The 273,178-nt window shown below is 48.9% G+C and overlaps 4 protein-coding genes, 2 long non-coding RNA genes and 2 pseudogenes across 13 annotated transcripts; 2 read left to right on the forward strand and 6 right to left on the reverse strand.

Annotated features, from left to right (window-relative positions):
• Positions 1-16,343: 16,343 nt before the first annotated feature.
• On the reverse strand, positions 16,344-50,753 carry KBTBD11 (kelch repeat and BTB domain containing 11). The gene is made up of 2 exons (XM_055289436.2): positions 49,446-50,753; positions 16,344-22,973 (listed from the first exon to the last, which is right to left on the reverse strand). The coding sequence occupies exon 2, from the start codon at positions 22,073-22,075 to the stop codon at positions 20,204-20,206; it is 1,872 nt and encodes a 623-aa protein (XP_055145411.1). The 5' UTR covers positions 22,076-22,973; positions 49,446-50,753; the 3' UTR covers positions 16,344-20,203.
• On the forward strand, positions 50,052-52,285 carry LOC134736493 (uncharacterized). The gene is made up of 2 exons (XR_010120549.1): positions 50,052-50,242; positions 50,743-52,285. It is a non-coding gene; the product is annotated as an uncharacterized lncRNA (long non-coding RNA).
• A 12,380-nt stretch (positions 52,286-64,665) lies between these two features.
• Positions 64,666-193,698, reverse strand: ARHGEF10 (Rho guanine nucleotide exchange factor 10). 3 transcript variants are annotated; one of them, XM_055289424.2, is made up of 29 exons: positions 193,592-193,698; positions 174,647-174,730; positions 161,509-161,664; positions 160,113-160,400; positions 156,064-156,127; positions 153,840-153,916; positions 151,198-151,254; positions 144,259-144,422; positions 140,830-140,946; positions 138,198-138,312; positions 135,285-135,391; positions 129,410-129,487; positions 128,486-128,665; positions 126,741-126,857; positions 124,717-124,809; positions 119,749-119,919; positions 117,497-117,642; positions 113,748-113,923; positions 99,832-99,947; positions 99,316-99,443; positions 99,037-99,137; positions 97,509-97,630; positions 96,453-96,539; positions 94,249-94,472; positions 93,458-93,615; positions 88,973-89,115; positions 77,816-77,990; positions 70,539-70,661; positions 64,666-66,560 (listed from the first exon to the last, which is right to left on the reverse strand). In XM_055289424.2, exons 2-29 carry the CDS (start codon positions 174,681-174,683, stop codon positions 66,046-66,048), a joined length of 4,035 nt encoding a protein of 1,344 aa, XP_055145399.2. In that variant the 5' UTR covers positions 174,684-174,730; positions 193,592-193,698; the 3' UTR covers positions 64,666-66,045. The 3 variants fall into 3 exon arrangements, with proteins under 3 accessions (XP_055145399.2, XP_063494242.1, XP_063494246.1); XM_063638172.1 differs by lacking the exon at positions 140,830-140,946 and having other exon boundaries at positions 156,064-156,130; XM_063638176.1 differs by lacking the exons at positions 156,064-156,127; positions 160,113-160,400; positions 161,509-161,664; positions 174,647-174,730; positions 193,592-193,698 and having other exon boundaries at positions 151,132-151,254; positions 153,840-154,910.
• LOC134736643 (collagen alpha-1(I) chain-like) lies at positions 189,144-193,832 on the reverse strand. The gene is made up of 2 exons (XM_063639208.1): positions 193,206-193,832; positions 189,144-189,254 (listed from the first exon to the last, which is right to left on the reverse strand). Exons 1-2 carry the CDS (start codon positions 193,830-193,832, stop codon positions 189,240-189,242), a joined length of 642 nt encoding a protein of 213 aa, XP_063495278.1. The 3' UTR covers positions 189,144-189,239.
• A 35,962-nt stretch (positions 193,833-229,794) lies between these two features.
• LOC129487939 (uncharacterized) lies at positions 229,795-231,235 on the reverse strand (annotated as a pseudogene).
• Positions 231,236-232,585: 1,350 nt separating this feature from the next.
• CLN8 (CLN8 transmembrane ER and ERGIC protein) lies at positions 232,586-254,058 on the reverse strand. 6 transcript variants are annotated; one of them, XM_055289459.2, is made up of 3 exons: positions 253,911-254,058; positions 246,229-246,894; positions 232,586-235,840 (listed from the first exon to the last, which is right to left on the reverse strand). In XM_055289459.2, exons 2-3 carry the CDS (start codon positions 246,769-246,771, stop codon positions 235,523-235,525), a joined length of 861 nt encoding a protein of 286 aa, XP_055145434.1. In that variant the 5' UTR covers positions 246,772-246,894; positions 253,911-254,058; the 3' UTR covers positions 232,586-235,522. The 6 variants fall into 6 exon arrangements, with proteins under 6 accessions (XP_055145434.1, XP_055145447.1, XP_055145425.1 ...); XM_055289472.2 differs by having other exon boundaries at positions 253,995-254,050; XM_055289450.2 differs by having other exon boundaries at positions 253,854-253,925.
• Positions 242,924-245,120, reverse strand: LOC129487948 (serine/arginine-rich splicing factor 3-like; annotated as a pseudogene).
• A 521-nt stretch (positions 254,059-254,579) lies between the features above and the next one.
• Positions 254,580-255,135, forward strand: LOC134732222 (uncharacterized). Its single transcript, XR_010115176.1, has 2 exons — positions 254,580-254,680; positions 254,852-255,135. It is a non-coding gene; the product is annotated as an uncharacterized lncRNA (long non-coding RNA).
• Positions 255,136-273,178: the final 18,043 nt, after the last annotated feature.

The raw sequence follows: 273,178 nt of genomic DNA on the forward strand, positions 1-273,178 counted from the left end.
TGGTGCCACCCTCACCAGCAGCCCATGCCTGCCAGGCCTCACCAGATGGGGTCGCCTGGTGCCACCCTCGCCAGCAGCCCATGCCTGCCAGGCCTCACTGGATGGGGTCGCCTGGTGCCACCCTCGCCAGCAGCCCATGCCTGCCAGGCCTCACCGGATGGGGTCGTCTGGTGCCACCCTCACCAGCAGCCCATGCCTGCCAGGCCTCACCGGATGGGGTCGCCTGGTGCCACCCTCACCAGCAGCCCATGCCTGCCAGGCCTCACCGGATGGGGTCGCCTGGTGCCACCCTCGCCAGCAGCCCATGCCTGCCAGGCCTCACCAGATGGGGTCGCCTGGTGCCACCCTCGCCAGCAGCCCATGCCTGCCAGGCCTCACCGGATGGGGTCGTTTTCAGTTCCTGGCCCCCCGACAGTGGGATGAGCCGCGACTGCGTCTCATTCATCTCTCCCCGGCTGCACAGCTGGAGCTGGGTGCTGATTCATCACTGCCCCGCTGTACACCCAGAGCTCGGTGCTGACTGAAAGAATAACCTCCACAAACGCTTTGATATTATCCAGCCCTACGCAGAATCCACATATCTGATGTGTTCAACCCAAACGACAAACGAGGGGTGTTTGGATTGTGCAACGTGAATGATTAGACATTTAACTAGACAGAGGAGTCAGACAGACAGAGTGAGGCAGAAGGCCCAGCCATGCCTAACGGTCCGGGGTCGCAGAACAAGTCCACAACTCCAGCTACAAATCACTCAGCCCCATAGCTTGACCTTTTCAAAAGAACACAGAAAGGAACTTCAAAGGAAATCCTTGAATAGTTAACAAAAAGTATAAGGAATTAACACCTTCATGTTCTTTTCTTCACTGCGATGACCACTAAGACCTCTAACAGCAGAGGCCACTACGACCTCTAACAGCAGAGAAGACCTCTAACAGCAGAGGCCACTAAGAGTTTCTCCGATGTGTTCCCTGAATGCCATGGGGGAGGCAGGGAGTTGGTTCCAAGGTCTGGACAGTGCAGAGAATGGGCTGCTGTCCTCGATCCCTGGTCCCCGTCCCTTCCACACACATGGGAAGACAAAGGGCACTCTCTGTTCTGTGTTCTGCGTCTCTGTTTGCACAGAGGGGAATCTGTGACAGGGAGGTGGGGGGAAGCATGGGGGTGCAGAGCTCGCCAGAGAGCCAGAGACGTCCTTTCTGCGAATCCTCCCCGCAAGGGCCCGGGAGGCGGCAGAACAGCAGAAAAAGAAAACAAACGGAAACTGCCAAAGCCAATTTCCATAGAAAATGTGAAGTGCTTTTATTGCATCAGCCTCCGGTGCCCAGCGCCTCCGCAGGCTGAGTGCTGACTCCCTGCCGGCTGTGCCCCGCCCCCTCTAGGAGAGTCCTGGGCCGCGAAGGTGTGTCTTGCTATCTGTGCCAATACAGGCTGTTTCTAGGTGACTCTGTGGCACTCTGTCCCCTCGGAGGGGACTGTCACGAAAGCATGAGGCCTGTAGTTCATTCCTCAGTCAAAATGGAATTTGACGTTAGAGCCACACACAGCACCACAGTGTCAGCAAGAATAAGACACCATGTGAACCACACAACTACAGAGCAGTTTTAGGAGTAAACATGTTCCAAATAGCAACAGCTGTTGGGCAGCTATTTAACTGGAAAGGGAACCATGCTTGACCTCATAACTACCAGGAAATTCATCCGAAGGATAAGGGCAACTTTAATTACATAGATTTTGTATCAAGTTTTCCTATATTATCACTCCAGCAGGGTCTGTTGTCTAAAACCAAAGAGAAAATGTGACTGTTTTGGCTTCTGCATGTATTTCAAGGATGACACCACATGACGATTTGTTAATGGACATGATGTATCTTTTCGATAGATTACATTTTTTCTTAGATTGTGTATGTAAGGTCAATCACATTAGGACTGTTTGACATTTCAGGTATCTTCCAAATTATGCCATGGAGGCAGAAGAAACTTTGAAGACTGTGCTGCAAAGGGTAACATCAAATTTTCATCTATGTCACAGTAATTTCCAGATCCAGAATGTAATTTGCCCAAAACCAGGCTTCCAACCTTGACACATTTATTCCTATAACAAATGGCTTCACATTTTAATCTCACTCGTTTCTAAGCTTCTCCCCCCAGCTGAGCTACTCAATCTGCTTTGACGTCCAGGAAGCTCACACTGTCACACCCGAGCCTGTGATTTGGTGCAGGGACCACAGCTCCGGAGACGTTTTTATGAGCACACAGGTGTTTAATGGGTGGAATAAATGTGTCAAGGTTGGAAGCCTGGTTTTGGGCAAATTACATTCTGGATCTGGAAATTACTGTGACAATTCTTCACAAGTATGTAGGCCACACGCCGAGTGGCTCACAGGATTAGCAATAAAGTCTGTGAATGTGCAAAATTATTTTGAAGTCTCCCACTGTCAATGATAGCTGATACCTAAACTGTGTGAAAATGTTCAATTCCGAGTTTAAAACTGACTTAATTTTACATGCCTCGGGGGAAGAGGAGGCTGTGACATCCAGCGTGCACCTTTCATAGAAGATGCTTTGTTCTGTGTGATTCGGGAAGGTGTTTTATAAGCCTGGTGCTGTTTATTGTTTAGCATCTGTCACGGACAACTCTCTTTCAAACCGCCTGTTTCTCAAGCGTATCCTAATTCGACACCACCTATTGGTTATAACTTAGGTGTTGACAATACTGTTTAGTGTCCAATTTTGATTCCTTTTCCTCTTTCCTGTTTTTGGTTTTGTCTTTTGAAGGCCATATGTAAGTGCAAGGAAACATGCTGTATTCTAATGAAACTTAAGATTTACACTGATTTTTTCAAGTGTTCATTTGACGTCCCTCCTACAATAAAAGTCTTCATCTTTTTATGTGACACTTCTCTTCAGTCAAAGCACAGCTCTCCCTCACTTGCAGATGTGAGGCAGCCGGGGTTTCCTCCAGGTGCCCTCTCTGTAAGCTGTCAGGCTCCCCACAACTTTCTATTGTAGGACATAGCACATTCTTGATGACTTATTTGTGTATTAACTTGAATAGAGGTTTGTACACCTATGTATATTAAGAGAACATGCTTAGAGGCAGAGTTTCTAATATAAAATCTATTCTTATTTCCTCTTATGAGAAAAGTTGACAATAAATTAAGAGATTAGGGAGTTTACATATTATATACTATTATTAACAAATACTAAACATTTTCATTGTTAAAGGATTAATGATTAACCCCCAAAAGAGAAACCACCAGGAAAAAAAGTATTGGATTTCATGTTCCATGATATTCAATTAAGGATTGTTATGCAATAAAATATCCCACCAAAAAATGCTAACACTTATGTGGAAGGATATATTTAACATTTCTAAAATAAATAAAGTGGTAATATCTAAATCTACAAGAAATTATAAATCCACAAAAAACAACAAAGAAAAAATACAAAGAAGTTAAATGGCTGGTCACAGAAGTGAGTGGTTAATCAATAAATGAAGGCACTTTCAATCCCACAAGTTGGCAGAGAAATGCAAATTAAAACAAGAGATTTTAGTTTCCTATCTGATGGAGACAAATGGAAAACTTGCATCAAAGCAAGTGTTGGTGAGAATGTGGCAGGATGCTCTGTGCTGAGGGCTGTGGGGTGTGCCCTGCACAGCCTTGTGGAAACATGACCTGGCATCATAGTGTACTTAGATTGGCATTATATCCAAGAGCGCTGGGGCATCCCAGAAAACCACGCTGCCCTGTCACAGTGGAAAGCAACACTGGGAATCACCCATCCCAGTGGTCGGAACCTGAGTTCTGGCAAGCCCCCCTGCCGTGCACTAACGTGCTCTGAAGTCCCAAATACACTTGAAAGGCAGCCTAGACCACAAAGACTGCAATTCCCGGGCAAGTCCTGGTGCTGTGCTGAGCTCAGAGTCCATGGACTTGGGGGACACATGACCCAGTGAGATATCAGCCAGGGCAGCCAAGGGAGTGCTTGTGCAACCCCTTCTCCTAACCCAGGCAGCACAGCTCAGAACTCCTGAAGAGACTTCATCCTTCCCCTGAGGAGAGAAAAGGGAAACCTGAGGAAGCCTTTGTCTTGCAACTTGGATACCCACTCAGCCACAGTAGAATAGGGCACAGAGTCCTGAGGCCCTCATTCCAGGCCCTGGCTCCTGGATGACATTTCTAGACACACCCTGGTCCAGAAGTGAATCCAGTGCCTTGAAGAGAAGAACCCAGTCCTGGCAGGATTTGTCACCTGCTGACTAAAGAGCCCTTGGGCCCTGAATAACCAGCAGCGGTAGCCAGGTAGTACATGCCGGGGGCCTTGGGTGAGACTCTAAGCCATGCTGGCTTCAGGTGTGACCCAGGACATTCCAAGCTGTGATGGCTAAGAGGAGAGACTCCCTCTACTGGAGAAAAGGAGGGAAGAATACAGGTACTCTGTCTTGGTACCATCTTGGCCACAGTAGGGTAGAGCACCAAGCAGGCTCTTGGGGTCCCCAATCCTAGGCCTTGGCTCCTAGACAGCATTTCTGGGCCTGCCCTGGGCCAAAGGGGAGCCCACTGACCTGAAAGGAGAGTTCTAGGCCTGGCAGCATTCATCACACACTGAATAAAGAGCCCCTGGGCCTTGAGTGAACATTGACAGTAGCCAGGCAGTACTCGCTGCAGGTTGGGAGCAATGGTGGCCACAGGGAGAGACTTCTCTGCCTGTGAAAATGGGAGAGAAGAGCGGGAAGGACCTTGTCTTGTGGCTTGGATGCCAGCTCAGCTGTAGTAGAATACAGCACCAGGTAGATTCCTAAGGGTTTCCAACTCTAGTCCTTGGCTCCCAGATGGTATCTCTGGACCTGCCCAGGGCTGGGGGAATCTCACTGCCCTAAAGGGAAGGAAAGAAGCCTGGCTGTCTGTGCCACCTGCTGATTGTAGAGTCACAGGGCCTTGAGCAAACTAGGCAGTAGCCAGTCAGCGGTTACCATGGGCTTTGTGTGAGTACTGTGCTGGCTTCAGGTCTGACCCAGCACAATCCCAGTGGTGGTGACCAGAGGGATGCTTGTGTCACTCCTCCCCAAGCTACAGGCAGCTCTGCATGCAGAGAGTAGCTCCATTTATTTGGAAGAAAGTAAGGGAAGAGAACAAGAGTCTCTTCCTAATAATCCAGAGAATTCTTCTGGATCTTCTCCAAGACCACCAAGGCAGTACCCCTACAAGTCTGCAAGAGCCTCAGCATGACTGGGCTTGGGGTGCCCCCTAATGAAGATATGGCAGCAATGACTGAAAACTTAAATTCTAACAGCCAAGTCCCTTCGAATACCCGAAAGACCTTCCCAAGAAGGACAGGTACAAACAAGCCCAGACTGTGAACACTACAAAAAATACTTAATTCTTCAGTGCCCAGACACTGATAAACATCCACAAGCATCAAGACCATCCATGAAAACATGACCTCACCAAACTAAATAAGGCACCAGGGACCAATCCTGGAGAGACAGAGGTATATGACGTGTCAGAAAAAGAATTCATAATAGCTGTTTTGAAGAAACTCAAATAAAATTGAAATAACACAGAGAAGGAATTCAGAATCCTATCATAAATTTAGCAGAGACTGAAATAATTAAAAAGTCAAGCAGAAATTTTGGAGCTGAAAATGCAATTGACATAGTGAATAATGCACTGGAGTCTCTTACCAGCAGAATTGACCAAGCAGAAGAAAGAAGTAGTGAGCTTGATGATAGGCTATTAGCATACACACAGTCAGAGGGGACGAAATAGAAAAGAACTTAGCACACCTATAAGATCTAGAAAATAGACTCAAATGGTCAAATCTAAGAGGTAGTGACCTTAAAGAGGAGATAGAGAGAGTGAGATTAGAGTAGAAAGTTTATTCAAAGGGATAATAAGAGAAAACTTTCCAAACCTATATAAAGATACCAATATTCAAATACAAGAAGGTTATAAAACACAAAATAGATTTAACCAAATAATGTCTCAAGGCATTTAATAATCAAACCCCTAAAGTTCAAGGATAAAGAAAGGATCCTAAAAGCAGCACGATAAAAGAAACAAATAACATAAAATGGAGCTCCAATCCATCTCGAAGCAGACTTTTCAGTGGAGACTTTACAGACCAGAAGAGGATGGCATGATATACTTAAAATGCTGAAGAAAAAAGCGTTTATCCTAAAATAGCGTATGCAGTGAAAATATCCTTCAAACATGAAGGAGAAATAAAGGCTTTCCCAGACAAAAAAAAAAAGCAGAGGGATTTCATAAACTCTAAACCTGTCCTACAAGAAATACTAAAAGAAGTTCTTCAATCTGTAAGAAAAGGAGATTGATGAATACTAAGAAATCATCTGAAGGTGCAAAACTCACTGGTAACAGTAAATACACACAAAAACACAGAATCCCGTAACATGTCAGAGTGAGAAGCTGGAAAACTCACTGGTAATAGTAAATACACAGAAAAACACAGAATCTCGTAACATGTCATAATGAGAAGGTGCAAAACTCACAGGTAATAGTAAATACACAGAAAAACACAGAATCTCATGACATGTCATACTGAGAAGGTGCAAAACTCACTGGTAATAGTAAACACAAAGAAAAACACAGAATCTCATAATATGTCATAGTGAGAAGCTGCAAAACTCACTGGTAATAGTAGATATACAGAAAAACACAGAATCTCATAACACGTCATAGTAAGAAAGTGCCAAACTCACTGGTAATAGTAAATACACAGAAAAACACAGAATGTCATCACACGTCATAGTGAGAAGCTGCAAAACTCACTGTTAATAGTAAATACACAAAAAAACACAGAATCTCATAACACATCAGAGTGAGAATGTGCAAAACTCACTGTTAATAGTAAATCCACAGAAAAACACAGAATCTCATAACACGTCATAGTGAGAAGCTACAAAACTCACTGGTAATAGTAAATCCACACAAAAACACAGAATCTCATAACACGTCATAGTGAGAAGGTGCAAAACTCACTGGTAATGGTAAATACAAAACTCACTGGTAATAATAAATCCACAGAAAAACACAGAATGTCATAACACGTCATAGTGAGAAGGTGCAAAACTCACTGGTAATAGTAAATCCACACAAAAACACAGAATCTCGTAACATGCCATAGTGAAAAGCTGCAAAACTCCCTGTTAATAGTAAATACACAGAAAAACACAGAATCTCATAACACGTCACAGTGAGAAGCTGCAAAACTCACTGGTAATAGTAAATCCACACAAAAACACAGAATCTCGTAACATGCCATAGTGAAAAGCTGCAAAACTCACTGTTAATGGTAAATACACAGAAAAACACAGAATCTCATAACACGTCATAGTGAGAAGGTGAAAAACTCACTGGTAATAATAATACAAAACTTGCTGGCAATAGTAAACACACAGAAAAACACAGAATCTCATAACACGTCATAGTGAGAAGGTGCAAAACTCTCTGGTAATAATAAATACAAAACTCACTGGTAATAGTAAATACACAGAAAAACACAGAATGTCATAACATGTCAGAGTGAGAAGGTGCAAAACTCACTGGTAATAGTAAATACACAGAAAAAACACAGAATCTCATAAGACGTAATAGTGAGAAGGTGCCAAACTCACTGGTAATAGTAAATACACAGAGAAACACAGAATGTCACAACACGTCATAGTGAGAAGATGTCAAACTCACTGGTAATAGTAAATTCACAGAAAAACACAGAATCTCATAACACGTCATAGTGAGAAGCTGCAAAACTCACTGGTAATAGTAAATACAGAGAAAAACACAGAATCTCATAACACATAATAGTGATGGGGAAACTACTCATACCTTGAGTAGAAGGACTAAAAGATGAACTGACTAAAATAATAACTATAACAACTTTTCAAGAGTTAGATAGTCCAACAAGACACAAATAGAAACAATAAAAAGTTTAAAAGCAGGGGGACAAAGTTAAAGTGTAGGGTTTTTATTAGTTTTATCTTCGTTTTTTGGTTAGATTGGCTGTTTATAGAACCAATGTTAAGTTGTCATCAGTTTAAAATAATGGGTTATAGCGAATTATCTGCAAGCCTCATGATAATCTCAAATCAAAAAATATACAATGGATACAAAAAACACACAAAAAGCAAGAAATTAAAACATACTACCAGAGAAAATCACCTTAAAAAGAACGCAGGAAGGAAAAAATGAAGGAAAGGAAGACCAGAAAACAAATAATAAAATAGCAGGAGTAAGTCCTTACTTATCAATAATAATATTGAATATAAATGGTCTAAATTCACCCATCGAAAGGCACATGGTGGTGAATGGACTAAGAAACCAAGACTCGATCTGTTGCCTTCAAGAAACACACTTCACCTATAAAGAAACACACTACCGAAAATAAAGAGACGGAAAAAGATATTCCATGCAAATGGAAATCAAAAAAGAACAGGAATAGCTATGTATACATCAGACAAAATAAATTTCAAGACTAAAACTATAAAAAGAGACAAAGAAGGTCATTATATAATGACAAAGGAGTCAACTCAGCAAGAGGATGTAACAATTGTAAATATAGCTAAGGTGGGCGGATCACAAGGTCAGGAGACCGAGACCATTCTGACTAACATGGTGAAACCCTGTCTCTACTAAAACATAGAAAAAATTAGCTGGGTGTGGTGGTGGGTGCCTGTAGTCCCAGCTACTCAGGAGGCTGAGGCAAGAGAATGGCATGAACCCAGGAGGCGGAGCTTGCAGTGAGCAGAGCTCACACCACTGCACTCCAGCCTGGGCGACAGAGCAAGACCCCATCTCAGAAAAAAAAAATTGTAAATATATATGCACCTGAAACTGGAGCACCTAGATACATAAAGCAAATATTATTAGAGCTAAAGAGAGAGATAAACCCAAATACAACAACAGCTGGGACCTCAGCACCCCATTTTCAGCATCAGACAGCATCTAGACAGAAAATCAAAAAAGGAACATCAGACTTAATCTGCACTATAAGCCAAATGGATCTAATAGTTATTTACAGAACATTTCACCCAAGAGCTGCAGAACACACATTCTTCTCTTCAGCACATGAATCATTCTCAAGGATACAGGATATGTTAGGCCACAAAATGAGTCTCAAAAAAATTTTTTAATGAAATTATATCAAGTAACTTTTCTGATGACAATAGAATAAAACTAGAAATCAATAACAGGAGGAATTTTGGAAATTATACAAACACATAGAAATTAAATATCTGCCTGAATGACCAGTGGGTCAATGAAAAAATTAAGAAGAAAACTGAAAAATATCTTGAAGCAAATAATAATGGAACCAAAACATATCAAAACCTGTGGGATACAACAAAAGCAGTACTGAGAGGAAAGTGTATAGCTATAAGCACCTATGTCAAAAAAGTAGAAAAACCTCAAATAAACAACCTCACGATGCATCTTAAAGGACTAGAAAAGCAAAAGCAAACCAAACTCAAAATTAATAAAAGAAAAGAAATATCAGAGCAGAAATACACGAAATTGAAATGAAGAAAACAATGCAAAACATGAACAAAATGAAACTTTTTTTACTTGCAAAGATAAAATCTACAAACCTTTGGCCAGACTGAGAAAAAATGAAAGAAGACCCAAATAAATAAAATCAGAGATGAAAAAAGAGACATTTCAGCTAATACTGCAGAAATTCAAAAGTCTTTAGAGGCTACTATGAGCAACTATAGGCCAATAAATCGGAAAAGCTAGAAGAAATGGGTAAACTCCTAGACATATACAACTTACCAAGATTGAATCATGAAGAAATCCAAAAACCAACAGAGCAATAACAAGTAATAAGACTGAAGCCATAATAAAAAGTCCCAGCAAAGAAAAGCCCGGGACCCTGCCTCAACCTCCCAAGCAGCTGGGATTACAGTTGCCCACCACCATGCCTGGCTAAGTTTTGTATTTTTAGTAGAAACGGGGTTTCACCATGTTGGCCAGGCTGGTCTCAAACTCCTGACTTCCCCACTCTTCGACCTCCCAAATGGCTTTACTGCAGAATATTACCAAACATGTAACAAAGAACTGATACCAATCTTCCTCAAACTATTCCAAAAATTAGAGGAGGAGGGAAAACATCCAAACACATTCTACAAGGCCAATATTGCCCTGATACCAAAACCAGACAAAGACACATCAAAAAAAGAAACTACAGGCCAGTGTCCCCAATGAACATTGATGCAAAAATCCTCAACAAAATACTAGCAAGCCAAACTGAATAATATATTAAAAAGACATTCAACATGACTAAGGGGGATTTATCCCAGGGATGTAGGATGGTTCGTGATAGGCAAATCAATCAATGTGATACATCATTCAACAGAATGAAAGGCAAAAACCATATGATCATTTCAAATGATGCTTGAAAAGCATTTGATAAAATTCAACATCCTTCGTAACAACTCTCAAAAAACTGGGTATAGATGGAAAATATCTCAACACAATAAAACCATAGATGACAGACACACAGCTAGTATCGTATTGAATGTGGAAAAACTGGAAGCCTTTCTCTGAAGATCTGGAACACGACAAAGATGCCCCCAATTTTTTTTTTTTTTTTGAAATGGAGTCTCACTCTGTTACCCAGGCTGGAGTACAATGGTGCAATCTCAGCTTACTGCAACCTCTGACTCCTGGGTTCATATAATTCTCCTGTCTCAACCTCCCAAGTAGCTGGGATTACAGTTGCCCACCACCATGCCTGGCTAAGTTTTGTATTTTTAGTAGAAATGGGGTTTCGCCATGTTGGCCAGGCTGGTCTCGAACTCCTGACCTCAAATGATCCACCCTCTTCGACCTCCCAAAGTGCTGGAATTACAGGCATAAGCCACCACACCTGGCCAAGGATGCCCATTTTCACCATTATTATTCAACATACTACTGGAAGTCCTAGCTAGAACAATCAAAAAAGAGAAAGAAATAAAGGACATCCAAATTGGAATGAAAGAAGTCAAATTCTCATTGTTTGCAGATGATATGATCTTACAATTGAGCTCTGGCAATGCTGCAGCCGATCCATGTCATTACACATTTGTCCAACCCCATGGAACTTACAACACCAAGAGTGAGCCCTTATGTAAACTGTGTACTCTGGCTGGTGATGAACTGTAGGCTCATTGATGTAAAAACGCCCCACTCTAGCGAGGGTGTTCACAGTGGGGTTTACGCTACATGTCTTGGGGGCAGGCGACTTACGGGAACTCTGAAGCTTCCTCTTAATTTAGCTGTGAGCCTAAAACTTATCTGAAAAATAAAAACTTCTTTAGCTCATGATCAAACAATGCTAAAAAGAATTTGATGTTTTATGATTTGCAGTTAATATCATAATACTATTATCAACCTCCTGCCCTTAAGACTTTACCAAGCACAAAACTGGATGCCGAAAGTAAATACTGCTCTGCGTTCCGGACCCACAGCTGCCATTTTCCTTCCCTCTCCTCCTGTCACTGGCTCATCTCGGGACAACCTACTGTGTGCCTGTGGCCACCGCATTTCTGCTCTTAATCATCTGCTTTGTGAGCCTAAAAATGACAGTCATGCATGTGAGAATGATACTTAGATTACAAACAAGGATGACGTGAGAACACAGGATGTTTGTGTGGCTTCTTGGAGTTGGGGACATCTGTTCTAGCAGCTAGAGGCTTGCTTCTCTGTGTCCTTACAGGCTCCTGGCTGCGAGTATTAGAGGACTCCGTGCCGCTCTTGCAGGCTGGACTCCCCTCCGCTTTTACTGTGAGCTCATCGCCTGTCACTCTCCATAAGCGTCTTAAGCATGGGTGTCCCACTTCACAGAGTCATAAATCCTCTCACGGTGATTCACACAGGGACCTCACCTCAAGTACATTTTGAACCAGAGAGCTGAATTTGTGACAGGCAAAGTTACAAGAAGGAGATTTCAGCCAGATTTTTTTTTTTTTTTTTTTTTTTGAGACAAGAGTCTCACTCTGTAGCCCAGGCTGGAGTGCAGTGGTGCAATGTCAACTCACTGCAACCTCCACCTCCCAGGTTCAAGTGATTCTCCTGCCTCAACCCCCTGAGTAGCTGGGATTATAGGTGCGCACTTGCACCTGTCAGGGTGGGCGGCTGAGGTCCTCAGGTGCTACGGAGTCTCTGCTTTCTCAGCCCACCGTGGCTGGATCAGGCCATTCACATTGCAGTTCCTGGGAACTGTTTGGGATTCTCTTACTATAAGAGGGTTTGTTTTCAATGCCTAAATGCCTTCTTTTATCCTACACGGGATTTGTGACAAGCCACAGTCTCATCGGGGTGATCCAAGTTAATAGCCACAAGTATCTTTGCCAGGAGAGCGTGTGAACAGGACACCAACCACCTGGCGAGCTCCGCACTGAGAGTTATCCCAACCATGCTTAGATCCAGCCTGCTGGGAGGTCCTACAATTGTGTTTTTAACAGCATGGCAATGCGAGCACTCACCTCTGAATTCCCTGTTAAAATGCACATCTCTGGCTGCATCCAGGATATAGTACATGAGAATCTCTCATGTCAGGACACAGAATCTCTGTGTTTAAGGAGTAGCTGCAGCGACTCTTCTGGGCCCAGAGGCTGGACGCTGCCATGGCTGTCTCCACACAGCCGTCTCATTAGCACTCTGGGGACTGCTCTGATTCAGATTTTAGGAATATGAAAGAATGTTGATGAGGCTTAGTGGCATATCCCAGACTATACAGACAGCAGAAAACAGAGCTGCAATAATGAACTGTGACAGACCGCCAGCGTTTTATCTACTGAGTCACAACCATCACTGAGGACCGTGCTCCACCACCCATTCCCGCCCTCCGGAGCTCTCAGGTGTGGGGATTGATGACCCAGCCTCCACGACCCATTCCCGCCCTCCGGAGCTCTCAGGTGTGGGGCTTGATGACCCAGCCTCCACGACCCATTCCCGCCCTCCGGAGCTCTCAGGGAGCAGGCCTGGATGATGAATTCATCGGTCCGTGGCTGTGTACTTTCAACTGTTCAGTTTCTGCTGCTGAAGCATTTGGAGGCATCTTTAGGGCCTAAGAACACATTCTAAGGTGTTTGCCACACAGCGTGGCCCACCAGCAGCAGGGCCGTATCACTGTGTCAAGACCCTAGCGTGGCATGGTACACGGTGACGCCAGCAAGATGGGCTCTGAAGGGAGGGCCTTAAGATGCCTCCTTCACGACCTCTGAGGAACTGAGCACAGTGAGCTCTTCTGTGCACAAATAGGTTTAATTGGGCTGGGCACAGGGCTCATGCCTGTAATTCTGGTACTTTGGGAGGCCGAAGCAGGCAGATCACTTGAGGTCAGGAGTTCCAGACCAGCCTGACCAACATGGTGAAACACCATCTCTACCAAAACTACAAAAATCACCCAGGCATGATGGTGTGCCCCTGTAATCTAAGCTACTCGGAAGGCTGAGGCAGAGAATAGCTTGAACCCAGGAGGCGGAGGTTGTAGTGAGCCAAGACTGCACCAGTGCACTCCAGCCTGGGTGACAGAGTAAGACCCTGTCTAAAAAAAAGGTGGGCATTGTGGGGAGACAAATAGCTTTAATTTCATTTGTCTGAAGAGGTGAAAAGTCCCCCTTTCTCACTGAGCAAGAATATTAGGCTTCCACACATTGTTCTCACTTTCTTTTGCCTCAATTTATAAGATTCATCGCCTCAGTCTAAAAGGCGCATGTGTTTCCTGGTGTTATATCAGGTTTAAAATATTCAAAATACTCAGCTAAGAAAACCATTCTAATTTATTATAAAAATCCTACAGCTCGGCAGGGGAAAATGTTGATGCCATACAAAAGTTCAAACAGTTCTATTTGCACAGAAGAAAATGCTATGAGAAAAGCTAAGATAACTTCAGGTTGGAGACCTTCTGTCTCCACTCTTTGCTTAGGAATATACTTTTAGCAACATTCCTTTTTGTCCCCCATGAAAAATAAAGATTTTAAGAGGAAAAATAATTTTTTCAAGACCCCTCACAAATGAACAATAATACTTGGTTCTGGCTCGAGTACAAATTGTGTATACAAATGTTTGGCCAGCTGCAGGGGCGCACACCCTAATCCCAGTACTTTGGGAGGCTGAGGCAGGAAGACAGCTCAGGGCCAGGAGTTTGACACCAGCCTGGGCAACATAGTGAGACCCCGTCGCTACCAAAACTAAAAGCATTAGCTGACCATGGTGGCGTGCACCTGTGGTCCCAGCTACTCAGGAGGCTGAGGCGGGAGGATCACTTGAGCCCAGGAGTTGCAGGCTGCAATGAGCTGAGAGTGCACCACTGCCCTCCAGCCTGGGCGACAGGGAGACCTCATCACAAAAAAAGCACACAAAAAAGAAAAAAGAAAAATGTTTGTGTCTACAGTTTTTCAACTCAAAGCTTTCCTTGGTAGGAAGCCAGGTGAGGGAGGAGGAGGAGGTCTTGGGGTCAGAGAAAGAGAGAAGCCCAGGTGGCCCGATGGCTGGGCGTCGTCATGGCCACTGCCTTATCTGCTCTGAGAGCGGGGTGGTGGTGACATTAAGGAGCACCAGGTCTTACCGTAGTGTTCAAGCGGCCCACGCCCCAAGCACACAGGACGGGAAGGAGCGTCTTCCTCCCGCATCCTGGCTGCGCCTTTCATCGGCTCCAGATTGCTTTCTTCCCTGGCTGTCTCAATGCAGACTCCACGACCCTGTGAGGCCCCTCTGTCCTTTTCCATTGCGGGTGCGGGACTTGAGGCTGCCCCCGCTGTGCTGAGCTGAGTTCGAGGCCCACACTTGGCCCTTGGGGTCGACACTGGAGACGCCGGAGGCTACAGGGTCTTGAAGACCCTAGTGGTTACATACCGGGCCTTGCCTGGTATTTAACATTCTAATCTGACCTCAGCCCACTCTGAGGGCAGAGAGTGATCTCTAAGCTCCAATGGCTCGGAAACATGCAAAGGCACCTACCTCTGTGCTCCCCCAGGACATGGAGTGGCCACGAGAGGACAGGTGCATCCCCGGGGAACATGGTTCCAGGCCTGCTTCCATCGGGAGAAAGTTTCCGAGCCTCCTGGTCCTGGCCTCTCTGCAGCTCCTACCTCTGCCCCTTCTCTCCAGGGGAGAAGCATAGGGAGCAGCCCCTCCCTCACATGTGGGCTCTCCCATGGGACCTGCCCCCCAGGAGCAGGGCTCTGTGCTCACTCACAGGGAGTTCTGGGAGCTGCATCCTCCAGGAGTCCTGGTGCCCTGACACCCTGTGGGGGGTGGGGGCTGAGTGCATCTGAGGGCTGAGTGCATCTGACTCCCTGGGGTGGGGGGTGAGCGTATCTGACCCCCTGGGGTGGTGGGATGTGTGCACTGACTTGGGCGGCCTTCACAAGCTCACGTGGCAACAAACCCAGCACCACTCTCTGGCACAGCCCCTGCGGGTGAGGCCGTGGCTGTTGAGCCCCACCTGCCTGGCTGCTGAGCCATTTCTCAGTTCATTCTCACCTGGGGGGTGGGCGGGAGGACATGATCTACAGTAGTTACCCCAAGCCCCACTGCACCTGGGAAATTTCATGGAGGAGGTGCTGCTGGTAGAAGGGAAGGGGGCCCTGGGAAAGATGCGGGATGGCCCTAATGCTTTTCCCTGCCCGCCCCGGTACATCCGGACCCACTCCAGGGGCAGGGGACTGTGCCTGGCAGTCCTACTGACCACCTCTTTCATTTTCTGTATTTTGTGATGTTTTGGCATCTTACAGAGCTTGCTGGCCTGGCCAGGGACAGGCTGTCCTCCTCAGTCAGCCCATTCTTAGAAATGGGAAGGGCTTGGCCGGGAGCTCATGTCCAGACCAACCGGCCGGAGTCCACACCCCCAACCCCTTCTCAGCTACTCTCACACACAAGCCCTGCCCTGTATCACCCCTGGGCCCAGTACCAGGCAACTGGAGACCACCATGATAGCACAAAGCCCACTGGAAGGACGCAAACCAGTGCAGTGAAGCGGTTCCCCCAACCTGCTTTCCCCGGGAACCACAGTTTAGGCACTGGACTCGGCTTCCACGTGCTCCTGTGCCACCCATCCTGGTGTTCCCGAGGCCCTGTGTGGTGTGCCGTGATCCCCCGCTGGGACCTGTGAGCGGACCAAGGAATCCAGGGCACCTGGGAGTGGGAACGGACACCCCACCTTAAAACCTCTGTGCGGGGGGAGCTTCAGGAGCCAGCTAGGGCAGTTCCTCACTTAATGGGCGGGAGGTGTCAGCCCTGGGTCCCGCAGGCAGAGCTACGATCCCTGATTCACAAGAGAAAACGCTGCATCTGACGCTCACTGTGGAGAAAGAGAAAAGCAATCTGGGGACATCAGGAGCACTGGCACTTTCTGCATCATTTATTTCATCTAGGCATGAACTGACAGACATACAAGGCTCTGCACTATTTACGCCCAGGATTTTAAAACTCAAGCATTAATAAATACATTAACTACACAGATCACAACAGCTGACCTGAACTTGGCCTTCAACAGGTGTAGTTTACCTTTAATAAATGGTAACACTTGAGAATCGCTTAGAGCTTGAACAGGCTTTGGAGGAGCTTTGATCTCACTTGAGAACCCGTCTCCTGTTTCACATGCGTTCAATCCAAATCCATTCACTTGGCGTGTCTGAAGCACCTGCCAGCCCAGTGTCTGTGCCGGGTGCCTGAAGGCTGCACAGTCCAGGCTTCCTCCCGGATATAGAAAACGTGGAAACGATGTGGCCAATGAAAGAAATTCAAGACAACTGAAACAACTGCAGATTTCCATTTTCAGCTCGTGTTTTCTTATGAACAATAACATTGCAGAAGGGGAAGTATCACAAAGTTGATTGATTTTTAATCCAAAAATAGAACTTTTTGTAAGCTAGGAAAGCATCTAAAATTAACAAGAATACAAAAATGCACTTTCGTTTACATTTGTTCTTTTTAGATCTTACAAGAGATTATGTCTTGCATTTATCTTGACTTCAGGGAAAGACAAAAGAACGTTGAAAACACCCTATTTCCAAATCGTTTACAGGAAGTTACCTAAGAGACTGACAGATTCAACAGTTGCTACCAGAATTACTGAAGTGACACCAGAAATTAGCAGAAACAGAGCAGATGATTTACTTATTTGTAGCCAAACTGATACAGTCACGAGTTTTAGTTAAGTAGCCAAAGAATTTCCACAACATTCATTTTCTTACAGCAGAAGTCGGTGCCTCCACAGACTCAGAAACCAAATCCTGAAGTTCCAAATCCAGCTCTACAAAGCTGCAGGAAGCAGTGCGGAGTGGAGGGCTGTTCCCAAGACAGAGAATAAAACCGGAAGGAAAAGGAGGAAGGCTCAAGCTCATTCCTCTGCAACCCAAATGAACCTTGATTGGCAATACAGACGGGATTGCTGTCAACTAAGCAAAAGGTCAGGCTTCCATGCATAACATTTTCCCCAAAAGACACCACTGCCTTTTCAGACATTTGGAAAGGCCTCTGCGTATGGGTTAATTTCATGAGTCAGACATTTGGAAATGCCCCGGCATATGGGTTAATTTCATGAGGAGTGTGGATAGCTGTCATCAAGGCACTAGCCTCATCTAACTGTTTTAATGGGTGGATGACCAGGAATATTTTTGCACCAACCTTTTTCCTACACAGTGTTGGAGGCAGACTTAGAACACCACTTTGAATTGGAAAAGATCCTACCTGGGGCAACAGCCGTTGCCAGGCAGTCTCAACAATGCTTCTGCCCTCCCTGCAGCAGTCACACCTTGCAGGGTGTGGCTTTTCTCTGTTTCATGGATGCAAACCCTAGCGGCTCCACACCCCAGGGACTGGCCCCCAAAAAGCAAAAATGCTGCTCATGGTGTGGCAGGTCCTCTCGTATGTATTTTTATGTGATATCACTATTTAGAAATGTGGTGTATACTATTCTACATATTTCCACAATAGGTTGGCTGGACATCCTTTAATGGTTGGTATTAATTCCTCCTATTCTTTATGTTTCTTAGTGCATTTTGTTGTGAAGTGACAGGGAGTACCTGGGCTTTGCTGCCGGGCCCCACAGGAAGCTGTGCTACATCTAGTGTGGGCATTCCTTCACTAAATGAAACGCTGGAAAGCCACAGGAACCGCATGTGACTGTGCAACCGCCCCCACCCAACATCCATCACTTCTCATATCCTCTTCCGGGGACGGTGTTACTCTGGAAGCCTAATTTCAGTATTTCATTTTCAAACAATAAACATTACAGGAATGATTTCACAAGTAAAATCACAGTGATAATAGCATATGAGTTTGATATTTAAGGACTGAAAATAATAGCCTGGTCCTGGTTCCATTTCATATAAAAATTTCTACCGTTAATAAAATTCTAGAGGAAAAGGCAGGACAGCGTGAATGGTACATTGCTTAAAATGCACATTATTTGTTTCCTTTTGCTGTAAATACTGTTTCTACAACCATTTCTCCAGTATACTCCTATAAAAGGCCAATCAAGTCAGGCGATAGGAAGTCTGATTTTCTTTCCCAAGATGATTAACCAAGTTGCCAAGCTATCCCCTCAGTTCATGAGTAACCATGGGCAAGCAGACACGTCCCCAGAACCTACCCTAACCCAGATCATAAATTCCAGCCCCCGAGTCATGCATAAGGTTCAAGCTGATCACTTCTAAACACACTTAACTGAGACCTCTCATAACCACAGACTCTTTAAAAGCATAACCTATTTTTCAATTACCCACTGATTTCTACAGAGATGGCAGTTCCCATTACCGGATTAACAAACAAATAATATTAACGTAGGCATGATTTCAACTAGTTACGTTCCAGTAACTTTTCCTCTTACAGTAAGAAAATGGGTTGGATTCGGAGTTCAAATGTTCGCCTCTATTTGTGAACATGGATCTCATCCTCAAACTCGTAATAGTAAGTCCTCCGTATACACACTTGAAAAGTAAAATGTTAAATGAGAAACGACCCAACTGATTTGTTTTTAATCCTCATACCCTGTCAATGCAGTGAGCCTCATGTTAATTCTATTAAGGTATTTTGGAATTCAATTCAATACAATTAAGTACATGCAGTTTACTTGCTAATCTATGGTGATAAGCATGTCACTTCCTTGTTATAAATCTATGCCCACTGTCACTCGGCCACACTTTCTTAGAATACTGATTGTAAAAATTAATCTCCCTCATCAGAACTACCCGATCCATATTGAAAACATCATAAACAGTGGGTTGAAAATGTGCCTACACATTTTATAGAACTGTCAAAACAAAATAATTTTCCCCGTGTTTTAGGAATAATATTTTTATCTTGTTCCAGAATATGAAAAGCGGCTGGGCATACAGAGTGGGCTACCAAAGATTGCTTTTTAGAGAGACAAGCACCCTGGTAAGTGTTTCCTACTTATGATGTGCTGTTTGGTAACATTTAGCCACTAAAGACTTAAAATTTAAATAATGGTAAATCATCACTACATCACTTATCATCCTTTAAACTGAAAATGTGAAAGTCCCCTCGGTCCAACAGTGAGACGGAGCTGCTCTAGGCATGTGAGTTTGAGTAGCAATGGCGTGGGGAAGGAAATACTTCCAATGCATATTGGACAAGAAACCGTACTGGTAATCAAAGATTTTACCTTTAATGCGTATTAAATTACTCTTTTTGGAGTTGAGCCAACCAAAGCGAGCACATGGTACGAAATTTTCAACTAAATTAGAAAGAGCTTTACTTATCAGTTATAATTTTAAATCTCAAGCCAAAAATAAAAACTGTGACCCTCTCTGCGTGCTTCCCCTGATAGTTCGCGGCGACCTACTTGAGGGTCCCAGGCTCCTGCGCACAGCCTCGGTGCTCTGCGGGGTTCGGGACACCCCGGGGCCGGCTGCAGGCTGCCTCAGGAACTCCCACTGTACCCTGAGGCTGACCCTTTGGATCCCACAGCCTTCTCTGTGTCCTGTGTCCTGTTTGTCAAGGGACCCATCCGCACACCTCCTGGGTCTCAAGGCATCGACCCCCAGAAGCAAAGAGAAGCAAAAGAAAAGCAAAGCGGAAGCGGCTCTGAGAGCGTCCTCCGGGCTCCTTCGAACCGTCCAAACCACCAGCGTGGCCAGCGACCCTAACTCCCCCCCGTCCTCCTCCGCGGGCCCAAAGGGTCCTGGGCCCCGCAGACCCCTGCCGAGGGAGACGCCCGCCGACCCCGCCGGCCTACGCGGCGCCCTGCTCCCCTCGGGGCGGCTTCTCGGGCAGGCTGAGAGCGAACGGAATGAGCACGCCCCGGACGTCCAAGGGGGCGCCCAGCGCCTCGAAGCCGCCGCCCTGGCCTGAGTCGCCGCCGGTCTCGCCGTCCCGGGCGGGCTGGAAGCGCCAGGTGCCCGCGCGGCTCACGCAGTAGATGGCGCCATCCAGGGCGGCGCAGCGGAAGGGCTGCAGGCCTGTGGGGCCGCCGGAGGGCCGCAGGGGCGCGGCGCACGGGCTCCACTGCTTGGCCAGGCAGTGGTATCGGGACACGCTGACCCCGCTCAGCCCCGCCGCCTGCGCCTCGCCGCGGCTGCCGCTCAGGTCAAAGCGATAGATGAAGCCGTCGAGAGCCACCATGTCGGCCGAGCGCTCGCGGCTGCTGCTGCACGGGCACTCCTGCCACTCGTCGCGCCGCGGGTCATACTTGAGCAGGCGGTAGAAGAGCGAGCCCCCGGACACGTAGATCTCGCCGTGGCAGGTGGTGGCCTCATGCGCCACGGCGAAGGCGCCCCGGGGCAGGGGCGCCACAGGGGCCCAGCGGTCGGCGCGCGGGTCGTAGCGCTCCACGCTGAGCAGGCACTCGCCGCCCACGGCGTAGAGGTGGCCGTCCAGGGCCAGCAGCCGCAGCTGCGAGCGCGCCTGGCGCAGGGGCCTCACGGCGCTCCAGCTGTCGGTGGCCGGGTTGTAGCAGAAGACCTGGTCGGAAGGGCGCGCGCGGCCGTCGGGGCCCGCGGGCGCCACGCCGCCCGCCACGAAGAGGTAGTTGTAGAGGACGCACAGGCCGCAGCCCCGCGCCGGCGCGCCCTCGGGCAGCCGAGTCAGCTCGCGCCACTCTCCAGCCGCCGCGTGGAAACAGTAGACGGCCGCGTCCCCGCGCGCGTCCGCGTCCCCCGAGGGGCTCTGAGGCCGGCTGCCCGCGCGCTCCCCCGCCGGCCCGAGCGCCGCGGCCAAGAGGTGGGCGCGGCCGGCGCGCAGGCGGCGGCGCAACAGCAGGTCCCGCTCGGCGCCGGACAGGCGGCCGAACACGGCGGGCTCGCGCAGCACCTCCAGGTAGTGGTCGCTCATGAAGCAGTAGGCGGCGTCGCGCAGCTCGTTCAGCCGCTGCCGCTTGGCCGCGCTCAGGACCTCGTAGCAGTTGGCCAGGCTCAGCTGCGGCCCCACGGCGTCGGTGGCGCGCTGCGCGGCGCCGGGCAGCTGCAGGCGGCGCGCGCCGGCCACCACCTCGGCCACGTTGTCGGGCCGCACGCCCGCCATGCGCCCGCTGTAGGCGTCGGCCAGGAGCAGCCGCAGCGCCGTCAGGCTCACTCCCTGCACCCGCAGCACGTCCCGCGACGCGCGCGCGCGGAAGTAGTCGCTGCGCGCCGCCAGCACCGCCTTGTGCGCGCGCAGTCGGCGCCCCGAAACCTCCAGCACCAGGTCCGGCTCCCCGTACACCGCCCCGAACCCCGGGGGCACGGGCGCGGGCTCTCCGGGCTCCTCGGGGGACGCGGGGTCCTCAAGCCAAACGCGCGGTTCGGGGGACGGCGCCGCTGGCTCTTGCGGGCACGCGCGCTCCTCGGGGGACGCGAGCTCCTCCGGAGACGCGGCGCCCGCGCTGCCGGCCTCCCACTGCCGCTCCACCACCCGCGGGCCACCGCTGGAGGGCGGGGAGGTGGCCGCGCTTTCCGCCGCTGAGGCGAGGGACTGCGGCGGGGACTCTTCCCCGGAGCTGAAGCACAGGGACGCGCCGAGACTGCAGGGTGTCTGCGCCGGGGACGCGGCGCCCTCGCTCTCGCCCTCCCTCGCAGCCCCGGGCTCAGTCCCTGGGTAGAGGACGCAGGGGGCCACCGCGTGCTCCATGGCCGGGCTGTGCTGCGCCCGCGCGCCCCCGGTTCCGCAGCCTGCAGGTCTGGCCAAGGTCGAGCGTTACTCCGGGGTTTCCAGCCTCACAGCTTTTCCTGGCACGCGATCAGACTTCACTTCTGTGTGTCCACGCTTTTGTGTTGTGTGTGTGAAGGGGGAATCTCACGCTGCTCCCCCGCCTTGCCTTTCCCCTCTACTCTCCAGCGAGGAGGGGTGTGTCCAACTGTTGCTGAACTTCTGAACCCCAGCCACTTTAAATCTGCCCAGAAAGTCTTGGTGAATGGATCTCCAGCTGGCGCAAGACCGCGTCAGGCAACATCCAGCACTGACTGGAGCTGCAGTTGACTGCGGTTGTTTCTGCAGCCTGGGTGACCAGGTGTCTCTCTCTGCAGCCTGAGTGACTAGCTGTCCCTCTTTGCAACGCTGGCTGACCAGGTGTCTCTCTGCAGTACCGGATAACCAGGTATCGGGTGCGCCCTCGCCCTCAGGAGTCCATGTTCACCCAGTCACTTAACATTCTGTCATATCACCGCGCCCCCAGGACACAGAAAGCTGACACCGGCTGTGGCGCCAACTTCAGAGCCTTGATTTAACCCCATGTCTTGAAAAGAGTCCTGTTGTGGGCTCTCCTCTGTGGCTCCCACTTGTGGCTACACAACTGCAAGGTCACGGGGAGGACACTGGTCCTGTGTGCTGGTCTCAGGAGCTCTCTCCGTGTGTCGGCATCCACATCTCCTTATATACGGGGTCATCCGTAATTCACTGCCAGGGGGATGTTAGGAGAAGCCGCTGTGCTCCTGGAGGCCGTCCTCGCTCACGGGGCAGGACCCTTCCTCTGCAGCTTCCTTTGCTGGGATATCAGGTGTTTCCGCGTTCTCTCACCATACTCTTGTTCCTGTTTATAGGATAAAAAGAGAGGATATTTGTGCGATTTTCAGTAAGGTTATTTCATGTCAGCGGAGTCGACCACCCTTCCCTCTCCAACGTTCAGATTATAGAAGTCAGTTTTGGTTGTAAAGGGGTTGTGATTTCTCTCTGCTGGAGAGTTTGATGAATAGGACATGCAGAATTATTTAGGAATTTTTTAAAGTACCCTCTCGATATTCCTCTCCTGATTTTGAGGACTCAGCAGAGTCCAGTTCAAGCAATTGGCACCACCAAACATTAAGGCCTGACACGCACTGGTTGAACCATATGAAGTCGCTAGTTCTGTAGGTCAAAAGTAGTCGAGTATCAACAATTAAGTGTTTTCAACATAAAAAGTGTAAGTAGCATCAAGAACTCCTTTTAGTGAGAAAGCATGACTGGATTGTGTGATTTTATTAATTTATTAACAGATCACAAGTTTTCTTTGAGTGTTTCCCAGTTAATTATTTCAAATTCGGTTACAACTATTTGTAGAAAGGCATTAGGATGCTTCTCTGGAATCAGCTTCAGCCAACAGCATGAATTCAGGACCCCAAATGGCGCGAACTCCTAAATCTCTTTAAACTCTTAGAATTACAACCCTGAAAAGCCTCAGAGAAGCAATTATCCAAACAGCCTAAATGCAGCAAAAGGAAAATCAAAGCGGAAAGACTGAATTAAGTATGTGGAAGGCAGATATGAGTGCCGGCAGATGCATTATAGAATACAATCAAATATCTTTCTTAAATTGGCAAACGCTTCATGGACACTCCCTAACATACTGGGAAGAAACTTAGAGTCTTAGAGTCCACATAAGCCAACTTCATTCTGGCTTTCTAAAGAAAAGAATGTGGACAACACAACCGTCCAAAACATGACCAGGCTTACCTTTATACAGAATTCGTGTTCAGCTCTCAAGTGAGATGGGTAAAATGATACTTAACCCCCAACATCTTCTGATGTTCTACTTATTATGTGCAGCAGCATTACCTGATTACTATAAATGCCCTGCTCTTCCTGTCACTCTGTCCCTGAAAAGGCTTTCCCAGTATTCTCAGAAATAAAAGTGTCTTCAAGTTGGAAACTCCAGACGTTTGACTCTCCCTGTCTTTTTCTCTCCCTCCCTCTGTCTGCCAGATATCTTTCACAATAAAATGTTGGCACACTCCCTATGTGCACAGAATTGTCATAAGATGCCTGGGGAATGTAATATTAAGAAGGTTTTTGAGAACCCTGAAGCTCTGATCCCCGGGGTAGGTCACAAACAATAGCTGAGCAGGACACAAGGGTCCCTTGTGTTCACCCAGCCATGCCCACACTGACAGGTGCTCACCCCAGGCCCCCATCCTGCTGTCCAGTGGTGCCCCGTCCAGGGCCAGGGAAAGGACCACAATATAAGGGTGACCCAAACTGGAAAAGCTGTGAAGCTGCATCGGTGAAGGGCACCAGCCCTGAAGACTGCAGAGTCTTTCCAGCCAGCTGAGTCATGCAAAGGAGAGAGAGAGCAAATCTAAGACAAACTTCTCTATCAGATCAGAAATACACACGAACCTCATGTCTGAAATAAAATCTGAGAACTGGCTGTCTCAGTTGCCTTATTCGTTTAACACTGCTTCTGTAAGGTACAGAAGACATAGCCCCTAGAAATCTAATGTAGTAAAGTTTCTTCTTGGCCTAGAAAGGGGTCTCAGAGCTCCCTAGTTCTTTCTCTGGCTGGACTGTCCTGCAATGTACAGGAGCCTCCATCTTGAGAGTCATCTTTATGTAATTAATCATTATAGACTGAAGGGAAGTCATGCAATCAGTCAAATGCATTTGAAAAGCTTAAATTTGGAACTCTGCCCTGCAAAGTCCTATGAAATCAGTTCAAAGCCTGAAAGAGTGTTTGATAAGTATATATTTTGTTATAACTACAGTTAAGCAAGAGAGGCATCTCCATGATGAAACAGACACACCAGAAAGCAGCCCACAGCGCCCCCAGTAGCGAGGGACCCATCTCTGCTGTGCCAACAAGGAAGCTGTCTCACTAGAGGCTGAGTAGCCCTCATCCCAAATGCTTGAGCTCTTCAGGATTTCCCATTTTTTGAATTTTGGAATACTTGCATTTATACTTACATTTCAACTCCCAAAACCCCAAATCTGAAAGGATCCAATGAGCATTATGTCAGCACTCAGAACAGTTCAGATTTTGGAGCATTTTCAGTTTCAAATTTGGGATGTTCAACTCACACCTGGGTTAGAACTGGTTCTTATTCCAGCTGGCCCCAGAAAGAATAAAACTCAATCATCTGAAAAGTCATGATTCAAGCGGTCTTTATGTTACTTTTCCAACACACACATTATCAAATTGTGTCCTTCTGAGGAGCCCCTTCCAGCAGAGGTGGTGGCTCTATCGTATTCTGTCGTCACCGCCGTCCCTCTGCGTGCCCTTTGGCTCACATTGCACAGCAAGTTGGCAGAGCCGGGGATGGTCTCAACATGGTACAGCGTCGCACTCTCACTGGGAGGAATCACGAGGCCTCTTAGATACCACTGCATTGAGATCACCTGCCACACAGCCAAAAGCAGGCCAGCAGGTCCCTGTCCACCACCATCAGCGATGTTGTTTCTGACAGCTAAGATCTTCAGCTACGCTGTTGAGTAGCAGCAAGGCTGCATCAGGGGCTCGGGAGCCCTCCGCCGCCCCCTCTAGAAGGCTCTGGGCAGCCCTTCCAGGAGATGGTGTCACAGCACTAAGCATGCCTGTCCTGCCGCGGGTCTCCCTGCGGAATGGACGTGGGGTCAGACACCATGTGGGAAATGAGGTTAAGCAGGAGGCCCTTTTCTGTCTCAAATGATGTTAAAATAAACTCAACATTGAGTTTTTTGTTTTTTTTTTCCAGAATGACCCATTACTGAAATTTTTACCTTAAAATAGATGGAGAGAACGGCCTTTGGGTCTAGCAGTCCTCTGAGGTGTCAGCAACTGCGGTGACTGTTAGGATCAGATTTTTTTGGATGGGAAGTCAGGGATTTCCAAAGGGATTCCTCCCACCACCACCATTTTGTGGTTGGCTCTAGAATCAGAATTCCACTAAGAGGCTCCCTGAGGAGCGTCCATCCTTGTTACTGTGAAATTACTGAAACTCTCCCAGCCCCCATCAGAGCGTTTGGAAGGATTTTTTCCCTGGGTGATCATCAACAAGGGTTTCCTGAGCTCACTTCTGGAGTCACAACCAGGCGACACAGAAAGTCAGCACTGCAGTTTCCATGGAAGGTATGGAAGGTATGGGGGGGGGGGGCAGGGGAGACAGGGAGTGACCAGTTTCCTCCTTGCTGGTAATTAGGAAATAATTTCATAACAACAAGGGCTAATTAAATATAAATAGTATTAATTAAATGTAAATAATAAAATACATGTAGTATTTTCCCCCAGAAGATGTAAGTTTCTTCTGGGCCTTATAAATATCTAAACTTTTAAGTTTCTATACATTTCTTTACGATTAATACAAATTAAAAAATAAGATTTTGTATGATTTCCCCGTGTGGACATTATATATTTAATGTGGATGTTAGGATTTATTCAGAATTAAATATCATGCTCTATTTTAATAATACTGCTTGCTAAAAAGAGTCTTCCTTTCAAATCATTACAGTCAGCTTAATTTTTTTTTTTAAAGAATGCGTTAATTGACTTAGGGAGTTTATGTAAACTTCTGTGGTATCTTTTGCTTCTAAGTCCTTCAGCCGGGCCCAGTGGCTCAAGCCTGTAATCTCAGCACTTTGGGAGGCCAAGGCGGGTTCGTCACCTGAGGTCAGGAGTTCAAGACCAGCTTGGCCAACATGGTGAAACCCCGTCTCTACTAAAAAAGTACAAAATTAGCCGGGCTTGGTGGCACAGGCCTGTAATCTCGGCTACTCAGGAAGCTGAGGCAGGAGAATCACCTGAATCCAGGGGGCACAGGTTGCAGTGCGCCGAGATCACACCATTGCACTCCAGCCTGGGCAACAAGAGTGAAACCCTGTCTCAAAAAAAAAAAAAAAAAAAAAAAAAAAAATTCCTTCCAGCGTCTTACACGCATTGCCTGTGTCCCACCACACCCTGTTAGGCCACAGTGTCCCTGGGAATAGCGCCTGGGTGGACCACGCCCACATGGCCTCCATCAGCACCAGAAAGATGCCATTCACACAAGTAGCCAATGAATCGCGAGGTTAATTAAGAAAGAAAAGTCACAAGTCTAAGAAAAATTATAGCATCTTACAAACTTGTAGGGAATCTCAGGATTTTTGTTTGTTTTTTTGAGACAGGGTCTTGCTCTGTCATCCAGGCTGGAGGACAGTCACACGATCATGGCTCACTGCAGCTTCAACTCCTGGGCTCAAGAGATCCTCCCACCTCAGCCTCCCAAGTAGCTGCGACTACAGGGGTGCACCACCACAGCTGGCTAATTTTTGTATGTTTAGTAGAAACAGGATCTCACTATGTTGCCCAGAGTGGTCTTGAACTTCTGGGCTTAAGTGATCCACCTGCCTCTGCCTCCTAAATTTGCTGGGATTACAGGTGTGAGCCACCACGCCTGCTCAGGATCTCTTTAATTCAATGTATTGATTCACTTTCAACTATTGGTACAAATATTGCTTTTCAAGGTTATTTCCTCTCTAGGCCCAAATGAAAACAGGCCCACAGCTTCTGGGCAAGCAGGACCAAAGGTGGGTGAAGCAAGAAGGGAGTCGGTGCCGTCGCTGACACCGATGCCCCGTGGAGCTGGCCGTCCTCACACCCAGCCCTGATGCACATTTTCTCAGGACTCTTTAAGGCACAGGAAATAGTGTAAGGGGACCATGAGAATGTGCAGAATTACACAGCCTAAACCTAGCCAGGAGGAAACACCACTCAGGAAATATATTTTCCTTGTAAAATGCCGCCCATATTTAACTTGGCGGTATGGCTACTAAAAGCAAGGTTCTGTGCTGTCCTGGGGATCGAGAAAAGTGGCTTCTGCTCTTAGCGTCTGCCTTCAGGATTCCTACAATGGTTCAAGCAACAAGATATTACATGGATAAAAGAAAACTAAAGCCAATTGTAGGCAATATTTTCTGTGTAGTTTAGAAATGGGGAGGGTGTCTACTGAGCGGTGGAGTTTCTTGAGTAACTGAATAAGTAAATGTTCCATAATATGCCTAGCAACATGCATTAGAGTGTCCCTCCAGAGCACAATCTATACTCTTTTAGCCTTTTTTTTTTTTTCTTGAGACAGAGTCTCACCCTTGTCCCCCAGGCTGTAGTGCAATGGCACGATCTCGGCTCACTGCAACCTCTGCCTCCTGGGTTCAAGCGATTCTCCTGCCTCAGCCTCCTGAGTAGCTGGGATTATAGGCATCCGCCACCACGCCTGGCTAATTTTTATATTTTTAGTAGAGACGGAGTTTTGCCATGTTGGTCAGGCTGGTCTCGAATTCCTGACCTCAAGTGATCCACCTACCTTGGCCTCCCAAAGTGCTGGGATTACAGGCGTCAGCCACCATGCCTGGCCTCTTTTAGCTTGTTTTTTATGAAGGGCATGCTGAGAGACCAGCTGGACTGCAGCGTGACCTGACAACACGTGAGTCCAAATGGACACAGAGCAGCAGGCGTCTATTTTGCCAGGCAGTGTTCTGGTGTGTGTTACATCGTATTAACACATGGCACCCGCAGGAGCCTTCTGGGAGGAAGGTGTTGTGATTACCCATTTATGTGATTTCATCAATATGAGTTTTATAAGCCATGCAGTTTTAAGGGGCAGAGCCAGAAATGAGCCAAGCAACTGGCTCCACTGCCCACGCCATCAGCCACTGCGCCATGACGCCTCTTGAGTCATTCAGACTCCTGGCCCCGTCCGAGCTGACACCTGTCACAGCCATGCACGGGGCTGAGCAAAGCCTCCGGAATGTTCAGGCGGGTTGCTGGTTGCCCCCGCATCCTGTAGATAGAACCCAAGCAAGTCAGGGTACTCTGCGCAGTTCTGAGCGTGACGCAGCAGGAGACGCGGCAGCACTGGGATCCTGGGGCAGGCCTGGCCTGGCTCCACCAGCTGTCCCCCACCTGCCCTCCTTGGGGTCATTTAGGGGAATAACAGTAGGCTGAATCTCCTAGCAGGATTTAATTGGAAGAAGTAAAATTATTGGGAATTTCCTGAAAAAGAGCTTTTATACAATAGATATTCTTGAAGTCCAAGCTCCGTAGGCCGGTAAATAAAGTATTGAGCAATCTGCTCCCAACTCACCCGCCCTCATGCCTCACTCCCCTCTGTCCTACTGCACGAACTCATGGAATTGCCTGTGGCTCCCCTGATAAACCATCTATGGGGGTGTGTGTGTGTGTGTGTGTGTGTGTGTGTGTGTAGGGGGTATTTGTGTATTCATATATTGATAGTGGAGCTTTTGCCTGTGCAATTCTCACTGCCTAAGACAACCCCCATCCTGGTTTGAGGAGCAGAATTCTTGTTCATTCTTTAAGCTCAAGCTGCCATGGTGCATTCTCTAATAAGTCTTCCTCACTTCTAGTTTTAATTGCTCTACAGTCTGTGTTTGCAGAGAAAGTCCTATTTTAGCACCACATAGTATCATTACAGATAGGGAGGTGTTATGTGTCATCCTTTTCCATAAAAACATAAAATTCACAAAAAGGAGGGTTACCTTTCACTCTACCATTAGCACAGGCTGGACTCTGCAAGGGCAACTGGATGGATGGATGAACAGATGGATGGATGGATAGACGGATGGGTGGGTGCGTGGCTGGATGTATGGATGGACAGATGGATGGATGGATGGGCGGGTGGGTGGATGGATGGGTGGATGGATGGACGGATGGACAGATGGATGGATAGACGATGGATGGGTGGGTGGATGGATGGATGGATAGATGGATGGATAGAAAGATGGATGGGTGGGTGGATGGATGGGTGGGTGGATGGATGGATGGATGGACGATGGATGGACAGATGGATGGATAGGTGGGTGGATAGATGGATGGACAGATGGATGGATAGATAGATGGGCGATTGGATGGATTGGATGGATGAATGGATGTTAGCCAGGGAAACTAAAACAATGGTAACTCTGAAAATACTCAGATGAAACCAAAGAGGCGGGCATGGTGGCTCATGACTATAATCCCAGCACTTCAGAGGGCTGAGGTGGGCGGATAACCTGAGGTCAGGAGTTCGAGGCCAGCCTGGGCAACATGGGGAGACCCTTTCCCTACTAAAAATACAGAAAAAAAAATTAGCTGAGAGTGGTGGCGTGCAGCATTGTAGTCCTAGCTCCTCGGGAAGCTGGGGTCAGAGGATCACTTGAGCCTGGGAGAGGTCAAGGCTGCATTGAGTCAAGATCATGCCACTGCACTCCAGCCTTGGCAACAGAATCAGACCATGTCTCAAAAATAATAACAATAATATAATAAAAGCAAGTTTTTAAACTACACAAAGAATGGCAGATTAAGATATTATCCACATGACAGCTCCAAGTAGGGGCTCACAAAAAAGGTTTTTAAAAAAATAAATAGGCCAGGCGCGGTGGCTCACGCTTGTAATCCCAGCACTTTGGGAGGCCGAGACGGGCGGATCACGAGGTCAGGAGATCGAGACCATGGTGAAACCCCGTCTCTACTAAAAAAAAAATACAAAAAATTAGCCGGGCGTGGTGGCGGGCGCCTGTAGTCCCAGCTACTTGGAGAGGCTGAGGCAGGAGAATGGCGTGAACCCAGGAGGCGGAGCTTGCAGTGAGCCAAGATTGCGCCACTGCACTCCAGCCTGGGCGACAGAGCGAGACTCCGTCTCAAAAAATAAATAAACAAAAATTAAAAAATAAATAAATAAATAAGAGATCAGTAGTTATATCTGGATGTTGGATTACAGCTAGGTTTTATTATCTCCTAAATAAAATGCTGAGTTTCAATATTTTCTAAAATAAATATATGCTGCTTTTATAATCAAAAAAAAGTTGTGGGTTTTAAAGTACAGACCAACTTGAAAAAGTCTTAAGATACAGAAAGAAAAAACAGTATGAAAATAAGGATGGGGGTTGGGACGATTTTTTTTTTTTTTTACACTTTATACATTTTTTTTAAATCCATATGAACAGGCATGATTTTAAACTCATATTCCTAAACTATGGGGAGCATTTCCAACCTTGGGAAATCTCTCCAGGTACCTACACCTCCAGCCAGTGTTTCCCACCCCACCCCCGCTTCCAATTTAAGAAAAAGCCTCCACCGAGCTCACTCCTCTCTCCTGGCATTCGTCTGGCCCTTCCTCCCCTGCCTGTTCCTCCTATCTGAGTGTATCTGGGGGACGCGTGGGTCACGTAGAGGAATTAACATTTGTGTTTTTGTACTGTGTGCAGGAACTGTGCAGGTGACATCAGTTACCACACAGTCTCCAAACACCCCAGGAGGCAGGCAGCACTGCCACGTCTTACAGTTGAGAAAACCCGGGCTCAGGGATGAGGAAACTCACCCGTGCTCCCCTTCGGGCAGCGACAAAGCCTGGCAGGAACCTGCCCCTCTTCCTGGTGGAATGAACAGGTGGGGCCAGAGTCCAGGAGTGCATGTTCTGTGTGACAACGGGTGCTGCTCAGGCACCTTTCAGAAGAGGGAGGGTGGGCTTGAAAGTTAGACGTTCCTCAACTAAAGGCCCTTGGGGAGATGATCTCCTGTCTCTGGCACTTCCTCGTGCATGACGCCCGCCTCACTGTGTCTACGAGGATGAAATAAGCAAGCGTTGGCAAAGCTCCAGGAAGGTCAACGTGTTTCTGAAGCTTTCCCTTTGGTGTCGGACACACCCAGGCCGGAGTCTCTTCCCTGTAACTACTCCCACCAAGAGCCCAGGCAATTTGCACAATTCAGTGATCTCGTCCTAAAACGAGAAGGCCCACTCACCGGTGGGCGCCTTCTCTGCCACTCCATCACTGGGTTCCCTTAGGGCAGTGCAGGACCCCTAGGAAGCAGGCCTCGGGATCCTGCCTGGGCTGGTCACAGCTCATTGCCCACAAGATACCCTGAGCTCCCCTGACCTGATGTGGGAAGAGCAAAGCCTCTGGTGATGCACGGGCCTCTGGGCTGATGCAGGAGCAAGGGCCCTGCCCTCATGGATCACAGAGCTGGAATCGAGGGAAAGCTCATTATCTCCAGCAGAAGAAAAGAAACAATGCACACAGCAGAAAACTTAAAAATGGGAAGAGGACAGGAGAGTGAGACCCCTCAAGCGAGTGGTGCCGAAGGACAGCTTCTGGGGGCTTCTGACGTAAGTGCGATAATAAATGCCACTTCTGGCTTAGACTACCATGCGGGGATTCCTGTCCTTGGAAACTGTAATCCTTGTACCTAAAAGCAAAGGCCTACTTCACCAGGCGGTCCTGGAGTTAAACGGGGTGTTTATAAAGAGCACGGTGCAGCCGCTGCCCTAGCAAGCCTTCCCACACGCAGCTGGGAGTGCCTCCCAAAGACAAGGTCATTCCCAAACTACAGAGGTCCCCCAGCAGGACAAGAAGAGGGCGCCAAGGCCCGGCAGCACCTACCCAGACAGGGCGCCAAGGCCCAGTATCTATCCGGACAGGGCGCCAAGGCCCAGCAGCATCTACCCGGACAGGGCGCCAAGGCCCAGCAGCATCTACCCGGACAGGGTGCCAAGGCCCAGCAGCATCTACCCGGACAGGGCTCCAAGGCCTAGCAGCATCTACCCGGACAGGGCGCCAAGGCCCAGCAGCATCTACCCGGACAGGGCTCCAAGGCCCAGCATGAACCCGGACAGGGCTCCAAGGCCCAGCATGAACCCGGACAGGGTTCCAAGGCCCGGCATCTACCCGGACAGGGTGCCAAGGCCCGGCATCTACCCGGACAGGGTGCCAAGGCCCAGCACCATCTACCCGGACAGGGCGCCAAGGCCCGGCAGCATCTACCCGGACAGGGCGCCAAGGCCCGGCAGCATCTACCCGGACAGGGCGCCAAGGCCCGGCAGCATCTACCCGGATAGGGCGCCAAGGCCCGGCAGCATCTACCCGGACAGGGGGCCAAGGCCCAGCATCTACCCGGACAGGCTGCCGGCATCTTCCCTGCAACTGTCCCATTTCAGTCTCACAGCTCACACACTTGAGACAGGGAGATCTACCAGCGTCTTCACTCCATAAATGAAAAAATGCTCAATGCACAGAAATACTAAGTTTCTAGTATCAGAAGACTGAACAAAATTAGCGGCTGACCAACACCAAAGTTCAATATTCTCTCTTCCTCTGTCTCTGGAGCCTTCAACAAGGGGCCTCAAAAAAAAAAAAAAAAAAAAAAAAAAAAAAAAAAAAAAAAACCTGAGACGTTGTTATCTGTTCCCTAGTGAGCTGGCCCTCACAAACTAGCAAGGATCCATCCCTGCTGGTCACAGGTTTAAAAGCTTTGGTCAGAGCCATGGATTCCAGCCCCTGTGGTCTCACCCCATGAGGATGCCTGCTTCTGACTCTGCGGTCAGGTTCGCAGCCAGACGCAAGGGAGGTGAGGGGGCACTTGTGTGTCCGGACCCTTAATCACTGCCTGCTATGAGCTCTTCAGTGAGGCGATCCGTCGTGCAGACAGGGGACATCTCAGCTGTGAAACTTGTTACATGGATTTCCTGATCTGCTTCCTGTATCTGATTAATGGATTTTTTAAAAAATGCAGGCATCTGAGATCCATGCGGTATGGAGCTTAGTGACTCCGTCATTCCTTCATTGCTGACATGATGATACACCTGCGTGGACCATACTTGAAAGTAGATGAGGAATGAGATGTCCTTGCACAGAAGTGTGCGGTCAACTTGGTCCAAAACAAGATTGGACAGGGAGCTGCTGGCGCCTGTCCTCGCTCTAGTTGTAACACAGCCTGTGCTCACTGGAATCGCAGATTTGGAAGTACTGAAAGAAAACTGGATGAAAATAAATCAGTGTATTCATTCAAAAGAGCCTTTGAGTCAGAGTACAAATCTTACTCTAGGTTTCTGTGAGTGTCCTTGGGGTGGAAACTGAGAATACGTTGAAACAGGAAGCATCTGCCCTTCCCTGTGGCTCCGATTCAAGAATTACTGATTAAGCCAAACATAAAGCGTGAATACCAAGGTCGCACCAGAGCACCAAGGCTCTGGAGAGAGGCACCGGCTGAAAGACTCTCCTGAAATGTCCAGCTCTGAAACCCAACTCTGAGCAATGTTTGGGTCAGCTTGACTCTTTTAAAATAAATCCGTTTCATTTTAAAATTGAAATCAAAGTTGAGTGTCCTACCAAGGATGCTCAGCTGGAATCACAAGTGACAGATTCCTAGGCTGAATAAATCCCACAATTGCTCACAACTGTTCAATCTGTTAAATTCACAGTGATATCTCAATACTGATAATTAGCAATATTCATTTGCTCATTTATTTAGCAGATATATATGTATTTAGCAGATATATACGAAGTATTCACAACGTGCCAGACAGTGCGCCAGCTACTAAAATGGTAGCAAGGAATGAGACAGACTTGGTCCCAGCCCCACGGGGCTCAAGCCTCAGTGCAGAAGGCAAGCATTGAGCCACTGCACGCGTTTGAATGGGGTCAGGAAGCAGGACAAAGGCTTGAAGACACCAGCAAGAAGACTCTAGGAGGGGCTAATATCCGGAATCTACAAAGAACTCAAACAAATTTACAAGAAAAAAACAACCCCATCAAAAAGTGGGCAAAGGATATGAACAGATACTTCTCAAAAGAAGACATTTATGCAGCCAACAGACACATGAAAAATGCTCATCATCGCTGGTCATCAGAGAAATGCAAATCAAAACCACAATGAGATACCATCTCATGCCAGTTAGAATGGCCATCATTAAAAGGTGAGGAAACAACAGATGCTGGAGAGGATGTGGAGAAATAGGAACGCTTTTACACTGTTGGTGGGAGGGTAAATTCATTCAACCATTGTGGAAGACAGTGTGGCGGTTCCTCAAGGATCTAGAACTAGAATTCCCATTTGACCCAGCCATCCCATTACTGGGTATATACCCAAAGGATTATAAATCATGCTGCTATAAAGACACATGCACACGTATGTTTATTGCGGCACTATTCACAACAGCAAAGACTTGGAACCAACCCAATGACCATCAATCATAGACTGGATTAAGAAAATGTGGCACATACACACCATGGAATACTATGCAGCCATAAAAAATGATGAGTTCATGTCCTTTGTAGGGAGATGGATGAAGCTGGAAACCATCATTCTGACCAAACTATCGCAAGGACAAAAAAGCAAACACCGCATGTTCTCACTCAGAGGTGGGAACTGAACAATGAAATCACTTGGACACAGGGCAGGGAACATCACACACCAGGGCCTGTCGGGGGGTGGGGTGCTGGTGGAGGGACAGCATTAGGAGAAATACCTAATGTAAATTATGAGTTAATGGGTGCAGCAAACCAACATGGCACATGTATACCTATGTATCAAAACTGCACGTTGTGCACATGTACCTTAGAACTTAAAGTATAATAATAATAATAAAGAAGACTCCAAGAAATAAGGACAGATGAACCTGGTTCTACTGTGGTGACAGGTGCATCCTCCCAGAATGTGAAAGTTATGCTGCAGCATGAGAGAGGAGCAGGAGAGCAGCCGGGGGAGTCCTCGAGGTAGAGACAAGCTTGACGCGTTCTAGAGACCGAGGGTGGCCAAAGCGCACGGAGTGCTCGGGGTGTGGTGGGGCCAGCACAGCGGCCCAGTCACCTTGACCACAGCGCGATCTGCTGACGGCGTTTAAAGAAAGGAAGCAGTGACAGGAACAGTAATATGATCAGTCTTGGGTTTCAGAAAGATTGCTTTGTGTCCTTTTCTACAAAAAAGGATTGATTCAGCTACTCCTAGATGGGTTTTGTGTCACGCTGACACTGTTCAAATAAATGACCTAGATCTGCATGCCTCAACGTGAGTCAATTTCATAAACAAAATTTTGAATGTCTGAAGGTTTGCAGTTGCAGAAAGATACTGGATGATTCTATTTGCATATATTTTAAACATTAAAAAACACCTATGTCTTTTATGGAAGTGTAAAAACAGAGAAAGGAAGGACAGGCATGGATTCTTGTGTATTGATCACTTCTGAAGAGGAGGCGGGGGACGGGACCACAGGGCTTCCAGTGTCTGTCTGTTCACGAGACAGACTGTATCATTCAGGTTCCTTCTTTGTGTGTGTGTGTGGTTTTTTTTTTTTTTGAGAGATAGGGTCTCACTATGTTGCCCAGGCTGTCTTCAACTCCTGGGCTCCACTGGTCCTCCTGCATCAGCCTCCCGAAATGCTGAGTTTACAGGAGTGAGGCACCACGCCTGGCCTCATCTGGTTTATTACAAAAAAAAATATTTGAAGCCTAAGTGGCAAACTGACAACGTAGGAAATCTTAGTGGGATCCACGAGTGTTTCTTTGTATTGCATTATGGTGTTTGAAATATTTTACAATTTACAATTTAAAATGTAAGGCCATATGTTTAAATAACTACCATTATTTATCAATTAAGTAATCTGGCCTGCTAATAAAAATGAATGCAAACCATACAACCTTAAACACACCTAAGTAAAGTTAATCACCAGGTAAGAATTCTTCATGCCTGTGCCGCTGAGTAACTTACTCACTTACTAAAAGCTCCAGCCAAGTGGAAATATGGGAATCTAAATAAAAACTCGTGTTTTGTCCTTTTTAAAGTTCTGAGCTGTTGGTTTAATAAAAGAGAGACTTGTCCAAGATCACAAACAAGTTATGGCAGAGTTGGATATAGAACAGATTCCCAAACTCTGCCTTTTCTAATAATCTCATGGGTTTATTTGCATCGTTGGTATAAACTGAAAGGAGGGCAGAAACCAGTCTCCCACTTCTTTTTCGTGTTTTGTTTCAGTTAATATTTGACAGAGTCCCAATTCTGCTGCACCTGCATCATCAAAACTGTCAGCACACGATTCTCAAAAGTAGGATGTTATTCAGCTTGTACTTGCTACTCAGACTTTGCGATGGGGGAACAATGACCATTCACTGCTTTAGATCCAGGGAAAATGCGTGAGACCCCCAAAGGCAAGCACACCGTGGCCAACCCCAAACCAGCCAGGTGACTGAGTGCAAAGGGAAGGAAGGTTGCTGACATGAGAATTGATTTGTCATTGTTACTGATATGTTAGCTACTATTTTTGATGCAGAAATCAAGACTTGTGATCTGTCAAACAAGAGTGCAGTAATATGAGCAGGAAGAGACAGTTTCATATCCAGATGGTCCTGCAATTGCCAGGCGGGAGTGTGGATGCAAAACCGATGTGTCTATAATTACACCTTGAGCCTGAATGGGAACGACCTGATGTTATCATTTGTTCTTTACAAACTCTTTTAACGTCTGACTAAATATGATTTATAGATGAAGGCTGTCAACATACTGGTTTTTATTTCATTGTTTGTTAGAGACAAGGCCTCACTCTGTCACCCAGGCTGGATTGCAGGGCTACGATCATGGCTCACTGCAGCCTGGGACTCCCAAAGTGCTGGGATTCACAGGCATGAGCCAATGCACCTGGCCAACATATTTTTATTTCACTTTTTTCTCTAAAATGCAGGTTTGAAGTTAACATCTGTAGCGTGTTTGGGGTGAGAAGAGAGAACAGTTCAGTCTCACAAAGGTGATTATTTAGGAAAACACGGATCCCACCTTGGCGAACACTGCGTGGCACCCAGGCTGGAACCTGAGCAGGCTGCCGTGTGTGGCTTGCTGGGCGCCAGGCGCCAGGACAGACCCTGCTATGGAAGAGTATCTCCCCTGGAGACCGTCCAGCGTTCGGAATTCCCGAGGGGGAACCCCTAAGCACGTGAGACAGTTTCAGAGGAATAAAGCCAGTGGCCCAGGAGTCGGCTAGGTCAGGCAGGCTGCCTCTCTGCAGAGAAGCAAAGCACACCCTGACCTTTGCTCCGATGAGCTCCTGACAGCTCGCCCTCACCAAGGTCTGTGTGGGCTCCACCAGTGGACCCCTCACGAGGTGCTCTCCTGTAAGAGCTCTGCCTTCTCCTGCCAGGTCACCTGCATTTGGCCATCGGCCGCCCTCTTTGGGGGTCTCCAGTGAGCCGCCTCCCACTCCGGCTGTCGGCAACAGGAGTTCCTATAGAAGGGCTTCTGATTATGTACAGGGGATTCCAAGGACCCAGGGCATACTGTGGATGCCCCTTAGAGCATGAGAATGCGATACCTGATCAAACTGCCACACCATTCCACCCTGATTCAAAAGCATATGACCTTCTAATTGCAGTGACTCAGGCCATGAAACACCCTTATGTTGGGCTTTGCAAACAGAGACCCTTTCAGATAACAGCCAAGAAGGCCAAACAGCAGCAACATGGCCTGAAACATACATGGCCTTAAAGTGGGGTTTCATTTCCAATGATCGGCTGCCACTTTCGCTTACTGATATGAGATTTTATTGCAGGAGATGCCACTAAACTAATCAGTTTGTTTCAAAAGTCTACCACATCTGCCCAAATGCTATGACTTCCTGCTCCTGCAGGAATTCAAGTTTTGCGTGCCTATCATATGTGTGTTTTTTAGGGGCCACTCACCTAGCTGTTCATGTGTGACTTTTCATTAATTTTTACAAATTTTTTTTAGAGACGAGGCCAGGCATGGAGGCTCATGCCTGTAATCCCAACACTTTGGGAGGCCCAGGCACGGGGATCAAAAGGTCAGGAGGTCGAGACCATCCTGGCTATCACGGTGAAACCCCATCTCTACTAAAAATACAAAAAATCAGCCAGGTGTCGTGGCGGGCGCCTGTCGTCCCAGCTACTTGGGAGGCTGAGGCAGGAGAATGGCATGAACCCGGGAGGCAGAGCTTGCAGTGAGCCGAGATCATGCCACTGTACTCCAGCCTGGGCTAAAGTGCAAGACTCTGTCTCAAAAAAAAAAAAAAAAAAAAAAAAATTTTTTTTAGAGATGGGGGTCTCACTATGTTGCCCAGGCTGGTCTCGAACTCCTGGGCTCAAGTGATCCTCCCACCTCGGCCTCCCAAAGTGTTTGGATTACAGGCATGAGCCACTGTGCCTGGCCCACGTGTGACTCTTTTTTTATTTGTTTTAATTTTTTTGAGACGGTTGCTCTTGTTGCCCAGGCAGTGGTGTGATCTTGGCTCACTGCAACCTCTGCTACCCAGGTTCAAGCAATTCTCCTGCTTCAGCCTCCTGAGTAGCTGGGACTAAAGCTGCCTGCCACCAAGCCCAGCTAATTTTTGTATTTTTAGTAGAGACGGAGTTTCACCTTGTTGGCCAGGCTGGTCTCGAACTCCTGACCTCAGGTGATCCACCCACCTTGGCCTCCCAAAGTTCTGGGATTACAGGTGTCAGCCACCACACCGAGCCCCATGTGTGACTTTTTTGATGCATATTTCCAGTATGTATGTTAGACTTCAATAAAATTTTCTTTAAAATGCAATTCCTGCATCCAAGCAGTCTCCAAGTTAATTGGGAGACATAAGCTAAACACATGTGAAATACATTTCAACATTCATTGTCTTATTTGCACAAGACTGCCCCAGTTCCTATAGGTAACACATTTCAACATTCATGGTCTTATTTGCACAAGACTGCCCCAGTTCCTATAGGTAACACATTTCAACATTCATGGTCTTATTTGCACAAGACTGCCCCAGTTCCTATAGGTAACACATTTCAACATTCATGGTCTTATTTGCACAAGACTGCCCCAGTTCCTATAGGTAACACATTTCAACATTCATGGTCTTATTTGCACAAGACTGCCCCAGGTCCCATAGGGACAATGTGAAAAGTCATCAGCTTGACCCTCATGGAGGTGCCGTCAAGCACAACTAGTGAAGACCAAAAGCAGAAAAGATGCATCACGAGGTCATGCAGCCAGTGCTGAGGGGGTGTTACAAGATAACCTGACGGATGATGGAAATAGGGAGCAAGACACTCTCCAGCGCCCTGGTCAGGTCACAGACAGGTGGCAGGCACAGGGTTACGAGGACTTCAGGAAGAGGAGCATCGTGACTGGGGACAGATGTATGGTGGCTGTTACGTCCTGGCTGAGGATTTCAGCTGTGATGACCTGGCCTAAATGAGGTCATCCTTTTTGGAGCATGGGGGTGCACACAGGTGGCAGCAGAGGTGGCAGGATTCAGTGGGGACACAGCAGACTGTGCCCAAGGCTGCCAAGTTCTAGGTGTGGCTCTGCTTTTGTGGGTGGCACAGAAGTGAGTCCACCCAACTCATGGCCTCTAGCAGGTCACTGCTACCTCGGGGCACACACACCCAACATGAGGCAGGAGGGGACTGGGTACAGTCAACATTATCTAAACCAAGCCTCACCCAGGACATCAAAAGAGCCCACCTGGCTGGGCGTGGTGGCTCATGCCTGTGATCCCAGCACTCTGGGAGGCTGAGATGAGTGGATCACTTGAGGTCAGCAGTTCAAGACCAGCCTGGACAACATGGCAATACCCCATGTCTACTAAAAATACAAAAATTAGTTGGGCATGGTGGTGTGTGCCTATAATCCCAGCTACTCAGGAGGCTTAAACCTGGGAGGTGGAAGTTGCAGCGAGCTGAGATCACACCACTGCACTCCAGCCTGGGGGACACAGTGAGATCCTGTCTGAAAAAAAAAGTGCTCATCAACTCCTACTAAAAGTTTACTTCTGATGAATTGGACCCTTTGGTATTATAAAATGCTGCTTGCATTACACAAAGCTTCTGAGTGCTGCTTGACAGTTTTAACTTGAAGTGGATTTTATCTTATGTAAGCATAGCTCCCTCTGCTCTCTAATGCTTTCTATTTGCGTGGAGTATCTGTTCCTATCCCTTCACTCTCAATCTGTGTTTCCTCAAAGGCCAAGTGGGTCTCTTGTAGGCAGCATATAGTGGGGTCGTATATGTTTTTTAACCCATTCATACACTCTATGTCTTTTGATTGGAGAATTTAATGCATATATGTTCAAGGTAATTATGATAGGTAAGAACTTACTACTCCCATTTTCTTGTTTTCTGGTTGTTTTGTAGGTCTTTTGTTCCTTTCTTCCTCTCTTGCTGTCTTCTTTTGTGATTAGATTTTCTCTTGTGGTATGCTTTGATTCTTGACTTTCTACCTTTTGTGTACCTACTATAAGTTTTTGCTTTGTGGTCACCATGAGGCTTACGTAAAATACCTTATAGTCATAACAGTCTATTTTAAGCTGACGATTTAACTGATTGAATAAAATAACGCTACACTTTTAACTCCTGCCCCTCACCCATTTTATGCTTTTGATGCCACAAATGGCAGCTTTTTGTACTGTATATCCCTTAACATATTACCTTAGCTGTATTCACCAGGGTTCTCCAGAGAAGCAGAACCAACAGGAAGGCTAGATAGATGGGTAGATGAGAGGGGATTTGCTAGGGGAACTGGCTCACACAGTTATGGAGGTTGACAATCCCACAACAGGCTATCTGCAAGCTGGAGAACCAGAGAATCCAGTGGCGTGGCTCAGTCTATTCTCAGAGGCCTCAGAACCAGGGAAGCAAACAGAGCAACTCAGTCCAAAGCTGAAGGCCTGAGAACCCAGGGGGCCACCGGCGCAAGTGCCAGCGTCCAAACGCTGGAGAACCTTGAGCTTTTATGTCCAAGGGCAGAAGAAGACAGTGTCCCAGATCCAGGACAGGTGAGACGGGGAGAGGGAGAGAAGGAACTTGCCTTTCTTCTGCCGTTTTCTTCTATATGGGCTCTCAGACAATTGGACGGGACTGAGGGCAAATCTTCCTCACACTGGTTCAAATGCCAGTCTCTTCCAGGAACACCCTCACAGACACTTCCAGAAATAATACTTTACAAGCTATTGGGGTGTCCCTTAATCTACTCAAGTTGACACCTTGAAATTAACCATCACAGTATATTTTATTGTTTTAATAGTTTTGTCTTTTAGCCTTCATACTAAAGATGTAGTTAATTTACATATCACCATTACAGTGCTAGAGTATTGTGAATTCAACTGTGTACTTACATTTACCAGTGAGTTTTACACTTTTCTATGTTTTCGTGTTACTAATTAGTGTCGTTTTCTTTCAGCTTGAAGAATTCTCTGAAGCATTTCTTATAAGACAGGTCTGGTGGTGGTGAACTCCCTCAGCTGATGTTTGCTTGGCAAAGTCTTTCTCTCCCCTTCATTTCTAAATGACAGCCTTTCTCGGTACAGAAATCTTGGTTGGCAAGTTTTTATTTCCTTCAGCACTTCGAATAGATCACCCCACTCTCTCTTGGCCTGATAGGTTTCTGCTATGAAATTCACTGACAAGCTCAGGGTCACACAGCCAATTAGTGTTGGGGCTAAAATCAGAAACCAGAGGCTGAGATCCTACCGCCCTTGTTACTATTTTGTGCAATTGCAATGCCAGACATATGAGACAAGCTGAGAACAAGTCTGTCATCCAACCATTCGTAAAGATTTCCACATGAAACTGTGGGAAACTCAGCCCATGCAACAAGCAGGCAGGCTTTCTGTGGTCATTTAGGTTGAGGAGATTGGTAAAGTCGTGCCGAAAACTGTGAGGCATTCATCTCCTCTCGCTGGCACTCTCTGAGAAAAAACAGTTAATAGAACCAGTAGGAAACATGCTGTCCCTGCCCTGCCCCTGCCCTGGCGGCTGCACAGTGCCACCTCCAGCTGGTGGAGGATCCAGGGCAGGGACAAGCACCTCTCAGCACATGCTGCCACCACAAACCACACCCTGGCCACGCCAGGGCCGGGTGCGGAAGCACGTGGCGTCCCCCGTGGAGGCTGCCTGCAGTGGGAAGCCAGAGGCTGTAGCTTCATGGAACTCATCTTAAAAGTTTTGATTATCGGCTGGATGTGGTGGCTCACATCTGTAATCCCAGCACTTTGGGAGGCCGAGGCAGGCAGATCATGAGGTCAAGAGATCGGGACCATCCTGGCCAACACGGTGAAACCCCACCTCTACTAAAAATACAAAAATTAGCCGAGCGTGGTGGCACACGCCTGTAGTTCCAGCTACTCGGGAGGCTGAGGCAGGAGAACTGCTTGAACCCAGGAGGCGGAGCTTGCAGTGAGCTGAGATTGCGCCACTGCACTGCAGCGTGGTGAAAGAGCGAGACCCCATCTCAAAAAAAAAAAAAAAGTTTGATTATCAGTATTTCACATCATTTAGGCTGGCACACAGACTGGGACTCTATCTTCTTACCTCAATATTTGTCCTCAAAATATCAAATCCCATCTAATAAGATGTCATGCTTAGACAGGGCATTCTACAAATCCCAACAGATTCATAGAAAACGAAACCCCACAGCACTTTTAAGTAATTGTACAGATGAAATACCGCCAGCTCAGGCTACAGAGAACAGATTCAGTACAAAGTGAGACTGGGCATTGGACTCCCAAAGTACTCTGGGCAGGACGCAAGAAAACCTCACAGATGCAAACACAGGCCTCTCCATGGAAAGGAAGAGGGACTCCCCAAACAGATCCAAGAGCCCAGAGGGCACAGCCAGGAGTGTGGAAGCCACGCGGGATGAGGCCCCAGCCTGTCCCGAGGCTGCCAACCTCCACCCAGCTACCCTTCAGGACCGTGTGGGCCAGTCACCCCTGTCTGCCGCCCACTTCTCCCTTTCTGAAGAGGAAGGTTATGATAGGTACTTTTATGAGTCCCCTTGGCTAGGCCACAGTACCCAGATATTTAGTCAATCACAGTCCGAATGTCACTGTGAAGGGTTTTGTTTTGAGACAGAGTCTCACTCTGTAGCCCAGGCTGGAGTGCAGTGTCGCAATCTCGGCTCACTGCAACCTCCACCTCCCGGGTCATGCAATTCTCATGCCTCAGCCTCCCGAGTAGATGGGATCACAAGTGCACACACCACACCTGGCTAATTTTTGTGTTTTTAGTAGAAACGGGGTTTCACCATGTTGGCCAGGCTGGTCTCAAACTCCTGACCTCAAGTGATCTGCCTAGCTCGGCCTCCCCAAGTGCTGGGATTACAGGCATGAGCCACGGCACGAGCCACGGCACCTGGCCTAAGGGTGTTTTTTAAAGACATGATTAACATTTACATGGGAAGATTTTGAGTAAAGCGTGTTTCTATTCACAATACGGGTGGGCCTCGTCCAATCAGTCAAAGCCTTAAGAGAAAAAGGCTGAGGTTCCCGGAGGAAGAGGGACTGCAATGCCAGCACTTCCCTGGGTCTCCAGGCTGCCGGCCTGCTCTGCAGATTTCAGACTTGCCCCGCCACCATCGGATGAGCCAGGTCCTTCAATCTCGCTCTCTAATCCCTCTCACACGTGCAGACACACACACACACGCACACACGTACCCAGTTGGTTCTGTTTCCCTGGAGAACCCTGACCAGCACGAGGGCCTACAGCAGTTCTCCTGTGCCTGCTCAGGGCTGTACACTGTGGGCAGGGGGTGGGTCTCTCATCGCTTTGGAGCACCAGCCTTTGCATCAGAGGAAGGACTAGAGCCCAGAGAGGCACTTTCACACCTGACTTCCATGATGACTTCCTGGAGCCTGAGTCTGATGCCACAACAGGATGAGATTTGGGGATCGCCGTGGCCTTTTTTATGTGGAAGAGACATGGGCTTAGCGGAAAGAGCAGATTCTATTTTCCAAAGATGCCCCATGGATGCACCCTGTTCGGCACTCCCTTCCCTCCCAGTGAGATTCCCCTCCGCTCACAGCTAGGACCCCATTCCCTCCCCTTCTACGTGGCAGGCCAGGGACTGAGGGGGAAGCAACATATGACCTCCCCGCCTCGTGAGAAAGGTGACCCGGTTCCACCTGGCTGTTTTCTCAGGTCACAGTCCGTGGTGACCCTGACTGAACACACAGGGAGTCCACTGCATCAAGGCTGCCACGCTGGAGCGACTACACAGAAGGACACAGAGTGACAGGGGAAGGTCCCCGAGGCGCGCCTGCTGCGCCAGCCCCGAGTGTGCGAATCCTCCTGGCGCAAGCCTCAGGCAGCAAGTCAGCAGCCTCCATGGTTCCAGCCCTTGGCCTTCAAGCTCCGCATCTGGTGCTGAATGGCACCAAGGTGAGCTGTACCCAGCGAGACTGCAGACTTATAAGCAAAATGAATGCTATTGCTACTAATACAGGAACAGAAAACCAAACACCACATGTTCTCACTTATAAGTGGGAGCTGAACAATGAGAACACATGGACTCAGGGAGGGGAACAACACACACTGGAGCCTGTAGAGGGCGGCGGAGAGAGAGCATCACGATAAACAGCTAAAGCCTGCGGGGCTTAATACCTAGGTGATGGGTTGACAGAAGCAGCAATCCACCATGGCACACATTTACCTATGTAACAAAACTGCACCTCCTGCACATGTACCCCGGAACTTAAAATATAAATAAATAAATGCTATTGTTTTAAGCCACTAAGTTGTGCGTGGCTTACTGAACAACCATGATATTGGAACGAGGGTCTTGATACGAATATTCGGAACTGTGGGCTGTATCTTGCAGGAATGGGAAGCTATGAAACGCCCAATATTGTAAGAATTTTAAAAAATAATTGCTCTGAGCTGGGCGTGGTGGTTCATCCTGTAATCCCCGCACTTTGGGAGGCCAAGGCAGGAAGATCACTTGAGGCCAGGAGTTCGAGACTAGCCTGGCCAACATGCTGTGACCCCATCTCTACTAAAAGTACAAAAAAAAAAAAAAAAATGAGCTGGGTGTGGTGGAGGGCGCCTGTAATCCCAGCTACTCGAGAGGCTGAGACATGAGAATTGCTTGAACCCTGGAGGCGGAAGTTGCAGTCAGCTGAGATGGTGCCACTGGATTCCAGCCTGGATGACAGAGCAAGACTCCATCGCAAAATATAATAATAAAAATAATTGTTCTGACTACTGTAGGAGAGCCTGTTCAAAGAGAGGACATGCAGAGCCTCTCCAGAGACTACTGCAGCATTCCAAGCATGAGATGGAGGTGGCTTGGACAAAGATGGTAGACTTCACAGAAGCACACCTGTATGTATGTCCCCACGACTCTATGCCTTTATAATAAAACAGTAACAATACCAGCTAACATCGGCACCGTGGTTTTTCATTTATGAAACATTCTATGTGCATCTTCCTATTTAATGATTTCAGTTTAGGACTCAGGATGTCTCTGTGCTACAAAATTAATCCACATGAAACTCCATCAAGCTCTAAAGCAGGAGTCTCCAATCTTTTGGCTTCCATGGGCCACACTGGAAGAATTGTCTTGGGTCACACATAAAATAGACTAACACTAATGATAGGTGATGAGCTTAAAACAAACAAACAAACAAAAAAACACCTCATAATGTTTTAAGAAAGTTTACAAATCTGTGTTGGGCCAAATTCAAAGCTGTCCCGGGCCACATATGGCTCATGGGCCATGGGATGGAGGACCTTGCTCTAAAGTGTGAAGCTCCATCAATTTAACTTAGCCATGAAATCGGCTGACATTACACTTTTACTACGCTCTGCTCCAGCACCCCTCACTGGCCTCTCCGTGCCCTAGTCCTCACCACAGGGCCTTTGCACACGATGTTCCCACAAACTTTCCCCTCTTGGGCTCCTGAGCCACCCCTCTCATCCCTTAGTTCTCGGCCTAAGATTCCTCTGTTACGTGCATTCACGGGAATGTATTCCTCTCCTTCAATGCACTCGTCTCCGTGTGTTATTACCTAATAATTGACGTAATTACATGCTGAATGCCTTTCACTGTATTAAAGTCTCAGCTGCAGACAGCAGGGAACTAGGCTGACTTTACTTACAACTGTATTCCCAGCACCTAGGACTATGCCTGACCCACAGCAGGGTGGGGGGTGGGGGTGCGGGGGAACTCCCCAAATATTCAGAAGAGAAGGAAATTCATGCTAATCCTTCAAACGAAATGCACATAAGACACGCAATGGTTTCTATTTCCCAGACAATATTTATTTCAAAATCATTTCTAGCAGGAACCTGGCTGTTGGCAAAAAGTAAACTCCTGGATGGTTTAATTTATTCTTAAAGTTTTTGCTCATTGTTAAATACTTTGCAAACATGTGCTGGATACCAACACTATAATTGCAGCTTAATTACAATGATTTCAAGAGGAAAAAAAAAACAAACTCAAGACCACAATTGACACGATAAGCCCTTGACCTCCGGAGAATGGCAGATATTGCCCTGAGTCTCCAGGGGAACATATGCTGAATGACAGGCTGATTTGTGATCAGGAAACCCGCTGTTCTCCTGGCCCTTCTCAAGCCCACTCAGACACCAGTCCTCCTTGATCACAGCCTTGGATGCAAGGAGGCTTAGAGGCACTGCAGCTGCCTAAGTGATTCCAGATTTGCAGGAGAGCTATTATTACTGAGCAATCTGTGCTCTTGGTATTTAGAAAACAACTGAAACATGTGCCCAGATGGAGGCGTCCACAGCACGGAGAGTCTCTCTGTATCAGCACAGGGACAAAGATGGGACCTGCTGGGCTCCCACTGCCAAGGCTGCTACCTGTACCGGAACATATGGAAACCCCATTGAAGCGGGTTTGTCTTGGAGTTTACAAATGATGCGATGACCTCCAAACCACCTTTCCGGATTCTTCCATCCTCCCAGGGCAAGGTGCTCTGAGGTTCAAGTTAGGCCCAGACATCAGTCAACACAGAGTCCTGCTCCCTGAGAATTTCTTTAGTCTCAGAGCCACAGCATTTAAGCTTTCTCCCCTCCTCCCAAGCCCATTGCTGGCTTAAATACAGCCAGGAATGGTTCACATGCAGATAGGTTCTGAGAAATGATAGGTAACTTCATCACTGTGCAAACATCACACAGGGCACTTACACACCTAGACGGTGCAGCCTGCTACACACCTGAGCTCCACTGCGCGGCCTCCTGCTCCAGACTGCACACCTGTACAGCGCGCACAATACTGCAGGCAATTGTAACACAATGGTGTTTGTGTATCTACACATTTCTAAGCATGAAAAAGGCACAGGGAAAACAGTTTTATAATCTTACAGGACCACCTTCATCTTGGTGGTGTGTAATTGGTCCGAACGTGGCTGTGCTACATATGACTATACTGCAAGCAACATCTTTTAACTAATTTTATTATTTGCTGTCTAATGCTATGGCCAGCAATGCCTGCACAACTAACATGAAAAGTTCAAAGGCTTTATCTCATTACAATTTTTGCTTAGTTATGCCCTGATGGGAGCATTGCAATGCCAATTAGCATAAATTTGCAGACATCAGGTTGTTGCAGGAGCAAATCTGCAGGCAATGGACGGCTCCCTTCCGTGATGTCAGGAACGGGGAGCATGATTCTAATAATAGCACACTATTAGCTCAGGATAAAAGGCAGAAGGGTTCCACTGACATCCATTAAGGGGTCCTAATCGGAGCCTGAGTAACTGCTCCTTAGTGGGAAATGGAGGCGGGAACCGCGGGGAATCGGGCGAACTTCTCACTCAGTGCCTGAGGGGATGGCAGGAACTTTAAAATCTGACGGCGGCGCCTTTCGTGGGCTGAGTAGAATAAAGCTGGCTGCACTGATTTTTTCCTTTTCTTTTCCTTAGAATAGACACTGGAGTGGGTGGAGGGGAAAACGTGGTTTTGTAGGACTCTAAAAAGGTGGAGGGACTTTGGTTAACCCTCTTTTCACGCTCCAGAATGAGCCCCGCCTGAGAGGAGGGACTCCTGCGGAATCCCGCCCAGACCGCCCGGGGGTCTCCCCAGCACATGGGGCGGGGGCTGGAGGGGGCGCCCGGCAGGGCTCGGGAGCCGCGGCGTCGTGGGGTGGGTGGGTCGGGGTGCTCCGGGCTCGCGGGGGTCAGCGGCCTGGACACCCCCGCAACCCGGGCGCAGCGGCGGAGGACCAAGGGCTGCACTCCCCTCCCCAGGGACCCGAGTCCAGCAGGGACCCCCGTCCGCTCCGGACAGCCTATCCTCGCGACCGCCGAGAGCCAAGCGGAGCAACCCCGGGAGGAGCCCCCGCCCTGGCCTCGCGCGCTTGGCTTCGCCTTCAGCTCCAGCTTTTGCTCCGGCTGGGGCGGCGGGACCCTCGGAGGGGGCGGTGACTGCGGGAGCGGCGCGGGCCGCTCATTGTCTTCCGGCCGGGGTTGCCGCGTCCCGGGGGAGGGCCTGGGGAGACCCCGCGAGGAGGCCCCCACGCCCCCCCACGCGGCCTCCCGGAGGCGGAGCGGAGACCACCCACCGCCGCCCACCCCGCCGCGGGCAGCACCGCCCCCTCCTCTCCCGGTCCCCATTCCCCTCCCCTCCCCTCTCCTCCCCTCCGCTCCCCTCCCCGCCTCTCCCCTGCCGGCCTCCCCTTTTCTCCCCTCCCGCCTACTGCCGCCCTCGCCGACCACCCCCCACCCGCCGCCCCCTCTGACCCGCGCCTCGGGCTGCTTCCCGCTCCGCCCGCCAGGCCCCGCCGCTGCGAGCCCGGGGTCCGCCCTACCTCGCCGCCGCTCCTCTTCAGCCCCCAGGCCCGGGACGCGCAGCCTGGAGGGTGGGCTCCGGCGCATGCGCGCGGCCTTTTCCCGGCACCTGTGGGAGCCGCGGCCCGGCCTCTCCGAGCACCTGCGAGCGCTAGCTGCTCCTCCGACCCGCAGCGGGGCGTGGGAGGCAGAAGGAGCGGCAGAAGGGGCGGCAGAGGGGGCGGCGGACCGGCCTCTCCGCCTCTCCAGGCCGCGCGGAGCCAGCGTTCCAGCTCCAGGCTGCGAGGGGCGCGCTCGGGGCGCGGGGAGGGGGGCGGGCGCGTGCACACGGGGCGTTCTCGGGCGCGCGCCGCCTGGCCGGGTCTGCGGAGGGGCTGCGGGTCCCCCCGGGCTTCCTCGCCGCGCGCCCGCCCGCCCGCCGGGCTCTTCACCCCCTCCAGGACCGCGGCCCACGCCCCCACCAGAGCCCGAGCCCACGCGCGGGGGCCGCTTCCTGCGAGGAGGCGGGGACAGGTGTCCGCGGGCGCAAACAGCGGAGTTTCGTGCGCCTATTTTTTGGTAAAAGTAGAGGCGATGCGTTGTTGACATATTTAGTGGTTAAAAACCTATTGCCAAATTCTCAACAGATTCCAGAATTTTTTGAAGTTGACGAGAGTGGACGAAATGTCGGAGCTTTTTCTCATATCCAGAAATGTGGCCTCTGCCTCCCACCCGGGCCCTGCGGTGCAGACGGGTTCAGGGCGGCGAGGACTGAGCCAGGAGCGCAGAGTTCCAGCTGCTCCCAGGCTGGGCTCTAATTAACACTGGACCCCTGCTGGTAAATGCTATTTTTAATGGCTTTGTGCAAAATTAATGACGATGAGATTTCCATAAGCACCGAGAGCCGGAGCCTTTACTTTCTCTTTTTTTGTTCTTTTTGCTTTTGACATTCTTTGCCAGTTCCGTGCTGTATACATATAATGAGCCGTTATGACTCCAGCACCAAAGCTAACGCCCCGGGAACATCTTTAAAACCTTTTTCACTCAGTTGCCAAGAAGAGTAGTACCTGCTGTCAGTACTGGAATTACAGGAGGCTGAAACTAAGCGAGCTACTGGGATTTTTGAAAATTGAAAACTTCCGTTAACTATAGCAGAAACAGACCCTTTTGGTGGGGGCTAAAATAATTCCCATGCTGCTCCGTTTTTATTTTGTTCAATTTACTCCAAAAATGTTCCAAACTCTACTGTGATCTTCTTAGTGCATCTCTACTTCCTTTTGGCTGCAGAATAATACTTCTTTGTCTTTTTCTTTTTTCTTTCTTTTTTTGTTTTTTTAGAGATGGAGTCTCTGTCACCCAGGCTGGAATGCAGCGGTGCAATCTCGGCCACTGCAACCTCTGCATCCTGGGTTCAAGCAATTCTCCTGCCTCAGCCTCCCAAGTAGCTGTGACTACAGGCGTGCACCACCACACCCAGCTAAATTTTGTATTTTTAGTAGAGGCAGGGTTTCATTCTACGTGGGCCAGGCTGGTCTCGATCTCCTGACCTCAAGTGATCCACCTGTCATGGCCTCCCAAAGTGCTGGGATTACAGGCATGAGCTACTGCGCCTCGCCTAACTACCCCTATTCTTTTCCAGAGAAACGTGAGCAGACCAAAAAAGCCTCACCTGGCTATCCCGCCACTCTGGGGTTGGGCCCCAAAAGGCCCGGGAGGTCACCTAAGACGCGGTGTTCTGAACATGCAAGCCCGATAGCATCTTGTCTACCATCCTGCCAGCGTCCGGAGGCCTGGGAATAGGTCATACCCCCCAGTGGATTTTACAAGCTTGGCATAAATTAGGTTCTCAATAAATACTGAATTAATGAAAAAATTGCTGAAGCAACATAAAACATCCATCCAAACCCCACACCATCTACTAGATAAGTAGTCTGTGGGGAGTCCCATTTTTTTTTACTTTAGATATTTATTTTGGAAATGGACTGTAGGCCCAACATGGTCAATGAAACTTGCAGAGGAACATTTCATGCCTTTAATTAGTTCTTCGTAACTACAGGGACCTCTAGAGTTCCTGAAATTGAACTGGGTTGTAATACTGTCAAGAAGGAGGACCTATCTTAAATCTATTTCAAGGATAATACTATTTACTGTGTAAATTTTCCCCTGCTCAGGGACATCCTGACCATGCATGGTAGGCTCAAAGCATGCAAATATTTCAACATGCAAAACCGCCCTAAAAATATAAGCAAAGCTTATGAAGTTGTCCAAGGTACAGTGGTTTACTGGCCCCTGAATGCTGGACTCCATCAAACTGTGCTTCAGACTGGGAGGTCTCTGAACCCAATTTGTAGACAGCCCGCTTTGGAGTTCAACCGATGGGACCTTAGACACCAGCCTCACTCTCTGCAAGTCTTGTGATTTGGAGCCAGATACTTGGCCTCTCTGTGCTCTAGGGAGACACCACTGCACCTACCTGAGAGGACTGAAGGAGACGATCCGTGCAACTCACTCAGGATACTGGATCTTAAGCCAATGGTCGGACTCACATTCGTCACCTCTGATTCTGTCGCCTCCTGCGCGGTGACTTAGCAAACACTTCTTACTCTCCAGCTCTGCTTCTTACTCTCCAGCTCTGCTGCCCTGTTCCGGTGCTGACATCAGACAACAGATAATTTCCCAAATGCTTTTATTAGCCCTTAGGAGTTCATGTGTTCCTCCCCCAACCAATAAAGCTGTTAAATCCCAATAACTGTCAGGAATGGAGCCAATTGCTATAAAGTACTTCCAGCTTCTTGGCATGAAAAAATAATTAGAATATATGTGTTGGCTTTGAAACAACACTCACTGCTTCATTAAAAAATTCTGTGCATATTGTACAAAAGTAGTCTTGGCCTTGGCACTCCCTTAGACGAACCTTACCCGGCCCTGGCACTCCCTTAGACGAACCTTACCCGGCCGGGGCACTCCCTTAAATGAACCTTACCCGGCCCTGGCACTCCCTTAGATGAACCTTACCCGGCCCGGGCACTCCCTTAGGTGAACCTTAGCAGGCCCTGGGGCTCCCTTAGACGAACCTTACCCACCTCAGTGCTCCCTCAGCTCTGATGAACTGTGTGCAATTGCGTTTTTCTCGCAAGCTGCTTCTTAAATCCTGTAAAGCTCTTTCCTTATGTCAGTCTCTCCACCTATGTTACCAGCCAGCGCCTGAGACCCTCATATTAAGGAAACAGTGTGCTCCTAAGTCCTCCAAAATATTGTCCACTATTGACTATCAATAGCACACATGTATTGGCCATTCGCTAAGCATGTCATTCCCCAAATTTTATTTTATTTTTTTGAGACAGAGTTTCGCTCTCGTTGCCCAATGTGAAGTGGAATGGCGCGATCTCAGCTTACTACAACCTCAATCTTCTGGGTTCAAGTGATTCTCCTGCCTCAGACTCCCGAGTAGCTGGGATTACAGGTGGGCACGACCACACCCGGCTTATTTTTTTTATTTTTAATAGAGACGGGGTTTCACCACGTTGGTCAGTCTGGTCTCAAACTCCTGACCTCAAGTGATCCACCCACCTCGGCCTCCCAAAGTGCTGGGATTACAGGCGTGAGCCACCGTGCCTGGACCCCAAATTTTAAATTACAGACTGTCCCAGGTTTAAGATGATACCCTAATTGTCCTGATTCAAATAGGGAAACGGAGGCCATGCTTTTTAGCTTTGTACCCCTGGGCCCAGCACTGTGAGGGCATGAAGCCAAGCTCAGTAGTTGTGGAGTAAATGAAGGAGTGAGGCCTGTTGAGCCCAAATGCCCATTGCTCATCATCCCTGACATTGCTCATCATCCCTGACAGGCTCTCCCAGGGGCTGCGGGGGCCTGGGCACGTGGTTCCCTCAAGCAGACTGCGGGTTACCTGTAGGCAACACGCTCTGCAAGTGAATTAACACTGCCGTCCCCAAATGGCCAGTACGTTTATTAGTGGGAATCCTAGCAACCATTTTTCAGAAAATAAAGGAAATAAGATGGCAACCATTACTTTAAAATAGTTTCAAGGTATATATTAATAATGTTAGAGCAAGTTAGCTGCAATTTAAAATATTTTCAGGGTTGGGGGCATTGACTCACATCTGTGGTCCCAGCACTTTGGGAGGCTGAGGCGGGCAGACTGCTTCAGCCTAGGAGTTGGAGACCAGCCTGGGCAACATGGCGAAACCCTGTCTCCACAAAAATACAAAAAATTAGCCAGGCATGCTGGCATGTACCTGTAGTCCCAGCTACTCAGGAGGCCGAAGTGAGAGGATTGCTTGAGCCTGGGAGGTCGAGGCTGCTCTAAGCCATGATAGCGCCACTGCACTCCAGCCTGGGCAACACAGTGAGACCCTGTCTCAAATATATATATTTATTTATTTTAAATATAAATTTTATATTTTATATTTTTTAATTTTATATTATTATATAATATATAATATATAATATTACATATAAATATATAATATATCATATATAATATATTTTTATATTATTCATTTATATTTATATATAAAATATAAATTTTATATTGTTTATATATTTTTATATATTATATATTTTATATATATTTTATTAAAATATATTTATTAAAATATATATTATCCATTTTAAATATAAAATATATATGATATATATTTTAAATATAAAATATATATCATCTATGTTTTTAATATAAAATATATATCATCTATGTTTTCAATATAATATATATCATCTATGTTTTTAATATAAAATATATATCATCTGTTTTTAGTATAAAATATATATCATCTATGTTTTTAATATAAAATATATATCATCTATGTTTCTAATATAAAATATATATAAACTATATTTTTAATATAAAATATATAAAATAAATTTTTTCAAGGTATCTTTTAATAATATTAGAACAAGTTATCTATAATTTCCACATAAATATTCATGGTATATCTATATGTGGTCTATCTACGATTCCCAAAATAACAGGTGGTAGCGACTGTTTCCATTTCTCAGTTGAGGAAACTTAACATTCGAAGACCTCCGTGTAACTCATTCAAGGGCACGCCTTTTCCGTGAGGCGGAGCTGGGGCTCAGATCCTAACTCAGGGCCCTCGTTCACAGCAGTCGCCAAGGAGAACTGCTCTCCAGAGGGGTGAGCAGGTCCATGCTACAGGACGCGCTTCACACACCAGGAATCTGTGTGCTAAAAATAACCAAAACTGGCATCCCAGCACATCTTATAGCTTCATTTCACCACATGGGTTTCCATCCCAAACCTGAAAATATTTCGTGCCGAGTTGGAAGTTATCCTTAGAGTGTAAATGTCCCAGCATGCGTGCCTCTTGAACTTGTCTCGGTCGCCCGAGATGGCAGGAACCCCGAGTTCGAGGTCAGCGGCAGGGGGTGGCCTGTGACTGGTACAGCCCAGGAACTGGGATGCGGCCAGAGTTGGCCATCCCGCCAGCGAGGCAGGACCTCCGCGAGGGTGTGTCCTGTTGTCACATAAATCGGTTCTAAACCGTGCTGCTATCGCTAGAAAAGAGTATTAGCTGTAGCTTCGATGCTGTGCAGGCTCTACAGACAAAAACCCAAGTAAAAGTGTATCTGCGATGTTCTTGATCCCACTGCTGGTAGTACAGTGACTGGAAACAAATTTCATTTTCAAGCCATTAGTTACTTAGAATAGGTTTAAGTAATACATCCTCAAACATATAAATCCAATAACACATTTGCCAAATAACACATTATCGTGAGCCACAATTTAACGATTGTTAAGGGTTGAATCGTGTCCTGAAGAACAAGATCCGTTGAAGTCCTAAGCCTCGTCCCCCGGAATGTGACTGTATTTGGAAAGAGGCTCTTTTAGAGGTAATTGCATTAGTGTGAGTTCGTTAGGGCAGGCCCTCATCCAGTATGAGTGGAAGGAAGTGGAAATTCAGACACAGAGACACACACAGAAAGAAGATAGTGTGGGGGTGCCCAGGGAGGGGGGGGTGTGGGTAGGCGGGGATTGCAGTGATGACCTGCCAGCCAGAGAAAGTGGGGAGGGTTCCTGTCCACTCTGGCAGCTGGAAGAGATGGGAAGCCCCCTCCCCAGATCCTTTGAGGGAGTGTGGCCCTGCTGACGTCTTGATCGTGGGCGTCTGGCCTCCAGAGCTGTGGAGAATCTGCTTCTGTGGTTTTCAGCACCCCTTCCCCTGTCCCGCCGTGTGTGGTATTGTGTTGCAGCACTGCCAGGACACTCATTCCAGGGTTTTGTGTCTCTTCCATACAGGCAGGGCTTTCCACGCTATTGGGAGTGACATGTCAGTTTATGATTTTAAAGTTTTCAATCCATTATAGACAGACAGCATTTCCATTTACAATACAAATAAAAACTGTGAAAGACATACAGAATACAAAACCATTACCTTAGTGTTAGGTTAAACGGGTAAAATCACGCTGTCAAACTGGTACAAAACTTTCTAAACGCTGGTTTCAGTTTTACTACTGGTGGCCATGTTGGTCCTTCCTGGAGGGTTCATGGCCCACAATTGTCACACTTCGAGCCGCATAGCTGAGGGTCACCGGGTGATGACTGAGCAATTGCCTGGTCCCGGAGAAACGCAATGCACATCCGTGCCCTGGCAAAGGCCTCACCATGCCAGGTGGGGGCAGCTGGAGTGGTTCCTAGACTCAGTTTTTCCAAACAAAGTCTTCCGGCCGAATTAGGCAACACACTTGGGAAAAAGTACTTGTGGGGTATAAATGTTTGAAAATGGCTCTAAACTATTTCCATCAATATAAGAGGACATCTAACTGCTCAGCCAAATTGACCTCGATGTCTTCTGACCAGGATGACGAATCTCTCCTTCTGGCTGCTGTCTGGGATTAAAATGCTACAGTTTGCAGGGTGCCAGGAAATCACTTTAAAAAACACTAACAGTCAAACTTGGATGGCCTCTCGGTGTAACACCGAGGCCTTTCAGGATGTGGGGATGCACGGGGTTGTACACTTAGGAGGGTGCGGGACACTGATCAGCTGCAGAGCTTCTGCTCGGACGCCCTGGGAGGTAGGTCAGCCGCCTGCGCAGCTGCATGGGGCTGGGTCACAGGGAGTGGTCAGCTCCGACCTTCCTCCCCGGCTGCCCCTCCCCCACCTCCAAGGGTGTCTGTTCTGCAGCAGGAGGCGTGGGAAGTGAGGAGAGTCGGGGGCTGACAATAGAGCCTCTCCCAGCTCCACTTGGCTCCGTGGCCCCTGCAGCCCTGAAGCCCCCACACTGTCCTGAGAGCGCCTGTTCCTGGCATCCCAGGCGGGGGCCTGCAGGGAGCTCTGGGAGCCACAGAGGAGAGGACTCTGAGGAGACCGGGTCAGAGGGGGGTCGGCAGGACCTTCCTGCCCTGGGCGTTTCCTCAGAAGCCTCCGTGCTCTTTCTGGGCAGCCCCAGCTGCTCAGCAGTCCCCAGCTTCAGTGGGTTCTTCGCTGGAAAGGACCTGCAACCCTCAAACTGTTTTGGCCTCTGCACCTTCCAGCAGGACCCTGCTGCGATCAGAACTCCTGTGTCCAAATTTTAACACAGAGAGTGAATTTTAATGGAGAATCTCCAGAGAAGTTGCCTCCCGTACCGGGGTCCCACCAGACAGAGCTGAGACAGGAACGGGACTCTGGGCCCTGGGGAACCACAGACCGGGAGTGGTGGCGGACAACGTTGGGGGCGCCTGTTGGAATGGACGGCTTTCAGGTAACTCTTGAACCAACGCGCACGCTGAGGAAGGTGAGCGGTGGCAGGCAGGTGGCTCTGTCTGGCCTGGAGGATTCTGTGTCTTTCTCCTCGGCTTCCGTTCTCACATCTCCTTCTCCGCCTCTGCCTCCTTCTTAAACAGACCCCTCTGATCATGCTGGGCCAGCCCAGATAGTCCAGGGTCATCTTTTCAACTCAGGATCCTGAGCTCGGCCGCACCTGCAAAGTCCCTTTGCCACATAAGGCCGCATATCCACTGTATCCAGGAATGAGGATCTGGACATCCATGAGGGGGCGGCTGCCCAGCTGCAGGATGCTGCAGAGAGGGCTGGGTGTTAGGGAAGGAGCAGAACACCACAGATGGGACTGCATCTCGGGTCAGGGCCCAGCAGGCCCTGCTCCCCTCGAAGCTCCAACCGCTGCTCAGAGCCGATCCACTGCAAGCAAGCAGTACACATTTGTTGCAAAATTGAAACCATCTAAGTCAGGAATGAGGAAATTACGGAATAATCGAAGCAATCGCGGCCCATAGGGATGCATGACTGAGATGGAGGTTGGGGGAAACTGTTACTAGTTAAGAGCTCCTACCTACCGAACATGGGTGACACGCAGACACCTTCCCATGCCTGATTCATTCACATCTCCTACCAGCTGCGTAAGGCAGCTCCTACTGGCTCCGTTGAAACAGATGTGAAGTAATTAGCCCAAGCAGCTCTAAGTCCAAGTTAACGTTTGGATTTCGGGGCCTGTGTGCTTCATCCGTCATTTGTGTTTCTGAAAAGCGAGATGAATACAAGTTCCAGAACGGGAAACACGATCTTCAGGCCCCAGGACAGCAGCACTGAGTGATTCCTGGTCACAAGGGGACGCAGCCGTGGGCACGCCTGTCCCGGGAGCTAATAGCCCCGGTGGGCAACCGTGGACCCGCAGATACCACAGTCGTGGGCACGCCTGTCCCGGGAGCTCACAGCCCCGGTGGGCAACCACGGACCGACAGATCCCAGAACCTGGGTGAAGAATTCCCATCTAAAGCCTGCACCTCCTTGAGAAAATCAAGAGGGGTCTGTTGTAAACTTTGAATATGTGAAAACCCATGCCCAAATTTACTGTTTGTGCGAGTCGGATGTACATGTGTTGAATTTGCTCAAAATAAGGTACACTAAAATGTCTCCTGCCACCAGAAATTGTTCTTTCTGTCTCGGCTGAGTATGGATCCAGATCCCTTCAGGCTATGAACGTACTGTTGGGTTTGGCTTAGAGATGAATGAATGGAAGAGTGTTCACATATGGGCGAATTGGCACTGCTAACTCCTGCTAGCCTGTATGAGAATTCCATTTCACGACGTAAACAAGAAACTTTTAAAAATTCAAAATAGACTAACAGTGCTGAAACGAGACAGGCACAGTGAGAACAGGGGGGATGTTAGAGACCAGAGCAGGGCCTCACATGCTGGCGACAAAAGGGAAACCAAGCCGTTGATTTTTGATTGGGTGGAAGATGGTGAAGATGAATCGTCCCTTACTTAACCAACCCACCAGGGTCTTCCAGCCTCTGTGCCGTCGACGTCTGGGGCTGTTCGGGCACTGCAGGATGCAAGGGGTGTCCGTGGTCTCCGCGTGGAAGCCTGGCACCCACCCTTCCCCCGACCTCTCCCTGTATTGACCACCAAGGTGTCCCAACATTGCCGAATGTCTCCTAGTGGGTGGGGGAAGGTGGAAATTGCCCCTGGGTGAGACCCACTGAACTGGAGATGGAACCGGACTCTTGTATGTTAGCACCAAAAAAGCAATTATTTTTTTCATGAGCAGAAGAAAATACATGCAAGCCCCTCATTGCTAACAAGAGCAGCCCCCACTTTACTTTCTCTCCACTTTGCTTCTTGAGCCTGTGCCTTGCACCCACAATCCAAGGGGCTGGACTCTGGACAAGCCTGTGGGTGTCGAGGGGAAAGGTGCCTTCTGCGTCACCCTGATTCTTGCACCATGGCATTTGAGGCTGCCTCCAGCACTGTGTCCAAAGACCCTGTCCCAGAGGCCCAGCAGGGCAGGACAGAGACTGCAGGCCAATGGCACACACAGGTGCCTCCTCCGCATAGCAGGCCTGCCCTACCCCTGCCCCCTCCACACACCCCCCACCCCCATCACAGAGCTCTAGGCTTTTGTCATCAATGGTCAAGCATCATTCTAGAAGCCTGCAAAATGGCCCCGTCTCTTCTTTATCCTTGGAAAAGGCAGTTCTGCCACACTTGGCCATGTGCCATCTACACAGGGTGCCCGCTTAGAACCAGAATGTACAGAACCCTCTGGATCTCAGAGGCTGTCGGCTCTCTGGGACTGGAAGGCAGCTTTCCAGCCAGCAAGTCGGGCTTTGTCACCACCGTTTACAATACGCAGGACGGAAGAGCCCCCGGATGGCACCAGGGCACGGATTCCTGTGGGCAGCTTTTGTTTGGTTTCTGCTTCCAGCCCTTTTGTTTGTTTGCTGCGTGTCCGGGCCGGGCTCCAGGCCGTGCGGTTATCGGCCCAGGCTGAGCCTACAGTTTTCCAGGGCCTGTCTCATCGCCCCTTTACTCTGTAATCCCAACCCCGTCATCCTGACTCGGGTCAATTCTGGTAATGAGGGCGGCCACGTGCCACAGAGCCAGGCTGCTCCACCCAGCAGGAGAGCAGCTCCTACCGCCCCTGGCCAAGTAGCCCGTGGCGAGACTCCCACACACGGAGCCATGGTGTCCTCGTCTGCAAGACAAGAGTGAATGACACCTCGCATCACTAGGGCCGTGCTCAGAAATGCGCTGATCATGGGGAAGGGGCTGCAGCGGCCAGCGCACCCGAGGGGACACGCGCCTTGTGTCGTCCCCGTCACCCTCACTCTGCAGATGGAGGAGGCACCTCGTGACCCTGATTTGACAGCTGACAGTGAGAAAACCAAAGAGCATGGACTTTTTCCCGTTCCTGCCCTAGCTCTGCCGCTTTCTAACCAGGAGCCCAGAACTCGGCACATTTTTGTTAGAAACAGCAGAAGCTATCGGATGCAGGCCCAGTAAGTGAGGTAGGCACCGGGGGACCCCTGGGAGCACGATGGTGTTTTCAGCCACCAGAGGCCTCCGCCTCCACAGCAGCACACGTGCATCCCTCCCCACAGCAGCTGGGGATGCCGAGTTCACTGCCCTGTTCCAATGGTCAGTACTTCTCAAGGCCCCTTGAAAGAGCAGACAGGAGCAGGGAGCTGACAGAGCCACCAGCTTCCCCCCCGAGCGTGCACTGCTCAAGCAGGGCTGCAGGGGCCTTGCGGGGGACACCGTTTCCTGCCCAACACCAACCTGACTGGTACTGGGCTGGTCTTCCCAGGAAATGATGCCAAATTGAAGGAGCCACGAGGCTCTCTGTTGCTGGCAGCCTGGACGCTCAGAGGGGTCTGAGCAAGGCCAGGCTTGGTGCCAAGGAGCCCGTGATGCTGAGCTGGGGGGCCACACACGACCCCACCTCAGTGGCCCTTGTGTTCCTACACCCGTTGCACAAACCGACTCTGGCCAACAGCCCCAGACAGACCACTCTGCTCACCCCGGGGTCGGAGGCTTTCTCTCTGGGGGGCATTAACGCAGACACAAGCCCACAGGCTTTTACTCATCCTCCTTCCAACTGAGAGGACGACTGCATGCCCTGTGTGCAGCCGTTGTGTGCGGAGGAGTGTCCTCCACAGCTTCCCGCAGGGCCTTCCTCGCATAGGACGAGACAGCCAGGGCTGCAGTTCATGCAGCAAGGACAGGGGTGTCCCCACGCTCCCCCAGGGGCCGGCTGCTGCGCGTGGCTGGGTGTGGACAGGGCAGCGCGATGGACGCTGTCAGAGCCACCTGCTTTCTGCATTTTACTCCACTTTCTGAACCTGCTCGGTGCTGTACCTAAGGTATCGTGTCCACCCCAGCCTGCAACTCACCCATCTCACGACAGCATTCCACGGGCTGCTTAGCTCAGACTTGGCATCTGTTCTGGGCTGCAGGTTCATATCCCCCCAAATTAATATGCCAAGGCCCCAATTCCCAGTGTGATGGCCTCTGGGAGGGGATGAGGTCACCAGGGTGGCGCCCTCACGATGGGATCACGTCTTTGTAAGAGAACTTGCTTCCTCTCCCCCATGAGAGGAGGTGATGAGAAGCTGGCTGGCTGCAGGCCAGGAAGGAGCCCTCACCACGACACAGCCGTGCAGGCACCGGGATCTGACTTAGCCTCTGGCACAGGGAGAAATCAACGTGGTGAGGCTGCCCAGCCTCTGGTGGTTTGTTCTGCAGCCCGCGCTGAGACAGTGGCCTCTGTGTGGGTCCTGGCGCCCAATTTTGACTGGGCCTAGTACCACCCAAGCACCATTTTTCAAATGGGAGATAACTGAGAGCCTGGCTCCGCAGCTTTGTGGGCCGTGCTGTTACAGCAACGTCTCAGCACAGTCACATCTGCATCATCATGAGGCCGGGCAAGGCGCCTGTGCTGCAGAAGTGGCTCAGCAGGCTTGTCCTTGCTCTTGGCCCCATTCAAAACTGCCAGCCTTGGAGGCTCCCCAGAGATGAGTTGGAGCAGTCTTCCCATGTGTAGTGCATGCTGGGTCCAAACTCCAGAGGTCCCCCAGTCACTGCTTCCCAGAATGGCATGGAGCGTGGCGTATGGTTTGCCCTTTACCTCGTAGGGTGTATCAGGGCATGCTCAGATGCTGAAACCCCAGAAGCTTCAGTGACGTGGCAGGCCTCCGATACCTCCCAGCCTCAGGCAGACACCTGCCTTCCTAGGTCACCTGGGTCCTCCCAGGTCCAGGCAGCATGAGATCATCGACACAGTAGTGAACCTGTAGCCTTATAGTAACGCCAGGGTTCACAGCACAGTGGGCAAGGCAGTAAGTATACTGCAGTCCTCGCCAAGTCAAGGCAAACTGTCTTCTCTCCATGGATAGGGTGTGGAGAAGAGTGCAGTTGCTGAATCGGCAGCTGTGCTGATCTGTTCCAGTAAAGATGCTATTTGTCCCAGCAGCTGTGACTGGAGAGACTACCTGGTCATGCTGCAGGACCCCACTGCTGCCTTCCACCACAGCCTGGTGTCTGCAATGCCCAGTTCCATGAATTACATGGGAATTGGTGGGCACTGGAATTTCACCATCCTTTGAGCCCCTGACGGCGGCTCTGATCTCTGCCATTCCTCCAGGAAGGCAGGATGGATTTACTAATTTGGTAGGAATGGGGAGGGGTGTTCACAGCCTTCCAATTGATGGTTCCTAATTCAGTGGCTCTGACTTCACAGGTTAAGGAACCAGTGATGGTTTCTGCCAGCTGCCAGCTCTGTCCATCCCAATTATACACCTGGAGACCCACAGGCCCTTGTGAGACGGACATGGGCCTAACTCTACGTGCCATGTGGCTTTCATAAGACCCCTCTACAGCCCAAGGTGCCACTCTGCTTGTCTGCTCAGTGGCGACTCAGAGCCTGGACAGTTTCCAAGGTCTGCTCTTTCCTGTTACCACTGCAGTCTTCCCAGCACACGCATGCAGGTCCCTTTGGGGAAGCATCGACCATATATGCCTGCAGCCTACGTTTGGGGTCCTTCCTCAGGTGAACCTGACTCCCCCTTCAGTCAATGAGCTCCGAGCCTGTGAGCTGACTGAGGTGTGGGACTTGGACCACGACCTGCGGGTTTTCGTTCAGTGCTGAGCAATGTCTCTTGGTGCCTTCCTGTCTCCGTTCAGGCTGCTGTGATGAAATACTAAGCCTGGCCACGCCTCAGAGCAGGACAGGGCCCCATCAGGAGGTGAGATCATGGTGCCAGCCAGGCTTCTTGTTGATCAAGTTACTGAGGGTCTGCCCAGCAGATGGGGGCCCGGAAGCTGGGGCAGACGCAGCCATTTGTCCCTGGGCTCCCACGTGTCCTGCTGTCACTGGGTTACTCCCTGTCCAGGAAGAGCCCAGGGCTCTGCAGAGGAGAGGGGGAATAAACCGACAGTGGCAACCCCAAAGGGATGCTTTTTCTCTCTTGTCCCATCCCCAGGGCCTAAGACAGAGCTTGGCCTCACCTCTGACACTCATCAGGTGCTCAGTAGAGGCTTGCTGCTTAGCGAATGCACTTGCCTGTATGCACGGCTTCATTCGTTGGTGATATGCTTGTTTTCCTCACTCACTGTCAGCCTGTGAAAGTGGAACCCGTGTCCCGGCGTAGGAGGAGTTCTCTGTAGGCCACGTTCTCCGACCTCTTCCTCCCTCAAAGCCCTCCTGCGTCTGCCTCTCTCAGGATCTCTGGAAGTCTCTCTTCTCTAGGAGGGCAGGAGGAGGTAAGGAGTCAGTTTCACAGACCCCACTCTGTCCATGTCCCGCACCATCAATCGTGTGGAAAGATTTCTGTCCCAGCAAGTTAACTTTACACATCCATTTCCTCTGTCCATGTAAGATGTTGGCCCTGGTCTGGTAAAACACCTGTAATAGGAACATTTTACAGGAAATTCATTCTACCCATGACATAACTCAAAATGAAATGGCCAAGTACAGGCTAGGCATGACTGTGAAGTCTCAGAGCCACTGAATTAGGAACCATCAATTGGAAGGCTCTGAACCCCCCTCCCCTTTTCTACCAAATTAGTAAATCCATCCGGCCTTCCTGGAAGAATCACAGAGATCAGAGCTGCCATCAGAGGCTTGAAGGGTGGCGAAATTCTGCCAACCAACTCCTGGCTCACACCAGGAATCTCAGCACTTTGGGAGTCTGAGACACGAGGACTGCTTGACGTCAGGAGATTGAGACTACCCTGGACAACAAAGCGAGACCTCATCTCTACAAAATGTTAAAAAGAAAAAAAGAGTTAGGTGTGGTGGTGTGCATCTGTAGTCCCACCTACTCAGGAGACTGAGGTGGGAGAATTCCTTGAACCTGGGAGGTTGAGACTGCAGTGACTGTGGGAGCCCAGGGAGTTATAGTGAGCCATGATCACGCCACTGCACTGCAGCCTGTACGACAGAGGGAGACTTTGTCTCTCTTTTTTTTTTTTTTTTTTTTTTGAGACGGAGTCTCGCTCTGTCACCCAGGCTGGAGTGCACTGGCGCGATCTCGGCTCACTGCAAGCTCTGCCTCCCGGGTTCACGCCATTCTCCTGCCTCAGCCTTTCCAAGTAGCTGGGATTACAGGCGCCCGCCACCACGCCTGGCTAATTTTTTTGTATTTTTAGTAGAGACGGGGTTTCACCGTGGTCTCGATCTCCTGACCTCGTGATCCGCCCCCCTCGGCCTCCCAAAGTGCTGGGATTACAAGCGTGAGCCACCGCGCCTGGCCGACTTTGTCTCTTCAAACAAACAAAGAACAAGTACACAAGTTGTTGAAAGATTCCCACTGCTTACTTCCACTTCAGAGCGCTGTCCTCCACGCATTGGGTGCGTTGCTGGGATTCAGACACGGAGTCTCCCCAAAGCAGCAAGTGGTGATGCAGCTAGGAACGGATAGGCCAAGCCCCCCCAGCCCCCCGAGGGTGATGTCCCTTTCCACTTGACGCAGAAAAGAGGCAACTCGTCCTACTGCATTTTAAAATAAAAATACTTTATTGATGAAGTCAGGGACCAGCTAACAGTTTGAGAAGCTTGAGAAGAAATCACTTTCACATGGGGGATATATGCAACCTAGAAAATATTTGGCTAAGTCATAAAATTAACATTTTTAGTCATCTGTAAAGTGCTGAGACATTTATTTCTGGTGACTGCCTGTGTTAGGACTTTTTTCTTGTTATCCGTCCAGTAAGTGAAACATTGAAATACACGTTGAGCAGGATGGAGCTCACTAAGTATGCACCTTGACATGATGGTGTGCACTCATTATGCACCTTCTCACGCGGGGTTGGCTCTGCAACTGCAGAATACAAACTGATGTGTTCTGTGGAGGAGGCGTCTGCACAACAGACAGGCTGGCCTGAGGTCACGCTTCTTGGCCTGGGTCCCGCTCAGTGAGAGCAGCCAGCATGGCCTAGCACCAGGAGTCATTTGGAGCGTGTGTGCTAAAGCAGACACAGTATTCCAGGTCAACAGGAGCAAGAAGCCGCACGAAGGAACTAAGCAAGACTTCTCTGCCTATCTCCTCTAATACTAAAGCACACACGTTTCTCCTGTGGATAGTCACTCTATTTATACGAGAAGGGAGGAATAATTTGGCGTTGATGCTTGAGTCCAAATGTTGATAGGCATTGAGCATTTTGGTTCAAAGCAAACATTATTTGTGAAATGCTACAGATAATATATTGACTGAAACGTTAACTGTTAATTTTTTTAATAGAAAAACGCAGTATAAAAATATTACTTTGTTAAAATATACAGTACACACATTATACCACTTTGGAAAACCCAGCTCACTTCTGAAAGCAAATCATGCTAACTGGACTGGTAGGTGTTACCTGGCTTTTAAAATCGTTAACAAATTTTTTTCTGAAATTCAAAAATATAGAATATAAATAAAAGTCATGAATCCGAATCAGGTAAAATTATTTTAAGAATTGTTAATAAATGCCTGCACTACTGAATACATATATTTTCTCATAAATTCTTAGTACGCAAATTCTCTAATATGATACAATACGTCTGACGCTGATAAGTTTAACATTTAGTATTTATATATGGACTACAGCAGTCAAAAAGAATGTGGTATTTTCCCAGAACTGCACTCAATTACTCGAAAATTGCATCAGTCTTCTGCCTTCGTGAGAAGTGCTTGTAATTACTTCTGCTGTATGGAAGAGAACGAAGGAATTGGCAGGGACGCCACCATCACGCTATTGCACGTTTCTCCCCCAAATACTGTTTTTAATTTATTCCCAACCAGTGTAGACACAGCTTAATCACTCAGGCTGTAGGATTAGCTGAGAAGTCACCCTTGATTGCAAATTCCGACAGCAGGAGGCGGCCGTCCTGCTTATATATTCAGCAGAGGGATCTGCCAGACCATGACGGACGGCGCCAGCTCTTCCTGGTGGGGCTGCCGGGCCTTCCTGTGCACCCGGCGGTGGCCCTGCCCTCCACAGACCACCAGCGCCGAGCTGGCCTTGGCTTTCTTGGCCCGGCGTGCTTTGCTTCTCAGCGAGACAGGATCCTTCAGGAGGTCATAGATAGTGCCGTCCTCTGATCTGTGCTCTAGAGAGCTGGAGCCGTGAGACAAGCTCAGGGACCCTGACGAGGAGGACACGTCGCTTTTCTGAGTCATCGATCCCAGCGAATCTCCTAACCAGATGGCTGCGTCAGGGTCGCCCTGGCTCAGGGATGAACTGGCTCCTTCACTCGGAAGTGCATCCTTCTGATCTTCGTCCTGGGGCTCGGGGCCGGGAGCCAGGCTGTCCCTGGATTTGTCCTTTTCTTTCTCGTGCAGAGCTGTGGCCAGGACGATGAATTTGACAGGACCATTGTGTGCATGGTAGGAGACCATGCCTCTTCCTGAAAAGGGAAACAGTTCAACAGCTGTCTTTTAAAATAGGCAAAATTTGAGAGAAGGAAGCAAAAAGTGCATGGCTTCACCCCAACGCATTCCTCCCTGCCCAAATAACGAAGCCTGTAAGTAACTTGCATACTTGAATAATAGGCTACGATGAAAATATCTGGATTATATTCTTCTGGGTTTTTAGTTAATGTGAAGAAGGCTTTAAAAATGATTTTCTAAAACAGAAAGTTGTGTTTTCCTCAGCAGTATTTCAATTCTAATACTCATATTGTACTTTTCAAAGTAATAAAAGTCATTTTTCCATTCTGCATAAAATACCTTCTAACTTACCCTATAGAAATATCTTGAATTTTCCTAAGTCTTGATTAGAAATCTTAACGCCTGAAATGTGTTGGTTTGGGAATGAAATGACTAAACTACCGGCTGCCTGCCAGTTTTCATTACAAAAATGTTCTGGGGTTCAGAACAATTTAACTCTATAGTTTGATTAAAATTAGGACTTTCAGTTTTCAGATGATGTGATTCACATTTTGAAGTCATCATTGTATCAGAAACACCTGCAGGTCTTCTTAATGCCACACAGAGCCCCACAACCCCCACACTGATTCTGTAAGCATCATGTGGGCCTGGTGTGTCTTCTGGATGCTTCGTGGGTGACATGACATACGGACAGGGGCACGTGTCCTTTCCTCAAGTGCTTTCGGATGAAACAGGCCCCAGCCCTCACCATCATCCTACTCTGGCCAAGGCAGATGACATCATTGAATCTTCCACCATGGTGAGAGTCCATTTCCCGAAGAGGAGAGTGGCAAAGTGAAGTCTGCAGGGAGCAGGAGCTGGGGGGACTGTGCAGGGACAGGGCTGCTCATCACCTGGCGAAGCAGACACCTGTGTTCCCTGCACACCAGCGATGCTGCCCCTGGGCATGCCCTCAGAAGGAGCTTCTGCCCATGTCAGCAAAGCCAGCCACACAAATATTCAGAGGCTTGATGTGTAATGCAAATGGGTAGCACCTAGCTACCCATCCAGAGAAACACAGTGAGTGCACCTCCTTTCAGGAAGCAGCTAGCTACCCATCCAGAGAAACAGGGAGAGTGCACCTCCTTTCAGGGAGCACCCAGCTACCCATCCAGAGAAACACAGTGAGTGCACCTCCTTTCAGGGAGCACCTGGCTATCCATCCAGAGAAACAGTGAGAGTGCACCTCCTTTCAGGATGCACCTGGCTATCCATCCAGAGAAACACAGTGAGTGCACCTCCTTTCAGGAAGAAACTAGCTACCCATCCAGAGAAACAGTGAGAGTGCACCTCCTTTCAGGGAGCACCTAGCTATCCATTCAGAGAAACAGGGAGAGTGCACCTCCTTTCAGGGAGAAACTGGCTATCCATCCAGAGAAACAGGGAGAGTGCACCTCCTTTCAGGAAGCACCTAGCTACCCATCCAGAGAAACAGTGAGAGTGCACCTCCTTTCAGGGAGCACCTGGCTATCCATCCAGAGAAACAGGGAGAGTGCACCTCCTTTCAGGAAGCACCTAGCTACCCATCCAGAGAAACAGGGAGAGTGCATCTCCTTTGAGGATGCACCTGGCTACCCATCCAGAGAAACAGGGAGAGTGCATCTCCTTTGAGGATGCACCTGGCTACCCATCCAGAGAAACAGGGAGAGTGCATCTCCTTTGAGGATGCACCTGGCTACCCATCCAGAGAAACAGTGAGAGTGCACCTCCTTTCAGGATGCACCTGGCTATCCATCCAGAGGAACAGTGAGAGTGCACCTCCTTTCAGAGGCAGCCTGCAGGCAGGGAGAGGAAAGCACTGTAGCTGCGGCACCAGCAGGGACCGACCCCAGCAACGCCGAGAGAAAAAGCAACAGAGGCTGCGTGCACCATGGGACAGCTACAGAAAATGCAAAAACAGGAAAGGTGAAAAGAACCCTTTAAGATACAAATTGGTACAACTACAGACGAGGACTAAAGGAATAACTGACGTAAAACTCAGCATCATCGTTCTCTAGGGTGTGAGCGGAGAGGTCTGAGGCTGAGAAGGGGCGGCTGAGGCTCAGCGTGTGAGTCACAGCCCCTTCTGAGCTGGGCACAGGCATGTGGCCTCTTCTCATTACCATTTAAACTGTGAAACTGTTTGTTATGCACAATTCTATGTATTTACAGGCTGAGTGTCCCTTATCTGAAATTCTTGGGACCACAAGTGTTTTGGATTTCTTCTTTTTTTTTAATGTTGGAATATTTGCATTGCGCTTGCTGGTTGGGCATCCCAAATCTGAAATCCAAAATCTGAATTCCTCCAATGAGCACTGCCTTTCAGCATCACGTCGACACAGAATTTGGAGCATCTGAGGCCAAGGCAGGTGCATCACTTGAGGTCAGGAGTTCGAGACCAGCCTGGCCAACACGATGAAACCCCATCCCTACTAAAAATACAAAAATGAGCCAGGCATGGTGGCTGGTGCCTGTAATCCCAGCTACTAGGGAGGCTGAGGCACGAGAATAGCTTGAACCCGGCAGGCAGAGGGTGCAGTGAGCCGAGATTGTGCCACTGGACTCCGTCCCAGGTGACAGAGTGAGACTCTGTCTTGAAAAGAAAAAAAATTCTTTTTGGAGCATTTTGCATTTTGTTGTTGGATTTGGGGTCCTCAACATGTATAATCCCATAGATCATAATAAAAACATAAATGAGAAAATGAATGGCGAAACTAGAGTTCCTTAATCCTCATGGGTGGACCTGCTAAAATCTGAGTGCATGGAAGCCACCGTCAGGTCGGCCAAGAGGACATCACAGAAATGGAGGCCGTAGGAACAGTTCTGCTCTACGAGCTTCCTGCAAAGCGTTTTCTCTGTTAGTATTTCCCCGTGGCTGACATCATAATCCACATAGAATCTAAGGCCGTGGTTTACTGAACTTACAGGACGAGGAGTTTTCCGTGTCACTGCAGGCTCTGCACACACCACTTCTGCTGGCTGCATTCTACCCACTACAGGCAATGCCACCATTTTATTAAATGGCCCAATCCCACATTACGAACTGTGGGTCACCTCCTGTTTTGTGCTGTTAAAAATTAAATGCTGTGGCAAATGTCTTTTTGCATCATACTTTGTTTCTAGATTAGGCTGTTTCCTGGGCCAATTTCCTGAATTGGGAATCCTGATTCCAGACACACAAGCATATTTTAAGGCCTCCAATCCCTAATGGGACCATGCTTTCCAGAAGGCCCATGTGCTCCAGCCTGAGCTCCTACTGACATTGCAACAGCACAACGGAGCCTTTTCGGATCCCCAGCTTCCTTCTTCACAATATAAAACACAGAAAGGAACGACGGAGAACCCAGCTTCCTTCTTCACAATATAAAATACAGAAAGGAACGACGGAGATCCCGGCTTCCTTCTTCACAATATAAAACACAGAAAGGAACGACGGAGATCCCGGCTTCCTTCTTCACAATATAAAACACAGAAAGGAACGACGGAGATCCCGGCTTCCTTCTTCACAATATAAAACACAGAAAGGAACGACGGAGAACCCGGCTTCCTTCTTCACAATATAAAACACAGTAAGGAACGACGGAGATCCCGGCTTCCTTCTTCACAATATAAAACACAGAAAGGAACGACGGAGATCCCGGCTTCCTTCTTCACAACATAAAACACAGAAAGGAACGATGGAGAACCCGGCTTCCTTCTTCACAATATAAAACACAGAAAGGAATGATGGAAACTAATTCTGGCAGTAAACAGAATATGAAAACCTAAGATTCTCCCTGGACTACTAAGGTAATAAACAGAAAAAGTATAAACTGATAATTCCAATTAAACAGTCTATTAAGTCATTATAATACACTGAAAAAGCACAGATATGAATTGTTTAAACAATCCTAGGATGTTAAATCACACTACACACTGCTATGCTCTACGAGTCTGCAAGACAGGATGCAGCCACTCAGACTGCAGGTGCCACTCACCGGTCACTTTGGGAATCCCTTGCAGACGTGGGACCGGCAGGGCCACGAGGATTCCCAGGCTGGTGCCGACCATCAGCAATCCGTGGCAGACGAGCAGGCTCGTCACCGACAGCCGCTGGTGCCCTGGGCGGAAAGACACATGAGTGGCTTCGGGTCTGGTTTGTGTAGCAGAGTTGGTGGGGCGGTGAGGGGGTGCTGGAAACCCCACAGGTCTGTCGTGCCACCACCAAATCCGCCAGGGGAAGGACGTGGCACAGGACTTCCCAAACCCGAGCACCAGGCTCCCTCAACAACATGAGCAAGACAAGGGTCTTGGGGGCATGCCCTGCACCTGCACCTGAACAGAACAGGCCAGATGTCTGGCTGGGTCTCCTGGGCTATCGTTTGCATGGCTCTGCTCGGCCCCTTCAGCCGTGAATCAAGCCCCTGGATCAATCTGTCTAAACCTCTTGCTTCTGGGCCGTGTAGCACGTGAGCTCGTGAGCCCCCGACATACACAGCAGCCTGTGGTTCTTTGGGAGCACAGAGGCCCCTTTGTAAGTGAGGAGAGGTCTCTTAACGGGCGTGGCTGGACTGGAGTAACGGGCTCTCAGCCGCAGTTGGACCCTAGAGGGGAACAGAAAGGCCTCTCCAGGGCTCTGCATGAAGAACAACATCGTCACACGGCCTCAGCGCTGGACACAGCAGGGAAACACCACGGTGGATGGTGGGGTCAGAAAGGCCTTTGAGGCCCTTTGTTTGGTTTTGATTTGCTTTACAGCCAAGGATCTGAAGCCCAGAGAAACTAAACAATTTGCTCCGGCAGTGACAAGGCTAGAAACTGGCTGCAAAACAATGTGGGAGACGCATGGCCTATTCCAAGACCCTGCCTCACTGCAGTTACAGGAAGACCCCGCCTCACGGCGGTAAAAGGGAAGACCCCGCCTCACTGCAGTTAAAGAGAAGACCCCGCCTCACAGCAGTTACAGGAAGACGGTTAAAGGGAAGACTCCCTCTCACTGTAGTTACAGGGTGGGAGAGGTATCACCTGCTCCAAAGACCCCGCCTCACTGTGGTTACAGGGTGGGTCTGGAGTCTCACATCATTCCAGCACACTTCTGACACAATCGTCAGCATTGCAGCCTTCAAACACAGAAAAGACAATCCCCAGTGTTTCTGTTTAGCCCCAAAGCTGAGGACCACAGGCCAATTTAGCTTGCTCCTGAGAAGCGATGGTGAACACTTAAAAACAGTTTGATTCTTGTTTTCTGTAGACATAAAAGCTATTTTAAATATCCCTGCATTTGACCCAAAGTTCATCTCAGATAAAGAGCATGAAAAACGATTTGACACCACGGCCAAAGACTCCGTATCCACAGAAGTCAAACAGCCTCCCCCAAAACAAAAAACCCTCACTACAGAAAAAGAAAGACATTTGGTTCTATTTCTAAACACCAATTCATATTATTTTTGAAAGCTCAATAATATGCATGTCCCAGGAATTCTAAATGTTTGCCTGGTCGGTGTGACTTGGTCAGGACGATGGTGAATCCACAGCACTGTCCTGTACGTAAGCCGGTGCTGTTATTTTCTAAAGCTAATGAAAAACACGGCAGTGGCTTCAAAGCTGATACGCAGCGCACGCGATTCCCAGCTGCTCTGAAGTGCTGACCGCTCTACAAAATGGGGAGCAGGCCGGGGCGTGGCCGCAAAGGGAGTGTGGATGATCTTTCCAGAGCAGCAGTTGGACTCAACAGTAAGTATTTTAAGTATGAAACATGATTGTCTTATGAGAGAGAAAACCAGTGTGCATATGAGTTCAGCATCAAACCTGAACCCGGCCTCCCCGGCCCTCTGTGTGGCACTAGGATGGGAAGCAGCCGCGCTGTGGGAGCACGGATGTGAGATACTGGGAAGGGGAGAAGCCCCACTTGCATGCCAGGCAAGGCTGCGGCTGCGTGACTGAAACGATGGCCCGGCTTCTGGAAGGGCTCCTGTAATGCTGGCCAAAGCTTGCATTTAATAAAAAGGTAGGCCAGGCGCAGTGGCTCATGCCTGTAATCCCAGCACTTTGGGAGGCCGAGGCGGGTGGATCCCCTGAGGCCAGGAGTTCGAGACCAGCCTGGCCAACATAGTGAAACCCCATGCCTACTAAAAATACAAAAAAAAAAAAAAAAAAAAAACCTAAAAAACAAAACAAAACAAAAAATACAAAAAAACTAGCTGGGCGTGGTGGTAGGCACCTGTAATCCCAACTACTCAGGAGGCTGAGGCAGAAGAATCGCTCGAACCCAGGAGGCGGAGGTTGCAGTGAGCCAAGATTGCACCATTGCACTCCAGCCTGGGCAAAAAGAGTGAAACTCCGTTTCAAATAAGTAAATAAATAATAAATAAAAAGGGTAAAAGCAGGTAAAAACCCGATATGAATGTTTTCAACTGGTTTCAAAGTACCCAGGAACTATGTAAAAGAGTTAAGTTCCAGAGTGGTTTTCCATTGCATTTTCCAAGCAGTCTGCCAATCAACATCTTTAACTTTACATGTGAAAGTTGACTGCTACAGTCACAAGGTCATGCGGTCATTTTCTGATTCCAGAGGCTGCTGTGAGTGCCGCTGTCCAGGCGTCCCGTGCCCGTCCGGAAGCACCAACAGTGGCCTAGAACAGGACAGCAGGGTGTGTCCCAGACGGGGCTGGGTCCTGGGAGCTGGAGCCCACGTGAGGTCCGCTGGTGAGGTGGGAGGCGGGGGCAGCTGAGGTGGTGAACGGTGATGCAGCTGCACGGTGAGGTTGGTAAATGAGGTTACACGTGTGAAGTAGGATTGACTGCACTTGAGCTGCTGCTAGATGGCGACTCCATGGGGAGCCACCAGCGCCTTCCACAGGCAGCCACAGAGGCAGATGCATCTCCTGCCCTGGAGGCTGGGAGGGGCTGGGGGGGTGTAAACAACACCATCCAGGTTCATTCAAATAACCTCAGAGACAAAACAGTGAGTAGAAGAAGCAATACGTTCCCCAAGTGTGGGAGGGAATGCTACCAGGGGGATTCGCCCTCTGCTCTTCCTAGCCTGGAACATAAACCGAAGGACAGGCCAGGGCCACCCCGGCCACCAAGAAAGGCTGTGGCTCCCAAGTCCTCAGTCTTGTTCATTAACTCACCATCTTGAGTCCGGTTTCATTTATTGAATTCCCTTACTGCGTAGTCCATGGTCTTCAGAAAAGTTACTTTTTTTTTTTTTTTTAATGGAAATTTTGGCCATTTTATTTGGTCACATAGTTCCTGGAGGCTCTGTATTCACTCGGTGGAGACTCAGAAATGCGCAATTTACCATGTGTCTCAGCACTTTTCCATCAAAAATATCCTCCTTTGAACATGCAGGACAGAGCAGGAAACATCTGCCTGGTGACGTAACCTACGGCAACTGCTCACAACCTAAAAGCTGAGGCGCCGTGAACTCACCCGCTGTAAACTCTACTCCTTTATAACTTAGAAAGGTAACGACAGCTCTAACGAATGTGTATGTTAATCACAGACCTTCATCAACTGTTAGTCTGCGTTGAATCTGATGTAGCTTATGTGAAAGAACGTGAGCTAAATGGTTTTCAGAACTGAATTCCAAATAGAAGGAGAAAAGCCAGGTCCTTAGCTACAGATTCATGGATTCCCCAGGGGCCAGTACGCTGCGACCCTGAGGAAGGAAGGACGTTTCATCACGTCGTGTGAACTTATACAAAATGTATGAGTTATAATACAGTTTGTTTTTTTCAAATTTTGTGGTTTTGGCTTGGCAAGTCTTCATTTGCAGAAGCTACCCGACTTTTATTTTCCAGCAATAGCACAAAAAGATAATTTTATGTCTTGTTGCCACACACACACACACACACACACGAAAACCCATTTGAGCATCGTCATGAATACAACTCTAGAATGAAGGTTTTGCGTGTGTGAGAACAGAGCACAGAGGACATGTGTGGGCCTCCAGGAACCATCTTGGATGATGAGAAGGAGAAGAACCCAGAAGTGGTGATGGCCCGGCGACCTTAGCATCCGCGCACTTCAGCATGGTATGAACATGCCCCCTCCGGAATGTCTAAATACAGCATGAAATGCAATAATGCTTATTTCTATGAAATATATGAAATATTGGCTGAAAGACAAAGATGACTGGACAGAGGAGACGAGAGGAAAGGACTCTCGGGAGGAAAGGACTCTCGGGAGGAAAGGACTCTCGGGAGGAAAGGACTCTCGGGAGGAAAGGACTCTCTGGCCTACTCATTGCCTCTGAGTCACAAAATGCAACGAAAATCAGAACCATTTCAGTCTATGCCGCACTGAGGATCTTATAGAGAATCACTGTCAGAAGCATCACAAACAAAACTGAACTTCTGGTGTCACTGAGGTTGGCTCTAACCCGTGTACCTTTCTCCTAATGACAAGGCCACGGTGGCAGCACACCACAGCCTGGGAGCAGAGAACTGAATGTGGGTAAAGCAGTCAGTGTCTCCCAGAAATCAGTGAAGCTGGAGCTATTTCAAACTTAGTACTGACATGCCGGATAAATCTGCCAACTAGAGGCACGGTGCTCCATCTGGACAGACACACGTGTTTGCTTTCATGCCAGTCTAAAATGCAGACCTCACTATGTCGTGCAGGAATAAGTAACGACCCACGATTCGGGGGCCCCCGGAGCAGGGGGCTGAGAGCACGCACTGTGGCCATGCAGAGCCAGCCCAGGATGTTGGAGGGGCCCGGGAGGGTGGGCGCCGGGGGACGGTGGCTCTGCAGAGCCCCATGCATCTGCTACCAAATGAGAGGCTTGTGGTGGGCTTGGGATGGATCCATCATCAGCCGCCTGGAAACTGAGCAGAAGGGTGAAAAGTCCCAAGGAAGGCTCAGCGCCCAGCCACAGACAACTTCATCATCCAAAACACGCAACACAGGCAGCTGCGATTTAGCCAGAATCTGCAACCTGAGCAGCCAGCAAGGGCTCTGCATTCTGTTTCTGTGTGGGTGCAGAACTGTGTTGGGTGCTTTGTGCTTGGAGGGAAGCAGGATAATTCCATCTTTCTCTTCTACAGGAGAGGTCAAAGACAGTATCTAAAACAAAACATCAAGAACCTGCCATACAGGAGTGGCTTTCGAACAGCAGCAGTAGGGAGGCGGACAGGAGGGGCAGCTGACAGCGGGGTGGGTTATGGGGATGGTGGGGGGGGGGCGGGGGCGGGTGCTGACAGTTGGTGGGGGTGCTGGGATGAGGGGGTGGGCGCTGACTGCGGGGTGGGGTGCTGACAATGGGTGGGGTGCTGGGATAGGGGAGAGGCTGTGGGTCTCCAGAGTGCAGGCTTTCCTATCCTGCTTTGCTTTTCATAGCCTGGGCACGAGTGCTGTTGGGTTTTATTAAATCGTGAGCAAGCATTATTTTATTAAGAAATCAAATTCAAAATACAAACTCCACTCACACGTGCCAGAGCCTTCCCCTCATTAGGAGTTTCTTTCTGATCCTAACCAGAGAGGGATAAACACCAAGGATCCTGCGGGGCCACTGCATTTCTGTGGCTGCTCTCGGAACTCTGGAACCAGGGTAACGGTGGGGTGCTTCTCCCCAGAGGGAGGTCTGTGCTGCAGGGCAGCTGGGGCAGGATTTGGAGTCTCAGGTGCTGCAGCCCACAGGAGGTGGAGTGGAGAGGTTTTTCTCACAACACCCTCCTCACCTTCCCTTGTGTACAGAACTTTGGACACATGGACACTCACTGCCGCGTGAGAGCGTGCTTTGGCAATTACAGATGTGACTTGGTTTTGTCCCAACAACGACAGCCTATTCCTGCAGCAAACATTTGCTCCAGCAGTGAGTGCTCCAAAGAAAACACAGGGTCCGCAGCAGAGCGTCTGCTTTCTGAGCCACAGGGACTTAACCATTTTGGTTCTCTAAATATAAACTTGCATGTTACATAAACCTCCTTTTCCTCAATAAGAGAAATCTCCTGTAGTATTTTAACAATGACTTGTACAGTTAGCCCCTGAGAAAAGAACGGCTATCACGGACCCACCGTGCACTGAATATATTCACCCTCCCACCTCCAGTGGGACCACAGAGGGGGTGCAGAGGGGACGCAGAGGCCGCGAGGAACATCCTCAATGCCTCCTTGTCCTCCTCATCCTCCCCTTGTCAAAGGACGGCCTCACACCCATTCTAGAACCAGACCCCTAATCACTGTGGTTTTTTCAACGTATCATAAATGGCCCGTCATGGACTGAAAGTTTGTGTCTCCCCAAATTTCGATGTTGAAGCCCTGCCCGCAGTGGGATGGTGCGACGAGGCGGGGCTTTGGGGAGGTGATTAGGGTTAGATGAGGTCATGAGGATAGGGTCCCCATGATGGGATTAGCACCCTTACAGGAAGCGGAGGAGACCCCAGGGCTCTTTCTCCACCATGTAAGGCCCCAGCCAGAAGGCACCAACTGCAAAGCAGGAAGCAGATCCTCCCAGAAACCGGCCCTGCAGGCACCATGCTCCTGGGCATGCAGCCTCCAGAACGCGGAGGGGCAGCCTCTCTGGCTTGTAAGCCTGCCCGTCTGTGGCATGTGTCACAGCAGCTGAGGGGCTCGGAGGCAGATCCCTTACTTCATGCCTTCCCCTTAAAACTGCAAACATCTTCTAATACCCACCAGCAGGCAAAGAACCAAAATAGCCCTTCCATGAACCCCACCGCAGTCTCCAGCTACCCGTGAAAGAAGCCATTTCTCATTTCTCTCCTCCCTTCTCATTTCTTTCCTCCCTTCTCATTTCTTTCCTCCGTCCTGTTGTAGGATGGTCCTCCCAAAACTCAATGTGTAACGGTCTTCTCCCCTGCCTAGAAACTTCAGTGACACCCACCAGCAACAGGGCATTCACAAACATACACCTCTGTTGGCCTCTCCCCAACAGCCCTCCCAGCCGAAGGGAGGCCTCCTGTTCTGTGTTCTTCAGCCTCAGGTCCTGGCTTCCCCAGGGCCTTGTTGCACCGACGATGAGAAATCGTCTCCCACCCGCTTTGACCTACAGAGATGGCACTGCCACACGGCTCCTCCCAGCACGAGGCTCCTTCAGGGCCTCTCTGTCCTGCACCAGGAAGGGCTAAGATGGGCTGACCGTGCTCCACACCCCCACATCCATCCCTGGGCCCTGTCCCGCCCCCTTACCTGGAGCATGTTGTGAACAGTGTCGTGCACTGGGAAGCGCTAAGGTGGGCTGACCGCGCTCTGCACCTCCCACATCTGTACCCGGGCGCCGTCCCGTCCCCGGGCCCCGTCCCGTCCCCTTACCTGGCAGCATGTTGTGAACAGGGGTGGCGATATTGATGTCCTGCAGGTGCTTGAGAGTTTCCGTGTGAAAAAGGCGGAGCGTGGACCCCGAGGTGAAGGCAATCCAGATCCCGACGCCGGCCACGGCCATGTGGGAGATCACCATGCCTTCCTCCTGGTGGGCCTCCAGCTGACCCTGTGAAATCGAGAGGTCAACTCTGCTGGCCCCGTGGAGTGAGTCTGAGGGGAGCCTGTTGGGTCCACGTGGCGTCTGGATGCAGCGCCATTTGGTGGCTGCAACACAGTAGCAGGCTTTGCTCCAAATCACAGGCCTCTCCAGCAACCGAACACCAGCAACCCAACTGCCTGCCATTTTCCAATCATCCTGGCTCCTTCGTGAGCCCAGAAAATGGCCATTCCAAAGACATAGGCATGGTGCACCTGCCGAAGGGCCACTGAGCTTGTGTCCTAAAGGAGACATGGGCAGGCTGGTGAGGGGAGGCACAGGATCCATCCCCCTAGGCCCATCAGAACCTCCCTGGAACCTTCCCCGAGGTCTCCAGGCTGTGGCATGGGGCCCCACCGCCTGCCTGCAGCCAGACCCTGGTTCTGAGTCTGTGCCTCCTCTTAGCTCTGCTGTCCTGGAAAGGCACCTTCTGCTTCTCCATGCAACCTGGTCCTTCTGGAGCTTCCAGGCTCAGCTGCAGCCCCGCAGCTCCAAAAGTGCATCCCAGCAGCCTGCTCTGAGGGGTCCCACTGGTGCCTGGGCCCTTGTCACCCCACAGCCAGCAGGGGCAGCTCACACAGCGACCCCCCCACATGGCCTCAGGGGCTGCCTGGCGTTCAGGCTTTCTGGGATCAGTCCCAGCAGGACTGCCTCCGCCCTGCCCATCAGGGATTGGAGGTGGCAGCAGGGGGTGAGGGCTGGGATGAAAATTAGAGACACTGTGTGCCCCAAGAACCAGCAGCCTCACAGCTCTTGAAATTAAACTCACGATCCTGCACAATTATCTAAAGTAAAGTGATGAAACTCATAAAAACCCACAGGAAATAACCAGACTGACATCTCCGCCCTATGAGTTGCCCCACAATCTGAGAATAAGGGAAAAGATGACAGCCCCCATGGTGGAGACTGCTGACTCCACACACATGCCCCGTGGCACCAAACCCCACCCTGCGGCACCACGCTGCACCCAGAGCCCAGTGGGCAGGAACTCAGGGATGTGACTTCAGCGGATGGGAGATCCCTTCTCCCGTGGTATCGCCTCTTATTTCAGTTGAGATTCCATCAGGAACGGGGGAGCAGAGGGGCACCCCAGCCTACACAGGGGCGCTGCAGGGCCTGAGAACGATGCCATCTGAGAAGGGGACTGTGTCCTCAGGCTGGGCACGCAGGGGCTGGGGTCCCGAGGGAGGCGACACGATGCGGGAGGCTGGGGTCCCCAGGGAGGTGACACTGTGAGGGAGGGTGGCCCACACGGCCCCAAGTCCCATCACTGTGGGTCTTGAGCGGGCTCCACATCTGACTGTCCACCCTCCTGGAGCAAACTGGAACCCCCAGGACCCCTGATGTGAAGTGAGAGCCCCGCCTCTAAAATGCCCATTCTAGAGTCAGCTGTGTAAATGCCTCCCGCCATATGCCCGTAGTTTCCTCATAGAAAATGTCTTCAATAATCACAAGTTGAATTTAAATATTTGTCAATGGGAAGGAACTGGTGCTCACAATTTCGAAGGCGTCTGCATCACTGACTTGTGACTTGGTTCCTATGCAGATAATCCAGCGCTTACTCCCCAGCGGAACACGAATCTCACACACAAAGATCCCAAGTGTTTTTATGAGCTGAAGCTTCGCAGGATCTTCACACTCGAAACTATCTGGGTTGTGTGGCGTGGGAGACAGAGCATCTGCCTGGGAGTTGGGAAGTCTGGGTTCGGATTCCAGATGGTTCTAGCGCGGGTCTGTTTTTGATCCCTCCTCCCTCTGACTTGGCCTCCTGCGTCAAGAGGAGAAGGCGTACAGGCCCACACTTCGCCGACACTCCATCTCCAACCTGCAGAGCTCCCCGAATCCGGCCTCCTCCCGGCACTGGCTCCTTCCTGCCCTGCTCCTCGCCCTCTTCCTGGAATGGGGCCCTGTCTCTCCTGGCTTCTGTCATTGAGCCCCAAAGTATGCACAAGTCTCACTCAAAAACAAAAAGTGGGAAAAAGAAAAGGAAGAAAAGCCTGTGCCCCTTTCCGGCTGGGCTGTGGGGTTCCCCTTGTCAGGCAGGCTGCTCCCAGCAGCCATCTTTGGGGCCAGCTCCTCCACCTGCTTCAGGCTAACTTCTGCTAACTTCTCAGCTACTTCCAAAACTGCCACCTCCTTTTGAAAACATTGAGCTATAATTCACATATCATGAAGTTCACTCTTCTATACGGTGCAATTCTGTGATTTTCAGTATATTCGGAAAGTTGCCAACCTTAACCACTCTTGAATTCCAGAACATTTTATCGCCCTTATGCCCCCTTCCCATCTCCTGACAACCACTCATCCACGTTCTGTCTCTGGATTTGCCTGTTCTGACATTTCATATAAACAAAATCCTACAATGTTCGGCCTTTTGTGTCTGGCTTCTTTCACTGAATTTGGCGTTTTCCAGGTTCATCCACGTGGTGGCGTGAGTCAGGGCTTCACTCCTTTCTATGGCTGAAACCAATCCTCGTGTATGAAGGAACCACGTTCTGTTTGTCCATTCACCAGTTCCCGGGCGTCTGGGCTGCATCCGCCTTTTGACTACAAATAACACTGCTATGGTAATTCGTGTCTGCATGAATATCAGGTTTTTCTGAATCTACACCTACGACTGGAAATGCTGGGTCACCTAGTCATGCCACGAGTTACTTTCTGAAGAAATCACAAACTGTCTTCTCAGAAATTGTACCATTCTGCATTCCCACCAGCAAGAGTCTCCCAGCGTCCTCACGTGCTCTCCAGTGCATGCTGGCTCCACTAACATTATTCTTGCCATCCCAGTGTGTGACACGGCGTCTCATTGTGGTTTCCCTCCATGATTCCCTAACGAGCAACAATGCTGACCATCTTCTCGTGTGCCTATGGGTCGACTGTACATCTTCTTTGGAGAAATATCCATTGAGTTCCCTTGCCTTTAATAGCGTTAGTTTTCTTTTTATTAAGATCTAAGAGTGTGTTAGATGCTCTGCATACTAGATCCTTCTCACATGAGCTGTACGTATTTTCTCCCACTCTGTGGGTTGTCTTTTCACCCCGTTGATAGTGTCCTTTGAAGCAAAAAGGTTTTAACTTTAATGAAGCCCAATGTATCTTATTTTTCCACATTGGTTGCTTGTGCTTGAGGTGTCAGACCTAAGAAACCACTGTCTAGTCCAAAATCATGAGGATTTAGCCCTATAGTTTCTTTTAAGGTGTTTATAGTTTTAGCCCTTACATTTATGTTTTAATTCATTTGAGATAATTTTGTATGTGGTGTGAGGCAGGTGTCCAACTTCATACTTCTGCACATGGATACCCAGTTGTGCCAGCAGCACCTGTTGAAGAGGCCATTCAGTATTCAAATGGAATAGTTTTGGCACCGTGTTGAAAATTATGTGACCACAGACACATCTGGTCTCTGGTCTATGTCACTGATGTATGTGTCCGTCCTGTGCCAGCACCATGCTGTCTTGCTTACTGTGGCTGTGTGTTAAAATCTGAAATTAGGAAGTGTGGGCCTCCAATTTTGTTCTTTTTCTAGATTATTTTGGCTATTCTGGATCCCCTGCATTTCCAGATGAATCTCAGGATGTGCTTGTCGCGTTTTGTTTTTTAAAAAAAGCAGTGGAAATTTTGATAAGGATTGTGTTGAATCTGCAGATCCATTTGGGGACTGTTTTCTTCTTAACAATAGTCCATCTTCCAATCTATGAACATAGGATGCCTTCCCATTTATTTAGTTATTCTTTAATTTCTTTGAATGATGTTTTGTAGTTTTTAGTGTATAAATCTTGCACTTTTTGATTAAAAATTTCTCTAAGTATTTTTCTTTTTGACAGCATTACAAATGAAGTTGTTTGTCTCATTTTCAGGTTGTTTGCTGCTAGTGTATAGAAATTTAATTGATTTTGTATACCGATCTTGTGCCCTGTAACCTTGCTCAACCTGTTCATTAGTCTAGCAGTTTTGCTGCGGATTCCTCAGAATTTTCTACATACAAGAGGATATCATACGCAAATGCAACTTTACTTCTTCCTTTCTTCTGAGTCCTCCACTCTTTTTCCCTTGTCTAATTGCTCTGGCAGATCCTCCAGTAATACTGTGATTAAAAATGGTAGAAGTCATCTTTGTCTTATTCTTGATCTTTAGGGGAAAACTTTTCTTCTTTAACCATAAAGTATGATGTTAGCTGTGAGTTTTTTATAGATGCCCTTTGGCAGGTTGAGGAAAAGTCACCTTCTAGTCTTAGTTTGAGTGTTTTTATCATAAAATGGTGATAAATTATGTCAAATGCTTTTTGTGCATCAACTGAGATGATCATGTGGTTTTTTCCCCCATTATTCTGTTAATGTGATGTATTCCACTGATTGATTTTCACGTCCTGAACCATCTTTGCATTTCAGGAATCCATCTCATTTTTCCAGGGTACACCATCCTTTCAGTACGCTGTTGATTTCACTTTGCAAGTCTTCCGTCGATTTTTGCATCCATGCTCACAGTGGATACTGGTCTTTGGTTTTCTTGTCGTGTCTTTGGTATCGGGGTCACGCTGACTGCAGAATGAGTAGGAAGTGTTGTTCCCTCCTCGTCAATATTTTTGGAGAGTTTGGGAAAGAGTGCTGTTAATTCATTTTACAGATGTTTGGTTAGAATTCACCAATGAAGCCATCTGGTCCTGGGCTTTTTGTTGTTGTTGAGAAGTTTGTGATTACTGATTCAACTTCCTTACTAGTTTTAGGTCTATTCAAACGTTCTATTTCTATTTCTTCACGATTCAGTTTTGGTAGTTTGTGCCACTCTAGAGTCTGTCCATCTCATCTAGATTATCTAATTTTTTGGCCACCTGCTGCCTGTTTCACGCACAAGTCTCCATCCTAGCTGGTTTCTTTAGCCAGTTCAGAATAAAGCAGAAATTACTCCCTGGAAAACTGTTTGGGGCAGAGGAAGGCGACTTCCATAGAGAGGATTTTAAAAAGCAAAACAACAACCGTGGCATATGACGGAACTCTGGTGTGACTAGAGAATAGAGGAGCAAAGCTTCTTTCTTTCCTCGGGCTTTTGACTCTTTCATAATCACAATCCAAACTTCTGGAAAGATGATTTAAAAAAACCAAACCCATGGAGTTTTTAACTCAGCACAACCTCCTTGGTTCTAGTATCCAAGCGTCTCACACCCCGTTACATTGCTGGCAAAATGCTCTTCTGAAAACAAATTTTGACATCTGTTCCACATTGAAAACCCTTCAATGGCTCAGCACTGTCTGCAGCAAAAGTGCTGTTTAAAAGAAAACAACACAGAACTGTGCTCCAAGAAGTCAAGTCAAAGGCGGCTACCTTCAGCGGCATGGGGATGCCTGCACTGCCCATGCTTCCCCCCAACCCCCGGGAGCTGAGCCAGTGACAGGACCCAAGCTCCTTGTCCCCTACTGTGCTCGCAGACCCACCCTCCGCTTCCAGCAGCCCCTTGGGGACCAGTAGTCTCGAAGCCTGATGCATCTCTCCCTCTCTGAGGTGGCATCCGGTTTTTTCTCCTAGTGAATCCCTCCTCATCCTCCACCAGCCAGCCACATGGGCACTATCCCTAGGCAGCTGCCGAGGGCCCTGTGCCTGCAGGGATGCATCCTTGGCTTGACGCTCTACTGCTGCCGTCGTGAAATTCGTGGTAACTGCGGGATGCAGGGCCCCCAGATTTCGGCTCACTGTGCCAGCCTGAGGCCTGGAGAGAGTGTTGCCCCCAAAACTTCCACAGCACCCTCACTCATGCTGGCAGCCCAGCCATCCTGGGACTGACAGCCGGGCCTGTGTCATCAATGTCTTAACCGTCTGTGCTTGGTCTGTTTTTGCACAGTGCTAGGTACTTGGTAGCACTGAAGTTGGGCATGGCTTCTCCTTTCTCTAAGCCTTGGTTCTCTGAAAATAAGAACATTGGGCCACAGGATCTCTAAGTCTCTGCCTTGAAATTGTGTGATTCTGAAGGTGTCTGAAAGAAAGCAGGCTATGGCTTCCACAGTGTTCAGGGTTTCTGGGGACTGGGATTCCACAGTGTTCAGGGTTTCTGGGGACTGGAATTCAAAAGTGTTTGGAGATCTCTGGCCTCTTCTGCTGATCTGGGCCTGTTGTTTTATTTTCAGTGTTTAGATATAGGGTCTCGCTATGTTGCCCAGGCTGGCCTTGAACTCCTAGCCTCAAGCAGTCCTCCTGTCTCAGCCTCCCAAGTGGCTGGGATTACAGGCGTGAGCCACCATGCCCACTTAGGCCTGTTTTGTTGCCCTGTGTCTCTTTCTACACAATGACAAGAATTAAATTCCTATTAAAAAAGAATGCATTGCTGCAGAAAATCACTATGTTGCACTATTTAGGTCATCTTTAATACCTCGCCTATTTTATTATTTCATTCTGTTTTTCCCTTCAGTGGAGGATGGGGGCAAGAAACCTTTTTCCTCTCTTTCTTTCCTTCCATCTGTCTTCAGTCAAGAGCACTGCATACTGTAGAAAATCAAGAGTGAGGAAGAAAAGGGTTGCACTTTAAGCAGCTATAGTCATTCAACTGAAACTAGCTGCGACTCAAGGCTCTAAGCAAGAAACCTGTCCAGGCAACGCCCCCCAGAAATACAGAATGATTCACCCTTTCCTAAACGTCAGATCCCTTAGCACTGCATCTGTGTTCCTAACACTACGAGATTTAAAGAGCAATTGGACAAACCCAGGGTAAAGGGCCATTTGCAGTTGGAGAAAAAGAGATACTTCCCCTCCCCTAAAGCATCCAAGTCACTGTGACCAGCACCGTGTGGCAGCTCAGCGTCCACGGCATGTCTTCCCATCTGCTCCTGATGGCCCTGACAGGCAGGTGGGTGCCCCCTGCCACGTTGGGGGTGCTGCACCAAGCACCTGGCTCAGCGTCTCTACTGGTTTGCCCAGTGCTGCTTTGTTACGGTGCCAGAGCTGGGACGGGGCCAGCCACCCCCACCGGTATGCTGACTCCTCCACTGGCACAGTCACTCCAGGAACACCGAAGCCTCAGAGCCTCAGGTGCCTTTTTCTTCCAAATATGGCTGGCATCTCCCAACGCGCTCAACCCAAGCCCAGATCACATGCAGCTCCCAGGCCGGCACTGTTCTGACAGCATATGGCCATTTGGGACGGACCCCCCCGCAGCTGCTGCCCTCGCCGTCAGCAAGGTGGATGCACACCCAGGGCTCGAATCTTGTGGGCTCAGGTCCTGCGGGCTGCACCAACCCCTGGTCACAGTTCCCCTGCACAATGGGAACGACAGGATGAATATCATGTTTTCAGAGAGCAGAGTTTTGCTTCTTTCTAAAAATGTATTTAGTTATTTTGGTTCTAAAAATGCAAGGAAAGAGCCCTATATCTGGATCCAAACACATTACTTCTCTCTGAGTCTTTGAGATTTACAGCATATAAATTACAAGCAGCCTGAGAAAGGGGAATTACCCCCAGCTGTCAGCTCAGACAACTGAGGCCCAGGTAGGTGGCTGATCCAAGATCACCATATACTATATGGATGAGCTCCCTCTGTAAATACACAATTACTAGGATGGCTGTACTGATGGGGTACAAGGGCTGTCAAAAAACTCAAGAAGTTGTGACAGCATCCACAGTGCTACCCTGCATGGCAGCACTAGCTAGTCCCTGGCTCCCCATGAAACTGAAGGCTTCTCATTCTCAGGGCATGTGAAATAAGAAGTGTCAGATGGATATGAAAACTAACAGAAACAATACCGCCAAAAATCATCTAACATGTACCCCGACCTCCCTGTCCAGCTATTTTCCGTTCCTGTCTAGCAGGCTGGGTCTCGAAGGATGTCGGGGAGGCTGTGTCAAAAACAGACTCACACACGGGAATGCTATTCATGATCCATGGCAGAGTGTCGGCCTCCAGGAGGCTCAGGACCCAGGTCCCATCTGCACCTTGCCCCAGTGTGGACCTCGCATCCCTAACCAAACCCACGTCTCCAGGGGCCAGCTGGAGAGCCCTTTCCTGACTGAAGACAGCATTAGCCCGCATCCCGCCGTGCTGCCAGCCAAAGGGGTGTCCACGTGGCAGCCCAGGAGCCACTTTCCCTCTGAGATGACAGAGGACGCAGCCTAGGCACATCCTGAAACCAGTCTCAAGAGTGTGTGCAAATATGATTCATGAAATACCAGCAAAATGTCTTAAAGTTCCTAACCGGGGGAACCGATACATCCCTCCCAACGATGGTCTAGACAAGTATTTTTAGAAGCTCTTAATGATAACATTTCTTTCTGGATTTGTATAGATTTAGTCATTAGAAAGTCTTCAGAGTCTTCAAAGAGTTGAAATTAGACCCCTCGCCCCGACTGAAGACATTCTTTCCTATGACCATTTGTGTGAGGGTCAAAGGAATTTTCTTTTTGAGACAGGGACTTACTCTGTTGCCCAGGCTGGAGTATAGCAGTGCGATCTTGGCTCACTGCAGCCTCAACTTCCTGGGCTCAAGTGATCCTCCCACTTCAGCCTCCCGAATATCCTACAGGCGTGCACTACCGTGCCCAGCTAATTTATACATGTTTTGTAAAGATGGGGTTTTGCCATGTTACCTAGCCTGGTCTTGAACTCTTGAGCTCAAGCTATCCACCCATCTTGGTCTCCAAAAGTGCTGGAATTACAGGTGTGAGCCGCTGTACTCGGCCCAAAGGAAATTTTAATGATGAGTTGGTCCATTTTATTGGCTGAAAACACACCTGTGTTATCCCAGTTTGTTTAGGGACAGTGGGGTCAAGAGATGGCCATGAACAGATAGTAAAATATAAGACAGCACAACCTCATAATAAACACCACATATGACATGGCTGAAAAATGCAGGTGTGAGGGGAAGTGTGTAGCCTTTCCTCATCACTTCAGGAACATCTGTCCAACTGCACACACACACGCTGGCACGTCACACGGCCACTGACAACAGCAGACAGGGATGGGCTCATCAGGCACCACAGCCTCCCTGGGAGTGAGCTCGGACAGTGTTCCGCAGCCTGCTTGCCTTCATGTGCCCCCGTGGGCGTGCATTTAGGAACACCCACAAGGAGAGGGTGGGCCTCCTCTCACTGCCTGAGTTCACCCGCTGCGTGGGGCATAGATGCCCTCATTTCCCCAGCTCCTCCCATGCACATGCATTTAGGACACTCCCAAGTGTTTATGATACCAACAAAGTTGCAATGGACACCCTTAGATGTGCGTGCACAAGCTCCTCTGTAGAGAGGATTTCTCTAGGGCGGGGAGTTGACGGGAAGACGTTATGAGCCCCAATGCCAACTGGTAACAGGTGAGTGCCCTCCGGAAGGGCTGTCCTAAGACCCCGCGGTCCCGAGAGCCCTGTGTCCCCACGTTCCAACCAGGTCGTACTTAGCGTTTACCTTCTGTCAATCTGAAGAAATGGCACCCTGAAGACCAGTGGTTGTGGGACTGGGGTAGGGAGGGCTGAACAGAGAGCAGAGGATTTCCAGGGCAGTGAACCTACTCTGCGTGATGCTGTAGTGGTGGACAATGCTGTGATACATTTGCCCAAACCCAAAGAAGCATGGCACCAAGAGTATGCCCCCAGTGGACCCTGAGTGATGAGGGACTGTGGACCCTGGGCAATGATGACAGGCCTATGCAGGCTCACTGACTGTAACAAACGCACCACTCCAGGACGGGGCTGATGGGGGGTTGGGGGTGCTGTGCGTGTGTGGGAGGAGGGGTACATGGAAAATTCCGCACTTTTCATTCAATTTTGCAGTGAAGCTAAAACTGCTCTAAAAATAAAGTCTATTAATAAAACAGTGCCTTGTTTTAAAAGGCAATCTTAGTTGCTAATGAGGCTAAGTTATATGTGTATGAGTTTATTGTTTATTTCTTTTTCTGTGAGCTGCCTGTTCATGTTCTTTGAACATCTTCTATTGGGTTGGTTATCTTTTTCTTAATTTAATAAGAAATCTTTGTATTTTAAGAACATTAATTCTTAGTCATATATACAGGAATTTTTCCCCAATTTTTCCTCCAAAAAATATTTGATACACATATTTCAATGTGAAAAAAGTTATTAAACTGTACCATTTCATTTATTATGGTAACTTCTGGGTTTGTGGCATGCTTGGAGAGGCTTTCTCCATTGCAAAGTAATAAAACTATTCTACTGCTTTTTATCTTAGAGGTTTATAGTTTCATTTTCATGTTGAAATTCCCGTCCATCTGGAATGATTAGAAGAGCAGAGGGCTGGGGTTTGAGCCAGCTCTGTGTTTTCCAAATGGCTGCCCACTTGTCTTCTGATTCTTTGGTGAATGATCCATTTAGCCCACTGAATTGAAATGTCACCTCAATCAAATGCAAATTTTCCCTAAGTCCTGGAGGACTCTATGGGTTCATACTGAACACATTTCTTAAAGCAATGTTTCTTTTACTTAGCAGGTAACCAGTGAACATGGCTAAATGGTTAAAAAATGGTTAGTTGAATTTTCTTGCTAATCTTGTCTTTCTAAGCAAAATCTAGAAGGAATTTTCTTTCCCTTTCCTTTTTTTTTTTTTTTTTTTTTTTGAGACAGGGTCTTGTTCTGTCACCCAGGCTGGAGTGCAGTGGTGAGATCTTGGCTCAATGAAGCCTGGACCTCCTGAGCTCAAGCTGTGCTCCTGCCTCAGCCTCCCAAGCACTGGGGACTACAGGTGTGCACCACCACATCCACTACAGGTGCGCAATGCCCTACCCAGCTAATTTTTTTGTAGGGACAGGATCTCACTTGTTGCCCAGGCTGGTCTGGAACTCCTGAGCTCAAACAATCCTCCAACCTCGGCCTCCCAGAGCCTTGGCATTACAGGCATGAGCCACTGCGCCCGGCTAGAAGGAATTTTAGCACATGGCCACAGGCAAGAAGCCTTGACTTGGGCACCGGAAGTCAGCTGAGCTGTTTCTGAAATGTATCTTTTCCACACTGTGTGGCCACCTAAGCGACTTACCTCTACAGCATGAGTCTCCACACTGATGATGAAGACTTGACCTCCAGAAGCCGCCCACAGCGTGTCTTCCATCATGAGTAGACTTCTAACTGGTAGGACGCCTAACTTGATCACTTTTTGAGGTTCTGAATCCCAGGATCCATCTTAAAAGAAAATATTTCATTTCATTCAAGTTGTTTTCTGTGCACAGGAACAGGAAAATGGAGTCACACATCATTTTAAATAACTGACAACCAAAAGATCACCTGTAGTGTTAATGCTTGTCCCCGATCCTGGGTGTGTCTGGGGATCCACAAGCTGACACCCACCCCAATCGGGCCATGGTGCACAGCCGGGAAGCACAGACAGCTGCGGGACACGCAGCCCTCAGGATCCCCCCGCCCCCCTGCCTATCCCCTCCATGTGTGTCCCAGACAAACCACTCATTCACCCTGAAACTCAGCTTCCTTCAGGGTAAGATGGAGACCATCCTACCACTAGCTGCAAAGGTTGTTTCAAAAGTTAAAAATGAAATAATGCATGTACAAAGCTCAGCACAGTACCCAGCACACAGGTGTTCCATCAATACTACCATTTACAATAATAGTACATAAGATGATTCAGTCATCATTAAAAGGAACTGCATCCAAAATAACTGGGCAGATGTTACATTTCCCCATTAGCTGCTTCCGTTCTAACATTTGCCTTGCTCTATACTGCATCATGAAGAAAGGCCATATAAGAAATCAAAATTGAGGTAAAAGGAATTCCTTACTTTTAATGAATTTGTTCCCTTTCTTGAAGCCTAGAGAGTCGTGAAATATTCTGGTTTGAAAACATTTCCAAAGATCTACTGAGAAGGTCTTTCACACTTTGTATCAAGTATGAGTTGCTAGCTTGAATACCAATAAAAATTATTTGAGGCAAGATTTACCACAAACTTCTAAAGTCACTAATGTAATTATCCTACAAATAACTAAAGTGAATTCTTCAATTCTCTATCTAACCATTAATTAAGGCATCGACCTTAAAAGTGTACCTAAATTATTAATCCATCAATGCTGTCGACTTCCTAATCAAATAAACACGCTTCACTCAGTCAGGAGAACACGGCCTCAGTTCTTATCTCTTTGTTCTGGATTTCAAGCACTGAACCTTTGAATACAAAACTAGTGTCTGAAGCGGAGGTGTGCAGTCACTAAAAGGCAACTTTGCAAGCTTTGACTTTTGTGGCATACTTTTAGTTATAATTCAACGTTAATGGAAATGCTTTTATGTTGCAATTAGGCTAAAAGTGTTGCAGGGTAATTATTAGCCCCAGTGAACACGGGCTTGCTTTTCATTTGTAATATCTGAACAGGGCCCAGGGTATCATTATGTGATTAAATATGCACATGCACCCATGCACAACACACATGCACGCACACACAGAAGTGCACATGCCATATGCACACACACACTTGCACATGTCACACACATACACACACATACGCAGGCATGTACATGTGCACACACACTCACCCACAAGTATGTGCACCTGCAGTCACATGCACACAGGGACACACGCGTGTGCACATGTGCACTCAAGGCACACACACCTGCCTGCACACACACACATACACCCTCACAATCACGTGTGCATACACACATGTGCATACATGCATACACACCTGCTCACACAATGCACATCCCCTCACACTCCTGTGCATACACACATGTGCATGGGCCTTCCCATCTAGTACTCATAGCCCTTTAAAGCACTGCACACTGCAACCTCCAGAAATATGTGGGCTCAGGGCAGAGCTACAATTTTCTCCGACATTCACACACTCTGAAGGGCATGGAGTGACACAAGAACGCAGGGTTTTGAATCCTAGGTCAGAGCTCTCTCTATCACCGCCCACTGTGCTTGGATCCTGGCTGTCACGTGTGGCTTGGCAGTGTCCTGCCAATAGCACCATTCCTTTGAAAAAACAACTCAAAGATCAATGACAGGATGGCCTACTTGAGACGTTTCGCTTGGTTAAGGTTTAACTTCCAACAACTGAACTTTGTTCTCTGAGCACCTGGGTGGGTCATTCTGCAGTGTGGGCTTGTCTTTCTTGGGATGACTTCTTCCTGTGTATGTGCCCCAGGCCAGAGCCCTCAGCAGGCTGCCCACATCGCAGCTGGACCCAGGCACACGCTAATGACGTTTTGAACTAACAATATTCTGGAAATTGCCCACAGAATTTCAGATTTTTAAGTCCCTTGAAAGGTCAGAGCCCTGGCAACAGTGCGGGGCTGGGAAGCAGGCTCCTCCTCCCTCTGCCCGGGCCGAGGCCTCCAGCCAGCCACGTCCCCCACCACCAAGAACGAAGTGGCAGTCTACGCGCTTCTGCGCAGGCCGCCTCGCACGCTCCCACACCATGCGCCGGCCAGCTGTCCGTGAGGAAGATGCGAAGAGACATGTTCAGCAGATCTCAGTTACAGATCATGCAACGCGTCTGATGAGGCGAAAACACAGCCCAGTACGGGGCACCACAGTGGGCAGGACACCGATGCAGCCAAGTAAGAGGCTGGAGAGATGCTCGGTAGTAAACCCGGGGAAAAAAAGGGGGACATAAGCATAAAATACATTTTATGTAATAGAAAAACAGAAAAAAAAAAATCCACATTATATGAAAAAGTCCTATCAACACTCATTCCTCCACGAAGCTTCATGAAAGAGTTGAGTGCGGAGTGGCAGGAACACAGGCAGCAGCAGGGAGGCGGCTCTCGGCGTACAGCGGAGGGGCCTCCGCCTACCGCGGAGCAGAGACAGGACGGGAAAGCCGGCCAAGGAGGCTGGCAGAGGTTATGACAACAGCTGAACGACAAAGCAGGACTGGAATGGGAGAGCCCGGTCCCGAAGACACACAACCGTCCATGGAGAACTGAAATCATGAGGCCAAGTGAAGACGGGGTGCAGACCAGAAGCTAGGCCGGGGCACCCACCGGATGAGAGGGAGGCAACCAGTGGCCCGCCAAGGAGCCAGGGATCGGCCAGGGATCAACAGGGTCAGAGTCCAGATGGCTGAGGGACGAGACAGGAGCGGCTCTGGGCTTACTCCACCTACCGGAGTGAGAAAGAAGACCCGGCCTTCTTGGCGCAGGTGCGCACACAGGCCAGGCCGGAACCACGCAGCAGAGGGAGGGGCCGTCTCCGTGGAGCAGGTCGAGAGAGCCTCCCCAAGGAGGAGGTGTCAAAGTCCGAGGGCAAATAACACCCCAGGCTCTGGGAGGGGCTGGCGCAGATTTCCAAGGAGGGAGGAACTCCAATAGCAGCAGGGCGCCAAATGCTCAGAGCAGGGAGAACGGGGATGGTTGGAGGGCAGAATGCCTTGTGAGCAAGGAACAAGGACTGGAGGACTGGAATTCTATTCTAAGTACACTGGGGACTCACCAGACAATTTTCAGCGGGGGGGGGGGGGGGGGGTAAAAACCTTATTTACAGTTTAAAAAGCTCAATAACAAATATTTGGAGAATGAATCAGTAGAAGCGCAAGAATGAAGGCGAGGCTACGCTGCCATCCAGGCGGGAGCTGGGCGCTTTGGACCAGGGTGGTGATGATGCAGGAGTGAGGTGGGACATGGTCTCGGGGCACAAGAACAAGTGGTGGATGGCCTGGGGAAGATGACAGGACCCGCCCAGGGGTCGCTTCCGGGGGGAGGGTGGCGCAGGGCCGCTTTCGGTGAGGAAGCCCTGCGTGTTCCACTCCGGGATGGCAGCACCGAGACTGGCTGGGATCCAGCTGGGCCTCGGCACCCCTGCGCTCAGGGCTGAGTGAGGGGCCAGGAGAGCAGCCTCAGCCAGCACCAAGGAAGCTGGAAGGAAAGCCCTGTACCCAGAGCTCCCACAAGCATCGGCGGCCAGATCCACAGGAAGAGCCTCCAAAGCACAGCTGCCACCAACGCAGCAGGGGCTGGGGAGAGAACAAACACACAGCAGCCTGCCCAACCCCCAGCGGCTGCGGGGACCAGGCGGGATGGGCCAGGGAGGGCCTCGTCTAAGGCACCCAGCAGAACACAATGGAGTCCTTAGCCCTGTGGCCAAGAGAACAGCACGGACCGAGGGCACAGCACCGGGGCAAAGAGGGCTGGCCCAGGTCCAGGAGGCCCTGCCGGGGGGGGCAGGCTGCTCAGCTGGTCAGCGCAGGACATGCTGAAGGAGGGCACTGCATGGCCCAGTGCCCCCATCCGAGGGTGAGAAATAGGCAGGCGGAGAGAGGTGGGACGGTGGGAGGAGACGGGGAGACTGACTTCTGAAAGATGTCTGTATATTCAAGAAACACCTTTTGGGGAAGAAGCAAGGCACGCAGGCCTTGGGCAAGGGTGACGAACGCAGGGGCGGAGGCACAGGGGCGGGAGGCGGGGGGTGGGGGGTGCGAGAGGTGGGAGGCGGGGGAAGGGGGCAGGCTAAACCGGAGGCACGGTCCCCCGAGTGAACCCCGAGGACCTGCCAGGAGGCCGTGAGACCCGCCTCACCTGGGGCTCTGGCGTAGCTGGCGACCGCCCCGTTGACCAGGCCAGCGTACAGGCTCTGAGACGTGCAGGCCAGGCTCATGACTGTGGACTTCTCAGGAGTGAAAAAGTGCTGAAGTCTCACTTTCTTGGAGCCTTGACTGCTTTTATAAATGGAAATGCTTTAAGAGAAAAACACAACCTAATAAATATATTTGCTCGTTGTGAGAAGAACGAGGGTGCCTATTAACATAAACAAAAAACATTCCAACTCTTCCCTCTTGCCCTTCCTCCTCCATTCCTAGGGACACTTGTGTGTACTTTTAAAAAATTTGCAACCACCTTGATTTCTTTATTTTTAAAAGGGAAATTCTGGGATATACGAAAAAAATTAGTTCTTCCTGTAGATCTTGGAACTTCACATCAGGAAAATCATTTTAACTCTCCTTTAAATGGTGTCAGCAATTCAGTATGATCATAACATAGAATATGGCTGTTTTATTCCAAAATATAAGGGGGGAATGTGCTTTTAAAAACCGTTAATATAAATGAGACATTTCAGTGGCAGACAGCCAAACTTTCCCCTTTAAAGAAATACCACTTCTCTTTAAGAGTTTCCTGGAATAATTTCCATGGGCCCAAATCACTAGTTATTTCAAAGTGCAATGACCCTAAAAATTTCCCCTGGTATCCCCCACTTCCCGCACGGGCAACTCCTGAATCAAAGTCAAGGACTCTTTCCAGGACAGGCTCCCCACCACGCCCCCCACGGGCACAGCTGGCTGATTCTCTGTAAGGCGGTGAGCATGCCCTACCTTCCCTCCTCCGTCCCTACACAGATCGTGGGGACATCAGAAGCTCTCACGGCCGGGGTCTCGGGGTCCGGGGGTGCCCCAGGCTCTCTGCGCTTCTCCTCAACGGGAATGTACAGCATGCACAGGATGCGAGATTCCACGTTGAAGCACTCGATGACTTTGGGGGTGGAATTTTGAAACGAGACGATGGCAATCTGACCCATTTGATGGGTGCAACTTCCGATCTGAATCAGAGAATTAGGAGGAAAGAAGAAAACGAGCATGTGGGGGCTTCCATAATATGCTGGAACCTGTCATTTAAAGGCCACGACAAGCTTCGATTTTCATGTGAGAATCAACACACTTAGAAAAATAAAAAAAAAAAAAGCTTAAACAATTGCTCATGGAGCCCCTTTTTCTTTTGAACATATTTAATTCAGTTTTCAAAAAATTTTAAAGCAAGAGCGTAACTTTCATTTTTACAAAGTCACATTTCTATACTTTAAAAATCACGTACTCATCACAATATGAAGGTAAGGGCCCATCTATCCTCAATTTAAAATCCTAAGAAGCAGATTATTATCAATTTTAATAACTTAACACTAATATTTAATGACCTTGGCTAAGAAAATAAACCTTTCAAATGTGAAAAACATCAGTAAGAATGCATCCCAAGTAGATCACTGGAATTCAACATGTGGTATGCTGTGGAATTTCTTTTTTTTTTCTTTTTTTTTTTTTTTGTTGGAGACAGTCTCACTCTGTCACCCAGGCTGCAGTGCAATGGCATGATCTTGGCTCACTGCAACCTCTGCCTCCTGGGTTCAAGCGATTCTCCTGCCTCATCCTCCTGAGAAACTGGGACTACAGGCTCATGCCACCACATCCGGCTAATTTTTGCATTTTTAGTAGAGATGGGGTTTCACTATGTGAAAGTACAGACGGGGTTTCACTATGTTTGGCCAGGCTGGTCTCAAACTCCTGACCTCGTGATCCACTGCCTTGGCCTCCCAAAGTGCTGAGATTACAGGCGTGAGCCACCAAGCCTGCCGTGGAATTTCTAAAGTAGCATTGCTGCAACAGTGTATGTGAACTTCCTGTGTGTTTGAATCGCTACAACGAGAACACACAGCACAGTTAGTTTCCCAATTTAAACTTATATTTATTTGTTTTTTTTTTTTTTAAGTGGGAAAGGGTCTGATCCCTGTAAACAGAAAGCAGTAGCTGGTTTAGGGTGGTGTTTTCATTGATTCTTTTTCTTTTCCACCAACTTTGAGAATGTTGTTAAACTCTCCTTATTCTTCTTGTATTTGTTGACGCTACATACAGACATCCTACTTTCATGCTTTTGTGGGAAGGATGCCAATCTGGCAAGCCCCCGTCCTGCCTACAGGGCCTGGGGACTATGACCAGGCCAGGGGATAAAGCTTCAGCGATGACAGGTCTGCCTACCTGGACAGAAAACAGTTCTCTTAGAAGTGGAAGCCCCTAAGGGAATTAAAGCTACTCCTCCATTCATAGGTTGGTACAAATGAAATACCAGCTAATTGGGTTGTTCAATTTCTGACATCCAACTAGGAACACTGATCAAAAAGGAGCTGTGGCTGTGAGAAGTGAGAGGCAGTGGCGTGCTGCACAGGACGCCTGGGAGGAAAGGTTGAGAGTTTGGAAAAGCACAGTAGAGCCCTGGAGGGCGAGTCTGAGGCTGCAGGGAGGGAACACAGGAAACCAGAGAGGGGAGAGCCTGGGACCACACAGCTCCAAGAATGTCCTCTGGTTTGCAGGAACCAGGAACGTCTACTGCAATTCCAGCCTAATTTCAGACGCAATATTTCATTTGGAACAAATTAATTTTAACTGCTAAGTATCCACTAGAAAAAGCTAGTCTTGGAACAAGAAAAAAAACCCATGCAATATTGACACCAAAATGGAAAAACATATTAAAATTATTCTCTTATTAGTTAGTTGTCTTTGGACTCAAATTTATCTGGTAAATGTTTTAGATGAAAAGGAAAAGAAACAAATATTTGCATTCCTAAGAACTCTAAATCTTTTCCAAAAGTGATCAGCTCCCTTTCAAAGAAGTTTTCATGTTTCTAAGTACACTCTGGGATACGCCACCACCAACTCTCTACTGAGCAATTCACATCTCAGTCTCTCATCACACTAACCATGAACGTTGATTCTCTGTGAACTTGCACCAAAACCAAATAAACACATCTTACCCACAGGAAACCATGTGCCGTGGAAAATGAATCTGGCTGGCTTTCATTATTTAGGTAAGGTTCAGGATTATAAGCAGCACATTCAATCTAAAATGGAATAAAATCAAATGCACACATGTAAAACAGAGCTAAGAGGCTCCTAGACTACATAACGTCTTAAATGGATGACTAACTTCCAATGTATAAGCACAGAAATTACAGGTTCATTACCTACCAAAGATTAAAATAGGGAGGATACAAGTTTAAAAGTACAACTCTCAGAAGTTAGCTTTTTAGAAGCGAACACCTAAGTAGATTCAATCTTTGGTATCTTACTCTTCATATCCCATCAGCACACTGAAATCCAGCATCTCGGGGCGCTTCAGATGGGAGGGCTGGCCCTGCAGGCGTCAAGCACAGCCTGTGATGGCCTCTGCCTCTCCCCTTCCCTGTCCCACCCCTGCCTCTCCCAGAGGAGTCCTGCGCACCGCCTGCAACTGTCAACAGGAGGGGTCGGGGAGCTGCTGGGAAACCCTGGCCAGAGACCAGGGTGAGAAGAAACATCTTTATTTCTTAAAGAATAAGACATCGTCAGCGTCGCTGAAGGCCCTGGCCTGTGACGCCTGAGTCAGCAACACTGGGAACATTAATAAGACGCCACCCTGGAGATGGAGTCCGCCAAGGCAGAGCGGGCACGGTGCCTCAAGCAGACAGGAGACCTGGAGTTACGATCCACTGTGGAAACAGACTGCTTGCCAAGCAAAGGCAAAACAGAGCTACAAATGTGAAACATGTGTCCCCTGTTTAACTAACAAGGCCTCAGATGCTGTGGCACTGCTGGAATACCCGAGGGTCCTGGCCCAGGAGTGGGCTTCGGAGACAATGGCTGGACGTTTTTTTAGGTTTCAAACAACAGCAGTCTTATTTCCAAGTAAATAACCTCTAGAGAAGCGGTCACTGTGGTGAACCTGGGAACACCATGTTCTGACCCCGCCCCTTAAGAATCATCTCCCAAGTGGCCCAGTCAGAGCTGCGAGGTGCGCCCCACCCCGGGCCGCGAGCCCTGCCTCCCTTCACCTTGAACTCCTGCTGCTTGGCCACCATCACGGGCATGTGTCCGACGAGGAGAGGATGCTTCTCCTTTTTAATGTGATTCCCATCATCTTCCACACAGAACCAGCCCATGTGGTTCTCCTCTTCTGAAATTATATTCAGAGAGAAATGAGCAAGAATGCAGTTAACTCACATGCAAAGACCTGCAGCTCCACAGGTCACAGCAGGGGAAGTTCCTGGCATTCTGTTTGTATATGGCCAGACAAGGCCATGTTTTACTTGTGGAAAACAGTACAATCTCTTCTTACAGCATAGGCTGTGTATTCGTGGCATTATTTTAGGAGGCAGCGTGGTCCCATCTAACTGGCAGGGACCTCTTCCTGTTTGCACCTCCTGAATACACTGGACCCAAAGGCTGCAAAACTTCGCTGTATAAACCACATAGGTCCACTTTCCTTCATCTTTCTCCAGTTTTTCCAAAGCAACAGAAATGTTTAGATTCAAATACCAGAGATGTACTGAGAAACTTTAAAACATGGTATAATGCTATGGGATAAACAAAAGTATAACGAAATGGAGAAATATTTTACTACCAAAGCAAACTGTCAACCTGAGCATTAAAGAACATGTAGCTGATCTGAAGACGAAAGGGGGCTTATCTGCACGTTCAGCTCATTCTCTTTAGAGAGTGGCCACTTCCTTGTTTGCTAAGTCACTCTGAACCTGACCTGACAAACGACCAAATTATTCAGCAAGAGAGAGAGGCGCTCTGTTTCTGCTTCCTCATCAAGTGAGCACAAAGTCAGGACGGCTATCCCTTCCAGGACAAAGCCCTTCCACTGATCAGAGCTCCCAGGGGCAATGGCGTTACCCAAGCTCCGCATTTCTCTTCTATATTTTATACTCCGTTAACATTTCAGATTATCTACAGCAGAAGGAAAATTTTACACACACGACATCCCAGTGTGTTCTGGGTAACAGGTCTGTAAGCATGTGTATATTACACACACACACACACACACAGCAAAAAATAATCAAGGCTGAAGAGACATAGGAACAAGGAAATCATCAAGTCCCATCCATCTACAGTGAAACCGTAGGGTTTATATTTGGTGCTGGGAGGATCTTTAGTAGTCCCCCAGCCCAGCCCTGTGTTTTGCTTCTCAAGGAGGGATGAGCAGAAGGGCCAAGACGAACAATGACCCCTCTGCCATTTGTAGGCCGCCGCCCGCCGCCTGCCTTGAGCACCTGGCTCACGGCCAGGCTCCACGGGCTTCCTCTGTGTTCAGCTGCCTCAGCTGATATTCATGTTCTGGTGCCAGAAACACCATCCATTTTAACCCCTCTATTTTAATATGCAACCCCTTCATTTTAATATGAACATCTAAAAAATCGCCAGTGCCAGGGTGAATTTTCCTGTTTAGAAACACACTTTCAGGTCAATGGATGGATCTACTGCTGAGTTTCCTTCTCAACCCTGACCTCACCCTCGTGGAGGGGAATTCATCATCATGCCGCATGCCCCATTCAGCCTCAGTCACCCAGGCCTTACCCAGGGCGAGCTTTGCCATCTGTAAGCTGTTGACCCAGGACTCTTTGATGGCAGGGGTGAACGTATTGAACACAGCTGTAAAGAACGTCGGTCGCCCAGATCTGCCAGAAACAACAGACAAGCATTCATTTTATAAAACGTGCTCCATCCTGTGAGGTTAAATTACACATTTTGCCTGTCTGATAGAATCAGCAAACCAAAAAACATACATGTTATGACAAAGAACCATTTTTTCCCCAGCACTGGCCAAGAAGGTTTCATTTTAAAGTTACTACTAACTTGTCTTGCTTCCCAGGAAGCTGTAACTGAATTCTGCAGCAGTCCGCAGCTCTGATTTCATCTTCTTTCTTCAAAATAAGCCTTTGTAAACCTGATGTCCAGTCATGGGCTACTGACTGGTTTAAGTTCTACAAAGGAAATAAATACGCACATTTCAAAAGTGTTTAAAAAGTAGGGCCATCTCAAGGAAGACAAAAAAACAAAATTTTAATATGAGAAATTCAGACCAAATGAAACTATTGGATTATGAAAAAGAAAGCTTTGGAAGTGAGATCACACTATGGGGGGCTGAGACATTTCTAAGATAGAACTGATATTCAAGCCTATTTGCAAAATGAAGAAAAGTTACCATTAAATAGTCTCACCTTATCTAACATAAGAGAAAATGTACATTCAGATTAATTTTTAAAGCCAAAATGAATTCTCACTTCTGGTAGAACTTGGAGATATAATCACATACTTACAATGACTTATAAGTAAAGGCAGAATCTTAAATCCAATTGCTTCGATTGTTACCTGATAGTTCCCTTTAAGGCTTCCTATCAGCTGAGTGATTTGGCCAATTACATTTAAGTCATGCAACAAGTTTTGTAAATCTTGATACAGTTGTCCTGGCCCCATGTAAACTTTGTCTACAAAATAAGCAAAAAGATAATAAAAGAATACAAAGCTAAAGCCATATTTACTCCAATACTTGAGGGAAGAAAACACTAAAACACTAGTTAAGTAATTTTTAAGTTGAGGGGTGAATCTAGAACTTTTAAAAAGTGGACATTTTCAAGCATTTAGTGGTTTTTCCTTTTCTAACGTTTATTTAGAAATAATTTTAGATGGAAAAGTTGCAAACAGTTGCCTCCTGAATGCCCAGGCCTGGCTTCCCCAGAGGATAACATCTGACGCAAGTGTAGCATGACCGTCAAATGCAGGACACCATACTGACACGGCACTCCTGACTGATTTACAGGCCGTCTTCAAACGTCACCGCTTTCACACGAATGTCATTTTCTAGTCCCGGATCCAGCCCAGGGACTCGCACTGCGTTCAGTGGTCACGTCCCCGAAATCTCCTCCAGTCTGGGGGAGTTTCTCAATCTTCCTCTTTTGCAACCCTGACATTTTTGCAGGATGCTGGTGAGTTACAGAATGTCTCACAATTTGAGTTTGATTCATGTTTTGTCCCTTTTGTATTTTTTAAACACTGTTGACATAAAGCTTTTAGTAAGAGGCACTTAGAAATGACATTTAATCTGAACCACATTTCCAATAACTGGGGTCATCTACCATCAGAATGAGTTCCCTAATGATCTTTCCTAAAGCTTTTTTTGTTTTGTTTTGTTTTGTTTTTTTAAGGGAATAGAAATGGTTTGTCTTCGATGACTTGGGTTAGAGGAACGACACGTGACCTGGGGTCTATGTGCTCAAGTGAGAATTGCTCTACTCCTCACAGAGCGCTTCCTGTGTACTACAGGAAGTGATGTTCAAATACTTCCTCACTAAATCCCACGACGGGCCCACAGGCACAGAGGACAGATTCCCCCATCTCTCCATCTGACTGATGACAGATGAGAAGGATTTGGTCTCAGAATTAGCCTGAGTGTCTGTACTTTAAGCAATATGCAATAATACGCTCCTTCTTTTCCACTTTTCATAGAAATAAATTGTCTAAGGTCAAACAACCAGTAAGAGAAGGAGCCAAAATTCAAACCCAAGGAGAAGAAATTCATTTAAGTTGAGTAAAGTGCCTTGTGTTTCAGCCGGACAGGCTTCCCGGCTGTGGGTGTATAGAATCGCACGGACCTGAGCTTACAGGGCCCAGAACTTGGTCTCCGGCTCTGATGTGGACATCCTGAAATCCTTTTTTTTTCTTTTTTCTTTTTTTTTTTTTTTTTGAGACGAAGTCTCGGTCTTGTCCCCCGGCTGCAGTGTGATGGCACGATCTCAGCTCACTGCAACCTCTGCCTCCCAGGTTCAAGCGATTCTCCTGCCTCAGCCTCCCAAGTAGCTGGGACTACAGGCACCTGCCACCATGCCCAGCTAATTTTTGTATTTTTAGTAGAGGTTTAGTAGAGGTTTCACCATGTTGGCAAGGCTGGTCTCTAACTCCTGACCTCAGGTGATCCACCTGCCTTGGCCTCCCAAAGTGCTGGGATTATAGGCATAAGCCACCATGCCCGGCCTGGACATCCTGAAATTCTTAATAATTTTGAGGAAATAACTCTGCATTTTCCTTCTACGTTACATCCCACAAATTATGCAGCTTGTTCTTTTAGTGTATATAACATATATAATACATATACATGTTAAAACTGAAAGAACCTACATATTTCTGACAAAAAGATTTCAGATATAGGTATCTAAAAATATTTACTATATTAACTGAGGAGTAGCATAACCATTTATAATTTTGCAGGCACTTTATGTAGAAGACACGATTATGTGGTATTTATGCATATGCTAGGCCTGATTTTTCTCAACTATCTAGACAAATTCAACTACTAACTGCATTTGAAGTATCATGAAATTTCGTAAAAAAGGGAGCGGCCAGGCACAGTGGCCCACTCCTGTAATCCCAGCACTTTGGGAGACCAAGGCAGGAGGATCACCTGAGGTTGAGAGTTCGAGGCCAGCCTGACCAACATGGAGAAACCCCGTCTCTACTAAAAATACAAAATTAGCTAGGCATGATGGAGCATGCTGTAATCCCACCTACTTGGGAGGCTGAGACAGGAGAATTGCTTGAAGCTGGAAGGCAGAGGTTGTAGTGAGCTAAGATCATGCCATTGCACTCCAGCCTGGGCAACAAGAGGTAAACTCCATCAAAAAAAAAAAAAAAAAAAAAAGAGCAAAATGATCCAGTAGTTACACATAGCAACTTTATTTATCCTTACAGAATGCTTATAATTTAAAATGTTTCCTAACACACATATTTGCTTTCATTTGTAAACTTTGGTGATAAACTCTATAAACACAACCTTGTAATACAAGTATAGGCTGGGTGTGGTAACTCATGCCTATAATCTCAGCACTTTGGGAGGCCAAGGTGAGAGGACTGCTAAAGGCCAAGAATTCAAGACCAGCCTGGGCAACATAGTTTAAAAAACCAAAAACATAGAGTTTAAAAGAAAGCTTAGCCAGGCATTGTGGTGTGCGCCTGTAGTCCCAAATACTTGGGAGGCTGGGGTAGGAAGATCGCTCGAGCCAAGGAAGTCAAGGCTGCAGTGAGCCATAACTGTGCCACTGCACTGCAGCCTGGGCATCCAAACAAGACCTTGTATCAAAATTAACACATAAATGAGTAAATAAAATTATAAGTGCAATGTTAACTTTATTAATTAGTTGACTTCTTTTAAAATATGATCTTCACAATTATCATCCAATCAAATTGACCCTTCTATTTTTGGTGTGCAGCTCTACATATTTTCACATATGTATAGCTGCATATAAACATCTCCGCAGTAAGCCTTAGGGAGAACTCCAGGGCACACAGAACAGCTCCATCACCCACAGAACAGCTCCATCATCCACAGAACAGCTCCATCACCGACAGAACAGCTCCATCACCCACGGAACAGCTCCATCACCCACAGAACAGCTCCATCACCCACGGAACAGCTCCATCACCCACGGAACAGCTCATCACCCACGGAACAGCTCCATCACCCACGGAACAGCTCCATCACCCACGGAGCAGCTCCATCACCCACAAAACGGCTCCATCAGACACGGAACAGCTCCATCACCCACGGAACAGCTCCATCACACACGGAACAGCTCCATCATCCACGGAACAGCTCCATCACCCACAGAACAGCTCCATCACCCGACCAAACAGTTTATCACCCACAGAACAGCTCCATCACCCACGGAACAGCTCCATCACCCAGAGAACAGCTCCATCACTCACAAAACAGCTCATCACCCACAGAACAGCTCCATCACCCACAGAACAGCTCATCACCCAGAGAACAGCTCCATCACCCACAGAACAGCTCCACCACCCACAGAACAGCTCCATCACCCAGAGAACAGCTCCATCACCCACGGAACAGCTCCATCACCCCTGGAACAGCTCCATCACCCACAGAACAGCTCCATCACCCACAGAACAGCTCATCACCCACAGAACAGCTCCATCACCCACAGAACAGCTCCATCACCCACGGAACAGCTCCATCACCCACGGAACAGCTCATCACCCACAGAACAGCTCATCACCCACAGAACAGCTCCATCACCCACAGAACAGCTCCATCACCCGTGGAACAGCTCCATCACCCACGGAACAGCTCCATCACCCACAGAACAGCTCCATCACCCACAGAACAGCTCCATCACCCAGAGAACAGCTCCATCACCCACGGAACAGCTCCATCACCCACGGAACAGCTCATCACCCACGGAACAGCTCCATCACCCACGGAACAGCTCCATCACCCACGGAACAGCTCCATCATCCACGGAACAGCTCCATCACCCACGGAACAGCTCCATCACCCACAGAACAGCTCCATCATCCACAGAACAGCTCTATCACTCTACAGAACAGCTCCATCAGCCATGGAACAGCTCCATCACTCACAGAACAGCTCTGTCACTTTACAGAATAGCTCCATCACCCACAAAGCAGCTCCATCATCCACAGAACAGCTCCATCACCCACAGAACAGCTCTATCACCCACAGAACAGCTCCATCGCCCACAGAGGCAACTCTACCACCCACAGAACATGTGGGATAGGTCACAGGGATTCACAAGTGCACAGATTTCAGTTCATTGGGAGGAGTAGGTTCAAGAGGCCTAATGTAGTTAATAAGGTACTGTATACTTGAAAATCACTAAGAGTAGACTTTAAGGTTCTCACCATGAACAAACAGTAAGTGTGTGAAGTAAGGCATAAGCTACTTAGCTTGATTTAGCCATCCCACAATGTATACATATTTCAAAACATCATGTTTTAAGCCATACATGTATATGATTATTTGTCAATTAACAACATAAACATTTTTAAAATAACACACACACACACTGCCACCGATGTGAACCTATCATGGGAAGGGAGAACACTCTTTTCCTAGTGTATTAAAGAACCTTCTGTAGTGAGATGAGGAGGAGTTCCTCGACCTTACGGAGCATGGAAATGTGCTGATGTTTTATGTCTGCCAGATCATCAGACAGTTCATAACAGGGCACCGTCAGGGCACAGATGACACCACAGAGCAACCTGAGGCTTCCTCATGAATGGGGACAATGTGCGCTGCCAAAGAAAGCGTCTGCACTCACATCCCAAGAATAACAAGAAACCATACAGTGCGGCCAGTGCTCTTCAAATGTGATTCTCAGTTTCAGAAATTATTGTTTCATGTTGATTTTCAGGCCAAAATTGATTAAAGAAACCCCTGCAGTCCAGACGCGGTGGCTCATGCCTGTAATCCCAGCACTTTGGGAGGCCGAGGTAGGCGGATCACCTGAGGTCAAGAGTTCGAGACCAGCCTGGCCAACATGGTGAAACCTCGTCCCTACTAAAAATACAAAAAAAAAAAAAAAAATTAGCCAGCCGTGGTGGTACACGCCTGTAGTTCCAGCTACTCAGGGAGGCTGAGGCAGGAGAATCACCTGAACCCAGGAGGTGGAGGCTGCAGTGAGCCAAGATCACGCCATTACACTCCAGCCTGGGCGACGGAGACTCCATCTCAAAGAAAAGAAAAGAAAAAGAAAGAAACCCCCACAAATCAGAATTTTTGTTAGAGTTGACTTCCAGCCCTCTAGCTGACAGTTTCTGGAGTTTTCAGTTCTATGAGTGAAGCTCTTTGTCGCTGCAGCGACACACAATTCCTGCACTTCCGCAAAATCACTTCCCGAGTCTTTCTCACGGACACTTCTCTTGTTTCCATGGAAATCCCTGCAATCTGTTTGAAAATTCAGGGTCTGTCAGTGAAACGGAATTTGTGTTGCAAACAAGGAAGGGTTTGTGTGGCCAGATCAATAGCAAGGACGGCTGGAAAAGCCCCTGGGAGTGTGCTCGGTCCCTGAGAACCTCCATGCCTGGGTTTAAGGGACACCCTCACAGCATCTTAAAGCCTCCCCTCCACGATGTGAGACTGAGACGTCAGAGCCGGAAGGCATCTCCAGGCACTGGGGAGGAGGTGAGATCAAGGAAGAATGGGCACTACCCCCCTACACGCCAACAGGCTGACTGTGGGCAGCCTCAGCTCCCACCAGTATCCTCTGCAGCCGCCCATCACCCTTCATGGGGTCTGAAGACCCCTACACCTCCTTAGCTCCTTAGCCCCGTAAAACTCCTGTGTGCTTTTCATTCTGGTGTTCTCCTCCTCAGAGCTGTGGCAGGGGTCTCTGCGGACCACACCCCCTAGTGCGGCACATCACCTCTCCCTCTGCCTCCGGACTCCTGTGTTCCTGGGGGCCCTGCCCTCCCCAGGACCTCATCTGCCTCCTGCGGGAGCTTCCCATGGTTCTCAATGGGCAAGGCAGGTGCTGCCAAAGGAAACAGACTCAACATGGAAACGCCCCTTTCCTCCTGGAACAAAGTTGACCAAAAGCCTAATCTCCCTGCAGCTGGAAATAATGTTCGCATCTGCGAGGTCTACAGAGTGTCTGTGCACGGTGTGGCTGTGACGGAGGAAGAGCTGATCAGAACAGGGTGCTAAAGAGAGACGAAGAGTCGCTGTAAGGCCCGTCCTGCAGGGCAGAGGCTGCGGGAATGGGGGAACTGCTTTCCCAGCTGCAACCGCAAAACTCCCAACAGAGGGATCTTGTTCTCTCCGGCCCCCCTTCCAGAAAGAGCTCTCTAGAAACAGCTCCTTACTTCAATGAGCAGAGCAGGATAAATGATCCCCACACATAAAACGCAGGGGGCAGGCTGGAGCCCCAGGTGTGTCAAAAGAGTGTCTAAGAACATGAGCCAAAGAAATTACCCCAAAAAAGGGAGCAAATTTGACAACAGAGAAATTAAAAGCTTTAGACTTCTATAAAATTATAGACATAAATAATCTGTGAAGCCATGTACAAATAAGCAATTATTTTCCATGAAGACTACATATACATTAAAAATGCTAATATGCTAAAACCCCAATGATAAAGTAAACAATTCCCAGAGACAGGACCCCGTCCACAGGCCCTCCTGCATGAGCACCTTTCCGTGACTGGCCGTCCGCACTTAGGGACACATGCCAGCTGCACTTTCCTGAGGGAGTCTTCTCCACGAGACTTACGGGAATGACCGGCATGTGACGCACAGGCATGGCACTCATCTGGCCCATCCCCATGGCTAAGGAGCTATGATCGCTTTCCTGAGAGGCTGGCTGTCAGGTCCTGGACAGGGCCGTGACCCTGAATAGAAGGTTTCTGGAATGTCAACTTGACTGACAGTTATAGCTCCAGGGATGCATTGGCACCTAAGTTCACAGGTCAGCTATACAGGCCGTTGGGAATGAGTATTTTGGCATCAGCAGATCATGTAGACTAGTGTGCATGTTATATTTAGAAAATACGGGTATCCCTCTTTGCATGGAACCACTTCTCACCTGCCTCCTGCTGAACTCCTAAAGACAGAGAGTTTGAAGGGTGTGTTACTGAATACCCAGACAATTCACACCAGTGTTTGTCCCTGAGGTAACGGGGGATATAAACAGACACAGTGACGGAGAAGGCGGCAGCCATCTGCATGGAGAACAGAGCTGCACATGTGGCAACGCCACCACTGTGGGACTGTCCTGAAAGCACGTGTGATGCTGGAAGACCCTTTCCCACTTTCTGTCCATCTGCCATGCTGCCCCCATTTCCTCCCCCAGACAGAGGCTGGACCTGGGGATGGGCTGGGAACAGCCATTCTAACAGGTACCCAAGTCCCAGGCTGGCTCTGGGCTTCCTTAATGGGCTCTCATTTTGTGAAAGTATGAAATACTCTTTAAATGTAGAAAAGTAGAGAGAATAACTCATGGACACATTTTTACCCACTGCCTAGAATTTGTGATGTGACTGTTTTGCTCCATTCACTTCAGATGCCATTTGCATCAAAAATCCCTGAAAAGCCATGGCATGCCTACCGGTTTCACTCTGCCTTCCATCCGGAGTCGGCGCCCATCCTCCCTGAGAGCTCTTTGTGGTTTTACTCCCTATGTATGTTCAAAGGCCTTTCTCAGCATACAGATGTCTGTAGGAAGGGAGGCGGTTCATCTGCGTTGAACACGCTGCGTGAGCACGCAGGGGCACAGGACACAGAGAGTGGCGGCAGGAGGTCAGCGGGTCCACAATAACGAGCAGCTGCATCCGCTCCCCCAGTGAGGGGCTCGTCTGTTGGTGTCACATTCCACAGGCTGCCGACCTCGGTGTCGCATTGCAGGAAAGCTACTGAAGACCGTTTCCGGACTGTCCGTGGTATTCAGTGTGGAAAGGCAACCTCCCTTGCTACCTTCGGCCAGGTGGTGTGTTTGCTTTCAGTCCTCATTCAAGACTCCTGGGAAAGACCTGCAAATCCACACGCCATACAGGAAAAAACAGCGCCAAGTCCTGGCCTCATCTCCCACACGCACGCATGTGCTGTTTTATGGTACAATGTTCAGATGACGCAGAAGTGGCTCTTCCCACAGCAATGGAGCACAGAGGTATTTTGTTCTGTTTCCTTTCATTTTGACTGCGGTGTATTTCAAAACAAGACAGCTTTGCCATGGTGGGCTTCCGCTGCGCCTGTCCCCCGACCTTCAAGACGAAGTTCACTCTTACAGGCGTAAGGAGCAAGAACTGTGACCCTTTCTGCCCAGAAGTACCTGATTCAGGAAAGGACCCTTTGGAGACCAGGCGCTGTCCCTGCCTACAGGTGAAGCAGTGCAGTGCGTCAGGCAGGGGTCAGGGAGAGAAACTGGAGCCAACCCGTCACTCCTGGGGTCCCACACCAGTCACTGTGTCCAGAACCCTCGGGGCTGTGGCTGGACGCGCCGCTCAGACCCCTCCCTGCCTCCACGGAACAGCCACTTGGCCACACATCCCTGGAGGACGCAGCTCAGGGGAGCCTCGTGAGGAACCGTTTCACGTTTTAAAAATACAGCTCCGCTTCTCTCGCTGCCTTCTACTTCGTGAGGATCAGTCAGGTGTATATTCAGCTGTTCAAGCTTCCTCGGCCGGACTCACTTCTATTTAAAGACCGTAAGTCACGCCCTCCTTCCTCCCTCCTTGGTGCTGGTTCTTTGCTAGCACTGCTTTGCTTTGTTTTTTTAAACAGTGTGAATTTTGTGGGGGAGGTCCTATGTTTTCTGGGAGCTCCCTCAACACTGTGACCTCACCCATGACCCTTTCCACGTTTGCCTGGAAGTTCCCCTCTCTGTGCTTAGCAGCGACCCTGAGCTTTCAGGCACGGTCTCCCACCCTCCTCACGTTACAAGCTTGCCGGCAGCTCCTGCAGCTACCTGTTCATAACGACTCTGTGTCTTGTTACAAATCCTCCTGTACCGACCGCCATATCCAGCCCAACTGTACAGAAGTACTCCTGGCGCTCAGGACGCGCTTCCGGGACAGAAAGCGGAACGGGCCAGAGCAGGGCGGTCAGAGTGGACCTCCCCTCTTGCTGCAAAGTTCTGAGAGCACACGGGGAGGCAGTGGCCTTCTGGAAGCTGCGGGGTCCCTTCTAAGCAAGCTGCCAGTGCAGAGACGGGATGCTGGTATTGGACCAGGTAGATGCTGGTCTGATAACAACCAAAGCCAGAAGGATCAGAGGCCAATCCTGTTCCGTTAAAAGCTGACCTTACAGTGAAGAACAGAGATGCTTTTTACCTTCATTCATTTTTAAGGATTAAATAACTAACTGCAAAGTAATGTGACTGATTTTTACAAAATGATGAATATTTGCACATCTGAAGGAGTGTTTCCTTTAAAGTACATTCAAGTTATACTCACATTTCTCTAAACATTTTAAGAACTTCACCTGTACACTGACTTGAGACCAGTTGAATAAAAGTGCACACACACACACAAAGAACTTCTCCCTGGGAAGGATGGGCGGTAACAGCTCTCCAGTGGCCATTCTTCTGAAACACCCTTGAAGGCCAGAGCCCGGCTGGAGCAACTGATCTCACCTCTCCTCCCGTTCTAAAGGCTCCCAACAGTGGGGCTATGCAACACCTCCCCACCCACCCACACAACTCCTACTTAGCACAAGACCTTGAGAACTAGGAGCACCTGACAGTCTGTTTGTTGAAAATGAATTGAGGTTATAAAGATCCTGCATGAAGAAACTCCCCCACAGAATGGCAACAGCGAACATTACTTTCTCACAAATCCACCTGCCAGATGGGATGGGGCGCAAAGTGAGAAGGAACAGCGGCCTGGTGGAGTGCACCAACAAAGATGCTGCACCAGGCCCGAGCAACCGATGGTTCACGCTTGATCTTCCTCCTCCCCGCCACCAGCCCCAATCAGGGAGGCTGGCAAAACCTTTAAAATCACCCCAGAAAACAACACAACATTTTTCAAAATAGCATCAGGGAGTTTGGGAGCTTAAACCAATCCACGGATCCATAGGGGACCCATGGTCACCAGTTTGCAGCCTGTGCAAGAGAGGAAAGTGTCACATCATAACTCTGGTGTCGAACACCACAGAGCAAACCCGCGATCCACATGGCGCTTTTGCAGGGACGGGGAGCTCCCTGCTGAGTCTAACACCGCAGAGCAAACTCACAATCCACACAGTGCTTTTGTGGGGACAGCGAGCTCTCTGCTAAGTTGAACACTGCACAGCAAAGCACAATACACATGGCGCCTTTGCAGGGACGGGGAGCTCTCTGCTGAGTCGAACACTGCAGAGCAAACCCACAATCCACACAGCACTTTTGCAGGTTCGGCGAGCTTCCTGCTGAGTCTAATACTGCACAGCAAACGCACAATCCACACGGCACTTTTGCAGGGACGGCGAGCTTCCTACTGACTCTAACACCACACAGCAAATGCACAATCCACACAGCACTTTTGCAGGGACGGCGAGCTTCCTGCTGAGTCTAATACTGCACAGCAAACGCACAATCCACACGGCACTTCTGCGGGGACGGCGAGCTTCCTGCTCAGTCTAATACCACACGGCAAACGCACAATCCACACGGCGCCTTTGCAGGGATGGGGAGCTTCCTGCTGAGTCTAATACCGCACGGCAAACGCACAATCCACACGGCGCCTTTGCAGGGATGGGGAGCTTCCTGCTGAGTCTAATACCGCACGGCAAACGCACAATCCACACGGCGCTTTTGCAGGGACGGCGAGCTTCCTGCCGAGTCTAATACCGCACGGCAAACGCACAATCCACATGGCACTTCTGCGGGGACGTCGAGCTTCCTGCTGAGTCTAATACCGCACGGCAAACGCACAATCCACACGGCACTTCTGCGGGGACGGCGAGCTTCCTGCTCAGTCTAATACCACACGGCAAACGCACAATCCACACGGCGCCTTTGCAGGGATGGGAGCTTCCTGCTGAGTCTAATACCGCACGGCAAACGCACAATCCACACGGCGCCTTTGCAGGGATGGGGAGCTTCCTGCTGAGTCTAATACCGCACGGCAAACGCACAATCCACACGGCACTTCTGCGGGGACGGCGAGCTTCCTGCTGAGTCTAATACCGCACGGCAAACGCACAATCCACACGGCGCTTTTGCAGGGACGGCGAGCTTCCTGCTGCAGCTGCTCACTGGTCTCGGGTGGTTGCCACGCTGCCCTCTCTGCAAGCAGAGGTTGCTGGTCAGTGCTGCCTACACTCTGTCAATATCAAGTAACACCAACTTTTCCAGCACTGAATTTTAGAACAGTCATTCAGGCAGCAGAAGTCCTATGACTGTCAGCTGAGAACGAGAATTTCTGACTTAGCTTCTCGATATAATTTAGAAGTGACAAACGCAAGAGAACCGGAAGAAACAGAAACACTGAGAGTGGATTTGAAGCCATTCTATGAAAACTCTGAGGGAGGCATTAGAGGCAGCCCCAGGGAGATGTGGTTCACGGATATACCTGGGTTTTGCCAGCATAAATGGTAAGGAGTGAGCTGAGATAAGCACAGTGAAGGGACGTCATTCACTGGCTGCAGCGTGGCACTCGTGGGATCAACATGATGGATTTGATACCACATAGACCCACTCACGATCAACGCGAACAAGAGACTGTCGATCCTCCCTGGATGAATCCAGACCTGTCGGGATTGAACCCCTGCCAGTCCCAGCACGAAGCACGGTGCCCACTTACACCTTCTCTGTAAATGCAAGACAGCACCATGCTCTTACCTGACGCCAGAAAAAAGCCCCAGAGAATTCTGACTTGAGTTCTATCTTCAGACACACACAGAATTAGCATATTTTAAATAATTTGTTTTAAAAGTTTTTTTTTAATCTAGAAGAAGAAAACACTATTAATGGCAAAACAAGTTTATGACTTTAGCTCTCTGTTTAAGGCAGTCGGCAAAAAGATGCCCAATGGAAAACTGGTTTCACTGAGGTTTCGCGGAGGTTAACTGGGTGCTTTTCAATAGAGATGTGATAAAAAAAATCAATGCAAGTATGCAAAACACAATCATACATGTTTTCAAGTGTGTTCCAAAGTCCCTTTAACTGGCGATATAACACCAAAGATGTTGGGAAGCTCACAGTTAAATCCAGGGTGCAAATGCAGTGATAAACTCACTCCAGGTTCTTTCCTCCATATAGTATTTTAAAAATGGGTTAAATCACCCTGCTTTATGCTTTTTTCATGTTGCTAACTGATTCTAATCTTATTCTAAGTTAGCTCAGCATAAATCATAAATAAAAAGATGAATAAGAAAATATAACATTGCATGGAATACGTACTATTTTATGGATCAAAGTCACCTTTAGCTATTTGAATACAATAAGGCCATCTTAATTATGAATAAATTCTAAGATCGCTAGCATTATAAAATACACAAAACCACAACATAAAGTTGATTGCCAATCAATGTTTCCAAATAATTTAAAAGGATTTTTAAAAACCTTTAACAAGGCATCCAATTTGCTCTTGAATAAAATGTTAATGAATCATGTCAATTTGGAAATTGTTTCTCTGTCCCCACGTCCCCTCTCCCCCTGCTCCTCCCTTTTGCTTTCTATACCACCCCCTGCAACAGCTGTTTTGGGAAATCTGGGTTTTGGTACTTCAGTTATTTGTGGAGGGGGCTTGATACACAAGCATACCACTTTAAATAGAAGGAGGATTTGAGAGTCAGAAATTTAAGAGATTACAAATTGTAATAATATGCTTGACGAGATTACAAATTGTAATAATATGCTTGAAGAATTAGCCTACTAGGCAGATTACCAAATGGAATGACTATTAACATCAGGGAAATGAGAAAATTATAAGCGATCCCAAAGCGAATTAGACCTAATACTCCTTACATCATGTTCTGCAAATCCAGGTGAACATGCAAATTCAACCAGAAAAGGTTAAAAGTTCTCCAGTGGTTTCCTTGCTTCTAAACATGTCAGGAACAAAATAATCTGAAAAATTCATGCATATTTAACCTATGAAAGGTTAACTGAAACTTCCCATGCATTATGTTTTTTAAATTGTTCTACAATTCAGGGGTAGAGGCCAAAAAGTGAATAAAACTTAGCCAGTTGTTATTTGGATTTTTTTTTTAAATGAAGAGAAGGTAATGATTTTTACACTAAGATTAAAATCTGCAGTCAGAACAATGTTGGGTAATAATAATCATAAATCGTGCGTAATGCTAAGACATTTCCAAAGCATTCTGACACCTCTCATTTCACCTTGGGAAGTTCGTGGACGAGCACTGCCTCCATGGGGGAACTGAGTAAAGACATCACAACGCTGCCCAGCAGTGTGAGCAGGTGAGCACAGAACCGAGCTGGAACCACCACCGCCTCAAGCTCCACGGCTTCCTGTGCGCCACCTCCACACACTCAAGAGACTAGCACTGAAGTCCTGATCTGGTTAACTGGAAAAGCAAAACTGAGCTCACTGGACCGGGAAGAGGGAATCCACTTCTGACTGGCCAGGTGCACGGCCCAAACCCGAAGGAGCCCCAGCGGCAGGTGGGACAAGTCAGAGATGAGCAGCCGACTTGGCCATGTTACTCAGACAGCATACAGATTCTAGAGACTGGATCGCCTCTGCAGACTTGCCATGTTAAACCCTGAGCCTGCTGATGTCGGAGCTTAGGTGGCCCCACGGCTAGCAAGAACGTGAGAGAAAGTGTCAGGTTTACCGTGTTAAACCCTGAGCCTGCTGATGTTGGAGCTTACGCTGGCCCCACCGCTAGCACGAACGTGAGAGAAAGTGCCAGATTTACCGTGTTAAACCTTGAGCCTGCTGATGTCAGAGCTTATGCTGGCCCCATGGCAAGCACGATCGTGAGAGTTACGCTGACCCCATGGCATGAACGTGAGAGAAAGCGTCACTTACTTGGCTTCACGTTAGCAACCACAGCCAGGCTCTCCGGTGGGTGAACGGCAAGGTGCCTGCTGTGCTCGCCCGTGCCTGGGCTGCTGCCATACTCGATGGCGTCCACGTGTCCCAGTGGAACGCTCCACTTTAGCAAGTACCTCTGGCTGCTCATCACACGGCTGTCATGAGAGGGGCTGAAATGACCAGAAGATCCTTGTTTTACGAATAATTACATGAACACGTTATGGTAATGTTCGTCCCTCAGATATTCAAGTGAGAAACTTTCCATTGCTGAATTGTAGCTCTTCAGACTTTCTCACGATAGTAATTGTGCTTCTGACTTTCTTACAGAGTCCCCACTCGCTGCCATAAAGAGGCCTCGAAGCGGATGAGAGAAGTCCAGGGAAGAGCCACACAGGGACGGATCTCCCGGAAGCTCCGAGGTTTTCCGTAAAGGTTTAAAAGGAAGCAGCTCGGTGCTCGCTGGAGACTCTGAGCAAAGGTGCTCGATTACCAGGAAAAGACTCCTATGTGGATATAGATATTCTCTGGTGGTTTCATAAGAGTTAACTCTCGAATTCCTGGTTTACTCTTTTATGGCTACACTGTAACCATTTTAATAGAATCAAATCATACCATTATACTCCACGACTAAAATATTTATCAAGTACACAGAAATTGAACAGAAAAAAAACCTATGACTTATATAGATTATTTTCTTCTTTTATCACAAATAGAACATATACGTGAAGAAACACAAAATACATATGTACAGTCTACTGGAAATGGCCTGTGTCAACATCTGTGTAGCTGCCACCAAGGCCAAGGTTGTGACATCGCCAGCATCCCCGCAGCCCCAGGAAATCCCACCCTCCAGAATTAACCATTATTCTCACTTAGTGATCATCACGTTTTGCTTTTCTTCAAGATATTGCTGTTAACAATCAAAGTGTGGGCTGGGCGCGGTGGCTCATGCCTGTAATCCCAGCACTTTGGGAGGCCAAGGCAGGCAGATCACAAGGTCAGATCGAGACCATCCTGGCTAACATGGTGAAACCCCATCTCTACTAAAAATATTTAAAAAATTAGCTGGGCGTGGTGGCGGGTGCCTGTAGTCCCAGCTACTAGGGAGGCTGAGGCAGAAGAATGGGGTGAACCCGGGAGGCAGAGCTTACAGTGAGCAGAGATCACGCCACAGCACTCCAGCCTGGGTGACAGAGCGAGACTCTGTCTCAAAAACAAAAAAAAAATCAAAGTGTGGGTAGGAATAACCGAAATGCTTGGTGCTATGCGTTGGACTGAGCACCTGACTGGCTGGGAGCCCGTCTGCACCCAGGCTCTCCAGTTCCCTCTTACACCAGAGCACTCCGCCCTCCATGACGACATCCAGTCCATACCGAAAGGGAAAGGAGGAAGAACAATTCAGACACAGTAAGAGGAAAGATGGCTTGTGTTCTGTGAATTAGACTGTGCCTCCAATTTAGAAAAACAGAAATGCCCATGAGTTCTTACCAAAATTCCGATTCCTCCTCTTTGAATGTAAAAATCTCCATCCCTACAGAGGAGGTTTAGAATCTTAATGTCCACAGGGCCGACCAAAGGGTCCTTGGGAGCTAATTGAACCAAAATGCGTTCTCATCTCATCACCTTCGGGCAGTGAAGCTGAAAATCTCACACTGACAACACATCCATGGGAAATGAATTGCTACTCACCACTGCACTTCGCCAAAAAAGAAATTCAAGCCCTGCCATCGTGGGAAAGGCAGGGGCATTATTTTAAGGAATCCTCTAGCAGTAAGCACAGCTGAGTGAGTTAGTTCTAAAGTATCTGTTTTAATTCATCTTTAAAGTACACCATGTCTGTCAGCGTGAGAATTTTAAACCTACTTAAAACTGCCCAAGAGCCACGTGTGTCCTGGCGCGCCCCAACAGCAGCCTGGGTGGTTCTGGAGCAGCAGTCAGCGTCAGACAAACATCGATTATGAATGCGGAAAAGACTCAACAGGGACCACTATATTTCCTTAGGACTTTGCTGTTTACAAAGTCATTTCACTTCTATGATCTTGTCGCCCAGGACAGGTGGGACAAGCATTAATGTCCCCAACTTGACACATTGACCAACTTGCAGGTGAGGAGCTCGATGGATTCAGCCACACTGGGGCCACTTCACTGAAAACTAACTTTCCAGGTGTTACGTGGAGAGGGGGGTTCCGGGACAGTTAAACTTGGAAGCCATCCTGTTAAGTGATAAACACCATTGGTCTCCACACTGTGGGAAGCACCTCATAACACCAGGGAAACAGGGGTGGAGACACCTTACTCGGCATCCTCACAATTCTAAGCGTCCTCTAGCGCAGCCCACACCTGGAGTTCTCCAGCTGCGACCTCCCACGGCCTCACTCCGTCAGCTCCTCTCCAATGCAGGGTGCAGTGGGCTTCGCTTCTGCACACAGAAGGCAGGTGGCCTGCGGCTGTTGCCAGGCATCCACAATGAAGGGCGAGCCATGGGATATGAGTCAAACGAACAGGGTTCTTTCTCTTACAAGGAGGAGTATCATTAAAGACTCATATATTTTTTGGACTTATTTTGTAGCTGCCACAAAGTAAGTGAGGATGATGAAAAGCAACAATGAAAACCTGTCCCTCGCGGGCTGTGCCGTGTGCCAGGCGCCCGGCGGTAGCTTAATGAACGTCCTCACCTTGATCACTGAAGAGCCCCGTGACGGCGTACCACTGGCCTCATTATTTTTATGATCAACACTATTGTTCAGATGAGGAGTCTGAGGCAAAGTCAGAGCAGGTAATTTTCAGAGTTCAGAGAAGGTGGAGCCGGAGTTCGCTCTAAGGAGTCCGACTCCTGAGCATTGACCTGCACACCCTCGCTGCCTGGGTCTCTCAGGCAAGATGAGGAGGGCGGGCAGATATATCTGGCCGCTGGAAAATGGGGGTGATGGGCATGAAAAATAGGGCATGTTTAGTGGTGTGCTGGCCAATGTTTAACAGCTGGCTCTCACTGGGAGGACAGGCTCCTAACACATCGTGTTGGGCAAATTCCATGGTGTAAATGTTCCCGTGTGGATGACTTCAAGCTACCAAATGTTTAGTAATTGGCTCGCAAAACTCTGGAAGATTCAACACTTGACTCTTACAAGACATGATGAATCGGCACCACGTTCGCTTGCATTATTTTCTACAGCACCAGAAGTCTTATAGTTAATTTTATATCAAGTCCCTTATCTATCTATATTTGAAGACCTTTTAGTTTCTCACATATCCTCATCTAACTACAATCTTCCATGTGTTGGAGAACGATTCTGATGTAAAATTATTTTAAGTGAAAATAATTCATTTTCTTTGTTTACAATAAACATGAATATACCCACTTTATTATATTTAAACATTTATCAAAAATATATTTATAGAGAAGCAAGTAAAGAGAGAATTTAAACCATAAGAAAAAGAACTCTTGATTTAGGAGGGTTATGAAGAAATTCAATTTAGTTTCTAGTTCCACCATCAGCTCTGTTTAAAGACTATATAAACCTCTACGTACTTAACGTCTACTAACAGTGACTTGGTGATTTACCCTGAATCTATTTAAAAATAAGCTTGCTTATTATAAGGGTTCCCTTAGTCACAGGACTGAGCTTTGGCACAAAAAGCCAGTTCAGTCTGAGTGACAGAATTAACAAAGTCATTCATGTGCCCTTAGGCAAAGGTAACATGTGACGATGATAGGACTACTATAGAGAATTAAATGCGCTTACCGTGAGCTGCCGGTGGCACACATTAACACGTCATTTAACATGAAGAGTCGGCGCTCTTTGGTTTTAACAATCTCTCCTCTGTCGTTGTAAACTGTTTCTATCATATCATCTGATCGAATGAGGTATCGGCTTCCACTGCTGAGAAGCTGGACATTCAAAACACAGCACAGGGACCACAGTTGAGTTTACCCGGAAAAGAAAAAGATGAGGAAAAGTCTGGTGTGAGTCTGAGGGTGACTTTTCCAAACTGAGCTCTTTACGGAAATGGTTCCTATGTTCACCGTGACTGCGCTGAACATCCGCCTCCTTCCTCACAGACTTTCACCGCACATTTGGCCCTCCCACGATTTAAACACTACATTAACAAGGAACGGTGAGGAATGGAAGGAATTGTTTTGTAATTTTACTTTTCCCCAAGTAAACCTAATTAAGCATAGTTAAATGACTATCTTAACTTCTTAAGGTAGGCCACATTTTACTTCACTGAGCCAAACCAAAACCATCAGTTCTTCAGAAAGACGCTTTGTGTGAACCAAGACAATGGTATGCGACGTAGAAGTCATACTACTTTTTTTGTTTGTTTGTTCTGAGACTGAGCCTCGGTCTGTTACCGAGGCTGGAGTGTAGTGGCACAATCTCAACTCACTGCAACCTCTACCTCCTGGGTTCAATTGATTCTCGGCCTCAGCCTCTCGAGCAGCTGGGACCACAGGTGTGCGCCACCACACCTGGCTACTTTGTTTCTTTTTGTATTTTTAGTAGAGACGAGGTTTCGTTATGTTGGTCAGGCTGGTCTGGAACTCCTGACCTCAAGTGATCCACCCACCTCGGCCTCCCAAAGGGCTGGGATTACAGGCGTGAGCCTCCGCACCTGGCCAATACTTATAACAACTCAGCCCACAAGAAAAACAGTCCTCAACCCCGGTGGTCTGTGCTGTCTTTTGACTCTAAATCTACGCTGCTGCCCAGCTCTAAGCAACCAGCGAGACACCCGCCTCCCTGACTGTCCTTGCTGAGTGCACGGGAACGATGAGGCGTGTGGGTGACATTCAGTGCAAAGCATCATCCCCTTTTCCTGGGACTCTGGGCTTGCTCCGTGCACCACATGTATTCGGAGGTTCAAGTGCCACAGGGAGCATGATTTTAAATAACATCAACCATGTCAAGAATATAACTAAATACAATTTGCTGCTTATAAACGTTCCTACATAAACCACTTAGAGAATTGGGGAAAATATGTGGCTTAAAGTGTATTACCATAAAGTTCACACAGTTAAGTTACTGAATGTCATTGTGACATAAGAAACTACTCTTAATGACAAAACAAACAATGATTTTTAGCAATAATGAATATTAGATGCAATAACTTAACACAGTTCATACAAATTACCATCTTCCTGTGAGCTAGGGCCTTCAATGAATACGGGAAAGCCCACATAAAATCTGAGTACTGCTACAGACAAGCAGTTATGTAAGCATCAAGCTGAAATGTAGCCTGGCAAATGAACTGCTGCCCTCTGGGTCCTGCATCTCTTTTCATGGTCAGTACAGCTTAGCCCATGCATAGGTGAAGACAAAAAATTTTTGTGAATTTTTTTTTTTTTTTTTTGAAACAAGGTTTTGCTCCATCACCCAGGCTACAGTGCAGCAGCTCAATAACAGCTCACACAGCCTGGAACTCCCAGGCTCAAGCAATCCTCCGGCCTCAGCCTCCCACGTAGCTCGGACTATACAGGTGCATGCCACTGTGCCCAGCTAATTTTTTTTTTTTTTTTTTTAGGTATGGGGGGTCTCACTATCATGCCCAGGCTGGTCTCGAACTCCTGGGCTCCAATGATCTTCCCACCTCAGCCTCCCAAAGTGCTGGGCTTACAGGTGTGAGCCACTGTGCCTAGCCTGTAAATATTTTCAGCTTTAACTATTACTATCTGAAATTAAATACAGTTATTTTGAAAGCAAAATTAAGCTAAAGGAGTTGCTCTTAACCCCTTGGGAGGTCCTGGATCCATTTGAGGGTCTAATGAATATATGAATCTCTTTCCTATGAAAATGCAGACAGGCTGTTAAGATTTTACATACAATTTCCACGTTGGTGTGACTCTCCCGAAGGCCTCCATCCACCCCGGTTAAGAACTCTGGGCTAAGGGAATTATTCCAAACAATCCAACAGATTAGTATTGCTGGACAACACCAGCTTACTCGCACAAAGCGAAAATAATTTTGGAACAGAGTTGAAGAAAACGTCTCTCAACCTTGTTCAGGTATCTTTCGTTTATGGCTTTGGCTATTTGCTTAACTTCACAGCGTTGATCAGCATCTCTCTTTCTTTCATTTAACTTCTCTGCTAATGTTTCGAGCTCTGTCAGCGCCATCTGAAGAGGCAGCCTGTCAGGGTGGCCTTTGGAGGTGTTCTTCAGCATGTCCTACAAGCAACAGGGGAGAGGTGGGCGGTTACCACGTGCACACTCCCAGTGCAACAACACTCGCGTCACCCGCCAGCTGACAATGGAAAGGAGGCGGTGGCATCCGTCATCCTGGTGAAAAATAAAGTCAGCTCTTGGGAAGGGATGATGAGCTGAGTGAGTCACGACTTGGCTGAACATCTGAACAGCTTCCTTTGCAAAAACAAAATTGAAAAAATAGCACTGTACAATAAAGGACACGCTAAATATGAACATATCACAATCTCAGAAATACTGTGCACTTGGAACGATGCTCACGACGATGATAGATTGTCCTTCTCAAGTTGAGTCAGACAGATGAACCCACGCACAGATGGGTCCAGCTACTTCCTTCAAAACACCCGTCTCCCAGTTTCCAATGGGCAGGAGTTCTGTGGTGCCGAATACTGCACCCATGGCATCAACTCACACAGCAGGATCGAGTCTCTCTCACACTGACACAGGAACCTGATTTTAGGGCAGCAAAGATGCATGACACTATCACGGTGGGTCCATGTCACTAAACGTTCATCCAAAACCACCGAATGCACAGCACAGGGGTACACCCTCCTGTGACTGTGGCCGCTGGGCAGTGGCTGCGTGGCCACGCATGCTCCTGGTTGTCACAAATGCACTCTGGTGGAGATGTAGGGGGAGGGGGGCTGTGCACATTGGGGGAGGGGTAGATGGGAAATATCTGTACTTTCCACACAATTTTGCTGCAACCCTAAAATTTCTCCTAAAAAGTAGTCTTTAAAAAAAGGGAGTTGAGCTAGCTCTTCTCCCAGTTAAGGTTTCAGACAAGCACGAGGAGGTCAAAGGGAGGGTATGTGGCACAAATCAGCAACAACCACCAGCAAAAAATGACACACTGCTGCCAATCACAGGATAAAGTTAACAGGCAATAACAAAAGGACACTTTTGTCACCTTCGTTTTATGCAGGGCCTTTTGTTTCCCAGCTTTCGTTCACATTCGACACGCTGATGTTTGCTGAAGGGGCAAACGTGAACTTGAAACACTCTTTCTCAGAATTAAATGTGGTTCTGCAATAAGATCACATGGACACAGGGAGGGCAGCATCACACACCGGGGCCTGTCGGGGGGGTGGGGGGTGAGGGGAGGGAGAGCATTAAGACAAATACCTAATGCACGCGGGGCTTAAAACCTAGATGACGGTTTGCTAGGTGCAGGAACCCACCATGGCACATGTATACCTATGGAACAAGCCCGCACATTCGGCACACATATCCCAGAACTTAGAGTGAAAAAAAAAATGTGGTTCTGCATCTTGCCTACCAACTTTTACATGTTTATAGGAATATTAGCTGTCATGGAATTCAACAGTGTGCTTATCTTTTTAAAGCTTTTTTTAAAATCTGGAAAGGATGCTGCACAAATGATCAAATGTTCCCAGTTTTTAATGAATAAAAACTATTCTATACATTTGTTTTCTTATGAGTCACAACGGATTCTATCAAGGCAAAAAAGAACAATCTTAACACTAGTTCTGCACCAAAACCACACACTGGTGGTGGCACCGGGGACTCGGCGTGTGATGGAGACAGCAGCCAGCACACGGTGGAGCCCGACATGCCGTGGGGCCGCTGAGCACAGCCGGGGGCATCCGCCGAGCTGGCAGCCTCCCAAGGAGGCCCAGGGAAGGAGAAAAGTGAAGTTTCTCACTGCTGTTGTGACCAGAAATTGTTACTTATCTTTGCACAACAACGGAGAGAAATAGGTAGCTGGGATACAGTAAGACAAATGTCACAGGGCCAATGGATGTTTCTGGATCCATGGGAGAAACTGACAGTACCAGCAAAGCCAGGGCGCGCCGGCTTCACTGCCTGAGCCAGCGGACAGCTGTGGCTTCACAGTGCCTGTCTTAGAAAGAAGGTCAGGGAGCACTAACCAGGAACAATGCAGGCAAGACCGGAGAGCAGAGACCAGGAGAGTCACTGGGAGGAAGGGGACAGAGAGTGTCCAGGCCTCTCCACACTGTCTCCCCATCCACCTACACTCAGCACACGGACCACAGCACAAGGCAGGAGGGAGGGTACGTGCTTGTACCTCCTGACTCTGCAGCCCGTCTCCTCACCCAATCCCAGGTGCCCTGAGCACCCACACCTGAGGTAGGGCCCCTCAGGCACATCCACATAATGACTCCAGACGCAGACACTGCCTTGTCTCCAACTGTGCTTCTTCTGAGGTACATGGACCCACCCTGCTCCCCTCCGAGAACACTCGAGGATGCGCCAGTGTTTCATCAAATGTGGGCAAAAGTGTCCCTGAGGGAAACTGCTCGGCACATCTAGGACCTGCAATTTGTTTCGCCGGATCAAGGCAAAGACCATTTTCTGCTTCGGGGGCAACAGACGCTGTGTGGGAAATTCTAAGGAGGGTCTCTCGAGGCAAGGAGGGAGGAGGACAGGGACAGCTGTGTGCAAACTGACCTCTGTAACTCTGCCGGTGACGATCTGGAAGAGCACACTGAATCTTTCTAAATGCAAGTCTTTTGACACCCAAGTTCTTGAGTTTATTACATAACTGGAATTCTGAGTTTAAGAATGTTCTTCCTCAGAGAACTGAAGTATTTAGAAGTATGTTTTCAAAAAAGAAAAGAGTGTACAAAATTCTTACAGAAACAGATTTGTAAACGGCGCAGTGTGTAACGGGCAGGCCGTGCCCATTCGACAGTGCATGTCTGCAGTGTTCCATCCGCTGCTTTTCCCAAAGTCCTGGCTAGCATCCTTTTGTGGTGTGGACAGTGTACTAGATTTGTGGCTGGACAACTGTGTTAGAATCCCAGCACATCTATCGGGCTGTGTCACCTTGGGAGAATCATCAGCTTCCCTAAACCTCAGTTTCCTAGAGCATAACTCAGTTTCCTAGCACATAAAAAAGGGACAACGACCTCCCCAGGGCGGCTGAAGGTGGATGGAAACGTGGGAGCTGCTCGGGCTCCTCAAAATCCCGGTGGAGGCTTTTCCCTGCAGTTCTCTTTCCTATTCCCGTTCCAGCAGCCCCACCCACTCCTTCTGTTTAGAAGAATGTATTTTGGAAAAAACCTAGGAAAAGTAGTTACTTACTTACTTACTTGCAGTTGCTTACTTACATTTAACCAAAACCTAACAAGCTCGTTTGAAAATTATATCCAAATTTAATAAATTAAAAAAATTTAAAAAGTATTCTGATACGTCATAGAAAGCCAACAACATGTGTGACCTCATGACACAGTCAGCGCTTGCTGTCGTCCCTAGCAACCAAGAACAACCCAGGCACTCACTGGCGCATCGCTAAACCCACGGCATGTGGGCTGGTTCACCCGCCCATATGGTTCACAGCCTGGTGACACCCTCCCAGCTGTGGCTGAATAACTAATGTCTAACAGGCAGCCTGACCCCCTTCCTCCCAAGCGCCAGACTCCCTCACAGGAGGAAGCTCATTCATCACGTCTGTGGCTGCTTGCCGGAAGCCAACAGCGTCTCACACGTATTAGAACTCAGTACATATTTGTCAGCTAAAGAAATAAAACACACTTTGAATATTTTGATCTTGGGAAAAAGCAGCTTTTGTTATTAATGCTGTAATACAGGCAAACTGTACATTGTTAAAAATGTAAGAGAGGATAAAATTAACATGACCCATCAACCTAACCATGGAAAGAGCCCACGTTGATATTTTAGTGTATATCCTTTTTCATACTTTGGTGACTACTTTCATTTAAAAAGAATGTGCCATGGATTTGGTTGGTCAAAAATAAACCTCAGTGGACAGGGACTTCACACTATTTCCCAGGCACCAGTTCATTTCTGGCGATGATTCCACCAGTTCATCTTCAGTCGGCTCTAATAAGAGGCAGGCCAAGCAAAGTCCTCTGATGTAATTAGAAAAAGCAAGCTAAGCAATCACTGAAAAATCAACACAAGCAGAAACCGGCATGGACTCTCCTTTGAAATATCCTCCCTGGAGGCATGGCGTTCATTTAAATAAAATGGGCGCTGAGCCTCGCAGCCTACAGGGTCACCTGGGCTCCAGGGTATGTGGGAAGGTCTCGGAAAACGAGCGGGCAACCACACACTGCATCAGACATGACCTAGAGGCCGTCCGCTGTGAGACTTCATGTCAGCACATGACCTAGAGGCCGTCCGCTGTGAGACGTCATGTCAGCACTCAGAACAGGCCTACTGTTCATAGCCAAAGGTATCCAATTGGGAATCCTTAGTTTAGAGAAATGAGGGTCCAGTGGAAAGTGTCTTCACCATCGCAGCATCTCCCTGTCCTCGGTGATTTGCTGTTAAATCAGTGATGGGTATGTTTCGTTTAAATCTATTCTTAGCTTTCCAAGCCTGTGCATCCCCTCTGGGCACAGAGGCGAGAATCATTTTTCATGTGATTCTAGACCAGACACAGACACACTGGAGAAGGGAGCTGGGACCTGTGGGCCACTGATAACCGAGCCCTGTGGCCCCCCAGTGCTGGGGCTCTGCGAGACAGCGCGTGAGGCGGGCCAGGGCCCATGAACACCCCTCCCCACAGCCCATCCCCTCTGTACCCCAAGGCCGGCCTCACAGGCACTGGGACCTATAGCTGCCCCAGGCGTAGGGTGACTCTCTGCAGGTCTCCACCTGCCTCTACCCCCCACCTTCTGTAACTGCCTAGAGAGGAGATGGGGAGGCCCGATGGGCAGCCACTCCAAAGTGGAGGAACAGACACCATTTTCAAATGAGTCATGGGCGAGCTGGAGGACTAGCCTGAGGAGGTCTCCGTGAAGCACTTACCTGGAGCAGGAGGATGAACTGTGGGAACCTCTGGATGGGCTTCATCATCAGGCTGTAGAGCGTGGTTCGATCAGGGCTGGCCTCCTGTTCCTGCTGTGGGGGAAGGCACCGGGGTCACCTCCCCGTGGGGCTGCCATGCCCTCCCTGCCCCTGGGGCCACCTCCTCCCCACCACACTGAACACTCGGGAAAGTCAAAAGCCTGCACCTTGTCTTCAGCTACAAGAAGAAACTTGGCCAAATACCTTCCAGCCACTTTCTGCACCTGCTCTAGGGGCTTCTGCTTTGCTGCAGGGGCTGGGCCTCACATGTTGACCTCAGCTCCAGGGGTGAATTTCCTGGGCCAGGGGACTGGGCAGATTCCAGGGGCTGCCCTTGGGTGTCTGTGTTCTGGCCACAGTGGGCCCCAGAAAAGGCTGGCAACCTCTTGTGGTGCCATGGGCAGAAGGACGTCCTGTAGGCTGAGGGCTCCTCTTCCTGAGCACATCAGGGATGTGCAGTGGGGCCATTTGCTACCGAGGCTGTTGGGCAATGTTGACCTGGGGGGACTCTCCAGTTCTCTCTGCTGAGAGGGCTGTGCAGTGAAGAGGGCAGACAGCATAGACCTGGCTGTGCCCCGGTTTCTCAGCTCACAGGGCACCCGACTCTTTGGGGCTCAGGTCCTCAAGCTATGAAATGGGATGAGAGAGTCTATCTTCCAAGGCCATGTGGCAGCCGCTGAGCTGAGGAGTGGGCACTGCGGTCACGGCCACGGCTGACATCCCTAATGGGACTACAACAAAATCCCCAGAGGGAGTGAGCTCTTAAGTGAGTCCATCTTTTCTTTCCCCAAGAGAAAGAGATGGTTCCCTAGCCAAAGGACAGAGGCCACAACTGTCCACAGTGGGAACTGCGATCTGATCCGTTAGGATAGAGCCCACAACTGTCCAGAGGGGTAACTGCGATCCGATGCCTTAGGTCAGAGCCCACGACTGTCCAGAGTGGGAACTGCGATCCGATCCCTTAGGACAGATCCCACAACTGTCCAGAGTGGGAACTGCGATCTGCTCCCTTCGGACAGATCCCACAACTGTCCAGAGTGGGAACTGTGATCCGATCCCTTAGGACAGATCCCACAACTGTCCAGAGTGGGAACAGCGATCTGATCCCTTAGCAAATCTCCATGGGCCACAGACTGCGCTCCAGGAGGAGCAGGAGCCGCTGTGCTGGATAAGGCAGAGGGAAAATATTCCAGCTTCAATGACACATTGCTGTGGGCGAGAATACTTGCCCTGTGTTCACTCGCTCCAGGTAGCAGCAGTTTCCAAGACACAGTCCAAGTAACAAGAACACACTTTGTCCCCGGGGTTTATCATGCAAATGAGGGGCTCCACAAAGGAGACTCAGTTCCGCGGATGTCTTTGAAGGGGGTTTCAGCCTGGTTCATTGTGCAGCAAACTGTCAGAACACAGGCTCGGACACGCATCCCACGACTGGGGAAGCCCTGCCTGCCTGCTGATTAAATAACGCTAACCCACACCCATCAGGGGACGTGCTCCCCATCACTGCCAGGTCAGAGACCACTGAGGAAGGCCATTAGTGCTGTCCTCAGCATTCGGAGGAACACAGCCTTTGTCCCCCTCGGGTAGGGCCCGTTCCAGGCTCTGACTCTCCAGGCCAGTGCCTATCCCCGATCCCAAAGAGGCCTGGAATTGAGATGTTTAGTTTATTTGATTCCTAATACCATACTGAAGGACAGTGAGGAAAAGGTAACTTTGGGATCTGATCTTGACTTCTTTTTTGGAGATCTGATTTTAACTTTCTTTCTCTCTGCTGATACACTTTTAAGGATGTGCAAATAAAATTGTTTTCAAAAAGTTACATTAGGACCTAAAATTCATCTTCATTTCTAGCATTAATCCAATACCTAGGGCACCTATTGGTACCGAAATCTTAATAATGAATAACTGTATTCAGAGCCAAGGTTTGACACGTAACTTGTTATCAGAAGGTGTTCAAATCCAAATGAAAAAAAAAAAGTGCTTACCTTTAAAAATTCAAGAAAAGCGGGCTTTGTGGCACATGTTTTCTTGAGGACTGCCACGGCTGTGCTGAAATTGTTCACATACTCACTGTATGCATCCAGCACCATGGACTTAGAAAACTGAAACACAAGAGGAAATTCAGAGAGAAATCACAGAGTTCAGATATCCCTTTTCCAACATAAAACAGAAGATTTGAAACTCTCCCTCAAAATACTCTTTCAGTCACTGTGATGTTTTCATAAGATAAACTTTATTATGACTGTGTAATTTTTTTTTTTAAGCAAGCTTGTTAGGAGTTAACTTGCTGGTTTGATCTTATTTTTTGACCCCAGAGTACTTTCTGACCTCCTTGTTCAAAACCATGGTACTTTGGGTTTCAGTGAAGAATGTTTCTGACTACAGACAAATAAGGATGGTGATTTTAAGTTCCTGCCAAGTCTCACTTGGGGGTTCAACCTCCAGGCAAGAAAGTCACGCAACTCATTCCATGGTGGGCCCAATATCCTGAGAAACAGGCCTCAACCACACCCTGGAAATGGGGGCTGGGGGCGAGGGCTGATCCTGCTTCTCTGGCGTAACATACAGTGCCCCACACATGTTCGTTTTCCTAAAAGCACAAAGGTTTTCTGTTAAGAGGCAGAAACACTTGCCCTTGCTATCAATATTCAAAGAGAGAAAAATCACTCCATGTTGTTCTAAGATTTGTAAGCCCTTTACGATGGATGGCAGAGCTCTGGTGTGACTGGCATTGATAGTGGGAATGCTTTCATCAAAATTCTATTTCTTAAAAAAATCTGTTTGCATTTTAAAAAATGTTGGGAAGGAAGGTATTTAAAGAACAGTAATAAGATTGAACCTAATATATAAAACAGCCAGAAAAAAATCCAATAACAAAATAAATATCCAATATTTCTCTTCTTTTAAGGATCCACAAATAGTATTATGCAAATATCTTTGTAAGAATTTTGTTTCCATATTTATTCAAAGCATTTATAGACCTCATCAACTACAGATACAAACTATATAGGAAAACATTTCACTTATTATTATTATAACATTCATTTAAGAAGAAGAACACTTTTTTTTAAACTTGCAAGCTTATATCCCTTTGATAGCATCATAGTCTTAAATAATTATAGAAACCAATCTGTTTCACTCATAATCCTCTACATCTAGCTAGAATCCAACCAATACACAATAAGTATGATTCATACACGGAGTGAAGATAAAATGACTCGAAACAGAAGCTACAGCCAAGGGCAAAAGTTTGAGAAAACATCTAGGAATTTTCCCATCACATGTTTTCTATTTTTCCCAGGCACAGATAATTCTGCACCCAGAAAGTGAGACCTAGATCAGGAAGAGAACCTGTGTGAGGGCTTAAAAACGGCAATTTTACAACATTGCCAAGCACATGGCATCGTTGTTCTACAACAAAAAGCTTCAGCAAATCATCTAATGGGGCATCCAAGACTCGATAAAGTGCATATTTTTAAATGTCCTCAGATATAGCTTTTGTCCGGAGTGTCCGCCTTTCTAAAGCCTTGGCCTCCCTGGTAAAGATCGATTTATCATTTCCCTAATGCACCTGCTTGGCCAGGGCATTGCAACTTCAGCCTGGCCGTCAGAGAGAACTGCACACTTGTCAGCTTGCAGGAGCTCAGGGGCAAAACATCAACCTAAGAAGGGAAGACAGGACAGGTGCGTGGAGAGCCCTGTGGACATCCAGGTGTCCCGGCTTAATTACCGAAGCCACGAAGACATCGCCTATCATTTCCACGGAGTCCCACTCAGAAACGCGGCTGGCCAGCGCGATCTGAAACAGCGAGTGGCACTGCAGGATCTCTTTGACTCGGTAGAACACCGTCTTCAGCTTCCTCTCACTCAGAACCTTTGGCTCCATCTCAGACAGTGGCTTCTCATATTGCTAAGACAAAATGAGCAAAGACAGTTCAGACTTTTATCTTTCAGAGCCTGGGTCTTGTTTTGTTGCCCAGGGTGGAGTGCAGTGCTGTGATCATGGCTCACTGCAGCCTCAAACTCCTGGGCTCAAGCCGTACTCCCACCTCAGCTTCCTGAGTAACTGGGATTATAGGCATGTTCCATGGGGCACAGCTGCTTCAGACATTTTTCTTTTTCTTTTTTTCAGACAGTCTTAGTCTGTCACCCATGCTAGAGTGCAATGGCGTGATCTCAGCTCACTGCAACCTCTGCCTCCCGGGTTCAAGCAATTATCCTGCCTCAGCCTCCCGAATAGCTGGGATCATAGGTGCACACTGCCACACCCGGCTTATATTTTGTATTTTAGTAGAGGTGGGGTTTCACCGTGTTGCCAAGGCTGGTCTCGAACTCCTGAGCTCAGGCAATCCACCTGCCTCAGCCTCCCAAAGTGCTAGGATTACAGGGGTGAGCCACCCAGCCCAGCCCAGACATTTTTAAAGCTCAGATAAATGAATGTAAATATTCACTTACATAAATTATAATTATTTCAAAATAAATCATGACTTTTGATGTCAATATACAGACACAATATTTAGATCCTTTTGAGAATTTTGCAAATTTGCATGTTATGTTTCATAAACATATATGCTTTGCATTTATGTATCAAAATGTATGTACATAAAAAAGAACAATAAAAATGTATATATTATGTAACATGACATTTAAGTACCTCCAAAATCCTCTTAAGAGCATCTACGTAGTTCTTTTCACTGTCGACAACTGAACCCAGTATATATCTTCTTACAACCTGTTGGAAATTTGAAAGTACAATGATAGAAAACTGCTTTATAATACATACAGATACATTTTACTTCTATGCTGAGGCTTGCTGATAACTTTTCTATTTTTAGAAAACAGTGCATAAGCGTAGCCTAATTAAATAACATTACAGGTACAAAACATACTTTCCCCTTTTAATACAATTATATAATGTCTTAAACCTCAAACTATGAACTATAACTACAGCTGGGACAAAAAAAATTACAGCACTGAAAAGAAATTCCTTCACTTATGCAATGATAATATACCGAATTAACTGATTTTATTTTATGTATCCAACATTCAGGTAGATGATACTTCCTGTGAATTAAGGATAAAAAATAGTTCCAGTCTTGAACAATGAATGCTATTAGCAACACTTATCTAAAATCCTTATTCCAAAGTTCTAAGAAAACAAAGTTTGTGGAATGTGGAGGAATCTTTTTTTTTTTTTTTTTTTGGAAAGATCTTTCAACTGTCCAAAGATCTACCTATGAGGCCAAGAATGTGGACAGTAAATTATTCGTGTCACTGAGAGGTGCAAAAAAAAATCTCTACAATCTGATGTGTTTGCAGTCAAAACCTGACGTTATTTTCTATCTTGCTTTTCGTCACTGAAGCACATACAATAGACTTGTGGCTGTAAGATCCTGTGAAAAGCCACTGAGGACGCCCGGCATTTTCCTCATTCTAAACACGGTCCAGCTAGTGATCATTGTACTTTCAATTTGCCAATTCATGGAAAACAGAGCAAAACAGGGCAATGGAGTTGCTCCTAAACCAGCAGGCACACTCATGCTTATGAACACACGCCTGGGCACACCACACCACACACACACTCCTGCACACACCACCTCATATACATGCAAGATAGCACGCACGCGCATGCACAGAAACACACCACACACACACACTCCTGCACACACCACCTCATATACATGCAAGATAGCACGCACGCGCATGCACAGAAACACACCACACACACACACTCCTGCACACACCACCTCATATACATGCAAGATAGCACGCACGCGCATGCACAGAAACACACCACACACACACACATGCACACACATGGATACACCAGCGTAGTATCAGGCTACCTGCAGCCGTGGATTATGCTGTTTGAAGGGACTGCATTGCCACCTAGCGGGCAAAGAGTATTTTTCACAAAGGAAATTTGTTAAAAAGATTGCAGGGCAACCAAGATTTACAAAACCTGATTAACAAGGGAGATTACTCTTTTTAGAGAAAGGATTATTCCATCCGCAAAAGACAAAAATCAACCCTTCTAAAATACCCAAAGAAGAAACTGATGTATTAAAAAAATACAGATGTGGCCGGGATTAAACACACACACAGAGGGGCGCGCGCGCACACACACACACACACACACACACACACACAGCTAGAAGCTGGGAAGATGCAGCTGCTGCTGCTGACTGATTCACAGGAAACGTCAGAGCACAGAGGCTTCCCTTTCAAGCGAGAGCTTAGAACCCAAAGGCCAAGCAACCCCTCCCATCATCAAACCCAGGCCAGTCTTTCTTCTGACATTCAGATTCCCAAACACTATCCCAAGCCTCCTGAGTCACAGTTGCGGGGGTTAAACAGAAAAATGTATTTGTGTATATATACATATGATATATATAATATGTTATATATTATACTATATATATTATTTATATGTGTACATATATTATGTATATATATTATTTATATGTGTATATATATTATGGATGTATATTTTTTAAAGTCCTAAGATGATACTAATAGAGTATCAGGTCAAAAGATCTGGAATAGGTATAATATTAAAATACAAAAACAAAACCAATCTCCTGGGTTTCATGGCTACTGCATGTGATGTCAGTCTTTTTGGCAGTTCAATCTGACACATCGAATTCTATGCCCACTAAGGGGTGGGACAGGGAGCCTCCAGCACTCAGGAAGAGTGTCACTCTCTTCCTGAGAAGCCTGACCTAAAGCCATAGAGGAGAAATCCATCCTGAAGGCAGCCCCCACAGGGAGGGTGCCTGGCATGAAGGTCACGGGGCAACTGGACAAAGCCAGGGCTGGAGGACAATCAAAGAGGCTCCTAGGCCTGAGCCTGGAGAGCTGTGGATGGTGACTGCGGCTGGCCCAGCCTGACCTTCCTCATGTCCTCACCAGGAATGGGGACGGGACAGGATCCTCTGTCCTCCAGCATCAAGTGTACTTTCCAAGTAAAGAACGACCCTTCTTTATTTCAAAAAGAACATTTTCCTTTTTCCACCCCCAAATTAGGCATGCAAAGAATGTTTAATACATAGCGTTTTAGAGTTATGTTTCCCTTAATTCAATTCTAGAGGAGAACAAGAATTAAAGAGCATCAATACCCTCCATTTAACCACTCAAGAAAAAACTCCCAGGGACAACACATTTGGCAGGAGGAAAACAAAATCTATGTGAATCATGACTACAATAAAGAAAGCTGCATGAAAAAATACAGAAATCCTAAATACTGCTAAGTTTCTAATCCTAATCCCAGCTATCATCTAATTGAAACTGACAGCACTGTGCTAACACGACACAGAGACCTTGCTATACAGGACTTCACTGAACCATTATGGTGTGATGAGCAAGATGGAAATAGACATTAAAATCCACCCTTCAAGGAACAGGAAAACTGAACTTCAGAAAGTAACTACTAGACAAAAGTAACCAAGATAATCAGAGCAAAAAACATAATTTCATCCAGGTCTGTGAGACTAATTTGGGAAGCTTAAACCCTTTACGGAAACCATAAAACAATGAACAGTCACCACCAATTCACTGACCAAATCCACCAAAATCAGTACCGAACAGACAGGCACTTGGAAAAGTGCCATACAACAAAAAGGTCAAACCATCTTTCCTCTGATATGTGCACACACCCCTACTAATCACAACTCACTCTCTCTTCACAGAACCTCGACTCTTAGCCAGTGACACCCCACAGACCCCGTGACCCACTCAGTGTCTCCTCACAGACCCCTCACACCCCAGTGTCTCCTAACAAACCCTAAGCCCAATCAGTGTCTGCTCACAACTCTCACCCCAGTCATTGCCTCCTCACAGACCCCTCACACCCAGTTCAGAGTCTCCTCACTCCCCTCACCTGACTCAGTGTCCCCTCCCAGACCCTCACCCCACTCACTGTCTACTCACAACCCTCACCCCACTCACTGTCACCTTACAACTCTCAAACCACTCAGTCTCCTCACAGAACCCTCACACCCCACTGAGTGTCTCCTCACAACCCTCACCCCACTCAGTGTCTCTTCATAACCTTCACCAAACTCAGTGCCTCCTCACAGACCCTTACACACTAAGTGTCTCCTCACAACCCTCACCTGATTCATTGTCTCCTCACAACTCTCACCCCACTGTCTCCTTAAAACCCTCACCCATCTCAGTGTCTCCTCAGAACCTTCAGCCCCACTCAGCATCTCCTTACAACTCTTACCACACTCTCTGTCTCCTCACAACCCTCACACCTTTCAGTGTCTCCTCGCAAACCCTCACCCCACTCAGTGTGTCCTCATAATCCTTACCCTACTAAGTGTCTCCTCAAAACCTTCACCCCACCTAGTGTCTCCTCATAAACCCTCATCCCACTCAGTGTCTCCTAACAAAGCTCACCCCACACAGTGTCTCCTCAGAAACCCTCACCCCACCTACTGTCTCCTCAAAACTTCCACCTCTCCTCAGCATCTCCCCACAACTCTTACTCCACTCACTGTCTCATCACAACCCTCACTGTACTCATTGTCTCCTCACAAACCCTCACCCCACCTAGTGTCTCCTCACAAACCCTCTTCCTACTCAGTGTCTCCTCACAACCCTCACACCACTCCCTGTCTCCTCACAGACCCCTCACATCACACTCAGTGTCTCCTCACAGACTCTCACTTCACTCACAGTCTCCTCACAACCCTCACCTGCTCAGGGACTTCTCACAGACCCCTCAGCCCACTCAGTCTCCTCACAGACTCCTCACCCGACTCAGTGTTTCCTCATGTACCCCTCACCCCATTCACTGTCTCCTCACAGACACCTCACACCCCACTCAGGGTCTGGCGTCGTCTCTCTCACCCTCACCTCCGCATCCTGCCCACTGGTCTTCAGCTCAGGCCGCTGTCTTAGCTTGGGCCATGTGTCCTCAAGGTCTCCTGGCTCTTCTGGTCCTGACTCACTCACACTCCTGTTATAATTCCTGTTTAGTCCCTCATCTGCTAGAAGTATTTTCCCTGTGCTTTTCCCTTCTTTTGCTATATTTGGTTTTCGGCTTCATCACTACACTAAGTTCTCAGGGTGCAGGATCCAAGTCCCTCTCACATGGTGTGTCCTCAGCAGAACAGGTACCCCACATGCGGTGAGGGCCCCAGATAGTAGAGGACTGGTCAGCGTGTTATCCTATTGAGCGCCTCACAGGACTGGCAAGAAGGTGTTCAGCCATGAACCCCTTTTATAACTCCTGAGCGTGAAGTGAGGTCGGTGAGCTGGACAGCACGCACAGGAGAAAGCGCTACATCCTCTGTTCCTGGTAAAGGCTGTCAACCATCCCCCTGGACGTGTGGCAGCCCACATCACATGGCCCCAGTGAGCACAGACAGGTTAGGAGCAGGCTGTGATGGGAGAGACTGAGATCAGACACGACCCCTTCCTCGCACAGCTGGAGGACGCAGTTCTGATGATCACCCCTCCGAGTCCAGGCTTCCTTACAGAGCATACAAGGACAGCAAGGGGATTTGCGAGGATGAAATGCAGTGAAACACACCAGTGACCGCGAACGGAGCCTGCACAGAGCATGCACACCCATGAGTGACAGCCGCTCAACAACTGTCTCCAAGCTCTGTTGACACCCCATCCCGTCACTCGTGTGATGCTGCTGACAAAACTAATACTTCAGTCATCGCTGCTCAATTCCAGTGAAATGTAAGCTTCCTATTTCAGCCTGGCCGATTATGAACTGCTTGCAGGTATCCCTTTTCATCTCTTTTTAAACCTGGCCAGTCACTAAGCATTTCTGTGTTGTTCTTTAATCTGACAATGCTCTCTCTCGCTCTATCTGCCTGCCTGTGTCAGGGATCTCCCGAGATCCGTGGATTACACGTGTCTGCCTAGCCACCCTGGTGTCCATCATTTGCACCTCGCTGTCCATGTGGGAAACAACTGTCATCATCCCAAAGCATCAGCCCCTTTTGCTAAAGGCCTGCAAACTCGGTGCTGTCACTCTGGTTCCTCAAGTTTTCTCTTTCTTTTACCCAAAGACAATCCAATGAAAACCACTGATTTTTTCCTTTCTGCTACCAAGTATCAGATTTTTAAGCAATGCATTATATTCACATTTAATTAGTTATTGAAAATCTGTCATTTTCATGTCAGTCTCAGGTAGCTACATACACATACTGACCACACACACCCACTCTGTTCTGTCAAAGTAAAAACTGTGTCACTCACTCCCACGAAGAATGCAAGTTCCTCCCCTTTCTCACAGTTACACTCAGGGGTGCTGTCCAAAATATTTAAGGACCAGAAGGGCCTGAGTCCAGGCCACAGCTGCTGACCAGGATCCCCCCAGACCCTTGCTGAGCCCAGGATTAAGCCTCTAAGTGCTGGGCCAGGAGCCTACAGTGGAGGGCCCAAGTGGATGCAGAGTTTGAGACAGCAGACATTGACCAACCAGCATCAAGCATACAAATATTTAAAAACTAGCACAGCTCTGCTGGTCAACAGCCCCTGAGTGTCAGTTCTGCTCATCTCACCTGCTGCTGAGATAAACCTTCGGGCATCGGGGTCAAGATGGCTTCTGGGTGCTTGCAGTCAACATCAATGAACAGATTCTGCTCTTCCTCAAGAGAAGATCTGTGATCTTAAAAAAAAGTCAAAATGCATGAGTTTTACATTGAAATAATATATTCAGAACACTACAGTACAGTAAAAAAAGTCAAATAAATATTTTGTGTAGACCTTTCAATTTTCCATGCTTACTTGATACCTAGTTATTATTAAGTTGAATTTTTAACAAATCCAATAAAATATTCTTTCCAGAGGGTAATACAGTATTTGCCTGTATTTGAAATTTTCAGTATTTACAGTTTAACTTCGAAAGGGAGAGGTGCCATTTGAATAGCTAGATAGTAAAGTGGCAATATTTTGGAATTTTAGTGTTTTAGAATATTTCATAAATTAAATATTTTAGTTTCTTAATCTATAAAATATCACAAGGAAACACAGCTAAGAATGGCTAAGAGCAGTCATTGAAAACTGAGGTGAGTCAAAAGTCATTGAAAACTGAGGTGGCACTTAGTGTATTTCTTGCATCTCTCTCACTGGACGCCTTAAGAAGCACAGCTTTCCAAAACTCAAACAGTTTAAACAAAAACTAAATCCACAGTCGGGCATGGTGGCTCACTCCCCTAATCCCAGCACTTTGGGAGACCGAGATGGTAGAATCGCTTGAGCCCAAGAGCTCAGGACCAGCCTGGGCAACATAGCAAGACTCCATCTCTACAAAAAAAAGCCAGGCATGGTGGTGAGCACCTGTACTCCTAGCTAGTCAGGAGGCTGAGGCAGGAGGATCACCTGAGCCCAGGAGGTCGAGGCTGCAGTGAGCTGTGGTCGTGCCACTGCACTCCAGCCTCGGTGACAGAGTGAGCCCCTGTCTCTAAAAAACAAGAAAACGCCTACATTCATTTTTTAAAAATACAGCTAACTACATTATAGCATCCACAAAATGGCTGGAAATCAGAAAAGCACAGGCAATTTTAGAGGATAGAAACCTGAGTTTTTCTAGTTCAAAGATCCCAAACCCTGGCTGCACAGAAACATCTATCTAAGGGGCTTTAAAACCTACTGATGTCCAGACTTTTCTCTCAGAGATCAACGGATCACCCAGGGAAGGAGGGCCTGGCACCAGCACGTTTGAAAAGCTTTCTAGTTAATTCTTAGGTACAACCACGACGAAGAACGAAATTCTGTCCAAGCCTCTCATTTTATGGCTTAGGAAACTCGGGTTGCGAGTTTAGGGATTTGCCCTTTTTTTTTTTTCTTGAGATGGAGTCTTGCTCTGTCACCCAGGCTGGAGTGCAATGCTTCGATCTCAGCTCACTGCAAGCTCCGCCTCCCGGGTTCATGCCATTCTTCTGCCTCAGCCTCCTGAGTAGCTGAGATTAGAGGCACCCGCCGCCACGCCCGGCTAATTTTTTTGTATTTTTAGTAGAGACGGGGTTTCACCGTGTTAGTCAGGATGGTCTTGATTTCCTGACCTCGTGATCTGCCCGCCTTGGCCTCCCAAAATGCTGGGATTACAGGCATGAGCCACCGCACTCAGCCAGGGATTTGCCTATTAAACTGACGCATCTCTCCAACTGACCCCCAAAAGAGTATCCCCTAAACCAGAGACAAAGCACGACCTGCTCCTAGGGCCTGAGTCAGGGCTTCTCAGACTGTCCCACACACCCAGTCCTGGGGTACTCTGCCGGCCTCCAAATCCTGGCTCAGGGGCCTGGCATGGGCTCTGGGTGGGCAGTTGTGATCAGCTCCTGGAATCTGGGCCCCAGTCGGGGGGTTGCTGCTGGTGGCAGACACACTCCTTGAGGCAGTGAATGTGGCCCCAAATCCCAACTCCTCACTGGACAGAGCTGCCTGTGCTTTCCAGGGGCTGTGTAAATATGGCCACCTCCTCAAAGGCTGTCCTTTGCTGCCCCGAGCACCTCATGGCACCTCATCAGGGCAAAATACTACTGCACATTTTATTAGAATGCACCTGACTGTCTCCATCACCAAATAAACCCCTCGGGGATGCTGACAGCTTTCCCCCACCTTGTCTGAGATGCCAAGGGCTTCATTAGGACTGAAAGAGGAAAAGGCCTCCTGAGTTACACCATGTCATAACAATTACACACCATATCCGAGGCCGTTCCTTGAGGGAACACGTGACTGTAAAGTCCCTTCCAAGTACAGATACTAGCAAATGCTACCCATGTCCTAGCACCAGACAGGCACGTTAGAAAGCTGGAGAAACAACCAGAAAATGCCAGGTCAGAGTCACAGCGACCCCTGTATGACAGTGAAGTCTCAGCCACCCTGCCGTAACTCGACCTTAGGACATCCGTGCACAAAGGCTCCGTGAAGTCTCCTCAGACGGTAAATGACCCCAGCCTGCTGCTATGCACGACACCTCCACACCAGCTGCCTTTTCCACACATAGATGCACAGACCACTGCGCCTTCGTGAGATTTTTAGAAAAACCTGGAAATTCTGCTATCTACTCCAAATCTCCCCTCACCAAGGAAAAGGTTCCTGAAATCCCAGTTCAGGCCGCTCACGACCTCAGTCCCTGCGGGACCATGCCCAGGAGGGCCGATGTGCTATAAATACAGAGTCCAATGCCAAGAATCCACAGTGACAGTGGCCCCTGCACAGCCCTCCCTATGTCCAGCCAGTGATTCTCAATGATTCTCTGCTGCTTGGTGCCCTCAGTCTAAAACGCCAGCCCCGCAGGATGGGGAGGCTGGGGTCAGCAGGGCTGATCCAGACCTAAGCACTGAGCAAGCTGGTGCTCCCCAAGGCTGTGGGAGCCTGCGCGGCCGCCCCCCACCCTGAGTCCTCCCCACAAGATGTGGCCGCCCCCCCAACCCTGTGTCCTCCCCGCAAGAAGAGCCACAGGCACGGACCCTGCGTGATGAGAGACTTGGTCCTGATGAAGGAGCGGCCCCTCTTCACGGCCGCCCTGGTCCTCTCCAGCCCGTCCTTGGTGCCGTCCTTCGCAGCCTTCACGAGCTTCTGCATCTGCGACGGAGAGGGAGATGTGAGAATGTGACGGTGGCAGAACCCACCTGTGACTTTCATTTGCCTGTTTTAAAAGAATACTGTCAAGTAGTCTGGTTCTTGTGAGCGCATGTGTCACGTGCAGTTCTGGGCTAGGTTTTGTTTTGGTTTTGTTTGTTGGAAAAAAGGAAAAAACAGACCTTAAAAATACAGCCCTTCCTGGACATGGTGAAACATGTTCCCTGCCCCGTTTACGGTATTATATGTGATCCACTCACACAAAGAGCTACGTGGGGGTCACAGGTGAGTCACTAACGTGCACAAATGTCAAACAACTCGCCCCGAATTAAATGGCAAAACAACTAACTGCAGACGCTCACAGCTCCAGTTTAGCCTTCTAACCTCCCTGGGGCTTCCCACGGCACCCCACTTGGGGGCATGGCCAGCTGTTGACAGGGCCGCCTCACACACATGGTCACACGGACCCAGCCCCAGCCACAGGGCTGAATGCAAGACCCTGGCAAGTGCTGCACGCAAGACCCTGGCAAGTGCTGCAGACACGCACAGGACGTGCCCGAGGGAGGGTCGGCGTGCAGCACGCTGCGGATGTCAGACTCGGAAGCCATGTCCCCCTGGCCTGGGGCTCCCTGCCTCCACTTCCTCGGCCAGACCTGTGCTGGACACTCACAGCTGCCTGGACTCAGGGGCGTCTGAGGCGTCTCCTGCCATCTGATTTCTTATTCCTTAAAAACCCAACATCTGAGGTACTGGCCACTGGACGCTGAGTGATTCGTCTTTAAAAGATGATCTCTTATGGGACAACTGATGTCCCCATCCCAGGGACCTCTCAAAGGGACCAGCAGTGCAGCTGAGAACCAGGCTCTCCTCACTCTGGGTCACATCACCGCGTGAGGAGCAGGGCTGCTGGGCGCCGGCGTGCAGACAGTGTCGCTCTACTCCTGGCCGTGTCTGCCTGCCCTGGACTTCCAAACGCCTCAGGGCTGCCTTCCTGAAGCGTCCACCATGAACACCACACAACACACATGGCCTCACACCCGCGTCGCCTGCCCCAGCCCATCTCCACCACTTGCAATGCTGTCCCCCATCGACGGCGTTGACATCACGGCCCCCGTGGGCTCCCCTACTCCTGCATCTCCCAACCCCACATGGGACCATGTCCTGCTGCCATTTCCTTGGCCCCTGCACCCATGTCCCCTGCCTCCCGCCCGATGGCGCAGACAGCGCTGCCAGCCTGCATGTTTCCGTCCTGCACAGCCTGTCCATGTCCTGCTCTTTCTCAACCCCAGATCTGGGCTGTGAACCCTTGGTTTTCAGCCAGCCCCATCAGGGTCCTCGGACAGAGAATCAGAGAACTGCAAACCGACAAACTGGAGGGCCGCCACGCTCCCTGAGCCCCAGCTCCATGCAGAGCAGGTGAGACCCCGGGTTCCAGGTCACAGCCTTGGCCAGGTCTCCCGGCTCTCAGGGCTGACACGGGGCTGCTCTCACTAGGGGACGGGAGTGTGCTGGGCCTGGCCCTGGCTGCTTCCCCAGCCTTCCTTCCCCACTTCCCACAGTGCCCTCACCTGCTTCAGCCAGGGCACTCCGTGTCTGTGAAAATCTCCAAACGTAGCTCACACACCCCTCCCACGGTTCTGACGGTGTCCTCCACTCCTCAGAAACCCCGCCACACTGCCTGCAGCCTCCGGCAGGTCCCTTCAGACACCCTGCAGGGGAGCCAGCCGGATGCTGGATGTGAGGGGATAACGCGGCTCCCAGGGGGCGGCTGTGGCTTCTGATGGCCCGAGCACAACAGGGCGATGAGCCGGCTGCTCCAGAAGCTGTGTGGAGTGCATAGCCCTTTCCAATGAGTGCCACTCAACACGTATGAATGATCACAAAATACCAGCAGGATAAAAGGTCAAACTGCAGGAAACAGTACTTGACAGTGCCCTTTTAAAAGACATCGCACAGAACAGACTGTCATGACATTCAGGTCCGGCAGTTCTCAAGCATTCCGGCCTCAGGAACCCTGGACGCTCTTAAAAATTACGGAGAGCCCAAATGGCTTTCATTTACCAGGGTTTTACGTATCAATATTTACTGCACTTGAAGTTAAAAAACTGAAAAATTTTGGATATTTTTATAAATGTTCATTTAAAAAATAATCAACCTATTACATGTTATCTTAAATAACATTGATGAAAAATTGCTGTATTTTCCAAAACAAACAGAAAGTGGCATTGTTGTACATTTCTGGAAACCCCTCTCACATAGACAGCCGGATGGCGTTCCGCCAGCTGTGAGGCCACAGCTGTGGGGCCTCCAGAATGTTCCTGGGTTCCCCGTAAGAGGGAGAGAGTGAAAGGCACAGAGCGTCTCAGAGTTCACGTGAGCCCCAAAACGTCGGGGGATTCCGGGAGCCCCGGTCTACCCTTTGAGAACCACTGTTGAGACACCAAGGACCGACCGAGCCGCGCGGTTTTTCTTTACTGCCTGGCCGGCGAGTGGGGGCAGCGGCCGGGGGCAACACTCTACCTTCAGTTCATGCTTCTGCCTGAGCTGCTGAATCTCCACCACGCCCACCGTGCTTGCCATCAAATCTCTCATCTTTTTCTCATAGTGCTCCTTTAAACGGGTTAGGTCATGAGAAAGCTACAGCATAAAGAGACACAGTCTTTTCACAAAAAGGCTCTTTTTGGTTCTTTGGGACAATTTTACATTGAGAGGATGCTGGCAGCGTCTGCAGTGGCACATGAGGCCTGTCCTGGCTGGGGGCTTCTGGGACCACACGCGGGAGTCCCCATTACTAGCCCGGTTGGTCCTTGAGAGATAAATGCACAAATAGTTGGCTGGGCGCGGTGGCTCACGCCTGTAATCCCAGCACTTTAGGAGGAGGAGGTGAGAGGATCAATTGAGCTCAGGAGTTCAAGACCAGCCTGGGCAACGTGGTGAAACCCTGTCTCTACTAAAATTACAAAAATTAGCCAGGTAGGGTGGTGCGTGCCTGTGGTCCTAGCTACTTAGGAGGCCGAGGTGGGAGGATCGCTTGAGCCTGGGAAGTGGAGGCTGCAGTGAGCCGTGATGGTGCCACTGCACTCCAACCTAGGTGACAGAGTAAGACCCTGTCTCAAAAAAAGAAAAAAAAAAGGAGAGATAAATGCAGAAACGAGTTAAACATGGCATCAAAAGACAGACACTATCCAGACACCAGGCTAGAGTGTTCTCTGGGCTAGACAGGAGCAAATGCACGCACACAAAATATCTGTGAAATCATTCGTTTACATTTTAGTAGAATCAAAATTATCCAATATATAAAAATACATAAAATTATTTTTTGTGTTGGCATCCAAGCAAAAGATACTTGTATTTAAACTGTACTGAAGGTGACATATTTTGGGGATGGCAGCACGGATTTTCAACAGTCTCCAACCTGAGGTCACTTTCTCTCTAACTGACGGGACTGGGGACCCCCTGGATCCTTCTCCATGTGGTCACAGACACTTCAGATGCACGTGGCTGAGGCCCCACTGCTCGTCTCGGGGCATTTCTCATGTCACAGACACTTCAGGAAGTTTTTAATAAAATTCGAGATTTTTTGAGTTGACTTTTGAACAACATATAGTTTTATTTTGGTCGTTTTTAAAATGTGACCATTTAAACTAGAAAACTTGGTGCTGCCTGCAGCACTCCCATCCTGGACAGGCCTAACCCACGGGAGCCCTGTCTGCACCCCACACAGTATTCCCACCCCTGGTCCAGGCCACTGCCCTCGCAAGATGGAGGTGCAAGAGAGGCTGGAAATGCAGAGCCCGGCGCGCCCGGGTTGTAATTCGGCACCACAAACCCACTGTGTGCTGGCTTTCCCCAGCTCCTTCTCCCAGCAGGGAGGGCTGCTGAACCACTGGCACTGCCCGGGCAGTCAAGGGCTCCTCTGGGATATGGGTCCGCTCCAAGGCAAGGGCAGGGTCTCCTGAATTACTACCAAGGAGTGACTACTAATGCCTCTGGGCTCCTCAGTGGCCTGGCCCCTCTGTCCACAACCCACCACGAAGGCGAAACCAAAGAGCATTTAACCCACGCTCCAAGGCACGCATCTAGCCTCCATCTGTGATGTCAGAGCCCAGCACTCTTCTTAAATCTCAGTTTAAATCAAGTGTCTGACTCAGCTACAGCAAGCTAAATATCATCTTAGTTATCAGCTGTTAAAAACTACAATTGCAGGCCGGGTGCAGTGGCTCATGCCTGTAATCCCAGCACTTTGGGAGGCTGAGGCAGGCAGATCACGAGGTCAGGAGTTCGAGACCAGCCTGGCCAATATGGTGAAATCCTGTCTCTACTAAAAATACAAAAATTAGCTGGTGGTGGCGGGTGCCTATAATCCCAGCTACTTAAGAGGCTGAGGCAGGAGAATCACTTGAATCTGGGAGGTGGACGTTGCAGTGACCCAAGATCATGCCCCTGTACTTTAGTCTGAGCAACAGGCAAGACTCCATTTCAAAGAAAAAAAAAAAAAAAAAAAACTACAATTGCAGCTTCGTTGGTTGTTTAAATCGCAGTTGTAATGATGACGGTGACAGAAAAGATCTAATTCCTGGATGAACTTGTGAATGAAACTAGGTAGGTGAACTGACCGCCATGATCTGGTAGATTCTCCTTGAGTTTCACGAGGCAGGTTCACAGAATATGAGACCCATAATCACTTGTAAACCACAGGGATGTGGCAGCTATGTCCAGGAAGGAAATCTCCGCTTACTGGGGGTTATGAGGGGACCGGAGGGATAACACCGGTTATCACCAACTGTCACTATGGCGGGCATCCAGTCACCATCTCTATCAGTAACACGGGACTGGCCGGTCTCAGAGGAGGACTGCATGTGGCTTCCATCTCAGCCTCACAAAGAAAGTACACAGACATCACTGTAGATGAGCACAATCTATCCTTTTACAAATAGTAAAAAAAAACTCTAACAACGAAGAACCTGTGGCCCGGCCCGGCACCACCAAGACCTGGGAAGTGCCTCAGCTGAATGGTTCCCAGGTTCCAAGACTCACAATCACCCAATTCCAGAATTCACACCTTACAGCTCTGACATCCCACCTCGCACCCAAATCTCAAGACATTTCCACAAAAAAAGTAAAATAAAAATTCCCTGTAAGAAAGGATCATCAGGCTGGGCGCGGTGGTTCACATCTGTAATCCCAGCACTTTGGGAGGCCAAGATGGGCAGATCACCTGAGGTCAGGGGGTCGAGACTAGCCTGGCAAACAAAGGGAAACCCTATCTCTACTAAAAATACAAAAATTAGCTAGGAGTCATGGCAGGCACCTGTAATCCCAGCTACTTGGGAGGCTGAGGCAGGAGAATGGCTTAAACCTGGGAGGCGGAGATTGCAGTGAGCTGAGATTGCGCCATTGCACTCCAGCCTGGGAGACAGAACGAGACTCCATCTCAAAAAAAAGAAAAAGAAAGAAGAAAGGATTGTCACAGGTCAGTTTAGAAGCTTTTGTCCCTTAACATCTTCTATTTTTACATCTTCCTGTTCATGCTGAACATGCTAAAGTTCAAAACCTCGCTTAAAGCGAAGTACAGATGTGCTGTGTCTTGGGGAACCCTGATCCCATCTATTCAGTGTTCTGCAAACGGTGCTACACGCAAAGCACATAATACATTAAAAACACAAGCAATTCAGAGAATAATTACTTTCTTATTCAAGGTGGTGAGCTCATTTAAGACCTTTTAAGTGGTTTATAGAAGTTTAATTTCTCCATCCTTCCAAGACGGTACTTAACTATACGAAACAAGAGGCGTCTTCTCCTTTGCCAATATCTTATGCTTTCCCCAAATCACTTACCAGCATCTTAACAAATCACTATGAAGTATTAGGTGGATCACAATCATATTCACAGCCCCCTGCCCGTGTTAACACGAGAGCACCGTCCCTCACACGTGCACGGAACACATACTTGCTTTTTGTGGTTGCTGCGCAGGAAGGACCTGGGAATCCCATTCTTGCACTCCGAGTCACTCTGCTCTTCGTAACTTTCAAATTCACTCGAACTCCATCCGTATTCCAAGGAGCTGTTTCCACCTTCATCCCCATTCTCAACATCATCATAAATCATTTCATCTGAGTGCATAAATTCCAAAATTAAATTAAAACTTTAGAATTCCATGTGGGCTGTTTTGTGCCTGTTTGTGGTTTTACCGAATCATCTAGAGCTGGGGGTGGAAGCAAATCTGAATCGTGCTGAGGACCCTGCGGAGCCCCGGGCGTGCTCCACGGAAGGCACTGTGCAGCGCCTCCACCACCCGGGCAGGGCCAGGGAGGCTGGGGAAAAGCATTTCAGGCGTTTCTCACAAGTGCCCCTGCCCCATCTGTACCCTGAGGACCACCTGGCTATGGGCATCAGCCACAGTCATGCCAGATAACTTGTCAGCCTTAGAAAACTTCCCAGGAAGACAAATCTTCCTTTATATAAACTTACAGGATGTTTTGAAAATTCAACAGAGAGAGAATTGGTGGGCAGATGAAAAGCAGGTAGCTGGATGGTAGATTATAGAAACATGGGTAGGTGGATGGATAGGTGGATGATACAGATATTCAAGTACCAGCACTAGCAAGAAAATACACACAGATTTTTAAATTTTCAACGCTGTGATGCTAACAAGACTTTTAGAGAATGAAAATGAGATTCTTCAAACTCCCAGAATATGAGTGTCTCTCTAAATCTTTTATCAGTCACACAAGCATAAATATTTCTTTATTTTACCTGATTTCTTAGATATAAATAATCTTCATGCCTTAAAAATGTTAAATTTATTCTTTATGCATCCACAATCATTCACTGTAACAAAACTTGGCCTTAAAAATCCTTAATAATTAAGCACTGAGGAATATATACATCTTAGCACATAAGTAACATTCAAAGCCAACACTCGCTTTCACTGGAAATGCAAAATTAGACATGAACTTGTCACTTACAATCCTTAGATATTTCAAACTACCCTATCCTTGTAATATTTCTCCACTGAATACAAAACAGGTCCTCCAAATGTCTGATTAAAAGTTCTGGCGGGTAAACAGCAGCCTGGCAAACCCATAAAATGCGTGAAATGAGCTCACTTTGTAGAAGCTGCAGTGCATTCTGTGTGCCACGGGCAATGATCACCACCCGGGCAGTTGGCACCCTCAGCAACTCAGCTCAGTGGGTGAATGGGTCAAGTCCTTGCACAACTGCCTGAAATTTGGGGCCGGGCATCATCCTGAGGGCCTACCCACGTGCCCAAGAGCGGAGGGGCTACGGCCTCTACCACGTACTAGGGGACTCAGAGAAAGGCACCCCTACACTCCCCGGTGTGTGTCTGCACTGTTCCTCCAGCTGTCTTAGGACCTCCACCCCCTACACGGCCCCGTGTATGTCTGCACTGTTCCTCCAGCCTGTCTTAGAACCTCCACCCCGTACACACCCTGGTGTGTGTCTGCACTCTCCCTCCAGACTGTCTTAGAACCTCTACCCCCTACAGGCCCCGGTGTGTGTCTGCACTCTCCCTCCAGACTGTCTTAGAACCTCCACCCCCTACACTCCCCAGTGTGTGTCTGCACTGTTCCTCCAGCCTGTCTTAGAACCTCCACCCCCTACACACCCCGGTGTGTGTCTGCACTCTCCCTCCAGACTGTCTTAGAACCTCTACCCCTTACACACCCTGGTGTGTGTCTGCACTGTTCCTCCAGCCTGTCTTAGAACCTCCACCCCCTACACACCCCGGTATGTATCTGGACTGTCCCTCCAGAGGTTATAAGGAAACTGAATCCGATACTTCCTTGCATCCATCTCTGGACTTCCAACTTTTCTGGTCCATACAAAACAAGTCTACACAGACATGGTTTTTATACATGTTACCTTTTTCACCTCAGTTAGATTTTCAGCCCTTTGAGAGATGGAGCTGCATTTTCTGTATTCAGCACAGCAATTGGCAGAGTCTAATCAATCAATCTAGTTCTCTCAGTGCCTTGTGAAGGCTCCTGGGACCTAGCCACTGGATCGGGCACGTTTAGACGCCTTTACCTTAGCTCTGTTACAACTCAGCCTATTCAGATGTATGAAAAATGGGTGGTTTTCAATGTTTTAGAAACGTAATTGCTGTTCTGGCCCCCAGCAGACACGGAACTTCCAAGGACTTTGAAGGGTCTTGCTAACCATGAATTCAGTGAATTACTCACATCCTCTTGAATGCCTGGGCTCGCAGATTTGTGGTTCTAAAACTGGACGTTAAATCCAGTCACCCTGGCCTGTGTTTTCTGACTGAGCCAGTGACCAGGCAGCGCCATCGACTTATTGTCCTTGGTGACAATCTTGTCGTGGGCCCTTAGCCCCGCGTATTTAAGAAGTGGCCTATGGCGGCATTGGCTACACAGTGAGCGTACCTAATGCCACTCAACCGTACGTGCTGAACTGGCTGAAATGAATATTTACGTAAACCCTGACACAATAAAAAAAAAAAGAGAAAAAAGTGGCCCTGTGTGGCCTCCATAACATCTAGTAAGGAATTTTCCCATATTCTCCTTGTGTTCTGAGAGCCCCGAACTTTAAGCGAGTGAGGAAATGCGGGTGCACTACCCCGCGACGCCTCTCAACGCAACGAGGAAATGCGGGTGCACTACCCCGCGGCACCTCTCAAAGCAACGAGGAAATGCGGGTGCACTACCCCGCAGGCTCCTCTCAACTCAACGAGGAAATGCGGATGCACTACCCCGCGGCGCCTCTCAACGCAACGAGGAAATGCGGGTGCACTACCCCGCGGCGCCTCTCAACGCAACGAGGAAATGCGGGTGCACTACCCCGCGGCGCCTCTCAACGCAACGAGGAAACGCGGGTGCACTACTCCGCGGCACCTCTCAACGCAACCAGGAAATGCGGGTGCACTACCCCGCAGGCTCCTCTCAATGCAACTTGATGCCAGCACACTGCCACTTTCTCCTCTTGCTTTTTGCTCACCATGGCTTCTGAGTTCTTATAAATATACACACATATAATTTCCTCGTTTTTCTGCTGCTGTGCTGTGGGTGGTTTATTGGACACTTCTGCACGTGCCCTCCTGCAGCCACCAGGCTTTCCCGTCTCCCGCTCCTCACAACAGCTCTGCACAGGGCATCCCACAGGGCCCTCCTGCGGCGGCGGCTTGAGTTTCTCTCGGAAACTGGCTCCCTGCCCCACCACCGCTATGCATGGCCTGTCCATTAACTCCTGCTTGTGCTGTCCTTACAAAGGGGACACACTGGGCGTCGCCACACGACAGGGGGCCGATGGCTGGACTTCCACAGTATGCTGGGTTCTGAGTCACCAGACCACGCCTTCTGCGAGGAATGCCCTACGCGGCCGGACAAATTACCCCAAAATGCATTTCAAACTTGTTTTTACAGCAACTAACCTTTGGTCCTCACTTTATTTGTGCCACATTTACCTGCAAGCACCCAGGAGTTTTCTTGATCAACAGGATGAAATCAGCCGTCTCCATGACAGCAGGCACACCTCCATCTAGTACTCGGTATGTAACTACCCAAAACATATTTGGGGAATGAATAAATTAACAAATGCCTTGAGCTCCTCCCCATTACATTTGCGGTAGATTTTAAGAACACGTCCTTAATTCAGCTAAGTGAGTTTCCTTCTATTAGTTTTTAATGTTGGATGGTCACTGAATCTCAGCAAGTGCTTTTCAAACACATGCTGAGATGAGCATGCTTCTGCAGTTCACTGGAACAGTGCATGCGACAGAGGGGTTTGTCTGCTCCCTGAAGGCTCAGTAAACCCCAGCATAAAAACATCTGAGCCTGGTGGGCTGTTCTGCACAGTAGTTAAGCAAACCATTCAATATCTTGGATCATTATAGGTTTATTCATGGTTTTTATTTTGGGTATAGTTGATTCTTCAAGGCAATTTTTAATTGCATCTAACTTTTTGATAAAAAGTTATTTATAGCATCCTCTAATGGTTTTTACAAATTTCTACTGCAGTACCATCCTCTTGATCAAATGTTTCCTTCCTTCCTTCCTTCCTTCTTTCCTTCCTTCCTTCCTTCTTTCCTTCCTTCCTTCCTTCTTCCATCCCTCTTCCTGCTTTCTCTCTTCCATCCTAATATAACCAGAGGCTTGTCTATTTTTGTACTATTTTTAAAGAACCAACCTTTGGTTTTTTTAATACTTTATGTTGCTTCCTGGATTTTTATTTCATCATTTTTCCTTGCCCATTATTCTTTTCCTGCCACTTCCCTCGACGCTGCTGCTCTTTTCACGTAGCTGGCTGGATGCTCAGTTCACTGTTCTCTGTTTTGTTTGTTTGTTTGTTTTGAGACAGGGTCTCGCTCTGTTGCCCAGGCTGGAGTGTAATGGAGCAATCTTGGCTCACTGCAACCTCCACCTCCTGGGTTCAAGCAATTATCTGCCTCAGCCCCCCGAGTAGCTGGGACTACAGGCGCCCACCACCACGCCCGGCTAATTTTTGCACTTCTACTAGAAATGGAGTTTCACCATCTTGGCCAGGCTGGTCTTGAACTCCTGACCTCGTGATCCACCGGCCTCAGCCTTCCAAAGTGCTGGGACTACAGGTGTGAGCCACAGTGCCCAGCCTGTTTTATTAACATATGGCATTATGTCTATAATTCCTTAGACTTTAAAATCTATCCCATATAGTTTATATGTTTTTATTATTATTGAAGTCAAAATATTTTCTAGTTTCCACTTTGTTTTTATCTTTGACCATGAGTTACAGAGTAGTATATCATTTTTAATTTCTAAATGTTTGTGTTTCTTTTTTACTGATTTTATTCAATTGCTATCAGAAAATAAGGTCTCAACACCCATTCTTTGGCATTTGTTAATATTTGTTTTGAGGCATACTATATGGCTAATTTTTTTAAATATTCCATGTGTTTAAAAAAAAACATATTCTGGGACTACTTGCTTCAAAGATCTGTATATGACCTTCAAGTCAATCATACTACATTGCTGTTCTAGTCTTTTATGGTTTACTGATTTTTTTTTTTTTTTTTTGAGACAGAGTTTTCACTCATTTCCCAGGGTGGGGTGCAATGGCGCAATCTCTGCTCACCGCAGCCTCCGCTTCCTGGGTTCAAGTGATTCTCCCCTCAGCCTCCCAAGTAGCTGGGATTACAGGCATCCACCACCATGCTTGGCTAATTTTTGTATTTTTAGTAGAGACGGGGTTTCACCATGTTGGCCAGGCTGGTCTTGAACTCCTGACCTCAAGTGATCCACCCACCTTGGCCTCCCAAAGTGTTGGGATGACAGGCGTGAGCGACTGTGCCTTGCCGGTTTACTGATTTTATGTCCAGGATCTGTCAATAGCAGAGAGAGTTTTCTTAAAATCTCTCACATCAATAGCATATTTACATATTTCTGATTAAGCCTTGTTATATTTTGCTTATGTATCTTAAGGCTATGCTGTTAGGTGCATATGAGTTTAGAACTGTTACATATCTTCCTCATGAATTATTCCTTGCTTTATGGCTTAACATTTAGTGTATTATTATAGTTATACTGGCAATACTTTGGTTAGAATTTGCATTATATTTCTTTTTCCAACCATTTACTTACAAATCTTCTGTACACTTATGTATCTCTCATAAGAATTTATGGCTAGCTTTGCTATTTTATCCAATCTGAGGGTTTCTTTTACTGGCAATAGGATCCACTTTACTATGCGTACCAATACGTTTGTACTTATTTTGCAGTATTTTCTTATATGATTTGCAAAGCTTTCTTATTTTATACTTTCTTGCTTTTACCAGATTAGGTTTTGTGCTACTGGTTTCAAAGTTAAATAATCTATTCCTATTTTCTTAGCAGTTACCCATAAAATGCAAACTTGACCAATCCATAGCAAAAAAAAAAAAAAGAAAGAAAAATCGATAATAATATCCTCCCCCTGAGAAACGTCGACTTCAGAACTTCAGAACACATGGCAGGAACTGTCGCCCTCCCCTTCAGTCGGCACCGGCTGGGGTTCTGGCTGCATCTTAAACTCAATCAGCACTATCAGCGCTGTCTTGAGCATTGCTGGTATCGACTTTCCACACGCCCGCCAGGCTCCCCACCCGCTCCTGCCTCCCGCCACCTCCTTCGTGGTTCAGTGTGCTCTTCCCTGCAGCGAGTGCATCATTAAATATTTCCTTAGATTCTATGGGCAGCAAGTCCCCCAGCTCTGCCTCATGTAGCCCATCTCCCTTTTTAAAGGACTGTACTTTGCTGGATGTGGCCGCCCAGGCTAAAAGAGCCACTTCCTTCTTCGCTTTGAGAACCTGCCCCCAGCCCGTGGGTAAGCCGAATGGCGGTTCCTTTCCAGGGAGCCATGTTTTCTCTCCAGCTGCTCTCAGGAGACTCACCCTGGGCTTGGTGCTCTGAGGTCTCCATTGTATTGGCCTAGGTATGGATCAACGTGTAATTCATCCTGCTTTGAATCTCCGATTCTAAAATCTGAGAATTTATGTTTTTCTTTAATTGTAGAGAATTCTTAGTTATTTATTTGAATATTACCTTTGCCTGATTCTCTCTACTTTCTCATTGATGTCATTTATTCGATATATGTTGCTGCTTCTCAGCCTCCGTGTTTCCTACCTCTTTGCTGGCATTGGCCGTACCTTTAACTCCTCTGCTTGCTTGGGATAAGTAAGATTAAACTGCCCTATTTCAAGTCTTATAAGCATACACACGTATGTGCACAAACACCAATATTCCACCACACATGAATAAGCCATTCTAGAAGCAACATACAAAACATGAATACAGAAAACGTCTGGGCCGTCCACTAAATAGTCACTTTTGCATCCAGAGGGAAAGGCTGCTGAGCTGAATCTCCTCAAATCAATTGCAGACAAAATCAAACCTGGTTCAGAGTCTGAGTTTTCCCTTGGAACGTCATCGTAAATTGCTTCTTCTGGATCTGGAATAAATAGGGAGAAACACTTTAAACAGTGACCAACATAAACCTAGTGCAATTTAAATTTTACAGGACCACAGTCGCCAATGATGTCATGATTATTCAAAAAGTTGGTTTATAAGGGTAGTTGTTTTTTTTTTTTTTTTTTTTACTTTTTTGTTCTTTGTCCTAACCAGTAGACAACGAGGGCTGTAAGGTAGCTAACAGCACCTTACCAAAGCATAAGCATTATTTTTAGGGCAGAATAATTTGTTGGGAATGAAGGATGTCTCTTTAAACGGACCAGCTGTAAAATGTCACTACGAAGGAATTTCATGGTTTCCAGGCCAATCTTATTCTATGATTTTGTGTTCAATTACACATTTTTATATGGCTCTCTTACGAGTATTTTAAGCTTATGAAGTTAATGTTCTGATGCACAAAAAAATACAACGGTGGCACACAGAATTCCAGAAATCAGGAAAGAGCCCATCAGTGCCGGATAAAATGGAAAACCATCCAAATAAACCAATGACATCATAATTTTGTGCCACTGAAGGTAAAAAGTAGTAGCAAGTATCAAAATGCTAAACATATAGGACAGTGTTTCTCAATCTGTATCACGTGCAACACTGGGGTTCTGTGAAAGTGAAACCGTTTCATAAAAAAGAAGGGAAGTTCTGTGAGCAAAACTGTGCTGTATGAGATGCACACACAGGACACCAACAATGAGTCTGAGGTTTACTCAAATATCTGTAAGAGTTACACGCTTCACATGAAAATCCGTTTCATAAAAAGACCTTTAAATCGCGGTTCCACTCATTGACTAGCGGTGCCCTCTCTGCAAGAGAATGTCCAAACTACAACGTATGACTGCATCGAAAACATACAGGCAACCACTTCCTAAACCACATAAGAAAGAAAATGAGACCAACAAACCCGAACTCTCCCCTGACATCCAGACACCGCTCCTGTCCCCACACTAGTGGGAAATAAAAATTCAGGAAAATTCCTTATCTGCTGCTGCTGTCAAGCTCCAGTATTACTGATGCTCTTTCTTTTAACAGCATTTACTATCTGCAACCACAGTAAAGATTTCTACTCCTCTTAGATAAAGTTAAGGGACTGCTAGTTTAGAGATCATATTTCCAAATACAGTTATTCCAATTCACTGTCACCTGGGTAATAAAAATGAGTAATGAGAAAAAAATCAGACAAATTTTACTTCAGAAATAAAATTGTTAGCAAACAGCCAAGACAATAATTTAATCCTATAACGATCCTGCTTTAATAGCCACCTATCGGAATAATCTAATTATACTAAGATCTTTGTTTTAACAACGTCATAATTGAAACTAGAATGAAAACTTCCAGGAGACAGTTTAATAATCAGGAGGTAACTAAGCTTGTTCTACCTTATAAGTTGATCATATAAAACAGTTACATAGAAATTAGTGAGCCAGTGGATAATGAGAGGCATAATCAGGAAAGTAATCTTTACTTTTCCTTTAAAAATTAAAAAGACAAGTAAATCTAGCTAAAAATCTTTCAGCCTTTGAAGTCGCAGGTGGGACTGCAGATCTGGCCACTTGGAGAGGGGCAGGCTCAGCCAACTTAAAGGCAGAAAGAATGCCTTTAGGTTCACTCTGAATCGTACGGAAGCTCGAGCCATGTGTTGGAAATGCACTCGCTTTAATCCACACAGAGAAGGGACATAAACCTACAGGTTTCAATGTACATAAAAATAGAGTTTGGAATTCTTTGCTCTGTTTACATTGCAGACTGCTCTCATTTCAAGGAGTGAAATTATAAATAAAATGATGCACTTTTGGATGTTTCCTATTTTTGAAATCTGAACACGAATCATTCACGTGACCAAAAATTGTGTTTTTATCAAAATACATGTCTAGTCTGTCCTATAAGTAATAGCTCTTTTAAATAAGCTATGATATTAGTCAGATCATTACCAGTTAGCTTTTCAAGCACATTTGCTTCAGGCTATTGTTTTGGGAAAATATGCTACAGAACTTATATTTAAGTTACAAATAAATGAGAGCCTACTAAATGTTTTGGAATCTGTTGTTTCTGCCAAACGTAAATTAACAAAAGATTTATTTGGGAATCCCCATTTAAATTTGTATGATTCGATAAAAGAAAACACCAAGTTATGTAAAATAAAGTGTGTTTGGAAAAAAAAAAGGGAGGCCCACCCGCCCCCTCTTCAAAACCGGTGCCAGACACTGCATCTCCCTGGGAATCACAGGCAAGCGCAGGGTGGGCGTCTGGGTGGTGGCCAACTGTGGCTGCAGGTCAGAGTTTCTGTTCCCCACATATCTCACTGTTACCACAATAACAAAGCCTGTGCTAGAAACGACCAGGAAGAGTGAGTGCGTGGACATGGAGAGCTGGGGTGGCCTCACGGGAAGTGACAGCTTCAGGGAACCCCAGGAAACTTCTGCATAGTCAGCCTGTGTTACTATTTTCAGTAAATAAACATCTTTTTAGAGTTTTAGATCTGATGGGACCTGAGACTCAGGGACCCGGCCCCCCTGCAGTGGCGTCTGTGGAGCGTGGTGAGGATTCTGGCTGTGAGTGGCCGGGGAACTTACTCTCCATCCAGGCTGTGTTGGCCGGGTCTGCGGCCCAGCGGGCCAGCGCGCTGTCCTCTCGACCGGCTTGATCTTCACTTAAAGAAAACAAACCATAAAGTCAGAATATCCAGGCACAGCCCAGTCACTAGGCTGCCAACTGCCCTGCAGAGTGTGTGTGTGTGTGTGTGTGTGTGTGTCAGAATACATATATATGTTACTATACAGGGAATCACATATTTTCCCAGCTATTATTATAGGACATCCCAAGTTCCAGTTTTCACTCATAACTCTGTAAATAAGTACTCCAGATGTTCGGCCTATGCACGGTGCAGAACACGGGCAAGGGCAATAGAGCAGCAATACGGTCCTTGCCCTAGAAGGCCTGAACTGTCTTCTGGTTTTTTCAGCCACCCTTTGGGGACCTCTAAAGCCCTGCTCACGATGCTGGGTGGTGGAGATGCCAGCGGGCAACGGGCCGTCTCCATGTCCAGGAGCAGGTCAGTGGGAGAAAGAGATGCAAGGCCACCCAGCATAAACCATGGTCTCTGCCCCCAGCGGGTGGTCACATGGGCCACCAGAGTCGCGCACACACAGGGACTGGGGTGTCATCCTTGGCAATGGGAAGCTGTGGGAATGCTCCGCTTGGAAGGATGATGAGGTCAGATTCACCGCACACACCGAGTGTCGCCCCATGAGAGGCACCACTGCTGACAAATGAAACGCAGCAGGGATCAGTCCTCCCGACACCACGTCCCGTGGGGAGCTGTGCAAGGATGAGCCCAGTGGCAGTGCAGAGACACTGCTGGGAAGGCCAAGACCGGAAGCAGGGTGACCACCCAGAGTTGTGTACGGAAGGCCCCGGAAAATGTTGCTATGGGAAGGGTCGCTGACAGGGAATTACGTGACAATCCGTGCAGAGCACCCCACGATGACGACTTGTCAAGCAAAAGCTCTAACAGGCCCCAAAGTACCTGCAAGACTTTCAGGATGAGGGAAGAGAGCCTGTGTCCTGGTGATGGCCCCGTGGGTGCTGGGGGATGCCCCGTGTCCTGGTGATGGCCCTGTGGGTGCTGGGGGATGCCCCGTGTCCTGGTGACAGCCCCCTGTCCTGGTGATGGCCCCCTGGGTGCTGGGGGATGCCCCGTGTCCTGGTGATGGCCCCATGGGTGCTGGGGGATGCCCCGTGTCCTGGTGATGGCCCCCTTGGTGCTGGGGGATGCCCCGTGTCCTGGTGACAGCCCCCTGGGTGCTGGGGGATGCCCCGTGTCCTGGTGACGGCCCCCTGGGTGCTGGGGGATGCCCCGTCCCCTGGTGACAGCCTCAACGGTGCTGGGGGATGCCCCATGTCCTCGTGACAGCTTCATGGGTGCTGGGAATTGCCCTGTGTCCTGGTCACGGCCCCGTGGGTGCTGGGGTTGCCCCGTGTGCTGCGCTGTGCACCTGTAGAATTAGGATGCGGCCCCCTTCTCTGAGAACTTATCACATCATCAAGGAGCATTCTCGCACTTTTAAAGTTTAAAATAATATCACAACAAGAAGTTACCTAAAAAGGTAAAAGAAAATCTGAATCAAATAGAAACAGTATTTTAAACTATTCATAACTATTTCCATATTTGAAAAATTTCATCCTTTTTAAGATCATTTAAGGTTTTCATCACACTACATTCTATATTCATTTTCTTCAAAATAATTCCTATTTTCAATGCACATATTTTTCACAATACATTTTAGATCACCAGTGATAACACACTACCACTAATTTTTAATTGTACATAAAATCTGCAATTTCTAATGGAGAACCCTGGCTGGACCTACCTGGTGGCACAACTCTGTTTAAACTGGGGCGAGACCACTTCTTGAGTGGCTGCTGCTCCCCAGATATCCCACCCGCCTGCAGGGGGTTTCATGGGGGACACTTTACCCTGCAAAGGCTGACTTCATGATAGAAAGGAGAAAAGCAAATGAGGGAAAGCAACAGCAGGGCCGTGACAAAGGCCAAACCTGGACACACCTGGACGCCTGAAATCAGACCCAGTTATCAGGCCCTCACTCCACTCGTCCTGACCCTACATTTCCAGGGGACACTCGCCTGGGAGGGACCCAAGGCAGGAGGTGGGGCTGGGACAGCTCCCGCCACGCAGACCTGAGGATGGTGGGCAGGGACGCACGCCAGGATCCCCACGTCCAGCTCCTCAGGAGAAAGGCGGGAATTCAGCAGGTGCGGGAAGACAGATGCAGATACCTGTTTGGAGGCTCCTCGGAACTCAGAGAATTGGGCTGGCGATCTTCTGTGACTTCTGGTGTTTCTGCTGGGAAAGAAAATAAGTGATGCTGCTTCATGCCTGACAAAAATGCTTAAGAAGTTGATGTTTTTACCCTTAAAAATGGTTTCACACTTTCCTTTCTTATCAATGAGAGGCTTATCTTAGCATAAGGATGATTAATAAATTTAAAATTTTTTAGCTCTTAGATAAAATGTATTCAAGACTGGAATCTAATAAAATGTGATCTACCGAGGGCTTGTGAAACAGCCAGCAATAAACTGCACCAGCACCCAAATGCATCAGGCTAGAGTTAGAAAGAAACAGGATGTTCTCTCCTGTCCACAGGAGCCATGGCTGTGACTGGCCTGAAGGGGCATCCACCTGGCAAGCTTAAAAGATGTTCAAGAGAGGAGTAGTGACGCTTGTGACATGTGACACCAGCTTTCACTCGCACACGCTCACATCCCTCCACGCACAAATACATGCACAGTCTGACGATTCAGACACAGTCTGACGAATCGCCTGGCAATTCCTTCCTGCCTGTCTGTGGCTCTCCAGGGTGAATGGTGAGCCGTGAGCAAAGCCGCAGTGCAGGTTTCCCAAACATTCCACGCAGGTGGGGTACGAACTTAGACCATCAAAGAACAGCCTGAGATGCCAGTGCAGAAGGAGCAGACCCTCCCACCTCGGAGGGCTCCTGGGCAGGAGCCAGCCAGAGTCTGTGATGGCTGTGCTGCTTGAGTGCGGGCTGCGTGGGTGCAGGCCACGTGGTCCCTTGACGAATCTGCCACCGCCCAGCCGCGTGGCACCAAGAATGATGTGGGGAAGGAGAGCCAGCAGCACTCAGCGGCTGCTGTTCGTCGCCACGCTAGCAGCTGTCCATGAAACGCTTTCTAAAGGGAATTTACCTTTGGGGTGAGCAACAGTTCTCAAGCGTTTTCAAACCGCAGCAGTTGGCTCAAAGTCCGAGAGAGCTGAGCTCGATGTAACCTGCTTGGAGGTCTCATCCCTGAAAACGGGCCCCTGGTCACACCAGGAGCCGTCACACTGCTGGATGCTGACTAGCAACAGACACGGGATGCCCGAGGGGCTGGGAGGGCGGATCCGCGGGCAGCGCTGCAAATCCCACAGGCATCTGCTTGGTCGGTGTTCCGGGCCACCTTCCTGAGGGGCAGGTGTCAGGGCAGAGGCAGGGCCAGGATCTGAAATCCAATCTGCCTGCTCCAAAAACTGCCCTTCCCACACTATTACACTGCCTCAAAGAAGCACCCAAAGATCCGGCCAGGCACGGTGGCTCACAGAAACCCTGTCTCTACTAAAAAAAAAAAAAAAATACAAAAAATTAGCCGGGCATGGTGGCGGGCGCCTGTAGTCCCAGCTACTCGGGAGGCTTAGGCAGGAGAACAGTGTGAACCGGGGAGGTGGAGCTTGCAGTGAGCCAAGATCCCGCCAATGTACTCCAGCCTGGGCAACAGAGTGAGACTCTGTCCCCCCACCCCCCCCAAAAAAAAAGAAAAAGAAAAGAAAGACAAAAAAGCAAAGAAGCACCCAAAGAGCCACAAAGCTTTTACCTGTGTTCTGCAGAGGGACAAAGGCAGGACGTGCTGCCCGGCAGCAATCTCGCTGCACGCCGAGAACTGTCTCCCTCACAGGGGTGTCCAGAAACAGAGACTCCCATCCACAGAGCACACACATGAGCCTTCTCAGGGCTCCACCCCAGGAAACTCTTCTTTCCTCTGCCTTCCAGGAAATTAAGATGCAAACTGAGTCTGTCAAGGTCAGAAGGAGGTGGACACGCTCGCCAGGGAGTCGCCTAAACAGCTCAGAGCAGCAGCATACCCAGAGGCTCCTGGCCATAAGAGCCCGTGCGTAAACAAGAGCAGGACCTGCCTGCGGACGAACGTCTTTCAGAGCTGCTTTCGATCGGCAGGAAAAATAACGGAATCTGGTCATCCCAGTTTGGCCAGCTGGGAGCTCCAGGCAGGGCTCTGCAACCTCACACCATGGGCCTGGGGAGCCTGGCTGGGCTGTATGTCCCGGGGAAGCCCCGCAGAGCCAGGCGGCCGCCCCGCTCCAGGGAGGCTCCAGAGCAAGGAACGGAAAAGCCAGCGGTGCCACCAGGCAGGAAGTGTGGGCCAGGCTGGGGACCCAGCCTGACACCAAATCCACGCTTTTCCACCTCTCAGGAAGGAAGTCTGCGTTCACATCCCTCGTTCAATGATCAACACCCAACCGGATAACCACCTGCTCCTCTACTCTGGGACTTAAAATAGTCTTTATTGGAACAAGCCTTTATTATTGGCTCTAGGTTGACAAAACAAAAACAAGCAAATTGTTTTAAATTCATGCTAAGTTATTTAAAAAATAAATACTTTAAATGATGTGCAATTATTTTAAATAATCAAATAATATTTTAAAGAAATTATTATTTAAAATATTATTAAAAATAATATTTTAAAGAAAATCACTTTAAAATAAACGTATTTTCCTTCAGCTGAGAATCCCACACTCCGCACGCCCTCATTTCCAGGGGTTGCTCCTGCTCCACAGTCACAGAGTGACAACAGCAGCATGGATCATGCAGACCGTGGTGAGTTCCCAGGACTCCGGCCGACTTCAATAGGAAAACGCACAGGAGGCCGTCTATCCTGAAACCTCTGCGGTTCCCAAAATCCAAAATCGAGATTTTTCTTTAAGGATTTTTTTTTTCCTCAACTGTTATTAACTGGAAAGGGAAAGTTGCTTCCACTGAAACCTTTACAGGAATAAGAATCAGGTCTCAGGCGTAGAAGCTGTGGGCTTCCATTAGAGGAACATCCCACGAACCCTGGGAAGCCTGCAGCGTGTTCCTGGGAAAGACAGCATAGAAACAGATCTGGGCAAAAAAGGAAAACTTCGGCTGAGATGCCTCGACTGGGTCGCTCCTGAAGACAGAAGCACGGTATGTGCTTACCCTCACCCTGGCGCCTTGCCCTACAGCAGGGCCGGCAGGAGGCCCCAGCCCTTGGGCTGCAGTCGGAGCAGCCACGGCCTGCACACTGTCCTTCCAGCGGAAACCTGGGGCTCTGCAGACACAGCTGGTGCATGACAACACATGGCAGGGCCATGTAAAGACAGCGGAGAACGGGCTCCACCAACCAAGCCCCTTCTAAAGCACACGGCGGCTCCTTCTCACTAAGTGGAGGAGGAAGCAGACTCGACACGGAGCTGTCAGCGCTGAAGACACAGAGACTGGGGGTGAGCGAGGTGCCCACGAGGGCACCCACAGTCCTGGCTCAGAGCGTGTCCTGGCTGCAGGGAACACCATCCTCAGTGGCTGACTCTGCGCCCTTTGTGCTGCCCCAAGTGGCTCTGACCTTCCACTGAGGACTCTGCCGAGGTCCTGCGGCATCTCCCCGGTGAGGAAAAACATGGGTGGGAGACGGGGAGCCCCTGAGACAATTCTCCCACCCCCACCGCCCCTCCATCCTCTGGAATGAACACAGTGAGACACACACTCTGACCCCAGGGAGCCTGAGTCTCTTGACCAGCAGGTGACACAGGACATACATAACGGTAACTGTCATCTAGCACAGTAAGTCATATAGGCCAAACACTGCACACACTCCCGTGAGCAGCTGGTGGGGGAATCAGAGATCAGGGTGAAGTTCAAGGCACCCCAGACACGAGGGGGGCAACACATTCGGGACCAGACGTTGTTTCAAAATTTTCCAAACCATACACCCTGGCCTTCCCTCAGTGGTGTTCCTGTCACTCAAGATGAACTTGAGGCTCATTTTCCAACTCTGTAAACAAACATCTAATGAGCTGGGTGGGGGCAGGGGGAAGGTCAGACCCAGACTCTACAGAACCACAGGCCACATCGGGGGCATGGAGAGGAGGAAACCACAGGCCACATCGGGGGCATGGAGAAGAGGAAACCACAGGCCACTTCAGGGGCGTGGAGAGGAGGAGCAGGGGAAGGTCAGGCCCAGACTCTACAAAACCACAGGCCACTTCGGGGGCGTGGAGAGGAGGGCAGCAGTACCTTCTTCGTCCAGGGACGTGGCACGGATGATCACCGGGCTAGAGTAGGCGGGCAGCAGGAGGGGCAGGTTGGAGGGCACCGCATAGCCACAGGGCACAGGCACCGAGTACCCGCAGGGCACGTGAAGACCCACATTCTCCTCCTCAGCGCTGGGCACGGGGGTGGGCGGCTGGTCCTCCTGGAACGGCGTGATGTCGATGACAGAATATGGGTTGACTTTCATCGGGAGCACCAGCTTAGTGGGCTCTACCACTGGGGTGGTTTCTGCTCCAGCTCCATCCTCACCTCCTGCGGATGCAGAAAGGACTTGTCAGCAGACACATCACCAAGGGCATGGCAGGCATGCCCTCCTGGAGCGCAGGTGGGAAGCAGGTATGAGCTCCCACCATCATCCCATGCCAGGACCCCTGCACGTTCCCAGGTCATCAGGTGGCCGCGGAGGGAGCACTCACACATGGGGCACCCAGCATCACCTCTGGGCACAGGCAAGACAGACGCAGCCTGGTCACTACAGGAGGCTCATCCCATGAGCTAAGTCAGGGAGAAGCTGCCGGAGGAGGGCAGCTGCTCCCCTCACCAAGAGTCTGGTGCTACGCACAAAGAAACACCATGCAAGCTGAGAGGCGTGTGCTATGAACAAAGAAACAGCGTGCAAGCAACCGAGAGGCTGGTGCTGCACCCAAAGGAACACCGTGCAAGCAGGGAGGCAGGTGCCGTGCACAAAGAAATGCCGTGCAAGCAGAGAGAAACACTGTGCAAACTGACAGGCTGGTACTACACCTGAAGAAACACCGTGCAAGCCAAGAGAAACGCTGCCAAACTGAGAGGCTGGTACTACACCTGAAGAAACACCATGCAAGCTGAGAGGCGGGTGCTACACAGGAAGAAACACTGTGCGGGCTCTCCCACCGCAGCCTGACCTGAGCAGTCCCTCTGGTCAGCGAATGAAAGCACCCAACCCACCTCCAGACTTAGAAAGCGAAAACTCTATAGTTACTTCATCCCACACGTTCTGAATATTTCTTTTAATCTAGTGATACAATGATGAGGTCATTCTTATTGGGAAATAGCAATACTTTTTCTTTGCAAAATACAAAGGTAGAGTGAAAAGGTTGAAAATTATGGAAAACAGTACAAAGAGAAGAAACTTAGCCAATCTTAAATTAAGTCCTTTCAGGTACATCATGAAGAAATCATAACTCTCTGGCTCCTAGAAATCATCCTTTCCCTACAATCTTCCAATTGGGCCGTAAGAATGGGGAGAAAATCGGTGAGTCCGATGGCTGAGCACAGGGACCCTGACGCCGGCGACCTGCGGACTCACCTGGGAACTCGCTAGGGGACTCACCTGGGGACCCACCTGGGGACTCACCTGGGGACCCTCCTGGAAACTCACCTGTGGGTGCAGGGGCTTCACTGGCTCCAGCACCTCCTATCCCAGGGGCGGAGGGGGCCTGTCTGTCCGCTTCTGGGATTTCATCTCCACTGTCAAAATCGAACTGTTCTCCTTCTTCCTCTTCATTATTATTGGTATCATATTTCATTTCATTTTCTAAAAAGAAAAACCAAAACCAGATCAAGGAGAGAGAGAGAGAGAGAGAGAGATCGATCTATGTTAGCCAGAGACACTGACTAAGTTCCTCTGTGCTGTACTACGCTTGTAGTTAGCCATTTTAAGGGGCAAAATATGTGTCATTAGAATTCTGAGTCACTGGTTTTTATTTTCTTTTAATAGGATCTACAACTCACAGTTACAAAAGAAAACAAGAGGCTGGGGGCGGTAGCGCACATCTGTAATCCCAGCACTTTGGGAGGCCGAGGTGGGCAGATCACAAGGTCAGAAGCTTGAGACCAGCCTGGCCAACATGGTGAAACCCCATCTCTACTAAAAATAAAAAAATTAGCCAGGCGTGTTGGCGGGCGCCTGTAATCCCAGCTTCTCAGGAGGCTGGGGCAGGAGAATGGCTTGAACCTCAGAGGCAGAGGTTGCAGTGAACCGAGATTGCGCCATTGCACTCCAGACTGCGTGACAGGGCAAAACTCTGTATCAAAAAAAAAAAAAAAAAGAAAAGAAAACAAGAGAAAGTAAGGGGAAAAAAGAGCTTTTCACATTTTAAATCTGTGCACCCAGCAGATGAACATCACCCAGCTGGGCTGATGGTTCGGAAGAAAACTCAGTATCATCCACTTTACTTTTAGAAATAACTTCTGACACCCTGCATCTCTCCCTAGAATTCTTCTCCTTTTATTTTCATTTTGCCTCTCTTATTTACAATTTTAATTAAATATCTCTAACGGTTAGAAAATCAGTGTCAAACATGAACATCGATATATAGCTTAAAATACGGACAAACTTCCATAATTATTAAAGAGCATGGTTAATAACCGTTCCAAGTAAGTGCTTGATAAGAAACATTTTGCAGGAGGCGAGTCACAGGTCTCCTTGGACTGGGGTTACGGCTGATGGTGCAGCCTGCTCTGTGCATCATCTGCAGAGACAGCGTGCTGGGACTATGCACCACCATCACAGCAGACAGGTGCTTCTCCTTTCTCCAGAGGAGACCCACGTGCTCGGAGGACACCACTGGACACACCCAGGAGCAAGAGGAACCCAGCCCCTTCCAGCCTTTCCCAAGGGCCGGGATTTCTTCCCAACACACGTTCCTGAGGAAACCTCCTGCTGCCACGCCCTGCAATCCACAGAAGCAGGTGGCACCTCGGGACAGGGCCTGGGGCAGCCCAAACCAAGCGCCTCCAACACAGACATTCCCCTGTGGGCCAGGGAGATGCACCCAGGCAGGAAGGTCCAGCTTGGCTGCAGGCAGCTCCGGAGGGGGCTGAGGGGGAGCCCTGCTAGGGAGGAACCCACAGACACACAACCCACTTCCACTCCACTCAGTCTCCAGGCGCACTCTGCCGGGCCTCCCAGGGAAGTCACCTCCCGGGGAACTCTAGTGGTCTAAAAACAACCTTTAAATTTGAGGTGTTTCATTTTCCTTTGAATCTCCTGAACTAGTCATACATTCTAGGAGCACCTTTTGAAGGGAACAGATTTTTAGGTCACCACAAATACACAGAGGGGCCCAGGCCCATGACACCGTGAACTAGATCCAGCTTCCGCTGCAAGGACGGTGGGGATGAGACCCCCAGCTGACCATGACACCCGGGGACCCCACGAGCTTTCTGGAACTGCTTCCACCAACACTCACGAGTTTTACAAGTATGAGAATGACAAATATTAAAATTGAATCAAGAAAAAGGATTCAGAAACGTGTTATTTTTAAAACATACGTCTGATAGGAGTGTGTGTTGCTGTCCTTCTGGATGGTGAACTCTGCTCTGCCCAGATACCAAAGCCTCACCCGCTTCCTAGAGAGTCAAAGACTTCTCTAAATTCAAAGTTTTGAATTTAAGCCTAAACAAATGAAACAATCAAAGAAGGGGGAGAGCTGCAATGGATAGAACCGCTAATTTCCAGAGTCTGAGCCTTGTTACCTATGTACTTTCAAACCAGTCCTCACTGTCTCCCAAGTGACCGTAAACAAAACCTATTTCAGAAGGGTTTTTTTTTTTTTTTGCCATATCATTAAGTACTCAGTTTATTGAAATGAACTGGTGAACACCTTTTAAAGTAAAAAGTTAAACAAACTGTTTTCTGGAATATTTTCCAAATGCAACTGTCATTTCCATAGAATTCACGTTTGGGGAGAAAAAATCATGCTTGCCAAATAAACATGCTGGGGAAACAATGCTGACTAAATGCCCTGACGAAAATCATCAGTGAAAATGTTTATGTATTGCTGGGCACAGGGGCTCACAGGTGTAATCCCAGCACTTTCAGAGGCCAAGGTGCTTGAGCCCAGGAATTTGAGACCAGCCTGGACAACACAGTGAAACCCCATCTCTTTAAAAACAACAACAAAAAAAAGGTACAAAAATTAGCCTGATGTGAGGCGTGGACCTGTAGTCCCACCTACGCGGAAGGCTGAGGTGGGAGGATCACCTGAACCCAGTAGGCGGAAGTTGCAGTGAGCTGAGATCGTGCCACCGCACTGCAGCCTGGGGGACAGAGCAACACCTTGCCCCCACCCCAAAAAAAGTTTCTGTTCTGACCACCCAAAAAAAAGCCACTACCAGGCACATGTTCAGATTCATCCAGACGCTGACACAATCACATTAGATTTTTATATTGTCAACTTTCTTTTTTGGAAATTATATTTTACTACCGCTGAACTCTAACAATTAGATAAAATACACCTAGGCATGATTCTATAAATATTGTTTTTTAAAAAGGCTTGACAATGTCTGGTACAAAATAGGCTCTTAAATATCTGCAAGGGGGAGAAACACAAGCTATGGGGACCGGAACCCACACTGTACCCCATACAGGAAGACGGAATTGTCTTTAAAGTCTTCAGGAAGGAAGGCCGTGAACAGGAGCCCATGTCTGCAGGAAACAGCCCTGAGGAGACACCGAGGCCCCCCCACTCCCTCCCCGTACACCACCTCCTGGGCTGTGACACCAGCCCCGGGAGACCTGTGGGATTACCCAGGACAGTGCATGTCCCGTGTGCCAGGTACAGGTATGACCCTGAGAAGAACCGCATGCGTTCTCGGAGCCGGCACCTCTGCTCACCACCCAGCACGGTGCAGTAGGAAACCTGGTTGGCAGCAATGCGTGACACGCTCATCATGTGAGCGAATGAATGAGAGAATGACGAGCAGATAAGCAAGCTTCAAACTTTTTTTTTGCCAAAAGAACTCACTTTTTCCCCTAGTAAAACTTAAAAGTAGAATTCTACTACAAAAGGGAAATCAAGAAATTCTTCCAAAAGTTTAAATCTTGTTAGTTTAGACTTGGAGAGCCTTGGAAGGGGCTTGGGGCTTGGAATTCGAGAGCTCTCTGCTGTCACCGAAAGACTGGCACACACTGGCGGAGCTGCCCTCCATCCTTTGCAAACACTGCAGGGAAAGACTTTCAAGTTATATAGACTCTCTAGAATGATGTGTGTTACAAATTCCTCTCAGAATTCAGTTCCAGTAAGAATAAAATAGCCTTTCTACAAGAACCCAAAGAGGGAAGTTGCGCTCAATGTAACCACCTGAGGCTGCACCCCCAGCTGCATGGGTGCCCACAGCTGTGCCCACACCGGGCGCCCAGGACAAAGGGTGAGGCCGCCCAGAGCCAGGCTGCTCCTCCCTGACCTCCAATGGGGCCTCCATGGATGGTGAGGCTGCACTGCCTTCTGAGGTGAGCGTGGGGCCGGGCGTTCAAGGTGGTGTGTGCTGAGCACGCCCATCCTAGACACTGCCCTGGGCCCTGGGGGATCCTGGGTACCACACACCCCACCCAAGCTCCCCAGGTCCCTTTGTGAAGAGCAATGCAGAATGCCTTTAAAACTCCCAGCATTTGGGATCCTAAGTTTAGCTCTGACACCAGCCCTGACAGGTTCAATTGCGTCTCCTAAATCCCTGTGCTGAAATCCTCACCCCCAACCCCACGGGTGAGCTCATCTGCAAACAGGTGACTGCAGGTGCAGTTGGTTAACAGGAGGCTGTGCTAGAGCAGGCTGGGTGAACCCAGTGTGGCGGCGTCCTCGTGAGAGCAGAGGCCAGCACAGGGACAAGGAGCTACCTGGCAGGGCAGGAGCAGGAACTCCCGGGAGTGCCCACAGCCAGCAGGCGCTGGAAGGGGCAAGGAAGGCTGTGACCTACATTCCTAGGGAGCACAGACAGCCTGCCAGCACCTTGACCTGGGACTTCTGGCCTGCAGCCCAGGAGGCTCCCCCACAAGCTCAGACAAGCCCTTTCCAACACAAAAGGTCCTGTGCCATCTTCAGGGCCCTGGCGGGAGCCAGGCAAGCTGGGCCGGGTTGGTTCCCACAACACTCCTGCTGCAGCCACAGAAGGAATTCCCGCTCCTCAAAAGCCCAGCTTCAGAACTGAGCCATTCAGCTGAAGGAGAACATTGATGAGAAAATATACAATTTGCAAATTAGGAAAAATGCTCAAGGGCTGCTGAAAGCATCTCGGGAGATACAACGTGTTGTAGTTTGAGACGACATGGATCTTTCAAAAAGCTGGTGGGGAATCTGCAGCGTAGCCGTCATTCGCTGGACACACCGTAGCCCAGTGTTCTCCACCCACTGGTCCCTGTGGAGCCCAGGAGGTGGGTGGGAAGGGCCCGGCGCCCTGGGTGGGCAGCGTGGCAGGGAAGCAGGGAAGGGCGGCCTGGGCAGGGCTGCGGCTGGGGAGAGGCTCTGTGCCCCTCCTGCCCACGCAGGATGGCAGGTTCTGAGAGTCACGCATGAAGGCCATGACACGGAGGAGGAAACACAGACGGCAGTGCAGCCCCACCAGCACCCAGCCCAAATCTAACCACCCGCCAGCGCCCAGCCCAAATCTAACCACCCGCCAGCACCCAGCCCAAATCTAACCACCCGCCAGTGCCTGGCCCAAATCTAACCACCCGCCAGTGCCTGGCCCAAATCTAACCACCCGCCAGCGCCCGGCCCAAATCTAACCACCTGCCAGCACCCAGCCCAAATCTAACCACCTGCCAGCGCCCGGCCCAAATCTAACCACCCACCAGTACCCGGCCCAAATCTAACCACCTGCCAGCGCCCGGCCAAAATCTAACCACCCGCCAGCGCCCGACCCAAATCTAACCTGGCGTTTGGGTTTGGGGGACCATTCTTCTCCTGCCCCTCTCCTCTGTGCCCTCTGGCCACAGCTGCACTTTCCAGGAAAACTGCAGGGTCTGCTGCATTCAGGGGCCAGCCCTTGTGGGTCACCGGTAGCGTGACAGGACACCCCTAATGCTGACCAACAGCAGCAGCCATTTAAGCCTCAGGACTCAGACTGTTTCTGTCACAGCAGGGCCATTGGGGCTGCATTGGTGGCACTGACTTCTTACCAACCTGACTATTTACACTTGTCAGCATGCAGGTAATTGGCTCATCAATTAAGGCACACATTTCTAAAACAAGTTATGAAATAGAAAACCTTAAGAAATATTATGTTTCCAATTACTATGACACAATATGACCATGCCCATTTTAGTTTATGCCTATATGCAAAAAAGGGCAAGGAAGTTACCCGACAATCCAGTCTTCGAAATGCTGCTGCTAGAAGCAATGCGGCTCCCTGGTCCTCTCCAGGATGACGGAGAGGTTCTAGAGGGCCCACAGGACAGCTCAAGTTATGCATGGCTGTTGCGCTTGGGGTGGCCAGTGTGACCAAGGACCTCACTTGTTGTTATTTAATTCTTGTCAATTCTAAGTTTTGTAGACACCCGAGCCTAGTGGACCTCGCAGGCCTGAATCTCGAGCTATCAAGATGGCTAGCGGCCTGTCTGAGCCTGAGGGCCGTCCCCACACCCACTGGGCCCCTCTGCTTGTGCCTGTCTTCATATGGTCTGCAGCAGAGATTCATTTCTCTTTGGTTATTACTTTTTTTTTTTTTTTTTTTGAGACAGAGTCATGCTATGTTGCGTGTGCTGAAATGCAGGGTTGTGATCGCAGCTTACTGCAGCCTTGACCTCCTGGGCTCAAGCAATCCTCCCACCTCAGCCTCCCGAGCAGCTAGGACTACAGGCATGAGCCACCATGCCCGGCTAAGTTTTATTATTTTTAATAGAGACGAGGTGGCACTATGTTGCCCAGGCTGGTCTCAAACTATTGAACTCAAGTGATCCTCCTGCCTCGGCCTCCCAAAGTGCTGGGATTACGGTCATGAGCCAATGTGCCCGCCCCAGTTTGGTTAATTTTAAGAGATACAACTTTTTAGAGCAATTTTAGGTTGATAGGAAAATTGAGAGGAAGGTACAGAAAGTTCTCATATACTCCCTGTCCCCACAGAGAGGCTCCCCCAACACTATCCCCCATCCCCTGCCAGAGTGGAACACTTGCTGCAACTGAGGAGCCGGCACTGAGGTACGTCACTAACCAAAGCCCACGGTGTGCATGAGGGCTCACTCCTGGTGCTGTGCCTGCTATGGGTTTGGACAGGCGTGTAACGACATGGATGCACCATTATCAAGGAATTTCGTGGCGCTAAAAATCCCCTCTGCTCCGCCTATCACCCCTCCCTCCCGCAAACCCCTGGCAACCCCTGAGCTCGTTACTGTATAATTTGTGTTTTCTAGAATGTCATGTGGTTGGAATTGCACGGTGCACAGCCTTTTCAGGTTGGCTTCTCTCGCTCAGTAAGATGCATTTGAGGCTCCTCCATGTCTTTTCACGGCTTGGCAGCTCATTTCTTCCTAGCACTGAATGTTCCATTGCCTTAATGGGCCCTAGTTTATCCATCCATTCACCTCCTGAAGGACATCATGGCTGCTTCTGGGTTCTGGCAATTATGAATAAAGCTGCTATTGACAGCTATAAGGGCAGGTGTTGAGTGGACATTAAGTTTTCAACTCATTTGGATAAATACGCTGAGGCATGGCTGCAAATCACACGGTAAAAGTGTGCTCCGCTTTGAAGAAGCCACCAAACTGCCTTCCCACGTGGCTGCCCCATGGCCTCTAACCACCTGCCAGCACCTGGCCCTCCTCAGCATTTGCCGTCTGTGTCCACGCGGCCGCCCCACGCCCTCCTCAGCATTTGCCGTCTGTGTCCACGCGGCCGCCCCACGCCCTCCTTGGCATTTGTCTTCTGTGTCCACGCGGCCGCCCCACGCCCTCCTGGGCATTTGCTGTCTGTGTGCACGCGGCCGCCCTACGCCCTTCTCAGCATTTGCCGTCTGTGTTCCGGATTTTGGCTATTCTAATTCGAAGTTAGTTTTAAGTGATCTTTTCTTAATGAGCAAAAGGCTACAAATAAAGTATCTAAGTTTAGTTTAAAATCTAGTTACCCTCTGTCTTGGGTGGGGAGTGGCCTCTGGAGGTGACTGTGTGATGGTCCTACATACTTGTGAATACACCAAAAGCCAACGAGCTTTACAATTTAAATAGGTAAATGGTACTAAGATATGAATTATATCTTAATAAAGCTATAAACAAAAAAACTTAATCTCTCATTTTAAATAAACTATACATATAAAAACAAGTGCTGCCTAGGTTTGTCAGGGAAAAAAATTGCTAATGTTTGAAATGTATAACTGCAGATACTATCACTTATATTAACAGCATTTAAAAGTTTGCTTCAAGGGGAAAAAAAAGACTACTTCTAAAATACTGGAAGAATATTCACTAAAATTTTAACAGTACTCATCTCCCAGAGGTGAAGTATTTTCTTTTTCGTGACTTGCGTATACTTTAGTTTTTATTCTACAATTAACGTGCATTATAATTTTTTTAATTACCCAATTTAGATTATAAACTGTAAAGTCATTTGAATACCTGAAATGTAGCTTCACTACATTTACATAGTAAATACATTTAATAGTGAATACAATATTCACTGAATAAACAACAAACAGAAATCACGTTACGCCCATCACTGCGCAGCACATCTCCCATCCTGCTGTGTTATTCTGAAGCCCCTGGACAAATCTACACAACAAATGCTAAGTACAGAGTCGTGGGTGAGAGAACGGCTTCTGGAGTCGGAGAGCTGGGTTCAAACTTCGCTTGCTGGCCACGAGACCCCATCCCTCGTCTGTAGAAAGGAATCACAGAATGGAAAGACTCCCTCCCCAGGGCAAGTTGCAACAAGTAGGAAAGGCCGTGTGGTGCGTACAAAGCCACTTAACCTGAGGACTAAGACGGAGCACCCAGCGTATCTCTTTACAGAGATACTGAAGAGAGGATGACAAATACAATATGCACAATGCAAAAGAAGATGCATAGAACACTTCAATTTTCTGTTTTCTTTAGTGAAATATTTATTCTACAAGCTTTCAAGACCTGGTGGCTCTGGTCCCAGCACCGTGAGTGGGACAGAACTGGCCGCCAGCCCTGGAGAAGCAGGCCACCCATTCCCGGGCCACCTTCGCTTGTGAGCAGACAGCGCTCTGACTGTTCCAAGTCCATGAAGAACTTTTACAGACATGCAACGATTAACACACTGAGAACAAGATTAAAGTAATACTGATTTTTTAAGATCAGAGATAACAGTTAAGTGTTACTTTTCCTGGGGATTTGAAGAGCATATCTGATTCTAATATGAAGGTTTAACTCAGGATATAATTTTCTCTTATTTTGAAAGAAGGCTGTTTGTGTTTTAGCTCTATTGTTTAAAGAAAAGTCCTTTAAGAAGCACCAGGCTGCAAACAGCTTCATCCACAAGAGGCTATTCATAACCACTTCTTGGCTCTGGGTGTCACTGTGGTTTGTAGCTGCTTGCGCAGAAGGAGGCCTCCCCAGAAACAGTGCCATTCCCCAGAAACATTGCTGCCCCCAGAAACAAAGCTGCCCCCAGAGACGATGCCAGTGTGAGTGCTAGCGTCTGTCTGAGCTCATTATGGAAGTTACCAGGTATTTGGTAAATGATTTTTTGTGAACCAACATTAACATGCCAATTGTACTGATTTCTTTTGCCCTAATGTAATTTGCATTGGAATTTTGCTACTAATTAGAGAAAGGCTTTAGCTGGCAGTGTGACTTGTTTTGCATTCTGAGAAATCCCAGATCATCTTCTGAATGGATTTGCTAAGTGCTTACCAGCTAGGTCTAAGTACTTTATAGATGCTAACTTGTGAAATCCTCCCCAAACTTATGAGAGGGTTCTGTTTTTTCCAGGAATGACGGAAATTGAAGGCTGCTTAGGTCATCAGCTCACCCATCTCAGGGTCAACATTTGAACCCCAGCTGCCGGGCAGCAGAGCCTGAAATCTTTCCTGGTGCACAAGCTGCCTCTCAAACACCACTTCACCCTGTGATGACTTGACTTGTTGCCAAGGACATTTCTAGAGAAGGCACAGGGACCTGGTAAAGGTGAGGAATGGGCATGGACTAAAGAATGATTCCACTGGAACACACAACAGCACCCCTGCCAGGAGGCCCCACGTGCAGCCACTGAGGAGGACACTTAGGAAAAACGCGCAGCAGCCTGGAAAATACTCACAAATACAAATGTTAACACGGTATAAAAACCTACACTCAAAATGTTAAAAATCAGGCCACGTTTGGTGGCTCACGCCTGTCATCCCATCACTTTGGGAGGCCAAGGTGGGCAGATCACTTGAGGTCAGGAGTTCAAGACCAGCCTGGACAACACCGTGAATCCCTGTCTCTACTAAAAATACAAAATTAGCTGGATGTGGTGGCGGGTGTCTATAATCCCAGCTACTTAGGAGGCTAAGGCAGGAGAATCCTTGAACCCAGGAAGTGGAGGTTGCAGTGAGCCAAGATCACACCACTTCACTCCAGCCTGGGTGAGAGAGCGAGAATCCATCTCAAAAACAAAAAGTTAAAAATGTATATTCAATGACTACAATTATGTAGAAAAGAAATGTGGGGAAAAAAAACAGAAAAGTGATGATCTAAAGTACCAGCACCAACTCTGTCCAAGGGCAGGGAAGAACCGAGGTTGCAGTAATTTCCTGCTGCATCCTGATCTTCAGGGGCACTTTTAAGTGGACAGTTTACTTAATAATGGAGGAAATTATAATTAAAGTACCACAGAGTCCTCAGAAAAGACACCAGGCCATTATCCCTAAAAGTTATTGGCTAGAGACTCACCTAAGTTTCCGAGCCAGAGCACTGTCATTAAATGGTGGCTTTCTGTATCAAAGTCCAAGGTCATGTGGCCTGTCAGCAAGGGCAGGGGCCTCACTCCCAACCCGACAGAGGGCTGCGGTGGCTCCTCAGCACCAAGCATGGGCCTGTCAGCAAGGGCAGAGGCCTCACTCCCAACCTGACAGAGGGCTGCGGCAGATCCGCAGCACCTCCAAGGCTCCTGGGCTCCCACCAGGGTCTCCCGAGGACACCCTCCTGGGTGACATGTTAACAGCAGCAAACTGTGGAGATCTCCACGTTCCTGCAGCCTGCAGTTAGTGACCAGCCCTGAGGCTGGATCCAGTGGGCCTTGGCCCAAGGACGGCCTGGCCAGTCCAGCTGCACCCAGAGGGCGTGGGCCTGTCATACTCTCCCCTAGGTCGAAATGTGGGCAGAGGGAGGGGCTATGGAGACACCTCCAGCCCCAGCAGAGGAGCGACCTGCTGCAGGGAACCCTGGGCACCCCCAGTCCTGCCCCCATCAGAGGCCATGTCTCTAATTAGCACAACTACCAAGGTGGAGTCCTATGGGCCCAGGAACCTTTTTCAGAAGCCAGTTCTGCTCGTGGAGACCATGGGTGGATGGGCATTGCATGCAATCCAGGTGGTGGTACCACTGGGCAGAGCTCCTCAGGGTGCCAGGCACTAGCCAGGACTGATGACGAAGTCAGCAAATGCTGGAGATACATTTAATGAGAAAACGGTGTTTCCGCCTTCTTGAAACAGTGGGCAAAACAGGGTGAAAGGCAGCATCCATCTGCCATGGGATTCTGAACGGGCCCTAAGTCCTCCACATTCCTAGACACTTACCTGCAGAGACAGCTTCCTGGCCTTTCTTTTATTTTTAACTTTCCCCAACAACTGTACCCGCCTCCTGAGCATGTCAAGGCACCTTATTAATGGTGTCCCATCTTATATGCATGTGGGAAGAAGGGGAGGCAACAGAGAAGCACAGAAGATCTGGTGCCCACCCCTTCAAATAGAAAACTATCCAAGACAACCACTCATTTCCGTGAAATGCCAAAAAGAAAGCAGGGAGGTGGGAGGGGGCCCTTGGAGGGATGGCCGCCCAAAGTGGGCCCACGGAGGGTGAGGCCACAGGATGACGCCCACTGCCCTGCTTTGCTGGGGCATCATCTCATTTGATAGGAATGAAAAAGCAGTAAAAGATTTTGCTCTCTGCCTCATGTTCCACCTTTATTTTTTAGACAGCGTCTCAGTCCCACCACCCAGGCTGGAGTTCAGTGGAACTATCTCGGCTCACTGCAGCCTCAACTTCCCGTGCTCAAGTGAACCTCCCACCTCAGCCTCATGAGTGGCTGGGATTACAGGCATGCACCATCATGCACAACTAATTATTATTATATTATTATTTTTGCAGAGATGGGGTCTAATTATTACAACTCTTACAACTAATTATTATTATTGTATTATTATTTTTGCAGAGATGGGGTCTCACTATGTTGCCCAGGCTGGTCTCAAACTCCTGGACTCAAGTGATTCACCCACCTCAGTCTCCCAAAGTGTGAGCTAAGCATTACAGGTGTGAGCTAAGGTGCCCGGCCTCATTTTCAATTAAAACAACCTAGTCTGGCAGAGCCTGCATGCCAGCAATCCACACGTGAGTGAAGCTGTGGCAACAATGAGCACCACGATTACAAAGAGGCAAGCAGACTGGGCAACGTCACCCCCAGAAGAGAAACAGCGGAGCCGAGGCCTCGGGTTTCCGGTACCAGCTCTCGTACCCCATGGTCTTGCGGCTCTGGAGAACCCCAGGAGCTGGACTTCCAGGCCTGGTTCCCCACTGCAGACCCCCGGCAGCAGGAGTGGGCATCCCTTCTGGCCCCTGCGGTGTCGCTGGCTGTTTCTGGGGTGGCCACTGCTCACACCTGGATTCCCTCATCTCTGTCGTCCACCAGGCCCCGGTGACCCCTGGATTCTCCCGTCTCTGTCGTCCACCAGGCCCCGGTGACCCCTGGATTCTCCCGTCTCTGTCGTCCGCCAGGCCCCGGTGACCCCTGGATTCTCCCGTCTCCGTCATCTACCAGGCCCCAGTGACTGACATGCTTATGAACAGCCTGACTTCCAGGCTGCCTCTTTTCTGATCCAGCTACAACCTCTGAGGGTGCAGAGTGTCCACATAGTTGGGGGGCACAGACGACCAAATCCCAGCATCTCCCAAGACCCACACCCACAGTGCCAAGGGGCCTGGAGCCCACACAGTTAATTCCCCGACCTCCACAGCTCCATCACCCCCTGGATCTGCAACGGACACCAGGCTCGTGTGCACCGTGTGGTCTGGCAGGCCCTGGGAGGACGGAGGCCAGGTCTGCAGGCCCTGTAGACGACCTGCCACGGAAACGTCGGTCAGCGTCCACCTTCTCCACTGGCCGGAGCGTGAGCCGGCAACCCTGGCATAGTCTTTTTGGCAACAATTTAACTCAGGTGAGGTGACAATGAAGATAAATCTTTCATCAGCAGCCCCTCCCTTATGGAGCATATGGATACAGAGGTCGTGCTTGTCCCTGAGCGGCCGCTCAGAGGAGGGAGGCAGAAAAGGAAACTGGGTGACCACCCGCCATGGGCGAGCTGTGCTTTAAGCCTGAGCGGGGACTTCAGATGCTGACCATAGGTCCCCAAGAGCAATACAGCAGCATCTGTGAGGAACGCAAGAGGCTCACCCAGGATGCCCCCATGGCAAGGCAGGGGTGGGGACACCGAGGCTCACGTCAGAACCTTCTCTTTCTCCCGAGAAGCTCTCACTCCACCCCATACCCCAGTGACCAGCAATTCAGTGGTTCCAAAAGTACCCTGTCCTTGATGAGAGCGGCAGCACACTCTGACCCACAGGCCCACCCGCCAAGTGCTGTTACCTGCAGGAGCGGGAGGCAGGGGCTCTCGCTGGTCCATGCTGCAGCTCCAGACACCTCTCTCACCTCTGTTAAGGGAAGGAGCTCCTGCAAGAAGGAGAGACGCTGTCACTGTTCAGGTGGATAAACACGCACTCAATCGGGGCAGAACCCCGCAAAAAGGAAGAGCTAACTGTCATTACTGCCGTAATTAGAAGACTTGCCACCTATTAGTCGTGAATGCTTGTAAATCTCCCTTGAAACAACATTCAAGAGCAAAACAAAAGAGACTTCTCAGTGTTGGAGTGACTTCACCTTGAAGTGTAGCCAGAAGTTTATTTCGCAACTTGGATTCGCTGGCCAGACCCTCCCAACCTGACACTGGCTTCAACTCCTTGTTGAATTTCCCACCGTATTCTAAAGGGAGAAATCAACATGTAAACCAAACCTGTTTATTCCAGACTTAGCTGGGATTAGGTGCGGCGCTGACGGCCCTCTCCGCTCCTTTTGGTAAGCATGTGGCTAACCTCTCGGGGCGAGGCTGGGTCCCGGCCTGCCTGCTGTTGTGATTCTTGTCTACACTTCGTGTTTCCCTCCCTGCTTTGAGGACACGAGTTTAAGTGTGAGCTGGATGCCAGCCGAGTCCTGGGAAGGCCAGTTCCTGGTGACTCGTGTTGAGACCACAAAACATGGGCCTGCGTCCCGCCAGAGCCATCCAGGGTGAAATAAGCTGTCCTCAGGGAACTCTCTGGCTGCCTCGGCTCCAGCACCAGGGACCAGGCTCCAGCACCAGGGACCAGACTCCAGCACCAGGGACCAGACTCCAGCACCAGGGACCAGGCTCCAGCACCAGGGACCAGGCTCCAGCACCAGGGACAAGACTCCAGCACCAGGGACCAGACTCCAGCACCAGGGACCAGGCTCCAGCACCAGGGACCAGGCTCCAGCACCAGGGACCAGGCTCCAGCACCAGGGACCAGACTCCAGCACCAGGGACCAGGCTCCAGCACCAGGGACCAGGCTCCAGCACCAGGGACCAGGCTCCAGCACCAGGGACCAGGCACCAGCCCCAGGCCATCGCCACATTAGGAAAAGCACATGGGGCCACAGGGGCCACAGTCCCTGAGTGTCACCCACAGGCCAGCTCCTCCGAGGCCAGGCGGGCCCACGCCCAGGGTGGTCACTGGCCTCACGTGCTCTTCAATGAGGGGAACGCGAGGGGATGGCAGGGCGCCAAGAGCTCCAGGCTCTGCCTGCCACACACCCAGGACGCCACCAGGCCAGCAAATTCTCTTATCCTAGTGCAGAGAGCTGGCTGCTGGCTCTGGCACTCTCAGAAGCAGACAGACACAGCTTTCCAATGAGTCTGGCAGTGGGACCCTGCCCCCACCCTCAGATGCGGCACCTCCTGCATTCCCAGCCCAGTGCCCGCCCGTCTGCCCTCCTGTGTTCCCAGGCCAGCGCCCGCCCTTCAGCCCTCCTGTGTTCCCAGCCCTGAACCTGCTCTCCCTCATCCCCCAGACTCGCTCAGGTGCATGCCACGTGCCACCACCCCTGCCCCATCCCCAGCGCCTGGCCTCATGGTTCGGCGCCTCGCAGCCTCAGTTCCTATTGCAGCCTCAGTTCCTAGGTTTCAGGTCATTTCACCAACAACGCACACAAGTAGCTCAACATGCGCTGGGGCTCCCCACGAGCAGCAGCTGCGATTGTCTCATCTGTTAACGTAACTGCTGAGAAAAGAGCAGAACTTCTGTCTGAGGGATGGGAGCCCTTTCACAGCATCAGGCCCCGAGAGACGTGCAGACGAGCCACAACCACACCCTGCTCCCCGCTCCCTGCCCCCGGGGAGCCGCGTGTTCACTCAACATGCCTGCTGTGGCCCCCAGTGGCTGGGAAAGAGCCTGGTGATGCCGCACTGGACACCGTGACACACCCTGTAGCTTAACAATGCACAGCCATCACTAATCAATAAACCAATGGTTTGCATAAGCTAATGAGAATTCCTGACAAACAGCTTTCTATCAGCCTCCCTGACCCCCTTTCTGCTTTCCAAAACCCCCCTGGAGGCGCTGCTCATCAGTGTGCATTCGGGGCAGCCTGAATCCAGGCTCCTGGGCTGCAGGCCTCACACGCAGCACAAATAACCCTCTACATAGATTACTTTTACCCTAGCTTTTTCCTTTTAGGTCCACCTTGCCAGCGCAACTCCAAGACGTGGGTACTGTTATTATTTTTCAATGGAGAAACCACTGGTGGGGAGACTTGAGACACTCATCCAAGGCTACAGCTGAGGGCGGGTGGCTGACAGGAAGGCTACAGCTGAGGGCGGGTGGCTGACGCAAAGGCTACGGACCAGGGCGGGTGGCTGATGTGAAGGCTACAGCTGAGGGCGGTGGCTGACGCGAAGGCCACAGCTGAGGGTGGGTGGCTGATGTGAGCACCCAGAGCCCGGCCCAGGCCCCGACGGCACGTCCCTGCCCTTCCACCCGCCGGCCAGGAGACGGGGCAAGTGAGGTCATCACTCCACCTAGAATATGTGGGGAGTCACAAGATCCACATCGGGTGCCCTTGCCGGTGAGCTCTCTGTGCAACGAGACAGGGTCCGAGGGCCAGCCAGCGCAGCCGTGAGGCGGGAGGGGCCCACCCTCTCCAGCCCAGCAGTGATTCCACGGGATGACAAAGGATGTTATCCTTGGAAGGAAAGCTGTCATTTCCAAGTTAAGGTCAGACAGACATGCTTGGACCACAACAGTGAATGGGGGGAGTGACACTCATGGAAGGAATCCTCAGAGACAAGTGCAGCATCCACACCAGACAGTCCCCACACCAGACAGTCCCCACACCAGACAGTCCCCACACCATACAGCTTCCACACCAGACAGTCCCCACACCAGACAGTCCCCACACCAGACAGCTTCCACACCAGACAGCTTCCACACCAGACAGTCCCCACACCAGACAGTCCCCACACCAGACAGCTTCCACACCAGACAGTCCCCACACCAGACAGCTTCCACACCAGACAGCTTCCACACCAGACAGTCCCCACACCAGACAGTCCCCACACCAGACAGCTTCCACACCAGACAGTCCCCACACCAGACAGTCCCCACACCTGACAGTCCCCACACCAGACAGTCCCCACACCAGACAGCTTCCACACCAGACAGTCCCCACACCAGACAGTCCCCACACCTGACAGTCCCCACACCAGACAGTCCCCACACCAGACAGTCCCCACACCAGACAGCTTCCACACCAGACAGTCCCCACACCAGACAGTCCCCACACCAGACAGCTTCCACACCAGACAGTCCCCACACCAGACAGTCCCCACACCTGACAGTCCCCACACCAGACAGTCCCCACACCAGACAGTCCCCACACCAGACAGCTTCCACACCAGACAGTCCCCACACCAGACAGTCCCCACACCAGACAGCTTCCACACCAGACAGCTTCCACACCAGACAGTCCCCACACCAGACAGTCCCCACACCAGACAGTCCCCACACCAGACAGCTTCCACACCAGACAGTCCCCACACCAGACAGTCCCCACACCAGACAGCTTCCACACAAGACAGTCCCCACACCAGACAGTCCCCACACCAGACAGTCCCCACACCAGACAGTCCCCACACCAGACAGCTTCCACACCAGACAGTCCCCACACCAGACAGTCCCCACACCAGACAGCTTCCACACCAGACAGTCCCCACACCAGACAGTCCCCACACCAGACAGCTTCCACACCAGACAGCTTCCACACCAGACAGTCCCCACACCAGACAGTCCCCACACCAGACAGTCCCCACACCAGACAGCTTCCACACCAGACAGTCCCCACACCAGACAGTCCCCACACCAGACAGCTTCCACACAAGACAGTCCCCACACCAGACAGTCCCCACACCAGACAGTCCTCACACCAGACAGTCCCCACACCAGGCAGCTTCCACACAAGACAGCTTCCACACCAGACAGTCCCCACACCAGACAGTCCCCACACCTGACAGTCCCCACACCAGACAGTCCCCACACCAGACAGCTTCCACACCAGACAGTCCCCACACCAGACAGCTTCCACACCAGACAGTCCCCACACCAGACAGCTTCCACACCAGACAGCTTCCACACCAGACAGTCCCCACACCAGACAGTCCCCACACCAGACAGCTTCCACACCAGACAGTCCCCACACCAGACAGTCCCCACACCAGACAGCTTCCACACCAGACAGTCCCCACACCAGACAGTCCCCACACCAGACAGCTTCCACACCAGACAGTCCCCACACCAGACAGCTTCCACACCAGACAGTCCCCACACCAGACAGCTTCCACACCAGACAGCTTCCACACCAGACAGTCCCCACATCGGACGGCATCCACTCCAGACAGCTTCCACGCTGGATGGCCCCCCCCACATCAGACAGCCCCCACGCCAGATGGCCCCCACGCTGGACGGCCCCCACGCCAGATGGCATCAATACTTCCGACAATCGGATACCATGGACAGAGAGGACCACACTGGCTCCGAGACACAGACAAAACCCAAAATGACCCTTCAGCCTCAGTCAAAAATATTCAGCCAACACCAACTGTGCTGAAGAGTGCGTGGCTCTCTGAAGGAATGGACATGTGGGGTCTGAAGAGGACTGCCGGTGCGCACACAGCAGCAGGACCTGACGCTGACTGCCACCCTGAGGGCAGAGGGAGGGATGGCTTCTCCCCAGGCTGGGCGGGCGCGGGGTGGCTGTGGGAAGGAGAGGACTCCTTCATTCGTCAGCTGGGCCTGGATGACTCGGCGGCCTCAGAGCCGGATGGAAGAAGAGTACGTTCCACGGCTACAGCATCTCCCAACAAAGAAAATTAACAATGCTCCAGCACAGCTATGAATCCTCAAGAGTTTAGGTTGATGTCATCTTTCCCTGGGACGCTGGCACCAGGGCCAATGCCATCTCACACATCAGCATCGCTGGAGATGGAGTCCAGGCCCGTTAGAGAAAGGGAGGCACCAGGCACCCCCAGCACCCCTGGTGGGTCCAGCCCAATGTCTTTTCCTTCCATGGTGTACCAGGACCTCGGGGAACAGGACAGACGAAGATGCATCCACGATACGAAGAAGAGACAATGAATAAACGCCCTGAACTCTGCGGAGGAGACAATGAATAAACACCTTTGAACTTTGCAGTCCTGAGAGGAGACGGAGGAGGAAACTGTACCTACAGCGCCTGTGAGAGTGAGAAGCAGCGTCCCCACGACCCGGAGTCCTCACCACCTTTACTCACTGTGAGGCGCGTGGTATCCCTCAGTTTCTCAACTGCTGAAGAAACAAAGGTCACAGATTCACCTGCCCAACATTAGTAACATGACGCGGCCAAGGAGCCAGGCAGCCTCGGGCTTCAGAGAAAATCGGCGCCCTCCCTTTGTGACCCACGCTCTGTTCGCAAATGGCAGGGCCAGAAGCACGCTCTTCCCCCTTCCTGCCCTAGACAAGGCCAGCTGTACGCCTGCCAGGTCTGTTCAAGAATGAACACCACACTAGCACGCTCCACCTGACAGCCACATGGCTTTGTGCCTTCAGGGAATTCTGTTTCCTTGAGCCCTGCTGTTTAATCTCCAGGTTTTAAACCATACTGTGTAAATCTCATTCATGCTATTTGTTTCTCTACTAAAATGCATAAAAATGAGTCAAATTGATTTCTCATTTTTCCACTGAGAATCTTAATGTTAGGACCAACGGAAAGATGAACAAGCCTGGGCATTACTCCTTTTTATGCCTGGAGCTTTTTAAGGGTGACAGCTCACCCTTCACCCAGCACCTACCATGGCGTCTGCCTGCATCAGCTCCGCAAGTCTGCAGGGCAGCCCTGTGCAGAAAGCATGCCCCCGACCCTCCTGCAGCTCTGCGCAGCCCACAGCAGCCCCTGGCTCTACAGCTGGGAAGCGACTGTCAGATTCTGGCCCAGGCCTTGCCCTACCACTGGCATCTGACCCATACACAAGTGTCAGGCAGACTGCAAACTGCAAAAATTTCCTTCCAAATTAGTGTCCCTTAAAAACTGCATTCCTAAGAAGGAAAATTTCTAGAAGGCTGTATTAGTCTGCTTTCATGCTGCTGATAAAGACATACCTGAGACTGGGAACAAAAAGAGTTTTAATTGGACTTACAGTTCCACATGGCTTGGGAGGCCTCAGAGTCATGGTGGGAGGTGAAAGGCACTTCTTACATGGCGGCGGCAAAAGAAAATGAGAAAGAAGCAAAAGTGGAAACCCCTGATAAAACCATCAGATCTCATGAGACTTACTCACTATAAGGAGAACAGCACAGGAAAGACCAGCCCTGATGATTCGGTTACCTCTCCCTGGGTCCCTCCCACAACATGTGGGAATTCTGGGAGATACAATTCAAGTTGAGATTTGGGTGGTGACACAGCCAAACCATATCAGGGGCTGACACAGAAACCACGCCTTTGTTTCTGGACTCCGAGCTGCCTGTGCGCCCTACACAGCCCATGGCAGCATGTGCTCCTCCCCCCACAGCCTGCTCCCCCAACTTGGACCTGCTGTGAGAAGTATCTGTGTCCCTAGAACCTCCAGGCCACACAAAACATCCCAGCTCCCTGAATCCCAGGGGTTTAGAGACTGCCTTCTCTGTGCAATCTTCCAGCAGTGTCCGTCAGCCCACGTGGCCGGCAACTCCCCACAGGTGACTCACCTGGACCTCATAGGCATCGTTTTCAGTGGTGGGGGTTGGGCTGGGGCTCACTCTCCCTGCCCTGGTGCAGGTCTGATGGACCGTGGGGGCAGAGCAAAAGACTCCACTTTCAAAACACTCTATCCCCAGCAGCGTGCAGCATGAGCTCATACCTGCCTGGGCTGCAGACTTTGTTTCATGATTGCTGTAATTTTCCAATTTAAGCATCTTAATGAAAGATTTCATTGTGCATTTGGATTGTGTGGTTTTGTTGTTGTTGTTGTTGTTGTTGTTGTTGTTTTGCGACAGAGTCTCGCTCTTGTCGCCCAGGCTGGAGTGCAGTGGCGCGATCTCGGCTCACTGCAAGCTCTGCCTCCCGGGTTCACGCCATTCTCCTGCCTCAGCCTCCCGAGTAGCTGGGACTACAGGCACCGCCACCACGCCCAGGTAATTTTTTGTATTTTCAGTAGAGACGAGATTTCACCATGTTAGCCAGAATGCCGGGGCCACAGGGGTTTCCTGGCTCCCGTGGTGCATCAGGGGTGGGATGTGCAGAGGCCGCACAGCCTTGCACACCGGCCACCCAGCACCTGGCTTCTGGTCCCAGGCTCCCGGCTCTGTCCTCTGGGGACCTCGTGATCCGCCTGCCTCGGCCTCCCAAAGTGCTGGGATTACAGGCATGAGCCACCCCGCCTGGCCTGGATTGTGGTTTTAAACAAAAAGATGATGCATTCAGTCAGAGAGGTAGCCCAGAGACACCGAGGCTGAAGGACCGTTTCATGCCGTGTGCGTCAGGCCGCAGCCCCACCTTCTACAAGCGTTTACAGACAGCACAGCCACTGCGCTCCCTGACGCTGTTCCGCATGACTGTGGGGACACACCCGCACCTGTGCTGCAATCGTGCTGTCTGTGCCTTTCACCATGTGCCCAGGCCTGCAAAAGATGCTCAGGGGAGCCCATCTAGGAGGAATGCAGGGTGGGAAGGACGCCGGCTGAAGACCCAGGGACGTTCCACGGGCACCTTTCCAGTCAGTGCTTCAGGATGGCATGAGCGCGCTAGCATGAGCTGTCATGCTGACTCCTGCGCAGGAGGAAGTCACCATGACCCAGGGCCTCCACCTGGGAAACAGCCGCAGGGGCGGCAGGGCTGGAGCCTGTGCCAGGAGCCTGTCTGCATCTGCCCCAGCTCAGCACTTCCCAACCACACAGGCCCTCGACCTGCTTGTACCCCCACAGCCTCAGCTGCACAGGAACGGCACCGACTCACAGGGCTGCAGAGTAGTTTCAGAGACGCACCTGGGGCAGGGACAGGCTCTGTGCCTGTGAAGTGCCCCGCTCTTCACTTAGTGATCAGCCCCGCCCGGCACTCAGGCCTCAAGCATCCTGGGCCCCCTGGACGGTTTCCTATAGCCCACCCCTCCTGCCCCCATGGCCCTGCAAAGGTGGGGGCGGCAGGCTGAACCACCCACATCCTGTGACCGCGCCACAGACTGCAAGAGCGTGGGATGTCCCAGTGCCTCACCAGACGTGGGCTGGGGGCCATCAGCACCCAGCACTCCCCGACCGAGCCGAGCTCAGAGCGCCACGGCGGACCCGCTTGGCGAATGACGCAGGGGCCATTTCCTCCATCCTCCCACCTGGGGGTGAAGTGGCCCAGAGGACAGAGCCAGGAGCCTGGGACCAGAAGCCAGGTGCTGGGTGGCCGGTGTCCAAGGCTGTGCGGCCTCTACACATCCCACCCCTGATGCACCACGGGAGCCAGGAAACCCCTGCGGCCCCGGCATTCTGCACTCGAACAATTTCACATTCATAAGGTTCCAACTGAAGACATAAATCCACGAGGGGGAAACGTAAAAGGACACAAAGTCTACGGCGGGAGTCCTTCTGGAATGTCATGGTTAACTCAACCGAACGCCACAGCAAGCCAAACACGCCAGCCCTTTCCACTGAATGTTTCCAGAGGTCTGTGAGGACCTTACGGAAAGCGGATGGATGGACGGACAGAGGAAGGGAAGGAGGGAGGAAAGAGCTTCTTCTCTAAGACTCGGGAGAACCCTGCTGTCCTGGGTTTGTGTTTTGTGACCATCTGGATTTGGCCTCAGAGCGCAGCTGTGACTGAGTCTCAGGGCACGTGGCACCCAGCAGCCCCTCTCTCCAGGGTCCTCCCTGGGCCTATGTCTCTGCCTCTGCCACCTTCTCACCATTACACTCTGCTCACCTCGGACTGAGATCGTCTCCATGGGACCTTCTCCCCTCCTCTGCATGCTCCCAGAAAAGAAAAATCAGTGAAAAGAGAAGCGAATGCATTCAGTCTCACAAAGGCTTTATAAAACGGTCAATCACAAGCTAAATGGGTCAGAATCAACCCGCCCGAGCCCAGAGCAGGTGTGCCCCTCTCTGCGCCACATGCTGGGGAGGGGACAAGCAGCCCCGGATCCGCCGCCGCAGTGTCCATTCACCCGGGCAGAGCTGCCTGCTCCGTGAGAGTCCACCCCTGATGGGTGAGGGTGGCGTCCAGACAGCTGCGTGCCCCAGGCCTCTGCAGTCGCTGCAGGCAGCCCAGCCCTGCTTACCCTTCCCCGGGAGGGCTGGAGCTGCATGCGTCTGCTTGTCTCCCCTCCTCTAGTGCCCCCAAGCAGGAGTGGTCACTGGGGGGCTTCCAGCAGCCCCGACACGGCTCCCCACCAATGCTGTGTGCCGAACACTTGGGGAGGGGTCATCGATGCAATGGAGGCTGAGGTGCACGGTGCCAGCCAAGACTCCCTCCCAAGGAAGCAGCACAGGGAGCTTGGGACGGGGGTCAGCAGCCAGGAGGGCTTCCTAAAGAAGGCAGTGGGGCTGGGATCTGCAGGAAAGGAGACTGCTTGCTGGAAAGGGTTCAGGAAGCAATCCGGGCTGGGCATGAGGGCAGCAGCAGCCTGGGGACTGCCCAGGTCCTGGCATGGATAGGGGGCTGACACAGGGCTGGGAAGAGACCAGAGAGGAAGGCAGGCATCCTGGGGGTGGGGGTTCGGAGGCGGTAACAGGGCACCAAAGAAGAGCGAGAGGCAGCCGTGAGGGCCATTGTTGGGGTGGACACAGTGGCAGCGGCTGAAAGTCCCAGGCTGTAGCCTGCCTCTGCCTCTGCCTCTGCCTCTGCCTCTGCCTCTGCCTCTGCCTCTGCCTTTCTCTGTCTCTGTCTCTCTCTGCCTCTGTCTCTCTCTGCCTCTGTCTCTCTCTGTCTGTCTCTCTCAGTCTCTGTCTCCCTCTGTCTCTGTCTCTATCTCTCTCTGCTTCTGCCTCTGTCTCTCTCTGTCTCTGCCTATCTCTGTCTCTCTCTGCCTCTGTCTCTCTCTGCCTCTGTCTCTGCCAGTCTCTATCTCTGTCTCTGTCTCTGCCTCTGTCTCTGCCTCTGTCTCTGCCTCTGTCTCTGCCTCTGTCTGTCTCTGCCTCTGTCTCTGCCTCTGCCTCTCTCTGTCTCTCTCTGCCAGTCTCTCTGTCTCTATCTCTGCCTCTGCCTCTGTCTCTGCTTCTGCCTCTGTCTCTCTCAGTCTCTGTCTCCCTCTGTCTCTGTCTCTCTCTCTCTCTGCCTCTGTCTCTCTCTGTCTCTGCCTATCTCTGTCTCTCTCTGCCTCTGTCTCTGCCAGTCTCTATCTCTGCCTCTGTCTCTGCCTCTGCCTCTCTCTGTCTCTGTCTCTACCGCTGCCTGTCTCTCTGTCCATAGCAAGGGTGGTTGCTGACCCTCGACATGACCCTCGACACAGCCTTGGGCACAACGTGCCCCCTGCCACCGCGACTCCTCTGGGCATCTAAGGACGCTCCATACCTTGGAGCCCTTGGGAGACTCACTTGGAGCAGCGTGGTGACTCGACCGCAGCTGCCCCTCAGACAGGCACCAGCAGAGCGGGGCCACAGGACCCCCTGCGTGGACTAAACCACCCTCGACCCACCGCTGCGCCTCCAGCCCCACAGTCAGGAGGAAGAGCCGCATTCCACAGACTCCTGTCCCCACACCCAGTCCCCACCCGGCCACACCCACAGGCTCAGGCACCACCCTCCCCTCCTGCTGACTTGCTGGTTTCCACAGGCAGCTGCGGGAAGGGCGCCCGTCCAACTCCATCTGGCCATGCGTCACCCTCCAGGACACTCCTGACCCAGGGCCACAGCCCCATAGGACCCCATGGGGAGAATGAGAAAAAGCTGCCTGTCATCGACGTGAAAGTCAACACACTGAAAAGTGACTCCATCTGGAGCACCCTGTGCAGGTGCCCAGGAGTGAGCAGTGCACGACACGCACAGCAGTACATGACCCGCAGCACAGGGCTCTGCAGTGGGTGCTGACACCAGCAATCCCAGCAGCATGGGGCGGTCTTTGCGTCCCAACTCGGTCACCACTCACTGTGCACGGCCCCTCCACGGCTGCCACTGTCCCTCCACGTCCGTCACACTGTCCCTGCACGGCCGTCACACTGTCTCTCCAAGGATGTCACACTGTCTCTCCACGTCCGTCACACTGTCTCTCCACGGATGTCACACTGTCCCTCCACGGCCGTCACACTGTCCCTCCACGGATGTCACACTGTCTCTCCACAGATGTCACACTGTCCCTCCACGGCCATCACTGTCCCTCCACGGATGTCACACTGTCCCTCCACGGCAGTCACACTGTCCCTCCACGGATGTCACACTGCCCCTCCACGGATGTCACACTGTTTCTCCACGGATGTCACACTGTCCCTCCACGGCCATCACACTGTCCCTCCACGGATGTCACACTGTCCCTCCACGGATGTCACACTGTCTCTCCACGGCCGTCACACCGTCCCTCTACGGATGTCACACCGTCCCTCCACGGCTGTCACACTGTCCCTCCACAGCCGTCACACTGCCCCTCCCCGGATGTCACACTGCCCCTCCATGGCCATCACACTATCCCCCCACGGCCGTCACACTGTCCCTCCACAGATGTCACACTGTCCCTTCATGGATGTCACACTGTCCCTCCATGCCTGCCACTGTCCCTCCACGGCCGTCACACTGTCCCTCCACGGCTGCCACTGTCCCTCCACGGATGTCACACTGTCCCTCCACAGCTGCCACACACTGTCCCTCCATGGATGTCCATCACCCTGTCTGCTACAGCTCTCTGTCACATGGCCCCTCCATGGCTCTCCCACACCGTCCCTCCATGGGTCTGGCGGGTGACCCTTCCATCCACTCTGACACAAGGAGCCTCCAAGGCTTCTTCCCATGCAGTTCCCCCGCTGACCTGGCATTCACCAGTCCCCTCTCTCCTTCGGCCCTCCAGCCCTGGCCGACCTGCTGTTCCCGGACATGCTGGGTGCACCACCTCAGGGCCGCGCAGACGCTGTTCCTCCCACTGGGAATGGGCTTCTGTGGACGTGGGCTCAGCTCATCTCTCGGCTCCATTGGCATTTCAGGCAATGACCCCATTCTCTTGGGGCCTCGCCTGCCATGGCTCCTATTCAATTTCAAATCTCTCCTCTCCGCACCTTGTAGCCCCGTGTATGCCTTATTTTTTCACCTTGTAGCCCCATGTATGCCTTATCTTTCCACAGCTTTTCATCATATTACTTTACTTTTTAAATCATCTTTCCTAAACACAAGGATGCCAGCACCCCAGGGCAAGCACAGGGCCTCTGCGGTTCACGCCCTGTCTTGGGGTGTGAGAGCACTTAGTACTTAGCACGTGGCAGTATTCATGAAACACCTGTCTCTTAATAGGTCATTTCCAGATTTGTCGGTGCTTGTCATATGGCCGCAGGTAGATTTTCTTCATGTGTAAATGTTGTTTCTTTTTATAGAAGTTAAATCAAGTATAAAAACTTTATTTAAAAAACACATAAGCACAAAAGGGCACTAAATCTAAGATAATAGAGAAAGGCCTCGAGGGACCAAGAAGGTGTTCACAGGTGTTTGCACGGCCCCCGGAGGCTCCTGGCAGCCTGGATGCTGGACAGAAGCCACGCCCAGGAGTCAAGCGCCCACCAAGGACAGCCGCCTGGGCCCCACGGGAAATGAGCCAATTGAGCCTCAGGGGAAATGAGCCGCCTGAGCCTCAGGGGAAATGAGCCGCCTGCCACGCATGCCTGCGGATTGCAGTGGAAATCTCCCAGGATTACAGGTGCGCGCACACAGCCTCCCTCCCCGCCTTTGTCTGATACTCCACTTGTCACCAGGAGTCCTTGCCCTCTGGGGCCGTCTGCTCCTGCAGACAGAACGGAGCAGGGAAGCGGCTCTTTACAGCAAGCGGGAGCTGCCTCCAAACTGCAGCCCTCTGACTGTTGGCGGAGATCACTTCGGAGCCTGCACACTGGACAACATAACCCTCTCCTTCTTGCTACCACTACCTATGACTCGCTCCCCAGATATTTTCATCACCTGGCAACATGCTGCACCTTTCATTCCTTCCTATTAAATCACGGAGAAACGTGCATGTCTAAACGCCATTCCAGGAGCAGGGTGCCTGCCGCCGTCCCAGCAGCATCCACGGGCCTCGCTGCGCGTTCTTCCTCCGCAGACCCCGGATTCGGGACCACGAACGGAGCACTGCGCCGCTGTGCAACCCTTAGCACCTATGACGCTAGTTTAGACTTTAGCTGCAGCTGAAAAGTGACCTATTCTACCTAACACAGGACAAGAGCTTCCAGAGAAAAGAATTCTCCTCAACCCTGCTCTGCAAGAAGTGCCTCTGCTGCCTGAATGCACAGAGCCCACACAAACGACATGAAGCCATGAAGCCGCGGCTTCCCTGGAGGCGCAGATGGCAGCTGGACGTGGATCAGGGCCTCTAGTGTGGGCTGCTTCCCACGGGCCTGCTGAGTCAAGTGATTGAGAACAAAGCATGAGTCGACTTTCTTATCACTCCTGCAGCAAGCAGGCTGGCCAGGGTCAGGGGCTGGCTCCAGCCCTCAGCGAACCTCAAGCTGGCCAGGCCCACACAGGGCAACCGCCCACAGGCCGGGCCTTACAACACCCCACTGGTTCAGTGCCGCTGACCCAGCCGGGCTCAGACCTGCGCGCACAGCGAGGAAGAACCACCACATTCCTTCCGTCATAGCTCAGCGCTTCTCACACAAAACACACCGAGCTTCTGAACCAGGAGTGTCATTAACTCTGGAGCTCCCTGCGTTGTGTCGACACGGCCCACGCAGGTATCCTATCGGGACGACCCAGCTCAGGCCCGACGTGAGCCCTGCTGTGGAAGCAGGCAGTGCTCAGCCTGGCCAGGCTGGCTGGCCGTGCCCCCAGGTGTGCTGGAGGCCCTGCCGCCCGCTTCCTCTCCAAAGCTCGAGGCCTTCCAGCCTCTGCATCCGCCCAGATATGCACTGAATACCACGTTAGCTTATGTAATGCTCCTTGGACTCACTTTTGTCATGTTCCTTACAGAAAATCAGAAACTGCAATGAAATCACTGCTTTATTTTCCTTTCAGAAAAAAAAAAATAAGCAAACCATAGAATAAAACAGTAAGTGTGCATGCCACGGTTTATCAAAACGTAATTCCTTGGCCTTTCCTATGTAGCCCGCTCTTAATCACCCACATCAATAAGAGAGGACAAAAGTTCAAAATTCCCTTGGAACACTTTGAAGTTTTCCTTTTGGTATTTATATTCCAAAGTAAATGTCCACACCGCGTTTCCACAACATCATAATAATGACCAAATCCAAGTGTAAGGGTCTGCCCCCAAAGCTTAACCACAAGCCACGGGCACAAAACAAAACAAAGAACGTGACCTCAGCACGGAAGCAACACCTACGACTTGCAGGAGCCTGACTCACCCTGACTCAGCTGGTGACGACAAGGGCCTCGGCTGTCGGTAGCTATCGGTGGTGGCAGAGTGTTGAGGTATCACAACAAGTCCTTCTGTTTTCTTCATTAAACCCCCACTGTGAGTCCCCAGAGACTGACGGTCATTAAGATATTGGAACCTAGAATGGCCAAAATGGTAACTACCACCTCTGCCAATGCTGATGTAGCCAGGCCTATTCTACGCAGACAGCCATGCATCTCTACATGCGCCTGTAACAATCTACATGCTTCCCCACTGCTCCCTCACAAGGGCCCCCGCACCAGTCACAGCTCTGGACACCGTATTTTACTTTACAAAGTTATTTTCCCTATCAGAAGGTGACCCATGAAAGAGAAAAACTTTGAACCCAAACATTTTTAAAAATATTTTACACCTTTTTCAGATCATTTAACAAAAATATAAAATATCAACAACCCCCAGACAGCACCTTCTACTGGCAGGCCTGCTTTACTCTAATGATATAACAAAAAGCAGGAAATGGCAACGATGGAAGGAAAGGAATAATCCACGATTAAAAATGATGATTTTGACGGGGCATGCAGTGGCTCACGCCTGTAATCCCAGCACTTTGGTAGGCTGAGGCAGGTGGATCACTTGAGGTCCGGAGTTGAAGACCAGCCTGGCCAACATGGCAAAACCCCATCTCTACTACAAATACAAAAATTAGCCGGGCACTGTGGTGGGTGCCTATAATCCCAGCTACTTGGGAGGCAGAGGCAGGAGAATGGCTTGAACCTGGGAAGCAAAGACTGCAGCAAGCCGACATCCCTCCACTGCACTCCAGCCTGGGCAACAGAGTGAGACTCCGTTTCAGAAAAAAAAGATCATTTTTTCAATTAAAATTTTGAAAACTGCTCACAGAAAACAAACAGAACCAAAACCAAATGTCCAAACCTGGTAACTATGAACAGGCTGAAGCAGAGTAGGGTGGCAGACGTGGCAGAAGTGTGTGTGTATCAGGGTGCGGGCCGGTGGCAGGGCATTCTCCCTGGGCCCCTTTGCCACACCTGTCCTTACAGGTAACCCTGCCCCTCCCTAGATGGACCTGGGGCTGTGGCCCTGTCTGCAACCCAGGCAAGGCCCCCTCCTGGTCACCTGCCTCTGCTCTCCCTGCCTCTCAGACCCTTGGCAGCCCCTGGGCCTGGCCCACCCCTTTCCACTGCAGAGCTCCTTCCAAAATTACACTCCCAGAAAGCCTGGTTAAGGGAGAGAGCTGAAATTCTCCCTCATGAATGACTAACAGCTATGCTTCCCTTCTGTCTTATTTCACGCCACTTACCTTTCTACCCGGGCAAACTATAAACAACGCACGCATGAAACACAGATTCTCTGAGCATCTCCAGATCCGAGCTGTTCTTTGCATGCTTCCTGCTACACACTGTGTAGTAAAGGACAGGCCTACAACAGTGGTTTCTTACATGTCACTATGACGTTTTCACATCGCTTACAGAATACAACCGTCATTAGCGCATTTTCAGTTTGCTCCAATTTATGCCAAACATCTTTGTTTAAGAAGCACTTCCCCATACAATGCCTTCTAGCAACTTCTTAAGTGAGCACCCTCAAGTCCCGTGAGAAGCCTGGACTCACAGGGTCAGGGAAAAGCTTCCCCACCTCAACCCAGGTCTGTAACTCCACACCCTCCACACCACCCAGTGCCTCTATCTACAACTCACACACACGCACACACACAAAGCACACACACACACACAGCACACACGCACACAAACACACGCACACACAAACGCACACAGACGCACACACACACAGCACACACACGCACACAAACACACGCACACACAAACGCACACACACGCACACACACACAGCACACATACGCACAAACAAACGCACACCCGCACGCACACACATACACACAAACACAAACACATACACACACATATGCACACACATGCACACACATACACACAAACACAAACACATGCGCACACACACAAACACATGCACACACAAACTGCAGAGGAAAGGCAGCACACCAAAGCACCCAGAAGACAAATGTGGTTACATCTGGAAGTCAAGCATCAACTTTTAAAAACATAAAAAGCTATTTTGAATAACTTTTAACTTCACCCACAACTGTCTACAACTAATGAATTACAAATAGCACCTTACACAAATGAGTTTTCTTACTGCTGAGAAATCCTGAAAGTCTTATCTGACTATAAAAAGTTGTGCATCCGTAACTGCCGATGTTGGCTGCGAAAGCCAGCAAATGCCGTAAGAGACAGAGAGGGACAAAGTGTGTTTCTAAAAATATACAAAGTGTAAACCTCAGTAATCATCTCTCTTTTCGAATAAAAATTATTTCCTATGAAGCAGGTATTCAAAACATATTATTAAATCAGCAGCAGTGAAATTGTTCCTCCTTGCAGCATTCCACCTATATGGAAATTAAGTCACTCCTGCACAGAATCTAGAATACTGACCAGTCCGTACTCAGGTTATGGTTAACCAGAGAAAAGAATTAAAACCCGCTGCACCTTGAGTCAATGAGAATTTTTACTTGCAGCAAAAGTTAGTGACTGGAATCAATATCAGACGGCAGCAAGTTCGTCTACCGCTGCCTGGGAAAATGACCTCCTGGCCACAGTCTGGAGGGGTACTCAGACTTTACCTTCAGGGCCCAGGGGCCCATGGAGGGGAAGTGGGGACGGAACAGGTGGGCAGGGCGCCTGTAGACCTAGGTCAGTCTTCTCATAATCTACCTTGGCTTCTTGGGCACCAGCGGGCTGTGGGGTGCAGGGGAACAGGTGGAGTATGGAGGGGACAGCTGGGGTGCGAGGGACAGCTGGGGTGCAGGGTAAACAGGTGGAGTGTGGGGAGACAGGTGAGGTGCAGGGGACAGGTGGGTTTCAGGGAGACAGGTGGGGTGCGAGGGGACAGGTGGGGTGCGGGGGGACAGGTGGGGTGCGGGGAGACAGGTGGGGTGATGGGGGACAGGTGGGGTGCGGGGGACAGGTGGGGTGCGGGGGGACAGGTGGGGTGCTGGGGGACAGGTGGGGTGCAGGGGGGCAGGTGGGGTGCAGGTGAACAGGTGGGGTGCAGGGGAACAGGTGGGGTGTGGGGGTACAGCTGGGGTGCAGGGTAAACAGGTGGAGTGTGCAGAAACAGGTGGGCTGCGGGGAGGACAGGTGGGGTGCAGGAGGAACAGGTTGGGTGCGAGGGGACAGGTGGGGTGCAGGGGGACAAGTGGGGTACAGGAGACAGGTGGGGTGCAGGGGGAACAGGTGGGGTGCAGCATAAACAGGTAGGGTGCAGGGGAACAGGTGCGGTGCGGGGGAACAGGTGGGGTGTGGAGGGACAGCTGCAGTGCGGGGGACAGCTGGGGTGCAGGGTAAACAGGTGGGGTGTGGGGGAACAGGTGGGGTGCAGGGGGAACAGGTGGGGTGCGAGGGGACAGGTGGGGTGCAGGGAGACAGGCGGGGTGTGGGGGGACACGTGGGGTACAGGAGACAGGTGGGGTGCAGGGGGAACAGGTGGGGTACAGGATAAACAGGTAGGGTGCAGGGGGACAGGCGGGGTGTGGGGGGACAGGTGGGGTACAAGAGACAGGTGGGGTGCAGGGGGAACAGGTGGGATGCAGGATAAACAGGTAGGGTGCAGGGGGACAGGTGGGGTGCGGAGGAACAGGTGCGGTGTGGGGGGACAGCTGCGGTGCGGGGGACATCTGGGGTGCAGGGTAAACAGGTGAGGTGTGGAGGAACAGGTGGGGTGTGGGGGCAGGTGGGGTGCAGGGGGAACAGGTAGGGTGCGAGGGCACAGGTGGGGTGCAGGGGGACAGGTGGGGTGTGGGGGGACAGGTGGGGTGCGGGGGGACAGGTGGGGTGCAGGGGGAACAGGTAGGGTGCGAGGGCACAGGTGGGGTGCGGGGGGACAGGTGGGGTGTGGGGGACAGGTGGGGTGCGGGGTAACACCTGGGGTGCGGGGAACTGGTGGAGTGCAGAGTGAACAGGGAGCGCTGAGGGACAGGCGGGGTACACGGGGTGCGGGGAACTGGTGGGGTAGGGGAACAGGTAGGGTGCGGGGGAAAGACGCCGGCTTTCCTTACACCGGTCCTTCTCTCCATCCTGAGACGGACCGCATTCTTCTCCTTTACCGGAAAATCTAAGTTACTGCACGAGCCGCAGGCGCAGCCCGCTCGCCCCTCCGGCTCCTTCAGCCGATCGGGATTCGCTCCTGCCCCTGGGGCCGGGGGTCCCTGCTGCCAGTCCCTGCTCCCCCCGCCCAGGCCCGCGCCGTTATCCTGAGGGTCCGGGGGCACCGCGGAAGGGGGAGCTGCTGGGGGAGTTCTCAGCCCCTTCCCTGAAACATCTGCGCAGGGGGTCGGGGGCGCCGCCACCTCGGGTGGGACCCAGCGATTTCGGGGGAGCCGGGCAGAAGTGCAACTCTCAAAATCCCGCGAGGGGACCCACGGTCCCCGGGGCCCGCACTCACCTCGGCGGCCAGGACGTGACCCGCAGTCCCCTGCTGTTCCCCGCCGTCCCCCGCGTCCCCCGCGACCCCGTCCGTCCCGGATCGCGCGTCCGCCGGCTACAGGGATGCGCCCAGCCCCTCCCGCCCGGACGGCCGGCTCCACCCACCACGCTGTCATTGGCGGGCCCAGACCGTTCCGGGCGCCCATTGGCCGCAGCGCCTGCCGGTTTCTCGGCAGCTCCCTGCCCTCGCGCCCGCGCATTCCTTCGAGGCCACGTGGCCGCCCGCGACCCCTCCCGCTCCCAACGCCCGGCCCGGGCTGCGCACGCGTGGGAGGGGGCGCGCTGCAGAGGCTCCCGTCCCCGGATCATCGCTTGCCCCGCGGATCCCGGGCCGCGCTCACTTGGGGAGGGGTCGCTGGGCAGACTGAGTGCCCTCCCCGCCCCCAACATCTGGATCCTCCCCGCAGAGCCTGCTCCCGACTCAGAGCTGCGCCCCTTGGGGAGGCGGCGCCGGGCAGACCCTAACCCTATCCCAGAGCATCGCCCCTTTCTGCGGACCCCCACGGGCTGAGCTCACTTGCGGGAGGAGGCGTGGGGCAGACCCTCCCCCTCCTCCGCAGAACATCGCCCCTCCCTGCGGACACCCGGGGTGCGCCCACTAGAGGAGGGGGCGTCGGGACCCCACCCGACCCGCCCCTTGAGACCTGGTCCCTCCGTCCGCAGCTGGCCCTACCCACAGGGCGTTCCGGGTCTTCCGCGCCAGCTGCCCTGGACCAGCCAAGGCTTGGGCGTTTGGAAATGCGATGACTTCAGCCACGTTTCCGAGGCAGTTTTTGAAGCTTGCTTCTTGCCAGGAAGCGCTCGTTTTTCCCGGGACCTTTCCAGGGAACGGCCCCTTCTGAGTTATTGGAATTGTTTACTTTGAGCATTTATTTGTCTTATACTTTTAAAAAGGAAACAGATTATCGTTATAATTACTGTTAAAGAAAAAACACGAGAAATAGACATTTTTAACCAAAATAACTGAAGGATGTTATCTTTTACCTGGTCAGCACATATAACACGTGTGTTCGCAGATGCTAGATTTATTTCTATGCCTTCTCCTACCCAAATCTCTGAATCATAGGAGTAATTTTAAGTCAGCGTTCTAGAACTATCAGACTTCTTAACAGATTTCTAGTCCCTTTCACTTGTTCTATAGAAGAAATACAAACAGCTATTTGGGGTGCTAATTATCACGAAATTAATCTAAACATTAACTGCCATTAAGGCTTGTGTGCTCTGGAATAAGTTATTTCCCTGAAAATTTTGGACTATGTCAAAATCATAGACTACATAGAAAGATTACAATGGTTGGAAAAAATAATCGTAGGTAAGGTCTCATTTTTTCGATGTTTATTATTCACACTTGCCAATTTTATGAAATCAGACTGAGTAGACTGTTCCTCTCAGCGACCTTAAGATTAGAAAACTTATTTCAGGTTTCTATTCCTAGGGTTCTCTGGGTACCTTATTCAGAGATCTTCTGCACACACAATTAATGGTCTTGGTCAACAGAAGTAAAAAGGTCAACTGAATTACTTCTGGTTTACCTGAATACGATGAGAAAATCCTGATACTTGTAATTTTTCTAAAAATGTTCACTAGAGATAAGAGGAAATAGTCCTGTGTATGGAATAAACAACTCATTTTCTCAATGGATGGAATTGAGCCCCTAAACTCAGGGCAGCCAGGGACACTGCTGAGTGGGGCCACAGGGCAATGCCTTCCAGGCAGGTTGGGCAGAAAATCCTCTGGTTTGGAGCTCCAACAGATCCTGTCTGTCTGCTTTATTCAGGCGTTCCTCACAGATACATCCCTATTTTCGTAAGCCGGGATATGGAAGAGTTGGGAGTTTCCATTGTGATTCCCTCTTTGACCCATGGGATATTTAGAAAAGTTAGGTTTACCTTTCAAATATTTGGGGACTTTCTGGTTTTCTTTTTATTATAACTAAAGTTTGATTCCACCGTGGCCTTAAAACATAATCTATTTTATTTTTATCGTTTAAGATTTTCAAACACTTGCTTCATGGCCCAACATTGTGTATTTTGGTAAATGTTCTATGAGCGCTTGCTAAGAACATGCTTTCACTGACGTAATGTTCTACAGATGTCAATTAGGTCATATTTGTTACTGATTTTTTTATCTTCTTGTTCTATCGGATACTGATAAGGGTGTATGAAAATCTTCGACTCTCCGTAGTCTATTCAGCATTGTACTGCAGCATCTAGTGTTATAGGTTATAAAAACAAAAAGTGTAAGGATTGAGAGAGGAAAAACTGATTATTTACAGTCGATATGATTATATATGTTAAAAAACAAAATTATCTACAAATAAACTGTTAGGATTCAAATAGAATTTAGGAATTTCAGATGGATCATAGACTTAAGTATAAAAATTATAAAGTTTCTAGGATAAAATATAAGAAAAGATCTTATGGATCTTCAGTTAGGACACAAAATGGACCAACCATTTAAAAATGATTAAATGGTTCATCAAAAATTTAATATTTCTACTCATCTCATGACATCATTAAGAAACTGAAAAGGCAACCCACAGACTGGGAGAACACAGGGGCAATGCATATATCCCGCAAATGACTTGTCTTAATCCATATTGTGCTGCTGTAACAGAATACCTGGGAATGGGTGATTTACAATTAACAGAAATTTATTTCTCACAGTTCTGGAGGCTTGAAAGTTCAAGATCAAGGAGGCACATCTGGCAAGAAACTTCTGGCTGCATCATCCCATGATGGAAGGTGGGAGGCGGAGATGGGGAGGGAGGATGTAAAATGGGCCAAATTTCTTTTTTTTTTTGAGACGCAGTCTTGCTCTGTCACCAGGCTGGAGTGCAGTGGAGCGATCTTGGCTCACTGCAACCTCCGACTCCATGGTTCAAGCTATTCTCCTGCCTCAGCCTCCCGAGTAGCTGGGATTACAGTCATGTGCCACCACACCCAGCTAATTTTTGTATTTTTAGTAATGACGGGGTTTCACCCAAACTCATTCTCTTATAAGGAACCCACTGCCTCAGTCTGGCATTAATCCATTCATGAGGGTCATACACCCATAACCCAGACACCACCTAGTAGGCACCTTCCAACACTGCTGCATTGGGGGTCAAGTTTCCAACACATAAACTTTGGGGAAAACGCATTCAAACCATAGTGCTGGTAAATAGAGAACTCCTGCAAATGAACAATAACGAGACAAGTCTATTTCAAAAGGGACAAAACAATGTAACAATAACAAGCCTGTAAATAACAATAACAAGTCTATTTAAAAAAAAACAAAAGATGTAAATACTTCACCAAAGATGTACTGATAGCCAATAAGAACAGGAAACGGTGCTCGGTGTTATCTAAAGTAAACTCACAATGAGATGTCACCACCGTCATCCAAGCATGGCTGAAACTGCAGACCGACATGGCAAGTGTAAAAATGTGGAGCCCCAGGAACCACTATACAAGGTGATGAGAGTGCAAATGGCACAATCACCCTGATTCATTGGCCATTTCTCAGCAATCCCAGTTTTAGGTTTGCCCAAGGCAAGTGAAAACATAAGTCCCTTAAAAGACTTTTACAGCCAGACATGGTGACTCCCACCTGTAACCCCAGCACTTTAGGAGGCCAAGGTGGAGGATTGCTTGAGCCCAGGAGCCTAGCATGATAGTCTCCACCTCCAGTGCCAGCTACTTGGGAAGCTGAAGTGAGAGGATCGCTTGAGGCTGGGAGGTCAAGGCTGTAATGAGTCATGTTCATACCACTGCACTCTAGCCTGGGTGGACAGAGCAAGACACTGTCTCAAAAACAAATGATTTTTACAAGAATTCGTTCTTCAAAACAGTTCAAATACTTCACGACTGGAATCAATCCAAATTCCATCAACAGGTGAACTCATAAATTATGGTATCTTCATAGAATAATAGAATACTATTCAGTAATAAAAAGGAAGAAACTGATATGCTCAATAACAGATGAATCTTCAAAAGATGAAAAACATAGACAAAAGGGCACATACAGTATGATTCAATTTTTATGAAATTCAAGAACGTGCCAAACCAACCTATAATAATAGGAATCAGAACAGTGGTTACTTTTGGGGGGATTGTCTCAGAAAAGACAAAGGAATTCTGGGGAGGATGAAAATGGTCACTGCATCTTGATTTGATTTGCAGACACATGGATGTGTTCACTTTGTAAATAGAATCAAGCTGAACACAAGAGTAAGGTACTTCATGTGATATATACTGTGGCCTCAATGCATCCCCCTTGATGACTGAAAGTTCATCACCAACATGATAGCAGTAAGAGGTGGGGCCTTGAGGAGATTAGTGGTCATGAGGGATGGGCTTAGTGCCCTTGTAGAAGTGCCAGGGGGCACTTCTACAAGTGAGGGGACAGTGCTCAAGGTGCTGTCTTGTGAGCAGAGACCAGGCTCTCCCCAGACACTGCACCTGCCGGCACGTTAATCTTGGACTTCCCCTCCTCCAGAACTGTGAGAAATAAACTCCTGTTGTCTATAAATGACCCAGTCTCTGGTGTTTTGTTACATTAGCATGAACAAATTAAGTTATGTATCAGTAAAAAGGGGTTTTAGAAGCTGGATTCCTTTAAAAAAATAATGATTCCCTTTATTAACGGAATACAAAATATCCTTTAATTGCAAGCTAAATTAAGTGCAAGGCCCATGTGGAGGGTAGGGATAATCTATGCCCTAGTTAGGACATTCAGAAAGGAAAAAAATGGCAAAGACAGCCTGCCTGGTTCTAGGCCTCACCTCTACTCCAGAGACGTCCTCATGTCCCACGTGGAGGGGGTGTGTGAGGTCAGCTCTAGCAGGGCCTAAAGGCCTGGGCTCTATCATCAAATAGGCCCGGGGGCTTCTGCCTCTTCTGCCACTATATGGATGAACATGGGCATCATTCAATGTCCTGGGCCTCAGTCTCCTCACTGAAAACAAGAGCAATAGCCACCTACTTGGGCAGCGTGAAGAGTCAACACTTTTGTGTGCAGGAACCGGTGTCAGGGCACCTGACCCCATGGACATCTCGGGGAGCCTGAGGCACTGTCCAAAGATGGAAGCTTGTATCCACACCTGGGCACAGTTCCTGGGTTCACATCCCAGGCACTTCCCTTACCAGCTCTGCCATCTGCATTGCTGTGCCTCGGTTTCCTGTAAAGAATTGGAAGGACATTTGCACCTACTGTGCGTGTCAGTTTTATATGTCACCTTGACCACGTGACAGTCCCCGGTAATTCATTCAACATGGGTCCAGATGTGGCTGTGGAGGTGTTTTGTTGGTGTGCAAAAGGCCCATCACAGTGGACTTTAAATGAGGGAGATTATCTTAGACAATCCGGGTGGGCCCAATTCAGCACTGGAAAGCCCTTCCAGAGAAGAAATTCCACTGTGGGCGGTAGCTTCAGCTCTGCCCCAGGTCCAGCCTGCCCTTCCCACGGCCTGCCTGCCCGGACCTCGCTCCCAGGTCCCCATCGCGGTGCCGGATCCAGGCTCTAAATGTCTCCAGGTCTGCCTCCTACTGGCTGAAACTTGGCTGAGGCCACTTGTAGGAAGGGAGACGGGGTGCACGCATCTCAGAGCTACTCCACTCCGCAGGCGGGGAGCGAGACCCCGAGCCCGGGGATGGCGAACATCCCTGGATGTGAGACCTCAGACGAGTCCCTAACCGTACTTAGCCTGCTATCTGGTGGATACAGGGTTAGTCACCAGTCTCTGGCTCTGGAGCGGCCGTGAAGATGAAGGCAGCCTGGGGGCACCTGGCGCTCCACCTGGCCCACAGCGCACGTGGGGCAGACCTCAGGCCGCAGTCACGGGGCTGTTCAGGTGCTGTGATGGGAGAAGAGCCAGCAAGTGCGTCTCCACCCAGTGCCGCTCAGTCACAGGACCCAGGGCTGCCGCTCAGTCACGGGACCCAGGTACAGCCTGGCAGGGGACAGACGGCAGTCCAGGGAGACCCCGGGGCGGCATGGGGGTGGGGTGGGGCTGTCACACAGCAGAGGCCCTGGGCAAGTGCGGAGGCCACACGAACACGGGGTGCAGGGGAGACATGGAAATCGGAGGCCCCGTCCAGGCCTCTCAACCTCCCAGCCTTGAGCCATGAGCTTTGTCTGGGCTCACCCAAACCCAGACGTGGCTGAACAGGCTACAGAGCCGACGAGTGCTGGGAAGAAGCTGCCGACCTCACTGTTCGGCGCCCGGCCTTCACCTCCTGCCCGCCGTCCCCGGTCACCCCGAGGCATCACCCAGCCGCTTCTCCTGGCAGAGCTCCCTGGGGCAACACATCTGAGAGCCCCCAGCAGGCCATACCACTCCCAGCGCCTGTCCCCACAGGGGGCTCGGGACTTACAGGGAACAGTACGGCCTGGGGGCCATCGTGGACGCCCTTCAGGAAAACAGGATGCTCTGCAGATAGGACTGCTGTGGCCATTTCCCCAGGAAACAGCCCGGGACGCTGCCTGGGCTCAGAGGGTTCCCGACACAGACCATGCTCACCGCTTTGCAAACCACACACAGTCCATGTCCTGGTGTGAGTTTGTTTCTACTTATCAGTTTGTGTCTTTGTAAGAGTTCTAAAATACAACAAAAACAAACAAGGACAGTGACATAGACACCACCCAGGGGTGGGTCCGGTCGGCCTCTGAAGGGTGGCAGCTGCCATGTGGGAGGCGGGTTTCTGAGGAGCCAGGCAGGCTTGGGAGAGGCTGTGCTCGCTTTCCTGACTGTGGCGACGGATTCACATGCTATGTGTTCCTCAAAACTCACTGAACCACACAGGTTAATTACGTGCAGTTCACCGTGTGCCAATGACGCCTCAATCAAGCTGTTAAACAGAGGCCACAGCAGCCCTGCCTGTGGGGTTGTGATTTTTTCTGAAGCCTTGATGAACCGCCTTGGGCTGTTTCAAAGGGAACACAGCACAGTCTCCTCTTGACTTCCGCAGTGGTTGTATTCCTGGGACGTGCGGTTGGTGTGTCTGTAGGTAAACAGTTAGCATCTAGGCTCAGAGGGTTACAGATAGCTTTCCCCGCAGGTGGCGTCCTGTGGGCCCTACGTAAGCTGTGCAGGCCGTCCTGGACTCTGTGGCGAGTGTGTGGGCTGCAGGACGGTGCATCCCCGGCCTCCACCTGTCAAATGCTCCACAATGACCCCCAGCGCACCCCCCGCTCCCCTCCGCAAATTCTAAAGCTTCCCTAGCGGGGAGTTCCTGCTGGAGAACTTTCTCCATCCACCCTCTCGGACTCCACAGGCTTCCGCCTTCCCAAATGGACGCTGCACTCCATCTCGTTAGAACGCTGCACCCCATCTCATTAGAGTGCTGCACCCCATCTCGTTAGAACGCTGCACCCCATCTCATTAGAGTGCTGCACCCCATCTCGTTAGAACGCTGCACCCCATCTCGTTAGAACGCTGCACCCCATCTCATTAGAGTGCTGCACCCCATCTCGTTAGAACACCGCCATGGCCTGCATGTGTGTCTGCTCCAAATCTCATGTTGAATTGTATCCCGTGTCGGAGGTGCATCCTAGTCGGAAGCGTCTGGATCCCTCGTGAATAGATTAATGGAGGGGGCTGTGAGTGACTTCTTGCTCTATTAGTTCTGTGAGACCTGGATGCTTAAAAAGAGCCTGGCACCTTCGCCGTGCCCTTTCCTTCCTTCCTTCCTTTTTCTTTCTTTCTTTCAACGGAGTCTTGGAGTCTTGCGCTGTCGCCCAGGCTGGAGGGCAGTGGCACGATCTGAGCTCACTGCAACATCCACCTTTGTGTTCAAGCGATTCTCCTGCCTCAACCTCCTGAGTAGCTGGGATTACAGGCATTTGCCACCACACCTGGCTAATTTTTGTATGTTTAGTAGTGATGAGGTCTTGCCATGTTGTCCAGGCTCGTCTCGAACTCCTGACCTCGGGTGATCCGCCTGCCTAGGCCTCCCAACGTGCTGGGATTACAGGCATGAGCCACCGTGCCCAGCTGCCCCCTGCCACTTTCTCTCTCTGATCTCTGCACGTGCGGGTTCCTCTTCCCCTTCCACCGTGAGTGGAAGCAGCCTCGGCCCCTCCCCAGGTGCAGGTGCCGGCGCCATGCTTCTGTACAAAAAGGGGCCAAATAAACCTCTTTTCTTTATAAATTACCCAGCCTCAGGTGTTCCTTTCTAGCAACACAAACAGGCTGAGGAACACACTGCAGACATTTCAGTGGGAGAAAACAGCGGGTAGATGTCACCAGGAAAACGGATTGCAGAAGGGAAAGTGGAGGGGCAGACAACACACACACTCGGCACACTCGGCTTCCCGACGTGAGCACGGTCCTCCTCTCATCCCGAGCTAAGAGACAGTCCAGTCCACAGTGAGCGCTCCCAGCATAGATGCCAGCACCCACATCTCACAGGACACTCAGTGGCCTTGGGGTCTCGCCTTCCTAGCTGGAGACCCTAGAGCAGATTCTCTGGCTCAAACAGATGCCTGTCGCTAGCTACATAAACCATCATTAGACTGTCTCTAGGAGTTAACTCAGACTAGTCTGGTCTGCTGAATTAGAAATGCACCTTGAACCAGCCTGGCCATCATGGCAAGACTCTGTCTCTGCAAAAAAATTAATACATAAATAAAATAGCTGAGGCTGGTGGTGCGCACCTGGGAGTGCACCTGGGAGCTACTTGGGAGGCTGGGGCTGGGGGATCACTTGGGCCCAAGAGTGTGAGGCCACAGCGAGCTATGATGGCACCACTGCCCTCCAGCCTGGGCGACAAAGTGAGACTCTCTCAAAAACAAAACAAAACAAAACAAAAATAGAAATGCACCTTGGTAAGTAGAAGGTGGTCATTAAGGAAGCAGTGAAAAGGGGGAAATTACACGATGCCTGTGTCCGAAGAGCAGCAAGCACGGACAGCCGGCCTTCCCACGACGGGCCCTGTAGGTGACTTGCCTGAAACATGTCTGATTCCCGTGCCCGCTCCATCCATGCCCCCTTTGATGGAGGGCAGGCCAAAGGCAAAAGAGGGGCAGAGGAGAGGAAAGGTAAAAAAGAGAAGAAGCAGAGAGGAGGCTGGAGGCACCCAGAAAAGATCCAGAGGCTTAACACTGTTCCTCTGTTTCAAAGGAGTCAGCATGAATGCGGTGGGGGAGAAGGAAGCATTGTTCCAAGAGGAAAACAGTGATGTTTTTGTTTCCACAGCTCTTGCAACAACTAAGCCTGTTTTCTTGCTTTGCTCAAATGGGAGGGAGAGGTGAAGAGGAGAGAACTGGAAGAAGGGAATGCCACTCTCCCAATGACCCAGCTCAGGAGGTGGTGAGGGAGGATGGAGGAAGTGAATGATCCAGCTCAGGAGGTGGTGAGGGAGGATGGAGGAAGGGCTTCCCTTTAAATGCTTCCCCTTTGCGGGCGCTCACCTAAAGCCCAGGGAGGGCCACGACTCTCATCTGGGGCAGGCCCCACCAGCACCTCCCTCCATCCTGCCCCCTGTCCTTCCCCTCCATCATCTAGAGCCAGCCTCTGCCAGCACAGCTCAGAGGTCAGTGGCAGGGCTGGAAGGAGTGTCAATGCAGAAACCAGGGGCAGGAGAGAGTGGGGTGGGATGCGAGGGGAGGAGTGGGACCCGGGAGGGGCTCTGGCGGTGACATCCAGGTCTCCCTCCTGCACTGGGGGCCTGGTGTTCAGAACATGCTCTAGCCCTCAGCATATAGGAGAGCGTGCGGAAGGGGTCAGTGCATAGCAGGACAGGTGGCCAGGACGGGCCATGATTTCAGGCCCACAGGGGAGAGAATGCCCCACACCCAAAACATGCCCGTGTAGGTGAGTCTTCCGTCCTTCCGACCCACTGGCCTGAAGTTCCCTGTTACTCCTGGTTAAAGCACTGAAAGCCTCAGTTATAATGTCAGGGTGTTTCCTGAAGTCCCTCATTTATAACGCACACAGCTGAACACCAGCAGTTGGCCAGATCCACACTAGTCATTTGAGGACCATTTAGGAAGAGCTCGGAGGACAGGTAGGTTTACATGGGAACAAGGGCAAGGAAAGATGTAGGATGCGGGACCACACGAGGAGGGACGTGGGAAATTCATATGGCATAATGTTACTAGACACGGGCGGAGAGTAAGAAGATGAAAAATAGTTAGACAGGGATGGAAAACACGGTGCTGGGTCCAACTGTATCCAGAAACGTGGAGGCTGAATGGGCACGCTTATCCGAAGGGAAACCAATGTGCTGTATAACAGCTCCTCAGCTCTGTTCACAGGGGACACAGTCCTCTTCCTGCTCAAGGCCACAGCAGTCCCGTGATGTGCAGTTTACCTGTGATTCTATTGCTAGTTCAAAACAGGCACAAAATTCACAAGCGCAACAAACTCTGCTGAAAATGTTTGAAACTCCTTTCAAAGACGGCCAGTCATGCTCCCCCTACCCTAGGATCCTCTCAGAGTCCCCTGTGCCCATGCTCCAGTGTGGTCTCCCCTCCATTCCAGGACCTCTCACATCTCCCTGTCCATCCTCCAGTGTGGGCTCCCCTCCATCCCAGGACCCTCTCACAGGTCCCTGTCCATCACCCAGTATGGGCTCCCCTCCATCCCCTAGTGGGGGTTCCCCTCTGTCCATCCCCTAGTGGGGGTTCCCCTCCATCCCAGGACCCCTCACAGCTCCCTGTCTCTCCTCCAGTGGGAGTTCCCCTCCATCTCCTAATGGGGTCTCCCCTCCATCCCACGATCTTCTCTCGTGTTGTCGCCCATCCTGCAGTTTTTTCTTTTTTCCCGAAAGCCGCCCTCCTCACCTTTGGTCTGGGGTCTGTCCTTGGGCTGTGGGGACACTTTGCTCATTGCTAGAGCTGGGTCTCCCGTATCCATGGCTGAGGGGCTCAGGGGTGGAGAGCCTGGGGGCTGATGTGAGGGGTCTCGGGCAGGTGAAGTTCATGCTGTGGAACCCTCTGAGGGTCTGGCTGGGCCGGGGCTTCCTAAAGATGCAGCTGTGTGGCCTCCTTCCCTTCCTCACCCCCTCTTCCCCCGACTGGTAGCCTCTCGGGGACTGTTCCCTAGACACAGGTCCGTATGAATTCTGGACTCCGGGTCTGAGTCTGCAGAGCCTGAGCGAGGACACCGTGGCTGTGTCTGCTTCTCACCCCACTGTGTGCCCTCCGTGTTCTCTGGCCTCGTGACTCTTCCCTCTGAAGAGGCCTCCCCCTGGGCCTGCATGAACCGGGGGCAGCCCTCAGGCTGCTCTCTGTCCCCCCTGGACTTGTCCCAGCCATTCGCTGCTGCAGGGCATCCCCTCGGCCAGGACGGTAGACTCCTGGGCAAGTTTTCCTACATCCGCCCCTTCTCCGCCCCTGCCGTCTGCCACCCTGCCTGGGTTTCAGGTCCCTGCTGGCATGACTCCTCTGCTTCCCCCCCCGTTTTCCCCTTCCAGTCGCATTCTCTGCTAGGCCGCCTGCCTGACTCCACAGAACGCACACCTGGAGCTGTCTGGAATCTCAGGAACCTGCAAGGCTTCCCTCCCACTACGCGGACCAAGGGCAAGGCTCCCACAGAACCCTGAGTTCCTGCAGCAGCGGGTGGGGCGGCTTGTTGTTCATCTCTCCCCAGTTTTTCTGTGGTCTGCAGAGATTGAGGGAAGCCTGAATCGTATAACTCTTGGTTTCCGTCTTTCCCACGGGACCACATGAGCAGATGGCATGACATTTTAAGAAATATTTCAAATATTTCAAAAGTTTTATATAAAAATATTTATTCTCTTCAGATTTATAGGATGTATGTGCTACAAGTGGGAAGGCCAGTGGTTGATTAGAATGGGATCGCACGGGTCCTAATGGATACGTAATGCTTGAGCATCCGGTACAAACGGTGGGCCCTGCACGCCTCCCCTAAGTTAGCTCTCACTCCACCTGTTCTAGATGGTTTTCGGTCCGCTGGGCCAGTGCCTCTACCTGTAGCACGCAGAGGAACATCAGACTGATTTCTGCTGAACACTCCTTTTCATCCCCTTAAGGGACAATGCGGGTATCGTATCCTTAGTTTTTCTCAATCATCTTTCTTATTTTTCTTAATTCCCTTAAGAACTCTGATCTTGTTTCCCTCTCTTTGTTCTGTTTGTGATCCTCTGAAAATGACCCTATCCTTAATTTATTTAAAATGAGTTGTTTACCCACTAGAATGATAAAGATAAAAAGTTTGACAATACAAAGTGTTGGCAGGGCCACAGAATCACTGGAATTCTTAAATGTTGCTTATAGGAGCATAAAGTCATATGTTTTATTTGAAAAAGAGTTTACAGTCCCTTATAAAGTAAACACACACTTAGCACATGACCCAGAAACTCTACTCCTACGTGTTCGCACCAAGTAATAAAATTTATGCTTTAAGAACAAGAAAATTCTTAGCAGCTTTATTCAAAATAGCCCCACTGGTAACAACGCATCGGTAGGTAAATAGATACACACATCGTGCTATAGTCATACGATGGAACGGTACTCAGCAGTGAAAAAGAACAACATGGAAACATCTCAAAATATGACGCCAAGTGAAAGGAGTGAGACACACAGGAGTTCACACAGTGCATCCTCATTTATGAAGTTCTCCAACAGGCAAAAGTAACAGTCCGAACCTTCAAGTTCCTCTATGGTCCCTGCCGGTCTCTTTCAGGTTCTGCTAAAGTCTTTCCTCTTCACTCTTCCTAATTACACTTACCTTTTTTGAGCATCGATCTTTAATAGAAATTTTTAAATGATTTCTTATTTAATTATATTATGATGTATTACTTTTCTGTTCAGTTTAACTTTGGGTATAGAAGCCTTGTTTTGTATTACTTATCATTCCAAATGCATCGGCCTGTGGCTTTGGCAGGGTAATTTTTTTTTTTTTTTTTTTTTTTTTGAGACAGAGTTTCTCTCTCGTCGCCCAGGCTGGAGTGCAATGGCGCAATCTCGGCTCACTGCAACTTTCGCCTCCAGAGTTCAAGCAATTCTCCTTCCTTAGCCTCCTGAGTAGCTGGGATTACAGGCACCCACCACCACACCAGGCTACTTTTTTTGTATTATTAGTAGAGATGAGGTTTCACCATGTTGGCCAGGCTGGTCTCGAACTCCTGACCTCAGATGACCTGCCCACCTCAGCCTCCCAAAGTGCTGGGATTACAGGCATGAGCCCCTGTGCCTGGCCCACTTACCTTTTTTTGATCACCAATGTTTAATAGAAATTTTAAATGATTTTTTATTCAATTATATTACTCTGTAATACTTTTCCCTTTGGTTTACTTTCAGGTATAGAAACCTTATTTTATATTACTTATTCCAAATGCATGGGCCTGTGGCTTTGGCAGGTTTTGTGTCAGTCAGAGCGACACTGACGGGGAGTTTTCCTCACTCGCAGCCTCCACACGGGGCCTGCAGGCAGCCGCCTGGAGTCAGGGGCTCCATGTGCAGCTGCTCCCCAGAAGGTGCCGGTGCTCCCCGGAAGGTGCCGGTGCTCCCCAGAAGATGCCTGTGCTGTTGGCATGCTTTTCATACTGGTGCATTCGGTTCTTCTATCACAGGCATAATTAAACATTTTAACAACTTTTTTCAATTTTCACCTAATTGTCCTCAAATTTAATTATGATAGAACTGAAATATTTAACAAGCAGACCACCAAGAAGCTATTCTCAAAACCAAACAGCCTCGCCCTTTGTATTTCCACAATGTTGGCCACCGCTGGGTTGGTTCCAGCCAAGATTTTCAAGCATTTGTAGAAAGACTCTGACTCACTCCATATTCACAACAACGTTGTTTAAATCCCTTCTATTTCCTTCCTGAGTAAAACTTACACAAGCCTTCCATGTTACAGAAGATGAACAATATTAGCAAACTATTTTGAGGGGAAACGGTATCAATTCTAAATCCTCCTGAGCATTTCCTCTTCTGAAAACAGACATGAATATCTTAGTTGAAATCATAGGAAACTTAAATTGTATTTATAAGAAGCAACATCCTGCTATATTTAGATGTGCATCTGGGGCTGGGCGTGGTGGCTCATGCCTATAATTCCAGCACTTTGGGAGGCCAAGGTGGGCAGATTGCCTGAGCCCAGGAGTTCGAGACCAACCTGGGCAACATAATGAGTCTACATCTGTACAAAAAATACAAAAAGTAGCTGGGCATGAAGGTGCACACCTGTAGTCCCAGCTACTCTGGAGGCTGAGGCAGGAGAATCGCTTGCACCCAGGAGTTCAGGCTGTGGTGAGCCATAATTGTACCACTGCACTCCAGCCTGGGTGACACAGCAAGACCCTGTCTCAAAAAAAAAAAAAAAAAAGTGCACCTGGCTGAAAATAAAAAGACATACAAATCTTAATTTTCATGCTTCAACTAGCTGCATAACTGTGGATGAAGTGTTTAGCTCGTAGGCCTATGAGTTGAGATACATGAGCTCAAGGTGCCCAGCCAGTAGACGGCTGTGTACCAATCTAAAGTTTCATTGCAGACAATTCTTGCTATTTGGTTTCTTTGCCATTCGTCCCATAAAGCACCACATAATTGACTCAACCAAGCGCATAATGCCAGTGTCTCACCTCAGATCCTGTTAGCATATCATGAAAGTTCATGACCTATTCCACACATGCAGAATCACACATGTAGCACACACAAATGGGAAGAATAATAGGATGCATACCCTGTACCTACCACTCAGTTCAACAGACTATTAATAGGATACTTCCATCCCTTCCTCCATCCCCAGTGGTACCTGGAATATCCTAAATTGGGGGTTGATCATCCCTTGCTTTAGTTTATTGCTCTAATATCCACATCTCAACCAAGCCTGTGTCTGCTTGTCTTTCTTGTATATGTTTAGATTTGCATGTTTTTTTTGTTTTTTTTTTGCTTGTTTGTTTTTGACGCAGGGTCTCACTTGGTTGCCCAGGCTGGAGTGCAGTGCGGTATTACAGCTCACTGCAGCCTTGACTTCCCTCAGCTCAGGTGATCCTCCCACCTCAGCCTTCCGAGTAGCTGGGACTACAGGTCTGCACCACCATGCCCAGCTAATTTCTATAGATGGGGTTTCGCTGTGTTGCCCAGGTTGGTCTTGAACTCCCGTACTGAAGCAATCTGCCCACCTCAGCCTCCCAAAGTGCTGGGACTATAGGCCCAAGCCACCACACCTGGTGGCTTTGCACGTTCTTGGTACCTTATACAACTAGTGTCATACTACATGTGTTTTTCTGAGCCTTTCTTTGTCATTCCCAATACGTTCCTTCTTTTTCACTCCTCTACAGTAATTAAGTCATGAATATACCACGCTGATGGACATGTCTGTCACTTCTGGTTTAGGGCTATTATAAGCAATACCGATGTGAACATTCACATATAGGTTTATCATGCGTTTATGCGTTCCATAGGGTGTGTGTCTGAGAGTGGATTTGCTGGTACTAGGTTTCCACATCTTCAGTTTCCCCAGATGACACCAATTGTTTTCCAAATAGTTGAAACTGTTTATATTTCTACCAACTGGCCTCAGTATTCTGAGTTAAATTTTGCTTATCTGATTTGAGTGTAAATACCCTTTATCAGATTAAGGGAGTTCCCTTCCATTTCTAATATGTTAGGAGGTTTTATTATTAATGGGGTTTGATTTTTATCAAAGGCCTTTTCTGCAGTTATTGAATAAACATACTTTTTTTTTTTTTTTTTACTTTAGGTGGTAATGTAGAGATTCAAGGTAATAGATTTTTGAAAGAATTGCTGTATTTGATTGGCTAACTTTGGGAAGTATTTTTTTCCATCTCTGTTCATGAATAAGAGTTTTGCCATTTCCCTCTCTCATACTGTTCTCACCAAGCTGAAACTGACCTCATCAAATATGTGAAATCTTGCTACTCTCTGGAAGAGTCTGTCTAAATTTTAAATTCTCTCTTCCTGAAATTTTTGATAGAACTAGCTCATAAAAGCACCTAGAACTTTCATTTTCTTGCTGGAAGAATTTTATTTACTCCATTTTTAAGAAGAGTTATTGAGGCTTCTTCAGCCAGTACTGGGGACTTCTGTGGTTGCAGGGATGTGTGCTTTGATTCTAAGATTTCAAATGTGTTGCCATGGAGCTGCTTACGAGCTTGTCATGTTATTGATTTACTCTCCGTTGCCCGTATAGATATGGATTCCTTTTCATGCCTGTATTAGTTTTCCATTTCTCCCTTAACAAATTACCACAAACTTCGTTTTTTTTGTTTGTTTGAGACAGGGTCTTCCTCTGCCATCCAGGCTGGACATGGCTCAACGCAGCCTCAACCTGCTGGGCTCAAGCAATTGTCCCACCTCAGCCTTCCAAGTTGCTGGGACCACAGGTGTGCTCCACCACATCTGGCTAATTTATTTTATTTTTAATAGAGATGAGGTCTCACTGTGTTGCCCAAGCTGGTCTTGAACTCCTGGGCTCAAGAGATTCTCCCACCTTTGCCTCCCAAGTAGCTAGGACTAGGCACACACCACCATGCGTGGTCAATTTTTTATTTTTATTTTGTAGAGACAAAGTCTCACTTTGTTGCCAGGGCTGGCCTCAAACTCCTGTGCTCGAGAGATCCTCCAGCCTTGGCCTTCCAAAGTACTGGGATGCAGATGTGAGCCAGCGCACCCGGCCACAAACTTAGTCTTAAAAACAATACAAATTGACTGTCTGTGGGTTGTGTATCTGCAGGTCAGAATCTAGCAGGGCTCTCTCGGAGCTGAAATGGCAGTGGCAGGGCTGCATTCCCATCTGGAGGCTCCAGGGAGAAGCCTTGCCTTGCACTTTCCACACTCCTGGGCTTGCAGCCCCTTCCCCAACTCCAAAGCAGCAATGGTGGGCTGAGTCCTTAGGCTGCCGCCTGCCCCTGAACACTTCTGCCTCCTCTTCTACTTTCAAAACCACTCAGGAATACACTGGACTCACCCACACGATCCAGCACAATCTCCTCCTTCAGATCCTCTCCTTATTCACCTCTGCAAAGCCCCCTTCACCTGGGAAGGCCACATTCACCTACTTCTGGGCGGTCCTGTGTGGACACTCTGAGGTCACCACGTCTCAGATTGTTGGTCTGCACCTCCCTGATTTTTCTGTCTCTTTTTCCCTTTGATCATTTTGCTAGAGGTTTCCAATTTTTCTGTCTTTTCAAAACCCATTCTGTCATTTGTCCCCATGGAGTTACCATCTTCTACTTTATTAATTGTGGCCTTATTTTTATTTTCTCCCTTCAATATACTTTTGGTTTGTTCTATTATTCAATTTCTAAAGTTGTAGACCCAATAATTTTTAGCCATTTTTTTCCTGTATTTTTTAGTTGACAAAATTATATATTCATTAAAATCTCCTTTTTGCATATATATATATATATTTTTTTTTTAAATGGAGTTTTGCTCTTGTTGCCCAGGCTAGAGTGCAGTGGTGCGATCTCAGTTCACTGAACCTCTGCCTCCTGATTTCAAGTGATTCTCCTGCCTCAGCCTCCCAAGTAGCTGGGATTACAGGCACCCACCACCACGCCTAGCTAATTTGTGTATTTTTAGTAGAGATGGGGTTTCACCATTTTGGCCAGGCTGGTCTCGAACTCCTGAACTCAGGTGACCCACTTGCCTCGGCCTCCCAAAGGGCTGGGATTACAGGTGTGAGCCACCGCACCCGGCCCCTTTTTACATATACTTTTAATTTTTGTATATACATTTTTATGAATATACACAGTATGTACAGCGTATATATTTTGTGTGGAGAGAGAGAATTTCTAGTTTTTAAAGGTTCAGAAAATCCATTGATAAAAATATTACTGAGAATGCTTAGGGGATAGGACATGAGGTAGCCTCCACTTCAAAACCTTCCTTGTGCAGGTGAGTGAGAGACGGGGAATTACAGGATTATCTGGGGGCAGGGTGGGGAGGGGGTGCTGTTGAAATGAAAATCAAAACTCCCGAGTGTTCCTATACCAAATTAGCAGCTTCATGTGAAAATCGGCCCCAAGGAAAACCCAGGAGACAGCTGGGTCCACAGCCCTGGAGAAGCAGGAGCAGCAGCTGGGTCCACAGCCCAGGAGAGGTAGAGCCTGGAGAAGCAGGCTCACTTCTCCCGCCCAGTGGTGGCCACGCCATGTCCCTCCTCCCATGTCTCCCAGCTGCACCTAAAACTAGTAAAGATGGGAATAAAACCCACCTCTGGAGTGTGCGTAAGTTATGCAAGGTGTGAATCAAACAAAGAAAATGCTGCTAGTGCATGGCCTTGGGCAGACACACAGGAGAACCGACAGGAAGGAAATTTACCAAGATATTAACACATGGTCTGTTTCCCTCTTTATTGTACTTTGTATTTCCAAAACTAATACTTATTACATTTATATACTGATTAAAACAATGAGTAGATTTCTGTAATAGATAAGAAGTATCAGTATGTACAAGTCCATTGTATTCATGGCTGAATTAGCAAGAAATACATAAGAACCAGTTAGGCACATTTTGACACGCTATGTCTTTTTAAATCAGCACTAACAGTAACCTATCAGCATAACTCAAAGACACATTTACCCTCTGTAAAATGACATCTTCCTCTTGTCAAGTGTTTAAAATCAATATAAATGGGCCTGCTGTCCCCAGTTTTTCTGAGCAAGTGATTTGCAAAAGCTTAAAGCCTGAAACCTTGAAGCCTGTACCAAACTGTCCAAACAAGGCAGTGCTGATGAAGATGGACTCCCCTGCTATTTTCTCATTCAGTCCAGAATAAGTAGGATGTAGTTACAGAAAAATCATGCTGGGCGCCGTGGCTCACATCTGTCATCCCAGCACTTTGGGAGGCCAAGACAGGCAGACCATGAGGTCAAGAGATTGAGACCAGCCTGACCAACATGGTGAAACCCTGTCTCTACTAAAAATACAAAAATTAGCTGGGCCTGGTGGCACGTGCCTGTAGTCCCCGCTTCTTGGGAGGCTGAGGCAGGAGAATCACTTGAACCCAGGAGGCAGAGGCTGCAGTGAGCCAAGATCACACCACTGCACTCCAGTCTGGCGAGAGAGTAAGACGCTGTCTAAAAAAATAAATAAAATAAAAAAGTCATGCCAGAGAGCAGGAACACTTTGCAAAGGAAGTTATTGACAAATGGTAAAATTCTAAAAATCACTATAGTAAACGAGTGAAGGTTAGCTGCTGCAAAGAAGAAAATGTACACAGACCATAAATTAAGCTACACATTGTAGAAAAATAAATCATCACTCCAAAAGATCCCACCTCCACAGGGAGGCTTGAAAAGATGATATTACACCACGGCCAACAGATGGAAAGTGTGAACTCAAAAGCATCTGAGACAGGTCTCCATCCACTTAGAAAGTTTATTTCGCCGTATTGGTTCACTTTCACACTGCTATAAAGAAATACCCGAAGGCCGAGGCGGGCGGATCACGAGGTCAGGAGATCGAGACCACGGTGAAACCCCGTCTCTACTAAAAAATACAAAAAAATTAGCCGGGCGTGGTGGCGGGCGCCTGTAGTCCCAGCTACTCGGAGAGGCTGAGGCAGGAGAATGGCGTGAACCCGGAAGGCAGAGCTTGCAGTGAGCCGAGATTGTGCCACTGCACTCCAGCCTGGGCGACAGAGCGAGAGTCCGTCTCAAAAAAAAAAAAAAGAAAAGAAAGAAATACCCGAGACTGGGTAATTTATAAAGGAAAATGGTTGAATTGACTCACAGTTCCACGTGGCAGAGGAGGCCTCAGGAAACTTACGATCGTGGCAGAAGGCAAGAGGGAAGCAAGCACCTTCTTCATAAGGCAGCAGGAGAGTGAGTTGGAGCCAGCCCAGGGCAACTGCCCTTTATAAAACCATCAGATCGCCGGGCGCAGTGGCTCATGCCTGTAACCCCTGCACTGTGGGAGGCCGAGGCGGGTGGATCACCTGAGGTCAGAAGTTCAAGACCAGCCTGACCAACATGGAGCAACCCCACCTCTAATTAAACACACAAAAAACTAGCTGGGCGTGGTGGCACATGCCTGTAATCCCAGCTACTGGGGAGGCTGAGGCAGGAGAATCGCTTGAACCCAGGAGGTGGAGGTTGCAGTGAGCCAAGATCACGCCATTGCACTCCAGCCTGGGCAACAAAACTCTGTGTCAAAAAAAAAAAAAAAAAAAAAAAAAAAAAATCAGATCTCGTGAGACTTATTCACTATCGCGAGAACAGCACGTGGAAAACCGCCCCTATGATCCAGTCATCTCTGGCCAGGTGTGACCCTGGGGACTGCAGTTCAAGATGAGATTTGGGTGGGGACACAAGGCTAACTATATTATTTGCCAAGGTTAAGGATGAGCCCGTGACACAGCCTCAGGAGGTCCTGACGACATGTGCCCAGGGTGGTCAGGGCACAGCTTGGTTTTATACATTTTAGGGAGACGTGAGACATCAATCAACAGGTGTCAGATGCATGTTGGTTTGGTCTGGAAAGGTGGGACAACTCAAAGTGGGGGCTTCCAGGTCACAGGCAGATAAGAGACAAATAGTTGCATTCCTTTGAGTCTCGGATTAGCCTTTTTTTCACCAAATACACAATTCACATATGAAAGGGGGATAGAGGAACAGCCACTTATGCCTTAGTCTGGCTTAGCGAATCTGCATTTTTTTCTTATTTTTTAGGGACAGGGCCTTGCTACATTGCCCAAGATGGTCTCAAACTCCTGGACTCAAGCGATCCTCCTGCCTCAGCCTCCTAAAGTGCTGGTATTACAGGTGTGAACAGCTGTGCCCAGCCTGAATCTGCAGTTTTAAATAAAATGGGAGGCAGGATTCCCTGATGTAGTTCCCAGCTTGATTCTTCCCTTTGGCTTAGTGACTTGGGGTCTCGAGATTTATTTTCCTTTCACAAGAGCCTGTGGTTCTACCGTAAGGACCGGAGGGGCTGATGCAGGGGGAGGAGATTTGGGTGTGGCCACAGAGGCAGCTCCCAGCAAAGGCTGGCCACTGCATACCCCTTCCTCATGCTGACTCCAGTCTTTCTGGCCGTGAAACTTGACCTCTGTCATTTCAGGGGTTTCTTGTGGCCCCTCCACCCAGGCTGGCCCGGCTGAGCCCTCGAGGCTCCTCCTGCACCCTGGGCCTTGTTCCTGTCACTTCCAGAGCCTGTCTGGTCCGTCTGAAGGTCTCTGTGTTGTTAATGCTGTCAGCTGTGCCTGAACCCAAAAGGACAGGGTACAATGAGGCATATCAGACCCTCCCCTTCCTGTCCGACCTAACTTGTTTTTCAGGTTTATTTGGAATTCTCTTGGCCAAGAGTGGGGGTCCATTCAGTTGGATGGGGGGCTTTTGGTTTTTGGAATTTTATTTTTGGTTTAAAATGCACATTCACATGGGAGCCTGGGCCCAGAGCAGCCCCGGAAAGCACGTTCCAATGCTCCCTGCAGTGATCTAATGCGCTCAGAAGGTGGGAATGACTGTTCTAGTTCCCAGAGCCCCCTTTGCCGGGGACAGACGCTGGTGTAGAGTCCATGGTGCATTCAAGTCATGTTTCTTGCCCATTCCATCCATCTGAGTGCAGTAGTCTCAGTATCTCATGCTACTAAAGTAATTGTCCAATCACTGTCACCACCTGAAGGCCGGATCCAAAATTAAGAGATTAAAACTCCTGCCCACTGCACAGAAAAAACCAATTCACTGAAACCACTGCACTGCAATACAGAAAGCTTAATTGACACAAGGCCAGCCACGCCACATGGGGGATGGAGTTATTACTGAAATCAATTTCCCCGAAAATTTGGAGGCTAGTGTGTTTCAAGGATAGTTTAGCAGGCCACGGAGTCCACTTCTGAGTGGCGCCACAGGATCAGTCGGACATCAGAAATGCAAAAACTTGAAAGGACATCTCAAACGGCCAATCTTAGGTTCTACAATAGTGATGTTTATCTGCAGAAGCTGCAAATCTTGTGACCTCCGGAGTAATGGCTGGTCATCGTTTACATCTATATTTTAGCAGAATCCAGGCTCCTCTCATCCTCCTAACCTAGTGGCCTTTCATTAGCTTTACACAGGCAGTTCAGTTTGGGAGAAGGGCTATTATCGTTTAAAGTATAAATATCTTCCAAAGTTCGTTTGGCCCAGGCCTAGGAGTGAGGAAAGACAGTTTGGAGGTCAAAGGCAGGATGGGGGTTGGTTAGATCAGGTATCGTTCAACGTCATAGTTTTCTCACTGCTGTAATTTCTGAAAGGCGCTTTCATCACTTCCGAGAGGGTAGAAGACATGTCCTGCTCTGGTGGCAATTCCTTTGCGTGGCTGAAGGACTGATCTGCACAGAACGGCTGTCAGAGGCCGATGTGTTCTCTGCTCCTTGTGTTCCTATCACCAACTCTCCTGCAAGCCAGGCAACAAGAGACAGGAGAAAAATATCCTCATGCAAAGCAGCCAGACCCAAAACGAAGAAATGAAAAGGGCAATGGATCATTAAGACCCGAAGTCAAGTGTTTAACACACTCCTGACTGTGTGGTTTTAAACTTGCCTGTTTGAGACATGTAAATACTCACTGATTTATAAAAACACCAGTCATCAGGCGTGCCAGTTTGATTCCAGAGAAAACAGTAGAGGGTGCCTTATCGGGAAGAACAAATGGCTGCCCTTATCTAGACGCTTTCACTTAATGTGTGGTTCAGCACACGGCATTTTTACGATATGCAGAAACCATCTTCATAAAAAGTAATTTTCCATTTGCCCAATTAAAAAACTTTCAAAGCGTATTTCCAAGGAAATTACACTGCATTGTTCTTAACTTTGCTTAGTTGTTAAAAAAAAGTTGACATTTTATTGTGAAATAAAACATACATGCAGAAGAATTCACAAATCACACATTTAGTAAATGATTATAAAGCAAATAGCTATGTAACCAGATCAGAAGCAGAGCCCTGCCAGCACCCCAGAACCCCCATGGATCCCATCCTAACCATAGCCCCATTCCCTCATTGGGAAATGTGTTTGGTTTTATTTGCAAGCCAACCCATAACCTCACCTCATGTTCCAAGAAAGTCCCACAGCGATATGAGACCAATCTGTTCAGCTATTTTTCTAGGGAATTCTTTACAGCCAAAATCCAAAATACTTCCCAAATACTTCCCACTTCTGGGAGCCTGGAACTCACTCCCACGCTCTTGGCCTCATCACGGCAGGAGCTTTCTCACAAACCTGTCGCTCCAGTTCCTAAGAAACCAGATTTTATTAAAAGATTGGGTTTAGGACAATTAGGTAACTGATTAGTCTATCACAGTTGTCTGTGACAAGAACATAAATATTAGAGTTGAGACGTCAATTTTCTGAATAAAACCAAGCAGAAACCCTAACAAAGGCAAGAAGGGGTTTGTTTAGATCAGATGCAAGGGCTTCTGGTCCAACAGGCAGACAGGGCCCTCATGTCCATCCATTTACTGCTGAAACCTGGCTAAAAATATTTAAGTGTTGAAAGCAGAGAAAAAAGATAGAAGGCATGGCCAGGTGTGGTGGCTCACACCTGTAATCCCAGCTCTCTGGGACGCCGAGACAAAAGGATTGCTCAAGGCCAGGAATTCAAGGCCAGCCTGGGCAACATAGTGAGACCTTGTGATGATGATGATGAAGAAGAAGAAGAGGAGGAGGTGGAGGAGGAGGAGGAGGAACGAAGAGGAAGAGGGAGGAGGAGGAGGAAGAGGAGGAGGAGGAGGAGGAAGAGGAGGAGGAATAAAATGTTCCAGGGCCAAGACAGTGAAAGGCAGAGGGCCATGGCAAAGTCTGAGGGCTGGAGGCAGATGGACAAGATGATGGACGAATGGACAGCGGTGAAGCCAAACAGAGGAGGCTACAGGAGCTACAGGGAGACCCTGGGGAGGCTCAGGCATCTCTCAAAGGGGGCATAAGGCGAGGCTGAAAGCAGGATGCACAGGATTACCAAGAGGTGATCCACATCCAGGAGGGCAGGGGGCAGCCCCGGCCCAGCTGGGAGGGTCCAGGAGGAATCGGCCAGAAGACACTGTCATGGAGATCCCAAGGCAGGAACGGGAAGCAGGAGTGAAGGAACAGTGGCCTTTGCCTACTTGGATCCAAGAGTTGTGGCAGTCGAATGACAGATCCTTCCGCCCCGCACCCCAGGGGACAGAATGACAGATCCTTCCGCCCCGCACCCCAGGGGACAGAATGACAGATCCTTCCACCCTGCACCCCAGGGGACAGCATGACAGATCCTTCCGCCCTGCACCCCAGGGGACAGCATGACAGATCCTTCCGCCCTGCACCCCAGGGGACAGCATGACAGATCCTTCCGCCCTGCACCCCAGGGGACAGCATGACAGATCCTTCCGCCCTGCACCCCAGGGGACAGCATGACAGATCCTTCCGCCCTGCACCCCAGGGGACAGCATGACAGATCCTTCCGCCCTGCACCCCAGGGGACAGAATGACATATCCTTCCGCCGTGCACCCCAGGGGACAGCATGACATATCCTTCCGCCGTGCACCCCAGGGGACAGCATGACAGATCCTTCCGCCCTGCACACCAGGGGACAAAATGACATATCCTTCCGCCGCACACCCCAGGAGACAGCATGACAGATCCGTCTGCCCCGCACCCCAGAGGAAAGAATGACAGTTCCTTCCATCCCACACCCCAGGGGACAGAGTGACAGATCCTTCCACCCCACATCCCAGGGACCCCAGAAATCCTTTCAGGGAAACACACTCATGAGAAAAATCTGCGTGATTCAAGAGTTCCTCAATATGAGACCCACGCACCTCCCTGGTCATCCCACGTCCCACAGGCAAATCTCCTTATGCCACACATACACACACACACACAGACCCCCGGGGTTCCACATCCCTTCTCAGTGCCTCATGCTGAGAAATAGTCGAAGACCACCGGACACAAGGAAGCCTTCGACATGGAGAAAGAGGCAAAACCAAATTGTGTGGTCAGAGGAGACAGTCATTGGGGCAGAAGAAAACTGCAACAAAGAAAAGCGATTGTTCAAATGCTCTGGGGTGTCTGTCTCCCACCAGTGGAATTGCTGTGACACTCGGTGTGTGTCAGTGTTTGTGCAGAGGCATCTTCTGTCTCTAGAGGAGACTCTGGGATCAAATGAGTGATGGGTACACGAAGGCCCATCAAACCACCATAGGAGGAGGAAAGAGCACAGGCCTTTATTATGAACAGGCTAGGTCAACAGGATTAGCCCCGGGATTGGACCTGGGTTTGAAGAGAAAGAGGAATCAAGAAAAATCCCAAGAGTTTTGACTTCAACATCTGGAAGGAGAGCAGCCCCCTGTACCGAGATGGAGGTAACAGGAAGAAGAGCACCTTGTCGGGGGAAAGCAAAGCCCTGGTGTGAGTGGCCCAAGGCTGTAAAAAGTGTGTGATGCCCCAGATAAGGTGTCAGCTGACCCAGTATTCAGGTCTGGGCTGCAGATGAGATTTTGGGAGCTTCTGGGGTATGGATGTGATTTGCAGGTGACTTTGCCTGGGAAGATCCTACAGATGGAGAATAAAGACAGGAGGAGGTTAGGATGATGGGAGGGGGACCAGGATCGGGCTCCAGGATCCCTCCCAAAAAAGCCCTTCCGGAGGAGGGGTTGGTGGAGAAGTGCTAGCCGCCGGTGCCCTAGCAGGGGTGACTGTGGGGGGCAAAGGGCACTGTGGTGGGCCTAAGCGACAACAGGAAAGAGGAGGTGGGGCTGGCGTGTGTAGGAAGTCCGTTTAGGTGGTTTCTCTAGAAAGAGGAGAAGAGGTAGCTGCTGGAAGGGGTGAGATCCAGGGGTCTTTTCATGGCAGCAGCTCTCAGCATGGCGTAGATGGACCAGTACCCCCGTGTGTAAAGGGACGACAGTCCCGAGTGCTTTGGACAGGCACAGAAGGGGAGACGGTGCACAGCCTCAATGCCGGTGGGCGGGGTCGATGTGATGGTAAGCAAACCGGGACATTCTTTCAGGATTTCTCCATAAAACCTAGCGGAGAGTGAAAAAGAGGGAAGACAGAGAGAGAGAAACAGAGAGAGAAAGAGAGAGCGAGAGCAGTCAGAGTCTGGGCAGATGCGAGTTTGTGACCCAGGGGGGAAGCCTGGCAGAATGGGCCCCTCTCCTCCAGATCCGGGGATCTGGGACCTAGGAGTGTCTTGGGATCTGTAATGACTGGGAAACACCTGGGACAGCTTCCAAGGCAGCCCCAGTGCACCAACACCTGGTCCAGGAGCACACAGAGATTTACGGAGTCCAGACTCCAAACAGAACTACAAAAATGGGAAGGTGTGGAGGGGGACGTGGGTCCTGATTTGCAGACTGGGGCCTCCAGCCTTGAATGGAGGAAGTTAAGAAGGAAGAATGCAAGGAGAATTCAGGGACAGCTGGAGAAAAGGCCTGGAACTCCTACTGGTCTATGGGAAAAGCAGCAATCTTGTGAGTGAGAGCACCATCCGGAGCTGGGTGGGTGGGAGGACTATCAGGGAGGCTCGGGGCTGGGCGGGAGATGGCCCCACACTCCTTCCCCTCTGCTCTTCTGCAAAGTAGGCAGGTCTGCCCGTCCTGTCCTCTGGGGATACTTCACCTCACTGCACTTTCAGCTATTTGTTTTTTAAGAGTTTGACTGTAACTCCCTGTCCCCAGATGCTAGCGGTAGGGCTAGCTAATGGAGCGGTTAGCCCAGACTCTTCCCCTTCCCAACCCCACTTCTGGGGAAGACCTGACCTGGGCTCCTCCGACCAGTGTCTTATACCCCAGGGGGAACACACCCACTCCAAAGAGCTAACACCCAAGGACTGCAACCCCTGAACAAGAACAAGTTGAGATGAGGACACTGTTTAAAGTTTTATTTATTTATTTTATTTTTATTTTTTGAGACAAATCTTGCTCTGTTGCCCAGGCTGGAGTGCAGTGGCGCAATCTCGGCTCACTGCAACCTCCGCCTCTTGGGTTCAAGTGATTCTCCTGCCTCATCCTCCTGAGTAGCTGGGATTACAGGCCCGTGCCACCACACCTGGCTAAGTTTTGTATTTTTAGTAGAGAAAGAGTTTCACCATGTTGGCCAGGCTGGTCTCGAACTCCTGACCTCAGGTGATCTGCCCACCTTGGCCTCCCCTGTTCACAGTTTTAAAACAGATGCACCAAGAATTTATACAAATAAACATATTCAAAGAGATAAGGGCAGATACCAGAGACATAAAGCAGGGAACAAGGAATGTCTAGCATCCAATGAAATAATTGAAGTAAGGAACATAATGAGGCCAAATGCAGCTGAAGCCAGGTGAGCGGGCTAGAGGCAACTTGCCCAAAAGGCAATAGGAAAACAGAGAATGTATGAAAGAACAGTTAAAGGTGATTAAGGTAATTAAAGAAGTGGCAATGTACAGATAATGGAGTTCCAGGAAAAAAGAGAAAAATAAAAATGGAGAAAAAATATTCGAAGGTAAAATGAGAAAAATTAAAGATGAAAGCTCTCAAGTTGAAAGGGCTTAGAGAGTGTCAAATAGGATGGATGGGAAACTTACCCATAATTGATAGTGAAACTCGAGAATATCAAAGAAAATTCCAAAAGTTTCTATGAAGAGCAGATCACCAACAAAAGAGTAAGTTTGATTTCGGAGTTTCCAGCAGCCACAGTGGGTGCCAGAAGACACTAGAGTAATATTTTTAAAGACCTCAAGGAAAATAATTTGACACAGAAGCCAGGTGCAGTGGCTCACACCTGTAATCCCAGCACTTTGGAAGGGTGAGGCAGGTGGATCATGAGGTCAGGAGATGGAGACCATCCTGGCCAACATGGTGAAATACCATCTTTACTAAAAATACAAAAATTACCTAGGCATGGCAGCACATGCCTGTAATTCCAGCAGCTATGTAGGCTGAGGCAGGAAAATCTCTTGAACCAGGGAGTTGGAGGTTGCAGTGAGCCAAGCCAAGATGATGCCACTGCACTCCAGCCTGGGAGACAGAGCAAGACTCTGTCTAAAAAATAAATAAATAAATAAATAAATAAATAAAATAAAATAAAACATGAAAAAAAGGAATTTGACATAGAATGTTATAGCCAACTCAATTGTCATGGAAGTACAAGCACATATCCAATTATCTTCCAATATAAAAGGCCTCAGAAGATCCACTTTTCCAAAACTCACTTTGAAAACGTTCTTCAAGGAAATTAGAAGATAAATAAATCCAGGAGGATGTTAATAGGAACTATAGGTATAAAAAGCTTTAGATCAGATAGATTTTAGTAAAGTCTATTGTTATCTAAAAAAGCCAGGACCAGCCAGGCGCGGTGGCTCACGCCTGTAATCCCAGCACTTTGGGAGGCCCAGGTGGGTGGATCACAAGGTCAGGAGATCGAGACTATCCTGGCTAAAACGGGGAAACTCCGTCTCTACTAAAAATACAAAAAATTAGCTGGGCATGGTGGCAGGTGCCTGTAGTCTCAGCTACTCGGGAGGCTGAGGCAGGAGAATGGTATGAACCCGGCAGGCAGAGCTTGCAGTGAGCCAAGATCGCACCACTGCACTCCAGCCTGGGCAACAGAGCCAGACTCCGTCTCAAAAAAAAAAAAAAAAAAAAACAGGCCAGGAACAAAGTGAGGAGAGAAGATGAAGTACATTTACAACAATGCAAAAGTAAATATTTAAACAGAATCAACATGGGAGTCCAAAGATTTAATATTAATCTGCTCAGGAAATCAATACGATTAGCTATGTATTGATGTGGATCTTAAACTAAAGGTAACCACCATTAAAATCTATAGAAGAAACTTAGGAAAAAAGAAAGGAATGTAAAAGCCAATTATGAATGAAGGAGGCAGAAATAAACTCCTGCTGCAACCAGACACGATCAACTTAATGAGCTAAAACACCAGTACGAAGCTTGGATTTATAAAGAAAGAATCAACAGTTTTCCAAGAGAAGCAAACTTAAAAGTAAAGGGTACTAAAAAGTTTAAAGTAAATAGAAAAAGAAGTGCTAGGCAAATTCGAATCAATATAAAACTAGATAGTAGCCCTGCTATCTGCCAAGTCCAAAGGAAAATAATCACCAACGAACAGCATGATGTTACACACGTGAAAGAGGAAACAGATGAACAAGATGCAACCATCATGATCATATGTGTACTTAAGAATGTTCCTTTAAAAGAGCAAAAACTGGCCGGGTGCAGTGGCTCACGTCTGTAATCCCAGCACTTTGGGAGGCCGAGGCGGATGGATCCCTGAGATCAGGGGTTCAAGACCAGCCTGGCCAACATGGTGAAACCCTATCTCTACTAAAAACACAAAAACTAGCTGGGCATGGTGGCGCATGCCTGTAATCCCAGCTACTCAGGAGGATGAGGCAGGAGAATCACTTGAACCCGAGAGGCAGAAGTTGCAGTGAGCCAAGATACCACCACTGCACTCCAGCCTGGTGACAGAGGGAGATTCTGTCTCAAAAAAAAAAAAAGCAAAAACTGACATAACTATACAGAGAAAAATATAAGTTGGCAATTATATTATATATTTCTTAAAACATATAAAATAGCAGACATCAAAGATTTGAAACATACAAATTCTACATTATATTTACATAGAACTCTGCATCTGAGAGACACTATACTTTTAAAAATGCATAGAATGTTTATACAATTTGATCATATATCATGAAAAGTGTATTTAGCAAGAAAGAAACACAACAAACTCTAAGGCAACAAAGTGTGTTCTAATGTAATAGTATAATAAATTTTGAAATAAATAACAAAAGGATAGAAGTTTTAAAATACCACATTTTTGGAAAGGAAATGACATTACTAAATATCCTTTGGGTTTAAAAGTAAATCAGAAGAGGGTTACAAAATATTTAGAACCAAATGAAAATAAAAACAAAAATGTAAAACTTTGTGGGACAATGTTAAATTAGCACTTAAAAGAAATTTTATAATTTCAAATGTATTTACAGGAAGCAAGAAAACTTCAAAATAAAACAAAATATTCAATACAAAAATCTGAAAACTGAATAGAAACACTGAATAAATTGAAAACAACAAGAAGAAAGGAAATAATGAATATAAGGACAGAAACAAATAAAAAATTATCAAAAAAAGATTAACCAAAAAAACTGCTTACTTCTTAGAAAGATTAATAAAATACATAGAGCTTGAACAAGACCAATCAAACCAAAAAACAAGCAAGTAAGATACAAATCAACAAAATATAGAATAAAAGACCCTGCAGATATAGAGAGATTTGCTAACATAAAAAAGTACGTTTTAAAAAATGGTACATTAGTTAGGAAATATAGAGAAAGACATATGTTTTTTCAAAAATATAAATGCTGAAATTGTAACAAGAAGGATTTTTGTAAAAAAAATCCTGCATGATTCCATGTGTAAGACGGCCTAGAACAGGCTAACTAATCTAAGGAGAAAAATAAACTAGAAAGGGATCAAAGGCCTAAATGTAAAAGGTAAAACTAGAAAACTCTCAAAAAAAATACAAGTGTCAATCTTTGCAGTCTCAGGTTAGGCAAATCCTTTTGTGATATGATCTGAAAACCACAAACAACAAAAGGAACAGAGAAACTTCTAGAAACATCAAGAGAGTGAAAAGACAAGCCCCAGAGTGGAAAAAGGTCTGTGCAGACCAGGTGTCTCATAAGTGGTGTGCATCCAGAATAGATCCAGAACTCTTCCAACTCCACGATGAAAGAATTACCCCACCAGGCCAAACGGACACAGGATGTGAAGAGGCGTTGCTCTCAGGAAGACACACGAAGGGGCCAGGTGCCAGTGAGGTCACTCAGCGTCATCAGCCATCAGGGAAATGGGAATCAAGCCACACTCAGGCACCACCGCACACCCACTAGCATGGCGGTCGGGACGCAGATGGACAGTAACAAGGGCTGCTGAGGATGTGCATAGCCCGGAACCCTCACGCACTGATGGGAGCGTAAAGCAGCCAAGAGCGCAGGTGCTTCGTGAAACGGTCTGGCAGTTCCTCAGCACCTAACCACGGAGCGAATGTGGGACCCAGCAGTTCCATTCCTAGTGGAATACATAAGAGAGGCGACGCCTATGTCCTCACAAAAACGTGCACACAATGTTCATCACAGAATTGTTCATAACAGCCAAAAAGAGGAGATGACGCAAATGGCCATCAACTGATAGACAGCTACATAAAATGTGGTCAATCCATATGATGGGGTATGATTTGGCAATAAAAGGGAATAAAGTACTGGTACACGCCACAACATGGATGAACCTTGAAAACATGGTGCTGTGTGAGAGAAGCCAGGTGCACAAGGCTATAGATTGTATGATTCCCCTTATAGAAAATGTCCAGAATTGGCAAATCTATAGACAAAAACATAGCAGTTGCCTAAGGTCAGGAAGCAGGACTGGGGCGGGGCGGTGGGTGGGGGGGCTGGGGTGGGGGTCGGGGCGCAGGAAATGGGTAATAGCTACTAATGGGGACAAATCCTTATTTTTTTTTTTTAGTTGATAAAAATGTTCTAAAATTGATTGTGGTGGTTTCACAATTCCATGAATACTAAAAAACACTAAATACAGTTTAAACCGGTGAATTTTATGGTATATGAATTATTGTTCAGGAAAGCTGTTAAAATAAACGAACTGGTTCCTTTTGGAGAAAACAGGGCAGGAGAAATAGAGAGGAGAAGACATTTCTCTGAGCACAGCTTTTTGAATAGTTTTAACTTTTGGAATCATGACATTTTACATATTCAAATAATAAAATTATCAAGAATTGGGGAAAATGCTACAACAGAATGCCAACAAAGGAACCCAAGTGTCTTTCAAATGATTAGCCATCATATGAAGGACAGTCGGGACAAAACAAATTTAAGTAATTTTTGAAGACAGCACTTTGACTGCATACCCTCAGACTAAAGAAAAAAGCTGCAAACAGATCTGGAACTCTCATTGGGTTGATTTCTTGTGGTCCTGTGGGTGGAGCCATTCCAAACCTGCTCTGTGTTACGGCGTGTTTGAGCCATGCGTGATGCTGCCTCTGCTGCTGTGAGCCGGGGTCGTCACCATGCAAGACGGGATGCACAGGAATGAGGCAGGCAAAGAAGTGCTGTGGGGCTTGGTTGCAGCAGAGGTAGAAGGGTCTGGAGGTTCTGATGGCCCATGAGCAATGAGCACATCTCCCACCCACATCTTAACTTCTAAATGCCATTCCTTACTAAAAAGAACCAGAATTCTCAGAGAAAGGGCTGGATCCAGCCTCAAGGCAGAGAAGGTGCATCCACTGCATAGAAAATAAGGACGTGGCCAGGCACATGGCTCACGCCTTTAATCCCAGCACTTTGGGAGGCTGAGGCGTGCGGATCACAAGGTCAAGAGATTGACACCATCCTGGCCAACAAAGCGAAACTCCATCTCCACTAAAAATACAAAAATTAGCCAGACGTGGTGGCGCATGCCTGTAGTCCCAGCTACTTGGAAAGCTGAGGCAGGAGAATCGCTTGAACCCAGGAGGCAGAGGTTGCAGTCAGCTGCCACTGCACTCCAGCCTGGCAATACAGTGAGACTCTGTCACAAAAAAAAAAAAAAAAAAAAGCAAGAAAGAAAAGAAAAAAAAAGAAAAGAAGGACATGCTCCATATACACCATGGAATACTATGCAGCCACAAAAAGGATGAGTTCATGTCCTTTGCAGGGACATGGATGAAGTCGGAAACCATCATTCTGAGCAAACTATCACAAGAACAGAAAACCAAACACCGCATGTTCCCACTCATAGGTGGGAATTGAACAATGAGAAGACTTGGACACAGGAAGGGGAACATCACATACCGGGGCCTGTTGTGGGGTTGGGGGAGGGGGAGGGATAGTGTTAGGAGATATACCTAATGTAAATGACGAGTTAATGGTGCAGCACACCAACATGGCACGTGTATACATATGTAACAAACCTGCACGTTGTGCACATGTACTCTCGAACTCAAAGTATAATAAAATATAATAATAATAAAAAGAAATGCAGACATGTAAAAAAAAAGAAAAAAGAAAATAAGGATGAGTTCAAAACAAGGACTGGTACAAAGAAGGACGCTGGAACAGCCTGAACAGACGTCCACAGCAAACCTGGAACAACGGGAGCAGCAACATCAGAACAACAATCAGTTATAACCCACTATAAATAGAATAACGTTGCCGAACAGAGAATCCATGAACCCACAGGGATAATAAACAAACACTGGGAAGAAAGTAGCCCTTCTTTATAGAATGCGGTAAGAAATGATGGATTTGGAAAATTAGCATATGGAGCCATCACCGTAAAGGTTGACCCAATTGAGTGCAAACGTGACTTGGTGCCAGTGAGGCCAGCTTGGGGCAGGAGGCAGCTTTGTGGGCAGACAGGGCGTTCTCAGCCTCAGCAGATCTCCCACAATACACCCAAGGACGAGGAAAATCAGTGACTATTCAGAGGAGGAACCACCTTATCAGGGACCAAAATTAACATTGCCAATCAGGACAAGCTGACAGAGGTCTCTGCGTTTGGTATCTCAAGGACATTGTTTACAGAGCACTCCAGCCAGAAATATATAACTCGAATTCAATCCTGACAAAATACCAGACCAAACCAAATTGAGGGCATTCTTTAACATAACCGGCTGGTATTTTTTCAAAAATATCACTGCTGTTAAAGACAAAGACAGGCTGAAGAACTGCAGCAGATTAAAGAATAAAGAGATATGATTACTAAATAGAGCATGTGATCTGGTACTCCGTCCTGGACCAAGAAAAAAAAAGATAGGAAAGAAACTGCCAAAGTTAGAATGAAAACTGTAGATGAGATAAAAAGTACTGGCTCCATGTTACATTTCTTGAATTGATAGCTTCTGTGGTTACATAAGAGAATATCCTTATTCTTAGGAAATAAACACTGAAGTTTGTTTGTTTGTTTGTTTTTTTTAGACATAGTCTCACTCTGTCACCCAGGCTGCAATGCGGTTGCGCGATTTCGGCTCACTGCAACCTCCACCTCCCGGGTTCAAGCAATTCTCCTGCCTCAGCTTCCCTAGTAGTGGGATTACAGGTGTGCACCTGGCTAATTTTTTGTATTTAGTAGAGACGGGATTTCACCATGTTGGCCAGGCTGGTTTCGAACTCCTGGCCTCAGGTGATCCACCCACCTCAGACTCCCAAAGTGCAGGGATGACAGATGTGAGCCACTGTGCCCAGCCAATAAACACTAAAGTATTAAGGGGTAAGAGATATAAAGTAAAGCAGGGGAAAGAAAGAAAGAGGAAGAGGCAAGGAGACGAACAGAGACAGAGGGAAAGGGAAGAGAGACTGCTATGACAAATGTGGCAAAAAGTTAAAAATAGATAAATATGGATAAAGAGTATATGGAAGATTTGTTCTTTTTTTCACCCCCAAATTACTGTAAGCTTGAAATTAGTTCAAAATAAGAAGCTAAAAACAAAAATAAAATGGAACAGAGTAACTTCCTTTAATTCAGGAAGCCTCCTTTTGAAGCTGCAGCATCTGAGATGCAGGCAGCGAGTCCAGGCCCCTCCACTCTGTCTCCCCTCTCAGCCAAGATGATTTTTAAAAGTCCACAGTTGCAAACTGTTAGTGTCTGGTAGGGAGGGTTTTCTAATCACTCACATGGTTAACATGGTTAGCAGGTTAACACTCCATCCTGTGTGTTTAGGAAACTCTGTGAGAAAGGGTAAAGGTGAACAGGGCAGGTGGGCCGTTTCCTTCACGTCTGCCGTCAGGCCGGTGTTTTTCTTGCGTGATGGGACCCCAGGCTGGTGGCCCAAGGCTGTGCCACCCGTTGCTTCCCATGCCTGAGTGTGGATGTGGATCCTCATGCCTGCCCCTCATGGTGCCAATGGCAGGTGCCCCTGTAGGCATCGGGACTGCATTTCAAGAAAAAAGGAGGCAGGAAGGGGCGGGAAGGTGTCCTCAATCCAGGCTTGCCTTCACTTGCAAAGGAAAACGCAGTCAGCCACAAGCCCTCCCCTTCTCAGTGGCCAGAACTGTGCTGTGTGCATGCCAAGGGCCAGAAGATAGACACCAGCTGGCAGAGGACTGGGTGACCAGGGACCCAGGCTGACAGAATGCAATTCCAGTCCGGCAACTAGCTCCAAACTAAAATGTAAAAAGCCACGTTTAGCAAATGAGATTTTTCCTGAGCTTTATTTTTTTTAAGGGCTGTGTGCTTTCTATTTGACATAATCTGAAATTACAGAAAACAAGCAATGGGAATATCGCATGGTGGCCTCCACCTTTCTAAGCTTCGGCTGTCGGCACAAAACCACTCTATGGCTCTAACGTTCTGTGCTCTGTGATTGTTTTGTGTGCAAACAAAATCTCTGGGGTTGACCAGATATGCTTGGAAATTCCTCGTAACAAATGAAACAGCGGCTAAAACACACTGTGTTCCAGTTGGGATTTTGCATTTCACATATTATTTTTGAAAAACAACACAGAAAACTTGAAAGTTACAAGGACTATAAAAGCTTTCTATGTAGGCCAGGCATGGTGGCTCATGCCTGTAATCCCAGCACTTTGGGAGGCCAGTATGGGATGACTGCCTGAGCCCAGGAGTTTGAGACCAACCTGAGCCAGACAGCAAGACCCCACTTCTACACAACAAATTTAAAAATTAGCTAGGCATGGTGACATGCGCCTGTGATCCTAGCTACTTTGGAGGCTGAGGCAAGAGGATCACTTATGCCCAACAGTTTGAGGTTACGGTGAGCCACCATCACGCCACTGCACTCCACGCCTGGCCGACAGAGTGAGAACCTGTCTTGAATTTAAAAAGTTTTTTACGTAAAGTTTTGGCAGAAACTTTTCAGATTGAGACTTAACATTTAATAACGTTCTGTAATAATGGAGGATTTTAACTTTGGTTTAATTTCTGGAATCTTTTGATGGGTTTGAGGTTGCAGCTATCAAACCCTGCAGGAATGGGCTGTGCACAGCTTCAGGTGGGCTGGAGTGCTAACTGAGGCTGCCAGGTGTGAAACAGCACAAGGGTAAGAGCAAAATACATGCAGTGAGAAAAGAAATGAATTCACTCCATGGGCCTGCAGATGTGGAAATGAAGTGTCACCAAGGCCAGGCGCCTGTGCTCTGGGGTTCCTGGCCAGGTTCCCAGAAGGAAGGGTGTGGTTTCTTTTCCCTCTTGGATGGCTGGCTTCGGGTCCTGGATAGCTCGGAATCAATTCCAGACATTTGGGGTTGAGTCATCGGAAGAAAGGAAATAGAGATGTCTGAATTTTTCACATCACTATATTTTAAACATGATTAGGCAAGTACATTTTTGTTACTAAAATAGTAAATACATTTTACTAAGAGTGAAGTACATTTTGTTACTAAAAAGGAGAAAAGTTATTCAAAATGATAAATATCGAATTAATAAGCTCTCGCATTAGAAGAAAATAGGAAGAAAGTTAGCAAAGAAATGGGTGAACTGAAAGCGTCAACATGCATTCGTGAAAGTCTGGGTGCGGTTTATTCTGATTTACTCTGAGGTGAGCTGAAATCAGGACCGCAGGGTGGGCAATGCATCTGTGACAAGGCTGGACAGACTCATGGGTGCCCGCCCCACCCTCCTCCTGCAGCCACTCCCCCAGGGCAGGCCTCCTGTCCTGGGAGCCAGGCTGTTGGCATGTCACACAAAATCACGTGTGCTGGGTTCTGCACAGAGCAAAGCCAGGTATGCAGCACAAGGCAGGCTCTCTGGCTCTCGAAGACCCCGACAGAGAGCCCCCGCAGGCTGGGCATATTCTGACCCCAGAGGTGACAGCTTCCTGCAGTTCCCTGATCTGTCATTCCTGTCCTGTGACTTCCAGGGAGGGGCAGCTCCTGGGAGACCCACCAGGGACTCTCTCAGGAGACACCTGGGACTCTGCTCTTCCTTCCTGGGCTGCTGCGTGAGTGGGGCCGGGGTCTGGAGACCCTGAAGGCTGCCCCAACACCAACACCCCGCCTGTGCTCCTCCTGTGACGTGGGTGCATCCTGTCTTTACTGCCGAAGCCACAGCAGGGGTTTAGGGAGCCCATGCATCTGACCGGTACCTGTCTAACCCCACGCCGCCTGTGCCACCGTAATCTGATCAGTACCTGTCTAACCCCACGCCGCCTGTGCCACCATAATCTGACCAGTACCTGTCTAACCCCACGCCGCCTGTGCCACCGTAATCTGATCAGTACCTGTCTAACCCCACGCCGCCTGTGCCACCGTAATCTGACCGGTACCTGTCTAACCCCACGCCGCCTGTGCCACCGTAATCTGACCGGTACCTGTCTAACCCCACGCCGCCTGTGTCACCATAGGACAGAGCACAAAGGAGTGCCCAGGATGCACACCTGACACACTTCGCGGCCGAGCCGCAAGCCTGACGAGCGGGAGACCTTTGCAGTTCAGCGGTGTGAGGGCAGAGCGACGGAGCCCCTCCGCTTCTGTCTGCGTGAGCACGTTCACATAGAACGAGACTTCTGACCTGCTCAGACACTTGACACGCACATAATGGAGTAAACTTTTGGCATGCTATCAAATGCTTTGTCACATGCACACAACATCTCCGTCCCAGCATGAAGGAAAGGCAGCTGACCCTGGCCGACCCCACCCCAGGATGGTCCCTACCAGAGGCCCGAGTGTTTCCCCTTCCAGCTACACGTTTCCAGGGGCCACCGTTCTCTACTGAGGACATCACCTCTGGCTGCTGGTCTTGCTAGGAACCCTGTGCGAGGGTGAAACTGGCTGCCCAGCTTCCCAGCCCTGCCCTTACCGTGGTAAATTCCCCCCTCAGCAGACGTCCCCATAACAGCCCTTGGGTCTGTCCCCTGCAGGGCCCTGCCTGGCAGCCCTGGGTACCACTGGTTCACCCACTCCCCACTGCCAAGCAGCCATCCTGTGCCAGGGACACGGGGCTTAGAATAAATCAGAGAATAAAACAGATGCAACCCTGCCCGTGTGGAGCTCACAAAATTCTGACACGGGAGAGAACCATGTTCACCAGGTGCAGATGCTGCAGTGTGACTGTGTCCCCTCCAGAATTCACATGACATTGTAATTGTCACTGCGGTGGTATTAAGAGGTGGGGCCCCTACTCTTGCAAATGGCTTAATGCCTCAAAAAAAGGCAGCAGAGAACTAGCTGAGGCCTCTTGACCTTCCATCCCCTCCACCACATGAGGATGCAGTGTTCCCAGCAGAACCTAATCAGCCCACACCTTCATCTTGGACTTCCAGCCTCCAGAACTGTGATAAATGATGTCCGTTCTTTTTTTTTTTTTTTTGAGATGGAGTCTCACTGTGTCACACAGGCTGGAGTGCAATGGCACGATCTTGGCTCACTGCAACCTCTGCCTCCCAGGTTCAAGCAATTCTTCTACCTTAGCCTCCCAAGTAGCTGGAACCACAGGCATACACCACCACCCCTGGCTAGTTTTGTATTTTTAGCAGAGATGGGGTTTCACCATGTTGGCCAGGCTGGTTTCAAACTCCTGGCCTCAAAAGATCCGCCCGCCTCGGCCTCCCAAAGTGCTGGGATTACAGGCGTGAGCCACCGTGCCTGGCCTGAATGTCTGTTTATAAACTACCCAGCCTTAGGTGTTTTGTTATAGCGGTGCATACTGCCTGAAGCACGACTTTCTGCACTAAATACCGTGTTGAAGAGCCCAACTCTGGCGCCAGAGGCGGTGCCCAAGGCAGGCGTGGCTGTTCACGAGTTGCATCACCTTGGGCACGTCATCACCTCTCTGAGCCCCGAGGCTCCTCGACGGAATTGGAATCAACAGTGCCCATTTCATTCAAGTTGTCAGGGCAAAGAAAATGGAAAATCATGTCCCTTAAGCACAATACCTGGTAAAAAATCTCACACTGAACTGCCGCCATGACAACTCCAGCATCACCCAAGGAGCCTGGACACCAAGAAGGGCAGAAGCCTGTGCAGTCCAGCCCCTGCAGCGTGGTGAGGAGGCTGCACCACTTGCTCTTCAGTCACTCAACCTCCCTGGCCCATTCTGTTTCCCAACTTAAGAAACAAAACAAAACAGGGGTAGGGAGAAGGATTTCACTATTGAAAGAGAAAGCGCAGTGACAAGTGATAACACCGAGGCCAAACTGGACAGTCATATCCTGGCTAAAGGCAGGGCCATTTTCTATCCGGGTCACCTGCCATCAGGTGGAGTTAAGGCTGATATTGCCCAGTCTTCCTAGTTTTCAAGCAGTTCCAGAATTCCTGTTATGTGAACTCACCTCGTTTAACACTTGCTGTAACTCTCAATAGAGGATGTGAAGTACACAGCGCACACGTGCAGATGGACGCTGGCCAATGTGGGCCGCTGAGTGGGCCGGGCCTAGGCTCACGCCCATCTGGCACCAAGAAGTCACAGCTCATGAATGTCGCCTGCACCATGCTCCACTACAGATACATCCCCTCACACTGCCGGTCGGGGAGACTGAGGCCAGTGAGGACCGTGGGAAAGTGCTGTACCATCTGGAAGGTGTATGGATCATAGTAGTTCACGAAGCCTTTTCCACCCCAAAACCCCCAACTTCAGGCTCTGCACTGAGGGGTCCCCGGACCAATGTGTGGGTGACACTGGACGGAGCGGGTGAGCCTGTGCTTCTCTACGGCGCCTCCATCTCTATGCATGCAAACACGCACATGAAGATACAGGAGGTAAAGCATGGACCCCTGGGAAGGTCAAAGTCCTAGTGGAGGTGAGATAAAAATTAGGCTATCCACTTCCAACTCCAAATCGAATTCCGAACACATGATGAATTTATCATTATATTTTGTATATCCAAGATAAAACATTCACAGCAATATGAATAGGTTAGTTTATTTTGAGAGACAGGAAGACATCATTTGGGTTCTGTAAACATCAGTCACTTTATTATGCCTCTGTCTGGCTGAAAAACACCAGCTCCTGCTGACTCCACAAGGGCACGGCTGCAGAGAGTGCTGCCTGCCAGGGTGTGGGGTTTCCAGTTAAAAGTTTCAGCAGGGACACCATTTGCTGGATGGGTTTAAGATTAAAATTGCTTCATAAAATGTGATAAATAGGTTACTATACACCTTGGTCAATAAAGTTAAAGCACCAGCAATCAAAATACACTGCTCTGGACCGGGTGCAGTAGCTGATGCCTGTAATCCCAGAACTTAGGGAGGCCGAGGTGGGCAGATTACCTGAGGTCAGGAGTCGGAGACCAGCCTGGCCAACATGGTGAAACCCTGTCTCTACTGAAAATACAAAAAATTAGCCAGGCATAGTGGCAGGTGCCTGTAATCCCAGCTACTTGAGAGGGTGAGGCAGGAGAATCCCTGGAACCTGGGAGGTGGAGATTGCAGTGAGCCGAGATCACACCACTGGACTCCAGCCTGGGGGCCAGAGCGAGGCTCCGTCTCAAAAAAACGAAAACAAAAACTAAACAAAAACAAAACACTGTTCTGAGAGTTTCATAAAACATAAGGAACATAAGTCACACATGATTCTCATGAGCAGCTGACGTTTTCCACACTCATTTCAAAGGTGCTTGTGATAAATAAACTTTGAATTTTAATTGCACATTTATGTCAAAACACACACACACACACACACACAATTTTGTATGTCTGTTAACAAAATTGCTAAATTGGTGTATAACTTCTACCTGGGTATAAAACAGTAGGAACAAGGTAACTTGGGACTCATCGTCAGGCAGCTCATTGCCAGGGACTGCTGCAGGACCATTCTAGGGACCCCAGGACCCTGAAGTTGAGCATCTCTGAGGGGTCCAGGTCCACCCTACAGCTCAGGGGGAAAATGATATCACTACTTGTCTTGAAATCTACAGGGAAACACCAACCACGGAATCAGGGTCTAGATTGGGTGCCTGTAGGTAACTCAGTCAATTAAAAACAGCTCTAAAACCCAGACAACCTGATTACGAAATACCTACCTTATTTTGTCAAATGAGCAATACAGTATGAATAATAACTTCTCATTTTAAAACAGGTACCATGATTTAAAAAAAAAAAAAAAAAAAAATTGCAAGATTTCATCTTGACCAGCCCACGCTCCGGTTGGTGGGGGTTAAACTCGAAGGTGTCCCTGCTGCTACAGGAGTCACTACCCCTCAGCGTTGTCTTTGTACCATTTGCCACCAGATGGCACTGCCATACACTTGGGTTTAGAATTTTTTTTTTTTTTTTTTTTTTTGAGACAGAGTCTTGCTGTCACCCAGGCTGGAGTGCAGTGGTGCGATCTCAGCTCACTGCAACCTCCGCCTCCCGGGTTCAGGCAATTCTCGTGCCTCAGCCTCCCAAGTAGGTGGGATTACAGGTGTGTGCCACGACACCCGGCTAATTTTTGTAATTTTACTAGAGATGGGGTTTCAGCATCTTGACCAGGGTGGTCTTGAACTCCTGGCCTCAAGTGATCCACCTGCCTCGGCCTCCCAAAGTGCTGGGATTATGCTGGGTGTGAGCCATCCCACCCAGCTTAGAATTTCATATGCTGGGAAACTTTAACAAGGAACAAATCATGTTATTTTCTATCTTAGCCCAATTCTCTCCAACTGAAAAGAATGTGACTTCTGAATAAGACACACAGCATATCAGTGTGCTGCTGGAAAGAATCAACACTGACCAACCCGCCCTGTGGGAGGCACTTCACTATGAAGCTATTTCCAGCATTCAAAGCCACCCCACTCCTCAACAGGTGTGATGCCCGGATGCCTGGACGCCATGGACTCCTCTCCTAGATGCCTGACAAGGTCTGGCACGGCTAAACTGACAGAACCTGCCAGGACAGTCACAAAATTATAATTTCTTAAAAATACTTTGTAGCTACTTCAAAATTAATACTAATGAGAAATAAAGTTAGTATTTCCCTTAGAACTAAACAGAAAACATTCACTGCCTCATTAATTCAAAAGCCATTATTCACGGAGCTTCCCAGAATCGGTGTGCCAGATCCGCTGCTACCCAGGAGCCCCGGCTGGAGCAGCTATGGCCTCTTCTTCCGCAGCAGCTGCCCGTTGCCTTCTGGCCTGCTCTTGGCTTCTGGCTGTGCAAAGTTCCAGTCCACCGGATTGAGAAGCTGCTGAGTCTTCTTATGGGTCCAATATGGATTAATGATTAGTGTAAGCAGAGCCAGTCCGACAAGGAAGAGTGCCAAATGAGGCAGATACAGGCTGCTGACCAGGCCATCCCAGTGCCAGAAACACACCCACCACATGTGGTAGGTCAGGACCATGCGGCAGTGAAACATGTGAATCATCAGCCACTGGTTGAGCTTCCAAAACAGAGACTGGGACCAGCCTGCCTGCACGGAGACAAGACAAATGCACAAGTCAATACGAAGCTGCCAAAATTCATTCTTCACATCACAAAAAGATATTTGCTACCTTACTTACCAAACAAAACAAATTCATTTCAAAGCAACAGAATTTCCTCCCCAGGGCTCTGCTCTCACTGGGACTTCATTCTGAACAGAGGCCACCGGCTCTATGGGCGCACCTGGGCCAGCAGGGCTGACCCTTGCCTGCTAGTGCTATTCTCCTGCTTCTCTTGCTCTTTGACTTCTGCTCCCTAATGCTATGATAAATTCAACCTTTCCTTCGGTCTCCCTTCAATCTTTGTTTTATCTTGAATTTGCACATATTAAGTAAATAAACAATACTTATTTGGCAAAACCAGACACAGGTATATCAAGCTCCCACACCTAGACCCTGGGAAGTGATGAGGTCATGGGGGTGGGGCCCCATGATGGGATTAGTGTCATAAGAAGAGAAAGAGACCAGAGCCTTCCCCTCCTCCATGCTAGGACACAGCCAGAAGGTGGCCATGTAAACCAGGAAGTGGGTCTTCACCAGACATGAATCTGCTGGTGCCTTGATCTCAGACTTGCAGCCTCCACAACTGTGAGAAAGGAACTTCTGCTATTCAGGCTGCCTAGTCTATGGCAGTCTGCTGTGGCAGCCTGAGCTGACTAATACAGTCTACCTCCCCAGTAAAATATTTTAACTTAGGCCGGGCACGGTGGCTCACGCCTATAATTCCAGCACTTTGGGAGGCCGAAGTGGGTAGATGACTTGAAGTCAAAAGTTTGAGACCAGCCTGGCCAACATGGCAAAGCCCCATTTCTAATAAAATACAAAAAAATTAGCCAGGCATGCTGGCGCACCATGTAATCCCAGCTAATTTAGGAAGCTGAGTCATGAGAATCATTTGAACCTGGGAGGCAGAGGTTGCAGGGAGCTGAGATGGTGCCACTGCACTCTAGCCTGGAGAAAGAGCAAGACTGTCTCAAAAAAATAAAATAAAATAAAAAATTCTAACATGTTCTTCTGGTAGTTTTGAATATTTAAAGCCCCAGGTATATTAGCTTTTATAGATAGTCCCCTACTCACAATGGTTTGACTTACAATTGTTTGATTTTATGGTGCAAATATGATACAAACTCAGTAGAAACCGTACTTCAAGACCCCACATAACCATTGTTTCAACTTTCAGTATAGCATTCACTGAATTACATGAGCTGTTCAGCATTCTGCTGTAAAACAGGCTTTGTGCTATATGATTTTGCTCAAACGTAGGCTGATCCAAGTCTTCTGGGCATGTTAAAGGCAGGCCAGGCTACATACCATGATGTTCGGTAGGCTGCACATTTCTGACACAATATTTTTAACTTATGATGGGCTTATCGGGATGTAACCCCATCCTGAGTCAAAGAGCATCCATTCTAAGTCTGGACTGAAAAAATAAATGTGAGGAAAATTAGAAGAGAAAGGCCAGCAGAACGGAGTAGCCCAGCCTGCCTCATACAACTGTCATGGGAGTCTTTCCCAGGTCTCAGAGGGGACCTCACGGCTCACGCATGTGCATCACGGCACCCTCATGCACACACACGCCTTCAGAGCGGCTTTCCACAAACATACCAAGCACTTAGTTCACCCCAACCCCAGGTGCAAATGAAACACTCCCACCTGTGTTTGGGGCCACCTCAAGGTGGGCCAGGACCACACGCTTCCGGCGCACTCAGGATTGCTGAGGCACAGTGAACACTCAGGAAGAAGAGCAGACGAGGCAGGATCCAGAACAAGCCTGGAGCCTCCAAACTGAACGGGACAGGGGAGAAACCCACACAGACCAGAAGAACCCATGGCTGTCAGTTCTGTACAGTTAAGTAACATGGAATTGAAATGAAATGTGAAGAGTTAATACTATAACTTATTTCTTACTTGTGAAATTATAGAGTTAGGCTACAAGTTCTTGGAGGTTCTTGATATGTCTAAAGCAAAAGTCACAAATATAGCTGGTTCTCAGCCCCTGGGGTGACTGCAGATCCTAGCTTGCCTGGGGCAGTCCCTGACATCCTTGTCTGGGTGGTAAACAGTATAGTCACTCTGACAACCGGCCACAACCACCAGGTCCAAAAGTGGTGAAGGACAATGCTGGACTTTGGCATAGGCAAGTTTTCGATCTCACACCTCCCTCAGACCCATAGTGGCAGTACCAGGTGGGCCCACACCCAGGTGAGGCCGGACAACTGCACCTACAGCAGTGCCCAGGGCTCAGCGCCTTTGTTTCAATCAACAATGCACAGTGTATAGATGATGTCCACACAAGATTATAATGGAGCTGAACCATTCCTATCATTTACTATTTTACTATACTATACTTTTTAATCATTATTTTGGAGTGTACTCCTTCTCTGATGAAAATAAAGTTAACTACAAACAGCCCCAGGCAGGTCTTTCAGGAGGGTCCAGAAGAAGGCACTGTCATGACATGAGGTGGCAGCCCCATGTCTGTTATTGCCCCTGAAGTCTCTCCAGTGGGACAAGATGTGGAGGTGGAAGACAGTGATATGGATGATCCTGACCCTGTGCAGGGCTGAGTGAATGTGTATTTGCATCTTAGATTTCAACAATTTTAAAAAAAAGTTTTGAAAATTAAGAAAAGCTTACAGAATAAGGACATAAAGAGTATATATGTATATATATATATATATAACACAAATCACAATGTATTTGTGTTTTAAGCTAAGTGTTATTACAAAAGAGCGGAAAAGTTTAAAAAATTTAAAATTTATAAAGTAAAAATGTTACAATAAGTTAAGGTTACTTTATGATTAAAGAAATTTTTTTATATAAATTTAGCATTGCTTAAGTACACAGAGTTCATAAAGTCTACAGGAGAGTACAGTGACGTTCTAGGCCCTCACATTCACCACTCATTCTGACTCTCCCAGAGCAGCTTCTAGTCCTGCAAGCTCCATTCCCAGTTAGCGCCCTGCACAGGTGTGCCATTCTTCATCTTTAACACAGTATTTTTACTATGCTTTTCTATGTTTAGGTATGTTTAGATACACAAATATTTACAGTTGTGTTACACTTGTCTACAGTATTCAGTACAGCCATGTGCTGTACAGGTGTGCAGCCCGGGAGCAATGGGCTCTGTCGCATACAGCCGAGTGTGGAGTTGGCTTAGACATGTGGAAGGGTACTCTATGACGGCCACTCGATGATGAAATAGCCTAAGGACACATTTCTCAGAACACAGCCCGTCGTTAAGCAACACATGACTGTACACGGAGCGGTATCACACGCTGCGTACTCTTTTGGGTTTGGGTAACGTCTCTCACCGTGTCTGTGTAAACCATCCAGATTGCTGCCCACCCTTCTGCTGCGTGGACAAACTCAGCTCACAAGCCCTTTCCACTGATGATGGGACTTCAGTAGGATTCAGTCTGAGGCCAAGTGAACAGCGTGGCTAAGACAATGCCAGTACCCCTGTTCCAGTGAACATGTGGGTGCACTGCGGTCAGGCACAGACCTATGCGTGGAGCCGCAAGGACACCAGAAGTCTCACACACTGTTTTCCTTCACTAGTTATCAAACTGAAGACACTCAAGCATTTATCAAGTAAACAAACAGCTGACAAAAACCAAAGGAAAGACAATGCTCCTTCTGCCACGCAGTGGACTGCAGCATGGCTACACAAACATGTGCCCCTCACAGAGTCCAGATTCCAGAACCTTCTGTCATCGTGTGTGTGTACTGGAGCAGGGCCACACACACATCTGCCCCTCACAGATTTCACCTTCCAGAACCTTCTATCATCACGTGTGTATACTGGAGCAGGGCCACATGCATATCCAACCCTCACAGAGTTCACCTTCCAGAACCTTCTGTCATTACATGTGTACTGGAGCATGACCACACATACAGCTGCCCCTCACAGATTCGAGCTTCCAGAACCTTCTGTGTGAACAGAAGCACAGTCACATGCAAGTATCCCCCTGACAGATTCCAGCTTCCAAAATCTTCTGTCATCATTTGTGTGCCAGGGCACTGCCACGCATGTGTGCCCCTCACAGATTCCAGCTTCCAGAATCTTCTGTCATCACGTGTGAGGAGCACCACCAGCCACGTGTGCCCCTCACAGATTCAGCTGCCAGAATCTTCTGTAGTGTGTGCTGGAGCACCACCACACATGTGTGACCCTCACAGATACAGCTTCCAGAATCTTCTACTGTGTGTGCCGTGCCACACGCACATGTGCCTCCCACAGATTCCCACTTACAGAACACTGAGAATTGTCTTTGTTATGACCGGGCACTTGGCACAGGGCCTGCAAGAGTGCTCATTGCTCCTCAAGAGAGCGTACAGTATCAACAGGAGTGAAAAAGAGTGTGTGTCTAAAGACAAAACACTGAAGAGTGGATGTTTTGAACGTCAGAATCCTCTACACTAGCTGGAAGGCCCCACACAGTGATGAACCGTACAGTACACCATGCACTCAGCCCCAGGCTCTTGTGAGCTCAGTCTTCATTCACTCACCATTCCCTCGCAATTCACAAAAAATTCTCCTCCACCATTTTCCTCACCTACTGAAAGTAGTCATCTTAAATTACCAATAGTCACATCAGAATGCAATCACTACCTTAAGTTTAGAAAACTCAAAGCTTGAGAACTGAGAGTTCTTTGGTTTTACTAAGGCACTAAAATTTTTGTAGTCAAAGTCACCAAAGGCTTTGAGAAAAGTAGCAAAATCTACGGGAAAAAAATCTGTGACATAACACATGCAAAGCTCTGGAGCCTGGCAGTTATATCCATACTTAAATATACAGTCGCCCTCAGTATCCTTGGGGGACTGGTTCCTTGGCTGCCTGCAGATACCCAAAGCCACGGATGCTCAAGTCCCTTATATAAAATGGCTTTGTATGTGCATATAACCTAAGCACACTGTCCCTTACTCCTTAAATCATCTGTAGATTACTTATAATACCTAATACAGTGTAAATGCTATATAAAATTATTACATTTTATTGGTATTTATTTGTTATATTTTTTATTGTTGTATTATTTTAAAATTTTCCCAAATATTTTTGATCCACAGTTGCTTGAATCCAGACACAGAACCCACGGATACAGAAGGTCGACTGTATACATACATATATATACACACACACGTATATATACAAAATATATAAAAACTGACAGTGGGTTGTTGTTTTTGTTTGAGATAGGGTCTCACTCTTGCCCAGGCAGGAGTGCAGTGGCGTAATCACAGCTCACTGTAACCTTGAACTCCCAGGCTCAGGTGAGCCTCCCACCTTAGCCTCCCAACTGACTGGTACTACAGACGTGTGCCACTATGACCAGCTAATGTTTGTATTTTTTGTGGAGACGAGGTTTTGCCATGTTGCTGGTCTTGATCTCCTGGGCTCAAGTGATCTGCCTGCCTTGGCCTCCCGAAGTGCTGGGATTACAGGTGTGAGCCACTGAACCTGGCCTTACAGTGTTTTTATATTACCTCATTTGTATTATGAACTAGTGAGTCTGTGGACAAATAGTAGAACCAAATCTAAGAAAGAAATACGAAGAACAGGCCACTGTGCTCAACTTAGACACCCATCCTAAATTGACGGTAATATTTTGTCTTTACATCCTTTAGTTCTGATCAAATCAGACCTTGATGGGGGAGAAATGTTGAATCCTCATGCCCTATTCCTACGCAAGAATCTATCAGCTTTAAAGGAATTGCAATATTTTAGACATAGTGTTTTCTTTTTTTTTTTTTTTTTTTTTTTTTTTTTTTTTTTTTGAGACAGAGTCTCGCTCTGTCACCCGGGCTGGAGTGCAGTGGCGCAATCTCGGCTCACTGCAAGCTCCGCCTCCCGGGCTCACGCCATTCTCCTGCCTCAGCCTCCGAGTAGCTGGGACTACAGGCGCCCGCCACCGCGCCCGGCTAATTTTTTGTATTTTTTAGTAGAGACGGGGTTTCACGTGGTCTCGATCTCCTGACCTCGTGATCCGCTCGCCTCGGCCTCCCAAAGTGCTGGGATTACAAGCGTGAGCCACCGCGCCCGGCGACATAGTCTTTTCTTACTGCATTTATTAGTATTTCAACTAGAGCAAAATAGAACTATGTAGACATACTGGCCCTGAGCTATATTAATTTAGGTTATAATTTTCTGTTATTGGGGTCTGTTGGCTTTATATGGTTAACATGAGCAGGGTTAGAAGTAAATACTTAACCTTTCTCCATTCTACACAAACAGCACCGTAAAAGCTTTAGAGAATGTGCAAACTTCAAAATAAAGTCTTGCTCCCTGAGTCTGTCCTCCTGGAGGCTGGGCTCCACCACCACACCTAGGGAGGGAGAACTGCTGGAGATGCCTGTGTCGGCAAATCCTGCAGGAGGCGCTGTCCCCATACCTGGCTCCAGGAGAAGCACAGATAAAACCCTGAAGAAATCCAACACTGCTTTCCCCTGAGGACTGGAGGGACAGAAAGACTCACGTCTTTCTTGTTGTTTTTAAAGAACTTGTAATAAAAAAACATACAAGATAACTATTAATCTATTTCTCAAAATACACTAATGACCCCAAGCGCATGATGCTGTGGGATGTATTAATAACTTAGTCACTATTTACCACTTGGGACATTGATGTGGTATCGATGTTTAGGGCAACGATGTGAGTGAGCGCCTCTGCTTTCAAGAACTTTATTTTCTGCCACAGCCGAGTGACTCCTGAAGTGCGGTGTTTCCAGGTGAGAGGAGTAGGCAATGCGGAGCACAGGCCAAGGCCTCTTCCTCCAGCACACACCTCTCCACTCCACACCGATCTCATGCCAGAGAAACCCGGGGAAGTCACAGCCCTGCCCTGCATCCCCAGAAGTCTGCACTCTTATGGAAATAACGCCCACAAAGAGAAAACTGGAAAACTGCATGCTGCGCACAGGATGCTGATGGGGTCCCAGGTCACAGCATCGTCCCCAAAATGACCCCACGCTTAGACCAGCAGCTTCATATTCAGTCATTTGCTCGGCAAGGGAACTCAGTAGCAGGTCACTCGAGGGGCTCTTTTTTTTTTTTTTTTCAAGTTAAATAACAATTTGTAACCAAAACTTTAATCCCAAGGATTCTCACAAAACATATTACAAATGACAGCATGAAAAAAAAATCTTGCACAGTAACTCAAAGTTTGGCTCTACGATGTACCCTTAAACTGGCAGCACATTTTTGAAATCTCAAATCTGCACATAAAGAATGTCACGAACAGCCATGTATTCATATACAGCAATCAAATAAGGAACTTATGACCTAAAGCAAAGGTAAACTTTCTTGAAACTTAACATTCTATACCAACTAGGCAACCTCTGCCCAGGATGGAAGTGAGCTGGATTTTTCAAAAACCTCTAATTTAATAGTGCAGCGTTTCGTTTTACCTGATGGCTTGTGTTTCATAGCAGTTTTTAAAGACTGCTCGTTCAACTATAGCTGCAGCCTATATCCCAGTTATGGAAAAAAAGTAAATCTTAGTTCAATTTTTGCCACTTGTTTCTGTATTAAAAAAAAAACAACACACTTCTGCTGAGCAGATTTAGAGATTTATTATCAGTCTGTGCATAACTAAAGTTCAAAGCAAATTCAATTTTGCTTAACGGAACATTGTAAAGTAACAATTCTTGGTATTACATGCCTCGTATGATCCATTTCAAACCACAGAGAATTACACCTTTGTGTCACTGTTTCAAGAAACAAACAGATTTGAAGAGCTAAAACATCTTAAAAATGCACCAAGCTTAGGAAGTCTCAAAAAAAACTTGGATTTTCTGTACATACTGCTGTCAGATGAAGCCATTTCCCGTACACCACTTCTCTTGCAAACTGTCTTCTATTTCCTTTCATTTGACCTAAATCGACTACGAGACCTAGAGAAGGATCGGGACGGCTTGTGATTTCTCTCCCGAGACAGCGATCTATCTCTTCTCCTATCTCTAAAAGGGACCTGCTCTGGCTGCAAGAGATGTTTCTCCTTCTTGGAGATCTGTGACGAAGTGGAGGACTTCTCCTACGATAATCATCTCGAGGGCGACAACCCCAGGAGGGAGGTGGGCCACGATTTCTCCTTCTTTTTTCACCATTAGACAGTTCCACTCTCACACGGCAGCCACATGGTGTTCTTTCATCTAGCTCTCAGACTGCATCAGCTGCATCTCGCGGATCTTCACATTCAACAAAAGCAAAGCCGGATGGGTTTCTAGCAACCCACACACTTCGGAGTGGTCCATAGTAGCCAAAAGCCCGTTCCAATTCGGTCTTGTTGCCATTGTTTCCAAGATTGCCTACATAAACCTTACAGTCCAATGGACAGGAATCACGATGCATTTCGAGATCTAGGGTTAAAAAACGCGGCGGCTCAAATCCACACGCTCCAATGAGTCTTCCCGCTTTCCTCCAGCCCAACACCACCTAAAGCTCTCGCTCACCTGGCGTCCACGAAATGGCCAAGGGGCTCTTTCAAACCATTCATGGTTCCAACCCTTCTTCCCTGGTAAGGTCTATCCAAACCACACCGGCCCCCAAACTCCTCCTGCCACTGCCCAAACCACACACTCACCAGGATGTCTCCAGTATCACCTGCCGTAGGCTCCATCTACTTCCATGGCCACCCTGTGAGGCTCTGTACTGGCGACGACTGTGCCTCACTCGCCCTCATTCACTTGCCTTAACTCCAAGGTGCTCACCTGCTCCTCCTGCAGATGGTCCCCATCTGGGGCCATGATTTCTCTGCACTTTCCTGTCACTGTGCTCACACACCCCATCTGGTGCCAGATGGGGCCAACCTCAGGGGACAGCAGGAACACAAGTTCCTTCTTGAGTTCCCAGGTGCCAGCACAGTATCTGACACCTGGCTGGTGTCCATGGTGGTTATGCATGAACAGTCTGTACCGTTTATACTGCAGTGCACTTTTGATGGACTGATACCATCTACCCACCTAGACCCCGAAGGCAGGAGTGATTTGTTATGCTTATTTTTCCCCTCAAGGCTACCAGTCTCCTGTACACAAGAAATGTGCAGTAACAAGACCCATTCGTGTGAATGGTTGAACATTTGCAGGATCTCAAATTTCATATAAAATATCCCATAAACAATGTGATGGGTCATAAAAGATAGCAAGAATCTACGTAAAAAAAATTTTAAGGCTGCGCACGGCATTTTGGGAGGCCGAAATGCCTGTAATCCCAGCATTTTGGGAGGCCAAGGCAGGGAGATCACCTGAGGTCAGGAGTTCAAGACCAGCCTGGCCAACACAGTGAAACTCCGTCTCTACTAAAAATACACACACACACATACACGCAAATTAGCTAGGCGTGGTGGTGGATGCTGTAATACCAGCTACTTGGGAGGCTGAGGCAAGAGAATTGCTTGAATCCGGGTGGCGGCGGTTGCAGTGAGCCAAGATCACGCCACTGCACTCCAGCCTGGGCAACAGAGCGAGATTCCATCTCAAAAAAAAAAAAAAAAAAAAAAAAAAAAAATTTAAAGAGTTTAACATGAAGAACATTTTGACATCAATATGACAATCAAGTGACAAATATTTTTAAAACATGCTCTTCGAAAACAGAAAGAAAGTGCTAGGCAAATAACTATGCTAGGTCCCAACACTTCTGAGCACTAGTAAAACAACCTTATTAAAAAATAAAAAGCAAGCAAGGTACATGTGTATGCACAGATATTACTTCAATCTTTGTAAAGTATTAAAAGAGGGCAGGCGCAGTGGCTCACACTTGTAATTCCAGCACTTTGGGTGGCCCAGGCGGGCGGATCACTAGGTCAGGAGTTCAACAGCAGCCTGACCAACATAGTGAAACCCCACGACTACTAAAAACACAAAAAAGTGAGTCAGGTGTGGTGGTGCGCACCTGTAGTCCTAGCTACGCGGGAGGCTGACACAGGAGAATTGCTTGAACCCGGGAGGCGGAGGTTGCAATGAGCCGAAACCATGCCATTGTACTCCAGCCTGGGCAATAGAGCAAGGCTCCATCTCAAAAAAAAAAAAAAATAAATAAATAAATAAATATAGTATTAAAAGAAAGGAAAAAATTAAGCGCTTCCAGACGGTATCTACTGAGCCATAAGATCTACTGAGTTTTCTTTCCTTACGGAACAGAAAGCCTAAAAGACTTAAAATTAAGAAAATTGCCTCCAGCCTGGACAACACAGCCAGACTCCACCTCAAAAAAAAAAAAAAAAAAAAAAAAAGAAAATTGCATTCAACTAAAATGAGTTTGTAACCGAATGTGTGTACTGCAATCCAGCCTGCTGTTGAGTTTATGGCAGTGTCCACGACATTCTAGCCAGTGATTAAATGCATGAGGCACATGTCATCTTCTGCTGATGCATGCACTTACCTTTAAGAGCATCCAGGAAACGCAGGTAAAGGGCGTGCTCATCTCCAGGAGCAATGTGGTCATAGCTAGATAGTGGCCAGCTTGGAGATTGACCATGCAGCCAAGAAACCCAAGAAAGGCAAAGAGATGGTGGATAACCAGAAAAAAGTCAAATGTCCGGAAGGCCAAGTTGGACAGGTGGACTGCAACATTTTCAAAGAAGAAGAATCCCGTTGCTGTTGTGATGTGAAACCAGCACCAGTTCTGCTGGCCACGTGCCTTGTCAGCATGAAGCACAGGGTCCCCCAGCAGAGCCCACAGGCCTGCGGCTGTGCTCTGAACACCAAAGACTGCACGCGTGGCAGCCAGGTCCCAGAAGACCTTCTCTCTGGCCACCAAAGAACGGTAAGTGGCATTCAGGGAGGAAGACAGCTGGTGGCAGACCACAAAGACGCCCAAGTAGAAGACAAAGCCAGCGACCATCAGTGTGGAGCGGATCCCCCAGGAAGCATAGTCCAGGTCAAAAATGCTCTCTGATGTGCCCCCATCGCTTGCAGGATTCATTGTCCACAGCTGTATTCCAAAGGAGTCCCGGGGCCAACACGGGCCGGGCCCTACACTGTGTCTTGTCTAAGGAAATGAAGTCAGTGCAGCGGTCCCTGGGATTGTCACGTATCCATCTTCAATCTAAAAGAAAGATCATTCATTTTATGTTGACTCAATAGAAGCAAGGACACATCACTACCCCAGTAACGCAAACATTAAACTCCAAAATATTTAATTCTGTACTTTATTCTTAATGCACTTACAAGGATACATAAACATACCAGGGTAACATCCACTGACAGTATAGGAGGAAAGAAAATGAAACTAAAGCTAGAGCGGTCCAGCCATGAACAGGAGGCTGGAGTGGTGCTGGCAGGAACACAAGGTCCTATGCTCGTCCTATGTGCACCCCACCAGCAAGGCTCCCACCTTCACAGCAGTCCCGATCAGTCACACAATTCAGCCATCGCAGGATGAACTATATTTAAGTCATCACACCGGGATACACTTCGTTACAGCACTGAACTTCTGCTATTTGATCCTAGTTAACACCCCAAGGACGTCATGAGAACTTGTGCTCCTGTTCTTCGTGTTATTCCTTGGTTAAGGCCGTGGAATGGCTTCTCAACAGCAGCAGGGAAGGCCTGAACTCCTGACTGTGACCTACGGCACTCTGCAGAACCTGATCATTAATTATACCTTCTCTGGTTCCACTCTCACCACCCCCTGCATCTCACTCCATGCTATAACCTTCCAGTCCTTTGAAAACATCCACTCTCCTGCACCTCTGGGCCTCTGCAGCTGCTGGGCCCTCCTGGAAAAGTCTTTACCTCCCCCAAGTTGGTGCCATCTTACCTGTCAGGCTCTCACTTAAAGGCCATTTGCTCCAGATGCCCTCCCAGATTAGGGGAGCCCCACGGACTGGGTTAAGTACCTTTGCTACAGGCTCCTGATGCATCCCCCAAACACTCATTTTTGGTACTACAAGTGCTTACTGAATCCTCACCTCCACTGGACAGCAAGCTCTGTGAGGGCACAGACCACACCTGCCTTCCATCACAGCATGTCCTCTGCTTGATGCAGCACTGGGTCCACAGTAGGCCCTCAAGAAACATTTATGGAACACATGAACAGATGCTGAATCATGCTGAAGGAGTCCACTTTACCTAAGCCTGAACCTGTCTGCAAAGCTACAAACACCAGAGTCTCAAGTTCTCAAAAGTGGAAGGGACCTGTGATTGATTCCAGCCTTTCCTTTTACAAGGCAGGAAACCCAGGCACACAACGAGGACATAGGAACGGCTACCGACAAAGCCTCAGATCCCCCCTCTTCCTCCCTCACCCAGTGTGCAGGGACTTGTCCAGATAATGGAATTTCTGCAGGAAGAGGGGACTCTTGTCACTCACACCCAGCGAACAGACAGCAGGGCTGGGAGCACCGGACTCCCCACACAGCTGGACCCTCTGCTCTCCGGAAGAGACCCCAGAACTGACTGAATTGTGAGGCAACGGGACTAGAGCCAGAAGCATAGGAGGAGCCATTCACTGTGGCCATTCAGCAAAAACTTGCCAATCATTATTCAGGCAAAAAGGTCGCTGTGACCACACCCCAAGGACATGGAAACCACTAGCTCACACAAACATGCAAAGAATGTGAGTCCTGGGACCTGATGCAAATGACAAGGGAGCACTGATCACTCCTAACCTCTTGGTTTGATAATGATCTATAATCAAAGGCAAAATAGTACAAGAGTCTGTCTGTTTCTCCATTAACACTCCAGCTTTAACACAGACTAGCTCTGTGTGAACACAAATCTGATGTGGGGAAAGACAGCACTGGTATTCATGTTTCTCCCTAGAGAAACGGCTCCCGTGTCATGCTGCCCCTGGTGCATGAGTTCAGGGCACACAGGCGTGCTAACTGATAGATGCTATGGATGACAACCAAGGGGCTGCCATGCCCACGTGTGCCCTCGTGACCCACACTTCTGGTCATGCTATATCAAGACTCCAGTGTAATTACACATCTCCAAACACACTTCTGTTAACTTGTACACAAATCAGGTTGAACATGGTATTAAGGGGCTGGCAAGAGCACTCGGCTCTGGTATTCACTGTGCAGCAAGGCATCGTTGAACCCCTATGCACTTCACAGGAGCAGATCAACTTCAAGTGCAGCCTAATGCCTGGAGGGGAGACTGCTTACCAGCATTAAAGAAAAGCAGCCTGGGTGGAAAGGACAGGTATCAAGCACGGAATAGCAATCCATTACAAGGGTTACCCTGAACAACACTGTTAAAGGTTAAAATATGGACCCTTTGTAAAACTTCTTCCTTTACTTTTCCACGAGTAGGTCATGAGATCTGGCTTATAGGTCCCATTTTGCCATAGATGCATCAATGTCCTCTTGGCCAAAACCGCTAACTTCTGTAGGACCTTTGCCTTGAAACGAGAGAGTCCCCGACTCCAGAAGGCTCTGCCCAGAGCAAAGACTCAAATCCACCTCAGTGGAAGTGGTGAGCCCAAGTGATGCTTCAGGAGGTCTTTGGTTTGGTCAAGGTGAAAGGGACTCCAGGACATGAGAACCAAAAACCAAGAAGACAAGTTGGCTTAGTGGGTTCTTATCTTGATTTCACTATTTAGAAGCTAAGAAAACAAGTTTCCGGCTGGGCGCGATGGCTCACGCCTGTAATCCCAGCACTTTGGGAGGCCAAGACGGGTGGATCACTTGAGGTCAGGAGTTCAAAACCAACCTGGCCAACATGGCAAAACCTTATCTCTACTAAAAATACAAAAATTAGCTGGGCGTGGTGGCGCACACCTGTAATATGAGCTACTCAGGAGGCTGAGGCAGGAGAATTGCTGGAACCCAGGAGGTGGAGGTTGCAGTGAGCCGAGATCATACAACTGCACTTCAGCCTGGGCAACAGAGCAAAACTCCATCTCAAAAAAAAATAAAAAAAAGAAAAAAGAAAGAAAGAAAACGAGTTTCTTAACCACCCTGGACCCTGGTGTCTGACTACGGGAAAAAGAAACACACAGAGCAGGCCAGGTGCAGTGGCACACGCCTGTAATCCCAGCACTTTGGGAGGCCAAGGCAGGTGGATCACAAGGTCAGAAGTTCGAGACCAGCCTGGCCAACATAGTCAAACCCCAACTCTATTAAAGATACAAAAAATGAGCTGGGCGTGGTGGCATGTGCCTGTGACCCCAGCTACTTGGGAGGCTGAGGCAGGAGAATCGCTTGAACCTGGGAGGTGGACGTTGCAGTGAGCTGAGATTACGCCACTGCACTCCAGCGTGGGTGACAAGACGACACTCCGTCTCAAAAAAAAAAAAAAAAAAAAAAAAAAAAACCACATACAGAGCAGCGGGAAATGAAGCACCTACTACGAGCCAGATGTTCAACTAGTTTGTGTGATCTTCACCGGAAGAGCAAATAGCTACCAGGTCTTCAAGCTTTCTACATACCTTGTTGGAGAGATTACCATATCTAGAGCAAAGTGGCAGATAGGTGAAAGACACGGAAACAGAAACAGGTGAGCCAGAGCTGAGTGGGCAAACCCTCCTGGCAGTCAGAGAATAGGTGCCAATTAGGGATGCAGAAACAGCAAATTATAAAGTCCAGAATGCTTACTACCCCTTCCAGTCCTGTAGCGAATCCCCCGTTCTGATTCTTTGCTCAAAGCTCCTGACTTTCTGGGTAAGCTGGTGCTGTTCCAGTCTAACTCGTTACTGTGGGTCTCTGAGTTTAGTTAGTGCCAACCAGCATCTTCCAGCCAGGAATTCACAAATGAGGTGAACTCCTCAGCTCTCTCAGCCACGAGGGTAGAAGGCCAGTCCCAGAGGCAGGATCCAGCCCAAGCGCCCAGTGTTCCTGGAGTCCTGCAGAGCTCTGCTGTCCCTTCGTGGCATTAGCACTGTACTGAGAACAGCTGTGGTTCACCCCAAGTCACAAGGCGGGCACCCACAGAAGTGTGGCTAGGCCTTGTTCTGACAGGCAGCACAGAAGGGGTATGGGAAGAGCTCAGCTTCTCCTTTTGCTTCTATTTCTGCTCCTTGACCCAACCACACCCTCTCATTTTTGATATGCAAAATGGGACACAGGGATTCCCACTGTTCCCTTGCTGTGCGCCATAAGGCTCAGGCCACATGAAGGAGTCCTTAAGTGTAATGCACAGCTGGAAGTCACTGTTCCTTCCATGGGTAAAACTGGAGGCCGAACCGGATGGGCAGGGTGGCTCACGCCTGTAATCCCAGCACTTTGGGAGGCCAAGGTGGGCGGATCACGAGGTCAGGAGATCGAGGCCATCCTGGCTAACATGGTGAAAACTTGTCTCTACTAAAATACAAAAAAAATTAGCCAGGAGTCGTGGCGGGCACCTGTAGTCTCAGCTACTCAGGAGGCTGAAATAGGAGAATGGCGGGAACCTGGGAGGCGGAGCCTGCGGTGATGTGAGATAGCGCCACTGCACTCCAGCCTGGGTGACAGACCGAGGCTCCGTCTCAAAAAAAAAAAAAAAAACAAAAAAAAAAAAACAAAAAAAAACTGGAGACCGAACCTAATGGACTCATCAAGTTCTTTCACTCTGGAAGGCTTCCAAGCCCTTCCACACCAGCCCCTTTCCTCTCTGCAGTAGAGGAAGTGGAGCCGGAGAAGAAACAACTCCTGGAAGGCCACCATCTCTTGACTCTGCAGATCTTCATTTTCTTTGGAGAAAATGTATACAAAAAGCTTGTCTTATAAGACTCTGTGGTTTCAGCTCCCCTATTGCACTGGGCCATGCAGTTTTTTAAAAATGTGAATGCAAACACATCAGTAAGAGTGTTGCTCTGTTGCTGCAGTGTGACCAGGAACCAGGCTCAGTGGCCACTGGAACCCTTCGACTCTGTCATGTATCTATGCGCTCCTCCGGTTTACAGGGGCTAAACTGCTATGGATACCAGCATTTTTGTGTTTCATTGAGATAATTTATCCAAACTTGGAAGTGACGTCAAAAAGGAAAAAAAAGGTTGCATGCTTTTTTCCCTGCTAAGGCAAGCTCAGTGTTTTACAACCTCAACAATCACTTGACTTTCTAGGAGAAATAACTAAACTATTTACCACTGATTGTGGGTCACACATTTTACAATCTGCAAAGTTAATTCTCCTTTCCATCAAGAAGAAAAGACAATCCCAAAGGCTGTGGTTTCAATGCACGCAGGATATTCACCAATCTTATTATCTAATCCGGCAATCTTCTCTCAGCATTCCTGTTACCCACTCGCTAAGAAAATCCTAGTTTTGTGTATTCTCTTTTGAACTGGCATTCCTATCCTGCTGGATACTGCATTCATGACTGAAATATAACCTGACAAGAGCTATTAACATGAGAATTATACTTCTAACATTTTGAAAATTATACATTGATGGTTTGTATATGTTTTCCAAAATCAATTTCCATTTCCAAAAAATGTTTTCCAAAATCAAAAGAAATACATGTTGAATACACAAAATTCAGAAAATATAAACAAGCATAAAAATACAAATATAAAAACTTACGATTCTCTTACACAGCTCCAAGCACCATCACTATTTTTTGGTGCCTGCTGGGTCAATTGTTTTTCTAGATATAAACTCTTCCTTTTTCATAGAAGGGGATAACAGTATACAAGCTGCTCCCTGGCCTGCTTCTCTTCTCTTAGCAGCAGCTAATCCTCTTCTGCAACACGGCTGCAGAGAGTCCACCATTTACCTATTTACCTACTCGGTGTCCTACCAGGCTTTTGCTCAGTTCCTCGTTATCATAAGACATTCTGTACTGAACATCTCTGAGGCCACCTAGAGAACCTGTGCTCTTTTTATGGAAACTGGATGCTCAGGAAGAACTTCCTTAACAACCACAGCCTCGATGACGGCCAGTCTGAAAGGCAGGCACAGAAGCGTTCAAGCTCAGTGGGGAGCTGTGGCCATCTCATATTCCCTCAATCCCTTACACTTTCCTCACGATTGCTTTTGCCTCTCACAACCTTCCTGAAAAGTTGTATGTAAATAAAAATCAAAACACGGGAGTGAGGTAAGCAGAAGCTGGATAGTTAGATTTCACACAGACGGTAAACTGAAATAGGAATCAGAAACAGCCGCCTCGCCCCAGTCTTTCAGAGAACAGTCACTTACAGCAGAATCTACACAGGATGGGGAGCCCCTGGCTCCCGTCCCTACTGTCCACACCCAACCCCAACCCAGAGCAGCTAGCGATAGGGCCCAGAGCCCAGGCGGCTCCCACCTCCTGCTGACCTGACCCAGCGCCCGCTCTCTCCCCCGAACACTTTGGTGACCTGACCCAGCGTCCCTCCCCACCCCCCACACGTGCTGACTGACCCAGCGTCCCTCCCCCCTCCTACAGGTGCTGACTGACCCAGCGTCCCTCCCCCCTCCTACAGGTGCTGACTGACCCAGCGTCCCTCCGCCTCCCACACCCTGTTGAGCAGCACCTTGTCCCCTTCCGCCCCAGCTAACTCGGTGACCAGTGGAGGATACACCCAGGTGACACCTGCTGTCTTTGACAGCAGCTCCGATGGCACCTCTGTGGCTCTGAAGGAGCCGCCTCCCCGCCTCGTGGGCACACAGGTGAGCTGACCATACTTGCCTAGCCGGTCTGCGGGGAACGAGGTCGGGGCGACGGCGCCGCCTCTGCCTCCTCCTGTCGCCTCCCTCCGTCCGGCATCCGCGCCGCTCAAGGACTCCAAAGTCAGCGTCGCGGTGAGGAGCCCCCCACGCCCAACCCGCGCAGGCAGGACCCCGGGCTGCGGGGCTCGAACGCTCCCCACCAGCTGCTGTCCGGGAACGGCCCGGCCCGGAGTGCCACACGCCCACCGGAAGGCAGGGCTGGGACCGCGGACACTAGAAGCCACCCCGGCCCCTCACCCGGGCTCTCCCTCACGTGGGCTCCCGCGCGCCCATCTGGGTTCCCCCTCAGCTGAGTTCCCGGCCCCTCACCTGGGATCCCCGACCCCCTTACCCCGGCTTCCCAGCCCCCTCACTTGGCCTCCACGCGCGCTCACCTGGGCTGCCCCTCACCTGGGTTCCCGGCCCTCACCCGGGCACCCCGCGCGCTCACCTGGGCTGCCTCTCACCTGGGTTCCCGGTCCCTCCCCCGGGCTCCCGGCGCACTCACCTGGGCTGCCTCTCACCCGGGCTCCCTGCGCTCGGCGCCGCCCCGCCCCGCCCCGCCCCTGCAGGACTCCCGGCAGTCACTGACCGCACTGCCGCCCAGTCACGACTGGCCGGCCTCAAACACCGCCTGCGCACGCGAGCACGCACGCACGCGCGCGCGCACGCGTTCTGCCCTCCTCGGGGGCGTGGCTACGAGAGGCCCCGCCTAGGCGCTACCACGGCGGCGGGCCGGGCGCGGGAGGGGCGGGGCGACGGGCGCGGGAGGGGCGGGGCGGCGGGCACGGGAGGGGCGGGGCGGCGGGCGCGGCGGGGCGGTGTGCGGGGCGGGGCGTTGGCTGGCGCTGGGGGGCGGGGCGGTGGCGTGCGCTGGGGGGCGGGGCGGTGGCCGGCGCTGGGGGGCGGGGCGGTGGCCGGCGCCGGGTGGGGGGCGGGGCGGTGGCGGGCGCTGGGGGGCGGGGCGGTGGCCGGCGCTGGGGGGCGGGGCGGTGGCCGGCGATGGGGGCGGGGCGGTGGCCGGCGATGGGGGGCGGGGCGGCGAGCGCGCTGAACCACGGCCGGCAGGAGGGGCGGGGCCGGGCTGAACCATGGCGGGCGGGGGCATGGGGGCCGTGGAGCTCCGCGGGCAGCCTGGTTGCGCTGCACCCGGAGGGGGCCGAGGGGACCTGAAATTGCGGCAGAGCCCGACCGCGCCGTTCCCCAGAACAGCCCCGGCCCGGCTGCGGCTGAGTCGGACTCCGGGTGTGGACGGAGCCGGAGCCTCCCCGGGACGCGGTGAGGTCACAGGGCCCAAGTCCCCGGGCCTTCAAGTCTTGACCGAGCGCATCCCCGGCCCTTCTGCGCCCACGCCTGAGTTTTTGTCTGTAGGAGTTTCAGCAGTTCGCTAAGGTTGTTATTCGAGTTACTTATGTTTCTTCTCTCTAATGTGTTTTGTTCCCTCTTTAGAACCGACATCTAGAGGAGTACTCACCACTTAATTGGTGATCAATACACGTTCGTTGAAAGAACCGATAGCATGCGATCGATACAGAGCATCTGCACTGGCAGTGTCTGCCCCGCCTCGGGGGCTAATGGAGCTGAGGGTATAGTCGGCCTTGGACCCTCGCTTTTTTCCTTTCCTATACCATGAAGATAACTGCCTTATCTCCCCCTCAGGACTGTTCCGGGGATTAAATAGGACGTTTAAATTACCAACGCTCTTTGAAATAAACATTTCAAAATTATTATAACCCTTTAGTACATGTGGGGAAACGTTGACATTCCTGTTCAAGTTTATTTTTCTGCTGGCTTATTTAGGTTTGTTGAAGCCTTGAGTCCCTAGGATTATCTAAGAACATGGGTAAATGTGTGGAGGTCTCCCTGGAGGCCAGAGAACTGCCAGCAGCCTTCATGGTGTTAGCGGAACAGGAACCTAGGAGAGATAGCGTGACACCGTTTTAAAATCAACAACCCATCTTGGCAGGCGCGGTGGCTCACGCCTGTAATCCCAGCAGTTTGGGAGGTCAAGGTGGGTGGATCACCTGAGGTCAGGAGTTCGAGACCAGCCTGGCCAACATGGGGACATTCCCTCTCTACTAAAAATACAAAAAAAATTAGCCGGGTGTGGTGGTGGGCACCTGTAATCCCAGCTACTCAGCAGCCTGAGGCAGGAGAATTGCTTGAACCCAGGAGGCGGAGGTTGCAGTGTGCCGAGATCACGCCATTGCACTCCAGCCTGGGCAACAAGAATGAAACTCCATCTCAAAAAAATAAAAATAAAATAAAATAAACTCCATCTTAAAACCAGTGAAACCAACATTGCAAAATTATAACTGAGACAGTGAGAGATCTGACCTAACCAACTCCATCCTACTTTTAACCTCCAAACTGTCCTTGTCCATTCCTGGGTGTAGGCCAAACTAACTTTGGAAGAAACTTAGTTTATACTTTCCTGAAACAAATCCTTTTCTTGCCTGGGGACTAGACTGCCTTTGTAGGACTAACAAATTAGCCACAGGATTAGAAATGATGGCTTAGAATTCATGCAGCTGGAGATTACAAGATTCTGACCCTCCCTACATTGCTCCTGGGGGTAACATCACTATTGAAAAACCTAAGATCAGTGCTTGAGATATTTTGCAGACCTAGCACTTGCTGGATCAGCTGGGACCATCCAGATGGATAAACTGGCTCATTTGATCCTGTGGCCCCCACCCAGGAACTGATTCAGGCCAAGAGGACAGCTTTGATCCATATGATTTCATCTCTGATCTGACCCCTCAGCACTCCCAGCTTACTGGCCCCCTACCCTACCAAATTATCCTTAAAAACTCTGAACTCCAGAGCTGGGCACAGTGGCTCACACCTGTAATTCCAGCACTCTGGGAGGCCGAGGCAGGCGGATCACATGAGTCAGAAGTTCAAGACCAGCCTGGCCAACATGGCAAAACCCCGTCTCTACTAAAAATACAAAAATTAGCCAGGCGTGGTGGCACATGCCTGTAATGCCAACTACTTGGGAGCCTGAGGCAGGAGAATTGCTTGAACCGTGGAGGCGGAGGTTGCAGTGTGCTGAAATCGCACCACTGCACTCCAGCCTGGGCAACAGAGCAAGACTCCATCTCAAAAACAACAACAAAAACTCTGAGCTCCGAATTCTTGGGGAAATTGATTTGAGTAATAATAAACCTCTGGTCTCCCGCACAGCCAGCTCTGTGTGAATTATTCTTTCTCTATGCAGTTCACCTGTTTGGATAAATCAGCTCTGTCTAGGCAACATGAACCTGTTTGGCAGTTACACTAGCCTGTAATCCCAGCTACGTGGGAGGCTGAGGCAGGACAATTGCTTGAACCTGGGAGGTGGAGGTTGCAGTGAGCCAAGATCATGCCACTGCACTCCAGCCTGCGCAACAGAGCGAGACCCCATCTGAAAAAAAAAAAAAGAAAATAAGATGGTTATAGTCATGCTTAGATGTTGGTACACACTGAAATGCCAAGGATAACTATTTACATCCATCAAGCACTAGATTTCATCACACTGTCAGCCAACCTGCACTTACACATAGCTTGGCTTTGTAAAAGCCAATGTAATTGATACAAGATGCCTTTGAAACATGGCCCGTTGCTCCTCCTGCTTTCCGCGGGCACCCCACTCTGCATCAGAGCAGCTGTCTCTCACTGCACTCCGCGACTGCCTTGAGTTCCTCCCTGCGCAAGATCCGAGAACCCTCTCTTGGGGTCTGGACGGACCCCTTTCTCCAGCAGCGTTGAGTTCCTCGGATTCACACTCACAGCATGCTGAGGCATGTCTTACAAAGAATGAACGGAGGCTTAGAAAGATGGAACCATAACTTGCTCAGTCACATGGCTAGTAAGTTCTTCAGCTCGAATTTAAACATGCCAGGACTGCGTCTTTCCACTTGGCCATCTTTAAAGCAGAGTGATAAAATAGTTTTGTTTTCTAAAAAACAATCGCAGGTATAACTGATCACAGGTATAACCAGTACCCACGTGGGGCGTGGAAGACCGAATGAAACCCAGGCGGATTCCCAGCTTGCTCCGTCACAGCCTGGGCACTGCTGTTTACAGCCTGTGTACTCCCATCCCGCCCTGCCACCCACAGGTGTCTCACCTCCTTCCCCGACAGACCGAATGACACAACAAACATTCATCCTGGGCGCACAGCGTGTCCGGCATCAGGCTAAGCCCTTTGGTAAATTGGTTATTTCAAACATCACAGGTGTCTGAGGCAGGCACCATTATCCACATGTCATAGAAAAAAACAGTATTCAGGGAGGCTGAGGTTAGCAATGTGTGCACCTCCACACGCTGCTAAATGACAAAGCCGAATTTTGAAGTACGATGCCATGAGGTGTGTGGAGAAGACAACCGAAATGACTTAATCGAGGTGTCAGGGGACTGTCTTATTTTCTGGTCACATAAGCAATATACGCTCATTGTGAGGTTTGGTTGTTCGATTACAAAAAAGACAGACTGTTTTAAAAGCCATTAGCAGAGAGATGGGAGGGGTTCTCTTCTGCCTGTGTCTTCCTCCTAAACAGCAAAATGACTGTGTCCTCAGAGGGATGTATAATGAGCGAGAGGTGAAAAAGAATGTCCCTGATTTTAAATCCAGTGTCCTTCACCAGTGAGCAACAGTAGTTCTGTGGGTGGGAGAGCAGGACCGCTGTGCTTGCAAACAACACTTTAAAACACTGGAACCCAGGTTCAGGATCTGCTGACAGCACGTCCGCAGTAAGCGTAAGGGCCTCTGGACTCCCGCAAATCAGATGCTCACTTCTCAGCCTCACTGTGGCAAAGACTCTACCTGACCTAACTCTAGGCAGGGTCCTCGAAGCCCTCAAGGCTCTGACCTAGGCCCCTGTCCCCTTTTGTCCAAAAGAATCCTGCTGGGTCAAGGCAGTGACAATTCCCCGCCCCTGGTATCATACTCCTCATCCCCCACCGTCGGTATCTTATCACCCGGCCTGCCTGTGGCACGAAACCTGCCAAGTGGTTCCAGCAAGAACCCCCCTGGCCTGATGTCGCCTCCTCATAGTTTTCCATCCGCCCTCATCCGCTCCGTGGCTGTACATTCCCATTTTTCTTGTTATACTCAGAGTTGAGTCCAGTCCCACTGCAGTGGCCCCCGCACTTATTGCGATTCCCTTGAGACTGTAAAACAAAAATAAAACTCTGGTCCCCCCCAAGCCCCACAGCCACGAGCTTTCCAAAGTAAACCTTAGAGACTAGTTCAGACCGTGATACGAAGTGGGGGTCGGACAGGCTCCTTATACTCTCCTTCGGTTGCAATCCAGGCACAGCTGACCTGCATTAACATCGAAGCAGCGATCTTAAGGCTGACAAAAGAGACTCTCTGTAGCAATAAGATACTACATTCCAACCTGACTCTAGTACAGCATCACGTGATAGAGAGCAGGCCCTGGAAGAAATCAAGCGTTTTACCCCAGAATATATTTCTTTGACATATTTTGACGGGGCCCCACACCACTGTCTCTTGAGGGGAAAATCCACATCCTGCCAGAATCCCCTTCCCTTTCCAGGTCTTTTCCCTGATCTAGGAAAAATTTAACTAAGAGTCTGGCACCTGTTTTAGGTCCAATAAGAGCTCTGAAGATAAAAAACCTTGGTCTCCACAACCTTTATCTTAACCCAGACAATCCTTTCTATTCATTCCAGGTCTTTACAATAATAATTTAACTCTTTCAATTAATTGCCCATCAGAAAATCGTTGAATCCATCTGTGACCCGGACACCTCCCACCTCCATCCCTGCAGTTGTGTCACCTTTCTGGGCCAAACCACTGGACACCTTACATGTATCGATTGGCAACATGTACACCTCCACACACTGCTAAATGGCAAAGCCGAGTTTTGAAATACGATGCTGTGAGGTGTTTGGAGACGAGAACTGAAATGACATCTTGGAGGTGGCAGGGGATCGTCTTGCCCTTTTCTTATTTTCTGCCTGTAACTTCTGTCCTCCTAAAATGCATAAAATCCAACTGGAACACAACCACCCTATGCACCAGTTCTTAGGAACTCCTGGGTCTGTGTCGCCAATCAAAGTCCTCATATTTGGCTCAGAATAAATCTCATCAAATAATTTACAAATTTGACTGTATTGACAAGTCTGTCTTACCGTTCTTTAATAAGGGCCGTGTATAATGTTTTCTTTAGCAACTGTGGCAAAATTAAACCTTAGAAATAAAGAGAAAAAGAACTCATAGAAAACTGTCTTTCTGCTGATGTGGGCATTCACTGTGTCCATTTCTTTTTCCAAAAAGTGTATCTTTCTTAAAAACTGAAAAATATTGAGCCACAAAACACAATGCCAATGGCTTGCTGCAGGACACTCGGGATACAGTACTAAAGGGCTCTGATGCTGTGTTGATGATCTCTATGCTGGGTGTACTTCTGCTGGCTGTGTGACCTTGGAAGGGTTGCTTAACCTCTCTGAGCCACAAGTGTAAAAGGATGAGATTGGTCCCTAAAGTCTCCTCCAACATTAAAGCTAGATGATTCTGAATTTTCTGCTATTTGAGGATCAGACAAACTACAGTGGGCAGGATTCTTCCTGTTGAAAATGATAACCTGAGATAATAGCCGTAATTATCGGTACCCAAAGAAGCCTTAAATCCTCATTGGACGAAGCCATTGCCATAATAACCAGCCTTTAAAAAGTGCCCATAACAACCAGACTTTAAAAAGTGCCCAGACATGGTGGCTTGTGCCTATAATCCCAGCACTTTGGGAGGCCGAGGCAGGTGGATCACCTGAGGTCAGGAGTTCATGACCACGCTGGTGAAACCTTGTCTCTACTAAAAATACAAAAATTAGCTGGGTGTGGTGGCACATGCCTGTAATTCCAGCAATTTGGGAGGCTGAGGCAGGAGAACTGCATGAACCTCAGAGGCAGAGGTTGCAGTGAGCTGAGACTGCGCCACTGCACTCCAGCCTAGAGTACAGAGCAGGACTCCATCTCAAAAAACAAAACAAAACAAAAAAAAGTGCCCTGACAAGATCGTGTTGATTCTAGGGTGACAAAGACAGCTATTGTGGGGCCACCATAGCATACCATCCTCTAGGCCCCCTCCCGTGGGGACATTTGGCAGTGTCTGGAGACGTTTTTGGTTGTCATGACCTTGGGTGAGAAGCAGGTTGCTGCTGCTGACCTTCAGAGGGGAGAAGCTACTAGGCTTCCGACAATGCCCAGGGCAGCCCCACGGCAATGGCCCAGCCCCAACATCAATGGTGCTGAGCTTGAAAAATCTATATCCTGGAAGAGGACACACCTCCGCTTAAAAACTAAAACTGTAGAGAGAGGGATACTGCTCTCGAAGTGGAGTTTCTGCTGCCCCAAATAGGTCTGCTCTCCAGCTTCATCTCTTGGAATGATATCAAATGGCACTTGGGTGACCTAAAGCACTTTAGTGCAGCTTTAAGAAATGCTTAATTCAGGCCAGGCGTGGTGGCTCACGCCTGTAATCCCACACTTTGGAATGCTGAGATGGGTGGGTCACTTGAGGTCGGGAGTTCTAGACCAGCCTGACCAACATAGTGTAAACCCCGTCTCTACTAAAAATACAAAAATTAACCAGGTGTGGTGGTGGTTGCCTGTAATCCTAGCTACTTGGGAGGCTGAGGCAGGAGAATTGCTTGAACCCGGGAGGCAGAGGTTGCAGTGAGCAGAGATCATCCCATTGCACTCCAGCCTGGGCAACAAGAACAAAACTCTGTCTCAAAAAAAAAAAAAAAAAAAAAAAAAAAAAAAAAAAAAAAAAAAAAAAGGGGGGAATGCATGATTCATACCTAGAGAGACGTATAATCACTTTGATTTATTTTTTATCCCTATTACTATTTTAGGAAAAAATTTACAGACTCAAACCTAGCCTCCCCTCTCCCCCAAACACACAGCATAATATAGTATAAATCAAATATACAGATGTATGCAAGAAATTTAAATTTAGTGAAATTTCTTTTTTTTTTTTTTTTGAGATGGACTGTCACTCCGTCACCCAGGCTGGAGTGAAATGGTGCGGTCTCGGCTCACTGCAACCTCTGCCTCCTGGGTTCAAGCGATTCTCCTGCCTCAGCCTCCTGAGTAGCTGGGACTACAGGTGCATGCCGCTACACCTGGCTAATTTTTGTGTTTTTTTAATACAGACAGGGTTTTACTATGTTGGCCAGGCTGGTCATGAACTCCTGACCTCGTAATCTGCCCGCCTCAGCCTCCCAAAGTGCTAGGATTACAGGCGTGAGCGACAGCGCCTGGCTGAAATTTAGTGAAATTTCGTGTATTTAAAATGTCAGGTAGATTGTTACAAAGTAGGCAGATCCAGAAAGCAGCTCAGGGAAGTGGTATATTTGTTAAACACCAAACAATGAAAACGTACCTAAGAGTTTTCTTTCCACATTTTCTTCCCACACAGCGGCATTGAGTTTAGCTTCACAGACAAGGATGTCAACTTGGGATCAGCTGGTCAGAAACCAAGAACAGTACTTAGGAAATAAAGTTCCAATTCACATTTCCCCCTCTCCTATGAAATAACCAGACCCACACGGTCCTGATGGGATGAGACAGGCAACGTCCTCCCTCTCATAGGGAATCCGCATTTCACATCTACCCGTGAGTCTCCTGCCTGGGACAAGGCGGAGCTGACTTGTTCTGAAGATGACTCTGCAGGCATGGAGTTCATTCCAGAGGAGGTTAGAGTCACTCAGCATGAAGAGAGGGTGTAACAGGATGTTGTCTCTGCTGAGGAAGTGGGGCTGCCACCCGATGGGCTCTCCGTCATCACCCCAGGAGAGGCTGGGCCAGGTTGTGGTGAGTCCAACCCTCAGCCCTCTGGGCAGACCGGTTGTGATCTAAGTCATTTCAAGGTAAAGAGCAGGTTATATGTCAGGACCTGCGACACGGTGTTCAGACAGAATCTAACACAAGCCAGCTGTATTTGGAGGGGCGGAGCGGGGGGAGGCACTTGTATCTTGTGGCCAGAGGCTTCTTTCCAGACCACAAAGGTGGGGAGGGGTCTGTGTGGGGCCGCTGAGGGGCTTGGAGACTAAAGCCCCATGCCAGTGACAGAAAACAGGATGGGAAGAGCCAGGGGAACCGGGTGGCGATCCAATCTCTGACTCCATGGAGGACTTTGTAAGGTTTGGACCCAGAGTAGAGGGAAGTTTAATGCATGACAGAGACTAATGTCTCTGTTAGTTAGACGAACCCCTCTGTTAGTTAGACGAACCCCTCTGTTAGTTAGACGAACTCCTCTGTTAGTTAGACGAACCCCTCTGTTAGTCTATGTCAGGTTGTGTCTATCAACACCCACATCATTCCATCAACTTCTCCCTTTCCCAGAGGGGTCACTTCTCTTTCACTTGCTGGGAAAGGGAGAAGTTCATGGAATGACTAAGGTCTTGATTTCATAGAATGACGAAGGTCTTGATAGACTCAACCTGAAGCAGCCCTTAGGAGCCAGCAGATCTGGCAGCCCCAGCAGATCTCATGGGCTCGGATGTCAGTAGGGAAGAAGATATCATGAGACCAGCAGCACAGTCACAGAAGGGGCTCTGGGGCTTTGCAGCAAGGGTCCTTCTCCTTCAGTGGCCGATCTCCTTTGAAGAAAGAACTTCTGGCCTGCTTCTGGGCAGGCAGAGATGGCCTGTTTGACCCCAGGGCACCAGGTGAGCAGGTGAACCCAGACATGCACTGTGAACTATCCACTGAGCCACCAAGCCTTCCCCAGCTCACTGCATCCTCAGAGCAGGCATGGTGTTGGCATGTCTCAAGACGGCTTGCCCATAGTACCTGCTCTCCACTTTCACCCAGCCTTCCACCAAGTTCCCTCTTGGGTGCTTTCCCATGAGTAGTTGTCTGAGGATGAAAAATGTGTGTTCGACAGCAGCTTTAGATGCTGAAGTGTTTTGGAGAAGAAGTATATCACTGTTATACTCTCAGAAAGATCTCAAGTTCTGAAAATATCTGTTATCTCCTGGGAATGCTTATAAGAATGTCCTCACTACAAAAGAGAATCAGGCTGATAGACATGTTGAGACCAAATAAAGATATTCAAAACAAATAAAGATAGTCAAAGACAAATAAAGAGACCCAGTCGAGAGGGAAACCTCATTTTTACATAAGACTGGAAAGTAATTGTTGTGGGTGCCTGGCGATTATCTAAAGCCAATGGTGTGATGCACGGGTTAAGAAGAATTTACCAAGACAGTTGTTGGTAAAGAAAGGCAGATTTATTAGAAAAAGTATGAAAGTACATTGCAAGGGAGCAATGGGCAGGCCAGCAGGAGAGGAGCTGACTGCCAGGAGAGAGACTTGCAGGGGGTTTGATAGGATGGTGCTCGTGGTGTGTGCTGGAGAAGGCTATGTGCAGTGCTAGCAACGTCAAGGTTGCAGGGAGTTAACTTGCAATTTTTGTATCAGCCGAAGGTCTGGTGATCGCTGGGCACAGGAAGACTGAGTTATTTGTGCAGCGGGGGCTGTGTGTCCTGGACCATGAAGAAAGGCAGACTCACAGCTTATCCTTTTGCTTTCCTTTGGTCCCACGAACCTGAATCCCCTTCCTTGATTAGGACTGTACAGTAATGAGTATGCAAGGGAATGATAAAATTTCTTTTTATTCTTTTCTTTTTTTTTTTTTTTTGAGATGGAGCTTCACTCTTGTGCCCAGGCTGTAGTGCAATGGCACAATCTCAGCTCACTTCAACCTCTGCCTCCCGGGTTCAAGTGATTCTCCTGCCTCAGCGTGCCAAGTAGCTGGGATTACAGGCGCCCGCCACCACACCTGGCTAATTTTTTTGTATTTTTAGTAGAGATGACGTTTCACTGTGTTAGCCGGGATGGTCTCGATCTTCTGACCTCATGATCTGCCTGCCTTGGCCTCCCAAAGTGTTGGGATTACAGGCGTGAGCCAATACACCTGGCCCTTTTTTTCTTTTTCTTTCTTTCTTTTTTTTTTTCTTGAAACAGAGTTTCACTCTTTTCACCTAGGGTGGAGTGTAATGGCGTGATCTCGGCTCACTGCAACCTCCACCTCTTGGGTTCAAGCCATTCTCCTGCCTCAGCCTCCTGAGTAGCTGGGATTATAGGCTCGTGGCACCAAGCCTGGCTAATTTTTATATTTTTAGTAGAGATGGGTTTTCACCATGTTGGCCAGGCTAGTCTCGAACTCCTGACCTTAGGTGATCTGCCCATCTCAGCCTCCCAAAGTGCTGGGATTACAGGCGTGAGCCACCGCACCCAGGCGGGAATGACAAAATTTCAAAATCACCATCTGGCAACTCCTAATAAAAATAATGAGGTGGGCAAGAATGAGTAATGGATTCCTGAAACCATTAGGCAGAAAGACAGTGAGGAGCAGCACATCTTGCCACGTACCAATCCCCCAACTTATGTGCTTATCAGAAGGAGGAAATGTACCTTGCTGATGAGGAGATGAGGCTGCCACCACCTAACTCAGAGGAAGACCTTTGTGTCATCATAGTGGGACATGAGCCACATGCCTTCCAAGGCTGTCCAGTAGGAAGCACACAGGACCACCTATGCGGGATTCTTGAGTAAATGTTTAACCTAAATCAGTAGAACTCTTGATCAACTTGCCAGTCAGCAGGAAATACGGGGAATAGGAAACAAGTTAAATGACACCACAAGGAAACAGACAAATTCAGACTTCAGGCATTGTCTTCTCAGCAATTCAATGCTATGAAAGAATAACAAAAAGTGACAGGACCATTCCATTAAATGAGACTTAAGACAGAAAACCAGATGTGTAGTCCTGAATTCAATCCAGATGTCAACTAACCAGCTGGAAAATACATTTTTCAAGTGATCGGGAAATTATGGATATAGCCAGCATTAGATGATGTTAAATCATTAATTTTGTGGGATGGTTAGTGACATTGTGGTTCTACAGGAAAGCGTTCTTATTTTTTAGAGATGCATAGAGATGCTTTTAGGGATGAAATGTCATCATGTCCCCAATATACTTTAAAATACATCAGCAAGAAAGAAAGCTAGAGGAAGCAAAGAAGGCAAAATGTTAGCAGCTGTTAAATCAAACATAAGAGCATGTTTCTGTTCCTTAATTACTGTCATCTCAACGTGTCTATATGTTTGGAAATTTTCATAATAAAAAACAAATAATAAAAAGAAAATGATATTTGGAAAGATTCTATTAAAAGAGTGAAAAAGATAATCAGGTAGGCCAATGACATCTTCTCACCTGCCACCCACCCACACAGCGTTTCTCAATGGAGCGATGGCCAGAGGTTGGGGTGTCAAGAATTTGGGGTGACAAGGTTAAGCACAAAACATGGACTTTGACAAGACAGGCTGGCCACTGACTGTTAAATACTTCCCCACAAAAGGGACAAGCCCGGAGCCAGGTCACCAGCCCACACCTCAAGACAGGCTCTTCTTTTAGGACGTGGACAAAGCTCTATAACTAGAAGAAGCACTTTGGGGAATTGAAATTTGCTTTCGCTGACACGACTCCACTATCATTACTACCCCTGAACTTACCGGGCATCCAAACTTCAGTCTCAGCAGGTTTGTTTTGTGTCTGTGTGTCTGTGTCTGTGTGTGTCTGTGTCTGTGTGTCTGTGTGTGTGTTTGTGTGCCTGTGTGTGTCTGTGTGTGTGTGTCTGTGTGTGTCTGTGTCTGTGTGTCTGTGTGTGTGTCTCTGTGTGTGTCTGTGTGTGTCTGTGTGCCTGTGTATGTGTGTGTCTGTGTCTGTGTGTGTGTCTGTGTGTGTCTCTGTGTGTATGGCTTTGTGTGTGTGTGTGTTTGTTTTGAAACAAGGTCTTGCTCTGTCACCCAAGCTGGAGGGCAGTGGTGTGATCACAGCTCACTGCAGCCTTATCTCCTAGGCTCAAGCGATCCTCCCATCTCAGCCTCCTGAATAGCTGGCACCACAGGTGTGAGCCACCACTTCTAGCTAATTTTTGTATTTTTTGTAGAGATGGGATCTTTCTATGTTTCCCAGGATGGTCTTGAACTCCCAGGGTCAAGTGATCCTCCTGCCTCAGCCTCCCATACTTTTGAGATTACAGGTGTGAGCCACCATGCCCAGCCAGCATATTTATTAACATCAGATTTTTCTTTTTCTTTCTTTTTTTTTTTTTGAGATGTAGTTTCACCCTTGTTGCCCAGGCTGGAGTGCAGTGTCGTGATCTCAGCTCACTGCAACCTCCGCTTCCTGGGTTCAAGCGATTCTCCTACCTCAGCCTTCTGAGTAGCTGGGACTATAGGCACGTACCACCATGCCCAGCTAATTTTGTATTTTTAGTAGAGACAGGGTTTCACCATGTTGGTCAGGCTGGTCTCGAACTCCTGACCTCAGGTGATCTGCCTGCCTCGGCCTCTCAAAGTGTTGTGATTACAGACGTCAGCCACCATGCCCAACCAGCATATTTATTTATTTATTTATTTAAGAGATGGAGTTTTGCTCTTGTTGCCCAGGCTGGAGTGCAATGGTGCGATCTCGGCTCACCACAACCTCTGCCTCACTGGTTCAAGTGATTTTCCTGCCTCAGCCTCCCAAGTGGCTGGGATTACAGGCATGCACCACCACGCCTGGCTAATTTTGTATTTTTTTTAGTATGGGTTTCTCCATGTTGGTCAGGGTAGTCTCGAACTCCTGACCTCAGGTAATCCACCCACCTCGGCCTCCCAAAGTGCTGGGATTACAGGTGTGAGCTACTGCGCCCAGCCATAAGTTTATGTTTTTAAGCGAAATGTGTTGAAGCACTGGACTCGAGTGACAGTATGGTGGTTTATTCTGAAAGGGCTCAGCTGTGTGTGCAATAATGTATGTGAGTGTGTGTGTATGTCAGCATATGTGTGTGAGTATGTGTGTATGTGTCTACGTGTGAATGTGTATGTGTGTGTGTGTGTATGTGTATGTGTGTGAGAGTGTTGTGTACGTATATGTGCTAAAGTAAATATGACTGAACAGTAAAAATCTTCAATCTGGTTGTTTGGTACGTGAGTATTCATCTTATTTCTTTTTCATTTTTTCTGTGCATTTGAAAGCTTTCATAGTAAGTGAGAAAATGTATCTGGTTGTTAAAACAATGTTGTAACGTACGCACGCAGTCCATTTCCAGTCCCAGAATTGAGACAGTTAGTGCAGAGGCCACTGGCTCAGCTGTGGAAACCAGACTGCACAGTCTGTCTGCACCCACACTGTCTTTGAGCCCTGGGAATGTCGCTTCCTGTCTCTGGGTCTCAGTTTCCTTCTCTGTAAAATGGGCTGATGCTGTTCCTGACACAGAGGCTGGGATTTAGGCCACATACCCCGGCACAGCAGCATTCCATTGTTACACATTTGAATACTCCCAAGCCAGTTGGTAAAGACTTGACGTCCCGGGACCCCTTGCACATTTCCACGACTCAGCAATCAACGTGGAGCTGAACTGGCCGTGAAGCATTTTGAGCGCTGCTCATGTTTGTCCCACGGCCCTCACGGGAATCCAAGTTAATATACTCAATGAGCGGAGCCCTGAAAACCCCGCCTGCCACCTCGTAAGTGTTCTGTAAGCTTTTGCCATTTTAGTAAGTCCTTGTATTTTTACCCAATCTTTGTTTGTTTTATGTTAAAAGGATAGATGGAAGGTTAATGTTGAAGTAATTAACTTAATGGAAGTGTATAATTACAAAGTAATTGAAAAGAATAATAGATGAGTTCTGCCAGAGTTTCTTGTCTTTCTGCCTCATGCTAAAATGTAAGCTCTTGCTGTAAACAAAAGCCTGTGTGCAAATGGTTTGCAGGCTGATCAGCGAATCTGGGGCACGGAGCTACTCGGGGGCTCTCACTATTGATTTCACATCCAGGCATTTTATGGAGCTTCTTGATGCCGATGTTGGTGAGAGACACTAAATCGTCATTGGCATTATGCAGAAAATCCGTAGATGATTTGTGGAGCACAAAAGCCTGACCTGGAATTAGGGCAGAGCTGGGGAATGTAGGGGAAATGATTCATTTGTGCAGCATGGGGGATGTGGGGGGCTCAGGCCAGGGCAGTCGGGGGCTGCTGGAAACGAGATAAAGAGAAGGACATCGATGTGACGGCAAAGACTCCTTACTTGTGGGCTATTCAGTGAGCTCAATGATGTAGGGCAAGTTTAAAGAATTTAAACATTAAACCATATGTTCCGTATATAAAACAATTTTTGAGGGCCAGGGAACTTCCAGCCAGACACCGACCTCGGGTTGTTCATCACCATAGTGGCTGGTGGGGTACCATTCATGTGGGAGGTCGGAGGAGTGGGCAAGGAGGTTAGGCTGTGTCAGCCTTCCTGACAGGTACCCAAGGACATCCGCTGTGTGCCTAGGTTCAGCTGTGGCACTGGGACGGACACAGGAAGCAGTGTTGGGTCTTTGCTGCCAGTGAGCACCCAGTCTAGGAGAAGAGAAAGGAAGCATCTTTATCTGTGTTATCCCAGGTAGGCACGCCAATCATGTGTCTGTATTCTTATCTGTGTCTACATCTACACCTACATCTTCAGTCATATCAATATCTATACCCATACCCATATCTCTATATATCTACATCTATACCCATATCACAGCTGTGTCTATCTCTGTTAAGTCATTCTTGCATTGCTATAAAGAAATACTTGAGACTGGGTCATTTACAAAGAAAAGAGGTGGAATTGGCTAACGGTTCTGCAGGCTGTAGAAACATCGTACCAGCATCTGCTCCACTTCGGGGGAGGCCTCAGGGAGCTTTTGCTCATGGCGGAAGGTGAAGCGGGAGCAGGCGCGTCACATGGACAAAGCTGATGTCAGAGAGAGTGGGTTGGGGGAGCTGCCACACACTTAAACAAGCAGACCTCCTGGGAACTCACTCACCATTGTGAGGACAGTGTGAAGCCATGAGGGATCTTCCCCCATGAACTAACCCCCTCCCACCAGGCCCCAACTCCAACACTGGAGATTACAACTCAACGTGAGATTTGGGTGGGTACAAATATCTAAACTATATTACTATATCTATATCTATATCTATATATCTATATCTATATACATCTATGTCCATAGCTACATCTATGTCCACATCTGTATCTGTAATGTGTGTGCATATAGATACACATGTCTTTTTACAAAGAAAATAAGGCCAGGTGCGGTGGCTCACACCTGTAATCCCAGCACTTTGGGAGGCTGAGGCGGGTGGATCACCTGAGGTCAGGAGTTCAAGACCAGCCTGGCTAACATGGTGAAACCCTGTCTCTATTAAAAATACAAAAAAAAATTAGCTGGGCATGCTGGTGGGTGCAAGTAATCCCAGCTACTCGGGAGGCTGAGGCATGAGAATCTCTTGAACCCAGCAGGCGGAGGCTGCAGTGAGCTGAGATCGTGCCACTCCACTCCAGCCTGGGCAACAGAGTGAGACTCCCTCTCAAAAATAAATAAATGAAAAGAAAATAAGCTCAGAGAAATCAGGTGTGCCACTGTCAATAAGCAACAGAACTGGAATGCAAATGTGGGCTTTCGTGTCTTCAAAGCCAGAACTGCGTCCTCCTCTCTCACTTTAGGGTCTGTATCAGTTTGTTAGGGCTGCCGTAACAAAGTGCCAGAAACAATAGGACTATCTTCTCTCCCAGGCCAGAAGTCTGAGATCCCGGTGTCTGCAGGGCTGAGCTCCCCTGAAGGCTCCAGGGGAGGGTCTGCCCCAGCCGGGCCTGGACCCGGCTTCCGGTGGCTCCTCGGCTGGGGGGTCCCTCGGCTGGGTGGTGGAGCTCCAGTCCTCACGTGGTGTTCTTCCTCTGTGTGTGTCTCTCTGTGTCCCAGTTTCCCCTTTTTATAAGGACACTGATTGTATTCAATTAGGATCCTCCCTCATGACCTCATCTGAATTTGATTTAACTTCATTCCCTCTTTGGAAATAGACAAGACCCTATTTCCAAATAAAGTCACATTTTGAGATATGGGGGGTGGTTAGGTCTCCAACATATCTTTTTTTTTGAATGGGGTATAATTCAACTCCTAATGGTGTGTTTCACCAAAACCCAGTGATCCTACTTAATCCACATCCCATCTCTTAATGCCTAATCCCATCGACTTGTCACTAGATGATGCTGAGAACACAGGTTTCATATCTGGGATAAAAGCTTTTTCATCATCTTAGAAATTTGACAAACTTCAGAAGCACCATTACTGTGTTTCAATTTTATCAAGCCTTTTAACAGCTGTACCATATCCTTGGACTACTTCTGTTTTGTAGATAAAAGCACGGATACTTGTTGATGTGTACACGTGGTGCTAACACCGCATGTTAGAAGTATGCAATGTGCTTTCTTACACGTGTTGTCATTTATGGCAAACAGCTCTGGGAGGAAAGCAAGGCAGGAAGCAGCTTGTGCATCTGCAGAGGGCACGATGGTGTCTGCTGGGCTGGGTGACTCACCAGTCACAAGCTGGGGTGGGTTGGGCCAGAGAGCCACAGTGCAGAGCTGCTGGACCTCAGTCCCTCACAGCTGAATCAGGTTCACTTTTTAGGGCTTATTGTTGGGCAGAGTCCAGAGACAGCCAGGAATCCCCACATATTAAAGCAGAAAGCACCTGCTAGCCGAGCCACGCTGGACGTGGGACCCATCAGTCGTCTTACTTCGACATCTTATAACTTGGAGGAACATGGTTATTGCAATCTTTGCGCCATCTGCCTTTCCTCCATACGTACTCTGTAGTGTTATTTTCTTGACATTTGTCTTCCTTTGGGGTGGAAAAAGAGGAAAAAGGTCACGGTGGGTGGAAACAAAATGAGAAGAGAAAGTGCACGGGCAGAATTTCAGTGAGGATGTTGTCACTTCAGAAACCTACACCTCCAACTTGTGCTCTGACGAGGTGATCAGACTCAGGACACAAGAGGGGCGTTCCTCGCCCCACCGCAGCTAACGTCAGTCATGTTACAGGGCCGTTAGCATGGAAATCGCATGGCCAATGCTGCGGTCCAGCTTAGATTCTAGCAGCGCGGCTTTCATGTCCTGCTCAGGCAAGCCTTGGTCACTCACTGGGCCTCTGATTCTGTGACAAATCCAGTGGGCAGACCCCCTGAGAGAGCAAGAGGTGACTGACTCATGGCCTGGCTGTGGCGGACAGCCCACAGTCTAGAGACAGCAAGCCGCCAATGCTGCAGTCACCCTCACAAAACATTTGGAATTACGGAAGCTGAGCAGAGCAGGTTTTGCTTGTTTACTTTGTTTCTGGTTTGCAGAAAGCATTAGGTTGGAGGACGTTTTTTTTTCTTGTTCTTATATCACAAAATGTAAACTATCAGAGACTTAAAGCTTAAGCATTTTTGTGCGTCCAGACAAACCACGAAAAAACAAAACAGCCAGCCACAGCCTACACGTTTGGGCCAGGGTCGTGGTTCTCTCACGGAAAACTGTTCAGAAGTGAAAAGACACCAAAATTGAGAATTCAGGAGGAGAATTTCAGACACTGTATTCAGTTCTCTTTGTGGCTGAGTCTCTGCAATACGCTGTCTTCCATTTAAGGACTAGAATCAAAGGCTGAGCTGTCTCCATCTCTCCCTGCCCACTGAGAGCGTATGGCCATATGGGGAAACTACCTTTTCATCATGGAAAAGAAGGACTGGTGAACTTCCTTTGCTGACTCATTAAGCCATTCATCCAGCATTCAGTAAGTGCCACATTCATCCAGCGTTCACCAAGTGCTACATTCATCCAGCATTCACTAAGTGCTACCAGAGTGCCAGGCTCAGGGCCACACGGAGATGTTTAGCTGTTCCTGTGACTTTTTTTTCCACTTTTTCTTTTTTTTTTGAGATGGAGTTTGCTCTTGTCACCCAGGCTGGAGTGCAATGGTGTGATCTCGGCTCACGGCAACTTCTGCCTTCCGGGTTCAAGCAATTCTCGTGCCTCAGCCTCCCGAGTAGCTGGGATTACAGGTGTGTGCCATCATGCCTGGCTGATTTTTTTTTTTGTATTTTGTTTTTTTTCTTTTTTTTTTTTTTTTGAGACGGAGTCTCGCTCTTTTGCTGAGGCCAGACTGCAGTGGCGCTATCTCGGCTCATTACAAGCTCTGCCTCCCAGGTTCAAGCAATTCTCCTGCCTCAGCCTCCCAAGTAGCTGGGACTACAGCCGTGTGCCCCTAAGCCTGGCTAATTTTTTGAATTTTTAGTAGGGACGGGGTTTCACCATGTTGGCCAGGTGGGTCTCGAACTCCTGACCTCAGGTGATCCACCAGCCTCAGCCTCCCAAAGTGCTGGGATTACAGGTGTGAGCCACCATGCCTGGCCAATTTTTTTTTCTCCTAACATCTCAGGGGAAGGTTTTTATCCTTGTGCACTTTGCCCATCACGAGCTGGATCCCGTGTTGATGCCAAGGTCATAGCATGTGTCACGCAGCATGCCATTGGGTACTCGAAGTGTTTGGGTGCCTGTCCTCCCCTCCGATCCGGCCCCATCCACTGGGCCTGCTCCCATTTCCTGCCCTGCACCTTCCTCCAGGAAGTCCCCCTCCGGGCCACGCCAGCCCATTTCCAGACCTCACCCTTGACCTTCACCCCTTATTTGTGCACGTGCTGCCATCTTTCCCAGTGTCACGTCTCAACGTCACATTCCCAGCCAGGAGACTTCCTGCATATCACGCAAGACCTGCCTAGGGGGCTGCCTTCCCAAGTTTTCATCTTCCCTCGTCCTCACGGAGCCTCCCCAGAGCCTCCCGCCAGGCACGCAGCTCCTTCTGCTGGCTCTCCCCTCCCTCTTCTGTCACTAGAAGGGCCTTGACCCTAT

This window comes from Symphalangus syndactylus, chromosome 1, assembly GCF_028878055.3.
Source record: "Symphalangus syndactylus isolate Jambi chromosome 1, NHGRI_mSymSyn1-v2.1_pri, whole genome shotgun sequence".
Taxonomy (NCBI): domain Eukaryota; kingdom Metazoa; phylum Chordata; class Mammalia; order Primates; family Hylobatidae; genus Symphalangus; species Symphalangus syndactylus.

Excerpts from the sequence above, each read along its gene's own strand:
- KBTBD11 (XM_055289436.2), bottom strand. The coding sequence starts at position 22,075 with ATGGAGCACGCGGTGGCCCCCTGCGTCCTCTACCCAGGGACTGAGCCC.
- ARHGEF10 (XM_055289424.2), bottom strand. The coding sequence starts at position 174,683 with ATGGACCAGCGAGAGCCCCTGCCTCCCGCTCCTGCAG. Across the intron at positions 140,947-144,258 it reads GCAGCAACCACAAAAAGCAA|CTTTCTCATGACCTAACCCG; the intron begins GTATGTGTTCCG and ends TTTATGCTGTAG. Across the intron at positions 99,444-99,831 it reads GCCTTAAAGGGAACTATCAG|AACTTAAACCAGTCAGTAGC; the intron begins GTAACAATCGAA and ends TTTCCTTTGTAG.
- LOC134736643 (XM_063639208.1), bottom strand. The coding sequence starts at position 193,832 with ATGCGCGGGCGCGAGGGCAGGGAGCTGCCGAGAAACCGGCAGGCGCTG.
- CLN8 (XM_055289459.2), bottom strand. The coding sequence starts at position 246,771 with ATGAATCCTGCAAGCGATGGGGGCACATCAGAGAGCATTTTTGACCTG. Across the intron at positions 235,841-246,228 it reads TTTCCTGGATGCTCTTAAAG|GCAGGCTGGTCCCAGTCTCT; the intron begins GTAAGTGCATGC and ends GTCTCCGTGCAG.